Source organism: Plecotus auritus, assembly GCF_963455305.1.
Source record: "Plecotus auritus genome assembly, chromosome: 3".
Classification (NCBI taxonomy): Eukaryota; Metazoa; Chordata; class Mammalia; order Chiroptera; family Vespertilionidae; genus Plecotus; species Plecotus auritus.
This window is the reverse complement of record NC_137772.1, coordinates 166,963,459-167,221,025: the sequence shown is the minus strand read 5'-3', so window position 1 is coordinate 167,221,025 and position 257,567 is coordinate 166,963,459. Positions and strand designations below refer to the sequence as shown.

The window sequence follows — 257,567 nt, the reverse complement described above, 5'->3', positions numbered from 1 at the left end:
ATGTGACTCTCTTACATCGATGTTTCTCTCTGTGTGTCTCTCCCTCTCCCTTCCACGCTCTCTAAAACTCAATGGAAACATATCCTTGGGTGAGGATTAACAATAACAAAAAAATTAAATCATAATAACTTCCATAGTGACTTGGGGAATCTAAGTACACAACAAATGCTAATGTTTATCTCTTCTCATTTTTCTCCATGTGCAAAAGTAATTTTACTCCTGTCTTTTAAGGTCCTGTTCAAAATGTTTTTCAAACAAATAGACAAATGGTACTGAGTATGTGCTAGGCATGATTTCACCTGCTTTAAATATTGGCTCTTTCAGTTTTCACACTGACCCTATAAAACAATTATTACCTACATTTTATAGGTGAAGAAATTGAGCTTCTAAGAGCCACCCAAGATCATGCAGCTAATGACTAGCAGAGCTTGGATTTGAATCTGAGTACTTCATGCTGTTAATTACTATAGTCTACAGGGGTCCTCAAACTTTTTAAACAGGGGGCCAGTTCACTGTCCCTCAGACCGTTGGAGGGCTAGACTATAGTTTTAAAAAAAAAACCATGAACAAATTCCTATGCTCACTGCAGGCCCCGGGACAAGTCGGCTGCTAAGCAGGACAAGTGGGCCGGATAAATGTCCTTGGCGGGCTGCATGTGGCTCGTGGGCCGTAGTTTGAGGACGCCTGCGTCTACTATCTTTCTTCCCTACAGAAGCCACCTTGACTCCTTCAACCGCAGGAAGTTGCTCCATCCACTCTAGCTGGAATTGCTGTACTGCTTGATCTGGACTCCTAGGCTGATTATTTCTCCCCCCCCCCCACCCCCAGAGTTATAATTACCTATGTAAATATTATAACTAGATTATCTATGAGGTAGTAAAGTTCTGTGAGGCAAGACTACTTCTCATTCATCTTTGTGCCTCCAACCTAAAAGAGCAAAGCACTATAACACATTGAGAAATAGCACAAACCCTAGAATCAGCCAGACTTGAGCAGCCTGGATATTCCTGATTTGCTGTGTGACTTGAACACAGTTCCTAAGATTCATATGCTTCAGTCTCCTTATCTGCAAGATGGAGTAAAGATCTTTCTATTGTGTTTGTTATGAAGATTAAATAGGAAATGCATATAACATTTTCAACATCGTTCTTGATATGTAGTCAGCACTCATGAAATATCTATTGTTTCCATTTTTTGCTGCATATAAAAACCCTTAAAAGATATTTGTTAAATTATTGATTCTTTTTTTGAGATTATGTATGGATCTGGCTAGTAAAATCACAGAAGAGATCTCACCTATTTAAAGTCACAGGAAAAAAAATCTTAAAGTTATTTTAATCAAGTATTTCTACTTTCAGGTATATTGACTAATCACCCACTCAAGTTTTAACTTGTAAGGAACAACTGTCAATTATTACCCAATACTTTATTTTTGTGCATATAAAAATGACATTCAGATAGAAAAGACATAGGGGCGGCTTTGTTTGAAAATTTACCCAGAATCTTACAATATTTCCATCTGTAAAATGAATAATAAATCAAAACCCAAGATTAAGGCTAATCATATTTGTAATTTAGGAAATGAAAATAAATATAAAGCATAATTGTTCAAGCAAAATCAATTGAGACTGAGAACAAATGGGTTTATGAGCTGTTTATTATTCCAAATAGCAACAAGAAAAGCAGATGTTTTCTAAGAAATAGTAGCAGATAATTACTTTTCATTCAACCTTGATGTAAAGACATTATAGATTGCCCTCTTTAGGTTCTTATGTAAAAACAATGGATAATGTTATGACTCAATAAGGTATCAACACAGGAAACCTCCAAACTTGTAGAGAATTTACATTAGTTTATTTGAGCCAAAACTGAGGACATATGTAGGGGAGCAAGATCTCAAATGCTCTGGAGAATAAGTTTTGCAGTTTCTTTTATGCATTTGAAATTAAGGAGGGAAAATAAAAAGGATTACATGAAGGTGAGAGAAAGCAAGGCAGGAATCAGATTACAAAATAGTTAAGATTAAGTGCTCTCTTGAAGGTAGTCCACTTTAGAGGGAGGTGTCGAGATGTGTTCACCTTGATGCACAGAAACAATGAACGGGGCCTGCTTAAGGCAAAGAGAAACCTTTTACTAGAGAAGTTATATGTCTGGGGAGTGACTGCTCACCATGATCTGCCCAGTTAGGAATTTATGATCAGATCACCCTGTGAGGTTACTTTCCATAAAACCCCATTTTTGTCCATACAGGCAAATAATATTTTATACTTGTATTTCTTTTCTCAGACTTTGGAAAGGTACAAAGAACATGATTCCCATAAACTCCAAATCACGCGCTCCTATTATATTTATTGTCTGGCTGGATGAGACAATATTACATGAACTACAAATTGTTGCTATAATGGAAATGCAAACATTATATGTCTATATTTCTTTCTTTAAGGGGCTTTCCAAAAGAAAAACTATTACATTACACAGGATGGAAAACAGGGGCATTATTTGAAATGAATCTGCATACCATTTTATTTATTTATTTATTTATTTATTTATTTATTTTTTAAAATATATTTTATTGATATTTTACAGAGAGGAAGGGAGAGGGATAGAGAGCTAGAAACTTCGATCAGCTGCCTCCTGCACACCTCCCACTGCACATGCCCCTGACCGGAATCGAACCCGGGACCCTTCAGTCCACAGGCCGACGCTCTATCCACTGAGCCAAACCGGTTTCGGCTGCATACCATTTTAAATGCCACACATACCATACATGGTTCTCTTTAGCCTTCACTTTCTACTAATCCTTCACTTTTATTAGAAGATTTGAAGAGGAAGACAGATAATACTGATATTCTTGCAAAGAATGAAATTCTAAAGGTGGAATAAAATTAGAAGTAGGAAATCATTTAGAAGAGTATTCTAATCACCCAGGTACAGCTTGATGAAGGCTTGAATTAGAATTCATTTCTGTTACCTAAAAATAAACTTTTTATCCTTGTAATTATTTAGTTCAAATTCTAGCAGTAAAGGTGTTTCCCATTAAATGGATTTACAATTTAATGAAGCTGTAAGCCATTTAAATCTAAAGCTTATAGGGAGAAAGTAGGTAATAGACTCTGAGTTACTAGAGTTGAAACATAAATTCATTTGATTTCATGAGTCCTGGAGCCTCTATGACATAGAATCTATGCGATTACTCAGTTCAAGTGGGGAATCTTTGAGAACCTTAAAGCAATGAATGCTGAGAAAGAAGGAGCTAGCTTGACTGATTGGAAAAGGCAGAAGGTAAAGCCCCAGAGCCAGGAGATGCGGAAGCTGTATTAACACATCATATCACACAACAGTGGAAACGCTTCTCAGGTGAACATAAGATGTTTCAGAAGAAGCAAGAAAGCCATTTTCTGAGGGCTGAGGGACTGCCTGATGTCACAATTGGAGTCAGCCTAAAATACCAGGCATGACTGTGAAGGAGGGTATAATGTCACAAGAAAGAAAACAAAAGCTGAATCATTGGTTGTCAATGGCTGAGAGTAGGAGTGGTTTGACTACTTGATTGTGGTGGGAGTTACAGGACTGTGTATGCATTTATCAAAACTCATAGGACTTTTTACCTAAAGAGGATGAATTTTCCTGGAGGAAAATTTTAGAGGAAAATTCAAGTTTTCCTCATTAAACTTGAATAAAAAATATTAAAAACAAACATGATTCACTTAGAAAGGTGAACATGCTAATAGACGTTTTAAAATACCACATATGTGAACAATTTAATCCACAGCAATTTTAAATTACAGTATGTTGTTTAAGAGACAACTAGAGTTTAAAAAGAGGAAGGAGATAGGAACTTGCATACTAACCTGATTTATTTTATTGCAGGCTTAGTGGTATTGTGTATTCTTTATAGTCAGAAATTTCACATAGTTCTGTGTCTTGAATGTGGGCCCTAAAGGTAGAGAGAGGCAGTGCCTGGTTTGCATTTCTAAACTGGCATGTTAGCCCAAACTGGTTTGGCTCAGTGGACAGAGCGTTGGCCTGGGGACTCAAGGGCCCTGGGTTTGATTCCAGTCAAGGGCACATGCATGGGTTGTGGGCTCGATCCCCAGTAGGGGGTGTGCAGGAGGCAGCTGATCAATGATTCTCTATCATCATTGATGTTTCTATCTCTCCCTTCTTCTCTGAAATCAATAAAAATATATTTAATAAAAAATAAATAAAAAATAAACTGGCATGTTACAGGTTGTGTTCTCCAGAAGCAAACAATGACACTGCATTCACTGGGATTATTTAGAGAAGAGAACAGGGAGTCAGCAAGATTGGGCAGAGAAACAAATACAGCTGTGATGTGGACCCAACAAAGCCTTGGCTTATATGGCATGCAGCTCCAAAAAGAAATCAGGTGATCCCACCGCATCTATTGATTCTCCCTTAACCAGTCTTGACAGTAAACAGATAAGTACATCAACCTAAGTCTGCCACAGTGTCCAGTGTGGTGTAAATGGCCAGGCCTTCCACCCTGCCCTGCTCAGTTACTGGGTACAGGTGAAGCAGTGTGCTCTAGCAGAGGCCAACACCAAAGGGGGGATACTAGAACGTGTATGCTGATGACATTCTCTCCAGCAAGTCGTTCTTTGAAGGGTATCTGGGTGGTGCATCTTCAAAGCTTCACTCTTTGCTCATCTGGCACCCATTTCTCCATATATGTTCAAGAAGTAACTCCTGGTGCAGCAGAATTCTGGTGAGCCTTTCTTCCAGTGCAGACTCTTAGAAGCGGGAGGTTAGTGAGACAAATGATAGCTCCTGCCACAACAGTCATCCTTGGAGCCACCATTGATACTCATTTGTGATCTTCTCCCTCCCCCACTATACATTCTAGCTTTCCCTCACTCTCAGCTGTCACCCTCCTACTGACATTAGTGACTAACCTGGTGGCATGAACCAGACTCTCATCACCAATGGGCCTAAGCCTCTTGGTTACCATGCCATTCTCAGCCTGAATTTGATGTACCTTTTTATGTAACAACTAGTGACCTAGTGCACGGATTCGTGCACATTGAAAGGAAATTAATTAGAAGGTGGCTGGCAGGGCGGGACTGGACGAGATGGGCAGACATGCCCTGGAGCCAACCTCCACCGGTCCCTCCCTGGCACCTGAGAAGTGAGCAGGGTCCCTCCGATAGGTGGGACCTGGTCTATGGGGATCAGGCCATAACTGGCTCTTCTACATTCTCCGAGAGGTCATGGAGTGTGAGAGAGCACTCTGCAAAGTTGATGTTGTACAGGGTGTGGAACACAAACGCAAGTGTGCAATAAACCAGATTCGGGCCGACAGTGCCCCAGCAACAACATAACCCACAGCCAAAGGTGGAATCGCGTGGCCCTGGGAGGAATCGGGCTCCCTCCTCTCTGGTTTCAGGGTGCATCACCCCAGAACCCCCGCTGCCAAGTCACTGCAGCTCAGCAGCTCCTGCGTTGAGCGTCTGCCCCTGGTGGTCAGTGCATGTCATAGCGACTGGTCGTCTGTGGGTCATTCCACCATTCAATCAATTTGCATATTAGGATTTTATTATATAGGATTGAGTAAGGGGATATCAATAGATGCTGATGTGAATTATCTGGAATTCCACGTGTATTTTTTCCAGCTCAGAGTGAGGTGGCAGCCCTATTTCCCTCTGATGACCAGTCAATTACTCCTGCCAAGAAAGTGATTTCTTTTTTTTTTTTTTTAATATATTTTATTGATTTTTTTTACAGAGAGGAAGGGAGAGGGAGAGAGAGTTAGAAACATCGATGAGAGAGAAACATCGATCAGCTGCCTCCTGCACACCCCCCACTGGGGATGTGCCCGCAACCCAGCTACATGCCCTTGACCGGAATCGAACCCGGGACCTTTCAGTCTGCAGGCCAACGCTCTATCCACTGAGCCAAACCGGTCAGGGCAAGAAAGTGATTTATTTTCTTTCCTGTTGGTTCCTGGGTATAAGGGATCCAAAAAAGCCAGGCAGCAGCCAGAGATTGTTATTTAATCAGAACCTTGCTGTGACCACTGGAAAAAAGTGTGTCCTATTTGGGGGCCAGGACTTCTAATACTATAGAGCTCAGTGTTGTAGGAACAGAAGCACACATGGTACATTTCTGCTTCATGATCACTCTGTTTATATGCAGATAGCATGATCTTGCTCCAGAACCCAAGGGACCTTCCATGGGATTGTCTCACTGGGGATTGCCACAAACTCCATGTGTCATTTCTACTTCACCACTATACCACCAACACAATAGAGAGTGTTGAACTGGGCTTCTCAAGAAGCCAAGGACCTTTCTTCACCTAGGTTCCACTCAAAGATGTCAGCTTTTCAGTCTGTGAGCCATATTTATAGGTAAAAAATAGGCTGTCTCCAAAACCAGAAGAGGTAAACCAATGGCATGCTTCCCTTTTTAGAGTAGGAGGTGCAAAGTATCATAATTTACTTTAAAGAGGATATCCGTGGAAAATTACATCATTATAAATTTTACAGAAGAGCAAGGCTTCTGAATATTGCTATGTTTATATCCCACCCCTTGGAGTGATGTGTCTTGCCAAGAACTCTAGTATGTTTTCCATCTCTTGCTTATTCAGCCTGCTAAATATAATGCTATCAACATAATGGATCAATATGATGTTCTGTGGGATGTCCAGATGGTCAAATCTCTTCCTACTATATTATGAGAGAAGGCAGGAGAATTAGTAGAGACACAGAGCAAAACTCTAAGTGTATTTGTTGTCGATTCCATGTGAATGTGAATTGTTTCTCATCATCTTTTCTGATTGGCATAGAAATATATGTGTGTTTTTTCCCAAGGAAGTTTCTAAGGAGACCTCCATTAGGCCTTCTCCACTATAATAATTTTTACTTTAAAGACCAAAAATGCAATGTGGGTGTTGGTTCAACTATCCAGTGTTTGAATCCTAGATGGAAATGACCACATAATGGGTCCATTGACACAGTGAACTCATTATAAGCGGGGCCTTGGAGTATTTCATTTAGTATGTGAAGCTCATTCTGAAGAGGAGTAATGATACATATTTTGGGTCCTTAGGTGTCAATATTGACTCATTCACTCTGTCCTTTAATCCTCATAATATCTGGGTTTTCCCCTTTCCCAATGAAATGGCTATAGGTACCTTTGGGGAAAAACTAAAGGGAATCATGTCATGGTGTTGCAGAATTGTTTCTCCTAGGAACCAGCCACGTCTATAATCAAAGTGTTTGAGTTCTAAAAACTGGCAAACAGACTCAGATCTAAAGCCAGGGCAAAGATTTGTGATATAAAAATTTATATTTTATAGTGTGACTGCTTCCCTTCCGAGTATTCCAACTTTGATTTCTTCTTCTGGTTCAAGATGAATAGTGCCTTTGTCAGCTGTGCATCTATTATGCCAGTTAGTATGTCATGTGCTATTTTTATTTTATTTTATTTTTTAGAGAGATGGGGAGGGAAGGAGAGAGAGAAACATCAATTTGTTGTTCTACTTACTTATGCATTCTTTGGTTGATTCTTGTATATGCCCTGACCGGGGATCAAACCCACAACCTTGGTGTGTCAGGACAATGTTCCAACCAATCAAGTAATTGGCCAGGACCTGTAATATTCTATTAATCATCTTCTTAACACTCTGTGGATGAGCACCTCTAGGATGCTAAACCAAGCTTATTAGTCATTGCAATACTTACTATATCCTGATTGCTGGTAGTTAAGCACTCTTATCTAAATTATGTTGTTTTGAGGCCTGATCAGCCCCATTGTTATCAGTGAGCCTACTTCTGGAACAGTCTTGCCTGAACTACAGAGGAGAGCAACTAAAGAAGATTCTAGTGATGAGAGTGCCCCTATGACCAGCACACTCCTATGGCCTTGTCTAATGCTGTGCTGTAAAGGCCTCCTTGTAGGAAATAATTGTCCTGCATATCCACTTCCCTGAGCTTTTCAATGCTTTCCTTTACAATCTGCTATGGGAAATCTGGCATTCCAACTTCGCTCACTATGATGCTTAATCTTAAGTATCAATATGGCTAGGAGACAGTTGTTTGGCTGAAGACAAGTCTAGATGTTTCTGTGAAGGTATTTTTTAAATCTCATAAACATTTAGGTCAGTAGATTCCTTAAAATAATAAATCCCAATTTCTCTACCCCAACGTGTGTGTGTACATGTGTGCACATGTGTGTACATGTGTGTACATGTGTACATGTGTATGTGTGTGTGTGCGCATGTGTATGTACTATTGAGCCACTTCTCTGGAGAATTCTGACTAACACACTCATTATGAGCTATTGCTTTATCTGTTTTTCTAGGAGCCATTCTCATAGTGAGTTCACACCATCTCTTGGGATAGTTGCCAGTGTATTAAATCCTGTATTATGAGCTTTTTCCCAATCCACCATCTGTGGTGGAACTGCCGCCAAGATGCAGATTTTTGTGAAAAACCCTCTCGAGGCTGACCCCTTGGATACAAGAGAAAATGTAAAGGCCAAGATTCAAGATAAGGAAGGAATTCCTCCTGATCAGCAAAGACTGATCTTTGCTGGCAAGCAACTGGAATATCGATGTACTTTGACCATAACCTTCGAAAGGAATCCACTCTTTATCTTGCGTTGAGACTAGGTGGTGGTGCTAAGAAAGGGAAGAAGTCTTACACCACTCTCAAGAGGATTGAGCACAGAGAAAGAAGGTTAAGCTGTCTGTCCTGAAATACTATAAGGTGGTGAGAATGGCAAAATCAGTCGCCTTTGTCGGGGAGTGCCCTTAGATGAATGTGTGCTGGAGTTTTATGGGCAGCTACTTTGGCAGACATTGTGGCAAATGTCTGACCTATTGCTTCAATAACAACAACAAATCCTGTATCATGAGAAAGCACTGCCCTTTTAGGCATATGTTGTCAGGCTCAAACTCTTATAAAAATTCTCTGCATGTTCATACTTTTCTTACATAGACACAGGTTATATCTGAGTTTATGTATGCCTCTCTCAAGTTTGATATTCCAGTCAAAGTCTTGGTAATATAACTAGTTTCCAATTGTGCCCTGTTATTATAAGGAGAACAGATTCTTATTGAAGTTATGCAAATAAGAATATTGCCATGAAAATGACAACACTCACTGTGAGTTTCTAAAGTCTGAAGAGATTAAGTAGGGAGAAACACAAGTCTCAATTTTGCTTACAAAGGTAAAATTTACCAAATAGCTAACTTATATTTAAAAAAATCCTTATATATGGAAAACAACTATAACAACAGCAAAAAACAAACTAACAAAAAGACCCACAACAGCAAAGAACCAGCGATATTTCAACTAAAAAGTCATGAAAATTGTAACCATTCTTATCAGTTTAGTTAGGCCTGTTCTGCTTGAATCCAGTTTTTCTATTAGTTCACTTGACCTTGCCTGATAATTAAAGGCAATAGGGTTAGTGATAATTCCAAGAATTTTGCAAGGCTATCTGTCAAGGCTAATATAATTTGCTCAGTGAAGTGAGTGCTCCAGTCACTAGAGATTGTGAAGGGTAATACTCCAATTAGGAAACACATTTTCTAAGTATTTTGCCACTTTGAGGGCATCAGCCTTGTGGCAGGGGAAAGCTTAAACTCATCCAGAAAACATACATGCAACAAGAATATTGATAACCCAAAATAAGTGGCAGTTGAATGAAGTCTAGCTTAAATGTACTATAATGGATAAAGAAATGCAAAAACTGAAAAAAGGGGGGGTTTCCAGAAAGCCTGGAAGAACTAAGTGGCCATCTTAAGTTTCCCATAGCCATTTGTTTAATTTATAGCCATTTTCTACCCATCTTAATTTCTTTGATTCAGGAGCAGACTGTAGCCATGTTACAGGAATATCAAGATGGCAAAGGTCTGGCAATGGAGGGTTTTGTTTGCAGAAACAGAATGGACTTTATCCTTTGAGATGACATGATACTGTATATAGTGAATCCTAAAGATTCCACCAAAAACTACTAGAACTGATAAATGAATTCAGTAAAGTAGAAGGATACAAAATAAATATACAGAAATTGGTTGCATTTTTATACACCAACTAGAGGCCAGGTGCATGAAATTCATGCATGGGGAGGGGGTGTCCCTCAGCCCAGCCTGCACCCTATCCAGTCTGGGATCCCTCTCACAGTCCAGGACTGCTGGCTCCCAACCGCTTGCCTGCCTGCCTGCCTGATTGCCCCTAACCACTTCTGCTTCTGCCTGCCAGCCTGATCGACACAGAACTGCTCCCCTGCTAGCCCGATTGCCCCCAACTGCCCTCCTCTGCAGGCTCGGTGCCCCCCAACTGCCCTCCCCTGCTGACCCGATTGCCCCCAACTGCCCTCCCCTGCTGGCCTGATCGCCCACAACTGCCCTCCCCTGCCAGCCATCTTGTGACCTCATGGGGGCGGCCATCTTGTACGAGGGCATGACAGTCAATTTTCATATTATCTTTTTATTATATAGGATAATGAACAATCATAAAGGGAAACTTAAAAAACAATCCTATTCACAAGTGGGTTAGTGTGAAAACATCCTAACCTGTAAAGAATTTTTGTAAGTTTATTTAAGCTAAATTGTAGACAATTGCTGGGAAGCAGAATCTCAACTGACTGGGATAATGCTCCAGAGAATGGTGGGTTTTCATCTATTTTTATACATTGCAATCAAAGGAAGAGATGTAGGTGGGGTACGTGAAATCTATTGGTGATAGATTAGAGAGGCAGAGGAAGGAGAAAGCAAAGTAGGAAAACCTCCGGGATTGGATAAAGAGTAAAATGATAAACACATACTTCTTTTACTTAGGTGGTTACAAGATAGTTAACAGTCAACAATTAACATGATAACAATAACAATTATGGGATCTGTGGTATCTGTCCTGGTGCCCAGGGCATTTGATTGTGCCCTGAGGGGTCTGGAAAAAGGTAAGAATGAAGGAGGCATACATACTGGCTCTAATTCCCATTACCTAGAAATAACATATGTCACTTCCTCCTCAAGGTGAAACTGGACAACCAAGGGGTCCAGGCTGCCTATCACTACTTGAGCCAATTAAGCCGAGACAGGGTTGAATTATATATGAGAGTTTATTTCAATAATGCTGGAAGTATAGGAAAGCAGGTCATCCAGGAAAATCTGCTCTGCAATTCCCCATAAACCAGCTGCTTATATTGAGTAGGACAAAGATTACAAGGGGAAGTAGGGATTACTGGCATGGGGAAGTAAGCTATGCAGGCTGGGGTGGGACTCCATTGTTTGGGCCAGGAGGTTGTTAATCTGTCCATGATAATAGGCAGTTCTTGAATGAGAATAGACCCCATTCCAAAGTTAACTCCCAGATCCAAAATTGACCCTTGGCCCAAGGTTGACTCCCAGGTCCCCAGGGCATACAACTCCCAACCAGGTTAGAATGTCCTTTCTTTAACCAGAACAAGGCAATCATGGTTAACAGAGCATGATTAGTATTTCCCATAACCATAGCTAGTCCCCAATATTCCACTTTGGCCCCTAACAAAGGTTCTTCTGGCTGGTTTAATAATCAAATAGACATGAGACAGATTAGCAAGAGAACATAACCAAATTTAATACATATATATGTATGGGAATCCCAAGCACATGGGAGTCAGAGACCCCACATGCATATGAGGTTTGGAGACACCAAAGGGGACTGAGGTATATAAGACATCCTGAGCTAGGGATGAGATAACACACCTTCTGTACCTGGCCCACTGTCCTGGCTCTGCTCATGTCTGTCTAACTGCCTACAGCAGACACTAAAATTCAAGTTTTGTCCTAGCTTACAGATTAGCTATGACAGAAGTGAGGCAATGTGAATTTAGCCAAGTGACTTAATTTGTCTTCAAATTTGTAAATGTGAGTAATCTACTGCAGTTATTGTATTAATTGAGGAAATCCAAGTACTTAGAACAGTGCCTGACAATGATAAGCCCTTGTGTGCAGGAAGAAACGTTCCTCTACCCTCCAGGCTCTTCTGCCTGGTGTTATTATCAAATACATTTGAGCCAGATTAGTGTAGTTGAAGAATGGTTACGTGCTAACCTTGTTACTGATTGGGGTTACCTGCTAGGACCTGGGTTCATCTCAGATTTTTAGAGAGAGAGACAGAAATGGTCAGGCTGCTTTAGCTCACTGGGAAGTCAGAGAAAAGGGGGGCTTGGAGATAGGTTCTGGGGATTAACCAGGGATGAGCTACAGCTGCCCATTTCTTCCCTGGTTGCAAGTCTCATGGGGTCCCTTAGAAGTTGGGGGATACATGCTTTTGGGGGAAGGGGTAGGAAGGGGGACCCAGGTATATAAGACATCCTGAAGTAGGGATGAGATAATATACCATGGGGGCTTCAAAGTGTCATTGCAGGCTGGTAAGAACAGAGGTTTAGTAAATAGCAATTTACTCTGCCCTAAAGGTAGGTTAAAAGAGGCTATCTCTAATAATCACTATGGGAAAGGCTCTAATTCATGTTCTTCCAGGTAGTTAAGTTAGGGGCAGGAGTTTCTCTTGAGCCTGTGACTAAAATGGCCTTTAGCTCAAAACAGTTTTTTTTTTTTTTTTTTTTTAATATATATGTCTTTTTAAAAAATTTTTGTTTTAGAGAGGAAGGGAGAGAGAAACATCGGTGATGAGAATCATGGATCTGCTGCCTCTTGCATGCCCCTTATTGGGGATCAAGCCTGCAACCCGGCCATGTGCCCTAACAGGAATCGAACTGTGACCTCCTGGTTCATAGGTCAATGCTCAACCACTGAGCAACACCGGCTGGGCTCAAAACAGTTTCTAGCCAAAACCGGTTTGGCTCAGTGGATAGAGCGTCGGCCTGGGGACTGAAGGGTCCCGGTTCGATTCCGGTCAAGGGCATGTACCTTGGTTGCGGGCACATCCCCAGTGGGAGGTGTGCAGGAGGCAGCTGATCGATGTTTCTCTCTCATCGATGTTTCTAGCTCTCTATCCCTCTCCCTTCCTCTCTGTAAAATATCAATAAAATATATTTTTAAAAAAACAACAGTTTCTATAGCACAGAGGGACATGTTGGGGTGACTTGATCTGAATCTCCACACATTTAATAAATTCATGAAATTTTCTTTTTAACTATATTGCCATTTTGATTCTTTGTCTTTTGGGCATCAAAGTTCTAATTATTTTAGCTAACTTATCTTGGCTTCTCATAAATGATGTCAAGTTCTAAAATCAACAAGAAAAGCTTCTGGAAGTTATATTATTATCTAGGATTAACGTAACATTTTATCTTTCATTTTTTAAAGGCAAGAATGGGAGGTGAGGTCAGTTAAATTGACAGAAAAACTGCAGTATGAATCCTCAAATCCAAGCCTGCGTTTATTCTTCTGGACAGTTTCTTTTCCTCTAAGTAGTAATTCAACCTTCAATACATTAAAGGAACTCAAGCTAAATGTTCATCTCCAGTCTGTCTTTCCAATTTCCCCAAGAAACAGGGGGAAGGGGGCGAGGCGGGGGGGGGGGGGGGGGGAAGGCAGAAGAAACCAAACCATTATCCTTTGAAGAATTAAATAATTTGAGAAAATAAAAGGAATTATTTACAAGTGATTGTCTTTCATTTCTTATGTATTTCCAAGTTCTTGTGCTATTTTCTATACTCTTCCTTCCACGGTGTATATTTTATTTTTCCCCTTAGCGTGATTTGGTTGGTAAGCCTAATCTCCACCAAGGCCATCCCGTTCCTGTCCCTCCCCACCAACCCCATACCTTCATTCTGAAATGACCCAACATTTCCCCCCCCAAGCTCACAAAGAGCATCTCCTAGTCGCCCTGCACTCTGCCAGGCTCTTCTCCGTTGGTAGGCTTTTCTGTGCTATAAGTTGCACAAGTCCCGGGCTATGTACACAGAACTACGGCACACCTGAGAGCGTGTTGGGACCAAGTGGAACAACTCTTTTCTCTACCAGACTTTTGGCTTTCCCTCTTGGTCAAAACTAAAACCTGAAGTGGAGTGACCCGAGCCACGGAGAAAGTGTCTACCGCGTTGACAATCGCTTGGAGCATGCTCAGTCCTCCTTGAGTCACAGGGCGGCGGTTTGTCCCCTCCCGCGGCCGGGCGGGTTCCTGCAAAGAGGATGGCGCTAGCCGGGGTTCTCCACCACTCCCTCCCCTTCCCGCCCCCTCCCGCCTCCCTCCCGCCCGGCCCGCTCCGGGGCACCCACGAGGGCGCTCAGCTGCCGCGCCTCCCCTCCCCGCCTCCTCCTCCTCTTCCACCTCTGGCTGTGGCGGGCGAGGACACGTCAGGGGACATAAATAAATAAATAATTGCATTTACCCGGTGACAGCGAGGCGAGCAGGCTGCGGCTAGGAGGGAGCGGAGAGCTGCAGTGCCCACGCGGTGCCAGCCCCAGGTAAAGTACTCTCCTGGAGCCCGGGAGGAGGAGGAGAGGGGCGGGCGCCCGCGGGGAGGCGGGCGAGCGTGCGACTTCACCCTGCCGTCCCGGGAGCCGCACGCGTGATGCAAAAACTTATGGCCCGCCGGTGACAAACACGCCAAACGCAGTTTGCTAGTGAGCCCTTATATAGACAAAAACAAACAACCCCCAAAGCTGCCTCCAGAGGGGAGCTCGCGTCATCCTGCGCGCGGACAGCGGCGCGGGAGCCACGGGCTCGGGGCGCACGCGTTGAGGAGGGGGCTCGGAGGGGTCCCGGGAAAGGAGCGCCCCGTGTGCCCACGTGCTTTCTGCCAGGAGATGCCCACGTTCTGAACTTTTGCACGGAGACCCTTCTGGAGCGGTGTTTCCCCCTCTTCTTGGCCCAGGAGTCTTCCGGGGCTGGTTCCCGTCCGGCGTGTCCCCAGCATCCCGCCCTTCTCATCAGCATCCTTCCCAGGGCCCCCGGGAGCCTCAGGGGGTGGCCTGGTTGCTGCAGAGCGTGGGGGCGAGGATGGGGCTGGAGGTCATTGTGTGTAGGGACTGTCTTCTCTTTTAGCAGACGGTCGGGGCTCAGAGAGGCTGGGAGGGCACCGAGTACCAGGGAGGTTGTCTTCCTTCTTTTTTTAGGTCCCCAGGTCTCATGGTGGGATAGGAGGCGGAATGGAAAGGTGTGTGCTGTCCTGGCATGCGTTCTGGAGGGAGGGGATTGTGGCTTTCAGAGAGTCTGCTCCTCCGGCTCACCCTGGGTTTCCTAGTCTCCTGCGCCACGCTGGGGGCACCCGGCCAGGTAGCGCGGGAGGCTGGCGGCGGCTCAAGGGCGAACTGCCTACTCTAGGCGGATGCTGCCCCGCAGCTGCTCTCTACACCGGCTTTTCTCCCTTACTTCCGCCAAAGGTATTGCAGACTGGTTTGGCAAGGGCAGTTGTGAGCTAGGGCCATTTTCCCGGTAGGACTAGCAAGGGTCTACGCCAAGTGTATTAAAATCACACACACACACCCCGCACGCGAGAGGAATGAGGCGTGGTTTCTCTACAAGTGTCTGCCTACACTTTTGCAGAAGTAGTACTGAGAGGGCTGAGTTGCGTGAGAGCGGGCTGGTGGAAGTAGGAAAGCTTAATATTTCATCTCCTTGCTTCCTGGATCTAATAAGAGACGCATCAGAGGAATAAAATAGCGATCAATAATGAGAATGATATGAAAAAGACTGGGCAAGAGGAAGCAGTGGGCGCTAGATGTCCATTCCTGGCATCCTGTGCTTTATGGCTCAACCAAACAAAGCTCAAGAAGGCCTGCAGCTATGTGCTGTGTCATTGGAACCACAAGTACTCAAGTTTGCCTTTGGGGGAGTGTGGCTGAAAAATCTGAGCTGGGTGGTGGCTGGCAGAGAGTAGATGAGGTTTGAGCAAGGTGACTCTTATTTAACCTTGGTGAATTGAAGCAGTCCTAGCTTCACTTTCTGCTTCTGACGTTGCCTTTAAAGGAGTCTAAGGGAGCAGCAAGTAATTGAATCAAATGATCTCAGTGAAAGGGAAACATTATTACCTTAAGCAATTCAGTGTTTTGTATACTACTCATGAACTCAAAAACTGCTTTTTGCAAAATTCAAATCAACAATTTGCAATTAGATCCTGTTTCTTTTCCTCCAGGGAGTGTTTTAATTGTGGTAAGTAATCTGAAATTTTAACATTTCATTTCCCAAGTCCAGTTAGCGCATCTTCCTGTAAATGCTGGATTTATTTCTAGACATGCACTTACACTTTTATATTACCTGGCTTATGTTTTTGGCCTTGAACCCTCCTGAAGGGAAGGACAGCAAATTGACCTAAAGAAATATCCTTTATCCAGAGTCATATTTTTGGAGCATGGGTCTGAAATAAAAAGGAAGTAACCTACATTTGTTTTTATTTCTATATTCGTTCACCAAATATTTTTTGATACATTCACATGGAAAAAGGTAACTAACTTTAGAGTTAGACCTAGATCTCAGGCTCAGTTCTGCATTTTGTAAGGTTGTAATTATTAACAATCTCATCCTCAGGTTTTCTTATCCAGAAAATGGGATTGTGGGCACCAACCATGAAGTGCTATTATGAGAAACAAAGTGTATGGAAAACACCTAACAAGAGACTGGCCATGTTAAAACCCCTAAAACCATTCCAGACACTAAACTGTGGTTACCAAGATGAAGGAGATTGGAATTCTACTCTCAAAAAATTCACACCTAGTTATCCAATGTATCTTCCCCCTACCCTCTTCACTTTCAGCCAATTTCCTTCTCTCTCTCTCTCTCTCTCTCTCTCTTTTTTTAAAGCAATTCCTTATTGCTGAACATTTTATTTTTTAAAATAAATCTCTATTGTTCAGATTATTACAGTTGTTCCTCTTTTTCCCCCCATAGCTCCCCTCCACCCAGTTCCCACCCCACCCTCTGCCCTTACCCCCCCACTGTCCTCATCCATAGGTGTGCTATTTTTGTCCAATCTCTACCCACGCCCCTTTCCCCCTAGAATTGTCAGTCCACTCCCTTTCTATGCCCCTGATTCTATTATATTCACCAGTTTATTCTGTTCATCAGATTTTTTATTCATTTGATTTTTAGATTTACTTGTTGATAGATATGTATTTGTTGTTCATAATTTTTATCTTTACCTTTTTTTCTTCTTCCTCTTCTTAAAGAATACCTTTCAGTATTTCATATAATACTGGTTTTGGAGGTGATGAACTCCTTTAGCTTTTTCTTATCTGTGAAACTCTTTATCTGACCTTCAATTCTGAATGATAGCTTTGATGGGTAGAGTAATCTTGGTTGTAGGTTCTTGCTGTTCATCACTTTGAATATTTCTTGCCACTCCCATCTGGCCTGCATAGTTTCTGTTGAGAAATCAGCTGACAGTTGTATGGGTACTCCCTTGTAGGTAACTAATTGTTTTTCTCTTGCTGCTTTTAAGATTCTCTCTATGTCTTTTGCTCTTGGCATTTTAATTATGATGTGTCTTGGTGTGGTCCTCTTTGGATTCCTCTTGTTTGGGGTTCTCTGCACTTCCTGGACTTGTAAGTCTATTTCTTTCACCAGGTGGGGGAAGTTTTCTGTCATGATTTCTTCCAATAGGTTTTCAGTATCTTGCTCTCTCTCTTCTTCTGGCACCCCCATAATTCTGATGTTGGTATGCTTGAAGTTGTCCCAGAGGCTCCTTACACTATCTTCATATTTTTGGATTCTTTTTTCTTTTCCGATTGGGTGTTTTTTGCTTCTTCGTATTTCAAATCTTTGACTTGATTCTTACGATCCTCTAGTCTGCTGTTGGATCTATGTATATTATTCTTTATTTCTCTCAGAGTATACTTAATTTCTAGTTGGTCCTTTTTCATATCCTCGAGGGTCTCACTAAATTTATTGACATTTTCTAGAAAATTCTTGAAAAACCTTATAACCATGGTTTTGAACTCTATATCCAGTAGTTTGCTTTCCTCCATTTCTTTCGTTTGCGACCTGTTTCTTTGTCTCAGCATTTTGGCTGCTTCCCTGTGTTGGTAGAGTGGCTTTGTGTGCTAGGTGTCCTATAGGGCCCAGTGGCTCAGCCTCCGCAGTTACCTGAGGTGGACTCTCTAGGTGCACCCCTTTGTGGGCTATGTGCACAGTCTTGTTGTAGTTAAGCCTTGATTGTTGTTGGTATCACTGGGAGGAATTGACCTCCAGGCCAATTGGCTGTGAGGATCGGCTGTGTCTATGATGGGAGAACTTCTGTGCTGGAGACACCCTTATGGGGTAAGACTTGCTTCAGGGGGCTTTGGTGCTCACTGAGTCTGCCCCCTGAGTGTGTCTGTTATGGATCGGAGGAGTTGTAATCTGGATGGTCCCATTCTGACCACTGGGTACAATGGCTCTTGGATCTCCAAGGAGGTGCTAATTTAGCCTCTGCCTGAGGCCACCCAGCAGGAGCTAAGGAGAGATCTGAAGATTCCTCTTCTTTGTTTGGGGTTTGGAGGTGCCCAGATGAGGCCCAGCTGTGAAGCAATGCAAGCTGCTGTGGGGTCTTGGGCTTTCTTTTGGATGTTCTGGGTCTCCCTGACCCAGCTGCAGTTTGTTAGGCAATTTTAGATTGCAAAGTGCCAGGCCATTCATATGCAAAAGCCTCTGCACTCAGCTTGGGTGGGGCAGGGGTCTCAGGGAATCCACAGGGCAGAGTGCTGTTTGCAGCCCTGCCCTAAGAGGCCCGGGTCTCAGTGTCCCTTGGTAATCGCTGCAAGCACCTCTGAGAGAAAGCGGCCCTCGAGTTCCACCTGATGCCAGACAGTCCAGTTACCCCCTGTATGAGTCTGGGTCCCCAGAGTCTCGCCTGGAACTGGAGTTCAGAGCAGTCAGGAGCTGTGTCTCCCTCCCGATTGAGAAAGACAACCACATACTCAGTTGCCAGCCCCTTTCCGCGCGCACGCCTCCGTACCTCTGCACTTTACTTCCGCAGCTCCTCTGAGTCTCAGTGTGCTTTTCTCTTTCCTTCTAGTTGTAGAATTTCCACTCAGCCAGCTTTCCTGTGGTTCTGGATGATGTCCGTTTTGTCTTTTAGTTGTAGTTTTGAAGTGGTTGTGCGAGGCAGCAATTTCCGGTGTTTACCTACGCCACCATCTTGGTTTCTCCCAATTTCCTTCTCAATGGAACAGACATTCATTCCAAATAACTTGAAAGGGACTTAGCAGTCTAAGAAATATTGGTAAGATCTACTAATAGTAAAATGTGAGAAAGGTATCTTGACTTAGAAACCTGTACACTCAACCCCATTTTCTTTTTTTTCCAACCATTGATAGTGACCTTGTATAAACAGATATGGAAGATTTTCTTCTAGCTATTTAGCTGGCAGGCTAAATAGCCATCTCAGACAGTGGATAAAGAAAAATTGAATTTATTTAAGGAAACGGGGGTAGGGGATGGAATATCCAAAGGAAGGGCTGCACAGCACTGAGCCAAGGGACATTGAGTGGATGATGGCAGCACCCAGAAGCTGGAGTTTCATCCTTATATTAAGTCACTGGTGGGAAGCTCTTATCATCAGTGGGTCTGGGGCTGAGCTGGTCCTGAGGCAGCCACAGTGTCACTTGTCTGGCTTTGCTGCTTTTCTGGGCCTGGAGCTGAAATACACCCGAGCCTAAATGTTATCTTTAGGGAGGAAACGGTCAGGGGGTCTAAACCACCTGACTAGCAATATGAAAGATCGGGAGTCCAAACCCCATGACCAGCGATATGCTAGGGGGGGGATAGGTTACCCTGGTAGTTAAGTTCTTGTTTTCCCAGTTTTGCCCCCTTGCTAGTGCCCTGGTGAGTTTCTGTACCTGCCTCATTGTATTTGCTCTGGGGGTCTGTCTAACATTTCCCCCCTCGAGGATTTTTGGTATTGAATTCTTTCAGAGAAAGGGGGCATAGGATCTTTTCTGTAATGGCTTCCTGCTGTAAGGGGGCAATGTTTTCCTTCAGAGCCAAAAATCCTTGCGCTTTGTCAGAGGGACAATGAGGCCTGGGTACAAAAGGAGGGGTGGTATTTCCCAAGTATAAGTAGGGCTTGTAACTGGTGGAGAGAAACTGTTTTATAAATTTTTGTATTATTGGGGCAAAAGCTAGAATGACGAGAATTATGAAAAGGGTTTGGTGAAAGGAAAGAAACATTAGCTTGGAGGGTTGTATCCAAATATTTAAGATGAATTCAGGATCCAGTTTAATTCATAGGTGAAAAATAAAGCTTTGAGTCTAATATGCATAAATGTGTATTATAGAGTCTATTGAAACACACTTTTCACCCCTAGAATCACCCTCATTTTTATTAAAAAGCCAACTTAATACTAATTTATTTACTATATTAAGTTTGGTTACAATTTGGTCTGATTGTTTGCATGAACACAGTAAGAATAGCAATTGATTACATAGGCTTTTAAAAACCTGCTTTGCTGGGATCTCATGATTGAGCTGTAATTAGACCCACAGGGGAAAGAAGCTGAGCTTCCTTGCTGCCATCAGGTTTTCCTGCAGTACTTGTAGACTTGAGTGAATTCTTTTAAGTTTTTGAGGTCCCCAATGATGTCTTGAGGTTCCTTCTTTGCCATCTCTCAGGAAAGCAACCTTTGTTCCTTACCTGGAAAAACTGCCATGAACCACATGATTAAGCAAGGTGCCAGGCTTTCTTCAAGAGGCTCTTATTGGCTTTTAAGGCTTTCTAGTGATATCCAGAGTCAGGTATATCTCTTTCAGACATGAAATCCCAATCAAAATCTTGGTTAATAAAACTACAATTGGAAACTGGTCTTGCTTAATTCACGCAAAGAAACTTATTGCCATGATTCACTCATTAAGAATTGCCAAATTCTGGAGGGATCAGGTAGGGAGAAAACTATAAAAGCTTCCATATTGCTTATGAAGGTATAAAAAAATTGTTCTAGGGAAATAAAAACAAGCTTTCTTATGTCTGGAAGACAGAATGATTTTCATATAACAAATATTTTGTTTGTCCTGATTATTAGTCAGTATTTTATGTTTTCAGTCATTATTTAGAGTCCTATAAATTTTCACTATGAAGAGAAGAGCTGTTTAGAAAGCTGTAATTTAGAGTAAATCAAAGTTCTTGTTATGAATATTTTCAAAGACTTAACTAACATATTTGTAAACGCATCAGAACAAAACAATGGTTTGTAAATGGCAAACATAAATAATGTGATTATAGACTTGACCATAAAACAATTGACAAAGAATCTTGTTTTTCTGTAAGATATAACATTTCAAGATAACAATTTCTTGGTAAATAATAATTATTATGAAATGGCATGAAAGAAAAATAAAGCTTATATTTTGAGATTCAATGCAGAGTTTTAAAATATATATAAAGGACAAACTGTATGCAAGATTTTAAAATGTTGCACATGGCTTATTGGAAGTGTGTATTGAGCACAGGAAATAATTCATAAACACCCAATGTGTGGATTACAAACATCTGGAGTACTACTGCCAGATGCCTCCCACAGGGAACTATTATTCTAGGCTTATCATTGACAGGATACCTGTTACTCCTGAGAATTTCCTGTTTGAACTTGGCTCTGAATCTTTGCAAGTTCCTTCCTAGAGCAGATTGAAATTTCTAGAATATCCATTTTAAGAAAAATATATGTATATTCTTATTTGGCAAAGCTTCCCATGTAATTTTTCAAGCACATTAAATAGGCCCAATTAGTTTAACAACTTAGGGGAGATAATGAATCCTTGAGGTATTTCAGGGCCTGTTGGAATAACTAAAAGTCATTTCTCTGTTAAAAAAATCTTTTGAGCCTTGCTGATGTGGTTCAGTGGTTGAGCATTTGACTCAGGAACCAAGAGGTCACAGTTCGATTCCTGATCAGAGCACATGCCAGGGTTTCAGGCTTGATCCCCAGTAGGGGGTGTGCAAAAGGCAGCTGATAGATGATGTGATATATGACATTTTTCATCAATGTTTCTAATTCTCTAGGCCTCTCTCTCTAAAAATCAATCAACACACACACACACACACACACACATATGTATATATATATATAATTTTTTCTTTTGGTTAATCCTCACCCAAGTATATTTTTCCATTGATTTTTAAGGAGAGTGGAAGAAAGAGGTAAAGATAGAGAGAAACATCAATGTGAGAGAAACACATTGATTGGTTGCCTCAGGCACATGCCCGACCAGGGCCCAGGCTGGGGAGGAGCTTGCAACCAGGATCCGTGCTTGACCAGAATCGAACCCAGGACTCTTTGGTCTGCAGGCTCTATCCACTGAGCTAAACTGGCGAGGACAATAAACATATTTTTTTAAAAAAGGCTTTTGAAATTTTAAACTTTGGGGAGGTTGTCAAATATACTTAACCAAAAGATTATATTGTAAATCTTTTGTAAATCTAGGTAAAACAAATGTATATATGCTATGGTCACTTGTCTGGCTCTGCTGCTTTTCTAGGCCTGGAGCTAAAATACACCTAAGACCTAGATGTTGTCTTTAGGGAGGAAAAGGTCAGGGTGTCTTAAACCACCTGACCAGACATATGCTAGGGGAGAATAGGTTACCTTGGGGATGAGGTTCTTGTTTTCTCAGTTTTGCCCCTTGCTAGGAATCCAGAGCTTTCTGACCTAGTGAGTTTCTGTACCTGGCCCATTGTCCTTGCTCTGGGGGTCTGTCTAACAAGACTGAGCTTCAATATCTTCCAGACTTTGGACAGACTAATCCATTCACTCTAAGAAGCTAAGAAGCTAAGAAGAGTATAGTAATTGCATGGTGTTGCCACTTTCTGTATATCATTAATTCCTTTTATCCCTTTAACCACCCAATGAGGGTGTTCTGTCAATATCCACGTTTACAGAAGAGGAATTTAGCCACAGAGAGTTAAGTAACTTGTTCAAATAGCACAGCTACTAAGTGGCTGAGTTGGGGCAAGCACTGGGTCAGCCTGGTTTTAATCACTAAGTATTACATCTTCTGCCTTGGATGAAGCTGAATGAGGGTGTCTGGGTTCAAATTTCCATTGACCCACTGGTTGACTTAGTATTATGCAATGTGGAGTAATACTTTCATGGTTTTTCTGAACAAAGAAGATTACAAATGTAAGGTGTCTTCTTCGCTATCTGACAAAGAGAATGGCATGCGATAATACTAGTTATGCTCCTGTATGGCCCTTTACCCCCCTCCTTCCCCTACAATCCATCTCATAGAAAAAATGTGCTCCAGGTCTTGTTATTTTCAAGAAATCTGTGTTCCTCTGAACTGCCTTGAAACTTGATCTGGACTTCTCTTAGGCCAGTTAATATATTTTATCTGGAATCATAATCATTTAGGTAGATGTTCTATCTCTCTTTCTAGGTGATATGGTCCTTGAGAGTAGAGGCCATGTGTGTTTCATCTGGGAGCCCCTGTGGGACAAAGGTCTGTGGCAGGGCAGGCAGAGGGTTCTGAAGTCTGGCTCTGCCGCTTACTAGCTAGTGTAAATTGCTGAACCTGTCTGGCTTTGAGTGTAAAAAGAGGACCATAATCAATTTCATGTGTTGGTTGTATAGATTAAACATGATGCCTGTAAAATAATTAGCACTGTGCAGAGCATGTACATAGACATAACTCAATATATGGTAGGTATTCAATATTTGGCCTTATGTCTGTTAGATTGTTACAAGGATCACTGGCCTTATTCTTTTAAACAGATTTTTGGGAACCTTTTGAAATGCAAGTTTCTCATTAGATGTAGTTAAAGTGTCGGATTGTATAATAAACCACTAAATGGACTCTCATTGTCTGAGAGGTCATCCTGGTTTGTCACAGGCTTTCTCAACAGTGTTTGGATCAAAGCTATTAGGAAATGTGTTAGGAAACAACCGCATACTAAGTCTTACTAAGTAATAGAACTTTTTTTTAAACTTCTAGAGAAACATATAGAGAAAGCTTTATTTTCCCAACTGGTCCCTTAACTGGTGAACCCCAGTGCCTATTCTACTTGCTGCTTACAATCATAATATGAGAGAATAGCTTCCTATGGACCATTTTCTAGAGCAGTGGTTCTCAACCCTTTTAATGCCATGACCCTTTAACACAGTTCCTCATGTTGTGGTGACCCCCAACCATAAAATTATTTTCGTTGCTACTTCATAACTGTAATTTTGCTACTGTTAATGAATCGTAATGTAAATATCTGTGTTTTCCGATGGTCTTAGGCTCTACAGCAGCGGTTCTCAACCTGTGGTTCGTGACCCACAGGTTGAAAACCGCTAGCAGGGTCGCCTAAGACCATCGGAAAACACAGATATTTACATTACGATTCATTAACAGTAGCAAAATTACAGTTATGAAGTAGCAACGAAAATAATTTTATGGTTGGGGGTCACCACAACATGAGGAACTGTATTAAAGGGTCGCGGCATTAAAAGGGTAGAGAACCACTGGTCTAGAGGAAGATATAACCTTTACCACACATATTTAGCAGTTAGTAAACAAGAGAGGTTATGTGTATTTAAGTATAAACTGTAATAATCAAGAACACTGGAAAAAATTAACCACAAGTTAAACAAATTGAACTTGGCTATAATAAAACTAGTTCACCTTTGAGTGGACTAATGGGTGTTTGGTTGCTCCAGACATATTCATAAATATTCATAAATAATAGTGTTATTCATAAACTAGAGGCCCGGTGTATGAAATTCGTGCACAGGGGGTGGGAGATGTCCCTCAGCCAAGTCTGCACCCTCTCCAATCTGGGACCCCTTGAGGGATGTCCAACTGCCCATTTAGGCCCGATTCCCCTAACCGCTTCTTCCTGCCAGCCTGATCACCCCCTAACCATTCCCCTTCCAGCCTGATCGATGCCTAACTGCTTCCTGGCTGGCCTGATTGCCCCTAACTGCCCTCCCCTGCCATCCTGGTCACCCCTAACTGCCCTCCCCTGCCAGTCTGGTCACCCATAACTGTCCTCCCCTGCAGTCCTGGTCCCCCACAACTGCCCTCCTCTGCCGGCCCAGTCACCCCTAACTGCCCTCCCTGCTTGCCTGACTGCCCACAACTGCCATCCCCTGCAGGCTTGGACCCCCCAACTGCCCTCCTCTGCTGGCCTGATCACCCCCAACTGCCCTCCTCTGCTGGCCTGGTCACCCCTAACTGCCCACAACTGCCCTCCCCTGTGGCCATCTTGTGTCCACATGGGGGCAGCCATCTTTGACCACATGTGGGTGGCCATTTTGTGTCTTGGAGTGATGGTCAATTTGCATATTACTCTTTTATTAGATAGGATATCAGTTTAATAAGTGATGCATATATTTTGGAAAATAATTTTCCTATCCTAATACCAAAACTGCATTGCAAATGTTCTGATTAAAATTCATTGAACCCTAAATGGGTTAATAATACTTTTACAGGGCATTTGAGTGATAGCTACAAGATACTAGTGTAAAGATATTTGTGTTAAAAGTTTTGAGCAGTTAGAATAGTCCCATAAAAAATGTCTATGTGCTTCAATTATCTGAACTGCTGATGTATTCTTGGTAACACTAGGCATTAAAACAGCAATTTTCAATTGCAAATATTTAGTATGAATGGTGAATGCAAGAGAATGCAATTGTTTAAAGATCTGTATAAAATGTTGGTATTTTTAAGAAAACATTTTATTGCAAACATTGGCTGTTTCCTCACCTAATAACACAATGAAATGTATCTTAATCATCTATATCCCTACTCAGATTCTGATTAGAGTTAATATATGGAATATTTATCATTTATTTATTTATTTATGTATTTATTTTGCCCTACTAAGTAATTTACTTGAAGACCTATTTCCTTTGGAACTAGATGTGATAGGAATAAACAGTAAAACTAAAAGATACATTTGCTTGAAAAGCTTCTAAGGAGTGAACTATATTAATGTTGTTTACCTTATTTTAAAATCACTGCTCCAAAATTTCAGCATCTGAAGTTCTATCAGTTCTCAAATATGCCAAAGATACATTTAGTGATAAACAGCAGCATGTGACAGTGTTCTCAACAGGTGACACTACTGGTGTTTTGGGCAGACACCTCTTCCTTGTGTGGGAATGCATGACTTTCATTAGACAACATTTAGTGTCTACGGCCTCTTGTCCTCCTTATGCCCCCAGCTTCCCCTCAAGTCATTATAATTACCTAAACTGCCTCCACATTTAAATATACCCCTTGGAAGACTAGTACTAACTATTGTCCAGTAGGATAAAAATTGAGAATGTTTAAGGGAATTATCCTTGAGATCTGAGTATCTTCAAATAAGAAATCGTTTTGCTTTTTCTTTAAAAGATAATAAAAAATAGCCCTAACCGGTTTGGTTCAGTGGATAGAGCGTCGGCCTGCAGACTGAAAGGTCCCAGGTTCGATTCTGGTCAAGGGCATGTACCTTGGTTGCGGGCACATCCCCAGTAGGGGGTGTGCAGGAGGCAGCTGATCGATGTCTCTCTCTCATCGATGTTTCTAACTTTCTGTCCCTCTCCCTTCCTCTCTGTAAAAAAATCAATAAAATATATTAAAAAAAAAGATAATAAAAAATAATAATAATCTCACCTGGCTGGTATGTCTTAGTGGTTGTGCATCAACCTATGAACCAGGAGGTCATGGTTTGATCCCCGTCAGGGCACATGCTGGGTTGCAGGCTCCATCCCCAGTGCAGGGGGCATACAGGGGGCAGCAGATCAATGATTCTCTCTCTGTCCTTCTCCCTTCCTCTCTTAAATCAATAAAAATATATTAAGAGATAATAATCTCTTGTGAAACTACTTTGATTTGAAGTGATAAGATTTTTCTCATAAGATATATGTAATTATTAACATTTAATAATTAGATTATCATGGATCTCCTAGGCTCCAAATCTTCATTTGCTTTATTTTTTTAGTTTTTGTTAATCTTCACCTGAGGACATTTTTTCCATTGATTTTTTTCAGAGACAGTGGAAGGGAGGGAGGGAGGGATAGAGGTAAGGCGAATGGGGAGAGAGAGAAAGATGTTAATGTGGGAGAGACACATCGTTTGGTTGCCTCCTGCGTGAACCCCTACGGGGGCCAGGGATTGAACCTTCAACCCAGGTATGTGCCCTTGACTGGGAATCGGATGCATGACCCTTCTGGTGCGCGCGCTGACATTCTAACCATTGAGCCACACCAGCCAAGGCAATCTTTATTTTCTTTAACTATCAACAGCTTTTGGCAATATTGGCACCTGCTGCTCCTCAGCCTCGTTTTGGCTTCCGTGCCCTCTGTTCTCCTCTTACTTCACTGACTGCTCATTGGCAGCTTGTTTGGCTCTCCTTTTACCTCCTACTCACTAAAGTATGTGTTCCTCAATTTATGTTTTGGGTGTTGCTTCTGTGTATAGTCTATCGATTGGCAAAACTCATCCTCTCTTCGCCTTGGCTTTCACCTCAGTAGGAATAACTCCCAAGTCATTATCTTCAGCCCGGACCTTCACATAGTCTCCAGGATGACCTTTCCAAATGCCTTGCTGGACCGCTCCCCTTTACTGTGGCTAACACCACCAACACCTTGTGGTTTCTTCTGAACTTTCTGTGTCTTCCTTCTTCCTGCTGCTCCCTTTGCTTTTATTGGTCTTACTATTTTACAGCATTCTGGTCTGGAAGCTTTTGAAACCCTCTCTCCCCTGGCCTTGTGACTCAGTCAGTTGCTAAGACTTGACATTTGCATATCCAAAGTGTCCTTTTTCTGATGCTGCCACAAAGTCAGGCACTTTTGACATATTTCCCAGAGTCATGTTGTAGTCTCTTAGCAGATCGTCTCATTTCTAGTTTCTCACTGTACAAGTTAATTCTTCCGTGCCACCAGATACTCTAACTGAAGTACTTCTCTCTTACCTACTTGTAAATAACACTTTGGTGACTCCCATTACCTAGGTCTAAGGGAGCAACATTTCAGTCTTTGTTACTCCAGAAAGCTTTTTCAGGCTCATCTCCCACTGAAGTCAAACTGAACTGACACCTGTGCCTCCTTCACCTTCATGCCACTATACCTTTGGTCATGCTGTTCTTTCATCTTAAAATGCTCTAACTTCTTGCTATTTCCATATTTCACTTTAACCTCATCTTCAAGCTGAGTTTAAACACCACCTTCAGATTTCCTCTGAAGCCCCTGAATAGCCTGAAGAATCTTTTCTAAGATTTCAGTAACATTGCATTTGCAATCTTTTATTTGTTTTAGCCATTTTATCATAGTTGCAATTGTATAAGCCTTCAGTTTCTTCAAATACTACAAATTTTGGGATGTTAACAATAATAACGAATTCATATTTACATATCATTTAGCACTTTGGTGGATTATGGAATTTCAAGGAACTTAGAGGACATCTGTTTTTACTTTTATATATTGTTTCTTCAGCATTTTCAATAAACAATAATCTATTGTGTACTTTAAGTATGCACAATGAGGCAGTCTGTTGAACCCAGTTACAATTGTTACTCAATTCTATTGCTTCTATGTAGGGCCCTTACTCAGCTTTCTGGGGCCACACAAAATAAATCCCTTTTTGGGTTGATTGACAGCCTGTACATTTATGGTGACAGATTACATGTTTACGTTTTCTCTATTAATCTAACATTCTATTTTTCTAAATATTCTTTGCATGACCTGGTTAAGTTTTTTTTTTTTTTTTTTTTTTTTTTTTTTTAAGGCAACTAAGTTTTTAGAGGCATTCAAGTTTAGGCAAGTCAAGAAATGTACAGAATAGTTCAAGGGTGAAAAGTGTTATTTATTAATATAAATGTTTGAACTCTTGTTCGTAACTCAATTAGCCATCAATACCATCTCTTTTCTGATGAAGTCGGAGGTGAGAAATAGAAGTGTATCGAGAGAGCCATCTATGGAAGGACCCACTGTTATCTCAGGGCTGAACATTTATCTCTGTGGCCCTCAGCATAGCGAATGAATAAGTGAATAAACCACTGAAAGGAAGGAAAGAAAGGAAACCCACTTTAAATTTTGGTTACAATTAAAAATTAGCTACTCAGTGAAATTATCCATCTTTATAGATGAATGGCATAAGAGGTAAAATGACATACATGCTGTTATTTGTATGTGTATAATAAATGAGTTTAGATACACTGGACTAAAGAAGCAGCTTTTAGGTTAAGCTGTAGAGATAACATTTGAGTAAAATTAGCTTGCCTTTATTGAACATTTCAATATGTGAAGCATCCTTTTACGTGTTTATGTTACATGTTTTAAGTAATTTAATCTTCAAAACCTTTTGACTTTCATTTTACAGATGAGAGAATTAGGGCACAGCGGTTTAAGTATTTTACCCAAGGTTGTACATCTCATCAGTAGGGGGATCTGGATTTGAACCTATTAACCACAATGTATATTTTTAATATTAGTATTTTAAAATACTCACTGATGCTGTGGGTTTTAAGAGATTCCAGGGGGAAGAAGCTTGAGAAACGTTAAAAAAAAAGACAGGTCAACTATAATGAGTTTCTTTCAATCTGTTAAAAAGTAGAGTCAACAGAATGATAAGGATTCCTTTTTGTTTAGAGGATGCATCTGGAACCAAACTGGGAAGCTTAGAGAAAAGAGTGACCTGTGTCTGTAAACTCAGAGAAGCTGGAGAAAGCAGTAGGGACTGAATGAATGATAAATCCAGGCAGCTACTATCACCAGCTTCTCAACTGGGCACTATCTTGAGTGGCAGCTACTATCCTGATAGACAGTGACCCAGCCAGGCACTATCGCGAGAGGCTGACACTATTGCGAGAGGCACCCACTATCATGACAGGCAGCTACCTGTGAAAGGCAGCTACTATAGCGAGAGGCAGCGACAGGGAATGGGTTATGTTGCCACAGGCATCTACATGGCCATATCCGTGGTAGGTAATAATAATAAGGGGGAAAAATACAATATGGTCTCAAATGGGGAAAAAAAATTGGTTAATATTCATTAAAGAGAGTATAAACACTCAGCAAGTTGAGGCTGTCCATTAGAGAACCCAGAGAGTCAATGTTTTAGTAGATGCTTCAATGCAGGTAAGATGCAAATGGCAACTAGATCTTACTCTCATGTCTTAAATCAATTTAAATCAGTAAATAATTAAGCATTGCCGTACAAAGTAAGCTGCATAGAGAGCTGAAATATATATATACTAGAGGCCTGGTGCACAAAATTCATGCACGGGGGGTGTGTGGCCCTCAGCCCAGACTGCACCCTCTCCAATCTGGGACCCCTTGAGGGATATCCGACTGACTGTTTAGGCCCGATCCCGATAGCATTGGGCCTAAATGGGCAGTCGGACATCCCTCTCACAAGCCAGGACTGCTGGCTCCCAGCTGCTCACCTGCCTGCCTTCCTGATCTGCCTACCAGTCTGATCACCCGCTAACCACTCCCCTGCCAGCCTGATTGCCACTAACTGCCCTCCCCTGCCAGCCTGGTCACCCCTAACTGCCCTCCCCTGCAGGCCCAGTTGCCCCCAACTTCCCTCCTCTGCTGGCCTGGTCACCCCCAACTGCCCTTCCCTGCAGGCCCAGTTGCCCCCAACTTCCCTCCTCTGCTGGCCTGGTCACCCCCAACTGCCCTCCCCTGCAGGCTTGATCGCCCCCAACTGCCCTCCCTTGCAGGCATGGTCCCCCGCAACAGCTCTCCCCTCCTGGCCTGATCGCCCACAATTGCCTTCCCTTGCAGGCCTGGTCCCTCCCAACTGCCCTCCCCTGCTGACCTGATTGCCCACAACTGCCCTCCCTTGCAGGCCTAGTCTCTCCCAACTGCCCTCCTCTGCTGGCCATCTTGTGGTGGCCATCTTGTGTCCACATGGGGGCAGCCATCTTTGACCACATGGGGGCAGCCATCTTGTGTGTTGTAGTGATGGTCAATTTGCATATTACCCTTTTATTAGATAGGATAGAGGCCTGGTGCACAGGTGGGGGCCGGCTGGTTTGCCCTGAAGAGTGTTCTGGATCAGGGTGGGGGTTCCCTTGGGGCATGGGGCAGCCTGGGCAAGGGGTCTGTGGTTGTTTGCAGGCCAGCCATGCCCCCCAGCGACCCAAGCGGAGGCCCTGGTATCTGTGATTTATTTATCTTCTATAATTGAAACTTTGTAGACTTGAGCGGAGGCCAGGGCTGGCCAGGGGGTGTGAAAAGCTTGGCTTCCTCCATTGCCAGAGGCAACCCAAGCCTCCAGCTGGCTCTAGCTCTGTGGCTGCTGCCATTTTTGTTGGGATTTATTATCTTCTATAATTGAAATTTTGTAGCCTTGAGCGGAAGCCAGGGCAGGCCAGGGAGGGCAGAAAGTTTGGCTTCCTCCATCACCGGGTGCAACCCAACCCTCCTGCTCTCTCCAGCTCTGTGGCCGCTGCCATATTTGTTGGGTTAATTTGCATACCTGCTCCTGATTGGCTGGTGGGTGTGGCTTGTGGGAGTAGCAGAGGTATGGTCAATTTGCATGTCTCTCTTTTATTAGATAGGATAAGACATCTTTCCTGACCCCCTCAGGAGACTGTAATTTCAGAGATGCACTCTGTGTATTCACTGTTTAAAGGCACAACCTAGAATAGAATTAAATGTCAAAATAAGTGGTAGAGAGCAGTGATCTTCTACAACAGAGGTTGACAAACTATAGCCCTTGGGCCATATTCAGTCAGCTGCCTGCTTTTCCAAATAAAGCTTTCCTGGAATACAGCCACCAGTTTGTTGCAATATATTCTGTAGCTGCTTTCTTGCTGTAGGGCAGAGTTGAGTAGTTGTAACTAAGCTTGCAAAGCCTAAAGTATTTACTATCTGGCATTTAGGAGAATAATATTTGCTGACCCCAGCTTTAGGATTTCAGAAGAGGGAGACTTTAGTATGTGATGGAAGAATTGAACAAGGCTTTAATGAAAGAAGTGGATATGTTTTGGAGCTGAAAGATAGATAGTATTTAAAGTGAAATGAACAGATGGCCATTTTAAGTGGCACAAAACTCAAAAGCAAACACAAAGATAAATACTAAAGTCTGCTGAAGTATAAGAATCATATCACTGTGTATAATTCATATACTATTATAACCATTTGCCTATGAGTGTATTTTTTTAAGTATTCATCTAGGACAGTGATTCTTCACCTTGAGACATTTGAGTTCATTGATGAACTGCTTAAAGAAAATATTTTTGTTTTATCTATAATCTGTGATACTAAAATATTGTCCACATGGAAAATCACTATTCTACAGTATGTACTCATTGGACAAAATTGATTATTTTCTGCTGAGGGCAGAGAATATATTTATTTTTTCCCCATGTTGTCTCTACCTTCATAAAGTGCATGCATACTGAACATACACTAATAATTTTTGCTAATAACTGGGAAGTGCAAAGTGATCCACTGTCTGTGCCCTGTCTGGGGCCATCCTGTAGGAGCTACAGAGCAATCTACAGATGCCTGCTACTTTTGTTGGGCTTAGATGTGCCCAGGAGAGACCAAGGTGTGAAGCAAGGCAGGCTGCTGCTAGTGCTGAGCTTGGAGCCTCTTACTGGTAGGTATGGGGCATGCTGACACCAGCTGCTGCTTATTTGAGAGATTTAGGAAAGTCTGAAGCCTGAGTTAGGACAGACCATTCATATGGAAAAGCTGCTGCAAACAGCTTGGGTGGGGATGCAAATTGGATGAGGCAGGAATCTCAGGAAATCACCAGGATGGAGCGAACAGTGTGAGCCAGGCTGATGGAAACTCAGACATGGTGCCTGCCTCTGTGAAGTGGGAGGTCTCAGCCTAGGAACAATGACCTTTGCCAGCACTTTTGTCTGGGAGAAAGCTATCCCCTGAGTTCTTGCCCCAGTGCCAGATAATGCAGTTCCAAAGCTACTGCCCCTGTGTTGAGGGATCTGGTGTAGGGCTGGAACTCCTTGCTCCTCATGGGAGACCTCTGCAGCCTAGATATCCCTCCTGATTGCCTGGCTGGCATGTCTCAGTGGTTGAACATTGACCTATGAAGCAGGAAGTAATAGTTTGATTCCCAGTCAGAGCACATGCCCAGTTTTGGGCTTGATCCCCATGGGGGATGAAGGAGGCAGTCAATCAAATGATTCTCTCTCATCATTGATGTTTCTCTCTCTCTCCCTCTCCCTTCCTCTCTGAAATAAATAAAATATATTGATTTTATATAGTTTTAGGACTTCCATTAAGCCAGCTTTCAGGCAGTTCTAAATTATGGTTGTTCTGTATTTTAGTTGTCATTTTGATGTGATTGTGAGAGGCGGCGAGTACTGGCATATACCTATGCTGCCATCTCGGTTCCCTCCTGATTCTATTATTCATATAGCTCCCACTTACTAATTGCTTGGTATCTTCAATGTAGCAGTAAAGTGCTTGAATGCATTTTCCTAAAGGGATGGCCTCTGTCAGAAGGAAAACAATGAATCAATGCAAGTTAATATGAGTGTCTTTTTCTGAACTTAAAAAGCAGCAGGTACTGCAGAAATATTTGCATATCACTAATAGATATGACAGTATAATGAGATAATGAGTAGATAGGAAAGGTGAATGTTTAGAAGAAGCCTCAGGAGTATAAGAAAATGTAAGTCTGCCCCTGTGGGCAATATTAGCATCTCTGTGGAGAGTAACCTGCTGCATGGAGAATATTAATTACACAAGGCAATGGCCTGCCACTGGAGGATTTACAGATCTAAAGCTCATCTAAAAATTATTTTCTTTTTTATATTTAATTTTTAAATAAAGTGTTAATTTAAGAAAAAATGCTGCATTGAGGAGACATGCACATTTTAATGGTGTCTTAAATATTTTTATCAATAACATAGATTTGTGACTCTATCTCAATAAGATATGTAGGTTCATTATCTACATTTGTTTTAAAATTTTCCAAAAAGGGAAGAGACACTTCTATGGACCTATCACTAATTTAAAAAAATATTTTAAATGCTCAAAATATTTTAAATGTGATTAAAATTATTATGCACGTTTGGCCTATAACTTCATTTAAGAGTGAGTATTCCATTCAACTTTTTTAGTCTATAAGCTATTTTAAATTATTTCACGTTTTATTGGACCTCTTGCTTTACTAGCTTTTGTCTTGAAGCAATAATACTTAATGTCTCTTTAGCTATACACTCAGATATTGAGTTGTGGTCTATGAAATCGAAATTTGAATATGTAACTTTTTGGTGTTCTCTTGGTGTCCAAAGGATTCTCACAAGGACTTACTCAGGTTTTTGGAGTTGGAAAAGGGGAAAGAGATATGGTTACAGGGGTTTTATATGCATCACCTCCTGAAAGTCATTATCTGACAACCTCAACATCTCTGTAACATGGACATTGTTATCACTTATTTGGGATGGAAATGCAGCACCTGATGTCTCAGATGGGCTAGATAACTAAGCTCTATTTCCAACATGTACATTTTCCCCTCCATTCCATGTAGCTCTTCCAGGTAGAGTTGAAGAACAAATCCTCCCTCTTTGCACACACATTTTATAGAAAAGGGAAATTATGAGGAAGATAAAAGAGATTCTTAAGATTCTACAAAAATGTTGGCAAAGTTTTATTTAGCCCCTCTCCCACATTGTTTTAGTCTGCTCATGCTGCCATAAAAGTTACCACAGACTGGCTGGCTATAACAACAGAGACTTATTTCTCATCCTTCTGGAGTCTGGAAGTCTGAGATCAGGGTTCCATTTGAATGAATGCCTTCTCGTGGGTTGTAGACTTCTCATTGTATGATTGCCTGGCAGAAGTAACTAGGGAGCTCTGCAGGGTCTTTCTATATAAGTCACTAATCCCTTTCCTGGGAGTTCCACTCCCATGACCTAAGCACCTCCCAAAGACCCTCCTAATGCCTTCACATTGGGATTAGGATTTTAACATGAATTCGGGGTCCAGAAACATTCTGACCTTAGTACACATACATAATCTTTTTTTTTTTTTTTTAAAGTTAACTATGAACTGTGTTTGTGCAGACTGATGTAAGGCCAAGAAATATAGTTTAAATAATTGGGATTTGAATATAGTTTTATTTTATTTTTTTGAATACTTGATTATACTATATTAAACAGGTACATTCAGCTCCATTTATATCTTAGTAAGAAAGGTATCTAAAAATAAAATGTTATTAATAATTTTTTATTAAAATAACAGAATTTCATATTTGAACTTTTAATGTCAAAGTCCACCTTAAATTCAATTTCAAAGGGACTTGGGAAGTCCCTCATTATTAGCAGTTTAGCTCTTAACCATAGCCTAATGATAGAGACTTTGAAAATGGTGTTATAAAAAAGGGGAGAGACACTTTTTGTGTGTCTCTTTAAACATATATGTTTAAAACTCTGTGGTATTTTTTGTAGTGACAGATAACTTCAAAATACACGATTAAGATATTATGTGTTTAAGCCCAGCCGGCATGGTTCAGTGGTTGATTGCTGACCTATGAACCAGGAGGTCATGGTTCGATTCCCGGTCAGGGCACATGCCTGAATTGCAGGCTTGATCCCTGGTGTGCAGCGTGCAGGAGGCAGCCAATGAATGATTCTCTCTCATCATTGATGTTTCCATTTCCCTCTCCCATTCTATAATCAATAAAAATATATTTTAAAAAAGATATTACATGTTTCAAAATGTAAGGCATTTGAGTTAAACATTATGTCTTATTTATCAAGGCTCTATAGTACCTAATGCTCTTAAAATGCAGTGGGACTTTCCTTTACAGTTGGCAATAAAATATGATTTGTGCATTGCAATTGAAATATCATCTAACTTGACTCTAATAAGTTATCCAAACGATGAGGGGAGGGAATATTATCAGTTATTATTACTACCTAGTAATAGTATTTTATAGGAGAGTTGATGGGAAAAACAAGAAATTCTCCATTTAGAAATTATTAAAATTAAAATTATTGGGGGTAATAATAACATTATGTTTTATTAAAATTATTAAAATTATTGGGGGTTATAATAAAATTATGTAGGTTTTAAGTGTACAGTTCTATAATACATCTTCTGTGTATTGCTGCATGTATTTATTATCAAAGGTCAAATCTACTTCCATTACTATGACCCTCTTTACCCTTTACTAAATGCTCCATTGTGAATTGAACACTTTTATGGACAGATTATGAGCACAGACCATCTATTTATTTATAAGGCGATGTATAATATATAAGCTGCAGTTTGCCAAATCCAACGGTCTAAGGCCAATAATTCAAACAAAGCTAAGTTGTGCAAATTAGGTTTTCCTGTATCACTGGGCTTCTTTCACAAAAGTGGAAATAGAGAATCAAGTTGAAAACATACTAGGATTCTGACCAACAATCCTACTGAAGGTTATTAGTCCTAATATTAACAAACATAATATTGCGGGATTTTCTATTGGGGTGAGAAAAGTTTTTACGTGAATATTTTGTTTGGCTCCTGAAAAGGACCATCTTTTGTAATGAAGTCATTAATGATTTAAAGGAAGTGGTTCTGACATGCCCTTTATTTTATTAAAAGGCATCAGAATAATATAAGGTGGTTGAAGTGCCATTATTCTGTAACTTTATTTATTAGAGAATTAAACTTAAAAAAAAATCATACATTATTTTGCCTGTAGAGCAATCTCCTTTTTATATTCCCGAGAAGTCTCTCAAATTCCTAGAAATCTGAAAATAAAAACCACATACTTTTTCAATTTTTCAGTATAATTTTGTTTCAAATATGCCAGTGATCACTAATAAAACTTTCTCTACTTTCATTTGACATTGATTTTCACCTTTTTTCTTCTCTTTACAGTTGTTTGTAAGAGGAATTTCCTGATACGATTGAAAACAGGTATGTGGAGAGAATTATGTGCCAAGATTGGCAAACATTCAGATGCTGAGTTTGCTGCCTCTGTGAAACAAGTACACTGTGTATCACACAATTATGCCAATCATGATACCAGCAAAGTTGCCAGGCATTCTCATCTTTGCTCTTTACTCCTGTTCTTGAGTGTCATGAATGGTGTTGCCATTGCTCCAGAAATCTGCCTTTGGTCTGTTTCTGAAACAGTATCCTAATCAACATAAAGACTTGTTTTTTTCTGGACTTCATCTTGGTCATCAGACGTGGATTTATCCTGTGAACTCTAAGTACCAGAGAGTCTAAAAAGATGAGTCTGTTGGAGCCTGCTTATTGCCTCATCTTGGACCCTGGCCTGGTTCTTGCTCCATGAATTGACTCTGTTGAATCTTGGCATTGACTCTGGCCAGGACCTAGTGACTATTCCCTGAAATGCCCTTCAGTTTTACTGGAAGGGGAAACTACAAATGATAGTCATGGGAACCTAATAGTTGCCAAAAGCCAGACTGACAAAGAAAAACATAAAGGGCAAGCAACAGCATGATGCCTGCAGTAACTGGCTGGCAGCTTTACCACCCTAGGCTTGTGACCTTTAGACATAAATTCATAGAGTAGGGATTTCATTGTACAGCATTTTGCTTGTCAAAATTGGAGGCACACATTAATGTATTTATTGAAGGTAGGAAGCACCCTATAGTACCCAAATAACATCATTTTATGCGAATTCTCTCTTTTGCTCCTGACCAAAGCATTTATCATTTACTTTGAACAGAACTAAAAGAAGTAAACTACAGAAGTCATTTGCCATGCAATTCAGACATTCTAATAGAACACCAGGAGTGTCTAAATTAGCATTTATCCTCTATAAGTAAGCTCTTAGTTTTTCCTATTTTATTATTTCTTTAAAACATATTTTTATTGATTTCAGAGAGGAAGGGAGCAGAAGAGAGAGATAGAAACATCAATAATGAGAGAGAATCATTGATCAGCTGCCTCCTGCACACCCACTCCTGGGAATCAAGCCCAACACCTGGGCAAGTGCCATGACCTCCAGGTTCATAGGTGGACGCTCAACCACTGAGTCACACCAGCTGGGCTATTTTAGTTTTGTAAGGGCAAAAAATAATGTTCAATAGAATAAGGAAGGGGAACTGAGTAACTTTTATTATGGAGAAAAGTATTGTCCATGGAAATTAGAGGAATTTTAGCATTTCCAGAATAAGCCCATTATATGAGGAGAGATAAAACACATGTATTTATTTCCACAGTTTTCCTAACATTAATTATTTAAATATAGTATCTCAAACTCATTTCTCCTGTTACACCTAATAACATATTTCCTAGCATCATTACTCAGTTAAAAGTCATATTCTGCTTGAGAATTTACTTCAAAGGAGTGAGATTTTATAGATTTTAATTGTTATATGTTGTGGCATAAATACAATCTTTGCAGAAGTGGCTGGCTAACTTTATTAAATAATTAATGTATATTTTTTTCTAATACATAATATTTTGAGTTAATATAGAGTGTGAGGATGAAATTGCCTCTCTTTTTAGCATTACTTTTAGGCCCATTTCTTCATAAAGTATGGAATAAAAAATTAATCTGCATATATTATTGCTTTATTCTTCACATCTTTAATCATGGGAATATATTACTTAAATTAGTGCACACTCTAAGATTTATAAAGGCAAAATGGTTTCTTCTTATTAAATATATGCACCCTCTCATTCATCATCTATAATAATAAAAGCGTAATATGCAAACTGACCTAATGGTCAAACAGCGGAACGACCTTCCAGACGACCTTCCGGATGAAGCCGCAGCTGCAAAGGCCTACTCTTGCACGAATTTTGTTTATTGGGCCTCTAGTTATTAATATACTCATAATATTCTACTTGGCTTTGGACCGGCAACTAGCTTCCAATCTACAGTTATTCAGGCAATGCCTAAGTTCATAATTTTTCACACTTATTTGATTACAGATGCCATTTTTGAACAGAATTTTATAACACTGAAATTTTATGAAACACCATTTAGCAACCATAGTCTTGAGGAAAGAACTTTGTGTTTAAGAACAAATAGACTTTTGAAAGTATTATTCATAAAGCCCTCAATGTGCTTGAAGAGTAACTAAATTTGGATTTCATTTTCAGAGTTCTAAACATGCTACATATTCTCAGGTGTTTTATAATGCATATCAAAGAAGGTAACCCTGTCCTCATTTTCATAATAAAATGACAAACATCAAGACCATATGGGGTAATAAAATTTTAATATTGATATAATAATAATAAAAAATGAAATGATAAATGAAATTATTGAAGTGTGGAGTTAATTGTTGAATCCTAGGGTCTGACCTAAAAGACTCAAAGCTATTCAAATATGACTTCATTACTAGAGACTAAATGAACACTTCCCATGGGAGGTTACTGTGGTTATTTTGTTAATTATCAATACTGTGCTTCTCTGATAAGCAAACTTCACAGATTTCCTTAAACACACAACTGAGCATCTTTCAATGATTTTTTCTCACCACATTCTAAAGCTTTATTTTATATACCTCATGCTCAAGCATTTATTAAATTACATGGCTAACCAATATACATTTTAAAATATGGATGCTTAGTATTTTTTTGCTAATTGTGTTTACATAGAATCTCATTCCATTGTTCCTAGCATGACTGAGACCAATGAAATTAAAAATGTTGTAGTCAATAATGGGGCTAAAAGATGAGTAAAAGTCACCTGCATTCAAGAAGCACAGACAAGTTTCTTGTTTTGACTGTTTGCCAGTCTACTGAAACAGTCACTGGACTTTTCTTTTCACACTTCCTACATCTTCCAAAGAAATGAAAATAAAGATACACAAAGCTAATTCTTTTAAAGTAAAATGTTCTCTTCCAATTCCAAAATGCATGACTATTAGCAGTCTTTAATTGTTCAGCACACACTCTTAGGGTGGGTGTGTGGTCTTCATTCTGAACAGTGGCTTTGGTAATAACATCCACATGGGTATTAAGGTCAAGAACTTCCAAAGAGAAATGCTTGTGACTTTTTTTTTAAAATATATTTTATTGATTTTTTTACAGAGAGGAAGGGAGAGGAATAGAGAGCCAGAAACATTGATGAGAGAGAAACATCGACCAGCTGCCTCCTGCACACCCCCTACTGGGGATGTGCCTGCAACCAGGATACATGCCCTTGACCAGAATCGAACCCAGGACCCTTCAGTCCGCAGGCTGACACTCTATCCACTGAGCCAAACCGGTTAGGGCTGCTTGTGACTTTTGATTGCTGATACCATCATCTCCTGAGTTGCTCACAACTCATTTTTTTTTTCCCTTGATTTTGTCGGAATCACCTATCTGCAGTGAACTTTTGATATATAAATGGTATCGTTGATAGGAGAAATGGTGTTTTACTTGGAAGTTGGCTACACTTTATATGTGGAATTTTATGCTGATATAATTTTCTGATTTTTCTATTCTTACATTTTCCCATTTACAACACTTGGTTATAAAGAACTATTCAATGGATCCATTTTATTTCTCATCTATCCTAAAAACTCTACATGTTAGATTTTTTGAGTGACTTCTCACTTTGACATGAAGATTTTATCAAATACTTTTTGTTGAAATACACATTTAGACTTTACAAAATGTGATTTACAAGATATACCCTTTTTATTTTCAGATTGGTAGGATTCAAACAAAGGAAAATTTAAGTTCTAGATCTGAAGGTTTAATATCATGGGTTTTACACAATCTGTCCATACAAATTGAATCACACACTCAAAGGAACTTAGAGGTTGTTTAGCCCAGTATTTCACCTAGTATTAATCCTACTGAATCTATGAAAAGTGATTATCCAGCTTTACTGAGAAGGTTTGCCTGCACACAGTGAACTCATCATCTACAAGCAGCTCATATTTTTGCTTAGCCAGCCTTATTTGTTAGTAAGTTTATTTTAATACCAGAAACTCGTTGCACAAAATTCTTGCGCTGGAGAAGGGGTGAAGGGGGAGGGGGCATGTCCCTCAGCCCGGCCTGTGCCCTTTCACAGTCCGGGACTCGTCAGGGGATGTCTGCCTGTTGGCTTCGGGCCTAAGCCAGCAGTTGGACATCTCTCTCGCAGTCCAGGACCCCTCACTCTTTACTGCCGGCCTGCTCACCCTCAATTGCCCCCCGCCCCCCTGCCAGCCTGATCACTCCCAACTGCCCTCCCCTCCTGGCCTGATCACCGCTAACCACCTCTGCCTTGGCCCTGCCACCATGGCTTTGTCTGGAAGGTCTCCTGGTCTAGTTAGCATATTACCCTTTTATTAGTATTGATTAGCCTGGGAAGGAAAGTGCCTATGAATTGTGTTCTTTACTCTTTTAGATGTGTGTTGTTTTTTTAATTATTGGTTTTAGAAAAAGGGACAGGGAGAGAGACAGAGAGAAACATTGATGAGAGAGAGAAACATTGATCAGTTGCCTCGATACACAGCTCTAAATGGGACCAAACCCACAACCTGGGCATGTGCCCCTACTGGGAATCAAACTGAACCAGTGACCTTTAGGAGCATGCAACCACACTCAACCAACTGAGCCACACTGGCCAGGGCTACATTTTTATTAAACTATGAATTGGCAACATTCATACCAGAATGGCAGATCTGTGGCTCCCTGTGGACAGATTCTAAGGATTCTATCTCTATTCATAGCTCTAATGAAAGTAGCCTTGTACACATCACATGGTGGCCATTCAAGTTGTATGATATCATTAACTCTGAGCTGGTGGCTATGTTGGCATATGTGTAAGGGGAAGAAGCTACTAGGCTGATGAAGAATGGAACATATGCTCAAAACAAGCAATTATAATGATGTTATTATGATGACTTGCATTTATTGAGTGCCTACTGTCTCAGGCACTATCCTAAACACTTTACATGTGTTATCTTGTTTATTCCATACACATAAGATAAGTACTATTATTACTATTTACAGAAAGAAATAAGAACAAGGCTCTAAGACATTCAGTGACTCACCAAAGTTCACCAAGTTAGTAATAGAGCTAATGATTGAAACTACACAATAGGTGCCAAATTGTAACACTTAAATCATACTCTTAGCATCTGAACTGGTCAGGGCCCTACAGAACTGCCTGACAACACTTTAGCTCTGTAGCTGAGTTCTGTGTTGACAGATTTGTACTGATTTCTCCTCCCTGTCTCCTTAACGTATGCTGTGTGGATTTTGATTTCTTGCTACCTTAGATCTCTACCTATGAAAAAGCTTTGATTAATCGTGTTAAATTTTGCCGACTTAGAGAACTCTGTGTTATAGATTAATTGTTGGGATTTTATGGGCAAAGCAAAACAGATCAACTTAGAAATTATCTACTGCCTCATACAAACCCTTTCCTCTGAAAAAGTATAATTGTTCAATTTATAGTGAGTTACGTTTATGAAATATTGCATATGAAGGCAGCACAATTTGGTCTGCATTAGAGTTAATATTAACTCAAATAAATGTCCCTAACTATGAGTTTAGAACAGTTTTTGCCACATGATGTCACAAAATTATAACATATCTCTTGGCATTTTTATTAGCCTGGAAAGTCGATGACTAAGGCCCTTCTAATAACTTCAATGACTAAGGCCCTTCTAATAACTTTCTGTTCCTGGTTTTGTTTTGCAAAAAGAATGACATCTGTATTCTTACCCCTGTGACAGCACAATAGAATTAGAAAGGAATAGAAAATAGGAAATTGGAATAAGAGGCACACATTTGTGAACAAGAGAAAACAAGTGCACAATAAGGATATACCTCAAAAGGGAACCACATGGGATTGTTAATTAGGAACATAAAATTATGCATGAAAGTTCACCCCCTCCAAACTGGGAGAAACATTTATAGTTTTTATTATTTATAATATTACTTTTTAAAAAATTACCCTTCATACCAGAATCTGAGTTTATGACCTTTTGTCTGCTTTATTTAGCTGTGCAAAGTTGGTTCACTGATTGTACTTACAAATCCAGCCCAAATATAATGTGGTTTGGCAGGCCATTCTGAATAAAAGCAAAATATATACTTAAACAGTCTCTGCCTAGGATCCTAGGAAGTAGCAAGGCTAAGCTGGGAATGGGGTTCCCCATACTGACAATTGGAAATATTAGTTTTTAGCAATGTTTCTCAACAACAAATCTGATTCAAGACTTGGTGCACTTTGACTGACCTATGGGTCTCCACTGTTGTTCTAGCAAATCTAGACACTTTTTTTCTTATAATGGGAGTTACATGCCTTCATTCATGAGCTTGAGTTTCCCAACCCCATTAAGGCTACCTTATGCTTGGGTCCACATGTTGATTTTTTTTTTTAAATTATTTATTTATTTTAAAAAGAGAGGGAGAGACTGAGAGAGAGAGAGAGAGAGAGAGAGAGAGAGAGAGAGAGACCATTTGTTGTTCCACTTATGCATTCATTAGTTGATTTTTGTATGTGCCCTGACTGGGGATTGAACCCGCAAACTTGGCCTAGGGTGGTACTCTAACCAATTGAATTACCCATCCAGGGCCAAATGCTGATTATTGATTGAAGAAATTTTTTTTTTTTAAATATATATATATTATTGATTTCTACAGAGAGGAAGGGAGAGGGATAGAGAGCTAGAAACATCGATGAGAGAGGAACATCGATCAGCTGCCTCCTGCACACCCCCCACTGGGGATGTGCCTGCAACCAAGGTACATGCCCTTGACCAGAATTGAACCCGGTACCTTTCAGTCCGCAGGCCGACGCTCTATCCACTGAGCCAAACCAGTTAGGGCTGATTGTAGAAATCTTTGACTATGCAATCCTCTGAGAACTGGGGCATTGCCATGTGCTTTACCATCTCTTTTTGGGAGAGGAATTGTTGAACCTCTGCCTAGGAACTGAAGTTATGCTGCCCTGGAGTGGATCATGTCTGTGGTGACTTCTAGCTTGCCATGTACTCTCCATCCATTGGGCTAGGATCCCAATTTGTGGTATAGACTCTTCCTAATTATTGCTAGTGATTGTCATATGTTTTGTAATATTTGACCTGACACGGAGTATTCCCTATTGTGTATTTCTTTCTGACAAATTGAGTCTACCTCTAGAACCATTGTTCTATACTCACACTGCCCAAACTGTCACATGTTTCTCTTTGGTATTTTATGATATTAATTTATAGTTTAAATTATTTTGAAGTTGTTTAATATCATTTTTTTTTAGTAATATGCCAAAATAAAAGGTCAGAAACTCTTTAATGCCTCTCTTAGACTTTGGTAAAAACTAAGTGTAAATTAGATCACTTGTTAATGTAGTGTGACTGTAGTTTTGTTTCAAATTGTAAGGTACATAAACAAGATTTTTTAAAATATAAAAACTTTTTTTTTTTTTTTTTGTATATGGAAACTTGGAAGGTGATTTGCTTTTATCCTGTCCATTCTTGTTTTGGGTAAAGAAGAGGGTGGTGTACAGAGTAATAACCACCAATTCAAGGGTGCAATTTGTCTGCTTTGAGGACACTATTCATTTCAGTTATATTTTCACTATTTCTTTATATGTTTATAACTTTATATACTTTTCCCATTCCACCCTCCACTCACACACACCTTTCTTTGTGTTCTCTGATTCTTCATAAGTGAATATAAAATTAATGCCTTAGTCACCATCAGATTCTACAAAAGTTTTCATAAATATACTGTGTTTCCCAAGTACTCTATTTTGTGCTTGAAATAAGGTAAAGATAAATTATTAGGTGAACTAGAAAGCTATCTTTAATGAAGGATAAGCTAACATTAGAGGTATTTATTTAATTACATGATCAAACATTATTATCAACCTACTTATTCGTTGCTTGGTGGCTGTGTAAGCCAGTAAAAATCTTCCTTTCAGTCTGAAAAATAGATTGTGTTTCCCCTCTTACTCTTAGTGATTTAAAATAGAGCATGGATATTGATAAAAATCCATAAGACTATATCTTTTTCTGTCATCAAATAGAATGAAATATCTGATAAGTTTTTAGTCCATTTTTCTGTAATATTGTTTATCTTTTTATTGGTTATATAGATTCTTTATATATCCCATATATTGTGCATATACATATTGCAAGTGTGAAGGCTTTTTAAAATTTTCATTTTCTATATAGTATCTTTTGATAAATCGTTCTGAATTTTAACAGTTGAATTTATCAGTTATTTCCATTTTTTGTTTGTTTACTGTTATTTCTTGCTCAATACATCCTTCCCAACCCCTAGGTCCTAAAAATAGTATCAAATATCTCTTAGCACTGTCTAATAGATGTCTACACTGAAGGAAATATTTCATATCGAGCACTGTCCAATACAATAGTCACTAGGCAGATATTTCTATTGAGCACTTGAAATGTGGAGAGTGTGACCGAGGCGCTACATTTTTAAATTTAATTTTAATTATCTTAAGTTTAAATTTAAATTGCCTCATGTGGTTATAGACTATTGGATTGAATAGCTCAGCAACAGCTTTGCTTTATCATGAACAGTGATTCATTTGGTAAACATTTTTCTGCATGGTGTGAAGGGATAATCTGGTGTCATATTTGCCTTATGGATGACCAGTTGGCTTAGAGCAGCCGTGGGCAAACTACGGCCCGCGGGCCAGATTCAGCCCTTTCAGCTGTTCTATCCGGCCCGCGGAGCCGAAAGAGCGGAGGGTTCTCTTGCTCTCCCCTCCGCTCCTTTACTTTGAATTTATATTAGTTCACACAAACACTCCATCCATGCTTTTGTTCCGGCCCTCCGGTCCAGTTTAAGAACCCATTGTGGCCCTCGAGTCAAAAAGTTTGCCCACCCCTGGCTTAGAGCAACAGCTTTTCCCTACTGATTGATAGTGCCAGTTTTGAAATAAAAAAATAAGTTATGTGTGTGTTTGTGTATGTCTATTTCTTGGCTTTCGCTGTTCCTTGGCGAATTCATCTGTCCTGGCACCAGCACCTCTTACTGACAGTAACCCTGGCTTTATAAGCTCCTTGTCCCCACCCACTTTCCTCAGAGCTAATCACTTTTGGAATTTTTGTATTTGTTATTCATTTGCTTTATTGGGGAGGGGGGGTTGTTTGGTTTCAATAATAAGTTTTATATGGGCAACCATGTATTACTGTGTTTTTTTTAAAATGTTTATTTCTTGTAATTCTCATGGCCTCTCATTCTTTAATCACTTTTAATCCTTTCTATTTTAAGCATATTTAATTTATATTTTCTGGCTGATAATTTTGCTATCTAATGTCTTTATCGACCTGATTCTACTCTCTGTAGTTTCTGCTGGTTCTTGCTTCATATTGCCTTACAAATGAGTATTACCTGGATCTTTATCATGTGGGAATTATTTGAAGCTTGGGCTAAACTGGATTAACGAGTTGAGAGAATTTGCATTTCCTTCTGCCAAGGCCTGGGACATTACCCAACACTGTAAACTGTTTTCAGGTGTTTGAACAATCTTGGTAGTATGAAATTTGGCTGCAAAGCCATGTGAGGGATCAGTTGGTCATGAGTCCTCAGGTGATGATTTTTGTTCCCCTTCGCTTAGTGCCAAGTTTAGAGTCAGACTAGATTTTTTGCGATCGCCAGCTGGATATAGTGTATTGTGTGTGTATATTTCTGGTACAATGATTATACAGATTTATTGAGTCAGAGGAAGGCATGTTACCTTTTAGACTTTCCATCTCCGGCTGCCCTTGGGCCTTATGAACTATTGCAAGCACCCCCTGGGCCTTATGATCTATTGCAAGCACCCCCTGGGCTGTGAACCTTCAAGTCCAAGTCCACTGAGTTCACCAAATGTTCCAAGAGGACACCTGAATGAAGTACTCCTCTTAACCATGTGATTTCTCCTTTCAGTTAGTTTTATTATCTGGACATTCCTTTCTATCTACTTTTTTATTTTTTTCTATCTACTTTTTATATTTTATGTACAATTCTTAGTTGTTCCCAATGGAGGGGTTTTTATACTATCAAGGACAGGGGCTTTCACAAATTAACTAAAGTAATAAATTCAGTAATTGGAAATACAGAGAAGTTTCTTGGAGCCTAATTTCAGGAAGTATGGCCAGATCTTGCTGGAATGGTATTCCAGGGCTGGTTTTCCCCAGGGTCTACCAATTATCCATGTTGTTGCAGCCCTAAATGACCTCACACTTCTAGTACCCAACGTAGTCCAATGGACTCAGTCTCTGTATACAGACTTTAAATTCTTGAGATAGAAAATAAAATCATCTTAGCCTCAACTAAAGTTTTTACTAAGGTGGTAGGCAGTAATGTTAGAGCTCAGGTTCTGCTGGACTGTCTGGAATTGAATTTGAGCTCCAAATCTTGTAATCTTGGGACACTTTCTTTAGAATTCTGTGACTCAGCTTCTTCTACAAATGGGGATGATAATAATAGTACTACCTCATAGTTGTGATGAGCAATAAATAAATTATTATATGTGGAAAGTGAAAAGTAAGAGTAATGCTTTGGGTATAGCAACTACTCAATAAATAGTAGTTATTTTTTCCCCCTCACTTAATGTAACCCCTGATCTAATTGGCTGTGGCCAGGGGTTAGGATGATGTGATACAAGCATGTTTTCCTAGGTATGTTCCTTCATCACCAGTGAGATGCAAATTGAAAGAAAGGAAGATAATAGCAAATATGACTTATATAAACTGGAGAAGTAGGAACAAAACAATACATCTGTATCAATTTGCTGAAACATTCAATATAATTTTCTTTATATATAAATATACTTGAATGATAAAATTTTTACCTAAAGAGACAGATTTTTTAGTATGTACATAGGCTGAGCTATATTATGTGTAACATTTCACAGCTGAAATATTTCCTACTTCAATTTGTCATATACTTATTGACAGTCTATTGTGTGTGAAACATTGTATTATGTGGACATAGCATAAAGCAGATAAAAGCAGGATATATTACTAGGTATAGTTATAAATTATAAAAGTAGAATCATGAGCATTTTACAGAAAAGAGCTTTATTTTAAATAATGCTAGAAAGACCTTAAACATTTCCAGGAATTATTTTCTCTGCATTCCTTTTAAGTGTCTGAAGTTTTATTTATTTACTTTTGGTTGTTTTTGTTTTGTATTTTTAAGGGAAGAACATGTGACTTTGAAGTGAGGGTCAGTACTTAAGCCTAAACCCCACAAATCAGTACATCCAGTTCTGTACTGGGTTATTTCCAAGTCCTTTGTAACTTAAAAATGAGTAAATAAAAGTAATTGCATAAATGTACCACTTTTTTATCCACTCATCCACTGATGGACACTTGGGCTGCTTCCAAATCTTGGCTATTGTAGATAACACTGCAATGAACATAGGTGTGTATATATTCTTTTCGAATTAGTGTTTCCGGTTTCTTTGGATTTATTCCCAGAAGTGGAATCACTGGGTTCACCTCTCTTACACCATACACAAGAAAAAAATCTAAATGAATTAAAGACTTAAGTGTAAGACTCAAAACCATAAAAATCTTAGAAGAGAACATAGGCAGTAAGATCTCAGACATTTCTCAAAGCAATATTTTTTCTGACATATCTCCTTAATGTAAAGTAAACAAATGGGACTATATCAAACTAAAAGTTTTTGCACAGCAAAGGAAAGAAAATACAAAGACAACCCACTGAATGGGAGAATATATACATCAATGATATATCTGTCTGATAAGGGGTTAATATCTAAGTTATAAAGAACTTATAAAACTTGGCACCAAAAAACAATACAATTAAACAATGGGCAAAGGACATGAATAGACACTTTTCTAAAGAGGACATACAGATGGCCAGTAGACACATGAAAAGATGCTCAACATCACTAAACATCAGAGAAATGCAAATTAAAACCACAATGAGCCCTGGTTGGGTAGCTCAGTTGGTTAGAGCAGTAGTCGGCAAACTCATTAGTCAACAGAGCCAAATATCAACAGTACAATGATTGAAATTTCTTTTGAGCCGGAAACCGACTTCTGCGCATGGGCCACGAAGTTTCAGTCGCACGGTACGTGCGCGCCCGCATGTGGTATTTTGTGGAAGAGCCACACTCAAGGGGCCAAAGAGCCGCATGTGGCTCGCGAGCCACAGTTTGCCGACCACTGGGTTAGAGCATCATCCCAATATACCAAGTTTGCAAGGTTTGATTCCCAGTCAGAGCACCTATAAGAATCAACTAATGAATGAATAAATAAGAACAACAAATTGATCTCTCCTTCCCCCCATCTCTCTTTGTCTCTCCCTCCTTCCCTTCCCCTTCCTCCCTTCCTTTCTCTGTCTAAAATCAATGGTTTGATTAGAAAAACACACAAAAGTAAAACCACAATGAGATATCACCTCATACCTGCTTGAATGGCTATCATCAATTAACAAACAAGTGTTGGTGAGGTTGTGGAGAAAAGGGAACCCTTGTCCACTGTTGGTGGGAATTCAGACTGGTACAGCCACTGTGGAAAAGAGTATGGAGTTACCTCTAAGAAGTTAAAAATGGAACTGCCTTTTAAACCAGTGTTAAGATTTTTTTTAAAAGTAATAAAGTTTTTTATTTGTATAGTCTTTTACAATGAACATAGTACTTGCATGGATTCATCTCATCAATTCAGTGAGGTAGACCATTGCAATAAACCTCTCCACTTTACAGATGAACACAATGAGGCTCAGGGACTTTTGGTGACACAGTCACAAAAATACAGCGTAGAGTCAGACTCAAACAAGAGTCTTGAATTCAAGTTCTAGATTCTTCTCACTCCTTGCCAGCAACCAGTCCTATCACAGAAATGAATATATTTCTGTTAATCAATGTGTTAGAATATACTATTGAATTGGAAGAACTCTAAAATAAAAGCTTCTACTAATTTTTCCTTTAATTATGTTGCCTCCGCACTTTCAGGCTCACAGCGTGTGACATCTTGGTCAGATTTAGTAACGGGAAATTAAATATTGTGTGCTGAAAACAAAGAGGATACAGATTGTATAATCAGGACAGTTTTAATTTCTTTGCCACTGAATAAAATCAATTTAAACTTTCCATCTGAATGTATATTGTGTAGGAGTTCATCATGTACCAATAAGACTCTTTGTTCTTAAAACATTTACAAATATTACTTAATATAGCTTTTTTCCTACTCTCAAGAACATGGAGAGAAGTTGTTAAAAGTACTCGACCTTTGAATTCAGAGTGTATAAATTAATTCATGTTATTACTTCAGTTTCACAGCTGAGTTGTCTTGTAAATAAAACTTCCCCTCATTAGAAATGAAGCCAGTCTTGCAGTTCCCTATAGGTCTCATATCACTTACACTAGGCTCTGTTTCATACATTGACCTGGAGCCCAAGAGAGTTTATGTACGATTGGTGAATTAAACCAGAAATAATTTCCTGTGGCATTATGTCACAACCTCAATGATGAAAAAAAAAATCCATTAATTTCTTTTGCATTTAACTAGAAACATTTAAATGAATTCTTTCAGGAGTATATAAATTTGATGGACCACAATTTTAAGGTTTCTTGTGCTGTATAAAGTACATATCCATTTCTTATGTAAACTGTGTTATCATGCAATTATCTATATATGTATGTGTCTCTGAAAAACTGCTGATTTTTACTTATTTATCACTAGAGGCCCGGTGCACGAATTCGTGCACCATTGGGGTCCCTTGGCCTGGCTTGGGGGATTGGCCTGAAACTGACTCACCAACATCCCCCAAGGGGTCCCGGATTGCGAGAGGGCACAAGCCAGGCTGAGGGACCCCACTGGTGCATGATCAGAGCGGGAGGTTGGCCAGCTGGGAGGGACCGTGGGAGGGCTCCAGGGCATGTCCAGCCCGTCTCAATCAGTCCCAATCAGCTAGACTCCAGCAGCAAGCTAACGTACTGGTTGGAACATCTGCCCCCAGGTGGTTAGTGGACATCATAGCAAGTGGTTGAGCAGCCTTAGGGTATCATTAGCATATTACGCTTTGATTGGTTGAATGGACGACCGGATGACTGGATACTTAGCATATTAGGCTTTTATTATATAAGATTTTATGTCTGATGTTTGCCATTCATTTTGCTAGAGAGAAACCTTATCCTCCTGAGGAAGGAATTTTTTTACTTTTAAGTAATGACATATTTTGCCCATAAAGTTTCAGAGGAAGTAAGATTAAATATGAGGACTTTCTCTGAATAAATCCATCATCTTTACTCAGTTCCCATACTTTTTCATACACTTGATAATCTTCCTCCCTACTTTTGTTTGCTTCATAGATGCTTCTTTTTCTGTCACCTAACACTATTTCTGAAACCTCTCTTGTTGTTTTCTTCCCTGACTCATTTTTTTCAGTGCCATATCTGTCTTAGAGTTTCAGTTCAGTCCTTCCAAAGGAAAATGATGGTTTTCCTGTCTACAACTCTTGCACTAACTGATCTCTTTTGCTGCAGTCCTTCATGGCCATTGCCTACATGATATTCTTCCATTCACAGCCATGCCAATGTTATAAACCATTAATGTTCACCCAATCGTTCACACGGGAACCCCAGGGTCATTCCTGACATTTCTTACCATCTAAATCCAAATTTTCATCAAACTCATAAGACTTAAGATATAACCTTGAATACATCTTTTTTCCATTCCTCTTGCCATGCTTTATTTGACATCTTTTGTATCTCACACCTGAAGGGTCCCACAGCTTCTCTGTTCTTTTTGGTAATTCTTCACTTTATCCTCACAACAATTTTACTAAAAACCAAACTAGTTATATCCCTTCCATGCTTAAAAACGTACATTGACCTCCTATTACTGTTGTAATCCTTAGCTTTGCTTTACTGTCAAGCACTATCTTACATTTTCAGTCTTCATTTCTGATTATGCAGGGACTCAGGGCCATCATGAGCTAAGGTCCTGTCAAGAATTGTGTCTTTGAGTATTCTGTTCTTTATATCTGAAATGACCTCTCAGACCTTTCCCTCTAACTGCTTGTCTTTCATAACTCGTTTCATTGTCACTTTTCTATGAAATTATGTCAGAGTTCCCTAAGAAGCATGTATTGCTTTCATAGCAACTGAATCTAACCCTGTTGTAGCTTTTAATACATTTGACTATAATTATATGCTTATACATCTATCTTTCCTAGTATGTAGTGAAAAAAACTCATCATACTCTTGGTGTGTCCGTGCATGCGTGTGCCTGTGTGGGCCTGTGTGTGTGTGTGTGTGTGTGTGTGTGTGTGTGTGTGTATGTGTGTGCCTGTTAGTGGAATTGGATGGCAATATTTTTGTCATTGCTATAAAAATCTTCTGCTACAGAGCGTTTAAGAATGTGTGCCTGAAACTTCGTATTTAGTTCATTCCCCAAATATGCTATGTGCCTTTCTGTGTCCAAACTTTTGATCTCTCAATTTAGTATATTTTTTTGTAGTTTGTACCTATTGATATGTAGCTTGTCCTTCAAAGGCAGCTCAAATCCCATCCTTTTTAACAATGCCAGTCCTGAAGACTTCAGCTAGCATAATCTGTTGCTTCTTTTGAATTTTCATAGCACTCACTGATTGAGTAATAATTTTGGAACTTATGTATTATTTTGCTTTTTAAATTTTTTATGTATTGCATGTAAACTTTTTTTTGAAAAAGATAAACATGTTTACATCTTTTTATGCTATATAATAGGCACTAAAGTGCCTTATATACTGAAGTAGGCCAAAATCATCAGTTGGAACGAGGCATGGAGGCATGAGAACTGGATTAGCATCGTGGCAATTGTGATACCTCCCAACTCTCCCTCCCTTCTCTTTATGTACACCACTGAAAACCCAGCACAATGATGGCTTCCTATTTTGGTCAAGCTCCTTGGTGTGGTGCATTTCCTCTTTGGGAAGCTCATAGTCCTAGACTGACCTTGAACATTATTATAGTTTAAAATCAAGTTGCACATATTAGTCCACTAGTGGAACACTCTTCAAATATGAACGGGTTTTCTGCCTTTCATAGGTTAAATATAATCTGGAACATTTGTGGATAGTAGTAGTTTGACAGCTGGATGATCATGCTTGTAGAAGCACTGTATACCAGTGGGGTGAATATTGGCAACTTGCTAAACTTCATGAGGCCATTTCTTCTTCTGCAAAAGGTGGGTTTTTACAAGTGTTAAATGAAGCAGAGATTTTACAAGTGTTGAATGAAACAAACATGGAAATTACTTGGCTCATACGGGGTGCTCAGAATGAGTCAGCTCCTTTCTCCCAACTAATGGCTATGGGCCAAACAGTTAAAATGATTCTTATTTGTCACAGAATCAAACAGCACCCCAAGAAAACCTAACACAGTAACTTTGTGACCTCAAGTTTTGAAAGTTATCATGGACTATATGTGCATTTAATTTTCAATAGAGTTACTTGTTTACAATAACCGTTTCATAATAAACTTGTAAGATTAGTATTTAATCTTTTCAGGTACTAGTTAAAGGTTAAGCAGATTCTCTGATAAGAAGATTAAGTGATTAAAATCAGCAGTTTCATAGTGTCCATAGGGGGAAAGCCTTCAGTTCCTTTTTTCAAGTCACATATTAGAAACATAAGATATATTACATTTGTTTCAAGGACAAATTAGCTGGAAAATTTGACTGTATAGATTTTTTTCTTTTTTAAAAGGAGTTGTGTTATAGATAGATATTAATGACAGATTGTCTTAGTTTATTCTTGGTTAAATTCAAAATTAGAAATGTTTCAGAATAGTTTTAAGGTCAAGGGTGAGATAGAGATTAATGGAAATGTGCTTTCAAGCTGCATCTATTTGGCTTCCTGAAGCATTTGACATACTATAAAGCTTTTTCTTCAACTGTTATTAGGAATTAGATTTATTTTCTTCTTTAGGCTCATAGCTTCTTGAATTTAGGCTCAAAGATATTTTGCTGTTAGAATAGGCCTTTTGGGGGAAAATACATTAAATTTTTTACTTTTATTTATAGCAAAATGTCAAATTAGTTATCTGCAGAAGACAAACTTCAAGGATTCTGGGATATCAGACTTGAAATAGGTGGAGACATCTGCCAGGAAAAGAAAATTGGTACCAGTTTAATAAGGCCTAATAATGCAATGTTATATGTAGATTTAGGTAGCCACCAGGAAATATTATGGTTTATGCTGTCTGTTAGGTATTGTTATGTACTAGAGGCCCAGTGCACAAAATTCGTGCCCTTGGGGGGAAATCCCTCAGCTCGGCAGTCCAGGAGCCCTCGGGGGATGTCTGACTGATGGCTTATGCCTGCAGAGGTGGGAGACGCTCTCGCTACCACCACTGCACTCACCAGCCGTGAGCCCAGCTTCTAGCTGAGTGGTGCTCCCCGGGTGGGAGTGCACTGACCACCAGGGGGCAGCTCCTGCTTTGAGCATCTGCCCCCTGGTAGTCAAATGCACATCATAGCGACTGGTCGTTCCGCCGTCAGGCTGAAACCGGCTCTCCAAATCCCCTGAGAGGTCCCAGATTGCAAGAGGGCACAGGCCAGGCCAAGGGACCCCACCAGTGTACAGTCGGGGCCAGGGAGGGATGCGGGAGATTGGCCAGCTGGGGAGGGACCACAGGAGGGCTCAGTCCTGATCAGCCCTACCCCAGCAGCAAGCTAACCTATTGGTGAGAGCGTCTGCCCCCTGGTGGTCAGTGCACGTCATAGTGACTGGTCAACTCTCTGCCCCCTGGTGGTCAGTGCACATAGGGAGCAATTGAGCAGCCTTAGCATATCATTAGCATATTACGCTTTGATTGGTTGAACGGCCAACCAGACGATTGGACACTTAGCATATTAGGCTTTTATTATATAGGATACTTGCTTCACTGATCTATTTAAAACATACTGAGTACTTTACAGGTTCAAAGCCTGTTCTACATTCAGGTGGTTGGGAAAGTAAATATAAAGAAATCCTGAGTCTTATTGGTGTGGCTCACTTGAGCATCCTCCCATTCAAGGAGAGGTTGCAAGTTCCTTTCCTGGTCAGGGCACATGCCTGGGTTGTGGGCTTGATCCCCAGTAGGGGGCGTGAAGGAGGCAGCCAATCAACATTTCTTTTTTTCTCCCTCTCCCTTTCTCTCTCTCTGAAATCAGTAAAGAAAACCTGGCCCATGCCATAGGAAGCTAAATTAGTATTGTGTATTTGTATGCATGTTTGTGTTGGGGAGTGGGGATGGGGTGAGTTAAATAAGTAAGTAAATGTGTAATAAGGACCATGAGGGAAAGAAAGAAGTCTGAGAAGGAAGGGGCCACATTTTGATGGGAAAATGTCAACTAGAAGGTATCTTTGCATTTGGACCTTAAAGGTAGGTGAGATGAGTGAGTGCACACAGAGGCCAGGAAAGAGGGTCAGTTTAATTTAACTTCATTGTAAGCTATGTATGTGAATAGGAATAGAATAGGTTAAACCTAAATGCTAGCATGTGGTATTATTTCACTCTTAGACACATTTAACATATGTGTGATTTTAAATTTGTAACTTTAAATGGCAAGGGTAGGAGTCAAAAGTTTCTAACCCAGCTTTTCTTTAGATTCTCTAAACAAGCTTGGCTTTCCCAACCTCAGCCTTATTGATATCTTGAACTGGATAATTTCTTTTGTGGGGATGGTTAGCTGCATCTCTGGCCTCTACCCAGGGTCAGGACTAGGGTGAGGCCAGGGAGGCAGCAAGGGCACAGTATTTTAAGGAAGCACTCATTTTCAGGGTCATGGAAATTTTAATCTTGTGTTGGCATTATCCCAAGAGTGAGTGAATGCTTTCTTAAATTATGAGAACTAAGCCCTACCTCAATTAACCAGAGTCCAGGCACAGCCTATATCCACCAAAAGTTAGTAGCATACTCCCAATTGCGACAACAAATACATCTCTAAACAAATCCAAGTATCCCCTGAGGAACAACCCCCCTATCCCCAATGCCCCTGTAAGAACCACTACAGTGTAACTAGAATAACTCAGCATATTTCTTTTTGATTTGTAAAATGTCAAAAGGAGCAGCCCTCACTGTAACTTTTCTTTTTTACCCAGGTAGCTTCTAAATACAGGTTTATTTTGGGACCTATGTCGCACTCATTCAAGGTAATAACTAAATACAACTATATTTTGGCAATGTGTGAGTGGCTGAGACATACTTGGGGAGTAAGAGTTTGAAGAGAGATCTGTGGAAAGAAACTGCTGTGATTAATGGGCTGATGGGCATTGGAAAGAGACAAGGGTTTGTATGAAAGTTCCCTAAAGGTGAGGAATCCATTCTGCTGTTAATAATATACCTGACTTCAAGGTCTTGCTTGGTGGCATTGAAGAATAATAATTCTGCTGTCAATCTTGGGGTGGATATGACAAGATTTCAAAATGCATTTTCTTGGTCCTTGTATAAATTCTAAAAAAATACTATGTTCTTGCACTTGATTTGCCTTTTACAAAATTAGACAGTCTTCTTGGTTAATATTTCATCGTACTATTCATATTTGCTGTTATCAATTCTACCCCTACCCTACTCTAGTCTATACTTTCTTGGGCTTTAGGGAAGGCGTGGCACTTGGGGAACTTCAATTTGTGCAGTGTGACTGCCACGAAGACTACAGATACATCAGACCTTAGTGGGCTACTAATGATATCAGATGAGAAAGCTACATTATCATATTATAGACTAGAAGCCCGGTGCATGAAATTCGTGCACGGGGGCGGGGGGTGTCCCTCAGCCCAGCCTGCACCCTCTCCAATCTGGGAGCCCTCGAGGGATGTCTGACTGCCCGTTTAGAACTGATCCCACCTAAAGGGGCAGTCGGACATCCCTCTCACAATGCAGCACTGCTTGCTCCCAACTGCTCACCTGCCTACCTGCCTGATTGTCCCTAACCACTCTGCTGCCAGCCTGGTCGATGCCTAACTGCTCCCCTGCTGGCCCGATTGCCCCTAACTGCCCTCACCTGCCAGCCTGGTCACCCCTAACTGCCCTCCCCTGCCAGCCTGGTTGCCCCTAACTGTCCTCCCCTGCAGGCCTGGTTGTCCCCAACTGTCCTCCCCTACAGGCCTGGTCCCCTCCAACTGCCCTCCTCTGCAGACCAGGTCCCCCCACAACTGCCCTCCCCTGCAGGCCTGGTCGCCCACAACTGCCCTCCCCTGCAGGCCTGGTTGCCCCTAACGGCCCTCCCCTGTAGGGCTGGTCCCCCCCAACTGCCCTCCCCTGCAGGCCTGGGTCCCCCCAAACTGTCCTCCCCTGCAGGCCTCGTTGCCTCCAGCTGCTCTCCTCTGCCGGCCCGGTCACCCCTAACTATCCTCCCCTGTAGGCCAGGTCACCCCTAACTTCCCTATCCTGCTGGCCTGATTGCCCACAACTGCTCTCCCCTGCCGGCCATCTTGTGGCAGCCATCTTGTGGGTTGGAATGACTGTCAATTTACATATTATCTCTTTATTATATAGGATGTCCATTTTCATGGTAAGAATTAAATAAGAATGATATGTTTACTTAATATTTAGCAATAGGGTTTAATCTCTAAGATTACATGTGTCTCATATTCACTCCCCCGACCCCGGCACTTAATACAAAGGCTGGTACACTGTGGTAATAATAAAAAATTAAACAGTTAAGTTTCATAGCTCACTAACTTCTGGCAGGGAGTGTCTTATGTGTTTTATTTGCATTTATTGCTCAATAACCCTTGGTGGTGGTTGATATTATTATCCTTATTTTATGCATATGGAAACTGAACTTAGCCAGGTTCATTAACTTGCTCACACTCACATGGTTAGGGTCACTTGATTCCAGATCTGCCAACTCTGAAGTTTGTGTTCTTAAATGTTACTTCAGGGCTGGCTGTAAATGGCCTTGTTGATTGTGCAGGGCACAACTGCAGCTGGTCTCATACACATGCATGCTCTGAGCTTATACTGGTAGCTACACAATAAATACTAAGTGAATTCTAATGCTTTTAAGTGTTATTTACCTAAATTTTTTTTGAATGTTATACAATGAGTAATGGAAATATTAGCAACTCTCTTTCTCCCTCTCTCTCTCTTCTGCAAGGACATGTCTAGATGTAAATACCATGGAGAAAAGGATGGCTTTCAACTAAGTGGTGTTCCTTGCCTATTGTGATTTTACATATTCTACTGCTGAGACACTTAGGAAATTGAAACTACCCCTTTAGAACTACTCCTTCAGCTGGTGTTAATGAAAATTGTATAATGCCACCAGAGTTCTTTTTCTGAGGCCTGAGGCTAGACTATTCTCTCACCATTATTTATTATTGTCATGGAGCCATTAGCTTTTGGCATTAGAAGCTATACTTTTACTAAAGGTGTTGTAGCTGGATGTATGTGCTCCAAATTCTCATTATATGCTGCTGACCTCTCCTTATAAATCTCAGCTCAGAGTTATCAGCTTTCTACTTGTTGGCCTTAATTGGAAAGTTCTCTGCTATATCCAGATACAAAATGTACTATCAGAGCTTGAATTTCTGCACCTTATTAACATTGCCTTTGTAACTTATTTCCTCAATTCTCTTTCCATTGGAATCTGGCTGAAACAAATTCCTCAGTTTTATATACAAAGTGAGCTTATGGTAGAACACATTACAAAACATGCAATGCAATAAACAAGAGCCCAGTTTAAGAATGCTTTTATCATTAGAGGATATTAAATGTCCTTTACTTTACTAATTAATTACTTGCACATCATTTTTTCACTTAATAATCTAGAAATAAATGCATGCATTTTTTAGCAGTTCGAACTTCATTTTACAGTTTGAAAATCCAAGTGTTAAGTATACACTAGTAAATTCCATGAAGGTTTTGTAAGGAGTTGTGTTTCAATTTCCTGAAACCCACCTACACTTCAGATGGATTCTAATTTGTCAAGACTTTTGTGTAGTCCAAGGGTGGCAGAGGGAATATTTGTGGACTGATTCATCTGTCCAGAAGAAAAAATATTTGCCTGAGAAAATCTTTCAGATTTTCCATATGTTTAAACTTGTGGATTTTCCACTGGTCCCCCATTTAGGAGGTAGAAGTCTCTATATGGTACTTTGAAACTTTTTACCACTCAAATATCCTTATTCTAGGTTATTTGCATATATTAATGACACACTAGAAATCAGTATTACTCAGTAAAATTCATCTTAAGTAATCACTTGGAAGTATTTTTATTTTCTTTTTTTTAATATATTTTTTTATTGTTTTTTACAGAGAAGAATAGAGAGGGATAGAAAGTTAGAAACATCGATGAGAGAGAGACATCGATCAGCTGCCTCCTGCACGCCCCCTACTGGGGATGTGCCCGCAACCCAGGTACATGCCCTTGACCAGAATCGAACCTGGGACCCTTCAGTCTGCAGGCCGACGCTCTATCCACTGAGCCAAACCGGTTAGGGCAGAAGTATTTTTATTTTCAATACATATTAAATATAAATAGTTACTTCACAAACGTCAATTAAATAGCTCTTTCTTTGCAATAATTGTGTAGGATAAACTGAATATGAGTTTTGTTTCCCTTAGATTTATTTATTTATTTCTATTAAAAATTGATTAAACAGTCTCCAAATAAATGAAACTTAATGATCATGAGCTTATGAGGTAAATTGATCAAAACTGCATACTTTTAAATTAAGATCTATATAAAAATTATGATATTCACAAGAAATTAAACACAAACACTTCTTTTTCTCCTCATATGGACTTTTTGCCAGCATTAATAATGTCAAGAAACTATCAAAGAGAAAACATTTAATTTAGAAAATTTTCATCATTGAAATTTGAGATTAAATTATCCTCTTTTTTCTAGTATGGAACAAAAGTTTTCCAGGCCTTTTCTGATTAACTTACTCTACATAATATTCAGGCTGTGTTTCTCTTTATTTGGTGACAAAAATATGTGTTCAAAAGAGTAATTTATTATTGGATATTGTTACTATATAAATATAGGGGTGATAAGCAAATTCAGCTGAGAGACATGTGAAAAGGTAAAATGAGGCATATTATGAATTTTAAGAGTTTATTTGAGCAAAAATCTATTTGAATTGGGCCATGCAAAACTAGAAGTGGATAGGAGTGCTACAGGATTGGTGCTTGGATAAAGTCTTATAGAGAAAAGACAAGCCAAGTAAAAAGAAACTATTGAATGGCTGTACCTTAAAGCCTAGTTGACTCTTTGTGATCGGCTGTCCTTAGCTTGTAACCTTGAGGCATTTACAGGTTTAGATTTTGCTTTGCATAGGTAGGTCACAGTGGCATTAGATCCTTGTTGGTCTAATGGCCTCCGTGTTTGGTGAATTTACCAGGTAGTATGTACATTGGATGATTATTACACATTTGATTATGTAAACTTAAGATCAGAGATTTCAGCTTTCATGCATCACCAGACACATTGTGTTAATCAATGTTACTCTCCCAGCATATACTAGACTTGAATGCTATTTTTCAGATAGTATGTAGATGAAGAGAAACTAATTCCTAATTTTGAATAACTTGGAAAATTTTGTTCCTATTTCCAATATGGGTATGTACCAGTAAGTACCATGGACTTTTTTGCTCATTGCTTTATGGAAAATGGAGACCATAATAATTAAAAATGGTCAGCTTCCACCTTTTGAGTATTGAAGTCACACCACTCAGTTGTAAATCTAGTCTTTCCTGGTATGGTAGAGGCTTATTTTTATTTCAGCCTTAGATTGCCTTTAATAAAATTTGCTCCTGCCTGGCTCTTTCTATGTGCACATTGGAAGACATAGAAATAAATGTGTCACAAATAGTTAAATGTTTTAAAAAGTACATAAATTTAGGATACTACAAATTGTTAATCTCAAATCTGTAGTATCTTGCACACATGCCTAGGGCTCAAAGGACACTAACAGAATGCAATCCCCTCCGCAAATATTTTGAATATAATAATAATCTGATATTTTATGGTGACTAGCTATTTCACCTCTTTACCTCCTTGTGGCCTCTCTGTTCTTTTATAATTCTCTTTTTGTTTTTTCCTTCCTCTTTCTGTCTTAACAGTTCCCAATAAATAAAAGGTGTTGTCATGGTCATTGCCTTTTTTTTTTTTTTTTTTTTTTTTTTTACTATGCCATTATTTTCTCATCTTGTGTTCCTTATTTTATATGAACTACATTCTAGACAGAGGAAGAATTTTAAAAATAAAGTTTTTAACAATACTGCCTTTTCTGTTGTATTCCAATGACTTAGTTACATTGTTTCAGGAATAAAATATAATTAATAATGCTATTTGTCATGCAAATGTTAAGCTTTCCAAAAGTAGTACAGTATATTATTTTATTCTTTTAGTAACTTAGGAGATATTCCTCTTTTAGAAATTAAGGAACTTTGATTTTCAGAGGCTTAGTTTTCAAGATTCACAAAACTTATTAGTGGTTGACCTAAGAAGAAACAGATCATGACTCTTAGTTATTAAATATGCTACAAGTAATTATTAGATATCTTAGATTTAAATATTTCCTAAAGATATTCTCCAGTCTATTAAGTATAAAAACTAAAACTTCTTCCATGATAATCTTCTAGAAAAAAAATTTACATTTTTCTAAAAAAGTGTACTGGGATCTCTGATAGCTTTGGTTATAATTAACACTAGTGACCTGGTGCACAAAATTCGTGCGCATTAAAAGGGGATTAATTAGAGGAAATAATTTAATATTGCTATTTGCACTTTCTCTATAATAGAAGTGTCAGAGATGAAAGAAAATTAGTAAAATGTATATGAAAACCTCCCTCCTGTCAGAGTCTGGGGCTCACCACAGGACCCAGAGTCAAGTCCCCGCCCACCCACATGCACCTCAAAATCGCATGAGACCCAGACCCGGCCGCCCCCCCCCCCCCCCCGCCGCCCCCTTCCTTGGGCTAGATTCAGACCTGGCCAGTCCCATCCTTGTCAAGCCCTACCAGGCAGGGGGCATAGCCTCAGGTTCTCTGGCCTGGTGCCAGGATGGGGGGCATGGCCTGAGGTCCCCCAGCCCAGACTGGGGTTGGGGGGCGTGCCTTGAGGTCCTCTGTCAAGCCCTGCCAGGTGGGGGACACAGCCTGAGATCCCCTGTCAAGCCCCGCGGGGGGGGGAGGATGGCCTGGGGTCCCCCTTCAAGCCCTGCTAGGCAGGGGGGCGCAGCCTCAGGTCCCCTGGCCCAGTGCTGGGGCAGGGGGTGTGGCCTGAGGTCCCCTGTCAAGCCCTGCGGGTGGGGGCGTGGCCTGAGGTCCCCGGCCTGGCACTGGAGGGGGGGGAGCAGCCTGAGGTCCCCTAGCCCAGCACCAGGATGGGAAGCGTACCTTCAGGTCCCCTGTCAAGCCTTGCCAGTTGGGGGGGGGGGCCTGAGATCCCCTGTCAAGCCCCACAGGGGCTGGGGAGGGTATACCCTCAGGTCCCTGCTGATTGCTTGTTAAGGCTCCTTATGGGAACTTGGCCTCAGCTGTGGGTACAGCCATCTTTGTGATGGAGTGATGGTCAATTAGAATATTCCCTCTTTATTAGATAGGATAAGAAACACAATACTTAGTATTTAGTAAATATCAAATTATAGGACCAGTATAGGTATTTTCATGTGCCCCCATGAGTTATTACATATTCCTGTACCTTTTCTATTAATACTCGAGGCACATTATACCTTGGTTGTTGGACATGATCTGAATTAGAATAGTTGATTCTTATTTTAGCATCAAATATGGACTTAATAGCTTGCAATTCTATCCAGTTTTTATCATTAGGAGCTATCAACTCAGTAATACATACATGAACAAACTTTATAACCCTTTTTGGCTCTTGGGCTTTGAACTCGAAGTCCTAAAAAATATTTTGATTTTATTTTCTAAAGATTCTTAGCAATTCCAAGACTTGATTCGGGAGTTGAAAGCTAATTTTTCAAAATACTCTCATAATTGTTACCATCCTTCTTTGGTTTTATTGTGCTCTATTCTGGGAATTAGTCTTTAGTTTGCTCTGCCAATTTTTGTTTAGTACAGAACAGTGCACTGTTTTGCTCCTGTCTTATTCCTCTTCTTATTGTTGCTGGTGGAAGGGGGTTCTTGCGCTGTCACGAGGAAAGCATTTTGGGGGACCTACAAGAGAGGATGAGGTCTGGTGGCAAAATTCATTCAGGAAGCAAAATTAAAGAAGTTCCCCAATGTCCTATATCTGTCCCTCTCACCATGGAAAAATCAGAGCCAGAAAGAGTCAATGTCCAGAGATTCTGTGCAGGGTTAAAACTTAGTTCAGTCGAGCATCTGGCTGACTTAGCTTGTGTTCCTGCTGCAATCCATTGCTTTGTCGCTGTACCTAGGCTCCTGCTGGAGCCTGTGTGTGGGGTCTGCAGGGTCAGTGGTCATGCAGCTTTTAGGGCCATGTGGCTATGGAGAGAGAACATGAATGAACAGGGCAAGTTCAGGTCTCAAGCAAGAGATAGAGAGCTTCTTTGTTCACCTGGAATTATGTATTCTGGCTTGGGAGAAACCAGGAGCTTTTTCAAAATAGCCAATCAGCTTTCCAAACTGTTGCGGGTTTCTGATGGGGTCCATCCCTAGCCAATGATCTTTTTCCCAGGTTAGACTGACAGGCCTCTATGGTCCAGCACCTCCCCCTGCACCATTTTGACTTTATTGCTCATGTTCTTATCTTCCCCTCTGCTTTCTCCTTGCCCCCTACACAATCTGGTACCAGATGGGGAGAAGGGGAGGGTGTTAATTTCCTTGGAGGGGCTATGCTGAGGTTTCTTGGGGTGTGAAGTTGTAGCTTCCTGGTGAAGAAAATAGACCTCCGCTTCCCAGCTGAATATGTTCAACAATGTCTGACTCTTCCTTTGCTTCCTTTCCCATCAATAATTAGCTAAGGAAGGGAACATTTTAATGTTCTCATAGATATTACTGAGTATAACAAGAAAGCAAACATAAAACTACAACACAAAACTCTTGTGATAGTGAGGGAATTGAAACCATTCTGTGTAAACAAAATGATGTAGCGAAGAGCAGTATTGCCAATAAAGAATGACAGTCATTTTCACTGCATCATCATGGGTTTACAATTCACATTCCTCCTTGAAGCAACTTTAACCGATGTTGACCTATTTCTCAGCCTTCTGCCTCATTTAAATGTTTGTAAGGAAACTTGGGAATGTTGTTAGAAACAAAAAAGACAAGGGAATTTGTGATTTACTCCTTGAATTGCATAATTGATTTTTGAGGGGAGTTTTATGATTTCAACTTATATATTTCCTCTAAATTTTGGTGAGTGTTCCTTTTTGTCATTTGAAATGAAATCTTATGTTAACTTGAACTCCATACTCTGACAGAAGAAAAATATTTTAGAATTTTACTTTTCCAAACATGTGATTGTTATTTTTGTTTGTTAAATTAAGTGACTGAAATTCTGAAAAAAAAGTAGTGCTTTTCCTAAAATAGTCTTGAATTCTATCTACCCAAATAACAGGAGGATTCATACCACCCATGCCAACTGTTTGTAATGTGTATGATTTTTTTTCAATGATTTTGTTTTTCCTTTCTACCTTTTGATTGACAGGCATAATGAAAGTCATTGGCAGCCCCTATCAAAAACAAGTGCTGCCATGTATTAACAACTGAAAATACCTTTCATGTAGGTGGCCTAATAAAGAGACTGATGTTCTAAATGTCTTTTCCAAAAATTTAAAGAGAATATTTTGGTGCTTTAGCAAAGTTCCCTCAGGAACCTGTAAAATAATATACAGGCATTTTGAGAGGACCTGCATGTATGAAAAATGACTTCTGAGCAATTTGAGAGGTCTTAAAAAGGTTTCTAATTTAACAAAATATTGAATACAACATTTTTATAGAATTTAGTGTTTCCATGGACATTTTAAAGAGAGTGGAAGGGAAAGAAAGAGATAGTAACACTGACGAGAGAGAGAGAAACATTGATCGGTTGCCTCCTGCTCACCCCATATGGGGAGTCTGGGGCTGGGCCTGCAACCTGGGCATGTGCCCTGACCTGGAATTGAACCAGCAACCTCTCAGTGCATGGAACTATTCTCAACCAACTGAGCCACACCAGACAGGCAAAAATAATTTTTTTATTAACTCTTTTAACTTTAACTTTTTTGTCTATAAATTGGAGATATGATAGCTGCCAGGATACACTGTAGTGAGAACTATATGACACAGCACATACATAGTACTTACCTAGGTAAGTCTCTATCTTTCCCCCACAGAGGCCTTCCTTAAACACATTAGTTTAAGGAGCCATTTACCCCTCCCTTTATTCCTATGCTTATTTTTCAAATATATTTTTATTGGTTTCAGAGGAGAAAGGAGAGGGAGAGAGATAGAAGCATCAATGATGAGAGAGAATCATTCATCAGCTGCCTCCTGCACACCCCAAACTAGGAATCGAGCCCACAACCGGGCATGTGTCCATACCAGAAATGAAACTGAGAACTCCTGGTTCATAGATCGATGCTCAACCACTGAGCCATGTTGGCTGGGCTGCTTCTTTTTTAATTTACTTCATACAAATCAATTCTTTTAATTTGTATTTTAATTTAATTTGTATCTCCTGCCAGCACAGAGATGTTGTGTATTAATTTGCTGCCAAATTCTCCTGAGTCTAGTCTTATACATGGCATTCATTAATTCATACATTCATTCAAAAGTAGTTCTTAGAACTTACTTTGCTTGAGATGTTGAAAGTGTGACAAACAAAAATGAAGTCCCTGTTCTCATGGAACACAGAACTAGTTTTTGCATTAATAAGTGAATATTTTTGATGGGTCCAAATTTATTCTAAAATTGTGCAATAGTTTCTAGGGCTACTAATATATATGTACCAGAATAGAAATAGAGTTAGTCTTTGTTGTTGTTATGTTTTTTTAAAATATGTTTTTATTGACTTTTTTAGAGAGAGAGAAAGGGAGAGGGATAGAGAGATAGAAACATTAATGAAAGAAAAATATTGATTGGCTGCCTCCTGCATGTCCCCTGTGGGATTGAACCCACAACCCGGGCATGCGCCCTGATCAGGAATTGTACCTGCGGCCTCTTGGTTCCTGGGTCGATGCTCAACTGCTGGACTGTTATGCTGTTTTTTAAAAACGTTGTCTTTATGACTTTTTTTACTTTTAAACATTCAAGGGAGTCATGTTAGCATGGGTATTTCTGATTTGGGGAGAGTCACTGACGTTATTAGGTATCACTGGTTCTCACTTTTTCCATTTCTGAAAAGAGGGAGTCAGTTCTTGTGCTTTTCTACAACCTAGGGCTTAATGAGCCATTATTGATTGTGCTTCCAATGTGTGTCAGCTGTGGTCTCTCCTAGATGTAATGAACAGGCAGGTTTGAGTTTGTCTTTGATGAGAAGATGCACAGTAAAGTTAAAACTCCACCATTTTGGAATATCAATACTGTATTCATATGACCTGAAACATTGAATGAAATCTAGCAAAGCAGATGTTTCCTAATATTGTTTTTAATAGTGTTAAGGGAAAAGTGTTTGAATTTACAGATTTAAAAAATTGTATTGTCAATTCATTATAATTTAAACACAATCTTAAATATAACCTTTCCTACACATTTGTATGCTGCAGACATACATTGTGAATTGATGTAACAAAAGTTTCAAAAATAAATTTTTGCCAGTGGGAAATGGGGTAGAAGGAGGTAGAAAAGGGTAAGAGGGGGATAAATGGTGATGGAGGGAGACTTGACTTGGGATGGCAAGCACAATACAATATACAGATGACATATTATAGAATTGTACCCCTGAAACCTATATAATTTTCTTAACCAATGTCACTCCAATAAATCCAATTAAAATAAATTAATAAATAGACTTGCTGTCTGTATGAATGCACTATCGTTGGTTTCTGTGCTTCATATTGACCCTTGGAATGCCCTTCTCCTGTCCTTTTTGCCCATTGATTCCTCCTTATCTTTAAGAAGCATTGCTTTTTCTAAAATTCTGTCACTGTCCCAGGCTAGTTAGATACTCTTTCTCGGTGTTTTCAAAAAGCCACAAGCTTAATTATTTTACTTACTTTACTACATTTTTCATAATTATCTATTTCTAGGTTTGTATCCCCTAATTAGATTATAAACTCTTTGATACTAGAGACCTCATTGTGTTCATCTTTTTTTTTTAAAAAAAATCTTCTGTACCTCCTTTATGAACTCACCAATTTTTAAAATGTTTTTATTGATTTTTACAGAGAGAGGAACAGAGGGGGATAGAGAGATAGAAAAATCAATGAGAGAGGAACATCATCGATTGGCTGCCTCCTGCATGGCCCCTGCTGGGGATCAAGTCCACAACCTGGGCATGTGCCTTGACTGGGAATTGACCCAGCAACCTCTTGGTTCCTGGTTGACTCTCAACTGCTGAGCCACACCAGCCGGGCTGTGATCATCTTTGTAACTCTATAACCAAACTCAGTACCTGGTCATAGATTGTCCTAGTGTGTTCGGGCAGGTGTCACAAAATACTACAGGCTGGGAGGCTTAGAAACAACAGAAATTTATTTTTCACAGTTCTGGAGGCTGGGCATCTGAGAAGAGTGCCAGCATAGTCAGATGAGGGTCTTCTTTTAAGTTACAGATTTCTTGTGTCCTCATGTGGTGGAATAGGCAAGGTAGCATTTTGGAACCTCTTTTATAAGCCACCAAGCCCATTCCTAAGCACCATGCCCTACTTCCTAATACCATTATCTTAGACATTAGATTTTCAACATATGAATTTTGGGAACACAAACATTCAAATCAGAACATAAATGATGCTCAGTGAATAAATGGATGAATACACGCTACGGGTTGAAATTGGACCTGATTCTTCGAAAGTACAATCCAGAAGGGAGACACATTTCAGAGACAACTACTCTTTCCATTTGATAGTGGTTGAAGCTATGGAATAGAAGGATAATAATGAAATGAAAGTTAATTGAGGAAGAGCATACAATCTAGGCCAGAGAATTGCACTAACCATGAATTAAGATTGTGGTTATGGAGACCAATTGAGACAGTTCTGAAGAATTTGAAAATCGTGTACAGAGTAAAGTGATGAAAGTAATTGAAAGTAACTTGTTTAAACAGCTTATAATAATTGGGAAAACAGGCACAAAACTGTTAGAAAATTCATTTTAATGCCATAAATTTTTGATGAGTTACCACGTATTACTGTCCACATATGCTCAAAATAGACATTTTGTCAATTTTTAAAAACTGGGATAATTTGAATTAGTATAATACACTTAAAAGCTATATAAAATATTGATACGTGAAGTTACCTACCACACTAAGGCCTTACTTCATGCTTTGGACTGAGCTGCATACTTTTGTATGCACTATCTTTAATAATTACCTCTGTTTACATTTTACAGACAAGAAAACAGTGTTAGAGAGTTCAATCCACCTTTGTCCAAAGAACTCTTAAATACCAGATCTGGCATTCAATTTATTTCATTTGATTTGCAAGTCAGTGCTTTGTTATTCTACACTATACTATGTCTCAATGAGTTTCTGAAATATGTGTACTTTTTCAGCATGAATGTAAAGTGACAAGCATAAGTGTATATAAATTTAATTGTAACTCACATGGTCATCCATTCATTCACTCATCAAACATTTGTTGGCCTTCTAAGCTCTGTGCTAGGTATTGCATATACAACCATGCGCTTGTGAAATTTATAGACAGACATTAGAAATATAAAGAACTGTATAATAACAATTTTCATAAATGCTATGAAGGAAAATACAGTGCCTTTTATTAAGTACATTACAGAGCAGGGTCTTTGTGTACCTACTTTCCTGTGGGCAAGTATAATTAGATTTGTAATATAGCTAACTGTAACCCAAGAAGATGCTTAAAATAGCTGTAGATAAGTGGTACCACATCAATGTAATTAAGCTCAACCTCTTTGAAAACATTGGTCTTCCAACAGTCTTTCCACAGAACAGAAGAAATTTTGGTAAACTGAAGAAAATTGTGGCCAAATTATCAACTTTTTATTTCAGCTTTGGAACTATCTCAGCAATGATGTACATCTGTTAAAAAAAATGCAATAAATATCCATGGAGATGATGATGACACTGCCCTTTAGAGAGCAGTCTCTCTCCTCTTGCAACTCTGATCATGTGGATTTTGTACTAGAAATATTGAGTATTTGATAAATTTGAATATTTGGGTAACATTTGGCATAAAATATAAATAGCAGTCAAACAGGAGAATATATGTCATTTAGAATGTAATAAAGCTGGATGATCAAAATAAAACAACCAAAAAAATCTTAAAAAAAAACACAAAACATGAAAAAACTAAGCAAAACAATGCAAAACTTTACCAGATGTTAATTACAATCTAGGCTCTGGCTTTATTGTAGTTCAAAGGTTATGAAATCCTAAATTTCAGTTTCAGAAGTTACCTCAGGCTTGTATTATAATGATATTATAAGTAACTGGTACAAAAGGAATTTGTGAAAATTGCAGAAAAATAAATAATCCCTGTTCATTCTAGTTTGATTTTCCTGCCAGCAAATGTGTGTTAAAACTCATTTTTCCCCTCTCCCCTTTCAAAGTCTCCTCATAAACATAGAAAACTGGTGATTTCCTGACAGTTGGAGATATTTTTGTAATTATCTGAAAATCTGAAAGCTTAGGAGTCTATTTCTTTGCTTTCAGGGAGCAGTTGAAATGCTTTTCAATAAACATAAATGTATACAAAAGATAGAATTTAATCAAGACATCTGACATCATAATTGAGTCTCATTATCATCTATCAACTTGATATTGTGAGGCTTCCCTTTTATCTATCACCTTTTCTGAATGTCCTCACTGCATCAATACTTCTTATCATCCTCGCCCTTACATCTTTCTTGTGTATACTCTCACAAAAGAGGAACTCTTAAGATTGATCTTGAGGAATAAATAGGAGGAGCTTGTCTGATAGAAAAGTGAGAAGAGGATTTCTTGATAGGCATGGCTACCTAGTAAGACAGTAAAGACATGAAGGTATAAAATAACATGGGATGAACTGGAAACAAATGAATTCAGTGTTGTTGGACTATACACTAAACGAGAGTTATTGAAACGAGAGGCCCGGTGCATGAATTCATGCATGGGTGGGGTCCAGCCACCCTGGCCAGGGGAGGGGACATGGATGGTTGGCCAGCCTGCCTGCTGGTCAAACTCCTGGTCGAGGGGACAATTTGCATATTAGCCTTTTATTATATAGGATATACACTGAGTGGCCAGATTATTATGCGTTCAGAGATCATAATAATCTGGCCACTCAGTGTATGTTGCAAGGGAAGAACTGACATTAGAGGAAAATGAAAGGGAAAGGGTCTGATGGCAAAAACACTAATGTCAAGGAGAAATAATCACAAAGTGGGTGAGAGTCTATTTGGTGACTAGGAAGGAGTTTATTTCCACTACCAGGAGAAGAGGAATTGAATGAAGGATTAATAGAGATATAGAAATGTGTACAGGCAATAACAAGACATTGGGAGACTTCATGTCTGTTCTGATGGCTTTTCTTTTCTCTGTGAACAAGAGGTCAGGTTAACAACAGGTGATGACTAGGGGTTGTTAAGGAACTTGAGGAGAGGGGACCATGGTTAGAACTGTAATGGAAAGGACAGGAAGATACCAAGAGGTGTGAGAAAAGCTTCCTGGGGAGGCATTGAAAGTCATGCTGAAATTGAAATCTGTGAATGTGCAATGGCATCAATCTGTGCAGGTAATCCATTTTTTTTTTCTGGTTCTACTCAGTATTATAATGGTAAGGTCCATTCTTAGTTTGGAAGTTTCAGGCTCCTTTTTGCAGGAAGATAAAAGTGTAACTTGAGAATGTTGGTGATTATAGATGACATTAATGTTTACTAAGTACTTAGAATGTGTTAGGAACTTAGTACAGTAGATACATTGTCACATTTATCCCCTTCTTTCTTATGAGGTATATGTATTATTCTTAATTTTAAAAAATTGGGCCCGCCACCCTGACTAGTGTGGTTCAGTTGGTTGAGCATCGTCCCATGCACCAAAAAGTCCTTGGGTTCGATTTCCAGTCAGAACACATGCCTGGGTTGTAGGCTCAATCCCCACTAGGGGGGTTGTAGGAGGCAGCCGATCAATGTTTCTCTCTCTCATTGATGTTTCTCTCTCCCTCTCCCTTCCTCTCTCTCTCTCTCTCTCTCTCTCTCTCTCTCTCTCTCAAATCAATACAAACATATATTAAAAAATTGAGGATCCAGTTAAGTAGTTTTTTTCAAGGTATTTTACCAAGAAGTATGTGGAAGAACTGGAATTTGAATAAAGATCCAAGGTTGGAGCTGAGTAGAGAAAAATTGAGGTTAGAAAAGGGCTAAAAGTTTAGGAGATGTAAGTGTCAAGGAAGTGGAAGGTTTCAAGGAAATTCCAGAATAGGATTGATAGAATAATAGTTTTAAGGTTGCAAAAAAGATAGAAAACTAATTGGGAAATAGAATATCAATGTTTAAGAGTTCAATAATGGAGCTTTTCAGAATGGCTGTGAGGTTCAAGAAAGGAGAGTTATTGAAATGAGAGTGGATTGGAGATCATGGATTCTCTGGCTAGGTTATTCATTGTAATGTATGGGTATTGATTATAAATGTTGATTATGGTTGGACTTTAGATGAAGAGAAATGGATTTTGAAGAAAAGACCTGAAAGCTGATGAGTCTCAGTATACAGGTTATATAGCTTGGTGAAATGAACTTAAGAAAATATCCTCCTCCCCGCCCCACCATGAGTTGAAATAGTAATAATACAAAGGCCACAGGTTGGAGATGGACTATGCTGAGCCTCTGTTCTGGCCAGAAAAGTATGGGATTTACATTCTTTCAAGAGGATTTTATTTAAGTCAGATCCTCAAAGAAGAAAGGATGCAAAGACAAAATAAATTTCAGGTTAGGAATAAGGAAGTTGGTTTATTTTAAAAAAATAAAATAAAGGTGGGGGTGGTGGGGAGGCTCCAAAGGATACAATGGAAAATGTTAGGAAGGACATCTAAGTGATGTAGTAGTGTGGAAAATATGATCTGAATGGGAAAAAAAATACATACTATGAGGATGATATTGAGAAGGACTGGTGATTAGAGGAAACAGTTTATTTAGGGCTTGACAGCAATAGAAACAAGAGGCACCAGTGGAATTTATTGGTTTCAGATTTGTAAATGGAGCTTTGATTTATAGGTGTTTTGCTATTTTGATTCCAAATAATGACATGACCTGACTCAGCCACATTAATGTTTGAGCTAAGTGGGGCTGGCACTGTCCAAAGCTCTAGGTATTGGGCTGATATACATACTTGGTCATTCAATGTAAGATGTGCATAAAATTAACCAGATTTCTACCTCTTGTTTTGTGACCTTGCTTGATAATATTTTATGTAAAAAAATCTAAACTTGATATTAGTACATATTGACAGACATGCTTTTCTAATGTTTCTCTTATTCAAAGCATTGCACTATAATGATTTAATACTTAATATTCAGAATTTATATATCATCATCTTTTGATTACTATGACAGATTCCTGCTCATAATATTTAAAAACAACAAAATCTTACCTGAGCACTTTGATTATTGTAAAACAAATTAAGAAATTTAAATTGGGTCTGTAGATTTACCAGTCCCACCATGTATGAAAAAGAATGGTGGCTTATATGAAAAAAAAAAAAAAAAGACATGAAAATACAATATTTTGCAAGTGCATTTTCTTTTTTTTGATATATTTTTATTGATTTTAGAGAGAAAGGGGAAGGAATAGAGATAGAAACATCAATGATAAGAGAGAATCATTGATTGGCTGCCTCCTGCAAGCCCCTTCCTGGGGATCAAGTCCTCAACCCAGGCATGTGCCTTTGACTGGAATCGAACTCAGGACCCTTCAGTCCGCAGATGGACACTCTATCCACTGAGCCAAACCAGCTAGAGCTGCAAGCAAACTTCCTTATAAAAGTCATCAAAGTTTAGCAATGGAAGTGTTTTAATACATCACATAGTCCAACCACCCATTAATGGCTAATGCATGCATTTAATTCATGCATTTCATGAATAAGATGTCTTCTAACTGAACGGTCATTGTGAAAAGGGTCAGCAAAATCGAGGTTGAAATGTTGTCTCCTGCTCTCAAAATTCTGTAACCCTGAGAACTTGGTTTCTCCAAGGTAAGAGTCTGCTGTTCTGTAAAATGGAGATGTTAGCATTATCAAAGGGTAATTGGGAGGATTGGAGCAGACTATTTTAGCTGTAGCTATCTCTGACTATCAGAGGTTCTATTTACATGGAACAAAAATCTCTCTCTGTAATTTTCTAACCCATTTGCTATAGTTCAGCTGCATGAAACTACATTAGGAAGCTGAAAATAATCTAAAAACTAACTTTCCCACTGAATTCAATTTTTGATGTTTATACAACAACCTGGGCTTTGACAACTCAATAATAACAATAGTTTATTTTCCCAAAGATAACTAATGAATATCCAGGATATGCCAGGCAAGGCTACGCAGGAGTCCCATCAAAATCAGTCATCAGAGGAGTCCCATATATCTTAGGAATCTCCTGCTTTAGTGTCCCTGTTTGCTTAGATGTAGCCTGGGTGCAGCCCATAGGAAGTGTGAACTCTGTAAATCCAGCAATGGGTTTCAGAGCTCAGCAGCTTGGGCACTTGGTCAATTACACTTCCTCTAGTCAGAGATCTTCAAGGCACATTCTTAAGAGCACCACCCCCTATTTGTCCACTAGAATAATATATAAGAATAGCATTGCTAAGGCTCTGGTGTACAATTTGCTTCATTGCATAAAACATAAATGTCAATTTGGCTGCAGGGGAGATGGTAGCTAATAGAAGCTGCTATCTTTTGGCTCGCTTCACATTTTCCCATATGAGTCCCCCTCACAGCTACCCCTACCTGCATCATAGAGCTAAGATAAAGTAGGTATGGCGACACATCACCAAGACAAGCTCACTAAGATATGCTTTCAAAATGTGTTTTGGTTTTGTCCCTCTTCATGGCTATTTTCAATGTGGTGCTAAGGAAATTATATTTGTTTTTAATACCAATTGATTTTCTCTAATCGAGACTCCCTCATTTAGAAGGGCAGACAATTTATATCTCCATAACAAAGATATGTAAGTAAGATTAGTGCATTCAATATTTTTGCTAAAGTTCTGCAATCGAAACTATTTGACTTAGTGTTTCCTCAATTTATTTTCATTTTAAGATGGTGTAAATCATTTCCTTATATTCCACTCATAATTTTATTGCACTGGTTTATAAATTTTAGGTTATAGTATTTATTAAGAAGTGCAGTAGAATTCCTTCAAGTTGGTCATGAAAATGGCTATATACGGTAGTTGTAAATAGCTCTAGAGACTATCTCCTGTGACTTTCAAAGATCAACTTTGGTGGTTGTGTAAACTTAAAACAATGGATTTGTTTTTGAATATCTAAGAGTGTGAGTTGGTGTGGGCTCCTGCCTGTCATTTAACAGCAAAATAAATTCTTCAGCTTGCCAAAATGCTCTCACATGCTTCGACCTTGGGTCGGTCAGCCACTGATCAGCTGATGTGATTTTACATGTTTGCCTTGATTATTTATTATTCACTTTAAGTTCTCTTGTAGTATTTGCCATTTGTTTCCAAGACAAACATGTCTTCTGTGTTTGTGGGGAAAGAAAAGAAGGAGATTTAAAGAAAAATACCAGATGGGTTCTCAGTTATTTTGTTGACTTAATTGCTAATGCTAACTGCTACCATGAACTATGGAATTATGAATTAGGTGTTAACGAATATTTAACTCAAGAAACTTTTTCTTAAGCCCTAACGAACACTAAATATTTAAAAACATGATTGGCCCTGACGGGTTTGGCTCAGTGGACAGGGCGCCGGCCTGAGGACTGAAAGGTCCCACGTTCGATTCTGGTCAAGGGCATGTACCTTGGTTGCAGGCACGTCCCCAGTGGGGGGTGTGCAGGAGGCAGCTGATTGATGTTTCTAACTCTCTATCCCTCTCCCTTCCTCTCTGTAAAAAAAATCAATAAAATATATTAAAAAAAATAAAAACATGATTGGATGATGCTGGTAGGTTAAAGAGAATTTTTTTTTTCTCCTAAGAGAGTAGGATTATATGCTGTTTCTCCTGAAAATTTGAGAGTGGATTTACATAGTGTTAAATATTCCTTTTAACTTTACTTTGGTCTCTAAAAACAGTTCCTTAACTTAGGAGGATTTTTTTTCTACTTTGTCAAATATGTCAATAAAATTACCTATTTAGCTGTTATATAAATTTTTATTTTTATTAGTCTATAGGTAATAACCAACCATGTGTAAACATGAATAATAGAGGGGTGGGCAAAAGTAAGTTTGCAGTCACTCATAAGGGAAAAGACATGGAGGTTATGATTATTACAATAGCTTTATTAACTCAGAAGAATGTTACTCACAACTGTAACTTACCCTGTATATTTCTCCTCTACATCATACATATTTAGCTCCTTTAATAAATACCTTTGTAAAAAGATGTTTTATTTCTTTTTTTTTTTTTGTAATTTATACCTCCATAAACTTTATTTTTATTTATTTATTTATTTTATTATTTTTTTTTTTCAGATTTACTGTTTTAATGGATTAACATTCAGGATAATTTTTTTACTGTTGATGCTTTTACAGATGTCCTCCATTCACCACCCCCACCCTTTGCTCACTTCCACCCAGCCTCCGCCCCCCTCCCCTGATCTTTTTTTTTTTAATTTAATAAATCTTTATTGTTCAGGTTATTACAATTGTTTTCCTCCCCCCCCCAATAGCTCCCCTCCACCTGGTTCCCACCCCACCCCACCCTCTGCCCTTACCTCCCCCCCACAGTCCTCATCCATAGGCGTACGATTTTTGTCCAGTCTCTTCCTGCACCCCCCATACCCTTTCCCCCTGAGAATTATCAGTCCACTCCCTTTCTATGCCCCCGATTCTATTATATTCACCAGTTTATTCTGTTCCTCAGATTTTTAATTCACTTGATTTTTAGGTTCACTTGTTGATAGATATGTATTTGTTGTTCATAATTTTTCTCTTTACTTTTTTATTCTTCCTCTTCTTAAAGAATATCTTTCAGTATTTCATATAATACTGGTTTGGTGGTGATGAACTCCTTTAGCTTTTTCTTTTCTGTGAAGCTCTTTATCTGACCTTCCATTCTGAATAATAGCTTTGCTGGGTAGAGTAGTCTTGGTTGTAGGTTCTTGCTATTCATCACTTTGAATATTTCTTGCCACTCCCATCTGGCCTGCATAGTTTCTGTTGAGAAATCAGCTGACAATCGTATGGGTGCTCCCTTGTAGGTAATTAACTGTTTTTCTCTTGCTGCTTTTAATATTCTCTCTTTGTCTTTTGCCCTTGGCATTTTAATTATGATGTGTCTTGGTGTGGTCCTCTTTGGATTCCTCTTGTTTGGGTTCTGTGTGCTTCCTGGACTTGTAAGTCTGTTTCTTTCACCAGGTAGGGGAAGTTTTCAGTCATTATTTCTTCAAATAGGTTTTCAGTATCTTTCTCTCTGTCTTCTTCTGGCACCCCCATAATTCTGATGTTGGTATGCTTGAAGTTGTCCCAGAGGCTTTTTACACTATCTTCAACTTTTTGGATTCTTTTTTCTTTTTTCTTTTCCAGTTGAGTGTTTTTTGCTTCTTTGTTTTTCAAATCTTTGACTTGATTCTTGCATTCCTCTAGTCTGCTGTTGGGTCTCTGTATATTATTTTTTATTTCAGTCAGTGTATGCTTAATTTCTAGTTGGTCCTTTTTCATATCCTCGAGGGTCTCGCTAAATTTATCGGCCTTTTCTAGGATATTCTTGAAAAGCCTTATAACCATGGTTTTGAATTCTATATCCAGTCATTTGTTTTCCTCCATTTCTTTCGTTTGTGATCTGTTTTTTTTGCCTCTGCATTTTTGCTGCTTCCCTGAGTTGGTAGGGTAGCTTTGTGTGCTAGGTTTCCTATATGGCTCAGTGGGTCGGCCTCCCCAGTTACCTGAGGTGGATTCTCTTGGTGCACCCCTTTGTGGACTGTGTGTACAGCCTTGTTGTAGTTAAGTCTTGATTGTTGTTGGTATCACTGGGAGGAATAGACCTCCAGGCCAGTTGGCTGTGAGGATCAGCTGTGTCTATGCTGGGAGAATTTCGGTGCTGGAGACAGCCTTATAGGATTAGACTTGCAAAATTGCAAAAGCCTCTGTGCTCAGCTTGGATGGGGCGGAGTCTCAGGGCTGAGCAGACAGTCTTGGCTTCCCGTCAGCCCTGCTCTTGCGTGTGTGCCTCCAGACCTCTGCCTTCCGCAACTCCCCTGAGTTTCCACCTAACAGTCCAGATTCCCCCTGTAAGAGTGTGGGTCCCCAGGGGCTCACCCAGAACTAGGGTTCAGTGCAGTCAGGAGCTTTCGACTCCCTTCTGCTAGGGAATGCCTGCGGCAACCTCCGCATTCAGCTTTCTCTGTGAGCACTCGCGTGCGCACGTGTGCCTCTATACCCACCGCGGCTCCCCCCGGGTCTCCAAGTCACCGTGTGCCTTTCTCTCTACCTGATAGTCCAGACTCCCCCTGTATGAGCCTGGGTCCACGGGGTTTTGCCCGGAACTGGGTTTCAGTGCAGTTGCAACTGGGGTTCAGTGCAGTCGGGGGCTTCCTTCCCCCTCCCGCCAGAGAAAGTCAGCCAGGCACTCAGTCGCCCTTCCTCTCTGCATGCGTCTCTGTACCTCAGCCCTTTGTCACTCCTCTGATTCTCCGTGAGCTTTCCTGTTTCCTTCTAGTTGTAGAATTTCCACTCAGCCAGCCTTCCTGTGGTTCTGAATGATGTCCGTTCTGTCTTTTAGTTGTAGTTTTGAAATTGTTGTGCGAGGCAGCAGTTTAGGTGCTTACCTATGCCACCATCTTGGTTTTTCTGCCTGTTTTATTTATTTCTTAATTAAAAGTTGTTCATGTTAGAAAAGATCATGAACCCTGACTACTGCATTTTAGTTGCAACTAAAGTTCCCAAGTCAATAATTATGAGATAACTATATATCAGACATAAAACTTTCTATACCACAGAGTATTAAAAAAGCAATATTGAAATAGCTGCTGGTTCTTTCTAAAAAGTATGGCCATTTAAATTACAGAATTAAAAATATCATATTTTTTATACCTGATAATTAGATAAGATATTGGACATTAACTCAGTTTTCTGGAGGCTGGGAGATGCCTGTATTTTTGCTTCCCTTTGTGTTGATTTTCAGTATAATGGATCATGGAATTTCTCTTAGCATTTGGACTTTTCTAGAGATACAACCAAAGCTTTTAGTATTGGGTTTATATTAAGGGAATTATATAGCAAGTTGTTATTTTTTCAATAATTAAAAGTCTTTGTAAAACATATATGGTTTAGAAATGTAAAATTCAGAAAGTCATATATACTAACTTTTGCAGAAGGCGAAGGTTACTCAAGTTCAAAAGGCATGCCAAAAAAAGTAAACAAACATTTTATTTCTTTTTAACTACCTTTCATTAAAAATATTTATTTAATAGATATGATTATGTAAATGTAAAATTATCCCTTATTTTTTACATATCAGTTCACAAACACACGCTTTTTTTTCCCCCCAGCAAAATATACATATTATATATTTATATAAATACTAAAGGCCTGATGCACGAAATTTGTGCAAGAGTAGGCCTTCCTTCCCCCGGCTGCTGGTAATGGCTTCCCTGTGGCACGGGAGGCCTGGGCTTCCCTCCAGCACCAGGGACTTGGGCTTTCCTCTGGCTTCCTGCAGGCACCCGGAACCCCAGCTTCCCTCCGTCCTCCGCCAGGCACCAGGGACCCGGGCTTCCCTCGCAGCCCTGGCTTTGTCCGGACGGACATCTGGAAGGACGTCTGGTCTAATTAGCATATTATGCTATTATTATTATAGATAAAGAACATTTCCCCCACCCACCCCCAGTAACATGTTCCTTAGAGTTTGTTTGTTTGTTTTTTTTTTTTTTGTTTTTTTTTTGTACACAGAGAATAGGGAATTTCAGAATTTTTACATACATTTTAGCAAACAAGTTTTGATCTATTGTCCTCTTGGTGCAGTAATGCAATGGCAATCCCCTCTGGTGCCACAGGCCCATACTATTACAAGGAAGGGTGAACACTAATTTCTTAGGAGGTGAGGCCAGCCCCACAGGAACTTCTCTTGCATCCCTCTGGTCCACCACGATTCATAAATACTGAGATGTTTTTCCCCTCAAATGAATCATTAGACGTTAAAAACGGAACAACAGAGTCACAAAGGGACACATGCTTTTCAGCAGAAAGCATTCTCCCTCACTAGGTGACTACCACATTGCAGACCTGACTGCCTGAAATTATGCTCAGGAGGTTAGTCAATATTGTCTGTATTTGGTTATGGAAAAGGCTCTCTTTAAAAAAAAAAATCCAAAGTGCATAGTGAGAACAAATCAAAGCTTTTTTTTCTTTCTTTTCAGCATCAGTTTCATCTAAGCATCTTTCTAAGCAAGGACTACTCAGATGCCTTGCCTTTGTCCTCCCCACCCTCCAAAAATAAAACAATAAAACAATAAAATAAAAAATAATAAAAATATCAAGCAATTTAGACATTCATCAGCCTGGTAAACAAACTTTGCCAGCAAACAGAAGTCCTACTATTGCAAAGAAAATTGATAAGACAAAAAGTACATATGATGACCCAACTACTATGTTGTTGGGTAATTTATAAAGTTGATCTTTGACTTCATTGATGTAAAATCCTATTGGAAATATTAGGGCGGCCATATAGAAAAGGATCATTCCAGTGAATGCTATCCATCCAGCAGCATATTTTGTAGCTTCCCTTCGCCAGTGGGAAGCCACCAGCAAACCACATGTGACAGTCAATGAAATGATGATAAAAAAGAGTGTGGTGACCCACTCCAGGGGAAGCCGAGGTGGGATGCATCTTAGGTCTAAGCCATGGATTGTTTGACACTGTTGCACAGGGTCCACACTGAGTGCCCCCACGGCCTCCCCGATGTTGAACCAGTCGGGGTTGGCTATGCTGGCGATGGCGAAGATATTAGCAATGAGAAAGAAACATCCTGAGATGATGGTCAGTTTATCCATCGCCCTGCCACACTCCCCCCACCCCGACTCCCCACCCCGGGCAGGCCACGCCTCACTCCCCATGGACCCCCACAGGGCCTGAGTCCCCGCGCCGCTCAATCCCTCCACCTGCCAGGGACCAGCTCAAACACATACTTTAAAAAAAAAAAAAATGCTTTTATTGATTCCAAAGAGAGAGGAAAGGAGAGGGAGCAAGAGATAGAAACATCAATGATGAAAGAAAATCATCCATTAGCTGTCTCCTGCATGCTTGCTATCCAGCCGGCAACCCAGGCACTGCCCTAACAGGGAATTGAACCATGACCTGCTGGTTCATAGGTTGATGCTCAACCACTGAGCACACTGGCTGGGCGGGAAACACATACCTTTTAAGGTCTTTTTTGTTTTTGTTTAAGAAAAGGTACAGGAAAGCAAATGAGAAAACTTTCGTTGCCCTATTTTTGCATAGCAAAATACTGTAAATTAAAGTTGCATAAAAATGATTGTAAATGAAAGGTAAGTCTGATATTCTAATATCCTAGAGTAAAACTAGGGAATTTCTAAACTCACATTTTAAAAAATATATATTTTTATTGATTTTATATATAGAGAGAAACATTAATGGTGAGAGAGAATCAGCAATCAGCTGCCTTTTGCACGCCCCCAGTGGGGATCGAGCCCACAACCTAGGCATGTGCCCTGACTGGGAATCCAACCATGACCTCTTGGTTCATAGGGCAATGCTCAACCACTGAGCCACACCAGCCTGTATAAACTCACATTTTAAAAATAAGTTTATAGTTAAGGTAAAAAGAAAAGAAAAAAAAATCTTATTTTATCTCATCATTCTCAAATATTAGTAACATTTCATCTCACATTAATAAAATTTGAAGGTTGTTTCTTAGACAGGGGGTAAAGAATGTAATTATACAGGCAAATGTGGATTGTAGCAAATAATACCAATATATCATTTCTGTAAATGAAATGAGTTCAGAATTTTATATTTCAGTGGTAGTCACTAAAGCAAGAAATAAAATCAATTGTAGTAAGATGTTATATCCTTAAACATGTTAACTGTATAAAATTACATTAGATAAATAATAACAGTAATTTTGTAAAATATTATTTTAAAATTGGTTCTAAATTCAAATTAATTATTACTATAATTACTATAAGGAAGTTCTTGGCATGTGGATTGACATGTTTTCATGTGCTATTTACTAAATGAGACAGTTCTGTGTACATAGTCTTCTTATTACAGTCTTGAAACTTACACAATAAGCAGATTGACTGCCATTTGAGACTACAATGTTAAGGTTCTCTGGTCAAATCAGGTAACATTGCAAGTGCCATTTAAATGACATTGCACCCTTAATAAGTATTATAACCTAAAATTTCTAAACAAGTGCAATAAAATTATGAGTGGAATCTAAAGAAATGACCTTGAAATTATCTTTGGTTATATGTATGGGACCAGTGTAATCACCAGGGACTTGATAAATGAAGGAGAAGTGAGAGCATGAAAAAGACTGAGCCTAATCTTGATGGTTTGAAAATGGAGGAACACAGTCACAAGCCAAGGAATGTGGGTGACTTTCAGAAGCTGGAAAAGGCAGGAAAAACCGATTCTCCTCCAAGCCTTTTGCTGATACCTTGGTTTTAGCCCAGTGAGACTTTTGACCTCCAGAACTATAAAATAATAAATTTGTGTTGTTTTAAGCCACTAACTTTGTGGTAGTTATTTATAGTAGCAACTAGAGGCCCGATGCATGGAATCCATGCAAGAGTAGGTCTTCCTTCCCCTGGCTGCCGACACCAGCTTCCCTCCGGCACCTGGGACCCGGGCTTCCCACCAGCTGCCGGCAGGCACGCAGGACCAGGGCTTCCCTTGCAGCCCTGGCTTTGTCCGAAAGGTCGTATGGTCTAATTGTCATATTATGCTTTTATTATTATAGATAGGAAACTAAAACAGCCCAGCAAATTTGAGAGTACAGTGGTTGATGCCAGGTGATATTAGGTCAATCTTGGGGCTATTTGCCTCTTTGAAAATCAAAGTGTTTGGTTGTTGAGGTTTCTCATAATATATCATATGGTTCCTATGGGAACTGATTTGTTCCTGCCTGTTCCTTATGAGTTGAGAATGCAGACTATAAATCCTGAGTATCAACTTCAATCATAGACCTATTGAGTATGTTGTTAAAAAACAGACACAAATAATCACATTGTTTGCTTTTGGTTAAATGAAATTACTTTTTCCTCAAATGCATATGGCATCTTAATGTTGCCCTTTAGTCAGTTCCTTCAGTTCCTTCAACTTCTATTTTATAACCCAATTCTTCCCATACTTTACTAATTAATATGTCGTTTGCCTGGATACCAGTAAAAATCACAGAAAATTAAGAGGGCTTTCTTCAGGGCAGACTTAACTGTGTGGAGATCTTTGTAATTTATTTTACAGATTGTGGATTTTGTGGGTAGATGTCAATGCTTATTATCAAATGATTAGGCTTTTTCTTAGTCTGAATGGGTCAGATATGTACACTTTTGGCAGAGTATGAAACCTAGGACATTTTAAAATTATATTTCATTTTCTCCATTCATGTTATGGTCCAGAAAGAATGACTTGAGACTTCCTGTTATGAGTAAAGCAGTCACATTTGCTAATGTGTCCATGGAAAATCTGGTTAATAAGAATATTCATTTCAGATACAGGGAAGCTTTTCTATGATATTATCCTGATCATGGAATCCTAAAAATGCTGAACAGCTTTATGATGTTACTAGAGGCCCGGTGCACGAAATTCGTGCACAGGGGGTGGGGAAGTCCCTCAGCCCGGTCTGCACCCTCTCACAATCCGGGACCCCTTGGGGAACATCCCTCTTGCAACCTGGGACAGCTGGCTCCTAACCGCTCACCTGCTTGCCTGCCTAATCACCCCTAGCCGCCTCTGCCTGCCAGCCTGATCACCTCCTAACTGCTCCCCTGCCAGCCTGATCGCTGCCTAATTGCTCCCCTGCTGGCCTGATCGCCCCCAATTGCCCTCTCCTGCCTGCCCAATTGCCCCCAACTGTCCTACCCTGCAGCCCCGATTGCCCTCTAACTGCTCTCCCCTGCCAGCCTGATCGCGCCCCTAACTGCTTGCTCCCCAACGCTGGCCTGATCTCGCCCCTAACTGCTTGCTCCCCCACACTGGCCTGATCTTGCTCCTAACTGCTTGCTCCCCCACACTGGCCTGATCTTGCTCCTAACTGCTTGCTCCTCTGCTGGCCTGGTCACCCCTAACCACCTCTGCCACGGCCCCCACCACCGTGGCTTTGTCCAGAAAGAAGTCGGACATCCAGAAGATGTCGGGTCAACCCGGTCTAATTAGCATATTATCCTTTTATTAGTATAGATGGCAGATGCCTTGAATAGGTGTCATGATTTTGTTTCTTACCTATAGAATATGTGAATGTTGAGGTGAAGTTAAATTATATAATGTATTACAGTATATGAGAACTCTAATAATACTTTATACCTCTTTTTTACTTTAATAATTCTGGCTTGTTAACTATGCATGAGTCTACCTTCCATCATGGAAGAGTGACTGTATGAGAAAAGAGAACCTGTCTTATTTATCCTGGCATCTCTATCATTCAAAACATAATAATTTTTGTATGCTAGCTACTCACTAAATATTGGTTAAATTGATTCATTAACATAGGGGGGAAATAGATTCAACTACTAATGGAGTTTCTAATTTGAACTTATCTCCAAAACTTAGGCTTTCCTTTTGTATGAGCAGAATCAGCCCTGACAAAATTATCATGTAGTATAGACCCTCCTTTGTAGGAGGGCACATATGAAAAAGAAATGTTGGTACTAAGCTTGCTTAGTTTTTTTCTTCCGAAGTCAGCAATCAGATGTGGGACAGACTGAAGTGTTATTTTACAGAAGTGTCTCCATTAAGAAATAAGAAGTCTGCAGGTGAGACGCCTGAAACTCAGAGAGGTTAGGGAATTTGTTCAAGGTAAGAAGAGTGCAGGTTTGCACACAGGCTTTCTCACACTAGATCAAATGCTTCCTTTTTAATCCTTCAGAGTAGGGTGAAGAAGGATAGCAAGGAGTTATGTTACACCATAGCAGGAATAGCCTGTTCTCCATGGTTCAAGACTCCTTTTTGGAGCCTGGGCCCTGTCAAAAGGCCACAGAAAGGCAACAAAGGTCCATGGGCTCTGTCTTCTGCTGAGGAGGACACCAAGGAAGTCTGTTTACACAGGAAAGCAGAGAGAAATAAAAAAAAAAAAATGGAACCATAGGACTTTTATCAAGTCCTAGGGTGTGGCTCTGACTCCTATAAACTGCCTTTGCCATATGATTTTAGATTACTTTATTTTCCCCAGCTTTGTTGAGATATAGTTGACATACGGCATTGTGTAAGTTTAAGGTGTAAGGAGATCACTTGAAACAAGTGTATATTGTAAAATGTTTACCATGATAAAGTCATAGGGCATTGTGTAAGTTTAATTGTGTAAGGAGATCACTTGAAACAAGTGTATATTGTAAAATGTTTACCATGATAAAGTCAATTAACATGTTCATCACCTTACATAATTGCCATTTTGTTGTTATGGTGAGAACATCAAAGCTCTACTCTCCTAGCAACTTTGAAGTAAACAGTTCACTGTTAACTATAGTCACCACGCTGTACGCACACACAAATCACTGGCAATTATTCATCTTATAATTGGAAGTTAGCACATCCCATTTCTTTCCCCACCCTTCAGCTTTTGGTCACCACCATTCTACTCTCTGTTTATAGATTCCCTATATAAGTACAGTATTTGCCTTTTTCTGTCTGATTCATTTCACTTAGCATAATATCCTTAAGGTCTATCCATGCTGTATCAAAAGACAGAATTCCTATTTTTTTATGTCTGAATTACTTACATATAATACATATGTCTTTATCTTCTGTTATAGATGTACATGTCTTTTTCCATTTATCCATCTATGGACACTTAGGTTGTTTCTATATATTGCCCATTGTGAATAATGCTGTGATGAACTTGGGAGTGCAGGTATCTCTTTAAGATAGTGATTTTACCTTTATCCGTATACCAGAAGTGGGGTTGCTGGATCACACAGTAGTTCAATTTTTAATTTTTTGAGGAATCTCCATACCATGTTCCATAGTGGCTGCACCAATATGCATTCCCATCAATTGTGCCGCCAGGGTTCCCTTTTCCTCACATCCTCGCCACCATTTGTTATCTCTACCTAGTCTTTCTGACAATAGCCATTCTACTTTTCTTATTTATAGCCCATGGTATCAGCATTTGAAAGTTTTGTGCTTTCATTTAAAATAAAATTTCATTCAAAAAATTTAAAGCTTTAATTTCCTTTTACTGAAGATATAATGTTATTTTGAAGTGTGAAAGGATCTCATACCTGGTGACATGTGAATGGGCCAGTGGATGCAGTTTTATCTTAAACTCCATATACTCAATTTTCTTAATGTCTAATGCCTTTGTAGTGTTTTTAAAATCAGGAGAAATAATGGCTTTTAGTTCACTAATGGCAGTGAAAAGCCAAAGCACACCAAAACACCTATGTTAGTATTATTGCCTCTAACAATAGATAGAACTATACACTTGATCATATTTTATTACATATCCCTTGGTGTGTGTGTGTGTGTGTGTGTGTGTGTGTGTGTACAATGCACACACAGATGTTTGTGGTGTTTGGGTGTTGGAAAGGGGAGGTGAAGAGTTATTGACCTGTTTTAACTAGAAGTGTGTAATGGTCTGAGCTTGTATTAACTGTACAATTTAGTCAAAGATATTGAGGCTTTATTCAAGTAGAGAGATTGGAGGCTGGGATAACAATTGGAAAGCTACCAAACTGATGGAAATTAAGTGGTGCCTGTAGGAAAAAGGAAAAGGAAATAGATTTGTTGCCTGAGGAAATAGGGTTTTTCCACAGCATTGCAGGGAATGCATTCCAAGGCTACACATGTAGGAGGATTTGAGGTATAGTGGCAAGATCTATTGGAGTGAAAACAAAAGACTGTTCCCAGGTACCCACTGTCTTATCCACTGTCAGGTGGCTCAGTGCCGTCTTGCTGCAGAAGAAGTCCAGGCTCTGGGCCTGTAGACTTGCACTTGTCCCCACCAAGCCCAGAAAGAGGCCCAGGACCAAAGCCCCAGCACCTGCAGCTCCAGTGGTCCAGCACAGTCTGTTCCTGTCCCGTGTGATCTGCCCTGTACTTTGGCCCCCTGCAGCTGCTAAAGGGAGAGAGTGCAAAAGCCTCTGGTCTTTGTTAAGCTCTGTTTATAGTTACTTAGGTTTGGAGAGAAGTAAACTTTCTTTCAATCTATCCAATCGCTTCCAGGATCTTCCAGGGTTTCCTGCCCTTATCCTATCTGATCTTCTCCCCAGATTTTCCCAGGCTAGACGCCTCCTTTTTTGGCTTCTACTTTGCATGCCTCATCATTTTGCCTCTTCATCTGGATTCTTCTGTGCATGCACATGTTAGAACTTCTCCCTGACTCTTTATTCCTTCCCTCCAACCCCCCTCCCTTGTAATCCTGGCTAATGGGATTACAGTTCCCCCTGGGAGATGGGAAAGCTGGTCTTCCCTGCCTGCTTGGGGATTAATGTCCCTTTGGTGGAGGATGTGGCTGTCCCTGGGGTGTCTCTGAAGCTGTGGCTTCTAGACTTAAGCAGGCTCAATCAGTTTTGCTCCCTTCTCTTTTGTTAATAACTAACTAGCGGCCTATGTGGAAGTAGAATCTACTAGAATTGACAACTTTGATTTGATGGTAGAGAGGGAGAGACAGTGTTGCTCAGCTCTGAGACTTTGAGCTGAGTCACTGGCCAAATGTTGGTGCATTTATTTAATAGAAAGCCGTGAGACCACAGTGCATGCTGAGGGTGACATCAGGGAGCTAAGTGCAATCACAGGTTCTGGACTAGAGGACATTTTTAAAGCACTTTCTTTATGAACATGCTTCCTGTTTTAGCTGAATATGGTCATGTTATCAGTGGGGTGCTCTCCGTGTCCCCACCTGTTGCTGGTGAAAGTGGGCCTCTTTCCATGAGCAAAGCTAGAGAGCAAGAGACAGAAAATTCCTTTGTCCGGAGATTATGTGTTCCCCTGTTTTGCAGGCTTGCATTGGGTTCCACACTCTTAGCCAATGGTCTTTGTTTCCAGGTTAGACTGACAGGCATGTATTTTCCCTACATTGCACTTTACTGCACATGCTGTATGTGCCCACTCTCCTTTCCCTAGTGATTTGCAAGGAATGGACTAGTGGTTCCCTGCGGAGCATAAATTTGCAGCTTTCTGGTGAAGCTGCCCAGATGGCCATGCTTATAATGTTTGGCCTTCCCTTTGTTCCTATTTTATTACTTTAATATTAATAACTAGCTAATTACCTTGGTAACAGTAATATCTTCTATTGACTGGATAACAGTTAAAGAAAAGAAGGGTCTTAAATGTTCTATGTGCTCAAATCACTTCTAATAATTCTGTTCTATTAGTAGTGAGCCACTGTCAGCAGCAAAAAGGTTGGGGGGGGGAGGGGAATCTACTGAAATGATAGTATATTTGTATACTTGTGTTTAGGACCACCTTGCTCCTATTATATTTCCCTGTGGTCTTAAAGAAATTATTCCATGAAGACAAAGTTAAAGACTTTTTTTTTCCTTTTATGCTTATCAAATTAAAATTTTCTTTTTACGTTATAATTCTGAAGGATACTTAAATCAGGGAATAAATTTGGATATTTTTCTCCTGTAGGTGCTGACTTTTAGCTCCATTATAATTCTAGAATTCAGAATGTAATAGGATCACAGTCAGTTTTGCTAAATGAATGTTAAAATTATGGTACCTTTTTTCCCAACAAAGGAATATGGGGATACTTTTTATCCAGATGAGTAAAGGAATCCATTAGAAGTTTCTCATGGTATTTGTGAGGAATCTAATTTTTGTGCCTTCTGACTAGTTTACTGCCTTTCCTCACCCAAAATATATGCCTGAGCTTTCTGCCCTGGGGAATTTCTTGCACTTTTAATTCAGATGAAAAATTTGGGCTTTCCATATAACCTCACTTTTCACTCCTTAGTCATAATGCAAAAAAACATCAAAATCTCACAAGGGAAATGCGCAAATGCTGTGTATACTTTGGGAATAATACTACAAACAAATTCATTGCCAAGAACGTATTGTCTTGCTTGAAACTAGGAATTAAAGACCTGTTCCAAGAGCACACTTGCTGTTCATCACGGTCTCCCCCCAAGATTTTATTTTCTCTCTGTCCTGTACCTACATTATTGAAGAATTTTGGAAACTGGAATTAAAAAATAAAAGCTCACATAGCATACTTTTGGAATTACTCTTGAGAGTTTGTAACCTTGGCAAAGGTTAGTCACCTCCAGCTATTCTCTCCCCAGGGCTCCTGGTACAGTTGCCTTTTCCTTTCTCAAAGGTTTATGTAGCAAATACCACAGTCTGCATTTATCTCTCACCCCTCAGAACTCAGTGATTTAACTCAGGTAACCTGGTTTTCTGTAGTTTAACTCAGATATGTCTTGTAAACAAAATGAGTAAAATTGTTGAAGTTTTACTGTGATTACATAGGTGTTAAAAAGTAGCATATGAAAGTCACTTAGTGATACTTGTTATTTTTTTCTACTTCAGCAAACACTAACCTTAAATTAGGAAATTTTGAATTTTTGGTAGATTTGATAAAAACAAATACTTCAGATATTAATAATTTAGTAGGAAATATAACTTATGTGAAGAAAAGTGAATTCTACATGTAAATAAACAAATATATAATTATAGCTCTTTAAACTTTTCTAACAGGCTCTATAAAGTTAACAGACCACTGTTTCTATCACTTAGATAGTAATTTTTTAAGGATTTAATATTGTAAGTTATGCAAAATCATACAAAAGAAATACAATATATATATATATATAAAATTCTAATTTTTATATATCTTATGTTGTCGTTACTTTCTTGATAGTATAATGTTACATATCAAACTCAGATATATCTTTGCAATTCTTTTTTAACTTTAGAAATTTTTATAATAATACTAAGTCAAAAATTTAATTATATATAAGGCCTTTTTAAATTTAGCATTCTTGTTATTAATAACATGTTTACTTCATAAAGTTAATAATCATTTGTTTGCATGAAATTGAGTCTTAATCTTCATATTTGTGTTATATAAAAGTAGTTGATAAAGCAAGCAACCTTATTGAAATTTTATTCCTTCACCTTTTAAAAAATATATTTTTTTATTGATTTCAGAGGAAGGAAACGGGAGAGGGAGACAGAAACATCAATTATGGGAGAGAATCATTGATCAGTTGGGTTGCCTCCTGCATGCCCCCCACTGAGGATTGAGCCTGCAACCCAGGCATGTGTCCTGACTGGAATCGAACAGCTACTCCCTGGTTCATAGGTTGATGCTCAACCACCGAGCCATGTCAGCCAGGCATCCTTCACCTTTTTTTGAAAAAGAAAGTCCTTTGAGGGGTCTCTGTAGAGTACAAAATGAAGTTATATTTAATTGATCAATCACCCTATATTATTACTTCAGGTAACTTTACCCTAAATAAATGGATTGAACACTTACTAGCTATTAAGTATGTTGCTGTGTTAGGACAAAGGTATTTGAAGCATTCTCAGTAAAGATGTCTGTTTTTGATTGTCAGATGTACTACATAATTGTGCTATTCATAGTACAGCTTGTTCAGTGTATTACAATCTTAGTGTATGTTTAATTTTGAACTGCACAAAATTTCCCGATGCTTTTATTTTATTTTTTGAACTAATGTTTTTAATAGAAGAGACAGAAAAATACCAGATCTTATTTTGTAAAGGTACTTGCTTTACTTGGTTAAGTTATAGTAAATGTCCATAGATTGTTTATTTTATTATTATAACCATTATATACATTTAGAAATGCAGCCTATTAAAATTGCTGGGAAACACATTTTACAACAGGCTATTGCTTAGTGCATAGGTCCAAATAAAGGCATCTTCCACATGGAAAATCAAATTTCCAACACCCGCCGACCATGGAAAGGTTGGACTGCTGTTCAATGGAGAGGAAAATGGACCTTGGATCCAGACAAACTAGAAATGGAATCCAGAACCCAGTGTTTATTAGCTATATGACTTTATATAAGTAACCAAACTCTGAACTTCACTATTTTCATACTTAAATTACATATGTGCTTATCTTATATGGTTTAGAAAATGATCATAGTTGTATTTTGGTAAAGTATCTGCCTAGAATATGAGACACACCCAATAAACAATTGCTCTTACTTGGCCAGTGTGGCTCAGTGGTTGAGCATCAACCTATGAACCAGGAGGTCACAGTTGGATTCTGGTCAGGGCACATGCCTAGGTTGGGGGCTCAATCCTCAGTGGGGGGTGTGCAGGAGGCAGCCAATCAATGAGTCTCTCTCATCATTGATGTTTCTCTCTCTCCCTCTCCTTTCCTCTCTGGAATCAATAAAAATATATTTAGAAACAAACAAACAAAACAATAGCTCTTTATTTCTCCAAAGGTTATTGTAATTTCTTCAAAAATAAAGAAGGCAACACTGACCCATCAGATTCACCATCACTGTTAGGGAGGACTTTTGTGACAGAAGGCATGCATTTACAGAATGACTGGCGGAGTAATGAGTGTAATGTAGGCAACAAAATGAAACTAACTGGCTCTCAAGGGATTCAGCACATGACCTTGGCTTCTTTATTATTGTTCATAACTTTACTGAGTTATCTAGTCTCAGACTCGGTGAAGATTCCCTGGAACATTATGTATACAGTACTTTCACAATGTGTTTTATGCATGATTTACATACAGTTGAAAATGTGGCTGTATTAACATCAGAGAATCCAAAGATTAAATTTAGCAGTTCCAATGGCCAGACTTGGTCACCTTCTTTGACCCAGGATATAATTTAAGCCAAGTTAACTTTAACTGTGAAAAGTATGAACTAACTGTGAATGTCAAAACAAGTTCTTCAAGAAGAGAGAGTTACCTTTCCCCTATTTGAGAGAAGACAGAGGGAAGGGCAAAGCAGAGAGTCTCTTGAGATTTGTGTGCAAAGTTGCCTCTGGCTAAAAGTTAATGATCAGTTGCCTCTGAGGATCGAGAAAAGTGTCAAACTCATGTTCTGTCTCTATTCAGGTACCTTGTAATTATACAAATTGTGCCATGTTAAACTATTCTGTAGATTATAGACATGTGTTTTTTTTCCCCCCAATACATTTAATAGAGAATGATTTTATGTTCTGAGCTTAATGAAAGAACTGTGGAAACTGTTTATAATTTTGGTTGATAGAAAAAGATTTTGCTCTTGAGTTGTATGAAATTGATGCTAATGAAGGATCCTATACTTGTATTAGGAAACTAGAATTTTTAAATGTTTTTATGAAACCATTATCACCATTAAACCTCTTTGACAGATGATTAATCATAATTACTTAAAATAATACAGTATATTATATAGCCTTCCAAGTCTTCATTAGTCAGGAAAATTTTAAAGTTTGCTGAACATTGAAATTTTGAAATCAACACTGAATCTTTAATCACTAAAATCTCACTTTTACTTGATATGTAAATATCAAAAGTAATCTTATTTTCCTTCTTCAAAGTCATAATGATTTATATAAATGTCTATGTGTACTTTGCTGAACAAATTGTAAAAATAAATTAGATTTAATTATGGGGCTTAGGCAATAAGTTTCCAAAACATTTGTGATTGTATGATGGCAAAATATGAAGTTATTGTATAGTTGTAATTGAGGTGATGCCATCTGTATAATTTAGACATAATTGAAAGACATTGCTTACTAAATTTTACAGTTTTTAAGGCTAGTTTCTAACAATAAAAGTATCTTCTCTGTACCTTTACAGATTAATCATATTTTTAACTGAATTCTCAACATAAAGAGGTACATTGCTTAAACCAATGAAGCAACAAATTAGATGGACTTATATAGAGAGTTTCTATTCTTTCTAAAGGGTTTGAACATTGTTATCTTTATTTAGCAAGTATTCCAGGGCAAGAAAACTTATTTTGGTTGTATTCAGACTCAAGTGATAAAGACAAGCAAGCATCAAAAGCTAAACATTATTATGGTGCTACATATGCAATTTTCCATTTATATTTCTCTTGAACAGAAATGAAATGTCAGGCAATGATTGATGATTATACAATGGAAATGAGGAGTTAGTAGGCACATTGAAGAACAAATATTTTTTTAAAATAGATTTTATTGATTTTGGAGAGGAAGGAAGAGGGAGAGATAGAAACATCAATGATGAGAGTGAATCATTGATTGGCTGCCTCCTGCATGCCCCCTACTGGGGATCAATCCCGCAACCCAGGCATGTGCCCTTGGCCAGAATCAAACCTGGGACCCTTCAGTCCACAGGCCGACACTCTATCCATTGAGCCAAACCAGCTAGGGTGAAGAACAAATATTTAAGAGTTGACAAAAATAGAGTTACTGGTTTATTGGTCAATGTTTCTGCTGGTTTTGAAAGGGAAATCATATTTTATTCCTTAATACATTTCTACTTGGAGGTATAGCTAAATAAGCACTGGTATTTAAGTTGTAGTTGTGGAATGATATCTTCCAGATTCACCCTTGGCATTGATAAAATTTGTATATCAATTTATTATAATTTATACTAGAGGCCCGGTGCACGAATTCGTGCACCGTGGGGTCCCTCGGCCTAGCCTGCAGAATCAGGCCAAAACTGGCTCTCAGACATCCCTCGAGGGGTCATGGATTATGAGAGGGCACAAGCCAGCCCAAGGGACCCCACTGGTGCATGATTATGGCTGGGGAGAGAAGCAGGAGTTTGGCCACTGGGCAGGGACCACAGGAGGAGGGCCCCAGGGCATGTCCGGCCCATTATCCTCAGTCCCAATCGGCCAGACCCCAGCAGCAAACTAATCTACCGGTTGGAACGTCTGCCCCCTGGTGGTCAGTGCATGTCATATGAGCAGTTGAGCAGCCTTAGCATATCATTAGCATATTATGCTTTGATTGGTTGAATGGCTGACCAGTGGACCTGACACTTGGCATATTAAGCTTTTATTATATAAGATAATCTAGTCCTTGGGTTTGTATATGGATTTGCTTATGTATATTTATGTTCTCAAGGTTAGAGAAAAGAGCACTGCCAGTTCTTTTATTTTAACTTTACTTTTATTGTTGACACTAGTGGCCTGGTGCACAAAACTTGTGCACGGGGGGTGGTTTCCTCAGCCCAGCCTATACCATCTCCAGTTGGGGACCGCTGGCTCCTAACTGCTCACCTGCCTGATTGCCCCTAGCCCCTCTGACTGCCTGCCTGATCACCCCTAACTGCCCTCCCCTGCTGACCTGATTTCACCCCCAACTGCCTCCCCCTGCTGGCCTGATCTCTCCCGCAAATGCCCTCCCCTGCCAGCCTGGTTGACCTCAACTGCCCTCCCCTGCTGGCCTGATTGCCCCTAACCCCCTGCCGGTCTGATCTCGCCCCCAACTGCCCTCCCCTGCTGGCCTGATCACCCCTAACTTCCTCTGCCTCAGCCCCCACCACAATTGCTTTGTCCAGAAGGAAGACGGACGTCCAGAAGATGGCCGGTCAACGACCCAGTCTAATTAGCATATTACCCTTTTAGTAATATAGATAGATTACATAGGATAGGATTGCTTAAATGGGGGGTGGGGTGGGTGGAAGCCTTTTTCAGCCGGAGGAGATGCTCTTGGCAGACAAAAATACATAATCCCTATATCTGGACTGATAGCCAGCCACATGCACTATACTGCCAAAGCGGTCATTAAAAAATTGAAACGCTTTCTTACACCTTACACCAAACAGCTGTTGCCCTTAAAATCCCTCCTCAGCCCCCACCTTAGGTTCTGCCTTCACAGTTCACCCAGATTAGGTTATATTTGGTTGGTTTCTATGCCAGTCAGCATCAAAAGCTCCACCTCCTAGGCAGCCATTGGCTCCTCACAGTTCACCCAGATTTGATTCTGATTGGTAGGTTTCTATGCCAGTCAGCATTTCCGGGTCTATCTCTGATCAGAGAGGCAGGGCTGATTAGCAGCTCCCATGGCTGCTGGCAAGGCCCGGAGAGAAAGAGAGGCAAGGGCTGATCAACAGCTGACAAGGGGCAATGTATCAGACCCTGCTTCTCTCTCTGGGCCTCTCTCCAGGCCTGATCCACAGCCCCCTCGGCAGTCAGTGCTGGGTTACCATGCCTGCAGCAGCAGCAGACTGCAGGACTGACTTCTGGTGTTTGGTAATCCGTTCAGTCGTTTTGGATGTTGCGGACCCTGACTCTTTATCTATATAGATTATTACAAAGTTCCCATCCCATCCCCTCTTTGCTCACCTCCACCCAACCCCTGTCACCCCTTCCCTCTGGCCATCATCACACTGTTGTCTGTGTCTATGGGTTATACATATATGTTCTTTGACTAATCCCTTTACCTTCTTTCATCCAGTCTCCCCTTCCCTTTCCCCCTGACCTCTGTCAGTCTGTTCCACATGTCTGTGCCTCTTGTTCTACTTTGTAAGTCTTTCTCTGATTTGCTTATTTCCCTTAACATAATAAGCCATGCTGACAGATTTATAATATATAAGTTAAATGTTCAGGTGGCTAAAGTTTCACTAACTTAGAAAATTAAAATATGAGTAAAATAAAAATATATGGATAAATATGAAGCATCATCATTTAAAGTGTGAAGCAATTTGCAAGCAATCTAAGTATAAAACAAATATTTGACTTATGATTATTAAAAACTAAGTTTGAAATTTTAACAATTAAGACTTTTTCTTTAAATTGAGTATGTATAGATTTCGTATCTTTTTTAAAGTAGACTCTTCAATTTGTCTTGATTATTAGATAGTTGCACTCAGAACCTGGCTTGTACATATTTAATATGTAGATGCTATTGGCTGTGTCCAGTGGATATTTACCTACTTCTCACTTATTTATTGAGGATATGCAAATCAGGTTACCATCAAAAAGTTTGTCTCTGCTCATTTAGCCCATTATCCGATGTTTTCCATGAATTGCTAAAAAGTTCACTGAGACCCTTTGGCAGTTACCTACAGATATTAAACACACACACACACACACACACACACACAATCTATCTATCTAAAAATGAGAAAAATAGAGGGTATCAATGTTTTCAATGTTGTAAAGGGAGTAGATGTTGGAAAACTTACCTCACAGTTAACTTGCTTTGCAAATCCTAGGTAAATCACATACCCTTATAAGAGCCTCTGTCAGGTAGGCTATAAATGGGGGCTATAACAATAATAGTAGTGTTTCTTCACTTGCTTAATATAAGAACCATGTAAATTCATATAAAACTACCTTGTAAACTATAAAATTACAGAGCACTTCCTGGGGCTGCTATAACAAAGAACCACAAATGAGGTGGCTTAAAACAACAGAAATGTATTACCTCTTAGTTCTAGAGGCTAGAAGTTTGAAATCAGTGTCAGCTAGGCTGGCTTTCTTGGAAACTTCTAGGGAGAGGATCCTTCCTTTCCTTTCTACCTTCTGTTAGCCCCACGCTGTAGCAGCATCACTCCAATCTATGCTTCTGTCTCCATGTGGAATTCCCCCGTGTATTTCTCTGTCTTCATATGGCCATCTTCTTATAAAGACACCTGTCATATTGGCTGAGGAGTCCACTCTATTGCAGTATGACCTTACCTTGACTTACTATATTACCTATTTTCAAATAAGGTCACATCCTGAGGTATTGGGGTTAGGATTTAAACATATTTTACTTGTGGGACACAATTCAACCCATAACTGTCTTCCTTCTGACCCACCCCAAACGCAGGTCCTTACCATGTAAAAAATATGTTCAACTAATTCCAACATCCCCAAAATCTTAACCATTTCAGCATCAACTTCTAACTAAATTAGTATGGGTGAGAATGGGGTTTGTTCCTTCCAGGGGCAAAGTTCCTCTCTATCTGTGGACTTTTAAAGTCTAGTAAACAAGTATCTGCTTTCATGATACAACAATGGGACAGATGAAATAGACATTCTCTACAAAAAGTAGAAATTGGAACTTCAGTGCCTTCTATTATGCAGAACGTGAACTTCTGCCTCCTTGCCTGCTTCCTGTTCCAGATTCCAGCAGACTCATTGTTTCACCATATCATGCTTTGGGTCAATGGAGATATTTGTTGTTATTGCTTTTATTATTATTATTTTGGTTAATTATTTAATTTGGTTTTTCACTTTTCAGATTTTATTTTTCATCACCATGTGCTTGCACCAGAGCGGTTATATCCAAATGCAAATTTACAGAATTATCTTGATCTGCTCACTGACTTGACTAAAGTTGGACAGCAAATAATCAAAACTAAAGTGGCTGGCAGTTCTGTATTGCCTGTTGCAATGAGATAGGTCTGCTTTGTATTCTAACTGGGTGGGTTGCAAAAGTGGCATTATTGAATGGTTACCTAGATGGAAGGCTATGCCAGCTCTGTACCAATATTGTTCTGTAAGAGTACTTTATAGTATGAGGATTTTAATTCAAATGCAGTTTTAGGTCTAGTCAATTAGTTGAATCAAAGCTTTCACAAAGCCATGGAATTCTGCGCTATAAAGTATGAAAAATTTGATTATGACTTGGGATATTTTGTTGGCAGGAAGTTTCCATTTCTATCACTTATATTATAAATTAACTTAAAAGGCTCTTATAAAATTTAGAATTTTGAACAGTATAACATGCATGTCAGGATGATTTTGCTACATAATACTTCACCTAGAATGAAGCTAATCTATTGGATAGAATTTTTAGCATTTTATATCTGGTGTGGGACATCTACCAGAAATGATGAATTAGTTTTGGCATAATTAACAGTGAGCTATTCTTTCAGATAGTAATTGGCCAATAGATTCAGTTGTTACTTGAGGCTAGATATGAAATATGCTAGAATGACCATGTCATCAACATAGACAGAATAAGTACTGATGATGAGAGTCTCATGATGTTGAACAAAATTAAACCTAACTCAGTAAGGTGAGTTAATTAGAGACTAGACAACTTGGCAGGAAAAATAGGCTTCTTTGTCCATTGGTAATGCTTAGTATATTTAATTTTTTAGCAATAATATATTTTATATTAATATTTAATTAATATATTTTCTTTTTACTGTAGGTTAAAATCATAAAAATAGTAAATAACTGTGTCATGTAACCTAGGAGGGGATAGGCAACAATAAAAAAAACCTTTATATTTCTTACCCATAATACTGAATTTAATATTAGAAACATTTTATAAAGATGAAACTATGAGTTTCATTTTGTTTCTCAGTTCTTTCAAATGAATTCAGTCTCTATAGGACTTTCCTGTGATATTTTCTGAGGCATCATTGGTTGTCTAACAGGAAATCAACTTTATTGTTAGTTCTCCCAAGTATCTCAGCATCGCTTTACCAGGAACCTTTGCAAAATATATATTGTATTTTTCCCCCACTTGATTAAATCATGCTCATCATTTAAAATGTAATCAAAATGTATTTATGATTTCTTCTGGCTGGCTTAATTATATTTCCTAATATAATAGTTATCAACCAAGACCGGTTTTTCTCATCAAGAGTTTGGTGAGAAATTACACCTTCAGGCCGTAAGTCTTAGAATGGATTGAATTAACTTATCTCTTGTGCATTGAGTTGCCTAATATCTGTACAACACCATTGGGAGAACTGAGAATAATCACTCAAATCGTTTTTTGTGTTTGATGGTTCAAATAACTCCAGGCATTCCCCTGCGTTTCTCTGTCTTCACATGGCCATCTTCTTATAAAGACAGTATTATAATCTTTCTTTCCACCCCAGTCCTGGATTTGTTGTCTCTCAAAGAATTTTATAGTCTGTGAAGTCATAGGTTGTATCTTGTTCCATCATTATATTCCTAATCTAGCACATTGAACTCCTTCCATGTAGTTGTGTGAGAACTATTTGTGAAATAAGTGATACAATGAAGGAAGCTTCTTCTGGCAGAACTTTGATTGTAATTCATATCACAATATCCAATATGCAAGTCTAGATAACATAAAAACTAGTGTTAATATTTGAAAGATCCAATCAGGTGGGGAGAGTGGGGCTAATCCTATCTAATAAAAGAGTAATATGCAAATTAACCATCATGACTTAATAAAAATATGTATTTATAAATTAATGAATTAGTTTCTTTCGGTATAAAACATTGAAAAGGAAAGCTAATCCTTTAGAAAAAATGACCTAGAGTCAGATATTTTGATATTATTTAGTGCTTACACATCATGCACTTAATTATTAAGTGTAGTTCATGACTATTATATGTTTTGCTAGTTTTGCAGATGATCTCTTATTTCCCAGTGGATATATTCATGAGACCAAATGACAATGCAGGCTAAATATTAATTAAACCTACCTTCATGAAATCTGTTCAAAACTTAAAATCTCTATTATTTCATTGTCAATCGACCTTCAGGCAAATTGTCAAGAAATTTATGAGGGTACCATCATGAATATGTGTTCCCAAGTGTCTCTTGGGTAAAATATGACTCATGTCGTTCTTGTTCTTAAAATGATTAAGCCTCAAATCTGAACTTGACAGCAGAGTCATTGTACAGATTGATGTTCTCAATGACTCACATTTGACAGATTTTGCTTCTGATTTATTATGCTTCTAGGTATAAACAATTTACCTCACTTTTTAGTATTTTTACTATGCTCTTTTACTAATTGGGTGAAAAAAATTAATTTCTTTTATACTGATTTCATGTGCATTTAGAATAAACTAATTTTAAATTACTTTTACTTTATTGAAACATATTTTAATGTTTTTTAGTATGCTGATATAATTTTGCTCTTTTCTTTTTTATGTCAAGTAGCTTCTGATTTTTAAAAAATGTGTACCTAACAGAACACTGATACATACATATGTATGTATATTTACTAATTATTTTATTACCATGATCTAGTCAAGCACAGCAAATGTACTTGAAAAACAATAATAATTAGGTACAGCCCCCACTAAATGAGTTTGTAATTTCTCAAAAATAAAAAAACTATGAAATCACTTTTCTCTTACTCCTCAGGAGTATTTGAAAAGTTATAAAATTTAAAATATTTTTTTAAAGAATTAAAGTACACCACATTAAAAAAGAAAACAAAATGCAATAAATGGAGTCAGGGAGAACAATATAAAATTCCTTCCTACAGTATTTTCTTCTATTAAGTAGTTAAGAGAAAATTATTATTTATTATATGCTTTACCAATATAGATTTGATAAATACAACCAATTTTAAGTAACATTTGCATAAGTTAGAAAGAAAATTCATATAATGCATATTCTGGAGCCTACCATTCAACTGAAGAATTCACTAGAAACATCACTTGAAATGATTTTATTCTTCTTCTGTTTCATCCTCAACCTACTCCCTAAAGAAGTAACCATTTTTAAAAACTTATTAATTTATTGCTTTGTGTGGGTGTGGGGGGTATCTATCTATGTTTCCCAGTTTTATTGAGATACAACATTTTGTAAATTTACTACATAAAAACATGATTTCATACGTATATGAAATGATTGCCCCAATAAGAGTAGTTAACACCTTCATCACCTCATATAATTACAAATTTTTTGGTGGTGAGAACAATTAAGATCTGTTCTCTTAGAAACTTTTAATATATAATAAAGTTTGGTTAACTATAGTAACCATTCTAGGGTATATATTAGATCCCCAGAATGTATTCATCTTATTACTCAATGTTAGTACCTTCATTCAACATCTCCCCAAATCCCCCATCCCACAACCCGTGGCAACCACCACGCTACTCTTTGTTTCTATGAGTTTGATGCTTTTAAATTCCACATATAAGTGAGCTCAGGCAGTATTTGTCTTTGTCTTATTTCACATAGCATAATTCCCTCAAGGCCCATCCTTGTTGTCATAAATGGCAGAACTTCCTTTTGTTTATGGCTCAATAATATTCTCACACACACATATTTTCTTTATCCATTCATCCGTGAGTGGGCACTTAGATTGCTTCTGTGTCTTGGGTATGGTCGATAGTGCTACAGTGAATGTGGTGTGCAGATATCTCTTTAAGACAGTGATTTCATTTTCTTCAAAATGATATTGTATTTGAACCCAAAACCCTGGCATGTGCCTGAACTGGCAACATTCCGGTGCATGGGACAACACCCAACCAACTGAGTCACACCAGGTACCACAGTGGCTTTTCTAATTTTATTTCTACCAACAGTATACCAAGGTTCTCTTTTCTCCATGTACTAGTCAGCACTTTTTATCACTTGTCTTTTTAATAATAGCCCTTCTAAGAGGTGTGAGGTGATATCTCATTGTGGTTATGATTTGCATTTCTCCAATGATTATTGATCTCCTTTTCATATATCTACTAGAAGCCCGATGCACGAAGATTCGGCTAGAATGGGCTTTCCTTTCCCTGGCTGCCGGCACCACCTTTCCACTCCGGCCCAGCCCCTTTCTGCTCAGGCCCTGGAGCTGCCTCTTTCCGCTCCAGCCCTCCCTTCCCATGCTGCCCAGAAGCCCTGAGAGACGGGGGGGGAGGGGGGGGGTGGCAGAACACCTGCGTCATCGCCATGGCGATGATGCAAGCATCCCGCCCCCCCATCACTCGGCACCTGTGTATGCAAATTAACCACCATCTTTGTTGGGTTAATTTGCATATCACTCCTGATTGGCTGTTGGTGTAGCGGAGGTACGGTCAATTTACATGTTTATCTATTATTAGGTAAGATTAATCATTTGTATGCTTTCTTTAGGTAAATATCTATTTAGATCTTCTGCCTATTTTTAAATTAGATTGTTTAGATTTTATTGCTCTTGAGTTGTCTGAGTTCCTTATATAGACTGATTATTAACCCCTTATAAGACAGATAGATGGTTTGTGAATATTGCCTCCCATTCTGTAGGTTGCCTTTACATTTTAATGATTTGAGGTTCTTGGAAGGTTATATTTTTCTAGGAATGTATTAATTTTTTTAGGCTTTGAGATTTGAAAAATATAAATTTTCATACAGGGCTCAAAAGATTCTTTGTATTTCTGTGGTTTTAGTGGTAATGTCTCCCCTTTTGTTTCTGATTTTGTTTATTTGAGTCTTTTCTTTTTCTTTCTTCTTCAGTCTGTCCAAAAGTTTGTCAGTTTCATGTATCTTTGCAAACAAACCAGCATTTAGTTTTATTGATCTTTTCTAAATTTTTTTTTTCTGGTCTGTTTATTTTTGCTCTGATTGTTATTTATTTCTTTCTGCTAACTTTGTTCTTAGTTTTTTCTTCTTTTTCTAGTTCCTTGAGGTATAAAGTTATTTATTTGAGATATTTTTATTTTCTCAACATAGGTGTTTATCACTATAAATTTTCCTCTTAGACTTACTTTTGCTACTTCCCATAAGTTTTAGCATGTTGTATGTTCATTTTCTTTTGTTTCAAGATATATTTTGATTCCTCTTTTGATTTATTCTTTGACTCATTGGTTTTTCTGCAGTGTGTTGTTTAATTTTCACTTTGTAATTTTTCCTGTTTTCCTCCTCTTATTGTTTGCTAAATTCATTTCATTGTGGCTGGAAAAGATACTTGGTATTACTTCATTCTTTTTAAATTTTCTAAGACTTGTTTTATGAAATAACAGATGATCTCTTCTGGAGAAGTTCCCTGTGTACTTTAGAACAATGTGCAGTCTGTTACTGTTTGATGAAATGTTCTGTATATATATGTGTGTGTGTGTGTGTGTATATATATATATATATATATATATATATATATATATATATATATCTGGTTTATTTGTTATAAAATATATATCAAGTCCAATGTTTTGTATTGATTTTCTGTTTGGATGAACTATCTATTGTTGAAAGTTAAAATCTCCTATTATTATTGTACTAGGGGCCCGATGCATGAAATTCATGCAAGAGTAGGCCTTCCTTCCCCTGGCTGCTGACATTGGCTTCCCTCCAGCCCCTGGGACCAGGGCTTCCCTTGCAGCCCTAGCTTCATCCAGAAAGTCATCTGGAAGGAAGTCTGGTCTAATTAGCATATTATGCTTATATTATTATAGATTGCTATCTCTTTTTCCTTACAGACCTGTTAGTATTTGCTTAATATATAGTTAAGTGCTCAATATGGGGATTATATGTATTTAAATTGTTATATTCTTGATTAATTGATTCATTTATTATTATGTAATGACCTTTGTTTCTTGTTAGAATTTTTTACTTAAAGTCTATTTTGACTGATATAAATAGAGCTGTTCCAATCTCTTTTGATTACCACTTGCATGGAAATATTTTTCCATACCTTTCCTCTGCACCTGTGTGTGTCCTTAAAGCTGGTGTGAGTCTCTTATAGGCAGTACATAGTTTTATCATTTTAATTTTATTTTTTTGTTGTCCATGTAGCCACTCTATGCCTTTTGATTGAGAATTTAATCCATTTACATTTAGAGTAATTATTGATAGGTGAGGACTTACTGATACCATCTTATTTTTTTCTTTTGGCTATTTTATAGCTCTCTTTTCCCCTTTTACCTCTCTTGCTGTGGATATGCTTTAATCTTCTTCTCTTTGTCTTTTGTGTATCTTTTGTAGGTTTTTGCTTTGTGATTTCCATGAGGATGATGTAAAACATGTTATAAATATAAGTCTGTTTTATGCTGATAACAACTTTGAACACATATAAAAACTCTACCTTTTACTCCCTCTCCCCTCACACTTTATGTTTTTGGTATCACAACATACCGTTTTATATTGTGTATTTATTAACCAATTATTATAGTTACTAGAGGCCCGGTGCATGAATTTCACAATCTGGGACTCCTTGGGGGATGTCCAACTGCCAGTTTAGGCCCGATCCTTGCAGTCGGACATCCTTCTCGCAATCTGGGACCACTGGCTCCCAACTGCTTGCCAGCCTGCCTGATTGCCCCTAACCACTCTCCTTTCCTGATAACCTGTAACCCCTCTGCCTGTCTGCCTGATTGCCCCTAACTGCTCACCTGCCTACCTGATCACCCCTAACTGCTTGCTTGCCTGCCTGCCTGACTGATTGCCCCTAACCGCTCACCTGCCAGCCTGATCGCCCCTAACTGCTTGCCTGCCTGCCTGATTGCCCCTAACCACTCTTCCTGCCTGCCTGATGGCCTCTAATTGCCTCTGCCTCAGCCCCCGCCACCACGGCTTCATCTGGAAGGACATCTGGAATGACGTCCAGAAGGTCGTTCAGCTGTCCGGTCTAATTAGCATATTATACTTTTATTATTATAGATTATTTTTTATTATTTACTTATTTATTTATTTATCCTCACCTGAGGATATTTTTCTGTTGATTTTTAGGGAGAGTGGAAGAGATAGGGAAAGACAGTGAGAAGCATCGATGTGAGAGAAACACATCGATTGGTTGCCTCCTACAAGTGCCCCAACAAGGGCAGAACTGGAGAGGAGCCTGCAACCAAGATATGTGCCCTTGACTGGAATCAAATCTGGGCCCCTTTGGTCTGCAGGCCGACGCTCTTATTTATTGGCCAAACTGGCTAGAGTATAATTATTATTTTTAATAATAAATCTTCCTTTCTACTCTGTGAGGACTTACCTAGATTACTATAATGAATTTCACTATTTTGCTGATATATCCTCTATCTCCTTTCAACCATTTTCTTAACCCTATCTTTAGGATTATTTTTTAAAATGCAGACTAACTAAATAATTCTCTTGCTCATAAAGCAGAATAAAAATTAAAAAAACAATAGCTTGAATTCTCTAAAATGTCTCCCACTAAATACTTCTTGGAATCACATGAGATGAGAGAGAGAAAGAGATCAAATGACTTTTTCCATTACTGTTTCTCACCATTGCTAAGGCCATCAGTGGAAACAACAACAACATTGCCTATGTAAATAAAGGGTCATGTCTCTTAACACTCCCAAAGTAACTGATCCTCAAGGACCAAAGCTGAGGTGCAGGCTGTAATGGCAAAAATGTTCCCCGTCCTAATCTACACCAAATTTGATCTTCTGTATCCTAAAACATCACTGTATACAGAGCCTCAGGAAAACAGTTTATTTAACTTCTGTTTTTAAAATCTTTTTCCACTGGAATCCCCTTTCTGCTGTTGTCCCCAGATTTGAAATGTTGTCATTCTAGTGAGCAGGCCGGAAGGGATAGCAACTTGTTCCTATTTCAGATGCTTGTCATGCTGTCTGTCAGGCTAGGTGTTTGGTATGGGCAAACAAAAGTCAGAGAGCATCATGCTCTCTTGTGGAGCATGAAGGAATGTAAAGGAAGCATTAGGACAAAGAAGTAAGTGAGAGCTTTTCATCCAAGGCTGAAGCAAAGACGGAACAAGCATGAGTGAATGGCGTGGAGCTGAATGGTACCCAGTCAGGCAGGAGAATCTCTGGTCTGGAATGCTTGGTAGATGCCAGGGTGTAAGAGAAAAAGGCAAGGTGGAAACAAAGTTAAACTAATGAAATGCTTAATTTAAAGATGGTGCTTGGAATTATGGATGTCTTCTGCCCAGTTGGCAGCCAAACCTGAAAGAGAGCGGCCTTTAGGAAAAAGCTAAGGGGGAGAAAAATGAATGCAATGTGCAATGGGGAAAGGTTTCTAGTAGTTTTGTTACTTCTAATTTGCTTTGGTACACGTATGTCATCAGTTCCCAGAGGACTGTATTTGTTTATTTATTCATGTACTTTTGTGGGAGCCACAGGCTTGACCAGTGCAGTGAGAAAAGGGGAAAGGGAACAATAAGAGTTTCTTCTCACTGCGTGTGTGATGATGCTTCTTTCTGCTGACCTTCCAGAAGTGACAAGCAGGATCCAGTCGATTGATTTATTTTCAACAGCTCATGTAGCTCCAATCTAGGTTGTATTTAAGTTCAGGTTCATTTTTTTTTTTTCCAGTCAGCACTAACTTCATGACCAGTGTTCAGTGACTATTACAGAACAATAACATCAAATTCTAAATACAGGGCTGGAAATTGTGAATTTTGTGGAACTTCACAGTGAGGCTTCCTTAGAGAGGATCTTCACAATGAATCTTCAGAATGTCATAAGCTGTCAGGAAAGTGATCACTTTCAGCTCTACCTCCTATTTCAGCTAGGTTTCATTGATTGTTTATAAGAAATGACAGGAATTAACAGTCCCCACTGATGTCAGTGTCTTAAAATTTGTAAGTTTGACAAGAGGAATATCTTTTAAACATTTTGAGTATATAATATGTGAAGTGCTGTTTGCATTCTAACTTCGAAAAACATTTTCATGTGATTTACTTGCAAAATCGAACTAATTGTCCCACTTTTATTGGAATATATTTTATTTATTTTTTATTGAATTATTGGGGTGACATTGGTTTGCAAAATCATGCAGGTTTCACCGAAACCGGTTTGGCTCAGTGGATAGAGCGTCGGCCTGCGGACTGAAGGGTCCTGGGTTCGATTCCGGTCAAGGGCATGTACCTTGGTTGCGGGCACATCCCCAGTGGGAGGTGTGCAGGAGGCAGCTAATCGATGTTTCTCTCTCATCGATGTTTCTAACTCTCTATCCGTCTCCCTTCCTCTCTGTGAAATATCAATATAATATATTAAAAAAAAAAATCATGCAGGTTTCAAGTGTATCACTCAACACAACATCATCTGCACACTGCATCATGCACCCATTACCCTAAGCAAAGTCTCTTTCTGTTCCCATTTACCTCCCTTTGTCCACCTCCACATACCCTCTATCAGCACACTGTTGTCTGTGTCTATGTGTCATCCTATATAATAAAGAGGTAATATGCAAATTGACCATCACTCCAACACAAGATGGCCACCCCCATGTGGTCAAAGATGGCCACCACAAGATGGCTGGCAGGGGACGACTATTGTGGGTGATCAGGCAGTTGGGAGGGACCATGGCTGAAAGGGAGGGCAATTGGGGGTGATCAGGCCTGCAGGGAAGGGCAGTTGGGGGGGACCAGCCCTGCAGGGGAGGGCAGTTAGGGGGAACCAGGCCTGCAGGGGAGGGCAGTTGGGAGCAATCAGGCCTGCAGGGGAGGGCAGTTGGGGGCAATCAGGCCTGTAGGGGAGCAGTTAGGCATCTATCAGGCTGGCAGGGGAGTGGTTAGGTGGTGATCAGGCTGGTGGGCCGAAGCGGTTAGGGGCAATCAGGCAGTCAGGCAGGCAGGTGAGCAGTTGGGAATCAGGTCCCAGATTGGAGAGGGTGCAGGCTGGGCTGAGGGACACCCTCCCATGCATGAATTTCATGCACCGGGCCTCTAGTGTACATATATATATATATATATATATATATATATATATATATATATATATTTCAGTTAATCCTTTCACCTTCTTTTACCTAGTCCCCAACACCCCTTTCCTCTGACAGCTGTCAGTCTATTCTATGTATCCATGCCTCTATTTCTAACTTGTTCTTCAGTTTATTTTGCTCATTAGATTCCACATATAAGTGAAATTATATGGTATTTGTCTTTGACTGATTTATTTCACTTAACATAATAATCTCCAGGTCCATCCATGCTGTCTCAAAAGGTCAAAATTCCTCTTCCTTATTCTTTTTCTTTTTTTTTTTTTTAACACCTGAGTAGTATTCCATTGTGTAAATGTACCACAGCATTTTTATCCACTCATCTACTGATAAGCACTTGGGCTGTTTCCAGATCTTGGCTGTTGTAAACACCCTGCAGTGAACATAGGTGTGCATATATTCTTTCAAATTGGTGTTTTGAGATTCTTAGGATATATTCCCACAAGTGGAATCACTGGGTCAAAAGCAGTTTCAGTTTTAATTTTTTGTGGAAACTCCATACTCTTTTCCACAGTGGCTGTACCAGTCAGCATTTCCACCAACAGTGGGTGTAGGATCCTATTTTTCCACATCCTTGCCAGCACTTGTTGTTTGTTGATTTATTGTTGGTAGCTATTATGACAGGTGTGAGGTGCTGTTTCATTGTGGTTTTAATTTGCATCTCTCTGATAATTAATGATGTTGAGCATTTTTTTCATGTCTATTGGCATCTGTAGTACCTCTTCATAGAAGTGCCTAGACAGGTCCTTTGCCCATTTTTAATTGGGTTATTTGTCTTCCTGGTGTTTATTTGTATAAGTTGTTTTTTTTTTTTATATATTTTGGAGATTAACCCCTTATCAGAAGTATCATTGGAAAATCCTTGGAACTTATTCTTTTAAAGCACAAGACAATATACTTCAATATTTTAATCATGAGAAATGAAAAGCTATTCAGATGTATACCATCCTCTGAGGTTGTCATACAAGAGCTTTTGTGGAAACTAAATTGTGATTTGGAAATTGAATACAATTCTAAGTACATTTAAGGAACTAATACTTGACCTTTAGTAGCCTCTAGTATTTAATTAAGCACATGGCCCTGTCTGTTTACATATTAGAATTTCCTCACTTGTTACTTTCAAAAGAACTTTTCCCATAGTTTTTAGAATCTTGGAAAACTTGCTCAGATACTGTCTATCTGTCCATTAGTTATTTTTGAATGGCAGTAGCATTTTCCCAGAGAAAGGGAGAAATATGTTTTTCACATGCTAAGTTTATAAATAGGACTATTTTGGTGTCAGAGTATCAAATATGAGCTGAAAAGGAACCTCAGGGAACACTTAATCCTATTCTATTTTTTATTTTTTTTATTTTTTACAAAAAAGGAAACTAAGAACCAGTGTGAATGTCACTTGCTCAACGGGTTACAACACTTTATTATAATACTGTGACATTTATTGTGATATATGTATTTAAATTATTCAGTGTTATATCTCTGTACATCACATAAAGCAAGTTACAGGACACTGAAGTCATTCTAATCACTTGGCCATTTTACATTTCCAACAGTCACTATTCCTTTATATTCAGGCTGGTAGCATGTTTTATAGTGTGACCCTTTGAACAATATCTTTTAAAGTATTTGGTTCTAGTTAGTGCAAACAGTAACTCAGTTCTGTGTGAGACATGTCTCTCTCAATAGACTTAATTATAGAAAAGTTAAGTGTACTAGATCTTTTGGGACCACGCCATTGATCATTTCTTCACCAATACTCCCACTATTTTGCAAACTGAAAGAATTTACTAGTATCTGACTTAAGCCTATAAAGAGGATACTAAAGCTGAAGCCCATTAAAATGAACCACCCAGCCCTGACCAGTTTGGCTTAGTAGATAGAGCATCAGCCTGTGAATTAAAGGGTCCCAGGATCGATTCTGGTTAAAAGCATGTACCTTGGTTGCAGGCACATCCCCTGTAGGGAGTGTGCAGGAGGCAGCTGATAGATGTTTCTCTCTCATGGATTTTTCTAACTCTCTATCCCTCTCCCTTCCTCTCTGTAAAAAATCAATAAAAATATATTTAAAAAATAAAAATATAAAAATAAAATGAACCACTCAGTGAATTTAGAGAAATGGTATTTGTCAGGATTCTAAAACTTTGAAGGAAAGGACTGTGGAACTCTTAGGAACTTAATCAACTTATTAGTTGTGTCTTCTACTATACACAATAAATGAAATGAAATTGGTGTTTTTATTTTTTGTTCATAATCATTTGTCTCCTACCCATGCTTCTCATGCTTCCATACCCACTGACTTTGAGCTAAGCTATGTATATTATAAAAAGCCAGTGGCCGTAACACCATAAAGTCCAAATGACCAGTCACCAGGAGGAGCATTGATGGGTCCCGCGGCGGTGGCGGCATGACTCAGCCTCTTGCGATTTCGTGAGCTGGGCCTCTAGTATGACAATAAAATACAAGCCAATGATGTACACGCCATGTCCAAGAGTAAGCTTTAAATGCGTTTGAATGTATTGACTCTATACCTGTAGTCCTTATATTCCAACATGAGAACATGTCCCTTTAGTCTAGATCCCTAAAGATAAAAATCTGTGTGAAGATTTGCTAAAACACCAGAGCCAATCAAAGCTATAGCTGATCTATAGCTTCCAAGTAGCATGAAAAGAAATAAGTATCTGTTGTAAATCCTAATTTTTTTGTGGAAACTCCATACTGTTTTCCACAGTAGCTGCACCAGTCAGCATTCCCACTAACAGTTGGATAGAACAACAAAATCTCAGATTGGGCATGTAAAACAATATACTCAAATATATAGCATGGTTTTAGTGGTGGGCAGCTGGTGGTCAGGTCCCTGCTAGAGGAGGTAAGAAGAATGATAACTTGTGTTAGGCAGCACAAAATAATTCATAATACTTTTTGCTATGATATCTTCTTGAAAGCCAGAGAATGCACACAGTGCAATTGGGGTTCTGGGACAAGAGATTTGGAGAAAAAAATATGGGTAGCATGAGTTGTCTGTTATTAGTTACTAGAGGTCCGGTGCACAAATTCGTGCACCAATGGATCCCCTTGGCCTGGCCTGTGGGATCAGGCCGAAACCGGCTCTCCGGCATTCCCTGAGGGATCCCAGATTATGAGAGGGTTCAGGCCAGGCTGAGGGACCCCACCAGTGCACAATTGGGGCCTGGAGGGACTGCAGGAGGGCTCCAGGGTGTGTCCAGTCCATCTTGCTCAGTCTTGATTGGCCAGACCCCAGCAGTAAGCTAACCTACTGGTCGAAGCGTCTGCCCCCGGTGGTCAGTGCACATCATAGCGAGCAGTTGAGCAGCCTTAGCATATCATTAGCATGTTTCACTTTGATTGGTTGAACAAATGACTGGATGACCGGACACTTAGCATATTAGGCTTTTATTATATAGGGTGTTTAATAGCTACTAGGAAAGGGAATGAAACTTTTCATCTTTGCACACAGGGATGAAAAGAGAAAAGGGACAAGCCACATATTATAGAGCTTGCAAGGTTGAAGAATACATTTCCCCCCAGTCTTTAGTCTGGTAAAAGATCTTCAAGTGTGGCCTTCTCTAAATTCACTGGGTGGTTCATTTTAATAGGCTTCAGTTGTAGTATCCTCTTTCTTTTAAAAAAAATATTTTTTATTAATTTAAGAGAGGAAGGGAGAGGGAGAGAGAGAAAGATAGAAACATCAATGATGAGAGAATTGTTGATTGGTTGCCTCCTGCACAATCCTTCCTGGGGATTGACCCTGCAACTCGGCCTTGTGCCCTGACTGGAAATCAAACAGTTTCCTCCTGGTTCATAGGCCTACGCTCAACCACTGAGCCACATCTGCCTCTTTCTTGTAAAAATACATGTGATTGCTTTTAGAGACCACCTGGATAATCCAGGATAAGCTCTGCTCTTCAATTTTTTAACCTAATCAGACCATTTTGTCATTAGTCTTAGTCTGTTGGAGTTGCTATAACAAAATACTGTTGACTGGGTGGCTTTCTGGAGGCTGGAAAGTCCGAGGTTAAATAGGTGCTAGCAGATTCGGTGCCTGGTGAGAACCAGCTTTGTGGTTCATACATGGCCATCTTCTTGTGTCTTCTCACAAGGCAGAAGGGGTAAGGGAGCTCTCCTGATGGCCTTCTTTTATAAGGGCACTAGTCCTATCTAAGCCTATTCATGAGGGATCCACCCTCATCACCTAGCCACCTTCCAAATTCCTCCTCACAGTGAAGATTAGATTCAACATATGAATTGGGGGTGGGGCTATGCACAAACATTTAGTCTATAGCATTCCAACCTGGTCTTCTACAGTTCAAGTTCTCTCTCATGCAAAATACATTTATTTCATCCTAATAGCCCCAACAGTCTTGTTCTAGCATCAGCTTAAAATTCCAAAGTCCAAAATCTCATCTAAATATCATGGAAATCCAATATGGGTAAGACTTTAGGTATGATTCATCCTGAGGCAAATTCCTCTCCAGCTGTGAACTTGTAAATATTTCAAAGTATAATGGTCAGGCAGGCAGAGGATATCTACTCTCATTCCAAAGGGAGAAATAGGAAAGAAGAAGGGGGTAACAGGTCCTAAGTAAGCCCCAAACCCAACATTAAACTTTAAGAGCAAACAACATTGTCGTAAGGTCAAGTATAATCTTCTTTGACAGGATGTCCTGTCTTCTGGACTCACGGGTTGGAGTCCACTGGTTCTCCAGGGCTCCCCTGGGCATAGCCTAATTGGAGCAGTCTGCAGAGCCCCACCCCTGCAGCAGTCCTCTGCCTGGGCTCTGCCCCTGGTATCTATGGCTCTTCCGGGATGGGTTCCCAAGCCTGCAGCTCTGCCAGGCATCTTTTGAAATCTAGGTGGAGACAGCCATGCCCCCATGGCTCTTGCATTCTGCACACAGACAGAGATGGTGGAAGAGTTTGTAAATCATGGAAGTTTATCCTCCAGCGGGGTGACCACAATGACCCTATACTCGGGACCACTGGAACTGCACCTGGGGCAGCCAGGGGGCTCAGTGCTGGAGTGCAGAGATCAGAGCCAATGAGTGAGGCAGCACATGCCAAAGTCCCACATGCTCAGACAGACCCTCCTTTGAAACCACTCTGCCCTTAGGGCCCTGGTACTCTGGGCCTGTGAGGGATGAGCAGCTTTAAGAATTTCTGAATTGTCTTGGGGGTTATTTTTCTACTGTCTTATAATAGCGCTGGCTTCTGTAGAGATGTATGACTAATCTTGTGAATGGTGTTTTGTCCATTCTTTTAGTGTTTTTCTTTTTACCACACTTCCTCATTCTTTTCAGTATGGATGGTCTGAGAACTTTCCAAATATTTAAGTGCTGCTTCCTTTTTGATTAAACAGTTCTGCCTTCATTTATTTCTCTCTTCTGAACATTTTAAATAATGCACATTAAAAAATGTATTCTTACAAATTGTTCTGCAATCCAAATATACAATAGCTTGGAAAACAACATTTAAAAAACAAAAGCCTTGGGCTGGGGGGTAGGAGTGAGCTGGAAGGGGGTAAATTTGGCGGGGGGGCATATGTAATACTTTCAACAATAAAGATTAAAAAAGAAAAGCCAATGTAAAAAGACAGTTCAAAACCACTAGAACAGTACAGGTTTTATATGACTCTGATTTTACAGTTTTCCTAGCACATCATCAATGTCAGAAATCTGTTCCTTCGGCTGGCTCCATTGCTTGGGATTTAAAGAATACCTTTTCTTCTGGTTTCATGTCACTTTCTGGATCCATCCAACATTCTCTAATATCAATTAGGACTTTTCCTTTCAAATCCAAAATGCTGACAGACCTCATTTTCCCCATCTGAAACATTATCTCTACTGCTTAGAAGATGACGGGCTCTTGAAGCTTCAGTAGTCACTATTTTGCTTCTTATTTTATTTTAATTTTTTATTAAATTAATTGGGCTGACATTGGTCAACACGAACATATAGGTTTCAGATGTGGGTTCCAATGTTACAAGATCTGTATATTGCACCATGTGCCCACCACCCAAAGTCAGATATTCTCCTGTCACCTTATATTAGGACCACCTTCTCCCCCACCCCCTTCCTTCTGGCAACCACCACAATGCTGTTTGTGTTCATGAGTTTTAGTTTTTTATCCCACATATGAATGAAATCATAGCTTTTTAATTTTAGCTTTTTCTGACTGACTTATTTCACTTAGCATTATGTTCTCAAGGTCCATCCATGTTGTTGCAAATGGCACTATTTCATCCTTTCTTATGGCTGAGTCGTATTCTGTTGTGTATATGTGCCACATCTTCTTTATCCAGTCCTCTATTGCGGGACACTTTGGTTGTTTCCATGTCTTGGCCACCGTGTGTAATGCTGAAACATAGGGATGTTCGCTCTCTCACTGCTCCATGCTCACCCTGCTGGGCTCCCCGCTCCCTCTGGCCCCACAGCTCTCTGCTCCTCCATCCTGTCCAGGGAAGTGCCTGCTACTGCCGGCTTTCTTCCTTCTCCCTGCAGGCCAAGCCCTGAGCTTTTCTGTCTTCTCATTTTCCCATTTAATTCCGGATGCCCACCTTTACATGTTTCAGTGTGCGGGTCTCTCAGGTATGCATCTGTATTGAGCAGGGATTTCTTTGTTGAATTATAGATGGTTAACTTGTTGAAATGTCCAGGAGAAAAGAAAAGTTGAGCCCTTATGCTGTCATTCCTCTGACATCACCAGTCTTTTGCCTCTTTATAGGTTTTTCTGAAGAAACTTGCTTTTTCCTCTTTAACTTTTTGTCAACTTCAATGTCAGAATCGCTGCCAGAAGAGCTTGAAGAAACAAGTTCCTTTGATTTGGGCAGTGCTCCGCTTCTGCAACCAACCATCCCTGTGCTCACTCTCTTCTGACTTCTTCCTCTAAAGAGCAAGGAGGAATCAAGGCCACTCCTTCCACATTTTGCTTAGAAATATCTTCAGCTAAATGCCCAATTTCATCACAACTTCTACATTAGAAGATGATCATAATTCAGCCAAGTTCTTTTCCACTTTATAACAAGGACTGTCTATCCCCCATTGTCCAATAACATTTTCCTCATTTCCATCTGAGACTTCAGCCATAGAATGGCCTTTATGTTCTGTATTTCTACCATTTTCTATTTAAGATGACAGGTATTCTTTTAAGAAGATCTAGACTCTCTCTATAGCTCTCTGCTTTTCTTTCTGGGCTCTCACCAGAATTGCTCTCAATAGTCCATTTACAGGCAATAACCTTTTTCTAGTATGTACCTCGAAACTCCCTGTTACCCAGTTCCAAAGCCACTTTCACATTTGTAGGTATTTCAGGGAGCTTTCGGGGACCTCATTTATAAGGGTACTAATTCCATTCATGAAGTTTGCACTCCAATGACCTAATTGCCTTCCAAATATTCCATCTCCTAATACCATCATATTGGAGATTCGATATTAACATGAGAATTTTTGGGGAACACAAATATTCAGTGTATAGGACCATGTAAAGCATATTACAGATCTGGGGATTAGGACAGGGCATTAACATCTTTTTGGCAGTCACTATTCAGCCCACTATAATTGTCTTTTCAAAATTCTGAAAGCATAGTATTAGGGGACCTGTTTAGTATGGGATATCAATGTCTAATTTTTCATAAATCTGAGCTGGTTCATATTATTTTCCCTAATTTGCCCATTATAAAAACAACTTTAGTTAGTTTTACCCTTAATATAATTAACATTTTCAGAGTCCTTTAACTACAGCTATAATTTACATCTAAAAATAGGTTTTGTATTACTGACATTCTGTGGGCCAGGCACTCTTGATACCTCTCTTGTCTAGTTGTCAAAGTGAATCAGTCAGTAGGATTTAAAAGATGGTCCACTTAAAAACAAACAAACAACCTTCCAGGACTAGATTCCAATTTTAATTCAGTTATGTGTTGGAAAAGAAAATATTTGGTTCAGCTTAATTCCTGTTATGAAATTGGGTAAGTTGTCACCTAAACTTAAACATTGTACATTAATTTGGCATTCCTATATCCTTTTATGTAATAAAGAGGAAACAGAGAGCAAAGGAGCATATTAATTCCTTTAGGTGAAAACAGGCCATTTTAGAGGTAAGATGTAAAGAATAACTTGTTCTTTATCTCTAAACTATCTAAAAAATTTATTGTGAAGCCAATAGTCTCCTAACTACTATTGATTTAATTTGGTACTAGTTTGCTAAGTACATTACTTCTGGACTGTATTTTGAAACATAAACTTCTGGATGCCACAGACCAGGGGTGGGGAACGTCTGGCACGTGTGCATGCTCTATAAGGCCTGCAAAATCATTTGGTCTGGCCCTGCCAAGTCATTAGGGGTGAGTTAATTAAATGTTTGACCAAGAACAGCAGGCTAATTTTTAAGTTGATAATTTTGTATGGCCCACAACTGATGTTATAAATATCCAAATGGCCCTTGGCAGAAAAAAGGTTCCACACCCCTGGCATAGACTATTAAATTGATGTATCCTGATTTAGATTTGGTAAGTTGAAGAAATAATTATTCATAAAACATGTAAAGAAACATTCTGATATTCTGTACAACTGAATGAGAAAGACCCTTGAATATAATACCAGAGTATAACTATTGACCATCGCTGATATTTTCATTACTTTTTTTTTCTTAATTTTAACCCAAGGATGTGTTTTTATTAATTTTAGAGAGAAAGGAAGGGCAAGGGAGAGAGAGAAACATTAATGTGATAGAGAAGCATCGACCGGTTGCCTTCAAAATGCACCCTGACGAGGGATCAAACCCACAACCTGGGTATGTGCCCTGAGCAGGAATCAACCTGCAACCTTTCAATGTATGGGATGATACTCCAACCAACATAGCCACACCAGCCAGGGCTAGTTTCATTACTTCTTTATCCTAGATCTTCTTCTTCATAAAGTAATCACCCCAGATTGATTTCTAGAAGATAAGGCAAAGTTCTTGGGGGTTAGCATATCCTCCCACATAAGTTTTTGAAAAACACTTTGTGGGAGTTCAGAATGAGCCACCCCAATATGTGCCTCTGTGGTGTGCAGATTACTTTGAGCTAAAGGCAAACCTAGTCACAGCTCAGAAGAAACTTCTGCCCCTCCCTTAACTACCTAGAAGGACTTGAATTAGGGGAGGCCGGGGGGAGGTCAATGGGGGAAAAAAAAAAAAAAAGAGAGAAAGAGAGACATATGTTGGTCTTCTATTATTTTTTTTGTGATTTTTTTTTTTTTAGTCAAACACACAAATTCTAAAATACTATCTTTTATTTTTAAAACTAAAGGCCAAGATATGCATTGTATAACAATATCTGCATAAATGTGTATAAAATATATTATATTAATCGATGTACAGAAAGGAATGTAAAATCTTTCATTATTTCCATTTCTACCAGGGGAAAAAGCTCTAGATATGCATTAGTCTACACTAGTTAGGTTAAGGTACTGTGAAAATTTTATAGAATTTCGAATGTGGACTTGTCAAGATTTCTGATGGAGCTGCTGTGCTTGAGTTACCTGGCTTAAAAAAGTCACCAAGGCTCCCAAGGATGTGAGCCTGTCCCCACTGCTATGACCCAGACTTAGGAGACCCGTTTAGGTGAGCTCATCATTCTCAGCACAAGTTAAAACTTTAATTTTGGCTTTATCTCTCAGATTTTATCCATGATTTTCTAATTTCCAGTCTTCACCCTCCCCTCAGTCTTCCATTGGCTTGGCTACTAGAACACAGACCAACCTCATCTGACCTGGCGGCTGGGCGGCTTTCACTCACCGCCTCAGGTCAGGTGACCCTGGATGCAAGGCAGGCGACTGGTTATGTAATAGGAAGAGTTGACTTTTTCTTAGTGTTAACCTAAGCAAGGGAATGTTTGGGCCAAACCAAATAAACTCTTAAGTACTCGCTGCTATACAGTCATCACCGGATTTAAGATGAAATAAAGATATTTGATGTATTAGGGAGGATTAGCAGGTTCATCTTTGCCCAGGCTTGATTAGGAGGTATGAATTCTAAATCAGAGGATTCCTAAAATACTTTTCTTTCTCATGACCCTGTCTGTCTCATTGTAAGTCATGTGTATTATTGATAGTATTTCTAATAATTTTCTTTTAAATTTTCTACTTACTTTCATTGTCTTTGGGTATTTTCTTTAACTGAATTATACTAAATGAATGCCAATAAATTCCCTTCTCATATTGGTGGCTATGTAATCTATTGTTGCTTATTGTTTTAAAAACTAATTCTTCATTTTCTATTTTTGCTCATGCACCTATTTAATCATTTTGTTCATACTTTAGTTGTCCTTTTAATGGATTGGCAAAGAAATATAAACCTAGATATATGCATGTGTGTATATACTATCTAATAAAAGAGTAATATGCAAATTAACCATCACTCCGCTACACCCACAAGCCACGCCCACCAGCCAATCAGGAGCAAATATGCAAATAAACCCAACCAAGATGTCTACCGCCGCAGAGAGCAGTAGGGAGGCTTGGGTTTCCCTGGCAATGGAGGAAGCCAAGCTTTCTGCACACCCTGGCCGGCCCAGGCCTCTGCTTAAGGCTACAAAGTTTCAATTATAGAAGATACATAAACCCAAACAGAAATGGCTGCTGCCATGGAGCAAGCAGAAGGTTTGGCTCCACTCCAGGCTACAAAGTTTCAATTGTAGAAGATAAATAAACCCCAGATACGAGAGCCTCCGTTTGGGTCTCCAGGGGGCATGGCCGGCCTGCAAACCACCACAGGCCCCTCGCCCAGGCCACCCCATGCCCCAAGGGAACCCCCACCCTGATCCGGGACACCCTTCAGGGCAAACCAGCCGGCCCTCACCCATGCACCAGGCCTCTATCCTATCTAATAAAAGAGTAATATGCAGATTGACCATCACTCCAACACACAAGATGGCTGCCCCCATGTGGTCAAAGATCCTGCCCCCATGTGGACACAAGATGGCTACCACAAGATGGCCAGCAAGGGAGGGCAGTTGGGAGGGACCAGGCTTGCAGGGGAGGGAAGTTGGGGGCAACCAGGCCTGCAGGGGAGGTCAGTTACAGGTGACTAGGCCTGCAGGAGAGAGCAGTTAGGGGAAAACAGGCTGGCAGGGGAGCAGTTTGACATCAATCAGGCTGGCAGGGGAGTGGTTAGGGGGTGATCAGGCTGGCAGGCAGAAGCGGTTAAGGGCAATCAGGAAGGCAGGTAGGCGAGCAGTTGGGAGCCAGCAGTCCTGGATTGTGAGAGGGATGTTGGATTGCCCTCAAGGAGTCCCAGATTGGAGAGGGTGCAGGCTGGGCTGAGGGACACCCCGCCCCCTGTGCATGAATTTCGTGCACCGGGCCTCTCTCTCTCTCTCTCTCTCTCTCTCTCTCTCTCTATATATATATATATATATATATATATATATATGTGCAAGGTGAGACAAAAATGGTTTACAGTTGTTCATATGGAAAATAATACAAAATTAATAGATAATAATACATGAATAAACTTTGTCTTTTGCATACTCACAACTGTAAATCTACTGTTGCCCAATCCTGTATATTCAATTTTGCTCATTATTAAACCTTGGTCACAATGTACTGGAACGAGTTATAGCTAGTGGCTCCAATGAGGCTTGTAGAACTCAGTTATACATGTAACCCGTGTTTTCTATTTCTTTAGATAATCTGGAGTCTGCTCTACCTCTCTTCCTCTGTATTGCCTTCAAATATCACACTTCGAGGAACAGTGACTGGACTTACCAAGTCCACGTATAAACCAAGGAAGTCTGTTCAAGTGGGAATCTGTCAACAGGTAAAGTTATACTCTGTTTTCTTGATTATGCCCACAAATAAAAGCCATACATTGTATAAAATATTATAGAATTGTGCATGGGAAAATAAATGAGGCCAATGAGTGTGTATGATTTGGACCTTGACTATTACTCATCTCAAGAGTTGTTAATAATGAACAGGTGACAAACTTGAAAGTATGATTTTTCAAGGGTTAATTGGTCTTGGGTTTACTTCACAATGATTTAGTTAAGGTATCATCAGATTTCAATTTATGTGGAAGAAACAAAACAGGTAGAAGATAAGGAAGTGTTAAGAGGTATATAAATAGTGACTTGTAATTTGTAGTATGCGGTTACAATTACAATTAAGGAAATATGCTGGAAATAGAAAATAAAAGATCATATACTAAGATAAACTGCTAAATTGTGCAAAGAGAAAAAAATAGCTCAAGCATAAAATGTTTTCACTTTTTCTTTTTTTAAATATATTTTTATTGATTTCAGAGAGGAAGAGAGAGGGAAAGAGAGTTAGAAGCATCAATGATGAGAGAGAATTATTGATTGGCTGCCTTCTGCCCACCCCTCACTGGAAATCTAGCTGGCAACGCAGGCATGTGCTCTGACCAGGAATCGAACTGTGACCTCTGGGTTCAGGCAATGAATTCGCTTTTTCTGTGAGCATAGATTTCTATCTGTAAAATGGAAATCTCAACATCAACCTAGCTCATTAGTACATTTTAATATTAATAACATAATTGAATATTAGTAAATTTCAGTATTATTCACTTGATATGATTATCTAAAAATATAGAATTAAAATTAGTTAGAAATGTTATTATGACTTTTGAAATGACTGAAAAATAAATCATCCAGTTGTATTTTTAAGTGTTTACTATAGCAGATGTAATAAAAGCTACAAGAGTTTAAAATCATGAATTAATAATGAAAGTTTTTTTCCCCCCTTTATACAAGTAGGATAATTGCAGAATAAGGACTTTAAATTTCATAATTATTTTTACACTCTGGTAATAAAACAAAGTAGATGCCCACATAAATGCCCTTTAGTATTTTCCTTAGTATCCCTCTATGTTTTAAAAAAAGATATTTTCAAGCAATAAGAAATTTAACTACTTTAAAATATACTAACAAACTTCACTAATATGTAAATTCAGATTCTTCAGACAACTTTCAAAGGCTGATTGCTGTTTCCAGCTCATTTAACACACATGTGCAACATCTCTTTTTCTCTTTCATTCTTAAGTATTTATACTTTTTAAAATACATTATTTCCAGTGCTCCTGTGCTGTAAGCCGAAATTCAAATTAAATATATAGATAATTTTGGTTATTGCAAAGAAAGCAAAAATTATTACAAAGGCAGACTGTAAATATACCGAAGACATTCAAATCTTTTCATGTCACCAGCATGTATCAATTAATAGAACAGGGCAAATAAATGGTGATCAAATACTGGAAGTCCTAATCAGACCAATTACACAAGAAAAAAATATCAAAGGCATCCAAATTGGAGTGGAAGAAGTAAAATTGTCTCTGTTTACAGATGACATGACCTTATTGTATAGAAACCTGAAGATTTTGCCAAAAACTATTGGAACTAATCAGTGAATTCAGTATTAAAGTTGCATAATCCAAACGAACATTGGTGTTAGGGAACAAAGTTGTTTGTAATTTAATATCAATTGTATGAAATGATGTGTGATCATTGTTTCCACAGGAGAGTTGGTTGTTCTACACCATAAAGCAAATAGTTATGTTCCTTGGCATATCCAAAAAGACAGTACCTTGCTTTTAAAAATCAACAAAGTACTATCCATTTGACTAAGAGAATATCATTGCTACAAAAAATATGTAAAATCTTTCATTCACAAATTTTTCTAAGCCTATAAGATTAGAAATTATATGGTTGCAATTCCTACATGACCCAAGTTGGAATTGCATTAAAATTAACTTAGGTCATTAGAACCATACAATTTATAATCTTATAGGTTTAGAAAACAGATCTATGCTGAAATATTTTTAAGTGCCCTCAGTTATTTTTTAAATAAATGGTTATATAAAAACTCAAACATTTTGGATTAAAAAATTTTTCAGTTTTAAGTGATGCTAGCTCCATTTTCTTTATACTTAGAAATCAGATTGAGATTGCTTTTATTTTTTTTTGGTTGGTATTTTAGTACAGATCTGAAATGTTAACTTCTCTTCAAGTAATGTTTGCATCCATAAACAAATTAAATGCTTTTAAGTCCTAGCACATAGCAGTCAAAGTTGCATACCTCATTCCATTTTCAAGTACCTTTTCTGAAAACTTTCTGAGTACAAGGGTATTAAAAAATATTCATGAAAAATTATATAGTTGTAGCTGTAACTGGAAAATACTATTTTAATGTGATCAAGAGTGAAATGTAAAAATTAAAATAGGGTTTAAACCTGTATTTCATTATTTGAATATAGGTTACCTGAATTTCAAAGAGAAGAGCAGAAATGCCACCACCTGCAGGTGGGCCACCACTACACCCACCTCCTGATGGAGGATGGGGCTGGGTAGTGGTTGCAGCATCTTTTATCTCCATCGGATTTTCATACGCATTCCCCAAAGCCATCACAGTGTTCTTCAAAGAAATTCAGCAAATATTCAGCACTAGCTACAGTGAAATAGCATGGATATCATCTATTATGCTGGCTGTAATGTATGCAGGAGGTAAGGTTCTTTTGAATAAATATAATTCTGGATTAAGAAAACAATTCGTTCACCCTACAATGTTGTACATGTAGCATCTTGGTATATTAGAGCCCTTTTTTCATATGAGCCACTTAAAATCAACTAAATTGGTAATTGGAAGGGAATTTTTAATAATTTTTGTGATTCAATATCATAAAAACTATTCACATCATTCTGAGTCTTACTAGAATATTTGTTTGAATGAGGATTTCTTTGTACAAACTAAGATTTACTAAATCATGGACCTTCTAAGGGTCCATTTAATTTGGAATAAAGTCTATATACTACAGTGTTCGTATCATCTCTTACGATTGCTACAGTAGTAGAAATGTTTTCTCCTGAATGAGAAAGTTGTTGACAGTTGATAAGTCAAGGAAGTACTTCACCTTAAGCTGTGAAAATGGAGTGTAATTATGTACCTTTTGGATCCATTCAGGTTTGCGTGATTGAAATAATTCTTTATCTCTGTAGTACTCATTAAATATGACACTTTAAAATTTAAATGGTTGCCTGACAATTATCTTGTTACATTTCATATTCAAAAGAGGGTATTCATGAGGGATAATGAATAAATCAAAGTACCATGTCACTTCTGAATGTTAAAAATTATGTATGTATATATAGAAATGAATTAGTGCATTTGTATGCCACCTATCTTCTTTAAATCAATTTCAACAGCAGACCAGACTGTCTTATAGATTTTTTTAAAGTCATTTCTTGAAATATTTAGATTTGAGTTTTCATTTTTCAATGGCATATGTGACTTTAAGAGACAGGTATAAACTCAGAATACACTGCTTAAAGTACTCATACAAATCATCTAGTGCAATTTGTTACTTTCGAAGTGAGGATAATGTGGCTCATAGTGATTGAACTATATCATTAGTAAAAATATCCAATATTTATTAGTATTAAATTTTAGCTAAGAGCTCTCTAAATGTTTGCTGTGTGTCATACCTAATCTTCTTAATAATCTATAAAATAAGTATGAACTTCTCTCCATTCTGTAGCTAAGGATATAGAGAGAAAACAAAGTCTTTCCAACTCAAACAGCTCATTAGTGGCAGATAGAAACTGAGACCCCAAACATTTCACCACTGTGCTGTTCTGCCTTCTCATGTCTCCCTCTTTACCTGAAGAAAATGACAGACCTAATTCAGGCTTTTGCCCACCAAAGTCATTTGTTTAGTGATATAATAATTATTATTTAGTATATTGTCTATTGTACACCAAGGTAAAAATTTGATCCCCCAGTAATCCTCTGTGTGTGTGTGTGTGTGTGTGTGTGTGTGTGTGTGTGTTTTCCACTTTTCTGTATGTTAGCAATTTTACATTAATTCAGTATATGTCTCCCTTACCCTTTGGTTATGTTAAATTGTTGCATTTTTTCCCCAGTAGCAATAGGTATCTTTAAAATGGCTATGTCATTGAAAAATTCTAGCTTCTAAAACACTTTCTGAGATTCTCCTTTGGAAGTTGCTTTAAGGCTTATGACTGCTATTTCTGATGACTGTAGAAGTAGTAGATATTGTGCTTCAGGTTTTCTTTCTCTACCCCAGGGGTTAGGGTTCTTTAATAATGATTTGCTAGAGCAACACACAAAGTCATCTTGTCCTGAGCTCCACAATGTGCTCATGTTAAATACATTAAATACAACTGAAACAGATTCCTTTAGTGAATTAACATTTCTATTGAATTTAGAATTCAGGTCCTTTATATTCATAATTTCATGTTGAGTAGATAGTTGATGAACTCATAAGCAAGAAAAAATTTTGTATAACTTTTTAATTAAGTCAAGTCTTAATTGACTTTATTAGTTTTAAGCAAACAATCTCAAAGTCCCAGTGCCTTGCGGCAATACTAATTTATTTTGCTCAAGCAATGCATTCTTAAGCAGTGTTTCATCCAATGGCTATGCCATCACGTAAGGCTTTGTAGTGTTCCTAAATCTGCTCCATCCATCTGGACAGAGAATGAATTCAGACAGCATGGAAGATCAATGGGATATTTTAGGGGCCGGATCTGGAAGGAAAAAAATGTCATTTATGCGCACATTCCACTGGTTAGAACTCTTATACTTCCTTACCTAGAGGCAGGGCCTGGGGTTGCTGGGAAATGCAGGCTTCCTGTAGCATCCAGTGAGACTCAGACAGAGCTTGATATCCCAACAATCATTCTCCATTCAGTGGAAGCAGGATGTGTTTTTTTTTTCTTTAATATTTGAAAGGTCTCTATAGAGAGGCCTTTAAGAATGATGATTATAAAATAAATTCAAAGACCCTAAGGTGAAAAGGCATAAAATTTACTATAAAGTATAAATCTCTCTACCAAGTGACTAAAGTATCCTATTCAACATAATGCTAATTGCATTAGCTTATCGACCATCTAAGATCTGACACACTCATTAGAGCTTAGCACTCAAGCTATTAATCACCACAGTGGGGTCACTGGTTAAGATGGAGTGTGGTCAGAGGCCTGGCCTATGATGTCAGGGCTAGAGTCTCTTGTAGTAATTAGTTGGCATCTGGGCTTTGGTATCAAGGTATTATCTTCCCTTTTGACATCCGTATTAAAAATGAAGCTAATAATATGTATGCGGGAAGGATGGGCAGGAATGCAAATTATGTTTATCCCTTACTTCATTCTTAGAGTAATGGCATTAAGTTACACAACCCATCTGCTTGTCCATATGGTCTCCTGGACTTCTAACGGATTTCAGCAATAGGTCAAGCAGAGTGGTCACCCCATTAATAAAGCACTAAGTAGAGGTAGAAAACATATCAAAATTCAAACTTTCCACATAGTTTTAAACGGAAATGAGGATTTATTTTGTAAACAGTGATTACACAGGATTACCTTTTAGTGAAATCTTTAGCTTTGTTACTCTATCAAAAGATAATGTGAACATGGTTTACAGATTTGGGGCTGCCAGTATCTGTGAGGACTGCATGTTGTTTTTCTGAGGATGTATTTGTTATGACTTGGAAGACTCAGCCGTTTTGAAGAGGGGCATTGGCCCTGTTTTCTTGGTAACTTACTCTTCTGTTTTATGTGAGTGGTGAGCACCAGTTGTGCTAAAGCAAGGGTGATGGTTTCATGATGCACTGCTCTACACAGGAGACATCGCATTAGACCAGTGGGCTTATTTTACTGGAGGCCAAAAAGCAAAAAGTTTTAGGCATAGGAGGTTGGTGACCATAATATGCAATGTGTATTTTTCTATTCTTTTTAAAGTCTAAATAAATGTATTATATTATTTTGCTGTATGCTTTAAATATTTTGCAGAATAAAGGAGACAAAATAAGTCATATAGGGCTGGATCTTAGCTTTGATGATATGATAAAAAATTTAATTCCATTCCTGTGTTGGAGATACCAAAGGCTTTCATCTTAGCTTCACAAAAACTAGAGAAAACCAGGTACACCTGGACAGTCCTGGGCAAAGCAGGCTGGGTACTTTTTATGCCTAAGCCACAGTAGATTTATTTTCATCCAGGAACATAGATATTGCTCAAGTTTTCCTAGGAAATACAGTACAGTGTGGCAGGAACTGTTATGCTCAACACTCATCCAGGGCACCTGTGTATTTCGCAGTTTCTTTACATGTAGGTTGAGGCCAAGTGACCGGTTCTGACCAATGAATTATGAGTGGAGGGATATAGGCCCCCCCCCCCCCATGGACACTTGGACAAGGCAGTTCCAGCTAGTGTACATCTTCCTTTTCCCTCTTCCCTACTGCAGCAGCCTAATTTCATATGACATGGCTACAAGGGGAAGGTCCTTGGTCCACTTATACTTTGAATGAGTAAGAAACATTTTGTATTATGCTTCTGCGGTATACTACGCAAAACAACCTAGGTTATACTGATCAATACAAACACGAAGGGTTAGATTGTTGTGTAGCTACAATATACTAGCAAATTATGAGGGGGGACTAGTACAGACTACAGGATGACCTTACTCATTTATATCATGAGAAGGTTTGTAGGTATGCTACTTCTTCAAATCTCTGTTAAAGAAGAGGAAGCCTTCAGTATCTCAAGAAGTGAAAAAGGAATTATAAGTGGAAATCATCATTGCCAGTTTTCTTGGGAATAAAAGTGAGAGGCAGGTAAGGCTCAGAATAGGGACCAAATCATGCCCATGCAGCTTTCTACCATTAAAAGTCTCTTTGTCTCTCTCTCTTAAGACAGGGATGGAAGGAGGTAGGGATCAAGGGCAAATTGCAAGAATGCTCAGCCCTGTGAAACTTTTCCAGGAGATACTTTCCCTACAGAGGCCTGACGATGAAGTTCAAATAATATTGAGATATTACTAAATGTTATTTTCAGCAGAAAAAAAAACCATTTTAAGAAACTTTGTTGAAATATTTTATATTTTATAGTGTGAACATTTCACTTACTAACTTATAAGAAATGCTACTTACTCTAAACTATTATATCATTACATATTTTATGCACTTGTGTTTTAGTTGCAAATGACAGAAACTGGATTCAAAACCCCTAAGGTCCAATGGGAAATGTTCCTGCATACACATCAAGGGTATATGAGGTCATGAGTAGGGTCCTATCCATTAGGATTGATAGCCTTATAAGACAAGGGAGAGAGAGAGATCTCTTTCTCCCTGTGCCACACACCAAAAAAGAGCCATATGAAGACATAGCAAGAGGCAACTGGTTTGCAGGGCAGGAAGAGAGCTGTCATCAGAAATCAAATTTGCTGGCACCTTGATCTTGGACTTCCAGCCTCCGTAACTGTGAGAAATAAATTTCCGTTAAGACATTCAGTCTGTTATATTTTGTTATGGTAGCACAAGCTGACAAATACAGGCAGTGTCAAGCTTGGTTTCTTTGATCTCCTTCATACCCTGTGAATTGCTATTAGTCCTTCCTTCTTTAACTAAGTAGAATAGGTATATGATAGATATATGTGGGATTAAGTTCCTAAACGGTTCTGGTGCCATCTAGAATGAAATACTTTCCTGAACTAAAAATTGGTTAATTTGAATATCCTATGGATGTTTCTTTCAGAAGAAGGAACCATTATACACTCCATCAAACAGCATTTCTATGAGGATTGAGAATATGCAACAGGTTTTTTGTGTTTTTTTTTCAAATAACTTTTCAAAGGATCTTATAAAAATAGAAATTTCATGATTTTATATACTGTGAGTGGCTTAAGTCTCGTGGGTTATGTCAGAGAATTGGAAATACCCAAATACCCCTCCTCCCCCTTTTTTAAATCCTCACCCAAGGATATTTTTTAAAATTGATTTTAGAGATAGAGGAAAGGAGAGAGAGAGAGAAAGAGAGAGAGAGAGAGAGAGAGAGAGAGAGAGAGAGAGAGAGAGAGAGAGAGAGAGGAAAGAGAAACATCCATGGGTTGCCTCCCATATGCACCTGCAACCTGGGTATATGCCCTGACCAGGAATTGAACCCACAATGCTTCGTTGCACAGTATGATGCTCCACCCAAATAAGCCACACTGGCCAGAACTGGAAATACCCTCTGAATGCGTATTTCTTTCTTTGTTATAACAGTAGTCACTTTAGCTGACTTACTGCACTATTCTAGAGCAGTTTCTAAATGCTTAATCCAAATGGCTGTTCTTGAGCAAGAATTTGTTCATCTGGTTAGAATTACAAATGCAGATGTGGGGGTCATAGGTCTGACCTTAAGGCGAGGCTTCTGGCTGTGGCAGAAACTCTAGCTTTGCCCAATTATTGCTCAAATATCTGTGATCATCAGAGGTGGGGATATAAAAGTACCATAATTGGGGAGAAAGCCTTATATAAGGCCATTCATTCATTCGTTTACCCTACAGATATGCATTGAGCTTCTGCAGTGTGCCTGGTACTGGCTTGGCTCTGGGAAAGCCACATCAGGCCATCAGACACAGGCTGTGCTTTCATGATCTGAAATAGGTATTTTCACCTTTATTTAATTACACTTATGATACAGACAAGTAAAGGAACACAGTAGTTACCATGAAACTATACAAACATTGACTGTCTTTAGCTGAGTGGTCAGGAAATGTTACTCTGAACTGAACTTGAAGGATGAGGACACAGCATTAATCAAAGAAAGGGAAATACTTCAGACTCACCTGATCTCTTCAGATGATGAGTAAAACATATCTGTAAATAAGACTCTGAGTGAAATCTGGGTAATGAACAAAAAGGAACAAAAGGAAAAACATTTTGTATGTGTAAGTGATTTGGAGTTTCTTCTAATTTTTCCAAACTTTCACCAGGAAACCCAATATTCATGGCTTACATTGATGTAGAAGCAGAAGAATCATTTATTGACCAAAATCATGAAAGCATCACTTTAGTCCTCTTAATTAAGAGAAAAGAAATTATACAGAGAGTTAAAAATATTTGAGATTTTTCCTCAACTGGTGTAATACTATTGAGAAAATGAAATGGTATGTGCTGTGGAAATGACAGTTGTGAAATCCCTGTGGCACAAATAACAGATGGTTGCTTTTTGGACTTCTGGGCAAGAACTGGGCTATGGAAACTATTTTTGAAACATGTCTGTCTCAGTGTTGCAGACTTCTATTATCTCCCAAAGAGTGGACATGCATCTAAAGATTGAGAAACTTTTAAAAGCCTCTGGATATTCTTTGACCCTTGTTGTTTGGGACAAACTGTTTTATGTTTTTGTTTTTTTCTCTATCAGAAACATGCAAAGGGTTGAATTTTAATAACCTTATTTAGAGTGTCCTTGAATACTTAGAGGTTGCCATTAACCTTCCAAATGCTCTTGGGTACAAGAAGTATTTCACGATTAGTTTAAAATACATGGAAAAGATCTATGTTGAGATAGTTTTGCCTTTTCAGAAAAAGAAAAACAAGTTTAATGAGATGACTCAGATAAAATAAAATAAGCCTTTTCTCTTGAACATTGCTCCTATCAAGAAATGATATTAAACACCTTTATGTTGTGGCCAAAATATTACTAGAGCTGTTCCTTAAATCAAACATGATATGTCTTCAAAGCTGGATAAACTTTCCAAGGGTAGCATAACCTCTGCTCCCTAAAGTTGGCTCCCATATCATCTCAAACACAACTGAACTAGAAGTTTGAGGCAATTCATGAGTGTTTGCGGAAGAAACTACTTGCGCTGGCAAAATAACCTGGGCCATGAATACTGTTAGCATTCCAAAATATGCTTGTGGAAGAAAAAACAAAACCATTTTTATTCACTTTGTATTTTAAATTTATGTTTGTGACCTCTTTTTTTTGTATCTTTGACTACTTTTATTCTCTTAGGTAAAATGAATGACGCAGCCATTAATGTTTTATATATGTGTATATATAATGAATAATTATTATATATAGATTTTAAAAAAAATCTACTTACTTGTGAAGAAATAAATTTCACAAGTAGGTAGATTTTCTAAAAAATCTATATATAATAATTATTCATTATATGACTTCACAAGTAGAAGTGTGAAAGTAGAAATGCTTTATCTTTTCTCTACTTTCAGCATTCATTCTCCCTAGGGGAGTCAGTAATAGTGGCAGAAGGATATCTCACAAAGAATCTGAATTTCTGTTTGGTTTCAGACAATACTTTTTGTTGCCTTAGCTAAGTTGTGAATATTTATTTACCATAGGATGAAATTAATAAGGCCCAAATTAAATTTTTACTTCAATGATACATAATACTAGTTGTTTTTACTTCAATGATACATCATACTAGTATTCATGACCTTCCAACTGTACCTGTTTTGTTTTGTTGTTGTTATATTTTTCCTAAGAGGTGTTCCTTTCACTTATTTCTTTGTAGTGCATAATCATTGCTTTTTAAGTGAAGATGAAAAACTGATTTTTTTAAAACTAAATTCCTAAACAAAAGAAGCCTCCCTCCCCTTCTAGAGGTACTGTCACCTAATGGAATAGTGGCATAGGGTATGGAATTGGATTTGGCTGTGTTGAGATTGCGGTGCTGCCACTTACTAGCTGAGTGGTTCCTCATGTTACAGCATGCATCTCTGCTTCAGTTTATTATAAATAAAATGTCCACGCTCTTCTTCATGTGTGTATATATGTTTCTGAACTTCCTGTAGGTTCTTTTCATCTCAGTAAGAAAGAACAGTGCAGTTATCCGGGCAAACATCCTTACCATCCACACCTGTGTATGTTATGTTCTATTAAGGTAATGTCCCACCACTGAGCTTCTATAAGCTGTTTTGAAAACTCAAAATTATCCAAAGACCTGGACAACATCTCCAGTGTGGAAACTAGGAAAAATGGGATTAAAAAGGAAAGTGTCATTTGATAATGCCTACTTTGCCATAGATTTCAACCTAAAAGGATTACAGATATAAAAAGATTCATCTATTACTTAGATGACATGTTACCTATCTTCTAGAAATTGTCTACTAGTAAATTAGATGTTTTAACTTTTAGTCCTTGCTTTATGCTCTATCTTCTACGTTTCCTTTTCCTCACTTTTTGTCGTTTAGCGATTCTAATACATTATGTGCACAACATGAGCACCATATAGGATAAGATGATTCAACCAGAGAAAATTCAAACAGAGAAGTGAAATTGATCAGAAACATATTTTGTGAGTTTGTATTTGTGTTTGAAATAGAGAACACCTCTACTATCAAGACAGACAAATTAGATTTTTTCTTTACAGAGTAAAAATACCAAGTCTAAGAAGAGATATAATAAAACAGTATGAAGTCCTGAAGGGCATGGATTATATGAATGGATGTGTTAACTAAATTCCACAATATTGGAATTGCAGTGAGAGAGGAGCAGAAAAAGTAGGGCCTGAGAGAATCCTGAAAAGATAAATTTTTTATTAGAATGATAATTCAATAGAATTTATGATCCCAATAAAAATGAATTCTACCAAATCTTAGCAAAATCAAATAAAGTTTTGATAAATTTATGAATGCTAGATCTAGATATAAATATAAACAAATGTATTTAATATATATTCCTTGTCAATCCATCCTTATTGGAGATTGTTGAATTATGAATTTACTAAATGTAAATGTTAATATTTCAAGGAAATGTTGGAAACCTCTGTCTGACTTTAAAGCTCATATTTCTGCTTACTTTATGTTTTAATTATATAATAATTTATTATCACTATGCCTTATTCTTTTCTCTCCTAATCTCCAAGTTGGAATAATGTGCAATAACCATATATTTCCTCAAATCCATTGTGGCATCATTGTCAAAGAGCACAGAATTGGAAGGACAATAGATTTGTTCTAGTTTAGAATTTCCTTGCATTATTGTTATTTATGTATTTATAGTTGACTAAAATTTTTTATTAGGCCTTTTTTCTTTTTCTTGTAGCACACATTTATGAATTTGCTCTGTGTTTGCTTGAAATAGAATACTCTTGTGAGCATATAGTTAGTTCTCATGCTAATAAAAATAAATCTCTCTATTATGAAAAAGAGCCAGTCATAATAGTGTGAACATCTGATGTCACTAAAATAAAATAGAGAAGAGTATATTTTTGAAGTCAGATAGACCCAGAAATTTTCTGTTTCCAATATCTCCTTAAGCATCTTATCTATCCTCTCTGAGCTTTAGTGATTTCTCAAAATGGGAGGGAATTGTGGACTCTAACCCAGATATTTTGTTGTAATAACAAAAATAATGCATGAAATAGTAGTCATCATCATCATCATCACCATCGTCACCATCACTACCATCCAATGCCTCTTCATAGAGATCCTAATTCCCATGTTTCTGTTCTTAAACTTGTTCTTACCAATAACTTCAAACCCTTCATAATCTCACCTTTCTAATATTTTACCCTTCACTACCAACTCCTATCTTCCAGGCCATTTCCTTCAGTACCTCAGCTCTACTATCCCTTCAACCCCACTGGTACTATGCATCTACTAATACTGCCACACTTACCACTGCTCCCTTCATGCTACCTTTACCTCCTTACCTCGCCAAGTATCAGATTAAATGATTATCACTTTCTTGCATACAATTTCACTCGCATACCTATCACTCATGTTCCTGTATCCCTTCATGAGACCAGGCTGGTTAAAGTTGGCTCTCCACCTGCTCGGTGACTACATCGGCACAGCTGGATGGAACTGAAGGAAAATGTGCTGCAGGACTGACTGACCGGCCTTTTTAAATTCATGATCAGTAATCTCAAGGAGGCCCTTAAGCTGCCTGGTAACCATACTACGGTATATTCTGTTGCCCCACCCCAGTCTGTCTCCCTTCCTATGAGATGATTATTTTTTATTGAACCCTCATTCACAAAATCCACTATCATTTCCTCATTAATTCTTCATCCCAGGTGATAACTTTGATTCTTACTTCCTTTACAAGGCCAAAGTAATCAGAACTGTTACATGCTTCACATTTTCTCACCTATTTACATCTAGGCTTATATACTTTACCTTCTCTGCTATATTGTCTGTGTTCTAGCTAAGCTCAACCCCTTTAGTCACACATTTTATCTTACCATTCAACTGTTGAAGGACTGTCCTCCAGATGAAATTTTTTCTTCTCCCTCCTTCAACAGCAATAATTTCCATTACAACCCATAACACATAAACATAAATTATATCTTCCAACTTGGGAAAAACAAAAGACCAATGAGAAACATTCTCTAGACCCATATTTCCTGTCAGCCACAATTCCATTTCCTTCCTTTTACGCAAAATTTATTGAAAGTGTTGCTAGATCGCCCTGACCGGTTTGGCTCAGTGGATAGAGCGTCGGCCTGCAGACTAAAAGGTCCCAGGTTCGATTCCGGTCTAGGGCATGTACCTTGGTTGAGGGCACATGCCCAGTAGGAGGTGTGCAGGAGGCAGCTGATTAATGTTTCTCTCTCATAGATGTTTCTGACTCTCTTTCCCTCTCCTTTCCTCTCTGTAAAAAATAAATAAATAAATAATAAATTATTAAAAAAAAAAAAAAAGAAAAAAGAAAGTGTTGCTAGATTTATTATGGCTAATTTCTTCCGAATTTCTTTAACCCCACCACTCATTTGAAATGCTGTTTTTAAAACCTCTGTTATCAGATTAGTGGTCATTTCTCAGTCCTAATCACACTGGACTTTTCAGCAGCATTTGATCTAGTAGTTCATCACTCTCTTTCATTAAACACTTTCTTAATTTTACTTGTAAAAGACCACACTTGTGTTTTTCCTTTGATGCTATTAATCATGCCATTTTAATATTTATTTTTCATGTTTCTTTATTTCCTTAAACTATCAACATTGGAGTGCTCTTGGACTTTTTTTTTTTCTCTTTTCTATATGTACTTGCTCCTTAGGTGACTCATACTTTCTCATGAATTGAGCTATAATTTATAAGTGGATGCCTCTCACATTTCTATCTCCATTCATAAGCTCCCTGAACTCTAGAGCTGTGTATGAATCTCCTTTCAACATTTCCACTCAAATGCCTGATAGGCATCTCTAACTTATCCTGTCTAAAATTGACCTCCTGATTTTCTCCCCCAAACCTGTTGATCAGGTGAAAAAAGATTGAAGCCATCCTTGATTTCTCTTTTCTTATCTTAATCTCAATGAGCACATCTTCTAAATAAATCCAACATCTAATCACTTCTCACAACCTCGCTGCCATTACCTGTTTAAGGGATTATTATTTATAGTCCAGATTAGTATTGTGGCCTATCATTTTGTTTCCCTGTTTCTGGATATAGCTGCCAGTGTGATCCTTTTGTAACCTAGGTCCAATTTTGTCCCCTGTACAAACCTATCCAGGGTTTCACATCTTACTCTGCATATCTACTCTCCCCTATTACTTCCTGCCTCAACTACTCTCCATCTTGCTCACTCTGCCCTACTTGCACTGTGTACCTACTAGAATATGCCAGCCATGTGTTCATCTCACAGATTTATACCTCTTCTTTTCTTTACCTGGAATAATATTCCCTTGAAATTGTAAGTGGCTATCCCTGTACCCTTACTCAAAATTCACCTTCCCAGAGAAGTCTTTCAGGGCTAGCCTATCTAAAATTTTAACACCACACCCACACAATTCTATCTTCCTTTGCACTTTTCCCTGTGTAACATTTCTCGCTGATGTTTAGTTTTTATAACAATGGTACTGTCTTATAGAACTTGCTGTGATGATACAAATGCTCTTTAAATTTGATTGTCAATATATGTTATCTACTACTCACATGTGGCTATTGAACACTTTAAATGTTTGTTAGTTTAAGAAAAGAATTGATTTTTTTATTGTATTTCATTTTAACTAATTTAAATGAAACAAACAAACAACCCTCAGTTGGCTAATGGCTACCATATTAGATAGTGGAGATTTAGAAGATAAACTTACAGCCCCTCACTGAAATATAAATTTAATGAGAGCAGGGATGTTTTCCCCCATTTTGTTTATTCTTATATCCCTGATGGGTCAGTATGCTCTGGGGCATTGTAGATGCTTAATATTTTTTGAAGGATAAACAAATGTATCATTATCAAAATTATTGTAGTAATCATGAAATAAGCTGTGAAAGATGGGTTCTATTCCTAGATATGCTATTCTATAGTGGTGTGAATTTTTAGGAGTCACTTCCTTTCCCAGAACACAAGTTCCTCCATTTATTTATTTATTTTTCATTTTACAAATGTGTATTGAGCTCTTCCTATGTGCCAGGAATTACGGTAGACATTGATGTACAAAGATGAAAAAAACATGGTCCCTGACCAGTTTTGTCCACACAGGAAGAAAAAGAAGTAAAAAATTATTAAATCTGTGTGAGAATTCTAAAGACAATTTAGGATATGAACTGCTCTGGGAGAAGAGAAAAGAATAAAAGGCAGCCTTAATCGTCAAAGCAACAAATAGCTGGTGGAAAGGGGAATGGCAAGCACTACTGGAGGACAGAGAGGATTTGTAATGTTTAGAGTCAGCCTTTTAATGCGAGGGTAACAGAGACCGTATTTGAAATTCATTCTTCCCTGTAACATAAAATGTGGCTGTGTGAGCACAAGGCGCTGTGTAATAATGACTTCATGTGCTATTATGAGGGCACAGTGTAAATATACAGGAAATTCTCTTATAAATTCTGAAATCCTTCTGCTACTTTCTGTTACAAAGTTTTAAAACAATAGTCATTTTTAAATTGTTTTTCCTCTATTTGCATTGCTTTTTAATTTCCATTGCCTTTTCATGTATATCGAATAGTTAGTGAAGATTTTACAAATCCTTTTTTCATTCTTAAATAGGCATTCAGGTTATAAAAACTGACAATAAAAAATTTAACGGTGAAGGTAAAAATATATGTTTATATGATGTCTATCTATCATCTATCTGTCTATCTATCTATCTATCTATCTATCTATCTATCTATTTATCATTTATCTATGGCTTTAATATTATAAATACTGCATCAACTCATAAGCAGTCATACACACTTTCCAATAAAACTGTAGAGCAGAAAAGCCTGAAAGACCAGGGCAGTGCAGAGCGGCTTCTTGTAGCTCATCAGTGGACTTCAGCTTTTGTGTCGGTCTCTCATTCTAGTGCTGAGGATTAGGTGACAGTGGAAGAACGAATACTGTTAATGTGTGGGAAAGCAGGGTGCTGTTTCACCTTTCACACCAGCCAAAGAACATATCCGGTGTCTCCCCTGAAACTTTAGCTTGTCGGCATAGTTCATTGTCAGTTTTCAGGTGCATACATCTTTAAGAAAAGAAGAAAATAAAGTTATTAAATAAGAATAATAAAATTAATATTAACAATATGTTTAAACAACTACATCTCAAATTTTTCTTCAGGTTAATCTTCAGGTTTTATATTAATTATAGACAGTTAAAAAGAATTATAATGAAGTTTGTTTATCTGATGTATTACTTTCCAAGTAAATATATGTTGTTATTGTTTTTAATGTTTAAATACATTTTTTATTGATTTCAGAGACAGAAGGAGAGGGAGAGAGAGAGAATCACTGATCAGCTGCCTCCTGCATGTCCCTACTGGGGAATAAGCCCACACCCGGGCATGTGCCCTGACCAGGAGTCAAACCATTACTTTGTTCATAGGTTAACAACTCAACTACTGAGCCACACTAGCCAAGCTATGTTGTGTTTATGTGATAGAACTTACAGTAGACTTTCTGGAGTTAAATGCTTATGTCTGAAATGTTTGCCAAGCTGCAAAACAGAATAGGACTAGACTTTAAGACGTAAGTGTGACTCTGTAATTTCATTGTATAGAGGATATTAACTAGTTTATGATGTCAAGAGAATATTTTCATTAAAAGTATATTTCAAGAGTTGGTGGAGGTGTTTTTATATTTTAGAAATAATTTTTTAAATTATTATTATTTTTTATTTTTATTTTTTATTGTTTGAAGTATTACTAGAAATAATTTTTTTAAAAATAGAGATGTATCTGAAATTTCTACATTCAAGAATACAACAGAAAGTCCCATGTAAGATTTTTACCTGTAAAATGGTGAAAATATGAAATTTTTAGTTTATACCAGTAAATAGATATATTATGCAAAGTACAGTGTGCTTCCTACTATTTTATAAATCACTACAAAATGATAGCTTTGACATTCCAGTACCCAAGAATAATGGTTATCTCCACAAATATTGTAGAATAAATGCTTTTCCTCAAGAGGATATCCATATTTAATCAATGATACAGGGAGTCATTTTTGCTCATATTCATTCCTGAAGAGCTAGAGTGTTGCTGATGAGTACTTAGTGCCATGTTATTGGCATAGTTTATCTTTCACCAGCTAGAATCCACACCCAACTCCATATAAATAACATTCAAAGAAGCAGTCAGGCTTTGAAACGTAATGATCAGTTCTTATGTATTTACAAAGTGAAGGAAAGAATCCTTCACTCAACTGCTGCTTTAATTACAGATAAAGTAAATTAAGAAATTTCTGAGTTTTTCAAAAGCTACACAGAGGGTTGCAGTGATAAGATTGAGGGCATCTGCTTCTGTCTCCTGGGCTTTGGTGGATTATTTCTCCTTGTTAGGCCAGACTTTATCTTTCCTATTTAAAATACTACATAACATTCTCCTATTGGCAATAACTGCCCAGTCAAATTATTTTCACCACAAAAATTGTTTTATGGTTTAAAAGAATTTCTCTACTGCTTAACTACATCTGACATATGTGATATGTATTTTGAAAAGTGTACTAAAGAAACGTAAGCTATTAGTGATTATTGTTACTATCCTGCTTGGTGGGTAATAATGTTTTTACTTTCAACATGTTTAAGCCTTTCAAAAAGTATGAGCGGTTAGTCCATCACCCACCTTAGTACTATTTAACCAAGCTACTCATTTTTTGTCCTCTTAATCATCTCTCATAAATCAGTCTCTTAGCCTTTTAGACATTCCACTTGTTTCTCCCATTTACTTCCTCCTACTGTGTTGTTATTATTGTAATTTATTTTTTCAGTGTTGACAATTTACTGGGCACTGTTCAAAACATAACATCTTTCTTTTCAGAGATGTGGCTCAAACTGCCACACTGTGTTTAGTGTGGTCTCAGCAGACCACGGAAAGAATGTGGAGTAGCCCATTTCAATCAAGTCTGGGATATGAGGAGGAGATCAAAACTGAGTGAGTGGGTAGAGTTCAGAAGCATTTTTCACCTCAATTTTGTCTTTCCCCTGACCATGTTTAACGGTATCTCAGTTATGATGAGGGATGAGTCCATGTGGCTAATTTGGGTTGTCTTGGGCTTATGGATTTTCAGAATGCTTCCTTGCACTCCAATGGCATTCACATAGAAAATAACAAGCAACTTGAAACTCTTTTGGGAAAGGCCATTGGGATTTAAAGAATGGCTATTTTCAGTGGCCAGAGTGTGTGTTTTTTAATCGATATTTTAATCTGTTTTGAAAACAGAATATTGAAACATTTTAGGTATAGACAATCTTATTACTATTCTCACAGCCCTTGGATACCGAAATATATGGTCTAAAATCTTATTGGCAAATTTATGATGTACTAGATTTTAATGACTCTGTTCATAGCAAGCAAGTGAATAACTAACATTGAGAATTAAAAGGTACAGAACTGGGCACTGGGAAATATGACTTATAATGTTGGGTCCCTCATCTTTAGGCAATCAGGGTGCTGGCTGTGATGGTACAGGTATGCTCTGCTTCACCTTTCTGTCCAAAGATCTAGCACCTGCAAGCCAACTCCTCCAAAGGCTCACCACTGAGTGATCATCTCTTAAATCTCTGAAAAAAATGTAAGAACTTTGTGTGATACAATACGTGGAAATAAGATTGTCTGGAGATTTATCCTTCATGGCCAATGCATAAGTGGATCAGAATAGAGATATGCAAAGGTAGCTTAAATAATAAGAAAGGAACTCTAGGTTGTAATAGTAATCATACTAAATCAATCTGTTTACTTCTCCAAATAAGAATTATATTCAACAGGTCATGAGGCAAAGTTATCAGTATCTTTCCAAACAGTATCTAGTGGTGAATGAACTTTCGCCAAGTGATATTGAGTATTATAATTCTGTTAGCAAGATCATTGAAAATGTGAAGTGGAAATAAATGTTATACTGAGACAGCCCTGGCCAGCTTGGCTCAGTGGATGAGAGTTGGCCTGTGGCTGAAGGGTTTTGGGTTTGATTCCATTCAAAGGCACGTACTTCAGTTGCAAGCTTGATCCCCAGCCCCAGTTGGAGTGTGTGTGGGAGACACCAGTGGATGAGTCTCTCTCACATCTATGTGTCTTTTTCTCTGTCTCCCCTTCTCTTCCACTCTCTCTTAAAAAAATATCCTTGTGTGAGGATTAACCAAAAATAAAAATAAAAATATTGTACTGGCATGGAATAAAAATGCATATTCAGGTAGAGTGGAATGAGTATTAAGTCATGGGAAAGATAAGTTAGTCTTTGGGGATGACTTTTCTGGTGTCACCACAGGCTGACTGCAGACAGGTGAGTACTGGAAGAGGGAGGCCAGGTGTTTTGAGAACAGAAGTAGTATGTAAAATCTCAGACAGTGGGAAGGCTAGCTTATTTGAAAAGCATATAGCCATATTGAGACACTGTTAAGATATTAGAAGCTTTTTAAAGGCACCAATCAGTACTGTCCTATGATTTTTTTCTACAGCAATTTTTAAGTTTTTGTGTGTAGAAAAGGGGATATGCTTGAGGTCATCCTAGGCTACTTATTTTCCAGATGAACATTATGGAGGGAGGAGTAAAGGAATCAAGGATGCTTTCAAAGGAGTTGTAAGAATTACCATTTGAGTTCTACAAGGGAAAGAAATGTAGGAGAACTTGATATATGTTACAGGATGGAGGGGGAACAATAGCATCTATGGATTGGAAACCTTGATGAGACTGACAAATTGTTAATAGCAAGAGTGAGAGCAAGTGAAATGAAAGGGCCAAGTTGGTGAGGGGGATATTTACATTTGAATGGGCAGGAGGACTGTAGTACCATATTAGTTGATTCCAACTATCACCATTCTGTGCATCATTGGAATAGAATGCAACATAAAGAGAAAGAAAGGCAAAAATTAGGGGAAATAAAAAACATCAAGAAATGTGGAAGCCACATATATATTGATGTCCCTTAGAAAGATTATTGGCAGTGAAGTGGAGATAGACACTAAGCCCTGTGCCAGCCATGAAAGTGTGAGGGGCAGAGAGACCCAGGTGCCAGTAGATAACAGCAAGAAGAAGATTAGAGACAGTGCTCTTACTTGATGGAAATGGCTTCATAGAAGCACATCCTATATAATAAAAGCCTAATATGCTAAATGTCCCGTCATGGGGTCATCCTTTCAACCAATCAAAGCGTAATATGCTAATGATATGCTAATGCTGCTCAACCCCTCGCTGTGATGTGCACTGACCACCAGAAGGGCAGACAGTTGACCGGGTGGCCAGTTGCTATGATGTGCACTGACCACCAGGGGGAAGATGCTCCTACCAGTAGATGAGCTTGCTGCTGGGGTCCAGCCTATTGGGACTGACTGAGCGAGATGGGCCAGACATGCCCTGTAGCCCTCTCATGGTCCCTCCCTGGCTGGCCAACCTCCTGCATCCCTCCTCAATGCTGATCGTGCACCGGTGGGGTCCCTCGCCTGGCCTGCGCCTTCTCACAATCCGGGACCCCTTGGAGGATGTCAGAGAGCCAGTTTTGGCCTGATCCCGCAGGCCAGGCAGAGGGACCCCACTGGTGCACGAATTCGTGCACTGGGCCTCTAGTAGACTTATAAAAGAAAGAGCAATGGGGGAGAGGAAGTTTAGAGGTTGACAAAGAACAGAGAGAACACTTATGCCACTTCCTGTCTCTGAAGTACTTATGTGGGAGAAAAATACTGAAAGGGTGTCAAGGGAGGTCATTTTGTAGTGGAATAGCCATAACACTCAAAAAAGCCAAACAACAAACAAAAGAATTAGAGGTCCATAGTCTATAGCAGAAAAGTAGAAAGTAGAGAGTGTTGGGTGATGGATTTAATTGATAACATGGATATGTAAGAGCACTTGGATTTAATTGATAACATGAATATGTAGATCACTTCGGAGTTAGTTAGGATAAACAGGAACTTGAAACATAAGGAACTAGGCCAGATAGAGGAGTATGGGCGCTCACATAGTTCTAGTTCTATGCTCCTAAATATTTCCTGTAGTGACATGGTGGCATCCACTGCATATTCTCCTCGTAGCTACAGACAACAGTGTGGCCTTGATGGCTGTGAGCAGCTCTTTAGGCAGCATTTAACAGTCTGTCAATAAATGATAGTGAATTGAACTAGGATGGCAGTGGTCAGTCAGTCTGAGTTTGCCCCCAAGAAGATGGATATGCTCTCAGAATACTGACAAAAATAATACTTGAGCTTTCAAGACAGTGTTGTAGATAATGAATGCCACACTGTGAGACCTATGGGATGATGTTCAACCATAGTTCCCCCTGAAAGGACACACAGTGCTGTCCATTGTGGCATGCTTTTCTTTCTTTATAACACAAGGAAGTAGAAAGCTAGAAATTAAGAAAGTTTACTAACTTGTGAAACAAGGTAGTATCTAATAGGTAAGTGTCCTGCAAAGATATTTATCTGATATTGTGTTTCCAGTATGCCTACACTTTAATCATATTGTCTATTAAAACTTACAAAATACTTTTTTACCTAAGATTATTAGTGATGTCATTAAGTTGGGTGAAAGTCTTGTCACATGTCTCATCACTGCATACTCAACATATTCCCATTAATCATGTTAATGCATGGTTTATCTTTCACTGACTGGTTTATTTCACTTAGCATAATCATCTCCAGGTCCCTCCATGCTGCCTCAGAGGGTAATAGATCCTTCTTTTTTACAGCTGCATAATATTGCATGTGCAAATGTACCATAGCTTCTTTATCTACTCATCTGATGGGCACTTGAGCTATTTCCAGATCTTAGCTATTGTAAATGTTGTAAATATTATAAATGTATGTTCAGCGCTTATGAAGAAACTACCCTTATCTTGAGACTTTTTCAGAAAATCTCAGAGACAAAAACAGTAATATAAAATCAGTGTAGTATTTTAAAGTTTATGATGTTCTTTAATATGTATTACCTTGTTTGAATTTTGAACAACTGTGAGTTTGGGGAAGGACATGATCATCATTTTGTAGATTGCAGAACTGAAGTTCAGAAAGGTCAAGTGACTGGCAGAAGATCACAGGATTATCTGCAGGAAAATGAGCCTTGTAGCCCCAAGCTCAGTGCTTTGAAGTGTTTGACAGCAGGATAAGAGTCCCAGATACAAGTCCTATTAATTTTCTCTCTACTTTTTCAAATCCTTGAGTTAGTTGGCTATCTAAGCACTTTGATTTAAAATGAAAAGACCACATGCTAGTCTTTGCTCCAGTATTTGTTAGCCATGTGACCCTCCTGAGAGTCTGACTTCTTTATCTGCAGTTAGGTTATAATGCAGCTCTTGGCTGGGTCCACAGAGGTCATGTGACCCACACCCAAAAGGGAAAGTGCTTAGAAAATAAGTGAGTACTGCTGTAACTAAAAAGAGCTACTATTTCATAATATTTTGGCATTTTGTCATGAGTATTTCACCCTTAGGTAAAGACAGAGGGTCAAACCTTCACTCCACCATTGATCCCAGGCAAGTCCTTGAACCAATGTGATAATCTGTTTTGGCCACTGTAAAATAATAATTTCTGAGTGATGTGTATATCACTTAAGTAGTTATATTTATACTAGAGGCCCGGTGCACAAAATTCGTGCACGGGGGGGGGGGGTGTGTGTTCCTCAGCCCAGCCTGTACCCTCTCCAATCTGGGACCCCTCAAGGGATGTACGACTGCCCATGGGATATCCCTCTCACAATCCAAGACTGCTGGCTCCCAACTGCTTGCCTGCCAGCCTTCCTGATTGCCCCTAACCACTTCTGCCTGCCAGCCTGATCACCCCCTAACCACTCCCCTGCCAGCCTGATTGATGCCTAACTGCTCCCCTGCAGGCCTAGGTCCCCCCCCAACTGCCCTTCCCTGCAGGCCCGGTCACCCTCAACTTCCTTCCTCTGCCAGCCTGGTGACCCTAACTGCCCTCCCCTGCAGGCTTGATCGCCCCCAACTGCCCTCCCTTGCAGACCTGGTTCCTCCCAACTGCCTTCCCCTACTGGCCATCTTGTGGTGGCCATCTTGTGTCCACATGGGGGTAGTCATCTTGTGTGTTGGAGTGACAGTCAATTTGCATATTATTCTTTTATTAGATAGGATAGAGGCCTGGTGCATGGGGAGGACCAGCTGGTTTGCCCTGCAGGGTGTCCCGGATAAGAGTGGGGGTTCCCTTGGGGTGTGGGGTGGCTTGGGTGAGGGGCAGGTGGTGGTTTGCAGGCCGGCCACGCCCCCCAGCGACCCAAGCGGAGGCCCTGGTATCTGGGATTTATTTATCTTCTGTAATTGAAACTTTGTAGCCTTGAGCAGAGGAGGCCAAGGCAGGCCAGGGCTGCTGAAGCTTTGCTTCCTCCATCACCGGGAGCAACTCAAGCCTCCTGCTCTCTCCAGCTCCGTGGCTGCTGCCATTTTTGTTGGGATTTATTTATCTTCTATAATTGAAACTTTGTAGCCTTGAGTGGAGGCCTGGGCTGGCCAGGGTGTGCGGAAAGCTTGGCTTCTTCCATTGCCAGGGAAGCCCAAGCCTCCTGCTCACTCATCTTGGTTGGGTTAATTTGCATACTCGCTCCTGATTGGCTGGTGGGCGTGGCTTGTGGATGTAGCAGAGTGATGGTTAATTTGCATATTACTCTTTTATTAGATAGGATGGTGGATATTTCATATACTAGTGACCATAAGCATCTAACTAGTTGCACTTCATTCATTTAGACTGCAGTTGTGGCAGCATCACCAATTTATTAGATAGGACTAGAGGCCTGGTGCATGACATTTGTGCACTCAGAGCGGGGGCGAGGGAGGGTCCCTCAGTCCGGCCTGCACCTTTCGCAGTCTGGGAGCCATCAGGAGATGTCTGACTGACGGCTTAGGGCCGCTCCCCAGGCCTAAGCCGCAGTCGGACTTCCTTAGTGCTGCCACAGAGGCAGGCCGCTGTGCACGCCAGGTGTCAGCCCAGCTTGTGGCTGAGCGGTGCTCCCCCTGTAGGAGTGCACTGACCACCAGGGGGCATCTCCTGTGTTGAGCGTCTGCCCCCTGGTGGTCAGTGCACATTATAGCAACCAGTCATTCTGCCATTCTGTCGATTTGCATATTACCCTTTTATTATATAGTATATTACAGATGTTAATGAGACATTAGATGGGATAAACAAAAGTGTGAAGCTCTTTATATACTGCAAAGGTGCTATGCAAATATACATATATAGAGAGAAAAGTCTCATTAGTGTGCAGTAAATTTAAAAATTTTTATATTTTTTAGTCTCATGTCAAAAGTCATAATGGTTCCTGAATCTTCATGTGTTTTAAAGACAATTAGCCAAAGCAGGTATATGAACGGGTGCCATGCACAAAAAGACCATATGTGACAAAAATTTGCTTATCTCCATACATTTTTTTGCCTTAGAAAGTTTCAACCTCTTTCTAATTTTATTTATTAATATTTTCAAATACTCAATGTTCCTATTTTTCTGCTGCTATGTAAGGGACTTCATAAAAGTTGAACTGACATTCCAAACTGATGCCTCCCTTCATGTGTAATTCATCAGCCCATTCACTCCATTAAAGTGACTGCATGCTTTAGCTAGATCCAGCTAGACTTCTAGCCCAGTCATCTCTAGCCTCCTTACCCTCCCTGCCAATACAAGTTTTGCAAAAAAGAAGGGTGTTAGGTGAAGGGTTGATTTCTTTAACAGTTGACATAAGAGATCACTTTATAATGTCTTTGTTGAAAAAAGTATGCAGTTTATTCCCACTCGTATGTGAAAACAAACCTCTGAAGTTGCCAATTCAAGGAAAACCCAAGATGGTGAACAAACATATTTAAATGGTAACTATACACCATCAGTGTACAAATATTGTGAGTTACCTCAATTAAAACCAGACTTTTTGACTATAGAAAGGAATCCATAGTGTAATCTGGGAGATTCAGGTTAGAATCACAAACATTTCTAAATTTTTCTTAAGATTATGTGGATTTGGGGACTTCATAATTTTTAATTTTATTTATGTAATTAAATATTTTAAGTGTTCTAAAGAAATGTTATAAAAAAGATGAGATTAAGTTGTTTTATTGGGCTTTTAATCACATTTTTAAAAAAATCTTCATGTATTGCTATAAATTTATACATTCATGCATTACTCTCTAGTTTCTTAAAATTCAACTTGAAGTTTTCTTTTCCCTGACACCGGCAATAAAGCCCAGTGAATTTTCTATATAATTAAATCATTTTGAAAAGAGTTTAAAACTTGATACAAAAACGAATGCAAAATTGTCTTTTATAGCTCATGAATATATTTTGAATGCTCCCTGGGCATTTAGGGTGGCAGATAGCTGAGGTATAAATAGTATACCAGTACAAGGTTCCTGAAAATTATTTTGATTTGAGGCATATTTAATTTCTAACTCAAAAACATAGTTTTTATATTGGAAGGAATGCTTTTTTTGCTACTAGAAAACCTAAATAATATTCTCATCACAAGCATAACATGCTATATCCTTCCTGAAGTTGGTGTATTTCATTGGATCATTTTAATGTGCTCTGGCTGAAGACTATCAATATCACTCTTCAGATGAAAGGTGGTTCCAGTAATGCCTGCTGTCTAAACATCATTTGTAATACAAATGGCAGGGGAGTCGGTGGCTTAATGGGCACTAATTTATTTTGAATTTATGATGCATTGCAGCCATTAGAAAGAACTGAGCTGCTTTTACAACAGTTCATGGGGAAATAAGAGTTCTGTTTGTGGTTAGTTTTATTTCGTGGTGTCAGATTGGAAAATATACCCATTTCAAAAGAAAAAAAAAAAAGGAAAATGTCTGCACTAAAATGAGATTTGGGTAGAAGTCTGCCAGTGCTATGTAACAGTTCTCATACATCATGCTGTATGCCACTGTGCCTGACAATAGGTAACCATAGGGTGGTTTTACATGGCCCTGTTGACTTTGCATTATATTCAAGCATAAATTTAATGTGCAATTTTTATCATTTTTTGAAACATTGTTTTTTGTGTTTTTTTAAAAATATATTTTATTGATTTTTTACAGAGAGGAAAGGAGAGAGATAGAGAATTAGAAACATCGATGAGATAGAAACATAGATCAGTTGCCTCCTGTACACTCCCTACTGGGTATGTGCCCGCAACCAAGGTACATGCCCTTGACCGGAATCGAACCCAGGACCCTTGAGTCCACAGGCTGACGCTCTACCCACTGAACCAAACTGGTTAGGGCGAAACATTGTTTCTTAATATATATTTATCATGAAATATTTCAAAATAAATAAAATATTATAAATTTAATGTGATGGAGATTGCCATATATTTAAATGCACACCAACATCAGAGTAAAATTAAACTCTGAATGATTGGTACTGTAGAAGAAAAGAGAAGCCATGTGCATTCTTTTGCCATCTACTTGAGGTAACAGGATTTTGGTGGGAATAAGTATACCAATGCATGATTTCAGTAAGAATGCAAGGTAACAGGTGGTAATATTTATTCCCAGTAGACAGTAAGCGATTTATTCCCACATCTGGCAATAGATGGAGTCAGTGGCTGGAAATGTGAGAGGAAGGCTCCAAGGACAGACAATCAAGGACGTGGTGGAGTTTAAGCTGGTCTTAAAGGAAAAGCAAAATATGAACAGGAACAACATGCACATATAAGACGTGTTGGAGACAAAAGAATAAGAATTGCTAGAGGTTAGATGTTATATCAACTGCTCTATCTGGGAGATTTCATAAATACAGAATAATAGAAGATAGAGTAGGCTTGAGTGAAGTGCTTTAAATGCACTCAGAAAACAAAACAAAATTCTGCACATGTTGAAAGTAATTTCAAACACAATATGCAAATTTGTAATTATAGTAGCCACCAAGGTCCATTGAAGGGTGGGCTTTTGTAGTGAACTAATGCTCTCCCCAACCTTCAGGGCTGGATTGGTCCAGGAGGTTACAGACAGTCTCTCATTGCACTATAAACTGCTGCAGACACTGTAACCATTTAGTTAAATAACCCCTCCCATCAAACAGCAGTCTGGGAAAACATCACTTTAGGACCCTAACAAAGGACCTTTTGACTAGCCTTATTAGAATCCCACTTTGCCTAGTTCTGCCTGGCAATTAAAAGCATTTTGTTCCTTATCACTGTTTAGCCTTTAGTGCTAAACATAAATCCCCCTGATCATCTATCCTCATGCCTACCTTTCTCCACATGCTGACCACGTTTCTTCAATGATTTCTAGTCCCACACTGATGTCCCTCCAAATCCTTCCCATTGAGCACCTGCAAATGCTTTGATTTTGGATATCTCATCCTCTGGTCTCTACAATCTCAGCCTCTTTCAATGAACAAGCCCTATGGCTCCTTTTCTTAAGCAAGTCCTGGCTTCTTCTCTGACTCCACTTTCTCTCAGGAGGAAAGAACTGTGTGTTGTCTCCCAGTACTTTAACAGTAGGTTACCAACAGCCTCCTCACCCATCCTGAGACTCGGTATATATTGCAAAATACATTGCAAGTCAGCCTCAAATGGGATGCACAACTCAGTTTAACTCATCTGCCTAAATCTATCCACTAGGCTATCTTTGAAAAAGTTTTGGTTCATACCTAAAAGCTTGAAGAATAGCAATGATGTTGCTTGTTACTCTATGAAATCATTGACAAATTAAAATAGAAGTGTTATAATAAATTAAAATGTTAATGTGTTGGCTGATTGCATTATGGAGAAAGAGGAATTTCACACCAGGTTATTGGCTTTCTCAGTTGTGATTATTGCTTAGTAATGAACCTTTAAAAATAATCAATGCAATCTCTAAAAACCTTTTCCTCTTGTAATATCATTTAAATAATTTTATTATTAATAAATGTTGATGTTCTGTAATTGCTCTGGCTGGGATAAAAGTGAGCTGACTTTTTGAGTAACTGGGAAAATTAAATGGGACTTTTCCCTTTTTTTTCTAATGTCATTGCTGTGATACGAAGACACTGGACTCTTATTTGTTTAAATATATTTTTATTGATTTTACAGAGAGGAAGGGAGAGAGACAGAGAGCTAGAAACATTGATGAGAGAGAATCATCCATCAGCTGCTTCCCACATGCCCCCTACTGGGGATTGAGCCTCAAACCCTGGCATGTGCCCTGACTGTGACCTCCTGGTTCATGGGATGATGCTCAGCCACTGAGAACACTGGCCAGGCAACACTGGACTTTTTTTTTAGGTGACTTGGACTCTTTACCTCGTACAAGTTTTCTCATCTCTGAACTAGTGTTCCTGTTCCTGGTAGGAAAGGATAATTGACTTTGGCTCTGATTCTCTTTCTATCTTGCCAACTCATGTACCAGCAGAACTCCTGGAACAGTTTGCTGCTTCTTCAATGTTTTAATATCTTAGCTTCTGTCCTATAAGTCATTGCTCTAAACTAGGATACATACACATAGCTAAGGGATTGCAAACACTAGTAATGCTTTGCCTCTACAGTATGAGATAATCATTTTTATATTTTAATTCATTATTTTTATAAGATTTATATAAAATTAAACCTACAAAGAGCTCTATTCTTTGCATTCTCCTGGTGCTTTATCAGATACTAGAGGCCCGGTGCACGAATTTGTGCATGGGAGGGGTCCCAATCAAGGTGGGGGTGCCGATCGGGGCCAGGCTGGCCAGGGGGAGGGGCCGCAGGTGGTTGGCTGGCTGGCCCTGCCCCTGATTGGGGTGGGGAGGGACTGATTGAGGAGGACCCAGCTGGGGGGAGTTATTAGTGTCAAAGATATTTGTACGGTGTATACACATTTGCTGTTGGCTTTTGGATGAGTTGAAATTTCAAAGGCACTTTAGTGTCAGGGGCACTTACAGCTTCCGTTTCTAAGCCTCTCCCTAGACAGGTAATGCAGTTTAGTTCCCTGCTGACAAACCCTCTAAAGAGAGGCCATGGTGTGATATGGCTGCCCTCTTTGGTAGTAAGCAGTGGAGAGAGAATGCAGGAAGATGGTGATTGTGCTGGGCATCTCTCCTGGACACCTGACTGACGGTCCAGACCATGAGCAGTTTTCCTCCTGATCAATCGTCATTCAGGTCCTGGTCTAAGAAGTCTGGAGAGTGTTTCCTTACTTAGAATCACTGAAGGTCACACTTCAGTGATCGGGGTTGAGGGGTGGCGATCAGGGGTGGGGCCGGCAGGGGTAAGGGGCAGCGGTGGTTGGCTGGCTGGACTCGCCCCTGATCGGGCCAGTTGGCCACCACAGTGCATGTCATAGCCACCAGTTGTTCTGGTCGTTCTTGTCATTCCGCCATTCAGTTGCTTGGCTTTTATATATATAGATTATGCTTGGGGAAAAATGTGTTTACAATAATCCCAGGCCAGATTTCTGGTGTAAGCTGTTCAGTTCAATGCACCTACCATAGTTGATTTGGGAATTTTAAAGTTTTTATTTGAAGAATCACTTCAGTAGTCTAGGAAGGTCACACTGTCACAGGAATGAAATCCTTCTGCTTAGGAATACATTTTAAAGTTATCTATCAAGGATAGAACTATGAGATTTTTAAAGATAGCTCACCTTTTATTAATAAACTAGAGGCTCAATGCATGAAATTCATGCAAGAGTAGGCCTTCCTTCCCCCAGCTGCCAGCACCGGCTTCCTTCTAGCACCCAGGACCCAGGCTTCCCTTGCAGCCCCGGCTTTGTCCAGAAGGTTGTCCAGTCTAATTAGCATATTATGTTATTATTATTATAGAAATGCAATTGTTAAAAGCATATGTGTGAATAATTATGAAATACAACTATAAATTGGAACTGAGTAAGAAAGATTAGGTAAACTGAAAAATAAAATTAGGATGTTAAATATCACAAAATACTTAATATTCAATCTTCTTAATATTTCCTCAGTTGGTAGGTTATAAGAAAGTTTATGGGTTTGTTCTTTGGAGATTAAAGTATTTTTGCTTGATGTCTTCTGTGGTCTCCAAGTAAGTAGCTTGGGAAGGTCATATGTTGAGTAATAGCAGAGTGGGAACATTTTAAATAGATTTAAAATTTTAAGAGATTTGGAAAAAAATTAAGATAGCCATTTCATGTAATTTGAGTGGAAAAGGATGGCTAAGTCACTTGGACATAGATACCCCAAAACAAGATAGGTAATCATGACTTTATATTAATAACAATTTCTTATATAACTTTAAGGAAGTAAATATCAGCCAACATGAGATGACTACAGCAGCTCTAATGAATAACTGGTGAGTGACATTGTCAGAAATTTGAGTAGGGCAGCTTGCCATTGGCAATAGGACAAAGAATGCATTCAAGCTGCATTTGCAAAATGAGGTCAACAATAGGAAGACATTTTGCTTTGAAAACTTCCCCCAAATTCCTCAAATTGGGGGATTAAATTATTCCCAACAAGAGCACTACTTAGACCTGTAGTCGGCAAACTGCGGCTCTTTGGCCCCTTGAGTGTGGCTCTTCCACAAAATACAACGGCCTGGGCAAGTCTATTTTGAAGAAGTGGCGTTAGAAGAAGTTTAAGTTTAAAAAATTGGGCTCTCAAAAGAAATTTCAATCGTTGTACTGTTGATATTTGGCTCTGTTGACTAATGAGTTTGCCGACCACTGACTTAGACTATTGTAAGACCTGATGTTGGATACCTGACTTGTTTAGCCACTCTTTGCAAAGATGGTGCCAGTCAAGATGGATATCTTAACCCTAAAAAAAAAAAAAAAAAAAAAGCAATGGCTGAAAATCTCTGGGAGGATTACTATGAGTATGTTCTCATTCAGATTTTCCCTTCTGATCTTCTTATTTTCCACTGCAGGTTTAATTATTTGACTTAATTTTTTTTTAATTTTCTTTTATTGTGGTAAGAACACAACATGAGAACTACCCTCTTAACTTTTTAACTGTACAATTTAGTGTTGTTAGCTACAGGTACAATGTTGGACAGCAGATCTCTAAAACTTATTCATGTTGCTTAACTGAAACTTTATGCCTGTTGGTTAGTAACTCCTCATTTTTTCCCTCTTGCAAGCCCCTGCCAATCATCATTCCACTCTTCTATTAGTTGGACTATTTTAGATATCTCCTATTAGTGAAATTCATGTAGTATTTTTCCTTCTGTAACTGGTTTATTTCAGTTGGCATTATAGCATCAAGGTTCATCTGTTTTATCTCATATTGTAAAATTTCCTTCTTTTTGAAGTCTGAATAACATTCCATTGTATGTATATACCACATTTGCTTTTAGCCATTCATCCTTCATCAGACACTGAGGTTTTTTCTACATCTTTGCTATTTTAAGTAGTACTTTAATGTACATGAAAATACTAATATCACTTTGGGATTCTGATTTTAATTTTTTTGAATAAATACTCAGAAATGGGATTGCTGGATCATATGATAGTAGTTTTATTTTAACATTTTAAGAAACCTCCAAACTATTCTCCATACTGGCTACACCATTTTACAATGCCACTAACTATTTGTAGGATTTTAATTTCTTCACATCCTTGTCAACACTTTTGTGGCCTTTTGCTTCTTTGATATTTGCCATCCGACAGGTGTGAGGTGACATCTTATTGTGGTTTGGATTTGCATTTCCCTGATGATTAGTGATATTGAACACTGCCAAAACTTTCTTCTTGTTCATGGTTCTGGGGAAGTCCCAGGATGAATGGATTTGCTTAGCTTTTGTGTAGATTTGAGAATAATGTGTAAAACACAGTCTGCTAATATGAGGGCTTTTAAAATTATTATTATTGATTTTTAGAGTGAGAGGAAGGGAGAGAGAGGAAGAGAAACATCGATCAGCTGCCTCCTGCATGCCCACACTGGGGATCAAACCCACAACCTGGGCATGTGCCCTGACCAGGCCTGGAACCAGTGACCTCTTGGTGCATGGGTCAATGCTCAACCACTGAGCCACACTGGCTGGGCACCAATATGAGTTTTTTTATAGTATTTTTAGATCTTAAAAATTTAACACATTTGTCAACTGTGATAATTTCTATCATTATTGCACTTCCATATACACATTTCTGTTTTTCTCTTTTAAAATAAGTCTGTACTTACTTTAACTGTTTCTTGGGCATCAAGGTATGAAAAATAAACACATCTTCATATGTCAGACTGCTTGAGTATAACATTTTATTGAGTTTTTTTTCTTCTTCCATTTTTAAGGCTTATTGCCATTTTTAAGGCTGGTAGCTTTTATATAATTTGATATAAAATATATTCTTGGGTTAATCATGGGTATATCATGACTGCTGGATGGATTTTTTCCTATTTAAAGAATGAGTTCTGTGTATTCTAAAAATACATATATTTTAATCCATTGTGTGATAATTACTACCTATGAATATAGTGACAAGCATGTGACTCGGAACTCTTATTCTTCTTCAGAATCATAAAACTAAGCAAACATCTCATCATAGTTCTTATGTAAAGAAGGACCTGGTAGAGTGCCTAGATTAAAATCTATCTATCTAGCCATCCACCTACTTACCTACCTACCAGTACATCTCTAAAGGTCCATTTTTCATGGGAGATTATGTTCTTAGAAACATTCAACAGCCATTAAAATATATTATACTTCATGTTTACCGGCATCTTTCTTAATACTTCTGGACTATAATTAGGGAATTATGAAATTATAAATTCTACTTATGTTCCATTGTTTCTTTCCAAATCATTAGACTAAAAAAAAAAAAAAAAAAAAAATTTATTCAGCCCAGCTGGTGTTGTTCAGTGGTTAAGCATCTACCAATGAACTTGGAGGTCAGGGTTTGATTCCCAGTCAGGGCACATGCCTGGGTTTCGGGCTTAATCCCCAGTGGGGGGCTTTCAGGAGGTAGATGATCAATGATTTTCTCTCATCATCGATGTTTCTATCTCTCTATCCTTTTCCCTTCCTCTCTGAAATAAATAAAAACTAAAGTAAAAATTAAAAAAAAGACCTGATAATTAAAAAAACGTATCCAGATTTCAAAAAAGGGATACAGTATTTTTTTTAATAAATAGAAATAGACATCTCTAGAGACTTGTGGGTTTAAGATACAAAAGGAAATATTTTGTTAGATAAGTTTGGGATAAAAATGAGGGAAACATTTTTATTCAGAATGCTTTTGTTCTGCTTCCAAGTGATAGAACAATGCAGTGGTACATTGAGGGGTAAATTATACAAATATTGAAAACTGTCTTTTCAGCAGAATTATTTTAAGTCAGTTTTTATAAACTCTTTGTTTCTTCAATTGTGCAATTCTAATATTCGCGTGACATTAAACCTAGCCCCTATGTTTCTCTCATGAGAGTTATTTGTTGATCAGAAATAGATGGCCTGAGTTCTCAGTGGTCATTGAGAAACCAAAATTATGTTTTGTTAGCACCAAGAGTATTTTCGACTCTGTGGATCACATTAGTTTAAAAAATCAAAGGTTGTAGTCGCTAAGACACAAACAAGATAACTTGGCTATTCCAGGAACAAAGCAGTTCAGAGTTAGGCTTCGTGAAACTAAGTCTAAAATGAGACTTTTATTTGTGTTGCAACAAAAATTACTGGCATTTCTAGGAGTAGTTATAGATTTTATAGTCCCTGAAATATCGTAACATTTGGAGAAAACTTTAAAAATATATAAAGGCATCTTTTCAGATATTTTACTAAAAATACGATTTTTAAGGGACCCAGGCAGGTGCAGGGCTCCGGCGCCTAAGCTGCTCGCGTTTCTCAGGACACCTACATCAGGATATAGTGAAAAGGCGTGAAGCAAGAGGCAGATTGGTCAATGGCTTGTTATCATTAGTTAAATATTTGGTAACATGGTACACATATTTTCCTGTTAAATATTAAACCAAATGTCTTTTTAACCAGCTAGTCTCAATGCTTCCAATATTTAATTCCATTTTCAAAAAAGTCACATGTAGCTTGACAACATGATCTTTAATTGCAGAAATTACTGCAAAATGTACTTGTGTTTGGAGGTAGAATATTTGAAACTTTTCTTGATTCCCTGCACCCTTCATTCAGTGCAGTTTGCAGCCATTCCCAGAGACACAAAACTATTCACCATTAAATAATCAGTAGATAGGATTTAGTTTTTTTCTCACTATCTCATAACAGGTTCCTAAGTCTTTGAATATTTAGGGAATACATTTATTACTTTAACTCAACTTGATTGATATACAAATGCTCACTTTATTATTTGTAATGGAACATAAACTCGCAATGCATTTGTGATTCTTTCACTAGCAATTGATGTTATAAAGATGTAGAAAATAGTGATTTACCTTAAAAACTTTGTGTCTGAGTCTATTTATTCAATCCTTTTACTTCCTTTACATTTGGCTAACAAAGTATTTTATGTTTCTTTTTAACTAATCATAATGATAACTAATCTTAAGTGAGCCCTAGTAAACATTTCAGTTATAATTAAGAGAATGAAAGTCAATGATCTGAACTGGTCCAGCTGATCACAGGTGTTTTTCTTTCCAACTAATGACTTGTCCTAAGAGTGAGTAAAGAGAGTAGCTGAAAATAATCAATTTAAATTTTGAAACAATCTTTAATAAACATTAATTTTTATCAGTGCTCTCTTTACATTGTTCTCATCAGATTCTCCCTTAGAGCAATGTGTTCCTTGACTGTAGTTCAAAGAACTAAAGTCATTGAACAAAAATTGCCATCACTTCTGCTACCCACGCGACAAAGTGTATGGCTTCTGAACACTTAAAAATAGGACCCCCAAGTCCCCCATGCATAAAGCCTGCCTACCTTCCACAGCAATATGCATAAGACAGGCAGGAGGCTTCACTGAGAGTTTTGGGAGGCTTTATTAACCATTGAAAAGTATCTAGGAAAATTCTCTATGCAATTGTTTCTTTGGTGCCTTGGGGATTTTAACACCTCTGAGCAGTTGGCTCCTGTGAAAACAGAGGTAGGAAAGAAGAACCTACATGATACTGGGATTTAGTACATATGGAAATTGTGGATTTAAATCATTGTATCCCTTAAAATACCAACAGCCCTATACCCTTTGGAAAGCTTCCATTACCTCCATCCAAGAACTACTACAGCTCAATCTGAAAACCACATATCTAGAGAAGTTTCAGTTGATTGAGTCACAACACTCTTTCCTCTGTCTGCAATGCCTTCCCTCTTACCCACTGTTAAGTTTCCCTGACTCCAGGAGGGGACCTTAAGTGTTCCTTTCCTATACCTGTCTTGAGATCTCCATAACAACAGTATCAGATTATAGTTTCCTTGTATGTCTGAACCACCCGTATTTACTAAACTCTGAGTTTCTTTAGGGTAACCCCTCACCTCTTTGTAGAGTTTTTTAAATCCCCAGCAACCAAGGAAGCATTTAAAATGTGTGGCATGCCCTAGCCGGTTTGGCTCAGTGGATAGAGCGTCAGCTTGTGGACTGAAGGGTCCCAGGTTTGATTCTGGTCAGGGGAATGTACCTTGGTTGCGGGCACATCCCCAGTGTGGGGTGTGCAGGGGGCAGCCGATCGATGTTTCTAACTCTCTAGCCCTCTCCCTCTCCCTTCCTCTCTGTAAAAAAATCAATAAAATATATTTTTAAAAATAAAAATAACTAAATAAAAATAACTTCTTACTTTTGTCTATCAAATATGTAATATATAATATAATTCCCAATTTATTGGTTTTGGTTTGAACTCACATTTTCAGACATTTATAGTTATTTCTTCACTTTTTATATCATTGCTCATATTCTCTCCAGGATTTTAAAAATAAAAATATGCTGCAAATACTTTCTTCTTTTCTTAAGTATTGTTACAAACTTGCTTCTGAAAACCATTGTTTGTTGCTCATATGTCCAGTTGTCTGTGGCCTTCATTGCAGGTGCTGTTGCTACAAATAGCATGTGATACTCTTTGGAACTTGTTGATTCCTCATTCAGAAAGATAAGAAGAGCATAAACCACTTGTGTTAAACCTTAGGTTTTATTCATTCATTCATTCACTTTTTTAGATTTGCTTTTGTGAACACCAATATGGCTGAAGCTGCTCATAGAGGATGTAGATGATGTCAAAGGATTAAAATGATCCTATCTAATAAAAAGAAAATATGCTAATTGATTGTCACACCCTCACAAGAATGGCAGCACCCACAGCCAATAAGGAGGGCATATGTTAATTGACTGCCACACCCTCAAAAATGGCGGTGCCCACAGCCACAAGATGGCAGCGCCCAGTCCCCTCAGCCCCACTGGGGTGGCAGGTGTGTGGCACGGCTGGGCCCGCCCCCAGGCAGGTCCTGCCACTCCGCACGCCTGCCTCCTGAGTCCCCCAGTCCCCTCAGCCCCCCAGCCGCCCAGGGCCAGCCCAAGGCACAGGCAAGCCTCAGATGTCGGCTGTCCAGCCGCCCAGGGCTGCTTGAGGCTCAGGTAACCAGGGCCAGCTGAGGCTTGCGCTGCCGGCAGTGGCAGGAGCAGAGGTAGTGATGGGGGCATTGCCTTCCCTTGATCGCTGGGTCACCTCCCACCCCTGAGGGCTCCCAGACTGTGAGAGGGGGCAGGCTGGGCTGAGGGGCTCCCCCCTCCAGTGCATGAATTTTCATGCACTGGGCCTCTAGTTTATTTATAATATTGTCTTCTGGATTAATAGCAATGTTACATAGATTAAAACATATATGTCCCACAATTAAGAATAAATAATGAGCCTGGTTGGCATGGCTCAACGGTTGAATCTCAACCTATGAACCAGGAGGTCATGGTTCAATTACTGGTCATGGCACTTGCCTGGGTTGCGGGCTCGATTACCAGTGTGCGGCGTGTAGGAATCAGCCAATCAATGATTCTTTCTCATCAATGATGTTTCTATCTCTCTCTCTCCTCTTCTTTCCTCTCTGAAATCAATGAAAATATTTTAAAAAAGAGAATAAATAATGAGACAATTCTTAATCTTTCTAAAAATTTTGTGAATTAATATGTATGTGTGTGTGAAGATAGTTTGTTATGAAGAAGTCAAATGTGTGTGTGTGTGTGTGTGTGTGTGTGTGTGTGTGAAGGTAGTTTGTTATGAAGAAGTTAAATATAAGCCAAACACAAAGACATATATAGACAATGTCACATTTTTAATCTAAACTCTCATGAAGTTCAGAAAAACCAATAAACTTTTATCAACTTTGAAGTTATTTAATTTATGAATGCATGTAGTACAATAAATTTATGTGTGTCACTTTTTCCCTAAATCTGTAAAACAAACTATTGCACAGTAATACCCAATTCTTCAAAGTAAACTGAATAACAGCTTCTCGGTTAGACATGTGATTGAACCAAACTTTTTTGTTAGAATTACTCTTGGTATTTTCAAATCTATCCTTCATTATACCACAATATTTAAGGAAAACTAATCTATTTTACTTCAGGTTTATCGGCAAAGATACTTTCAGCTTAAACACTCAATAGGCTTACATACTAAGTAGACACCTATCTCACTTAAAAAGATTTTTACATATAGGGTGATTATAGAATGGCAGCTAGGTTCCGAGTCTATTTCATTGTGATGTTATTGGAATGGCTAGCTTCTGTGTTTCAGCCTTTTCTTCAGGCCAGTTCTTTATATTCACAGTTTGGCTGCTGTGGTTCAAGGCAATATATGCATATTTCCACTCATGTCTCATTGGCCTGAATTACAATATAAGCCCAGCCCAGTCAAATCATTCAATGGAGGGGAATGAGATTTTCCTGATAGGCTTTGTAAAACAGGATTGGATTACCACCTCAATATAGAGTTTAATTCTCTGAATATAAGTCTCCATGATGAAGAGCAGGCTCCTACAAGGAATCTGTGTTCTCCCAAAAGGAGCATCAGGAGAAAATGGATGCACAGTTGATAACCAAGAATATTAGCCAAGAGAGGACCCTTTATTAGTTATTATTTATTAGCTGGAATAACTAAAGTACTGTAATTATTATTACTCTGTAGTACTTTATAGCATACTAGTGGCCCGGTGCATGAAATTTGTGCACGGGGGCGGGGGCGGCTGTCCCTCAGCCCAGCCTGAACCCTCTCCAATCTGGGACATCCCTCTCACATCAGGACCGCTGGCTCCTAACCACTCACCTGCCTGCCTGCCTGCCTGCCTGATCGCCCCTAACCACTCTGCCTGCCGGCCTGCTCGCCCCCAACTGTTCCCCACCAGCTTTCTCATCCCCCAACTTCTCCCCCTTGCTGGCCTGATCGCCCCCAACTGCCCTCCACTGGCCTGCTCACTCCCAACTGCCTCCCCACTGGCCTGATTGCCCCCCTGCCAGCCTGCTCTCTCCCAACTACCCCCCCACCAGCCTGATCGCCCCCAACTGCCCCCCCATCAGCTTTCTCATCCCCCAACTTCTCCCCCTTGCTGGCCTGATCACCCCCAACTGTCCCTGCCACCCCACTGGCCTGCTCACCCCCAACTGCCTCCTCACTGGCCTGATCGCCCCCAACTGTCCCCCCTGCCAGCATGCTCTCCCCCAACTGCCCCTTCGCCAGCCTGATCACCCCCAATTGCCCCCCACTGCTGGCCTGCTGGCCCCCAATTGCCCCCTCTGATGGCCTGTTCACCCCCAACTGCTCCCCACTGCCTACCTGCTTTCCCCCAATTGCTCCCCCTGCCTGCCTTCTCGCCCCCAACTGCCCCCCCCTGCCAGCCTGCTTGCCCCCAACTTCCACCCCCACTGCCAGCCTTATCACCCCCAACTGCCCTCCCCTCCTGGCCTGATCTCCCTTAACTGCCTCTGCTTCAGCCCCACTGCCATGGCTTTGTCTGGAAGGATGTCCGGAAGGTCTCCTGGAAAGTCTCCTGGTCTAATAAGTATATTACCCCTTTATTAGTATAGACTAGGACTTATGTAAAAAGTGCACAAAGAATAGTTGGAGCACATTCTCTTGGTACTATATCACTTGGATTCATCATATACAACATGCACACACACACACACACACACTCTGGCACATATACAAATACATCTATCTCTGTACTATATGTACATTTCATGTGCTTTAGAAATAGTAGCAAGAATTCAGGGGTAAGAAGGACCTCATAACTTTAGTTGGGAACTTTGTTTGCTTAAAACATCTTTACTCATAAACCAAGGTACTTTTATTTTTTTAATTTATTATTATTTTTAATTTTCCCCCATCAATATTTATTCCTCTATGCTCTCTTCTACCTCCACTCCCCTTTCACTTCCCCTGCAATGACACTGTTGTTCATGTTCATGAGTTCTCTCTCTCTCTTTTTTTCTTTATTGCTCAATCCCTCCACCCCCCTCCTTACCACCAGCACCAGCACCAGATTTGTCTGCCTGCTCTTTATTAGAGCCTGTTTCTATTTTGCTTGGTAGTTCAGTTTGTTCATTAAATTCCACATGTGAGTGAAATCATATGATACTTGTCTTTCTCTGACTGGCTTATTTCACTTAGCATAATACTCTGCAGGTCCATCCATGATGTTGTAAAGGGTAAAATTTTCTTCCTTTTTACAGCAGAGTAGTATTTTATTGTGTAAATGTACCACAGATTTTTTATCCACTCATCTGATGGACACTTGTGCTGCTTCCATATCGGGGCTATTGTAAATGATGCTGCAGTGAACATAGGGGTACATATAGTCTTTCAAGTTAGTGTTTTGGGTTTCTTCAGATAAATTCTCAGAAGTGGAATCACTGTGTCATAAGGCAGTTCAATTTTTTAATTTTTTGAGGTAACTCCATACTGCTTCCCACAGTGGCTGCACCAATCTGCATTCCTGCCATGTATGAGAGTTCCCTTTTCCCCACATCCTTGCCAACACTTGTTTGTTAATGTATTGATGATAGCCATTCTGACAGGTGTGAGGTGATATCTCATTGTGGTATTAATTTGCATTTCTCTGATTAATGACGTTGAGCATGTTTTCATAAGTCTATTGGCCATTTGTGTGTCCTCTTTAGAGAAGTGTCTATTCAGGTCTTTTGCCCATTTTTTATTTGGATTGGTTTTGGGAGTGTGTGTTGAGTTTTATAAGTTCTTTATAAATTTTAGGTATTAACTCCTTATCAAATATATCATTGGGAAATATGTTCTCCCATTCAGTGGGTTGTCTTTTCATTTTGTTAATGTAAATCAAAGTACTTTTAAAGAGAAGAGTTAAGATGAATGGTGATCATATACCATCTCTAAAATGATCTTTATCCTCACATATGTGTTGACTATTTTGTTTCATTATATTTTAGATAAGAAGAGAAAGGAACCTAGTGTAAGCATCCTCTTAAACTTTTTCTATGATAAATACTGATATATTAATTAAGTGACTATAGCATCATATGACAATCCTAAATCAACTTCTAAAACAATTTAACTTAATTAAATGTAAGATAATCACTATCTACTATATGAAATAAATTAACTCTCCTATGCCTAAGTAGATTATAAATATGAATAAAATTACACCTCTGCCCTCTATCAGTTTAAACTCTAGTGAATAATGCAAATATGCAAATAAGTATACCACAAGGTAGAATAATATTACTATCTTAAGAGAGATAGGAACAAAGTAGTGTAGCAGTTAAAAGTTTAGAGAATTACATTAGATAGATGAGTTCATGGAGTGCATTATGGCAGTGTTATTTAAAACTAATTTTGAAGAGTAGATGGAGGGAAAGAATATAAAATTTTGTAGGACTTCATACAGTATTCTATGTACAGTAAGAGTTATGAGGGGAAAATATTCATGATCAGAAATGTATGTTAGCATCTTTTGGAAATGGTCATATTGTTTATCTGTTGCCTAAGACAAATAGGAATCTTCAATTTACAAATTGGTTATGGGTTAATGGAAATATATATATATATATTTTAAGATACATTTTGAATTACATATCCCCATTTCAAAAATCCTATTGAGATTAAACTATTTCAACCTTTAATTGAGAATAACAAATTGGAAAAGTCTGAATCACTTTAAATGTTCCAAAGTTAGATCATACTGAGATAATTATTTGAAACTAAGTAACCTTTCAAGCTTTAGAGGAAAAAAATGTATTTTGTAGATGTTAACTACTACTTAGTGTGAGATAGTCTTAACAGATTTTATGGATTTGTAATAGAAATTGAATTTTTTTCTATTATTATATTAGTTGGAATATTTTAGACTGTAAGTAAGGAAAAATCCAGTGTCCATTGGTAAGCTAATAAGGAAATTTTATGATGGCATATCACAAAGAAGTCTAAGTAAGGCAGCTCCTGGCTTGGTTGATTCATTGGCTCTTTGATGTAATCAAGGGCGAATCTACCTAATCTCCAAGCACCCTGATGGCCCATTGATGACTGGCACCTCTAGGCATCACATTGTCAAGAGAACATATTGAGGCATTTTATTGCTTTGTTAAGACTGAGGAAATGCTTTCTTAGATGTCCCCAGAAAACTCTCCCTATATGCATTGTCACAAAATGCTTGTGTTCAAACCAGGATTTGGTAATGGGAACAGTCCTATCATGATTCACTTATGATTCACTCCCAAGTGTTAGGCCTGGGCTCTCACGAAGAGGTTAGGTATAAATTAAAATCGGGATTCTGTTAAGAAGAAAGATGGTGTGGCTCTTGGGTAGGTAACCAACAGTTCTGCAATTACAGCCTTATTTTGTTATCTTCTTAAAATTTATTACAAATTTTGTGTAATGTAGTGTTAAATGTAAATTTTTATTTTAAAGAATGAGCATTATGTATATAAACAATATTTAATCATTCATCCCAGAAAAAAAGAAAATAATGCTTCACATAGGCAGTTATAGCAAAGTGCTTGAGCAATCCTTAAAAGTCATTACTTTGCACCTCAGTCTCCTTATTTATAAAATGGGCATGAAAATAAAATGGGAATTAAGAAATACTACCAACTTTTAGAGAGGTAGTAGGATTAAATGTGATTTTATAATGTGATGAGCTTAGAAGTGTCATGTCCTCAATAAGTGTTATTTTTATTATTATGTAGTCATTGGATAGCCTTAAACAAGTGAGAATGTTTTTCCTAGTTGAGAATAATGTAACCTATAAACACCAAGGAAGTGCTTGGCCTTTCTGTTCTTGGGCATAGAGAATGATCACTTTCAAACCCTTTCTTTGATTTCTATTAAAAGATTTTGATGTCAATTTGTCTGTCCCCCTTCCCTTCCAATACAAATAGCATGATTATCCCTTTTAAACAGTTGTGATGATGCCTAGTTGGAAAAAACTGTGGTTGAATGAATATAGAAATGGAAAAGAGTTCATGTACAGAGAGGAAAAGAAAAAAACACATAAAAATAACTATCTTCTTATTAAAATTCAAGAACTTGTCTTGTAACCAGGCCAATGGCAGACAGGCATTGAAATGTGCAAAAAAAGAAAAATATGGAAGGTATGGAAAATGAGCTATAGATTTATAAGTGGATTTAAAAATAGCATTTAGTACCTCATTAAAGTTTGATAGCTTCATCTATTGGAACAGTGAGCAATCTCTCTGAGTAGCTGATATATTTGCAGAGACCTGAGTATTAGAAAAAAAACTCATCTATATAATAAAAGCCTAAGCGACCCTTAAGGTGGAAGGACCAGAATGACTGGTCTCTATGATGCGCACTGACCACCAAGGGGCAGACGCTCAACGCAGGAGCTGCTCCCTGGTGGTCAGTGTGCTTGCATAGGGGAAGTGCTGCTCAGCCAGAAGCTGTGCTCACGGCTGGCAAGTGCAGCAAAGGTGGCAGGAACCTCTCCCGCCTCCACAGCAGCACTAAGGAGCAGCGAGCCAAGCGGTAAGGAGCCTGCTGCTAAGGAGCAGTGAGCTGAGCGGTAAGGAGTGAGCAGGAGGGTGGTAAGGAGCAAGGGACCCCAGATTGTGAGAGGGATGTGCCGGACTGCAAAAGGGAGCAGTCTGGGCTGGGGGACGACCCTCTCTCCCCCAGTGCACAAATTTTGTGCACCGTGCCTCTAGTTTACATTTAAAGGGGAGAACATTCCCAACAGAGGAAACGGCAAATGCAAAGCTGAGTTTGTGGACCATGTCACCCTCTTTCCCTGTTATACAGCAAGTACACCTATCATGTTAATCAGTCCCTTTCTTGACTTGTACAGCTACTCAAAGAACTCACTCAAAACATTTATATGCTTCAAATACTGGTTAAATGCCGAGTGAATACACAATGAGTGTCTTTAGCCGACATTAAGATTTCATCTTTTGTGGAGCTGGATGAGCTCAGTAAGTTAACCTGGGGCACTTATCATTGAGCAATGTGCTAACTGATGACTTACCTGGCTAACAGTGATGTCTTCATCCATTCAAATAGCAAATGCAATGGCTGCTTTCTAATTATCAGGGACACTCCCTTCATGTTTTTCACTGAATTGAAATGAAAGAAAAAATCACCTGGAGAGAGAAACCACTTGGATTTTCAATCCCAACTTCAGTGCAGGAATCTACCTCAGGCAAACAAGTAGTTAATGAAGAAGAGCCCACAATCTGTCCAACGTAAAATAGCATCAGTTTTCTAATTCAAAAAACACCTCTTTGAATAATATTTCAAAATTATAATGTTTCTGTTAGTAACAAAAATACTATGGTAGTAAACACAGATAAATTTCTGAAATTGCAAACAACTTTCTCCCAGTCTTGAACTAGTGCTTTCTATCATTTGATTTGACAGGATACTACATATACAAATTGGAAATAAAGCAAATGAAAAATAAATTATAGCAGTTTATCATTTCTTCTGTTGGTGTTTATACTGTGCATATAAAATTTTATATAGCTCAAATTCATAGTCAATTTCAATTCATGGTTTTAGATTGATCAAATATATTTTATGAAATGTTCATTATATAACATACTCTCCAAATTTTCTCACAGCATTTATTATGTACTCATGCAACATACAAAAGAAATAAAAACAAGTGCTGTTAATTTACATCTACAGAACAGAATAACAATATACAAAACAATAGACTAGTATACATATATACATACATACATACATATACATGTCATACCTTTTAAAATATTAACAAAACCCATCTGTTTATAAGTTCTATACCAAAATTCAAAATTAGCAGTAAGAGAGATCACACTCAGGTTTGATTATTTGTTTCTAGATTCACAAAACTCAAAAATGTCTTCCATGGCCATGATTTATTACAATGAAAGGGTGCAAAACAAAATCGGGAAGAAACAAGCACATCAGGCAAAGTACAGAAGAAACTAATTTCAGACTTCCAAGAGTCTTCTCCCAACGGAATCACAAAAGATGAGATTAATTCCTTCAGCAGTTGGTTTTGACATGTGTGAAGTGTTGCCTAACAAGGAAACTCAATTAAGACTCAGTGCTTAAGGTTTCTGTTGTGTTACTGGTTACATAGGTATTCCTGTCTGGCATATACCAAAACTCCAGACTCCCAGAAGGAAAGCATATATTCAATATAAACTACATCGTTTATTTATTTATTTTTTAAAAGTACATTGTTTATTGTTTGTAAAACAGTTTAGACACAGTGAGCCACTCTTATCAGCTAGGGAATGATGGGTATACTAAACTCCAAGCTTGCAGATGCCAATCAAAGCCAAATTTGCAATCAGGCCTTATTTATTTATTTATTTATTTATTTATTTATTTATTTATTTATTTTTAATGATTTCAGAGCAGAAGGGGGAGAGAGAGAGAGAGAGAGAGAAACATCAATGATGAGAGAGAATCATTTATCAGTTGCCTCCTGCATGCCCCCCACTGGGGATGGAGCCCGTAAACCAGACATGTGCCCTGACCAGGAATTGAACTGTTATCTCTTGGTTCATAGGTCAATGCACAACCATTGAGCCACACCAATCAGGCAGAAGTTAGGCCTTTTGAAGGATAGTATCTTAGTCCTGCTGTTGTTGACTCTTTTCTGCACAGTAGTTAATAGCACAGTTTTATAATCAGGTGTCTTTGGGCTCATATCCACATTCTACTATTGATTCCGATGTGATCTTGAACAAGTTATCTAAGCACTTTGCACACCTCAGTTTTATCAACTGTTATGTAACTTTAATTAGTCAATTATATCATCAAATTGCCAGAAAAATCATCTAATAATTCACAATTATTAGCACACTAACTGCAAAGAGTAGTAACTCAATAAATGTTGATGAATATTTGGCATGATGAATAATAGTATATATGGCAGCTACTTTCACAAAGCTTAGAATAGAATGTATGAACAAGATTCAAACAAATTAAATGCAGAGTAAATAATTTGTGTGTGTGTGTGTGTGTGTGTGTGTGTGTTTGTGTGTGACTGTTACCAATTCTAAGTGTAACAGGAGTTCTAAGAGTGGGCAAACTCTGTAATTTATAAGAACCCACAGAAGCTTCCTTACCATAATAAGTATCCTTTTGGTAAATATTAAGGAGCCACACCAAGAAAAACAGAAGTAGCTGACAGAAATAGCTTTCAGAAGACAAGGAAGTAGCGGAAATACAGGTGACAGTACTGAGATCCTTACACTGCTCTCTGGGGAAACTCTCCTATACACCTTCATAGTTAACATGCATGTGGCCACTAACTTGACACTAAAAATTCTTCGATTGGAAAGCAGGATCAGAAGAAATTAGTGGGTACATAGTCTGATTTAGATACAGTCTGATACTTTTGTGATTTTTTTTTTTGGAAATAAGACATTATTATTCTTGCATGTCATTTTTTATAACTGCTTGATGAGCAAATAGAACAAAGATTTTTGATGAACAATAACTGCTGTACTTAGATATGGACTCATATATAACTATCAGTAGGTACAGAGTTTTCTTTTTTGACATAACTAATAATTAAACATCATGATTACTTGAAAACACATGCTGAGTACAAACTTCCAGAATGATTGAATTAAATAAATGAATGAATGTGCTCAGAATTTAATTAGGCCTATGATTCATCAAAAGGGGACACCTGGGAAGCTAACACATGCTTAATAAAAATCACATGTGATGAGAATCCGTTTTTGTTTTTAATTTTATATATTTTTTAAATATATTTTATTGATTTTTTACAGAGAGGAAGGGAGAGGGATAGAGAGTTAGAAACATCGATCAGCTGCCTCCTGCACACTCCCCACCGGGTATGTGCCCGCAACCAAGGTACATGCCCTTGACCGGAATGGAACCTGGGACCTTTGAGTCCTGAGGCCGACGCTCTATCCACTGAGCCAAACCAGTTAGGGCTAATTTTATATTTCTTGTTAGTAACAATAAACTAAGCTGCTTGTAGGATAGAGAGAGATAATGGATGGTGTCCATTATCTCTCTCTATCCTACAAGCATCTAATGTTAAGATGCCTCCTCAAGCTAATATTAAGCATTAAAAATTCTTTACAGCCCTAACCAGTTTGGCTCAGTGGATAGAGCATCGGCCTGTGGAGTGAAGGGTCCCAAAAAGCTTTGATGTAGTTATCCCAATATTTAGATATAATTATTTCACATACATTGCAAATTTAGTTGTAATTCACAGCCTATGTTCCAATTTAAGTCCACACATTTTGGGCAAACACAATTATAAAATGTAGTAAATCAGTTAATTCATTTTTTTTAATTATCTAGGCACCACGTAGAAAATGGTATACTGAGAAGAGATCATTGTTATTAATCCAAGTAATTGGTCAGTGCCTTTGAATTTATTCTGATTGTCTAATCAAAGCACCCACCACAGTTCTTAAAACAACTTCTTGATTATTTCTTTCTCTGGACTGTAATGTATTGAGGATTAACTCATCCTTGGCATGTGAAAACTGGCTCAAAAAATACTGTATTAAACTAATTTGAGTTAAGTTGAATTAAATTGAGTTAGTTAAATTATTTTAAGAAAAGTAGTGTCCCTAGTTTCAGGTGGAATATAATTTTAAGTTAAAAATGGAATGTCAAATCAAATCACTTACACATTGACAAGTTTTATAAACGAGTATGGATTTGCATTGACTCTAAGCCTCAATTGTTAAATTGTATATTATTTTTAATATTTATTTATTGATTTTAGAGAGATTTGTTGTTCCACCCGTTCATGCATTCATTGGTTGATGTCCATATGTGCCATGCTAGAGATCAAACCCACAACCTTGGTATATCTGGCAAGGGCAGTTGTACCATTGTTTTATAAAACACCATTAAAGAAAAAAATGATGTGCATAAAAATAAGATGCAGCACTTTATTAATATTTATAACTTTAATTTTATAATTACCAAGAGAGCTTTTAAAGACATACTTAAATTAATTTAATCATTTTAATCACTCTTGAATATTTTATGCATACACACACAAATAGGGCATATTTGCCAGAAAATGTACATTTAAAAAATTGAGCAAGGCATTTTAAAACCTTCTTTCCAGGCAGTATTTGGCTCTTCTAAATTAGTTTTTTAGTCCAACTCCTTGATGTTCATGTTTAACATAAGAGATTGTTCTCCTTGTCCATGTGGGAGCATATTTTCACGGAGAAATCCACCATTTTTTTCTGGTAATTCCATATATACTACTGCATCCATTTTGCAAGTTTGGACTGTTTCTTTCTTGGCCTTACCAGAATGTGTCAACAGAAATTTTTTCAGAAAACAATGAAGATTTCATATTCCATTTTAAATGGTCCTTAAGTATGAGTTAATGTGAGTTACCAATATTCCTATTGTCCAACCAAGCCACAGCAATAACATACAGTTCAAGCATTCGTGGGCCATGATAGCTACATTACTACCCATGACTGCACCCTGATAACCAGGAATTGTTCAGAGATCATCAAGTGTAAGATATCCTTATTTCTAATACAATAAGATATGGAAACAATCAGTGTCTTAGAATCAAAGAAACACAATATTAAATAAAAAGCATAATGGGCTCTAATTTAAAAATTGAACTCTAATTAAGAGATCGTGTGTGTGTGCATGCACAGTATTCTAAAAAAACAAAATTCTAACACAAATCATTTATATAATGGCTAGATTTTTGTTACATAAATTTTCCTGCATTTACTAAGATAGTTAGATAATTTAGCTATATTTTGTCAAAAAACTTTTTCATCAAAAGTTGAATGACTGTGATCATAAACTATATATTAAGTAGTTCTAATGTATTATTTTATGTGCTTTTACATGTATGATTAAATATAATCAGTCAAACTGATTGGAAAGTATTGAAGTCTTCATTATGTGCTCTGTGTGTTTTTCTTTGATCATTAAAATGTGCAATCTCAGCTTTCAAAATTAACAATGTTAAAAATAAACGACCCAGCAACCGAATATTTCTTCATCTCATCTCTACTCAGGTCCCATAAGCAGTATTTTGGTGAATAAATATGGCAGCCGGCCAGTGGTGATGCTAGGAGGTTTGCTGTGCTGTGTGGGATTGGTCGCAGCCTCTTTTAGCACCAGCGTAATAGAGCTCTACCTCACTGTGGGATTCATTGGAGGTAAGTTTTGTTTTCAGCTTATTATCTTAAAGCTCATGTTGTTCACAAAGCATAAAATACATGAACAATAGAACATTTTTATTGTTTTCTTTGAATTTTATATCAGGTTCGATCTTGAATTATTTTCATCTAGTACATTGAAATACTAGCTATGGAATATCCAATCAAAATTATTTTAGGTAATGAGAAAAAAACGATTTATCAGATACATAATGCTCTATGATATAAATGTCAGAACAAAACAGCATTGGCCTGTTTTTATCATTTTACCCTTTACTCTTCAGCCAGCTAAGATGGCAGACAGAAGCTTTCTGGCATATAAATAGCTTCATTTTAAAAAATGTATTTTTCATTACTTATTAGTATTTACAATATCTGATGTTTCACATAATAGGTTAAAAACAGTGACAAAGAGTTATTTTCTGGATGCACTGACTTAGCTTTAACAATAGAATTATTGTATTCTGTTTATGGTGGAGCTCTGTATTGGTGCCTCTTTGTTCCCTTCCTAAAAAGATTCTGGTTTAAAGCTCTACAAGGCACATCGGCTACTAAACACAAATATTAGATTGTATTAGTTTCCATACAAATAATTGCAAACCTTACTTTTGCCCCACCCTGTTTATTATTCTAACTTCAATTCCATTCCTTTGGGTCTTGGAGGCTTTGATGCTGCAAGTCAACCATTAAGTACACCTATAAGAAATAGGTGAGCTATAAGAAATAATAAATTTTCAAAGGTGATATTTAGCACTGCCAAGAAGTTCCCTAGACAGCAGGGACTTGTGACTTATATAAACAATAACCTTTACTCCCTGAAATAAGACTATGTTTCAAGCCTCAAAATTATTTGCTTTTTAGTTAACACACACATGCATCTATATTCATGAAATGTGGAATGTGAGGATGGAGAGCATGAAACTAAAGACATGAATTTATTATTCTTTTTTATTATTTGCATGGCTTTGAAGAAATATCTCTGGGGAGACCTAAGATTGTTTATAAGTGACAAAAATTTTAGTGTGTTCAACTGAAAAGAAACCTTTCATGTTTTAAATGCAGTCTTTCCCACAAGGAAACAAATCTATCATAAATATACACGCACACACACACACTAGAGGCTCGGTGCCCTCTCCCAGTCCAGGAGCCCTTGGGGGATATCGACTGACGGCTTAGGCCCGCTCCCTGTCTTGGCCACCGCTGCTGTGCTCGCCAGCCATGAGCCCGGCTTCTGGCTGAGCAGTGCAACCCTGTGGGAGTGCACTGACCAGCAGGGGGCTGTTTCTGCATTGAGTGTCTTTTCCCTGGTGGTTAGTGCATGTAATAGCAACCAGTCATTCTGCCATTGGGCTGAAACTGGCTCTCTGACATCCCCCAAGGGGTCCCAGATTGTGAGAGGGGACAGACCAGGCTGAGGGACCCCACCTGAGCAGGATCAGGGCCTGGGAGGGACGTGGGAGGTTGGCCAACTGGGGAGGAACTGCAGGAAGGCTCCAGGGCATTTCCGGCCTGTTTTGCTCAGTCCTAATCAGCCGGACCCCAGCAGCAAGCTAACCTACTGGTTGGAGTGGCTGTTCCCTGCTGGTCAGTGCACGTCATAGTGACTGGTCGACCAGTCGACTCTCTGCCCCTGGTGGTCAGTGCACGTAATAGCGAGTAGTTGAGCGGCCTTAGCATATCATTAGCATATTACACTTTGATTGGTTGAATGGCCAACTGGACAACCAAAAACTTAGCACATTAGGATTTTATTATATAGGAGATATATATATATATATATGTTTGTATGTATGTATGTATATCTGTATATGTATATATATCTATATATTTGTCCTATCTAATAAAAGAGTGATATGCAAATTGACCATCACTCCAACACACAAGATGGCCGCCCCATGTGGTCAAAGATGGCTGCCCCATGTGGACACAAGATGGCCGCCACAAGATGGCCGGCGGGGGAGGGCAGTTGTGGGCAATCAGGCTAGCAGGGGAGGGCAGTTGGGGGCGACCAGGCCGGCAGAGAAGGGCAGTTGGGGAGGAACAGGCCTACAGGGGAGGGCAGTTGGGGGGGACCAGGCCTGCAGGGGAGGGCAGTTGGGGGGACCAGGCCTGCAGGGAAGGGCAGTTGGGGGGGACCAGGTTTGCAGGGGAAGGCAGTTAGGGACATATGGGCCAGTAGGAGAGGGCAGTTGTGGGGGACCTGGCTTGTAGGGGAGGGCAGTTGGGGGTGACCAGGCCTGCAGGGGAGGGCAGTTGGGGTGGGGGGACCAGGCCGGCAGGGGAGGGCAGTTGGGAGAGACCAGGCCTGCAGGGGAGGGCATTGGGGGTGACCAGGTTGGCAGGGGAGGGCAGTTAGGGGCCACCAGGCCTGCAGGGGAGATAAGTTGGAGGGGACCAGGCCTGCAGGGAAGGGCTCTTGGGGCGGACCAGGCCTGCAGGGGATGGCAGTTGATGACAACCAGGCTGGCAGGGGAGGGCAGTTAGGGGCAACCAGGCTAGCAAGGGAGGGCAGTTAGGGGTGACCGGGCCAGCAGGGGAGGGCAGTTTTGGAAGTCCAGGCCTGCAGGGGAGGACAGTTAGGGGCGACCAGGCCTGAAGGGAAGGGTAGTTAGGGGCAACCAGGCCTGCAGGGGAGGACAGTTGGGGGCAATCAAGCCATCAGGGGAGCAGTTGGGCGTCGATCAGGCTTGCAGGGGAGTGGTTAGGGGGTGATCAGGCTGGCAGGCAGAAGTGGTTAATGGCAGGCAGGCAGGCAGGCAGGCAGGCAAGCAGTTGGGAGCCAGCAGTCCTGGATTGTGAGAGGGAAGTCCGACTGCCTGTTTAGGCCCAATCCCACCAGGATCAGGCCTAAACAGGCAGTTGGACATCCCTCGAGGGGTCCCAGATTGGAGAGGGTGCAGGCTGGGCTGAGGGACACCCTCCCCCCGTGCACGAATTTCGTGCACCAGGCCTCTAGTGTAAATATAAAAGGAGATGAAAATCTGTGGAACTAAGTGATTGTAATTATAAGAATTAATAATTTTGTCCTAGTTTCAACCTCTGCTCTGATTTTTGAAACATCAGTAAAAGCTTTTGGTTTTATCTTTGTGCTTTAAAATGAAAGGAATATGAAACCATCATACATATCAAGTGTCCAGTTATGAGAAACTTTTTATGTGCCATTCTCTTGATGATATTGATGATTAACAAAAACCAACACCTGCTATTGCCTTTTGAGTCCTGCCTTACCCAATTGAATGTATGTTTTGAAGAGTAATTTCTTTTGTGAGTGGCATAATGTGTTTGTGTTTTTCTTCCTTCTGTTTTGTTCTTTGCAGGTTTAGGTCTAGCCTTCAACCTGCAACCCGCCTTAACAATCATTGGCAAATACTTCTATAAGAAACGACCCATGGCGAATGGTCTTGCCATGGCAGGAAGTCCTGTTTTCTTAAGTACATTAGCTCCTTTCAATCAGTTCCTTTTTAATACTTTCGGCTGGAAAGGAAGCTTCATGATTTTGGGAGGCATATTGTTGAATGCCTGTGTGGCTGGGGCTCTCATGAGACCCGTTGAATCCAAACCAACTACGAAGGCTCAAAATAAGATTTGCGAAACAGAGCTTGAGTCGCGTGTGAAAAAAAGCCACAAGAAGCAATCAGTCTGGAAAAAAATTAATAACTATTTAGATTTCTCCCTTTTCAAGCATAGGGGGTTTTTAATATACTTATCTGGAAATGTCATTATGTTTCTAGGATTTTTTGCCCCCGTTATATTCTTGGCCCCATATGCTAAAGACAAGGGAATTGATGAGTACTCTGCAGCCTTCCTGCTGTCTGTTATGGCTTTTGTTGACATGTTTGCGAGGCCTGCAGTAGGATTCATTGCGAACACCAAACTTGTTCGACCTCGAATCCAGTACTTCTTCAGTTTTGCAATTATGTTCACGGGAGTGTGTCATCTCTTGTGCCCATTGGCAGAGGACTACATAAGCCTGGTGTTTTATGCTATATTTTTTGGCCTTGGATTTGGGAGTGTTAGCAGTATCCTCTTTGAAAGTCTCATGGACCTTGTTGGTGCTCAGAGATTTTCCAGTGCTGTGGGACTCGTCACAGTTGTGGAGTGCTGTCCAGTTCTCCTTGGCCCTCCTCTTGCTGGTAAGATTTCTCATCAAGGAAAGCAAAAATCATCAAATCAATAGCTATTGACTGAGATGTTCTTTGTAATATATCACATGCTTTGTAATTAAAAACATACTAACAGCCTGAAGGACTGAGGGTGTGTTAATTTTAGGGTTTATTATGTATTTTTGAACTTCATAATTAGTTGAATTTAGATCTAAATTGGTTTCAAACGCTGGACCTATGAACTTAAGAATTTAAGTTAAACTGGTAATTAGTAGCATAATGTTTAGGTTTTTTACCCATATCAGTTGTTTTTGTGTTTTTAAAAATGTTTAATGAAAAAGTCACTTTTTAAATTTTACCACTGGTGACAGATTTCTCTTCCATCTATATTAAAATTAGTCACAAATTTAAAATAGCTCTCTCAAAAAGTCAAGAACTATTTTCTTATTGGTTATATTGATATGCAACTTGTTACATGCCTAAGGGAAGAATACTTTTATAATACCCACTGATAGGATATACTAATATATATATATATATATATATATATATATATATATATATATATAAAAGTCATTTTTATCAGACACTTATAGCTCATATTTATAAATTATAAAGACTACCTCTTAATTTTAAGATCTAAAATATTTTTTAATATGCTTACAAAAGTGTCTGTGTAAATAACCCAGTAAGGACACTAAGACGCATGTATAAGTTCATTTTGAATTTTAGACTTTGCTTAATTTTTGTTTATAACATATTAATGTTATAAATATTAAGTGCTTTTTGCGGACCAGAATTTTTCAGTAACCATTATATATTATTTTAGTTAATACTAAATTTAGGTATTCACTGAGACTCCTAGCCTGCCCCCTGGTGGTCACAGTAAATGCCGGGCTAAATGTAAAATTCTCAGTGTATTTAAATCAATTAATAAAAGGCTGCTTACATGACATTAAGGAATCATTTCAAAAGTGCGAAAATTTATCTTTAATTTGCTAACTTAAGGCACTTTGACTTTTTACCTTTTGCTTTTTCACTTGGTTAGGAATGAGCTGTGTATTTGTGTACTTGCTGCCCACTACAGCTGTCCTCTAGTAAATTGCACAGTTGTTTTGGGTGGTGTATCCCTCAGCGTGGATGTACCATGGCACCAAAACAATTTTTAAAAACCGTTAAAACCATTTTTAACAATATTTATCAGTAAAGTTATCAGCCAATTGATTTTATTTTATTAGACAAGTACAATTGGCCTATCTTTTCATACAGAAGCAATTTTACCAAATGGGTTTTAGAAGCTTGTTCATAGGCAATAAAATTCTTAGTATCAACAGAGAAAATTGTTATTTCAGTAGCCATGGTGGGATGATTGAAAAAAAAAAAAGGTCAACAGATTAGTGTGTGGGCTTTCAGGATGAAAATGTAGGAATCTGTTTTGGCTACTTCTCCTTGGGCTGAGAACTTTATTAACATTTACATCTATTTCTATACCCTTAAATGCTATTATTTAATATTGCCAAAACATTGCACCAGTGATAGCTATGGCAGCAACTGACTTGTGGCTGCTTCATGAAGCTCTCACACTCCAGCCATAATACTTTCACCTTTTTCATCCTGTTTCTGCCTCCTGCTACCCGTGACAGACACACCATGACTTTGAGGTGGGCTGCTTCTCTACAGCATTTGGCATCTCCTAGAGTGGTGTCTGGCACATTGTAGGCACTCAGTAAATACGTGTGAATGAATGTGTCTTGTTGTAGTTACTTCTCACACAGTTGCTGCTGCTCCTACTCTTGTTCGTAGAGCAGTAAAGGGTAGGGAGAGAATGATTTCTATTTTTTGTCAGCCAAGACTTTCACTGCTGTACTCACAGAGAACTGAAGTTTTAGTTCTAGAAATCATATATGGTTCCTTGATGATGATTAAAAAAACTCCCAAAACATTGAGAAAGTAGGTTGATTCGGCAGCCCACAATTATATTAACTCTGATGGGGCCATAGAACTGATGTTTATGTATTTTGAAGTGTAACAATCGTTGTATAAAAAGAATATTTGACTTAAAGTCAGAATGGGAAATTAAATTATGCAGTTTTTGTTATGCTTATGTATGTGTCATATGTCTTCAAATAAGCCTATTCCACCATTTACCTAATTAAAACAGGGAACCTTGTTCAAATAGTTAATTCCAAAAGTAATTAAATTTAATACTGTGCTACTGACTAGGTTTCAGTTAGAATGATAGAGATTCCGACTAAACAAATAGGTGTTTATCAGAATCACCTGGAATAAGCATATAAGAAACAACATGGGCGCTAGCTGGTTTGGCTCAGTGGATGGAGCGTCGGCCTACGGACTCAAGGGTCCCAGGTTCGATTCTGGTCAAGGGTATGTACCTTGTTGTGGGCACATACCCAGTAGGGGGTGTGTAGGAGGCAGCTGATCAATGTTTCTCTCTCATCGATGTTTCTAACTCTCTATCCCTCTTTCTTCCTCTCTGTAAAAAATCGATAAAATATATTTTTTTAAAAAGAGACAACATGGGTTTGTGTACACTCAGTTTTGCTGGTAATAATTATCATTAAGAATCGGGTGCCTGCAAAAAAAAAAAAAAAAAAAAAAAAAGCAAGAGGCAAATCTATGCACTGAAATATTTTTAAGTCAATAAAGCCTTCAGATTATATGGCACCAAGCTAGTTTTTTCATGTTTTTAATAATCAAAAGGGAAAAAAAAACAACACATTTTCTTTCTTTAAAAAAAACAAACATTTTTTATTGATTTTAGAGAGGAAGGGAGAGGAAGAGATAGAAACATCTATGATGAAAGACAATAATTGATCAGCCACCTCCTGCACACCCCCTCCTGGGGATCAAGCTTCGAATGGGAATCGAACCATGACCTCCTGGTTCATATGGTTGATGCTCAACCACTGAGCCACACCAGCCGGGCAACATTTTTCTCATTAGTTTGGCCTTAATAATTTAGATTTAGATAAAGTAAAAACTGTAATTAGCCACAAAAGTGACATAACTCTTAACCATGAGATTTGGTGAAGCCATTTAAAGAACAGTTAGGAATATGAGATTCAGACAGTTCTTGATTAGACCCAGAGTCTGCCCTTCCCTGGCTGTGTAACCATGCTCAGATTACTTCATAGTGCTCTTGTGGGAGGCAATGAGATATTGCAAATAACAGTGTTTAGCCTAGTGCTGGGAATAGAGAAAGCATTTAGTAAACATCATGTCCTCTACTAACTTTATATAAAAGCCTTTGGGTCTTTCCTAAAGAATGTAATGTTTCCCTCTTTTTTGAAAAGATAGGAAGTATGGAAAGGAGTGAAGCAATCTCAATGTGTCTGCTGTAAATAGATAGATAAATATATCTATTTCTGCATAGATATTAAACATGTATGTATTTATGAATATGCACCCCAAAGCATATATACCTACTTTGTCTTAATTGTACGTTTTTATTGAGGGAAATAATGTTCAATAATTTTAATATACCAGTAATATAATGCTGCATGTGCACATAACATACCTTTATTTATATATATAAGTCATAAACAAGAATAATTTTTCATTAAATATTTGATATTAAATAGGAAATAGGTATATACTGTGTCTATGGAAGAATTTATTAGAAAATTTTATTATTTATGGCTCTTTTATTATTTTATCATAAAATATGATTTTTGTTTGTTTGTTTTGTCTCTTAGGTAAATTGGTGGATGAAACTGGAGAGTATAAATATATGTATATAGCCTGCGGGGCTATTGTGTTCCTAGCAAGTGTGTGGTTGCTCATTGGTAATACTATAAATTATAGATTGCTTGCAAAAGAAAAGAAATTGGAAAAAGCAAAGGAAGAAACGTATAACAAGCCGGAGTCCCAAGAATCTGAACCCTTGAACGCATCTAAACAATGTGTTGTTGAAGTCAAAAGCACGAGACCAGGGAGTAATCCCACCGAAAGAGAAACTAACATGTAGCAAGAATCAAATCTCTGATTTCAGTGTTTATGACTTTTTTTAAATATGTTTTTGTATTGATTTCTTAGACAGAGAGGAAGGGAGAGGAGGAAAGAAATAGAAACATAGGAGAGAGAAACATTGATTGGCTGCTGCCTCCTACTGAGGATCGAGCAGGTAACCGGGAATCGAACCAGCGACCTCTTGGTGCATGGGACGACGCTCAACCACTGAGTCACACCGGCCGGGCCAGTGTTTATGACTTTCTTACGAGAACTTTTTTTTCCCTCCAAAATATTGGAAAGGATTTTAGTTTAAATAAAACTTCATAATGAATGACGGAGATGAGATTTCCCTCAATGTCAAATTTTAAATGTTTCCTTTTTAAAAGATATATTTTGAGATTATGCATATAAAGAATCCATGCAAGGGTTTTATTTTCATACATGACTCTGGTGGTGGTGATTAAAATAATTTCCAAATCTTCTAATAACTTCCAGTCTTGATTATAGAGATCTGATTTCCAAACCCCTGGTTTAAGTAATTCTATAAGAATACCCTCTCCACATTTCATTTTTTAAGATATTAAAGTGTGAAATGGAACTAAAGGCAAATGAATTTCCACTCACAGTATCTGGAGAACAAAAGACAAATAAGTTCAAAAAGAACATTATCACCATACTATTTTTTTTTTTTTTACTTAAAAAATATCCATGGAGAAAAAAGAATGTTATATTTGCATACTACTGTACATGTGGATTTTAAAGATAAGAACATGGGTGGAAATGAGGTGATCTTAATTTGAAAATACAACTAACTTTTTTAAACCACAAGATTTGATTAGCTCATGCACATGCTTTCTTTGAGGGGGCCATTAGTACCTGGTAGTAGAGAATAGCACCCTCAAATTAATTTTTAGAATTTTTACCTAATATGTAAACTAAGTTAAAAGCCTAAATTACCCCCAATGAATGGTCTATGTCCATTGATTTTAAAAGAGATTTTTTAAAGATTTTGTATTGGTTTTTAGAGAAAGAGGAAAGGAGGGAGGGAGGGAGAGAGAGAGAAAAAGAGAGAGAGAGAGAGAGATTGAGATTGCAACCAGGAATTGAAACAGCGGCTTTTCGGAGCAGGGATGATGCCCAACCCACTGAGCTACACAGGGCAGGGCTAAAAAGGATTTTTGTTAGTAATCCAGAAAGTAATAACCAGAGATATTATTTTAACCAGAACTCATCTGATCTATTTTCAGACTGAGACAGCAAGTGGAATCAACCCAAATCCTGGTGGACAGGTTTACAGATAAGCCAAGTTATAATTTTTCCCAACATGGTGGTGATCAGTAGGTTACTGTTATGAGTAATACATTTGGGAAAGCTAAGAGTGCTCGGGTGCTTATAATGAGCCTTCTAAACTCTCATTTCCCTCCCTTCCCCAAAAATGCAAAAGCAAAAACCAAAACTCACAAATAGGCTTTTTATTCAGCCGCTGAAAATGCCTCATATTATAGGGATGTCGGCACTTGAAAATTCTGCCCTCTATGGACTGGGCTTCCTGCTCCCTGTGAACATAACTGTTAGCTAAACCAGGAGACTGTTAAAACACGGCTGCTAGGCTGGAGCCTGTGTGTGACCTGGTATACGCACTTGAGAAGGGCAGGGATCGTGTACAACAATAGCAAGAAGCTTGCAATCCTGCAGCCCAGAGTAATTTCGCAGTTTCTCATTTTCATGGCCATGTGAAAACATCTGGGAACCTGCAGCACTCTTGAATACAGTGGCACATGATAGTTTTCTGTACATTCAGAACTACAGACACCATTTTGAGTTATAACGCGCTTGTAAACAAGAAAGAAATTGTGCTTTACGACTAAAGGTATAAATATTTTCGTCTACAGATCTAAAGTTTAAGTTAAGACCACGACTAATAAAAAGCATTTAGTGCTTGGTTATTGAAGTGATGTCACTCTCAAGACGTCAAAAGGAATTTGCTGGGGGTTTTGTGTGTTTTATTAATTGCGGTAGAGGCAGGTGCTATTCTTATCCCCTAAAAGATTGTACCTGTATATCAAGCTTTGGTGATAGCTTACACTAAGGATTAATTTGTAAAATGTATGCACTGTTTAAGCATGCGTCTCACATTTAGGAAGCTATATAAAATTCCGTATTTCATTTAACATTCACTTTTTGCATATAAAGAGGTACTTGTATTTTTCAAATATTAAGTAAAACAATATGTGCCAATACCATCAGTAAATTAATCAGGGAAATGTGTCAGTATATGGCTGTGGTTTTGTGTGTTTTGTTTTTTTTTAAATTTCATTTTGCCCAATCTTGAGTCTTGAATAAGCTATTTTCATATGATGAGTGCTTTTCTATGTAACTCTGACTCGTCATAAGCAATGCAACATCGTAAGTTACTCTCCAATCTTCAACATTTCCAAAAGTGTCTTGGATTCTCTGGAGACACACCTGTAAATGAATATAGATACTAGACTCAGGGGTGAGGAGAATAAACAGCAGAGTAATGATCGTGGCGTTTTAGGTCTAAGGCTATGGCCATTTTTATCACCAGCTGCTAGAGACATGCTGGTGGGTGCATTCCAGTAGTTTTCTCCACGAAAGGAGGTTTATTCACATACTGATGAATTTCTTGTCAAAAACCGATTCATATTTATTTTATTGCTCCTTGGTCATCTTCATCATGCTTTCATTTCTGGCACTGATTATATCAAATGGTTAAAAAAAAAAAAAGAAAGGGAAGGGGAATTGTGCATTCAAAGTGCACAATATGAGGTACACAGTCATGTCTGGCAGTAGCGATGCAGAAAGTTATAAATACGCACACATACCAATTCCCATACATACATACAGAACATTTAAATCAGAGTATACTGGAAAGAGTGATGTAAATTCTCATATAGGACCCAGAATCGTTCCAGGGTAAAATAAGTTTTTCTACTTGTTCATTCTTCCTGCTCTCTTGAACTTGTTAAAATATTTATTGATTTAACAGAATCTTTCAAAGACTGAAAAGAGAATATCAACTTAGAACATTCATTATCATGTTGTCACATAATGATTATATTTCCTGATCCTTTTTAGGTCCAGTCAGCACACATTTAAGAGGCAGGGAGTCAGGCTCTGGTGTACTTCATTTTGGAAGACTTGATGTTTTCCCAGTGTAACTTCACATGACGTGTAAGTTTCACTTCGTTAGTACAGAGTTCCAACCACCTTATCTACACACACACACACACACACACACACACACGCACACACACACACACACACCGTTCCCAGACACTAGGAAATAACTAACATCATTAGGTTTGATACACTTGAATGAGCACGTTAGAAATCTAGGTATTTTTTTACTCATACTTCTCTGGCTACACTTGACAACTGAGGATAAAGAAAAAAAGACTGTAAGATGAATGATGTAAGTTGATGTTATAAAATATAGAAATAGCCTTAATCATTAGTTGAAACTTGTTTTTCATCAAAAATACATTTAAAAAAAAAAAACAAAAAAAAAACAAAACCTCTCATTTGTATAAAATTTCAGGCTTAATTTTTAAAAAAATTAAAATAAATTGTGACTGTTAGGCTCAATTTAATAGGAAGAAAGGATGCAAAGTGGGAAGGGAGATAGTCTTTATGTATTATGCATTTTGCCTACCTAATACTTTTTAATATTCAAGCCAAATCATAGGTAGAGGCTATTGGCCTGATATAATAGATGAGTGAAACAAAACAAAACAAAACAAAAAACAGACAAAGAAATTCAGCAAATTACCAAAGATAAAAGGTAATATGTGACAAAATCAGAACTAAAACTCAGGTTTATCTAAAAGCAGAAAGAGCCCCTAGGATGTTCACTACCATGCTGTATCCTAATAGAAGCTGTAGAAGCTAGGTACAATATAGATGCAACAAACTGAAACTTTATGCAGGGAAACCAATTAGGTTTAACCTCAATTCATATTATGATTTATCTAGTGTTTGTTAGAGACTGCATTTGCTATAACCTGATTACATAGTTTCAAGTTGGCTGTTTTTCTAGTCAATGCACCTTATCCCAAATCATGGTAATTATTATGTAATATCTATAATTATTTTAATGTGACTTCATAAAAATAATGACATATTTGTATGATTCAAGTGTAATATATTTTCCCTGAGGTTGGATTTAGAAGAAAAGTTATTTTCTTTATGGATAAGTAATTCCCATATTGGTAGCTACTTATTATGACTGAAAAATTAAAAGTACTTACTATGAAACATTATTTTCAGAATTATGATTCTTATTTACAGGATTATCCTAAATTACAAAAAAAACCCAACACTTTAAAAAGTTTGTGACATATAAATAACTTGGTTCATCTATGCAATATATTATTTCCGTTATTTTCTGCAATGGCCCCTATACCCTTACTGATTTTTCAAGTTTTCCTGAACATCTGTGTTTTCATTTTTTCCCCTGTCCTTTTGATCTATAGAAAGAACACGTACCATGCTTTTTCCCTCTCATTCCAAACTTTTGGCATGCCTGGAACATTGTTCTCCTTAGCTTTATTTCAGATGGTGCACTTCTAATGTCTTACGTCTTTCACAAAGTCACCCACGCTGCATCTGGTCTTATTTGTGTTTAGCAGCAATGGCCATATTCCTGGGGCCAACAGTGTATACTTTTGGCAATTACCACTCATCTTTCAAATAAAGGAACCTGTGTGACTGTACATTTGATACATATATATTTGAATGCGATTTTTAAAAATCTATAAAAATTGATATTTTTGTGCTTGGTCCTTAACTCTCCTGGATGTTTCTAAGTTTCTTAAAGTGCCTGACAACTTGGAGAAACCAAGCTTACCATCAAGCATAGCACCATCACATCCATCCTGTAGGTCCTCTCGATGCAATGACATCACTGATACAGCATACTAAGTAGATTCCTTACCACAACAGTTCACAATACCAAAGAGCATCAAAATGATTGAGATAAAATCGAAATTACAGTCTTTACTCATGTCACTTCTTTTTAGGGTTAGGATTCTACATGTCAATGTGCATGACCTCATGTATGAGAAATCCACTTCAAAACCAAGAGACCCCATTGTCAGTAATTATAATGCTTGCATAATCAAAATCAGAAACTGAGCTCCAGAAACTATCTCTGTGGATCATTAAAAAATTGAATAATTTGCTGAGCTCATGGGATTTTGCTGTGATATTCTCTTCTTTGCTACCAATAGTTTGTACACTGTAGGTTTTAACTCTACCTGGTTTATTTTACTCCTCTGTCCTGCACTGCTTTTCTTTCACCTTATTTGGCTTATGTGCGATTCGTGAAAGAATTGTTAGGGTAGTATTGAAATTCATAATTTTAGGTTTCTGCCTTAAAAGGAAAAGTAATGCTGCAAAAATATATATTTTTTTTACTTAAATGGAGCATAGGAGAATTTTTTCTTAGACCATATTATTTCTCCCATCCCAATCCCATGCTGCTTTACCTTTCCCCCTTCCTTTCTTCTTTTCTATCATTATTTTTAAAAATCATTTTCTTTTCATTTTTTTACAATGTCTAGGTCAAGTTCTTTAGAATTTTTCATCCAATTATGGACATTTTTAGCACAGAATTTTGTTTCTTTGGCGGATTTAGTTTACTTCCCCTATTTGCCCGCTCTCCATATTTTTCAGTCTTCATAGGTGCTTGTTAGTAAGTTGCATAATATACAGTATTTCAGCAGGCAATTGATTATTCAGAGATCATAAATTCACTGTCTTTCAGTAGATATTTTTCTTCACACAGTTTAACAAGCCTTTTGCTCTTTTGTTTTAAATTCAAATATGGCAAAATAAGCTTGGGAAGCACAGGCGCTCAATATTCTGTCAAGTATAGTAAAGAGTTCTGGTCAGATGAACAAAAGAATTATGTGAATGTCAGAGTGAAGTTTTAACACATTCTTCTAAGACTTTCATTCTAGGTTTAGTGTTGTTTTGCTTTCATATGTATCTAAAAAAAAGGTTTTTAAGTTTGACCCAGTTTATATAGCTTGTTCATTAAAGTACAGGACAAATTCTTAATAAACTATTTAATTGACTTTAGTTTTCTACCAATACTACTCTAAGTAAAGCATAAATGTTTCTGGATTTAGTGAGAAAGGACATGTGAACTGAACTGTTTATTTTCTAAGCATTATGTGTAATTTTTATTTGTATTGTATTTTCTTTTTAATATATTTATATATCAAAGATATATTTAATTAATTTGTTTCATCATCTCATCGTCTTAAGTTAGGTTTGTTACAAATTCATAGTTTTGCAGAATAATACCAGAACAGGTGAAGGGCTTTGGCTAAACATATATCTGCCCTCTGAGTGACTGGATAAGCCATTTTACTTGTAATGGTGAACTTTGTAGCATGTATATATACTTTCCTGGAAATAGTCTAACCTTACTTAAATACTTTATTTCCAAAATGAATATAATTCTCCTAATTGAATTATACTTTACAAAATTATGTTTGTAAATTTAATTTGAAGAATATTTGCCGATTCCCACAATAAATAATTCTGAGTAAATTGGATGTAATAAAATAGGGGGATGAATGATTTTGTCCAATATGTATATGTTGTTACCAGCAATATCTAAGTCATTAAAAATACGCACTAATGATTTGTTTACAAAGTCTGTGTGTCAGTATTCCATTGATTCCTTTTTTGTCTTCTGCTCAGATTTTATTTTAGAAGCATTACTCACTTATTTTTTCCCTAAAAGTATAATAGCACAACACAGAACACACAATACGAATTTGTTGAATTATTAAGTCATACGCAAGAAATTAATGCCATTGTATAATCTTGAGGAGAACACCCCAAAAATATTCTAAAAGATTTTTTTATTGATTTTTAGAGAGGGAGGAAGGGAGAGAGAGAGAAACATGGATGAGAGCAACACATCAGTTGGCTGCCTCTTGCATGCCCCTGACTGGGGATCGAACTGACAACCCTTCAGTGCATGGGACAACACTCAACCAACTGAGCCACACTGGCCAGGGCCCAAAAATATTATTTGACTTAAAAATATGAGAATGGGTTAATAACATAATCAGTATAGGATCTGTCTCAAAAATGCTTGCTTTTGTAAATGGTTGTTTCACCTACTTAAACAGTACTAAAATCTACAAGCGGTGTCTGGCAAAAGTAAAACTAGAGTTTCTTTTATCTTAGGGATCCCATCTACCTTTCTTCTCATTTTACCTAGATATATATTCTTCCTAGATTTTTCCTCTTTTAATTCCATTCCAGAACAGAAAAAAAAAAAAAAAAAAGAAAGAAATCACTACTAAATAAAAGATCCTTGAGGAAGGGGAAGAATAGTTGCTATTAGGAATTCTCTCTGTAAAAGTGTAATAACTCAGTATTTATTGCTTAGTTCATCAAGGATATTTACCCTAAGAACATACTTTAATAAAAGTTTTGATAAACAGATTGTCACAGTAAAATCTTCACTGAATAGGGCGCTAAATGCATCAGCAGTCAGTGACATGTTTGGTTAGATTCAGCTAAACTGATGTTCATATATAAGTTTGCGTTGTCATTGTGACAGGGCAAGCCTCAGTAGCTGCAGTGAGTGCATCAGCTAAATATAAGGTTCCCTCTTTGGAATGAGGACAAACATAAGATCAGGTATGGAAATTCATATACTGTATTGAAGATGGGAGAATAGGATCTTTCTATTCAGTGGCTAAAGTTTCTATTTGATTTGAAGCCTTTTATTTACAAGCACTTCCCTCCAAATGTTGTAAACTAGTTTGTTAATCTTTTCTAGAATAAATACTTCCCCATTTTTGAGGAATTTTAAAAAACATTTTCTTGACTACGTGTATTACTTTAACAAATATATTTTTTCTCATCCCATTATTACACTGGACAAATATTAAAAGTAAGGGTTACTGGGATAAAAATTATACATAATGACATATTGTTAATATAGATATGACTTTCCTTGGCAATAGCCACACCTAACCTACTTTTGCAAGAATTCTTTAGGATTTAGATTTAGGGGTTAATCTGTAGAATTTTTTTCAAAGTATAATTATATCTTAGGCTGTATTTTTATGATTTCTAAGTGAAAAATCTTAAATGGATTTGCCTTGCTCTATAGGCATTGTAAACACCACTGAACAAATGATCATACTATCACAGTTCTTATGATAGTGAAATAGATAGCTTTGCCCGAAACCTAAGATAAGCCAGTCAATTGTTTTCATATGATTTAAATTATGGTTATTCACATTTCATTTTTTAAAAAACTTTACAATAATTATAATTGAAAACTTAATATAATAAATGCCTTTCAAAGCTTAAAAAGATAAGCTAGAACCCTCTACTTTTTGCCTTCTTACAGATGAATGTACTTAAAGTGATTGTGATTTGACCTTGGAATACATATTGCTGTTATTTTTGTACATATAATAGTTCTAAATTTGGTAAGAACTGGCATTTTCATACAATATATTTTGTCTAAACACAGTGTAGACTTATTTAAATCAGATGTATATTGTGTTGATCATTTTTAAATTATATTGTCTTTAATATCCTTTATTTTTTAAGTTAGCTTGTTTGAATAACTGAATCATTTACCACTTTGCTTTCATTTATACACTGTTATACGGACATACTGTTTTAGAAAAATCTCTGTTGTCATGTCTAGGTTTAACTACATAACTAATTTAAAACCAAATGTTGAATTCTTCTGGGGTGGGGGCGGTATATATTTTGCCAGCAGTTTTGAGTATATTTTCAAGTTTATCTCTTTCTTATTAGAGTGTGAGCTCCTGTGGACAGGGACAGTCTCTTAGTTGCAATAACAATTTTAGTGCCTAGCAAAGTGCCAGGCACAGAATAATTCCTTGCTTGAGACAAATTGATTGGGCTAGATTGTTACTACTACAGTGTTCTATGGTGCAGTCTGAGTGTATGTTAGAATTATCTGGCTAATTTTCAAAGTAACACTGAATGTATATTAGAGGAATTCTCTGGCTAATTTTCAAAGTAAGGTATAGAAAGCAAACACTTATAGTGTTTTATCTTTAAGTTGATAGTTTATTTTGAATATTTCATTTTTGTCAGTAAACATTTTATGAAAATGTTGAATTATGCAGCAGCTAAATTCATGGTACACATTAACAGTGAGTTTTCGTTTCTTTACAAAATGAGAAAAGCTCTTTAGGCTTCCTGAAGATAAATGTTGACAATAGTTTTATTGACCAAAGGTGCTACTTATTTTACAATATTTTCCTTGATCATAAATGCTCCTATCTGCTAAGCTTTATTTATTTTTTTCAGGGGGCTCGGGGAGGAGTGCAAAAAATCAGAATGTAATTTCTTCCTGAATTATGCAATTTACCACTGTATATCTTTCTTTGTACTCTATTATTATTGTATTTAAATTATTACTGCTTACTAATTTTTATTGCAGGGCTATGCTGTTTCTTAGAAAGTATATGCATTTGTTTATATAATATGTAAAAAAACTGTATTGCTTATTAAATTAACATTAAGGTAATAAATAAATGTTCACTTTAAATTTTTTAAATGAAATGTACACTGCCTTTTTTTAAGGACCATTAAATAGTATGCTAACCAAAAGATAATTTTCAACATCTGCTCAAATGTGAGGGCACCACTTTTTTCTGAATGCACATAATTGATTAATGTCGATGGAAGTCAGACACAGTCAAAATACAAGCCACTTCTAAGGGCTGAAATAAATGTCCAGTGTTTGCTTTTTTATGCGTATACAGTTTAATGGATTTACACAGAAATAACACACTCAGTTCAAAAAGAGAGCATCATCTGCACCAGAGAAGTTCTCCTCAAACCATTTCTCAGAATATGTTTCCTCAACTTTTTTTAAGAGACTTTATTGTTTAGAGAAGTTTTAGTTTCACAGCAAAATTGAGTAGATAGTGCAGAGATTTCTCATATATGCCCTACAGATGCAATTGACACACTGTTATCACCCAAAGCCCATAGTCCACATTACTGTTCACTCTTGGTCTTATACCTTCTATGGGTTTGGACATATTTATAATGGCATATATCACCCTGGAGAAAACAAATAAAAAAAAATAAATCACTTATTATGTTAGATACTATGTGCTAAGGAAAATAAAAGAGCAGGGAAGGATCATAAGGAGGTTGCTAGTTTAGATAAGGTGGAAAATAAGATAGAGTAACATTTACATAAAAACCTAACGGAGGCAAAGGAACAAGATGTGCAGATTTCTGAAGGAAGAACATTCCCAGCAAAGGAAACAGGGAATGTGAAAGCTCAGCCATGTCTGGCAAGTTCAAGAAATGGCAAGATGTCAGTCCAGCTGGACTAAGGGAAGGGGGAAGTAGATGAGATCCGGGAAGGGATGAGGGAGCAATGTTTAGAGCCTTAATGTCAAATTAAAGACTAATTTGTACACTGAGGAAAAGTAGTATTTTTGTACAATTCTTTTTCATCAAGATGGAAGACAAAAACAAGAAAAATAATGCAATTGTAGAAGAAACCTATAATCAAATCTATGGTGTTCTACCTTCCTCATGTACGTTACCACACCCCACCTGTGTTCTAAGTTCTATTCTAAGTGTTTGTCTATTTTTAGTACCTAATCCCCCAATCTATTTTCTCCAATGACTAAATCTAATTCTCCAGTCCATTTCCCCCCATGACTATTTATCCATATTCTACCTAGATTTCAGTCATCACCACTACCCTCCCAAATGTTCAATTGACTGTTTTGTAAAGGAAAAGGATCAAAGTTCTGAGTATGGTATTACAATTCTTATTATCTATTACCACTTAACACTTTCAGACTTAATAAACCCTTTATAATTACTAAAATATAGTCACATGGATTTCTTCTTATTTTCATAAATTTGTCATTTATTTTTGTATCATGCTATTTTATAAGACTATAATGTATTTTCTCATTCCTACTTGTAAAGGTCTGGTAGATGTTTTTCAGCTATAAACTTTTGCCAGAAGACCTAATTATTAATGAAACTTTAGTTAAGATGGAAGTTTGAATATATACATCTAATTCTATCCTAAATTCTGAAGAAAATTATCAATAGGCTAAGAAAAGTATTCTACACTTGTATTTGAAATAGGGAAAATTGTGTAAACATGCCAGAAATTAAAATTTCTTCTAGATAAAGGGTAGAATGGCCATTTACAAAATTCCGTAAGATTATTTCTGATGTTTGCTCCTTATCAAATGTACCTGACTCCTCTTACAAGCTACTATCTTACTCATCCTTTAACATAGATAACAAGGTCAAATTTTTCCATCTCCTGGCTAATAATCCCTCTGGTGTTAGCCCTTGTCAAGCCACTATTTTAAGACTTTTTTTGGTCAATCTTATTGAAGTATACTTGACAAATATACATATATTTTAGGTGGACAATGTGATGTTTGATATACCTTGCAAAATGGTTATCACAATCAAGCTAATTAACATGTGCATCACTTCCCATAGCTATGATTTTTTTGTAACATTTAAGACCACCGCTCAGCAAATTTTAAGTATATAATGCAGTATTGTTAACGATAGTCACTATGCTGTACATTAGATCTCCAGAATTTATTCATCCCTCATAATGTAATGTTTATAACCTTTCCCAACATTTGTTCCCCCTCACCCCCCCACCCAGCCCCTGGCAACCACCATTCTATTCTCTGCCTTTATGAGTTAGAATTTCTTAGATTCCACATATGAGTGAGATCATGTGGTATTTCTCTTTCTGTATTTGTCTTATTTTATTTAGCATAATGTTCTCCAACTTCATCCATTTGTCCAAAGTGGCAGAATTTCTTCCTTTTTTATCATGGCTGCATACTATTCCATTGTATATATACCATATTTTCTTTATCCATTCATCTGTTAATGGACAATTACGTTATTTCCATGTGTTGGCTTTTGTAAATAATGCTGCAGTGTATATGGGGATACAGATATCTTTTTGAGATACTGATATCATTCCTTTGGATATGTGTACAGAAGTGGAATTGCTGGTTCATATGGTAGTCCTGTTTGTAATTTTTTGAGGAATCTGCATGCTGTTTTCATAATCACTACACCAATTTACATTCCCATCAACAGAATGCAAAGGTTCCCTTTTCTCTAAATCCTCACCAACACTTTTTTCTTTTTTTTAATAATAGCCATTCTAACAGATGTAATATTGATTTCCATTTCCAGGTTATTAGGGATCGGTGAGTACCTTTTCATATACTTACTAGAGGCCTGATGCACGAAAATTCATGCAAGAGCAGGCCTTCCTTCCTCTGGCTGCCGGCCCTGGCTTCCCTCTGGTGCCTGGGACCCAGGCTTCCCTCCTCCAGCCACCCGCAGGCACCCAGGACCCAAGCCTGCACCCCTCAGGCCACCCACAGGCACCCGGGACCCAGGCTGGCTTCTCCCCGGCCTGGCCTCGTCAGGAAGGACATCTGGAATGATGTCCTGAAGACGTCTGGTCTAATTAGCATATTACCCTTTTATTATTATAGATGGCCCATTTGTATGTCTTTTTAAAATGTCTATTCAGATTCTTAGCTGATCTTAATTGGGTTAAGTTTTGTTTTCTATTGAGTTGTATGAGTTTCTTACATATTTTGGATATTAATCACTTATTGGATATATGGTTTACAAATATTTTCTCCTATGCTGTAGATTGCCTTTTTATTCTGTTGACTGCTACCTTTGCAGTGCAGAAGTTTTTTACTTTAATGCAATCTCATGTGTCTAGTTTTGCTTTGATGCCTGTGCTTTTGGTGTCATAATCAAAAATATCATTGCTCAAACCAATGCAAGACATTTTTCTATGTTTCTTCCAGGAGCTTTATGGTTTCCAGTCTTATGTTTAAGTCTTTAATCTATTTTGAGTTCATTTTTGTTTGTGGTGTGAGATGAGTCCAATTTCAGTCTTCTACATATTGACATCCAACTTTCCCAACACCATTTGTTGAACAGACCATTCTTCCCCCATTAAATGTTCTTTTCATCCTTGTCAAAGATCAGTTTATGTAGATGCTTGGAATTATTTCTCTACTCAGTCTAAGACATAGAGCATCTCCTCCTAGCAGCTTCCTCATAAGCCTTGAGAGTCTCTCTGATTATATGATTTTTGGTTATTTGCTCACCTTTCAACAAATCCCTGTGTCTAAGGCAATTCAGGGCTTGGGCCAGGCTGAATCTTAAATGTGGTCTTGCGTAGAGCCCCTTCTGAATTTTGTTACCTAAGTGTGGGTGGAGGCTGTTTCCCTAAAGAAAATTTGAGATGCTGTGCCAAAGAAGAGAGGATGCAGGGTGGGCAAAAACAAAAATGGCTACATATATTGAAAAAAATGGTGACTTCAAATTGCTGTGTTATTATTAATTATATATTTTTCATTTCCAATTTGCTTTAAATGTGATAACTATGCTTCGTGAGGTTCAAACAAAAAAACATTATCATTATCTTATCAACCTTCTTGACTTCTATTTAAAAAAACACTCTACTAAAATGATGTTTGCTCATTACTCAAAGTTGAAACTCATTTAACCATTTTTTATTTTGAGAACTAATTCACTATATTACAACTATATTCACTATCAAAGTAAAATTTCATATATTTCACTTTTTAAGCTTAATTATCAACAAGAAAATATTTTTAGAGCAGTTTTCTACATTTTCTTCTCCATAGAATTTTCTTTATAAGTATTGTTTATACAACTTTTATTTTAAAATTAAGTCAATTTAAAACTTGAGGCTATCAGTCTTATATACCATTAAAACTTCGCATTCAAGAACATTAAAATTAAATATATAATGATATGATTCAAGGCATTTGAATATTATTTTTGGAAACACAACCAAAATTTTATATTTACATTAGGAAAATGTGAACATATATATTTCTCTAAAGTGCTAAATGTCCTCTCAGAATTTTTTACACAACACATTAAGTCAAGAATACTTTTAACAAAAGCAGTATGAGGAGAAAGAAAATATCTAGAGATGTCATTAACAGAACAAAATGTGATAGAAAAATGCAGCTATCCTCATGTTTACATGTCTAAAAAACATGAATTGTGAAATCTTTAAAAAAAAAAAAAAGTCAAACTCATAGAAACAGATAGTAGCAAAGTGTTTGCCAGGGCCTTGGGGTATAAGAAATAGGGAGAGGTTGATAAAAGGACACACACTGTCAGCTATAAGATGAATAAGGTCTGAGGATCTAATGTAAAACATGGTGACTATAGTTAACAACACTATGTTGTATAATTAGTCTGCTAAGAGTTCTCACACACAGAAAAAAATAAATATGCAAGGTGATGAATGTGTTAATTAACTAAATGGAAGCAATTATTCCACAATGTATATGTATATCAAATCACCATAATGTACATTTTAAATATCTTATTTTTAAAAACAATGTTATCGATTTTTAAGAGAGTGGAAGGAAGAGGAGAGAGAGAGAAACATCAGTCAGCTGCCTTCTACACACTCCCTACGGGGATCAAGCACACAACCCAGGCCTGTACCCTTACTCATGACCTCTTGGTTCATGGGTCCACACTTAATCACTGAGCCACACTGGCCAGGCTGGATCAATCTCCTGAATTCAGTTTATGGATTGTGATTCTCAAGTTGGGTCACATGGCTGTCTCTGGGATCAGGGACCAGGTTCTGTTAACAAAAGGAGAGGATTCCTGGGCAGATAAAAGACCATGCTTACTACAATAACCAAAGAAAAAAGGTTGGTTAGAATAATTTGAATAATTGCTTTAACTCTCTATTATTTTGCTTCCCTCTGAGACAGTATAAAAAATTATTTAAGTTCAAGTTTTGGAGATAATAAGGTCGAGGCATGAGGGGAGTGAACATGAAGAGAGGCATATTGGAATCTTTAAGAGCTAATATAATTTCAAAAAAAAATGTTTTCAAAATTGTCAGTAACTTAATGTTTATTCAAATATTTAGCTATTTTGCAATTTCAGACCACATTACATGAGAAATTAATATTTCTATGTTTATCAAAAGAGACCATGGGCTTGCAAATATTTAGAAAATTGGTATAGTGGGACTTGCTTTGTTAACAAAACATAAACTCTAAAATTGATTCCAATTTTATGCTTGGAAACAAATTGGTTATAAGTCAGCAAATGAACAAGGATTAATTTTCAACTCATTTGCCATCATATATCTAGGGAATGTTTAGTAAATCCTTTGACTATTGCTCAATGAACTCTAATTTTTAATTGGACTTGAGTTAACACCTTCAATCTCTTGTTTGTTTGTTTGTTTTTTTGTCCTAATTGCATCTTTAATACAACAGATAGAAAGCATAATATTAGCAGCATTCACAATAGACTAAATTCTCAAATACTATTTTCAGTGAAAGAGTATTCCTTGTCCTTCTCTGTGAAATTTCTAATTTTACCAATTTAATTTAATTATTATGTTTTGAAGACACATATAAGGAAGGATTTTAATGAATCCATCCATCTCCTGAAATATTTAATAAATTTTTTTGTGTGTGCTTGCTTGTGCACACATATGTATAGAGAGGGGATTCAGAGCTTTTATCAAAATTTCCAAGGCATTTGTGAGCCAAAAAATGTTTGAGAAGGGCCAATAAAGAATGTGGGAAACAAAAAGTTATTGTTTATTTGAATAGAAATATATCAGCAATTTTAACGTTTTGCTCCTATTTCACTCCACTGAACACCTATTAAATGCTTGAATATTAATACTAGCAATACTCACCAAGACAGGTCAAGTGCTTGCTGTGAGTTGGCCTCTGTTATATTCCTTACATTACATAATTTAGTACTTGGCCCCACCCTGTGAAATAGGTATGATCGTCCCACATTAAAGTTGAAAATACTGTAACTTAGAAAAGTGAAATACTCGCACAGGGTCACATAATAGTGAATGAGACAGCTGGAATAGAAATCTATTTGTGGTTCTTAGCTCCATTATCATGCTAGAAATAGGACAAACACTCAAAACGTGCATTGAGTTAAATTAAAATTTTGACATGAGAACTGTGTGATAGGATAAGAATAGAACATATTTATTGGTCATTAAAATGCCCTTCAAGCTTGGCCTGTGTGGCTCCGTGGTTGAATATTAGCCTATGAACCAGGAGGTCATGGTTGGATTCCCACTCAGGGCACATGCCTGGTGTCAGAGCCAGCATGAGTACTGCATAGCACTGCTGCTCTGAGTTACTCTGAGTCTATATATTCTTCTGAATTCTTCCCGACTATGCCAGAGTAGGTTCCTTCTTGAACCCTACTCACCGTTGGGTCCAAGCCTCTCTGTTTAGGGCTGGACCTTCTTGGATGTTGGGTCTTCGATAGAGAAGCCGTGAGAAGTTGTTGGTATATAAGAAGGAGTCTTTATTACAGAAGCCATTAGACAAAACAGTCCTTCACAGCAGTCTTATACAGGCAGGCAGCCGGACACCAGCTGGTAAATACACATCTTCCCCACACAGTAGTAGCAGACTCTGTACCCAGTTATTATCTGAACAGCCAGACGCTACACCCTGGACTCACCACCTCACATCGTCGTGGTATCTGAGCTCTCTGTCCTAGTTTCTCCAGCCTCTCTGGCTCAGTAGCTTCTGTCTCCCCTGCCCAGCACACTCACTGGTCTCTGTAGCCTCATATAGTCTCTCTCTCAGCACACTGGCTGGTTAGCATGGGAGCTATATCTGAGCTCTCTATGCGCTCTTAGCCTTTCATCGTAGCAGTACCAGCTCTCAGCACCATCTGTACTCTCTAGTCTTTTCCCTCCTGCTGATGGTCTCTGTAGCCTTACATCGCTGTATAGCACACTTCTTCACACTCCAGCAGACTAGCTGGTCAGTAACTTGTATATTATTCCAGAGACAAAGAAGGTTTCGTGCCGATAGCTACACCAATCATTTGGCTATAGAAGGGCACACATGTGCAGTAAACTGTGAGATTATTGTGCTTGTGTCCTTGCACCTGCTTATGGTATGTTAGCCTAGGCACAGAGTGGCCTTGGACATTCGGTATATTGACAACAGGGCCTCTGTGCTTTAATTGGTCTTGACTATCAGGCGTCACTGGCGTGGTTCCCACACCACTGGGGTTGAAAGCTCAATCCCCAGTGGGGGGCACTCAGGAGGCAGCCAATCAATGATTCTCTGTCATCATTGATGTTTCTACCTCTCCATCTCCTTTCCTCTCTCTGAAATCAATAAAAATATATTTTTTAGAGAAAGAAAGAGAGAGAGAGAAATAGAGAAAGAAAAAAAGGAAGAAAACATCCTTCAAGTAAATAAATTATTGTTCCTTCTATTTTAACTTCATCCCATATTCTTTTTTCTAACTATTTAAAAATGTGATATTGATTTTATTTAAAGTCACCTCATCATTTTGATTATTTAGACAAAATGTGTCCCCGAAGTGAGGCAGAATTCCTTAGAAGTGCAGAAAATATTGAACTGTCACATTCTTTCTTCTGGGCACTCTACTTCTATTAATGTTGCATAAGGTCATATTAGCCTCGTAGTCATACGTATCACATTGTTAATTATAATCAAGGAAACCTAACTCATTTTCATATAGGATTCTGTAAAACTACATCTTTCATCTCTATACTTGCCAGAGGTTGTTGGATACAATTATTGTATTTTACGTTTATTTCTGTGACACATTTGAAATATTAGATTCAATTCAATTTAATGCTTACCTATTAAATATTTGAGAAGCTGATTGCTATGTTCATGCTGTTCATATTCCTTCCTTTAAAAGGATTTATTTACCCTTACTATAGGATTTATAGATTAATCCAAATCAGATAGAAATGCAACTTTGGAAAAATTCTAATATTTTTTTCATCTTATAACTACTAATAGTGAAATTAATAAGTAGTTATTTAGATAACATGTTCTCATTTGCCATTATAGGAGAGAGAATTATCAAACTTCTTCACCTAGTAGAATTAGTCATAAAACAAGAGATTTTATTTCTTCTTCCTGAGGACCAAATAGAAGAAGGAAGAGGAAAAAGGAATACACTGTTGGAGAAAATCTTTATTACTCGAAACTTGCAGGATATATATGCCTTGGGGCTGCTGAGGGGTTGTAGATGACATCACCTATGACTATTTCATTTAATCCCTGCTACACCCCCTGAGGGACACACACAATTGGGGATGATTAGACTTTGTCACATTCTAAAGCTGCTTGAGTAATTAGTTAAACCGCAGGAGTCATTGCTGGAGAGTAAGTGCAACAAAAGGGGAGATCATTTCCTGTATGTCCCCAGAAAGAAAGGGAATCACATCCCTTTGAAACCTCGAGATTTCTGGAAATGCTTCTTGTGCCTTGCAATAATATGGTTGGGCACTGAAGCTTGTCTTACTGGTATGAAGATCATCTCTCTGGCTTATTATAAATTTATAAAATGTCTGACTAGAAATACCTTATCTCATCTTCAATCACCAAAGTCCCCAGCAGGCAAGGGCCAGAGTGGAGATACCGAACCTGCTTGGATCCGGGGCCTCCTCTAGCCAAAGACACAAGAAACACAAGTAGGAAAAACATCTAGTTTGAGAATTACATTTTACCTGATACATAGTTGCGGGCTGTCAAGGGGGAGGAGCCAAAGAGGAATAAAGTGGGAGGGGGTTCCTGCATCAATGTTTTAGGCGCTGCCTTCAAGCTTCACCAGGGAAAATAACTTTTTTGAATTTCACCCTTAATGATAAGATAGGATGTTGGAGAGACATAACCTTGGGACATAGAAAGTGAAGTATTGTCCGTATTAAAATGAGAGATTTAAAAATCCAGAAAATTAAGGATACATTTTACTAAACATCTCCTAAGTCTCCTTAATATCCTGTCCTAATTCTTATTTGAGCTATGTTTATGGAACTTGGAAATGAAGAGGCAAATATTTGGGCATCATTTTATTTGGAGATGCAGATCACCTCCAGATTTAAAATTAAATTGGAGAGAGCACTAACCATAGATGTTTCTGTGGAGGGCAGGAAGGGACTAGACCTCAGGGTCTAGAGTCAGAGTAGAAAAATTTAAAACAACCACTTGGAAAGGTAACCCCCCGCAGGCACTATAGAACTCCCCGTTCCATAAATAAAAGAAATAGTTTCTGCCTGACCACCACTCCCCTACCTGCCAGAGGCATTACAGAGCTGTCTCTGTAACAAACAACCCATATAGGGAAAGGTCCGGTGTAGAACTTCCTCACTGCGCGAGTGAACCATATTAGGAAAAGTCCAGGACAAAGGGGTCCCACATTCGCAGGTCATTCAAAGGAGCCAATCAGGGAATGCCAGGCCAACGGTTATAGAGGGAAGGGGTATAAAGGAAGGGACTGCCCCTTTCAACGGCACTCCCACCACGGCACTTGCCTGCTGCTGCGTCAGCTACGGTGGGGCCCAGATTCGAATCTGCAATAAACTTTTCCCTGTTTGATCCAATTGGTCTCGGTGGTCTATCTCCGGGGGACGCGCTCCGTTACATTTGGAGGCCCCAGCGAGATAGCACTAAGGGGGCTTCTCGTTAAGCCCCTTCAAATCTCACCCCGTCCTCCGGAGCTCCGCAACGTTCCTGTCCCTGCCTGCACGGCGCCGGTAAGTAAGGCCTGTTTCGTTTTCGTTTTCCCTGGTCTGGTCTGGTCTGGTCTGGTACGTACCTTAGTAGTGAACTAAGGGAGGCGGGACGCCGCAGAAATCCCTGTTCACAGCCAAAGTGGTGACGACCATGGAGGCCCGGTTACAGGTCTATTGAGGAACCTGGTCTGGTTGTATGAATGGTTGATGAAGTGACTGTGCGGCCACGGCTGATTGTGTGGGAAGTGTTGTTTGTCGGCTTCTTGTTTTGTTTTGCTTCTTTGGCTCTTTACAGTGTGTGGAGAATCGGGTCGAGGGCTAAGATGGGTCAAGGAGGCAGTAAAACCGGCCCATTGAGCCCCCTTGAGTGTATGATAAAGAACTTTACTGACTTCAGGAAGAGAGGGGAGAGCTACGGGGTGTTGGTAGATGCTTTCACCCTTCGGAGATTCTGTGAATTAGAATGGCCAACGTTTGGGGTTGATTGGCCTTCAACAGGAACCCTAGACATGGGACCCTGTACGGGAGTCCGGCGCGTAGTTTATGGCAATCTCGGACACTCGAACCAAATTCCTTACATCGACATCTGGATTGATGTCCTGTTTGATAACCCCAAATGGCTGAAGGATTGTGGTTGCCCCCAGTCTAGAGAAAAATTGGGAAAGAGACCCACTAGGTCTATCTTAGTGGCGAAGTCACCCGGGGGGCGCAGCGGGAAACCACTGCGGGCCCCCTCGGCTCCCCCGATTTTGGACGCCCCGGAGGAGGACCCGATCCCGGGACCAAGAGCTCCCGTCCGCCTCCCTACGTGGCCGCAGCCGACTCAGCCACCACTGCTGGGTCTCGGGAGGAGCCCCGAACCAAGAGAGAGTATCCACCTTTGCCACAGGGAGGTGTGGCTGGACCGGACCTCCCGATGGCGCCCGATTCTTCCACCTTGCAGGGGGAGTCCCACCCCAATGACTTCCCCCTGAGCACTCCCCATACTAGGTCAGGAGCACTTTTTGGTGACAACCACCCAGTGGCACAACTCCCCCTGAGAGAGGTAGGAGAGACAGACTCTCACGGCGTCCACCTAAGGACTTATGTTCTGTTCACCACCTCCGACCTTTATAATTGGAAGAATCAGAACCCCCCCTTTTTTCCCAGAACCCACAAGGGCTGATAACTCTTCTGGAGTCTGTTTTCTATACCCACCAGCCCACATGGGATGATTGCCAACAGCTTTTAAATACCCTCTTCACGTCGGAAGAGAGAGAGAGAGGATAAAGACAGAAGGAAGGAAGCCAGAACTGGCAAAGTCACCAAGTCTGCCCAGAAAACTCAAAAACTAAATGAATCTTATTTCTGACACCTGCTGCCACCCAGTCTTAATCAGTGGTGGAGGAATGGTCTCAGAACTGTTTGTCTCAATTGGCCATTTAAGTTTAATATGGTTAATGATTACAATGCATTGTAAAACCTTTAGAAGAAAAGGAAAATATTTTGTGGGTCACTTGGTCCTTTTGTGTGTGGCAACTCTCAAGTTATTGGTTCTAAAATCAGTACTTTTTAATGGAAACACACTCAAGCAGAGGGGCTTTTCAGAGAGGTCAGAAAGTCTGATTGCAGTGTAAGGGTCACCGGTTCCCCACACGCCACCTTCGCGGGCAGGAGGCAAGCGCTTTTCCCAGTGGACTGCAGATGAAAACGCCTCGGTGGGAGCACCTCCATTCGCCACCTGGGACCCAAGCTGCGCTCCCTGCCTCCGCCCACCAGGCGCCTGTCCCCTGCAGGGGTTGTTTTGAGTAGCTGGAGGCGGTGGCGGAGAGGGAAATTCCTTGTGACCCCCTGCGCCCCAATGAGACCCAAGAAACCCCGGCGACTCCTTGGACACTTTTCACCGTGTTCTGTTAGGGGGCTTAAAGAGGGCAGCTAGAAATTCCCCCATTCCCCTTTTCAGGCTTATCAGAAACTGAGATCTTTTATCTTTAGGAAGAATGTGGCAGTTTGAATTTCAAGCGGCTGGAGGCCTGGGAACCGCATGCTGGGCCTGTTCCCTCTTCCCTCTACCTTTTCTAAATATTTTAAAATAATAGAAGGTTTGAGGCATGGTTATGCATTTTTGAAGGACATAGAAAGAAGATTTGAAGGCTAATTTGAAATTGTGACATCTGTGAAGGTTTGTGTATGTGAGGAGAAGGAAAAGAGAAATGTAGAAAGAAAGAAAAGGCCAGTAGCAAATAGGAAGGAATTAGTATGCCTATTGCAGGAAGCAGGGGCACTGAAAGAGAGAATGTCCTGGCAGGTTAGCTAGGGAAGCAAAAGGGGAGACTCAGACTCCAAGGATCTTTAACTTAGAGGAAGAGGACTGACAGGCCAGGGGCTCCTTTCCATTAAACCCCCAGGAGCCCAGGGTAAACCTTACAAGTTGAGGCTAAACCTGTTAGTCTCCTGGTGGACACTGGGGCAGTCTATTCAGTCTTGACAGAGCCGATGGGACCCGTAACCTCTAAGAAGACATCAGTCCAGGGAACCACTGGACAAACTGCCTGTTTTCCTTGGACATCAAAAAGGACTGTGGACCTCAGAAGGAACACGGTAATGCATTCATTTCTGGTCATGCCAGAATGCCCGTACCCCTGCTTGGACGTGACCTCCTACAGAAGCTACAAGCCACCATATCCTTTGAGGGGGACAGAGCACACCTCACCGTGGATCCAAGGAACCCAGGTCCGGTTACATCCTCCCCCGCCTGTATTCTTTTAACCTGTCCTCTGTCAGAGGAATATATCTTGCAGGAAATGGAAAAAGCAACACCAGGGGAAAAGCATAAGCCCACTACCTACCTGGAGGAGTTACAACGTCTCTATCCCATGGTCTGGGCAGAAAACAACCCTCCCGGGGTTGGCAAGTCATCAAGCTCCTGTAGTAGTCCAATTGCAAGCCACTGCCACTCCAGCCCAGGTAAGGCAATACCCCCTGAGTTTAGAAGCAAAGAAGGGAATTGCTAAACACATTTGTCGGCTGCGGAAAGCGGGAATTCTAATTCCCTGCCAGACCCCCTTGCTTCCAGTTTTAAAGCCTGGGACTAAAGACTACAGGCCAGTACAAGACCTAAGGGAGGTGAACAAGAGGGTTGAGACTATACATCCCACGGTCCCGAACCCTTACACTCTGCTGTCTTCTGCCTCCAGAGAGACAATTCTATACTGTCTTAGATCTAAAGGATGGCTTCTTCACCATACCCCTGGCCCCAGTTAGCCAGCCTATCTTTGCATTCGAGTGGAATGACCCAGAGGGTGGATTCTCAGGACAATTGACCTGGACTAGACTGCCTCAAGGTTTCAAAAACTCTCCCACCCTTTTTGATAAAGACTTGAGCTCAGACCTACTTGCCTTTAGGCAGGAGCATCCAGAATGCACCCTACTCCAGTATGTAGATGATCTTCTGTTGGCAGCAGATACTGAGGAAAATTGCTGACAAGCCACTGAGGGCCTGTTAGGCACCCTACAAGCATTAGGCTACCGGGTGTCAGCCAAGAAGGCACAGTTATGCTCCTCTGATGTTACATACCTAGGGTACAACATTAGCAAAGGCAGACGGACCCTCTCCCTCAGTAGAATAAAGGCAATCTTACGAATCCCCACGCCTACAACCAAGAAGCAGGTTCGGGAATTCCTAGGGGCAGTTGGATACTGCCGCCTGTGGATACCGGGGTTCGCAGAGATTGCTAAACCTCTATACTCAAGTACTGGGGGAACGCAGCCGCTGAACTGGACCGAAGTGGAACAACGGGCCTTTGAGGAACTAAAGAAGGCTCTCATCTCAGCACCTGCCCTATCCTTGCCAGACGTCATGAAGCCCTTCCACCTCTATGTGAGTGAGGTAAGGGGCATTGCCAAAGGGGTTCTCACTCAGACTCTAGGTCCCTGGAAGAGACCTGTGGCCTATCTGTCTAAGAGGCTAGAGTACGGCAGCAGGGTGGCCAGCGTGCCTCCAGGCAGTGGCCGCCACAGCATTGCTGGTAAAGGAGGCAGATAAGCTGACTCTGGGCCAGGAACTAGCCCTGGCAACACCCCATGCTGTGGAGGCCCTCCTTCGAGCTGCTCCGGAGAGATGGATGTCAAACACCAGGATCACCCAGTGCCAAGCTCTTCTCCTGGACCAGCCCCGTATCCGGTTCCATAAGACACTGGACATCAGCCCTGCCAGCCTGCTTCCAGATGATGATCCGGAGGAACCCATTCATGACTGCATAGAGGTAACAGACGCAGTACAAACAGCTCGCCCAGTCCTGACAGATGTCCTGCTATCATCACCAGACAAGGTACTGTTCACGGATGGGAGCAGTTATGTTCAGATGGGATCTGATATGCAGGGGCAGCAGTAGTCACCCTGGACCGCACCATTTGGGTGCAGTCCCTGAATAGGGGACATCAGTACAAAAAGCTAAACTTTTGGCCTTAATCCAGGCCCTTCGATGGGGACACAGTGCCATCCACTGGGAAAGAGGGTTACCAACTTCAGCCGGAAAGGACATTAAAAATAGGGAAGAGATTTTAGCCTTATTAAAGGCCATCTAGCTCCCAAGGGCAGTTGCAATAGTGCACTGCACAGGACATCAGAAAGGGGAGGCAATTGAAGCCAGAGGAAATAGAGCCGCAGACCTAACTGCCAAGGAAGCTGCCCTAAAACCAGTGGGGCCTTTACAAGTCTTAGTAACCCTGCAGGACCTTGACCTACGGCAGACCCATCCTACACCAAACAAGAGGAGGAATTGGCAGAACAGAAGCAAGCCATCAAAGGACCACATGGTTGGTGGACCTTACCAGATGACAGACTGTTGGTCCCAGAGGCTCTAGGTCGGACGTTAGTTGCCCAGTTACACCAGGCTACCCACCTAGGTGACACCAATACTTCTGGACTTCTGCGAGGCAGGTACTATATACCAAGCTTAGATAAGATAATTAAAAGCATAGTCACTAGAAGTACTGTCTGTGCACAGGTAAATGCTAAGCAAGGTAAGAGGGTCCCCCTGGGAATTCGGGCCTGGGGGAAATTCCCTAGGAGAGCATTGGGAGGTGGATTTCACAGAGATTAAGCCACCAGCGTCAGGGTACAAGTACCTGATAGTTCTTATAGACACCTTCTTGGGTTGGGTTGAAGCATACCCCACTAAGACCTAGATTTTGGCTACCAGTATCAGATAATGGCCCCGCCTTTGTAGCCAAGGTATCTCAAAGTATAGCTCAAGCCATAGGCATAAATTAGAAACTCCATTGTGCATACTGGCCACAAAGTTCAGGATAGGCATGAGCAGGACTCTTAAAAAAGGAGTTTAACTAAATTTGTCCTAGGAACCGGTGAAAACTGGACCAACCTCCTGCCCTTCACCCTCTTATGGGCCAGGTGTACCCTTTACCGGGAGGGGTTCCCCCTCCCTTCCCCCCCCCCTTTTTTTTTTTTTGAGATCATGTATAGTAGACCTCCCCGCATCCTTCCCAGGGTCAGGGAGAAACTGAAAGCTGTAATTCATAACCATTCCTTGCTCAAGTCCTTACAGGCTCTGCAGTATACCCAGAGCGCCACCCATAAGCTTGTTCGAAACGCACTGCCAGTGCCCACCGCGGACCCTGTACATCCCTTCCAGCCCGGGGACTCGGTGTGGGTAAAGAAGTTCACTGCCCAAAGACTCACCCCAACCTGAAAGGGACGCTACACTGTTATCCTGAGCATGCCCACGGCTGTTACAGTAGACGGCGTCCAGACCTGGCTACACCACTCCCAGCTCCTGCAGCAGGAAACAGCCTGGATCCTGGCAACCAGCAGCCTCACCCGTGAGATCCCTAGCCTGGGCTCCACACAGGCCAGGAGAAGACTCGACGCCTGCAGGAGGGGAACTGGACTTCAGTGAGGACAGTACTGACGGGGACCGTGGTACTAGGGGCCTTGCCCTACAGGAACGATGCTGTTTCTACGCCAACAAGTCGGGGATCGTTCGAGATAAGATCAAGACCCTTCAAGAAGACCTACTCAGGAGGAAAAAAGAACTCCAAGAAAATCCCCTCTGGAGCGGACTTCATGGCTTCCTCCCCTACCTCCTTCCTTTCCTGGGCCCCTTATCCGGGTTACTGTTAGTACTATCAATCGGTCCATGCCTCTTCAGGTCTTTAGTCAACATGATACAGGCTAGGACCCAGGACCTTAAAATTATGGTCCTCCGGTCCCACTATCAAAATCTAACAATAGAAAAGGAAGAGGCAGAGGAATCAAGGATTTGATTCCCCGATAAGACCAGTAGGGAATGTGGAGGGCAGGAAGGGACTAGACCTCGGGGTCTAGAGTCAGAGTAGAAAAATTTAAAACAACCTCTTGGAAAGGTCACCCCCCGCAGGCACTATAGAACTCCCCGTTCCATAAATAAAAGAAATAGTTTCTGCCTGACCACCACTCCCCTACCTGCCAGAGGCATTACAGAGCTGTCTCTGTAACAAACAACCCATATAGGGAAAGGTCCGGTGTAGAACTTCCTCACTGCGCGAGTGAACCATATTAGGAAAAGTCCAGGACAAAGGGGTCCCACATTCGCGGGTCATTCAAAGGGGCCAATCAGGGAATGCCAGGCCAACGGTTATAGAGGGAAGGGGTATAAAGGAAGGGACTGCCCCTTTCAACGGCGCTCTCGCCATGGCACTTGCCTGCTGCTGCGTCAGCTACGGCGGGGCCCAGATTCGAATCTGCAATAAACTTTTTCCCTGTTTGATCCAATTGGTCTCGGTGGTCTATCTCCGGGGGACGCGCTCCGTTACAGTTTCTATTTAATATTGGTATTTTAAATACATATTCACCTTTCAGTATAACTGGGTATGGGAGGGGAGAATTAAATACCTCATGGAATTGCACTTGTATAAAATATGTAGGAAGTCCATATTAGAGAACTCTTTTGGTAGTTTAGAAACGGTAGTCTGGTTAAATAAAATCATCGGCTTTTAGCCCTGTGCCTTTGATAGATGCTAAAAGGATGTAATGTCAGACTTTCTTCATCTTATTTTCAGATGAGATACATAAGAATATTTCACTCAGAGATGAAATAAGGGGACAGAGAGAGAAGTTACACAGCATGTCATATTTGCAAATCATGAAAAATAAAGAATTTAAATATGCAGCTTCCTCCCAGTACACAAAATCACCTCAGTTTTTCCGGTAGTTGCACATTAGGAAGGGGTAACAGAGATAATATAAAAACTGATCCTAACTAATAACTGAGGCCACATACTAAATCTGCCAAGCTCAGGGGAGGCCTGTGTGGCAGCCTTCCATCTCAGTAACTAAACTAACCACAAAGGATGGTCTGCAATTACTTTTAACTGAAAGCAGTTTATGGTGGGTAGTCATGTCTTAGGCTACAGTCCTCCCTGACAAAAGTCAATCATTTCCTTAATTGAGCCTCTCTATTGTCTTTTTGCATCTAGAGTAACATAGTTTTGGAATGTCAAAGTAATTTCCCTTTTTCCAGGCCCCTCAAAGCACAGGGAGGGCACCGTAGGGGAGGATACACATCCCCTCATTGTTATTGTGATCATGTTCATTGTTGACTGTTCACTATCCCGAACCTGCCTTTGTAAAAGAAGTATGTATCTATTATTTTGCTTTTTATCTAATCCCAGAGGTCCCTTCCCACCCCTGCTTTACTTTCTCCAGTCTCCCTAATCTATCACCAGTGGATTTCATGTAACCCACTTACATCTTCTCTTTTGAATGTAATGTGTAAAATAAGATGCAAAACTGCCATTTTTCCAAAGCATTTTCTCAATTGTTTTTCAGCAATTGTCGTCAGTTTGGTTCAAATAAACTCATAAAAATTCTCTACAGGTTTGAACGTTTCTTACATTGACACAACCTGTAATTGATAGGAATGGACTATTTGCTTTGATGTCTGAAGGAAAATGTTATATTCTTTAGTGATGAAAGAAAGTAGAAAGAAACTAGGCTGATCAAAAAAGAGACCACTGGAAAAATTTGAAAAGAAATATATTAAAGAAAAATTTCTACATCAATTACTTTTTTTTTTTTAGATTTATGTGTATAGCTCTAACAAGTGCTATTTTTGTAACCAGACCAGAAGAAATTTATCTGTAAGTCTTACCTTTTAACCTCTTCCTGTGGAGCCAAGCAATAATAAGTTAATATTAAACATTAATTTCCTGTGGTACTCTCCAGGTAATAATCTTTAAAATTATAATTTATTTCATCGGATAATGAAACATTTAAAAAGTTTCTCTTTCAACTTTTGAAGCTTCAGTCTGTAATATAAAACTAGTGATTAAAATTTTATTCATCCCTTAGATTTCTCCCCATAAACATTGGATTTCTCCCAATTAGTTTTATCAATCAGATACAAGTGAGATGCTCAAGAATAAAAAGAAAGGTCTCTACCACATGACTACACAAGATCTGGGTCTGATATGAGGCATAACCCATTACTAATAATGTTGTTCTATTACATTTGAATGTATTGGGGGTGGGGGCATTTTCCTGTACCAGCTTAGGTTCTATAGCTGGGGTTTGCAAATTAAACTGACAAAAGGTTAACCGGAGAAAAGAAAGAAACCAACAAAACATAGAGTTTACTTAACATGCAGCACATACACAAAGGATAACTCAGTGATGAGTAACTCCAAGGGGTAGTTAAAGTTTGGGGCTTATACACCATCTTAACAAAGGGTGATGAATTTGTGAAGCAACAAAACAGAGGAAAAGGCGTTTGGGCTCCTGGGGGCTATAAATTGTGGAAAAGTAAATGCAGGGTGAGGCTAAAAGAGGGTTATAGTTGTGAGTACATGAAACACAGAGTTTATTCTTATGTTATTATTTATTAATTGTTGTATTACTTCCCACACGAAAAGCTGTAAACCTCCTTTGCCCCACCCTGCCTATGGGGGGAACAATGAAAGAAGGGCTATTTTAGTAAGGTTTGCTTGTGCAGACCTATTTTGGTGCCAACTTGGTTGTTTTCCTCCTCCTGGTATGGGAAAGGGCGGGGAACCCCTTCACAAGGGAAAATGTATGTTCTGCTTTTAGTCAGATAGCGGAGGGACAAAGAGCTTTTCCTACAATTGCTGCTTCTTAATTGCCTTCAGTTCAAAATAATTTTTATGCAAAAGTGGCATATTTTGGGATAGCATATTCCGATTATTAGCTTACCCATTTTCCATACCTAAGAACTCTGTCTATAATATAGCATATTAGTTATTACAAAACTGATAGTTTAATTAATAACTATAATAAATTCTATGCAATTAGAGTTAATGTTTTAATACAAAGAAAATAATTATAAATTCTTAGAATAGACTTGGTTACAAAAGAGGATTAATAAATGTTATAGAGCACCAAATCTAGGAAGTACTGCAAAAACTGTGTATAATTAAATTTGATCCTCCACAAGTACACTTGGAAATATCTGCTAACGTTATAAAGGACAACTCATAAGCCTCTAGAATGGATTCCAGTTATAAGGCTGGAGCAGATGGTTTCTAGCATTATATTGTGTCCCATTGCATTTGACCCAACAACACTGAAGCTATGAAGTGACAAATCATGACCCTGAGGCTAAGCAGACAATTAAGAACCCAATAATGCAACTCAGCCTGGAACACATGTAAAAGGGTTTGGTTGAACTTTGGAGATGACTTATTTAGACCGCATTTATCTGCCTTTCTCTTTGGATGATAGAAGGAGGCAGAATGGGACAGAATGTATAGGAAGAGTAAAAGAGATAATAATATAAATCTATACTTATCTACATCTACGTGGAAAAGAGACAGGTGTTTGCATTCTTTGTATCACCACTGGCTCGTGGCCATCCCAGCACACACATGGTCTCCTTATTGCTGTATCCTTGCATTGATATCTACTTCACCTTACAACCAATAACCATTAAAAAAAACTTTTGGAGAAAATAAGTATGTAGAAAGGAAAGTGTTCTTCTAAACTCCAGGTCCCGACAATCCAGCTCCCATTATTTACACTACATATCCTTCTTCTTCAATAAAACAAACCAGTTGGTCATAGTATGTAACAATAATAATATGAGAATTATAATACTTTATAAGATTTTTAAGTTCTTTATTCTTTTATTCTCTTACTAGAGGCCTGATGCATGAAGATTTGTGCAAGAATGGGCCTTCCTTCCCCTGGCAGCCGGCACTGCCTTCGCTCTGGCCGGAGTCGACTTTCCGCCTTCCCATGCTGCCCAGAGGCCTGGAGCAGCTGGGGCAGTGTGGAACACAAGTGTCCCACCCCACCCCTGGCCGCTTGGCACCGGCATATGCAAATTAACCCGCCGGGTTAATTTGCATACTCACTCCTGATTGGCTGGTGGGCATTACGAAGGTATGGTCAATTTGCATCTTACTCTTTTATTAGTGTAGATAACCACTGTGAGATAAACAGTGTGTGCATAATTCCTTCACTCATTTACTTACTGAGTCCCTAGTATGTGTCAGGCACTGTTTGAGGGTAACACGTATCTATCATATATGGTTCCTGCCCTCAAGGAGTTAATGTTCTAGTTGGGAAGTTACAGAATAGGTCGTCATGATAGGACAACACTTAGAGAGTTGCCCTTTGCTTCTTCACAAACTACATTCCTTTGAGAGGCGGTATCTCAGAGAGAAAGAGGAGGCATAAAAGAGGAGTGCTTCTTTAAACATGACAATGCTCAAAGACAGAACCATGGGTCCCCCATTTCAAGTAGGATATACAAATAACAGTAACAGGTAGTGGTATTGCAGAGATAGAGATAGGGATTATGAATTTCCAGAGAAGATAATATTGCAGCTTTGAGGTATGAGGAGGTTTGATGTAGAATCCAGAAGAATGATGTAGGAAAGTGAAAATGTGAAAGCTTGGTAGGTAAAATAGCATTTGGCCATTCTTTGAAAGATGTGTGGCAAAGCATTGACACTATACTGTTGTGCTCCAAATAGTTATAATACTTGGGTACTCTAGAATCAAGGGGTAGGTGTAGAATTAAGCCTCTTGCCATTACTCCCAGAGACCTACTTGGAAATACGTATGCCTTTCCCATTCCTACAAATTCAGTCTCTGCTATGTTAGAAGTCCTTATTTCCCAGGACAGAAACACGTCCACCACTGGGTACAATAACATTTTTACTGAAACCAAAGCTATGACAGCTGCATGGTCATTTGGGGCATCATGTGTCTAAATGACCATGCAGGCTAGCCCACAAAGAAAACAGTTTCCACACTGGTGAGGGGAAAAGTTAACTGATTATCAATAGCTAGGTTTACTGCTACGGGAGTATGTCTGGAACTTGGAGTTATTGAAACATCTCCTGGAGCTGCCATGCCTGATAAGAGTGAAAGGAATAGCTGATCTTCCACAGCTTGACAAAAGCAAAAACAGCCTCCTGCTCATACTGCTCAGGAATAACGATCTAAATCAGCTCACCCAGAATATGGAGACTTAATAGAGCATTTGTCAGCAACCAAGTATTGATAAGAAAAAGGCAACAAAGTCTTAGACTCCTCAGGGGGGAAGATCTCCATCACCTGACTTGACAAATACCTAGACCAGCTATTGTGCTAGACAGAGGTAAGGGCAACCTAGAATGGGTGGTAGAGGATGGAGATAACGAACATTACTTATGGCCTCAGGAAAAGCTGCAGGAGTAACCCTAATTACCGAGTCTTATTAAGAGAATGCGGTTGGTTACCACATTGGAGAGCAATTGAATCACATGTAAGTCTGAGTGGTGTAAAGATGGGTTGGAGCAGATGCTCTGGCTGGCCTGAAACATCCTCTTCCCTTGTTCCCACTTGCAGCTGCAGTGGTGGTAGACATGTCTGTGTGTGCTGACAGCAACCCCCTCAAGGAGGGGTTCCCATTTGCTGCATTTCTGTCCTATCGTTTTCACTGAAGACACAGAAGCCCACTCAGCTTACATGCAGGCATTGCCCAGCAGTTCAGGAGACTCAGTCTTTGAAGGGTTGAGATCAAATACATAAATACCCTCCCTTTCTTTGTATGGACACTGGTGACATTCTATGTATTTATCAGAGGATCTGGCTGAGTTGAGCCCCTGTTGCCTATAGTATGATCTCAAGAATATGCCTCTTATTGGCTTTTTAATTTTTATTTTTTTTAATTCATGTCACATTTTTCCTGTTCCTCCCAGCTTTCTGGAATGGACTTCCAAATAAAATACTTGTACCAAAATTTGCATCCTGTGCTATGTTTATGGGAGAACTCAAACTAAGACAATAATGGTGTACCACGGAAAAATAAGGATCTGTATGTATAATGGATTACACATAACAATGAACGCAGGTGTCTAGAAAGCCAAAATAGGACAAAGAATAGAAAAGTACAGTTATTTAGCTGTAATAAAAGAGTGACATTACATAGTTGGATAGTAAGAAATTTTAGTGTTGAGGGAGCAGTCCATCTTTCATTTGTGTTAAATGATTATTATTAGCTGTCCTACATTATTGTGCTTCACGTACCAATTAAAATGGATTGAAAACAACTGTATGAGTCGCTTATCTCCTCATGTTGTTTTCTTTTTTTAATATAGCATTTATTGCTTGTTTTCCTACATATAAAGGGCTATCCATTTAGCATAGAAAATTTGGATATTACAAAATTATATAGAAATACTACTTGTAAGCCTACCATCCCAGAATTTCTATCAGGTGGTATAAAACAAGTTTAAAGTTGTATGATATATATATTTCAATTCTGTAAATATAAATCTATGACTGCATTTATGCCATGTAGCTAGAAAGTAAAAAGTCCACATTTCAGATTCCGTGAATACAACGCTCAAATAAACTAGTCCCTTACCTTTTTATTCCTTGTCCAATGTCTCTTCAAAACCTACCAACTGTCATAAACTTGATAATAATATTTCAGCACATGAATATGCCATAGTTTATGGACCTACTCTTAGACACTTGGGGATTTAAAACATTTTAATAAATAATGATTACTATATGGGCAAATATATGAGACTAATAGGTGAAAAGTTAGAACACTTTTTGCTGTTAACAATAATGGTGATTGCTTTTCTGAAGGCTAAATCAATCGCCTTTTTACCTGCTAGCAGTCAACGAACCCTGTGCCCCTCATCAACACTAGGCTTTGTTTTGTTTTCTTAATCAGTAATAGTCCTGGATCATCAGGGGAGTCAAGTTAAGAAGATATTGCATTCAAGTAATTTTAATAGTGAACTACTGGACCTTAACAGGTGCCTTATGGTAAGAATGAACCTTAACACCTGATGAGACGGTCGCATAATAATAGCACTATATAGATTTGGACTAAATCAATGGGGTCTACATCTGATTCATAATTACTGACCCACTTGTGCATTCATATTTTTGGTTTTACAACACAGAAATCTATTTTTAAAATGTGACCCTTAAAGGTATTATATTTAATAACAACTGAAACTATAACTTAAAAAGAAATAACCAGATTACCCTCAATGCTGTTTAGCCCACTGAGTCAAACCTAAGTCTTCCCTCATGAGTAATGCTGTCCTCATTAATTTGTTTTCTGCCAGATGGGTTGCTAATTTAAAATCCCTGAAGTGATAGGTGTTTTATTATAGACAACCCACTTGGCAGGGAAAAGTAAGACTGCAGCCTTTCACACCTTCACTGAAGTTAATGAGTTCATATCAAGTTTATGAAACTCATTTTGCTTATTCAGACTTGCAGAATTGGATCCAGGGAGGACAAACATGGATTTTAAGTTCCAGGAATACTTTGATGAAGTTCATCCAGAAAAAGTTACAGAATGAAGAGAAAAAATAAAATGTTCTTTTCCATCAACATTATCAATATCTTTAGTCAAGGCTTTATTCATTTACAACCAGTCCATTGCCAAAAGTTGTTAATTGGTTTTCTGCTTTTAATCTTTTGCTGCTCCAAACCACTCTTCATCTGATATCACAGCAATATATGCCCAAATGTCTTCAATATTATGCAACAGGTAATTATTTAAAGTCCAATGTCCTTGTCCTGTCATTCAAGTCATGAATGCAAGAAACTTATCTTTCTCACATTCTTCTGTGCAAAACCCTCACTTTTGCCAAGACAGTCATGTTAATTTTTATCAGTTCAACCCAAGTTATCTACTTCTGTTTTACTTGTCATCCAAAGCCCAGCTTAAGTCCACCTCTCCTATTAAGCCTCCTTTATCTCTTCTTTTAGGAGTTACCTATACCTCTTCTGAGCTCTTACAGAACTTGTTTTCTGTACCGCCCATGAGTAACAATTTACATATTGTCTTTTATTGCTGTTAATTATATTTATACTAGAGGCCTGGTTTACAAATTTGTGCACCAGTGGGGTCCCTCGGCCTGGCCTGCAGGATCAGGCCAAAACCAGCTCTCCAACATCCCCTGAGGGGTCCCAGATTGTGAGAGGGCGCAGGCCAGGCTGAGGGACTCCACTGGTGCACGATTGGGGCCGGGAGGGATGCAGGAGGTTGGCCAGCCAGGGAGGGACTGTGGGAGGGCTTCAGGGCATATCCGATCAGCTGGACCCCAGCAGCAAGCTAACCTACCAGTTGGAGCATCTGCCCCCTGGTGGTCAGTGCACATCATAGTGAGCAGTTGAGCAGCTTTAACATATCATGAGCATATTATGCTTTGATTGGTTGAACGGCTGACTGGTGGACCGGACACTTAGCATATTAGGCTTTTATTATATAGGATGTAATCACTGCAGATTACAAGTTATGGGAATGCAGGAAACATGGCTTAAAAATTGTTCACATTCTTTTTTTTTTTTTTTTTTTGAGAGGACATTTGTTAAAGCTGGGGACAGTGAAAAAAGGAAGGGATTAGGACAGAGGAAGCAACAGGCTAGAGCAGCCGTGGGCAAACTACAGCCCGCGGGCCGGATCCGGCCCGTTCGGCTGTTCTATCCGGCCCATGGAGCCGAAAGAGCGGAGGGTTCTCTTGCTCTCCCCTCTGCTCCTTTACTTTGAATTTATATTAGTTCATACAAACACTCCATCCATGCTTTGGTTCCGGCCCTCCGGTCCAGTTTAAGAACCCATTGTGGCCCTCAAGTCAAAAAGTTTGCCCACCCCTGGGCTAGAGCCTAGGTAAGGCTGCTTTGGCTCCCTGGAAAATCAGAGAAAGGGAAACTTGGAGACAGGGTCAGGGGGTTAGCCTAGGATGAGCTGCTGCCACCCATTGTTCCCCTGGTTTCAAGTCTCTTTCCTTGGAATTTAGGAGATGCAGCTTGTGGGGAAGAAAGGGAAGGGAAAGGCACGGCAATGCTCCCGGGAGGGAGAGCACACCTACATTCTTTACTGTGCTTAAGAGAGAACCATGCTGAATGTGGGTGACACATGATGATTTATTTATTAACTGCAAGTCCAATGTGTTTTCTAGGTAATGCTAATGAAAATTTAATGACTTATAATTATATAGTACAGTGATTTGCTTACCAAGAAACATTTCACTAAAAATTAAATAATGTACTTTCCTATTAGCACTGCTAAGGTGCATAAATTCATTTTCTAAACTTGCACCCCTATGTTCATTGTAGCGTTATTTACTATAGCCAAGGTTTGGAAGCAACTCAAGTGTCCAACAGCAGATGAGTGAATAAAAAAAGCTATAGTACATTTACACGGTGGGATACTTCTCGGCCATAAAAAAGAAGGAAATCTTACCTTTTGCAACAGCCTGGGTGGACACAGGGAGTATTATGCAAAGTGAAATAAACCAGACAGAGAAAGACAAATATCATATGATTCACTTATATGTGGAATCTAATGAACAAAATAAACTAACAAACAAAATAGAAACAGACTCATAGATACAGAGAACAGACTGACAGCGGTCAGAAGGGAGAGGGGTTGAGGGCTGGATAAAAAAGGTGAAGAGATTAAGCAAAGAAAAAAAAACTCATTGACAGACAATATTGACACAGACAACAGGGGGAGGTAGAAGAGGGTAAAAGGGGGATAAATGGTGAGGCAAGGAGACCACTTGAGGTGATGAACACACAGTACAATATACAGATGATGTTAACCTATATAATTTTATTAACCAACTAGAGGCCCGGTGCATGAAATTCGTGCACGAGGGTGTGTGTCCCTCAGCCCAGCCTGCACCCTCTCCAATCTGGGACCCCTCGAGGGATGTCCAACTGCCTGTTTAAGCCCGATCCTGGTGGGATCAGGCCTAAACGGGCAGTCGGACATCCCTCTCACAATCCAGGACTCCTGGCTCCCAATTGCTCGACTGCCTGCCTTCCTGATTGCCCCTAGCTCAGGGGTAGGCAAACTTTTTGACTCGAGGGCCACAATGGGTTCTTAAACTGGACCAGAGGGCCGGAACCAAAGCATGGATGGAGTGTTTGTGTGAACTAATATAAATTCAAAGTAAAGGAGCGGAGGGGAGAGCAAGAGAACCGGATAGAACAGCCGGATCCGGCCCGCAGGCCGTAGTTTGCCCACGGCTGCCCTAACCGCTTCTGTCTGCCAGCCTGATCACCCCCTAACCACTCCCCTGCCAGCCTGATTGATGCCTAACTGCTCCCCTGCCAGCCTGATTGCCACTAACTGCCCTCCCCTGCAGGCCTGCTCACCCTAACTGCCCTCCCCTGCAGGCCTGGTCCCCCCCAACTGCTCTCCCCTGCAGGCCTGGTCACCCCTAACTGCCCTCCCCTGCAGCCTGGTCCCCCCCAACTGCTCTCCCCTGCAGGCCTGGTCCCCCCAAACTACTCTCCCCTGAAGGCCTGGGTCTCTCCCAACTGCCTTTCCCTGCAGGCCTGGTCACCCCCAACTTCCCTCCTCTGCTGGCTTGGTCACCCCTAACTGCCCTCCCCTGAAGCCTTGATCGCCCCCAACTGCCCTTCCTTGCAGGCCTGGTTCCTCCGAACTGCCCTCCCTTGCAGGCCTGCTCCCTCCCAACTGCCCTCCCTTGCTGGCCATCTTGTGGTGGCCATCTTCTGTCCACATGGGGGCAGCCATCTAGTGTGTTGGAGTGATGGTCAATCTGCATATTACTCTTTTATTAGATAGGATAGAGGCCTGGTTCATGGGTGGGAGCCAGCTGGTTTGCCCTGAAGGGTGTCCCAGATCAGGGTGGGGGTTCCCTTGGGGTGTGAGGCGGCCTGGGCGAGGGGCCTGTGGTGGTTTGCAGGCCGGCCATGCCCCCTGGCGACCCAAGTGGAGGCCCTGGTATCTGAGGTTTATTTATCTTCTACAATTGGAACTTTGTAGCCTGGAGCAGAGCCAAGCCTTCTGCTCGCTCCATGGTGGCAGCCATTTCTGTTTGGATTTATGTATCTTCTATAATTGAAACTTTGTAGCCTAAACAGAGGCCTGGGCAGGCCAGGGTGTGTGGAAAGCTTGGCTTCGTCCATCGCCGGGGGCAACCCTAGCCTCCTGCTCTTTCCAGCTACGTGGCTGCCGCCATTTCTGTTTGGGTTTATGTATCTTCTATCATTGAAACTTTGTAGCCTTGAGTGGAGGCCTAGGCCGGCAAGGGCAGGCGGAAAGCTTGGCTTCCTCCATTGCCAGGGAAACCCAAGCCTCCCTCCTGCTCTCTGTGGCTGTAGTCATCTTCGTTGGGTTTATTTGCATATTTGCTCCTGATTGGCTGGTGGGTGTGGATTGTGGGCGTGGCTTGTGGGTGTAGCAGAGTGGTGGTTAATTTGCATATTCCTCTTTTATTAGATAGGACTAGGGGCCCAGAGCACGAATTCGTGCATCTTGAAAAGAAATGTGGGCTGCACCCCCTCCTGGCACTTCCCGCCATGGCCCCTAGTCCCCTGTCTGCGGGCAGCTCCACTCCTGCCGCCTCCACTCCCATGCACTGATGGCGCTGGCCCCGCTCATACCCACTGATGGCATGGAGCGATTGGGGCCGATGCCAGCAGCGGGTGTGAGTGGGGCCAGTGCCATCAGTAGGTGCCAGAAGTGGCTGCTGCCCCAATTGTTCCTCAGGAGCAGGGGAAGGTGGAGAAGCTCTCAGGAGTGATCGGGGCTGGCAGCCACCGCCCACCCCTGCTGACAGTGCTGAGCAATCGGGACCGGCGCTGGGTGCTGGCAGTGGGTGTGAGTGGTGGCTCTGGCACAGACTGTGAATGCAAGTGGCAGCTCTGGAACTGGGAGCGGGTGCGAGTGGTGGCACATGGCCCTGATCACCCCTCAGGAGCAGGGGGAGGTGGAGAAGCCCTAAGGGGCGATTGGGGCTGGCAGCCACTGTTCACACCCGCTGACGGTGCTGAGCAATTGGGGCCGGCACCAGATGCAGGCAGTGGGTGCTAGCAGTGGCTCCTGTGCCAGCAGCGGGTGCGAGCAGGGCCAGTACTGGCAGCAGATGTGAGCACCAGGCGGGACCACAGCTCACAGGAGCAAAGAATTTTCAGTAACCACCAGAGGCTCAACCTGATGACAGCAACTGGCGCCCCACCTTGGTCTGGCGCCCCCACTCACCTGCTCCACCATCCCTTCGTGGCTGACACCCGCCATGTTCCGCACTCTGCTGCCTGCAGCCCACACCCACCATGTTCCATGCACGCCCCCCTGGTGGTCAGTGCACATCATAGCGACTGGTTGTTCCACCATTTGGTTTATTTGCATATTAGCCTTTTATTAAGTAGGATGTCACCCCAATAAATTCAATAAAAAAGAAAGAAAAAAAGAAGAACTTGCTCACACATGTTGTTTAGTGCTTTCCTATGAATGGCAAATTATTCTCCTTTCACAGAAATTGAGAAATTGTCTTTGGACAGATTGATACATTTTATCTTAAATGTATGATCAGACTGCAGTTACAAAGTTCTTCCTTTTTTCTCCAAGTCAAGTTCTCAGGCTGAGAAGATGCAAAGGAAGGATGTCAGGGGTTAGTTAATGTTTGGTTTTCTGCTGTGGCATCTCTGGTTTTCAAGACTTGAGATCCACCAATATCTTTCCTCACTCTCAGCACCAAGTAGCCATGGAAATATTTCAAGATTTCCTTTTGAAACAGTTTTTCAAATGATTATGTTTTATTTTAAATTTAAGATTTATCATTTGAAGTCAAAACATTTTCTGAAGGGCACTTATTCAACTAGTTCATGTGATAAAAATATGTGTGCTAAGCAGACAGGTTCCTGCAGTCATTATTCATCTTCAAAACGCTCAGCAGCATCTACAATTTACCTTTCAACTTAAATACTCTGATCAGAATTCTTCTGCTAAACCACCAGATTTTTGTATGCAACCAGAGAGTTATGGGCAATCTTCCAGGTTTTACAAGGTTTTTAAAGCATTCATAACTGAACTATTATTGGTTAATAAAACTGGTCCTTTTATACCACCATCCACAATTTTTTAAATTTCTATTCCTAAGAATTTTTGGACAACAGCATCTGTCTGTGATGGAAGCAATGTGTTGTGACATTTTTTATAAGAGGTGAAATGTTTCATGAAGCCAGTCATTGAAAGGGCCCTATCACTACAGATAACAAACTTCTTCAAATACAAAACTTTTCTTCAAAAACATTATCTTGTCTTTCCTTGTTTTATGCAGTTCTTTGTGTCACCAGAAAGGGATGGGGCCCAGAGCAAGTCTGTGTTGGGCCAGCCTGTAGTGTGTGGGTTCTTGACTTCATACAGAAAAGATTTCACAACATGAGTCTAGGGGAGGTTATTTTGAGAGTACATTTATTAAAGCTGGAGACAGTGAGACAAGGAAAGGGTTATGATAGAACAAGCAATAAGAGAGAGCCCAGGCAGTACTCTGTTTTGGCTCCCTAAAAATGTTATAGGAAAGAAATGAGCCACACTGGGCTTCATGGACTCACTGAGAAATAAAAGTCACAACGACAGCTTTTAAGTGAGCCAAGGTGGGGCTGCTGTTAGCTCACTGAAAAGTTAAGGAAATGAAAGCCTAGGAGACAAGTTCAGCAGGTTAGCCTGGGATGAGCTGTCACTGCCTGCTGCTCCCTGGTTGCAAGTCTCACTGGGAACCTTAGAGCTTAAGACAAAGAGAGTGGAGATACACACCCTGAAAAAGAAAGGGGGAAGAAAGGCGTGGGCATGCACCAGAAGGAGTTGACTTCCTTTATCTTGCAGGGTTTTATCTGTTTTCTAAAGGCAGGGATTTTAGGGGAGGTCACAGGGGAGGATCTCAATAGAATATTCATCAGCTTTCTAGGTGTGTCCTTTCAGAGTCTTGGTTTCTACTGATTGGTCAGTGCTAGGGGAGGTGTCATCAGGCATTGCATCTAATCCTGATAGCCATGGTGTCACTCTGTCTGGTTTTGTTGCTTTTCTGAGCCTGGAGCTGAAACATAACTGAGGCCTAAATATCACCTCTAGTTTGACCAAAACTCTGTATCTGTGGTGAACAGACTTAAGGCTTTGTTCCTAAGATTATTTGATGTGGGTCAGAACTTCACTCTCCTGAGGGCCCAATGCTTAAAGGAGTGGTCATGCAAGGGCTTGTATGGGAGTCATCTGAGGCTACTCTTTGGCTCCTTTTTCCTCCTCTAATGGTGTCTAAAACCACATGACTAGAGATATACCCAGGAAAAGTCAGGGGAGGGTCCAAACCACATGACCAGTGATATGAAAAGTCAGGGGGTCTAAACAGTATGACCAGGGATATTAGGAAAAGAAAGGTCACCTTGGGGCGAGGTCCTTCTTTTCCCAGTTTTGCCCATTGCTAGGCAGTTGGGGCTTTCTGCTCTGGCGACATTTTTTACCTTGCCTATTGTACTTACTCTACTCATAGCCATCTAACTGCCTACCACATTTGCAGCAGAAAAGTGTTCTTGAATTTCAACATCATTTACAAATCCTACAAATGCTATGGCATGACATTTATTGGTGAAATTGGTTGACTCATCAACCTCTAGAGAGAAGCTGTTGTTTTTTCAGTTTATTACATCCAACCTATTCAGCATGATGTGACATACCATCAATACATCAACCTATTTACTATTTGAAAGTGGGACCTTTTCATTTGATCATACTGCATCATAGTATTTTGCTCACACAAATTTTACATACAGCAGTATTCATCTTTTTCTAGGCAATAAGTTTTGCGCTACTAAGTTAATTGCTTCCCAGGTTTTCAAAACTAGGGATTTTATTCTGGTTGTTTTGGGATTCTAATACTTGTTGAAAATATTCAGCACCATTACTTACCAAAAGGCTATGAATTTGATGGGACCACTGGTATATTTGAAAGGTGTTTTCCATAAACAATGCACAATGGAATAGGAAGACTTGAATTACAACCCAATAAATACCTTCATTAATGAAAACAGGTGATTTTGTGTGCCCTGTTGTACCATTGCAGTGGAAATACATAAGGTTTTAATTCTTCATCATTAACCCCATCAAATATTTCCCAGAGGGACAAGCTTAGAATCCTCTTCTTCTACCTCACAGCTTATCTTCAAAATTTGTCTCATTAGACCTCAGATGTAAATATAATATGTGTGTAATATGTAACATGTATCAAATTAAATGTAAAACAAAAGGCCAAAATAACTAAATTTACAAATTGCAACAACAACAAAAAAGAACACAACAAAATCTTCAAAATACAATTTAATTCTATCTTATACCATCCACATTTTATAACATTTGAGTTAACAATAAGGAAGTAGAGGAAGATCAGGGAGGGAGAGTAGCTGAATTATACCACCTACCAATTCCTTCTTTACAATAAAAATTTCTGTCATGTCTCTGCTCCCACAAACTCTCTCTTAATTGCATGCACCTGGGCTAAAATAAAATATATCAGTGTTATGTAGATCTTTGCTACATTGATAAACATGAGGATGAAAGAAGACATGAATCTCATTAAAAAAAACCACCATGTATTCCACACATTGTTTACAGAGAGACTACTCTAGCTTTGGATGTAAATTTCTCTGTTGTGCTAGCAAATGTTTCTTAGTTTCCATTGCTTTCAGTAAAATGGACATGAAATGTACAAAAAGTCCTATTGGAACAATGCCACAATTTACACTGGAAACTGGAAAAGTAGATTCTGCTACTGGCTCTTTCACTATCTAGACTTTAGTTCTCTCATCCATAAATCTAGTCTATATATATAAAGAGGTAATATGCAAATTAGCCAGGTCACTGTAACAGTCACAACCGGCTCGGGAAGAGGCTGCGTGCGCAGATGGGCCCAGAGTGGAGACACAACACATAGGGGGGCCCACCCTCACTGGGAGACAGCGCACCAGCAGTCCCGCCTCTGCGCATGAGCTGCAGAGGAAACACCTTTTCTTACAGTTCGTTGGCTAAGCACCTTGTACCCCACTTGCAGCGTTCTTGGTAACTTGGGTTATAAGAATCCAAGAAGGTGATCTAGGGTTTTTCCATCTCACTCCTGGAGGAAAAAACGAAGGCCTGCTGCTGGAAGGGCTAAGAAATGTCATATCCTGCCCTAGCCAGTTTGGCTCAGTGGATAGAGCCTTGGCCTGCGGACCACAGGGTCCGGGTTCAATTCTGATCAAGGGCATTTACCTAGGTTGTAGGATCCTCCTTGGCCGGGGCTCAGGTCAGGGCTCATGCAGGAGGCAACCAATCCCTCTTACATTGATGTTTTTCTCTGTCCTTCCCTCTCGCTTCCATGCTCTCTAAAAAATCAATGGAAAAATATCCTCAGGTGAGGATAAAAAAAAAAGAAAGAAATGTAATATCATTGAAAGAGACATCTTGAAAATGCCTAAAGCAAGTTGTCATTTTTTTGTGGTGAAGGGACTGGAGTCCGTGTTGATGAAAACACCTTGGTGACTGCGGCGGCCAGCAGTGGCAGCAGCAGCAGGGTGATGGTGTTGGTGCCTTCCCCTGATCAGCTGTTCACCTCCCACAGAGGGATATCCCCTGAGGGCTCCCGGACTGTGAGAGGGGGCAGGCTGGGCTGAGGGACCCCCTCCCCCAGTGCACAAATTTTGTGCACCGGGCCTCTAGTAGGTTAAATAATGACAGTAATTCAAGCTCTGAGATCATATAATTTTGCTCCTTTGTCTCAACAGGATGCATAAATGCATTAAAGGGAGCAAGTTTCTTCCTTTATCATAAGCTCAGATTTTGTAAAACATTGCACCTAATGCTCACTTTAGAGAATTTCACCCCATCTTTTGCTGTTTGTAAACAAGGAGGCATGCCTTTTTGAACTGTGGTATGCAATATGAAAAAATGAATGCTTTGAAGTAGCATAAAGGGAAAAGGGTAGAGGTAAACTGTCACAGAAAATTAAGAAGAATAAATATGGTCATTGAAAGGTTAGCATGGGGGTCCATGGGCAGGCTAAATAGTAATCTCAGATGGTAATTTAAGAAAAATTGAATTTATTTAAGGAAAAGGGAATGCAAGATGGGACATTAGGTGAATGATGGCAGCACCCAGGAGCTGGAGGTTCATCCTTATATGCAGTCACTGGCGGGAAGCTTTTGTCCTCAGTGGGTCTGGGGGCTGAGGTGGTGGGCTTGGAATGAGGATGTAATGCAGGTGTGCCATCAGGTGTCTTTAGGACAGTTTCAATTCCTTGTATGGTCTGCCTCCTGGTGTCTAGCACATTATTCCTTGTCTTTTGTTCTCATGTGGCGGGAAGCTTTCAAATGGCTGTTAAGGATTATATTGACCTATAGTCCTAACAGTCATAAGATACTTGACATCACTTCTTCCCACTACTGTTTTTCCTTAGGTTTCAGATTCTGCATTTTCACATCCTGGAAAGGATGTGGGAAAGATTACATTTAAAAATATATATATTTTATTGATTTTTTACAGAGAGGAAGGGAGAGGGATAGAGAGTTAGAAACATCAATCAGCTGCCTCCTGCTGGGTATGTGCCCACAACCAAGGTACATGCCCCTGACTGGAATTGAACCTGGGACCCTTGAGTCCACAGGCCGATGCTCTATCCACTGAGCCAAACCAGTTAGGGCGGAAAGATTACATTTGAAATGTGCCTTTCACATAGGTACTCAGTCTGTGTATCTAGGACAGTCATATCTTGGCTCAACCCTCCTACAATACCTCAGACTGCACCACTAAATATTCACCATCTGTTATACTCCCCCACACTTTATTGTTGATTGGAAGCCAAAACAATCCTGCCTTCCTTTCTTCACACAACAGAAAGTAAAGTATTGGCACTCAGCTGTTTAATAACATCATTATACAGAATGTTATGTATGAAAGGTGATTGAAAAATAAACTCATGGCACATGAAGAGATTTTTAAAGGCTGTGCTACATGGTAAAAACAAACAACCACCATGTACTTTCGAATCTCTCCCAGACATAGTAACCAAAAAAGCAGAAGCTTCAATGTTAAACTTCATGTAATAAACTTACTTTTTGAGCACCAGTTCACTCAGATTTGCCCTTTAAAAGCAATGAATTATTTATAGTCATTGACATGAATCAAAGCTGGAATGTCAGCTCATATATCCCTCTCTGGCTCTAAAAATGGTATATAGCTTTTAAAATTAAGAATTTAATCATTGAACTTGGATGATACTCTATTTCCTATACAGTGGTCAAGCAATAATAAATGTCATATCTTGTGTGTTTTTATATTAATTTATTAATTGGTGAGTAGAACCTCCATTCAAAGTCATAGTCTTATAATAAAATTCACACCAGTAATTGTCATAATATAAACTCAGTATTAGAAGGCTAATAAAGAAGAAGGCTTAAACTTATAAGATAGTAATAACAAAGAAAAATCTCATTGGCAGACATGCTGGGTTTGAATCCCAGCTCCATCTATTGCTTGCTGAACAATAGTTCCTCATCTTCAATTTCCTTTTTATAAAAAGGTGGTTACCTCTCAGTGTGTGGTCTGTGGATTGAATCACATAGGTATCTAAAGAAATGAGCACCCCGTCTTCTATATAGACTGTGCATCTATGGAAGTCGCTTTTTTTCTACTGCTCCAGACCATGGAGCTCTGTAGAGTTGGGTCAGTATCCCGCTAACTGTTGTATTCTCATTGGATGATGCTATGTCTGGCACATAATGGATATGCTCCTGTTCTGTTTTTCAACACACTTTTCTATTCTCTGTCCCACCAACATAATATACTCTAAAAAATAAAAGCTCATGCTGCTACTATTTTTCCTTCAACTTTTTTTTCTTCAATGAGGCTCATTTCTTTTTCTAAGAATATGGAGAAACAAAGAAACATACACTGAGTGGCCAGATTATTATGATCTCTGAATGCATAATAATCTGGCCACTCAGTGTATTTGTATCTCAAATGGGTACCAAAATTATTCTAGACTTTTGCTGGAGATCAACCACCTATTTGCCCTTAGCTTTCTATTAGCCAGTGCAAAGTGGAAAACTGATCAGGTGCACAATTTATAGTATCTTTGATATCAAATAAATGAGGTACTCAAGAGAAGTACACTGAGTGGCCAAATTATTATGCATTCATAATAATCTGGCCACTCAGTGTATTAGAAAGAGGTTAATACTTATTTTTTCTAATCAGGGACATTCTAGAAAATGTAGCCCAGCAGTTGGTTTCTAGCAGCTTCTGTATTCACTTTCTCAGAGAACTGAACATAAGAAACAATACTCAAAATAAAAAATAAAAAAGAGTGCAACAGGCATGGCTCAGTGGTTGAGCATCAACCTATGAATCAGGAGGTCACGGTTTGATTCTCAGTCAGGGCACATGCCCAGCTTGCAGTCTAGATCCCTAGTGGGGCATGCAGGAGGCAGTCGATCGATGACTCTCTCATCATTGATGTTTCTATCTCCCACTCCCTTCCTCTCTAAAATCAATAAAAATATTTTTAAAAAAAGAAAAAGAAAAAATACAGTTGTGTGTTAGTAAGGACAAGAAGCAACCTCATTTCTCCCACCTGCACAGCTTTAATACTTGTTCTTTTTAATGTTTCCTTGACTGTGAACCGTGGACATTCAAGGTAACGCTTGGTTATAGCCCTGCAAGATATACTTAGCAGCAGCATCCCACACCACCTCTGATACCCAGGAGCTTGGATGTCAGTCTGAGTGGCGAAGAGACCAAAATTTTGCCACTCTGAAGCTGCTTTTTGGGATATTGATTTTAAACTGGTTATTAAGAAACAGGACTCAGAAAGAACTTTTGACCTTCCCTTCTTTCCTTCCCAAGAAAATTAGAGAAACCTGCTTCACAAAGAAAATCTTAGGATGTTCACTTTATCCTAATTTGACTTAAATATAGTTCATAAGAGAGCTTCAGGTATGCTCCTATTAGCTAGATACCCACTGTGTGTCTTTGCTTCTGAGTTGCCAATCAGAATTTGCCTGCCATGTGTGTTCTGTGCTTTCTCAACTACCTATAAGTCACCCATTCTTATTTGTGGGCCTTCTGTACCAACAGCCAGTACTATTTGAGGGACAGCATGAAACTGGGAGGTCTATCCAAGGAGGAACGGCATCAGAACCCTTCAGTGATAGAATCCTTTGATAGTCTCCTAACAAATCCCACTTCTTACTTTCCTCTGACATGATTTTTTTCAGCTCTTGATCCTCCACCTTGGACAACATGCCTTATTTTTTTAGAACTCATTGTCCTTGTATGCAGCAGAGTCTCATTACCTCTTTTTTTGTTCATCATCAGGTCTCAACATTTCAGTATCCATGAATACCTCCCTGGTTCTAATTTATTGCTGCGACAGATCCTCTGTTTCTTTCCCAGAAATAATGTCCACTCAGTTTTTTTTCCTTGTTGAGGTTTCTGTTGCTAAGCCCACCCAAAAATGCAGGCTTCCCCAGCTTGATAAATGCCATCTCTTACCAAGAAATTCTGAAATTAGAAAAGGCACTTTTCACTTACAGAATAGATGGTAGTACAAGAATTACCTTTCTAATGAAAATTGCTTAAGCTTGATTTGTGACTAACATTGTGCACATGCTCTCTTTTTCTTCAACATTATATAATCCTTCACCCATTTCCAAATTTCAATTTAATAATCTCTCTCTTATCACTTTCACACACACACATACACAAATCTATTTTAAGAACTTCTCAGGCAAGTAACTATATATTTGCACTATTTATTTTATCTCATTCTTGGGTTTGCAAATAATAAGTATACCATTTTAATATTTTATATTTAAACTTAGAGGCCCAGTGCATGAATTTGTGCATGGGTGGGGTCCCTCAGGGTGGCCTGTGGGGATTGGGCCCCAGCTTGCACCCCCAGCCTCACAGCCCTGCAGCCCCGCCTGGCACCTCACTATGGCCTGGCGCCGCCCCCTCCCTTGCTCCACCATCCCACTGTGGTCTCACTCCACTCTCGTTGGGGCCCATTGGGGCCGATAGCACCTCCACTGCTGCCCGCTGCCAACGCTGTGTTGCCAACACCCACCATGTTCCACGCTGGCCCATGGTGGTTAGCACACGTCATAGCGAGTGGTCAAACTCCGTCGAACTCCCAGTTGAACAATTTGCATATTAGGCTTTTATTATATAGGACTAGAGACCCGGTGCATGAAATTCATGCACAGGGAGGGGGGTCTCTCAGCCCGGCCTGCACTCTCTCCAATTCAGGACATCCCTCTCACAATCCGGGACCACTGGCTCCTAACTGCTGACCTGCCTGCTTGCCTGATCTCCCCTAACTGCTCTCCTCTGCCGGCCTGGTCACCCCTAACTGCTCTCTCCTGCTGGCCTGGTTGCCCCTAACACCCTCCGCCTCGGCCCCCACCACCGTGGCTTTGTCCAGAAGACATCCAGTCTAATTAGCATATTACCCTTTTATTAGTATAGATGTATACATTGCCTTGACATGCCTCTATCTCCCTGCTTTGAATAAAAAGTAGAGAATTGACATTCTTCCAATTTAAATGAATTCTTATAGCCTGTTCATATCCCAAGTATTCTTAGTCAACTGTTGTAAAAGCTTTATTTGGTCATGTAACTCTCTTTTATACTCTTTAAAACTAGGGAAGAATATCTCCACCATGTTCAATTGGATTGCCCTCTATAACTAATCACTGTACTGGCTCAGTGAGTTTTTTCTTTAAGCATTTCCCACTAAGCCCCTGATTTTTATAATAAAGATTCTAATTTGGTTTTCCAGTTCACTGTCTTACTGACTAAATATACTTATGCAGGAAGCTGCTTTTAATGCAGCCTCTTGCTTAAGTCTGAAGCTTTTCTCTTCTTTCATAGAGGCTTAATATGCTGACTTCATTCCTATAATTTGCTTTCATAAACAGGCCACCATATAAAGGTCAATAGTGAGAGTCTAAGATCTTGAAATAGAGCACATGATTATTATTTAATGTCTCTCTTTTTCTCTCATTCATGTATGAAATAATCCTACTTTGGAGATAGGGTACAAGAATATTTTGTTTTACCATATGGAACAAATAGTCTGCTAAGATCTTGGGGCCTGAATATTTTTACTCTCAGAATCAATTATAGATGGCCAGAGAATCTCTTAACATCTCTTATAGATGCTTTCTATAAAAACCAGCATTTAAAAAAAATAAAATCTGGGCAGAAATGCCAACTAAACCATTATTTGGCTTGCCTGTCTTTAGAATAAGCACATAGCATTGAAGTCGGCAAAGCAGGCTGTCCGGCACCATTGTGCCATTATGCTTGTGTCCTGATCCAGAGGGACCATTGATGAGAATGAAAGAGCTGTCTGTTTTCAGTGACCGTTGTTGACTTCCTTGCTCTGTTGTAGACTTTCAATTACAATGTTAGCTAGAAGGCAAAGTCCAGTTCACTGGGCCTTGCCTTAAGTCCCGTTTAGTTCCTTCAACCAGTCGTTAAACAGGTATCTGCTTAATGACTTTAAGCCACTATTGCTCTCAGACAGATTTAAGCCAAACACAAGGACTTCAGGAGTGCAGGACCTTTGCCAATTGTCAAGGAGATTTTATATTACTCAGGTGTTGAAGATTTTAAAATTGATTTTTAGAGAAAAAGGGAGGGATGGAGAAAGAGAGAGAGAGAGAGAGAGAAACACCAATGTAAGAGCCAAACATCTATTGGCCACCTGTGCACCCCCTACTGGGCATTGAGCCTAAAACCTGAGCATGTGCTCTGACCAGGAATCAAACCGGCAATCTTTCTATGTCCAACCAGCTGAGGTGTACTCGCTAGGGCTATATTATTTAGTTTTGATGAAAACAAATTTTAATCATCAGTGGAAATGCAAAGGCTCTTTAACATGAGAAATTAGAGTTATATAAGTAAGGTTACCTCATTTCAAATTTGCTTGTACATCTTCTTTGGTTTGATTTTCTCTGAAAAGATCAATAGATTTTAATAAAAATAAAATGATTAACAAATGGGCTAAAATTGCCTCAAGTAAACCTTACTACTATTGTTTCTCAAAATAATCTTTTTCCTTTACCATGCATGATATTTTTTTTCTCCCATACTCTTTCATCTGCCTGAACTATCCCTGTATTCCCACCCCTTCTTCCTTCTCCCTGCCGATTTCCATGAATCCTCCCCTCCTGTTTCTGCATTCTTTTAACATTTATTACAGGCTCCACACATCCAAAATGAAGCTAATTTGGATACTCTCCAGTCACTAAAGTTGGGTATTGCATGCACTAATGATTAAATACAAGTAATAGCAATAATAGCTAACACTGCAAATGTACTATTCTAATAAGCATTTTGCCTTATTCACTCATCGATTCCTCATACTAATCCATTGAGTAGTTACTATTGTTTCCCCCATTTTACAGATGAGGACAATGGGGTACAGAATAAGTAAGTGTCTCCAAGTCCATGCAAGCATGTGGTGGCAGAGCTAGGATTTAAAGCCAGCTGGTCTAGCACCAGAATTCTTGCTTATAAGCACACCAAGCCAGCAATTGAGTAGTAATGGTGTCTATCCCATAGAAGGCCAGCTCTCTTTCCATTTTCTTTCCTCTCTTTGAATCTTTAAAAACTATGTTATCATCCAACTAACTCAAACAATGAATATTTCGAGTGCCTCTTATATATCAATCACTTTTCTCCAAGCTGGGATAAAATGGTGACTAAGGGCAAGCATGTGAATACGACTCATTATGTCACTATGAAAGGATCTGGCCAGAGCAGGTCTGCCTCAGGCCAACTTGTAGTGTGTGGGTTCTTGACTTCGTGCAGGAAAGAGTTCACAAATCAAGTCCTGGTGATGTTGAGAGCGTATGTTGATGAAAGCTGGGGACAGTGAAACAAAAGAAGGGCTTAAGTTAGAAGAAGCAACAGGAAAGAGCCTAGGCAGTGTTCTGCTTTGGCTCCCTAGAAATGTTATAGGAAAGAAGTGAGCCATGCTGGGCTTCGTGAATTCACTGAGAAGTAAAAGTCATAGTGACAAAAGTGAGTCGAGGTGGGGCTGATTTTAGCTCACTGAAAAGTCTAGGATAGAAGCAATAGGAGAGAACCTAGGTGGTGCTCTACTTTGGTTCTCTACAAAAGTTATAGAAAATATGTGAGCCACAACAGGGCTGTTGTTAGCTCATTGAAAAGTCAGAGAAAAGAGGGCCTTGGAGACAGGTTCAGGGGGTTAGCCCGGGATGAGCTGCCACTGCCCATTGCTCCCCTGGTTGTATGTCTTGTAGGGAATCTTTGAGTTTAAGAGAGAAAAGTAAAACTGCATGCCTGAGAGGGAAGAAAGGTGTGGGTGCACTCCAGAGAGGGCCCACCATGGGTCTTTTTCTTGAGCGTTCTTATCTGCTTTGTAATGGAGAGAATTTTAGGGGAGGATCTCAATATAATATATATCAGCTTTATGCTAATGTGCCAAAATGAGATTTAGTCTCCTAACTTCATCACTTCTTGGGTATAGTTGGCACATATGGAATTAATTGGATTTCTGTTATCAATCTCCATGAGTAAGGTGATTTAAGCTATTCAACCTCTGGTTGGGGAGAAGTGTAAACCATTAATGTCCTTGGTTAGGGAAGATAGGATTTTGAGATGTACTAGATAATTGTAAACTGATTGGCTGAGAAGGCTAAAGGCTAATTCTTTCTATAACACTGAAGCATAGTAGCCTCTATTTTGTAAAAACTGAAGGTTCTTTGTTCTATGAATTAATTCTGCTATTATTGGCTCTAATGATAAGAAAAATAAGATCAACTGTCTGACCTTGCAAGCCACTCTGCTGCCGTCCTTAGCTACTCCCAGACTAGGTGCCTTTTAGTTATCTGTACTCAAGGCTACTGAACTGTGTTGTACTCAAGGCTACAAGCTTCCTGTGAGATATCTGCTAAGCATACATAGGGCTCTTTTGAAAACTTGCAATAGGAACTGGAAGCCCCACATTTAGGAGACAAAGACACTAGAAAAGATATAAAAGAAAAGCTTCCACCAGATTGCTCTGCTTAGATTTTGGAGGTGACTCCGCTGAGTCCGCCTGCATAATAAAGCTGTGTAACTCCATTTCTCTAAGCATTGTTTGGTTTTTCTCCGGTCTTCTATAACAGGATATTTAACTAGCTGTCTCAGTTTCCCTATTTCATTTGTCCTGGCTTACTAACTTGTCTCAATTAGATCATGCTTGTACCATTTTTGTTCTCAAGAACTGCACCTGTGGGATGATGTCTATTTTTTTCTTAGCATTTTACCCACAGCCCAGACCCTGCAGTCAGAGTACAAGCTGTGTGAAAAAATGGGCAAGATATTTAAATTCTGTTTCCATATGAGCAATTTGGGGATGATAGGACTTACCTCTTAAGGTTGTGAGGATCATCAATGATTTAATTCATGTAAAACACTTGGAACCATGACAAGTATCTATTAAGTGTTACATTGTTCTATTATTGTTTACCCTCCTGTTCACCCTATCCAACCCCAAGTGTTTTATATATATACTAGAGGCCCGGTGCATGAAATTTGTGCATGGGTGTGTGTGTCCCTCAGCCAAGACTGCACCCTCTCCAATCTGGGACCCTCGAGGGATGTCCGACTGCTCGTTTAGGCCCGATCCCACCGGGCCTTATTTTTCTTATCATTAGAGCCAATAATAGCAGAATTAATTCACAGAACAAAGAACCTTCAGTTTTTACAAAATAGAGGTTACTATGCTTCAGTGTTATAGAAAGAATTAGCCTTTAGCCTTCTCAGCCAATCAGTTTACAATTATCTAGTACATCTCAAAATCCTATCTCCCCTAACCAAGGACATTAATGGTTTACACTTCTCCCCACCGGGATGGGGCCTAAACGGGCAGTCAGACATCCCTCTCACAATCAAGGACTGCTGGCTCCCAACTGCTCGCCTGCCTGCCTTCCTGATTGCCCCTAACCGCTTCTGCCTGCCAGCCTGATCACCCCCTAACCACTCCCCTGCCAGCCTGATTGATGCCTAACTGATCCCCTGCCAGCCTGTTTGCCCCTAACTGCCCTCCCCTGCAGCCCTGGTTTCCCCCTAACTGCCCTCCCCTGCAGGCCTGGGTCCCTTCCAACTGCCTTTCCCTGCAGGCCTGGTTGCCCCCAACTTCCCTCCTCTGCTGGCTTGGTCACCCCTAACTGCCCTCCCCTGCAGGCTTTATCATCCCCAACTGCCCTCCCTTGCAGGCCTGGTCCCTCCCAACTGCCCTCCCCTCCTGGCCATCTTGTGGCAGCCATCTTGTGTCCACACGGGGGCAGGATCTTTGACCACATGGGGGCAGCCATCTTGTGTGTTGGAGTGATGGTCAATCTGCATATTACTCTTTTATTAGATAGGATAGAGGCCTGGTGAATGAGTGGGGGCAAACTGGTTTGCCCTGAAGGGTGTCCCGGATCAGGATCAGGGTGGGAGTTCCCTTGGGACATGGGGTGGCCTGGGGGAGGGGCCTGTGGTGGTTTGCAGGCTAGCCATGCCCCCTGGTGACCTAAGCGGAGGCCCTGGTATCTGGGGTTTATTTATCTTCTACAATTGAAACTTTGTAGGCTGGAGCGGAGCCAAGCCTTCTGCTTGCTCCATGGTGGCAGCCATTTCTATTGGGATTTATTTATTTTCTATAATTGAAACTTTGTAGCCTTAAGTGAGGCCTGGGCCGGCCAGGGTGTGCGGAAAGCTTGGCTTCCTCCATTGCCAGGGAAACTTAAGTTTCCCTCCTGCTCTCTTGGCAATAGCCATCTTGGTTGGGTTTATTTGCATATTCTCTCCTGATTGGCTTGTGGGCGTGGCTTGTGGGTGTAGTGGAGTGATGGTTAATTTGCATATTACTCTTTTATTAGATAGGATACTAGAGGCCCAGTGCATGAAAATTCATGCACTGGAGGGGGGTTCCCTCAGCCCAGCCTGTCCCCTCTCACAGTCTGGGAGTCCTCAGGGGCAGGAGGTGACCTGGCAATCAGGGGAAGGCAACGCCCCATCACACCTCTGCTGCTGACACTACCGGTAGCACAAGCCTTGGCCAGCCCTGGTTACCTGAGCCTTGGGCGGCCCTGGATTGCTGGGGGGTTGAGGGGACTGGGGGACTCTGGAGGCAGGCGTGCAGAGCATCTGGTCCCTCCTGGGGGTGGGCCCGGCCTTGCCTTGTGCCTGCCGCCCCAGCGGGGCAGAGGGGACTGGGCATCGCTATCTTGTGACTGTGGGCGCCACCATCTTAGAGCGTGGGGCAGTCAATTAGCATATTCCCTCCTTATTGGCTGTGGGCACAGACATCTTTGAGGGTGGGGTAGCAATTAGCATATTTCCTCCTTATTGGCTGTGGGTGCCGCCATCTTTGCGATGGCATGAGAGTCAATTAGCATATTCCCTCTTTATTAGATAGGATGCTTCTCTCAGCTATTATATGCTGATTAGGTAGACATAAGAAAGAGGAACTACTCCCTCCAGTCTGCTCAAGATAATGCTAGTCTTTGAAAGCTCTTTCTGCTTGACTAATTTGCTTTGATTTTTTATTTCCTTTAACATGTAATGCTGGACACAGTTTTTACATATGCGAAGCTGCCTTTGACCTCTGTACACAATCAGTAAAAAGTGAGCTTTCATCATTAGTCTACTAATGAATAAAGGGTTGTCATTGCTGGAGAGACTTGAATTTAAAAGAAAAAATGGTTATTTTTTCTCCCATTGTAATGAACCTATTTCTATGAGGATGAGCTATTATGTCTTCGGTATTAAAGACATAATGTGATTTTTGAATAGTTTCTTTTATTTTATCCCCTTTCTTCCCCTTAAAAAAACCATTACCAGTCTCTTATTCATTACTCATTCTGTTTGAGAAAGGATACTCTTTTCCTAATGTCAGAAACAACAAAGTTTCTGACTCCTGTTTTTGTTGTTAGCAAGATCACATCGTCCTTGCCACAGAATTTGGTGAGAATATATTTAAACTTGACTTAAATTAATTAATTGTACAAATTCCCCAAAGTTGAAAGAACTTACTATAAAAATTCTGAGAGGAGTTTTTAGGGGTAAAATAGGCAGGTTTAGGGAGTTTTAGGAATTAGGGGGTCTATGGGGAGGAAGGCACAGTTGGCTGGGGGCTTGAAGCTGCCAAAAGGAGAGAAAGAGGAAACAAACTTTCACAGAGGATAGAGAAATGCTGACAAATGGGAGAAAGAGGAAAACGCATTTGCACAGGAGACAGAGAATTCTACCACTGAAGGGAGAGAGAAGGAGGGGGGCACCACATGGGTTTTGAGCTTTGAAGCTGATATTCTACCAATTGGAAGGCAGCACCAAGAAACAAAGAACTGCAGCCTTTATAAACCTTAGGAAAAAGGGGCTTAGTGGGCTACCCCCTTTGGCACCCCCTCCCTACGTGGGAGTCTGTACTTGTTTCCAATAAATTTCCACCCTTTTCTTCTACCACATTTTGTACGTGGCTTCATTCTTTGAGTCCACCTGGACAAGAACCTGGGAGGAAAAACACCCTTGCATCCCGCTCAGGAAAAACCATTCAACTCAATTCTATGCACGACTCCTCTAGGAATGCTCATTGCAAGGCAAGCTCTCAAGGGGTTTATCGTCACTTGTGTATAAAGCTATTAAGTCTTCTCTGACTGTGATGGTTTTTCATTGGACTTGAAGCAAAATATGAATCAGCTTATAAATGTGAGAGCTTTCAGGAAAGCATTTATAATCAACCAGAAAACAAATTTTCTGGCAGATTATGCCATGAATATATTTATTTAGTCAAACATTTATTGAACATCTCCTAGGCATCATGCCAGGCATTGTGCGAGGTGCAGAGATCAGCGATGACAACATACATCTTCTGCTCTAAAAGAGTTCTCAGAAAAGTTTGGGGAAGGAGACTTGCAAAAAAAAATTTTTTTTTAAGTGGTAGTGACAGAGATATGCCCAAGATACTATGGAAACACCTAATCAGCCTGGTGGTGAGAGAAAGGTCAGGAAGACTTCTTGGAAAAGGTAATGTCAAAGCTAAGTCTTATAAGATGGCAAAGATCTCGCTAGGTAGGATATATCATGCACAAAGACATTACAGTGAGAGCTAGTATAGCATGTCTACAGAATTGCAAGTACTTCCATGTTTCCTGCATATAAAATGTGAAAAAGTGGCACGAGGCGAGGCTGGATAAGCAGGAAAGGGGTAAATTATTGTTACCAGTGGAAGTGGGGGGGGGGGTCCTCTTCCCCATTTGTTGCTAGTGGGAGTGGACTTCTTGTGATATTCTGAGAAAAATAAATTTCTGAGACTAGATTGGGAGAATGAGTGATTTTTATTTCCGTGGACTTACATCCCTGAGTTTCCAAGGTCTATTCCCCCTTGTCCAGCCAGAAAGAAGGATAGCTGTGGCTTCAATAGGGCTAGAATCAAAGTCAGTGTCCAGAGTTCAATTCCATGCTGGGACAGGCTAGCTTAGCTTGTGTTCCCTGCTGCCACCCATTAGTCCATTGCATGTGAGGTCCGCAGGGCCACATGGCTATGGTGGAAATGCAGACAAATGCAAGGAAGCAGGAATGAGAGTGCCCCACAAGCCAAAAGCAGTAAGAGAAACAATTCCTTTGTTTAGGGGATTATGTTGAGATGGCAAGCCCGCTCCCTGTTTGCACCATCCTAACCACGCCTCAGCTTCTGTAATCTCGCTTGCTTCTTCTGCTTCTGCTCCAGCAGGGCAGGGCCTGCTGCCAGTCAGGCTTCTGCTGCCTCAGGTGGCTGCCCTCATCATCTAAGACACTGGAGAGAATCCAGTTGGAATGCGGCTTGGAAGTCATGTCTGTCGGGGGCAGGGCGGCGGCTCCAGAGGCCTAGGCCCCAGAGGGGCAGCACGGGGGCCCTGCTCAGCTCCTGGGCCACCCCAGGCCCCAGCCCTGGCACTGGGCCCTGCCCAGGCTTGCGCTGCATGCCAGGGCCCCGGCCACGGGCTCCAAGCGGCTGTGGGCGCAATGCAGCGGGAGAAACACGGGGCAACTGTGGAAGAGCAGGCGGCGCGTGCACGTAGAAGTGGGAGAGGCGGCCACGCACCCCACGCCTCTAGTGGGGCTTGGCCTGCGAGGAGGGTCCCAGCTCTGCTTGGTTGCGGTGCCCACCCCTCCCCCACTAAACTGCAACAGATGCTCGGAAGCTTAGCATGTAACGTAGAAAGAATGTCTAGAATGTGTATGTTTGCCATATATGAGAGACAAAGAACCTAGGGGTCTATAGGGCAAGACCCCACTGCGTTTGGGGCTCAGCCTTTGGAGGGGACTCCGCTGGGCCAGCATTGGTGCGAATAAACAGTCCTCTGAACCTCCTAGTGTGTTTGGGTTGTTGCTTTCCGGCCTGATTTCTGCCATAACAATGTATTCCCAAATTTTTGCGGGCTTGCAGTCGCCATGCCCATTCTGGTCAATAATCTCTGTTCCCAGGTGTGACTGATAGGCACCTTCTCTAGTCACCCTAACTTCACTGTGCATGTGTCTACATATATCCCCTTTGTTGGATCCCTTCCTCCAGGGGTAGGTGGGGAATGGGCCCATGGTTCCCTGGGGAGTGTGAAATTGCAGCTCCCAGGGGTAGCTGTCCAAATGGCCATGCTTATCATGTCTGGCCTCTCTTTTGTTCCTTTCCTATCCTATCTAATAAAAGAGTAATATGCAAATTGACCGTACCTCCGCTACACCAACCAGCCACGCCCACCAGCCAATCAGGAGTGAGTATGCAAATTAACCCAACCAAGATGGCAGTTAACTTGCATATCCAGGAGTAGAGTGAAGACTGAAGACAGCGTAGAAGGAAGCTAAGCATTGCAGAAGGGAGCGAAGCTGCGGAGAAGCAAGCAAGTGGGGTTGCGGAGAAGGGAGGGAAGCAGGCAGGGCAGGGGAGAAGGGAGGGAAGCAGGCAGGGCAGGGGAGAAGGGAGGGAAGCAGACCGCTACAGGAAGCCCTATTGCAGGAATCTTCCTGCAATGGGTCTCTAGTTATTAATAACTAGCAAATTATAACAGTATCAGTATGGAGGCTTGTTTTCTGTTTGTTTGTTTTTGTTTTTTGGCTGTTAAGGAGGCTTAGTTTTAGCCTCAGGGCTATGTGGAGCTAGTTTATATGTTTTAAATCTTGGAATAATGTGGTCAAATTTGCATTTAGAGAGATCATTTCATACATTTTTTGGAGACTGGATTTGAGAAACCTAAGATTAGATGTATGGAATCCTACAGGAAACTGTAGTGGTAAGAGATAGTAAGAGCTAGAAATCAAGCTGTGTAGTGAAGGTGAGGAGAAAAAAAAAAATCCTTCCACCCTTCTAAATTTTTTGGCTGATCTAACAATAAAATTGACATGAGTTGGATTAACAGGAGAAAATAACCAGATTTATTAGTTATGTATATAAAGGGGTTACCTAAGAATAATGGGACCAAGGACAAATTGGTCAATTGAGGCTCATTGCCCTTCTGAACTAAAGAGAGGGAGACAGGAGTCTACAAATTCTTGCTGGGTCATCCAGAAACAATGGGACACAGAGGGAAGTCCAACTAACTGACTTTCTAGATTATACTGTGATGCTAAGTGATGCTCCCTTCCTTTAAGCAGGTTTTCTGTCTGAAATCCTTAGGTAGGCAAAAGGGAGTCAAAAAGCTTTCTTGAGTCTATTGTTTCTTAACCAGCTTAAAATAATTACTATCCCCAAAGGCATATTTTGGGATGGCAAAACTCTGCTTCTCCTTAGTACTAAGCTGGAAGGGGGAAAATTTGAATGGCATTTAGTATGTGAAATCAGCAAAACTCAATGCCTGTATGGATTTGGGGTATGATAAGTCAAGGATGAATCCAAGTTATTAGCAAATGGTTATATAAGTGATAAAAAGGAAATAAAATATTTTAAATTAATTTCTTTTTAAAAATTTATTGATTGAATTTAGAGAGAGAAAGAAAGTGAGAGAGAGAGAGAGACAGAGATCAATTTGTTGTTCCACTTATTTATGCATTCATTGATTGATTCTTGCATGTGCCCTGACTGGAGATTGAACAAGCAACCTTGGCATAGTACGATGCTCTAACCAACTGAGCTACCCGGCCAGGGCTAAATTAATTTATTTTAAGTTAATTATTCAGAGCATATTTCAAAACCAACAAAACACATAGGCCATAATAAGCAGACCACAATAGCAAAAGAGTTTTTTTTTTTTAATCTTGGCTCTAAAATATGTAAAAACTGATAAAATGAACACTTAGTATATAAAAAAACTGAAATTTTAGAAAAATCAGTCATTTTGTGCAAATATATGTAAATGTATCCTTGGAAAATTGAAACTAAGATATGAATTAGGTAGATTTATCCTGCCAACTGTTGCCTTAATGCCATGTTGGCAATGAAGCCAGACTGTCTAGTCTTGTCTTTATATTTCTGCTGCATTGACAAATCATAGAAAATTAAATAGCACACAGTTTCGATTCAATTTCATGATAGTTGCAGAAACCTAGACTGAGGATCTGTTTACTATTGTTGGTGTTCACAGTTTCTGCTGATGCCCAATGTCTGGCTATATTAGATACTGTTTTAGTTGGGTTGAGGGTTCCAACTATGTCTTCTTTTTCTTTGCTGAAAGAAAATTAATAGCTTCTATTTTTAATGTAAGCACAGTAAATCATTAGTTTCTTCATTTCCTATAAAAACTACGGTAGTAACCCTATTATGCAGATACATAAAGGGAAGCCAGAAGTGTCATAGAGCAAGAAGTAAAGAAAGGGAATTGAACTGGAGTCCTTCCAGAGTGAGTATAAATGTCCTTATAACACTGCCTCTAAGAGCCTGAGTGTCCTAATATTTAGGCAAAGATAATAAAGAGATCAATTATCTCCCATCAGTCTTCATTTATTGTAATTTATCACTCAACTTTGTTTTATTCTTTTTCAAATAAATACACTGTTTGACTAAGGGGGAAGCGGTGAAGGGGCCAAAAGGTATTCAGTGCTTACCATGTGCCTCACACAGGAATTGAGAAGCAGAAATAGCAGAGGTTTGGAGTGTGGACTTGGGTTTGACTCCAGGTACTCCTTGTGGCACCATGCAATCATTTAATCTCTTGGAGCTGCAGCCTCATTTTCATAAAATCGAGTTTTGTAAAAACTAACTGCAATGTTCCAAAAATATTGCATAAAATAGCTATCTTCTAATATTATTTCTTTAACCATTTGCCTGGGCTATTTCACACACACCAGTCTACAAAACAATTCTATGAGGTAATTACATTTTTTTATTTAAACATTACAATAACAGACTGAGAAATTTAACAAAAATGTCAACATTATATTATTAGAATAAAGCAAAAACAAAATTAAATTTCAAATTAATTCCAAAAGGTACACTTTTTCCCTACTATAATATGAATTAGAATATTTTTATTAAAAATAGATCATATTTATTGTTTACTTGAACCAAGCACTTTGCTTAATATTTTACGTACATATTTTTAATTTAATTCTTAAAACAATCTTTGGAGGTAAGTAGGATTTTTGTCCCTTTTTAATAAATGAGTGAACTGATTTTTAGAGAAGTTAATAAATCTTCCCAAGGTCACACATTAAGAAAACAGTGGGCAATTCAGCACTCTAAACACACTATGAAATAGATGCATGCTTTAAAATAGATACCTTCTGTGATCAATCTATTTTGTCAATTCATGTTTAAGACCTGCAAATGCTCTAAAGAATTATAAAATTAAGGTTGAAAACCACTGCACAAGTGTCTGTGGCCATATATACTTGAGTCAGCCCAGAGATTACTTGCATGCATCATAAACTGGTTCCGGCCCATTAAAGCAGTGAAAGAAATTTATGGAAAAAATACTGAATAATTTACAGTTTCACCGAGAAAGCTAAAGACATGGAAAGTCACCAATTACAGAGCAGACAGAGCAACATCTGAAGTCAAAGACCACAAAACTGGCTCAGGAGGGACCTTGCTGCTGTGAGCACTGAGCCCTGCCTTTCACAGGTAGGGCCTCGGCCACCTCCTGCACTGCACACAGGTACCCACTGCAGCAAGCCCTTCCCCTGAGCCCCAGGAAAATGGGCACGGCCTCTAAGTTGCCATTGCTGGCCTTCAAATTGATTTTCCATGAGCTTCTGGCCAGCTATCGGGGAGACTGGCAGAGCGAGCATCACGTAATTTCAAATTTTATTGTTTGACATGGTCTCTACCTCCCTCCATCCTCAAACAAAGGAAAATAGTTAAGATTCTGAGAAGCAGCCATCCCCCCAGTCCCAAAAAAGACAAATACATACTACACTGCAAAAGCAAAAATGATCAGGCAATTCAACTTCTTTATTTTAAATTTGTGCTCATCAGCCATTTTCTAATACAAGGTGTGGCAAAGGTAGGTTTATAGATGTTCATATGGAATATAATAGCATAATTAATAAATAATAATATGGGAATAAACTGTGTTTTGTGTACTCACAACTGTAAGCTTACTTTTGTCCCGCCCTATCTACCTGTGTCCTGAGTTTTTTTAAAAGCCTGAGTTAATAATAAATGTACAAAAACCTTCTATAGCATGCGTTTGTAATTGACCTCATGTACATTATGCTTTGTTTTTCTTTTTACATAAGCTAAGAATTTTGAAAAACCTTGTGACTCAATAACCACTAATCCCAAACTCCTGATGAGTAATATTTATAAGGCAATTATGTTATTTTTTAAGTCAGCCAAGTGACTCATGAAATTCTAAGAGTTTAAGAACAAACAAATCATTAAAAGTTGGTCATCTTATCCCAACACCATCATCTTTCAAATAAGCAGAAAAAAATCCCAGAAATTATTTTTTTCTAACTCCTATAGTTAGATAAGGACAAAATATTTATCTTTGAATGTAACCTTATATCTATCACAGTAGGTGCTTTGTGAATTAAATTGACTTGAGTCAAGTTTTCATGCCTCTCCATCCTTCCAATCGTGAATGGTATAGTCCTTTGGGTCACTTTCTCAATTTTTTATGCTCTTATCATCTAGCAACATAAACTAAAGTGGCATAATTAAAGTCCATACTGAGAGCCCAGGATCAGTTAAACCAGTCACATGAGTTATGAAGCTATTGAACTTACATGCATAGAGAACACGTGATTATTATTTCCATATCATATTACACATTTGGACTATTTAGATGAACACTGTTTCCATGAAGACAGAAACAAAGTGGGGGGCTACCAATCTACAGCATCCTATTAAACAAACAAATGTGTGTGTTATCTCCTTCAAATATTTTACTAATCACAACCATTGCTATAAACTATAAACCTTCCAGGTAGGTCACAGAATGTTGAAAGATGCAATTTTAGGCCTGAAGGTTAGCATTAAACCTCCTTGGAAAACCTCTTAAAAAAGGGAAAAAGAACATACCTGTGGGGAAGAAGTTGAGGCAAACTAGCATTTTACCTGAGGGACAGTTAGTTATTGAAGGACCCAAATTGCCTTCCTCCAAAGCACGCTCACTTATAAGGGACAAAGGTATAACAACAAAATTCCTTTCAATTCCAATTTTAAAGCATGACCCTTGATATTACTTGTTCCGTAAACTTAATATATATTGATTGGTGAAACTTTTTGTTGTATTGCACCATGTCTATTAAGGTTATTGTAATCATCCCTAGTCCTCACTTAGTGACAATTCCAATAGTTTAGTTTTATAGAGACAAAAAGTTATTGTAGTTATTCTAAAAATCTGTCTTGTCCATAGATTCTCAAGAAGCTGTATCATTTCACTCAAAAATCTTCAGTTTAGTGTATGCCACTGGTTAGCTTTGAAAATTCCTGTTTTCATCTGGAGTCAGCTCACTAGGAACAGATTCTTTGTGCTCTATTCTTAACTTTTGATGACTTTTGTAATCTACATATTGATTCAGCCTTCTTCAGGTCCCAATACAAATACTGTCCACAGGCATGAAGAAGCTCAATGCTCCTGAGCCAACATTAACTTAGTTTCGCTTTTAGTCCTATATAACTTTAATGTTTCTTTCTTAATGCCCACATTTTTCATTTAGTCATTCTCCAAAAACTGAGAATGCATTATGTGCTAAACTAGAGAAAGCAAATTGATGATATGCATGTTGCTATTTCTACAACTAATGCATAAGACAGACATCATTAATCAATCATGCCACTTTTGCTAGCATGATTATGTCCACACACTGTCCTAGATAGTGACTGCCTGGGAGCTGGATTGCAAGTTGAAAGCTATTTAAGATCTCTGTGCTGGATATGACAAGTGATAAATGAAAAACACTCTGACCACACAGAATAGTGGGGAAGATAGACAGACAAGCCATTATATACAATACAGTACCTAATATATTATAGATTTGAACTTAAACATGACAACACATAAGAAAGTCAGATTTGGGAAGGAATATGAGAGAGTTAACAGTCTCTGCCCAGAGGAGGGAAGCCTGAATTTAGTTTAGAGGAACAGGTGGGACTTGACCAGGTAAGATGGAGGCAGGTGAAGGGCACTCCATCAAGGCAGAGGAGGTAAAATGTGTGAAGCTAATTAGACCTGAGAGACCTTGGATCCTTTGGAAAACACTTACCCGGGGCTGGTGACAAGTAGTGGTGAGAGATTCATCAGAGTCAAGGCAGAGCCAGCTCCCGAAAGCCATAGAAAGTGTTTGGTTTCATTCTAAAGGCAGTGGGAAGCCACTGATGGATGTAAGGCAAGAAATTCCTATTGTAAAAAGATCACTTTCACAGCAGTGTGAAGAACAGAGTGGAAGAAGGTAAAGCAGGAAAACCTGCTGGGAGGCTGAGGTATTAACAGAGGAATGGTGAGCGCAGTGATCACACAGAGGACTTTTTAAGAAGTTCTACTTAATAGAACTCGGTGACTCATAATTAGCTATGGTATGAAGAAATAGAAAATAAAAAATCAAAGGTGAATGCCAAGTACAAACCCTGTAGCCTTATTCTGTCCCTGAATTTTAGTGTTCTTTGTTCTCTAAGAGTGTGAATTCTCATTATTATCATACCAGTTACTCTATACGCCCTTAGGATTTTCCCGGCTATTAGAACCTTGTCATCTGAAATTCCCTTACTACTTTAAGAGTCTCCCCTGATCTTGATCTTAGTTTGGACCTACAGCTAACAATACACATGACCTGGTTGCCCTTCTGCTAGTTAGCTTGGTCTTTCAGCTAGTGTTAAATTTCTCTATAAGCACATTTTTTAAATTCAAGAAATTTCAGAGACTCAACTCTCTGGTCCCATTATGGTGTCACCATCCCTCCTCCCGTTTGCCTTACATGGTATGTTTGTGAAGACTCCCCATTCTGACCAACTTTGAAACATTAGCCATCCAGTTTGCACCTCTTCTTGCAGCCTTTGAAAGGAACACTTTTATTAAAAAATGGAAAGTCACTGGTCTTTACAATTTTTATTTTATTAAAGGGTAAGGATAAGAATGAGATAACAGAGGCAAGCAACTCCCGAGCACATTTTCAAGAACTGTGTTTTACTTTTATAAGTATAGTCTGCAGAACCATAAAGCTATTATAGAGAATAATGGAGAACGGTTACCATCATCTCCTGCAGGCAAGTACCTTGAGGGGAAACACAAAACCTGTGGTTTCCACAAAGGAGAATGTATCTTCTTGTGCCATGTAGGCTCTCTCTGGATTATTAACTGTAGCTGCAGATAATTTATTTAAGACATGGCAGTGCATTTACCAACTAAAAGAAAGCAAATACAGCTTGTTGTATAACTCACTGCAGGCTTTCCAGACAGGTCATTCCTAATCCCTCCATTTTCATGTCACCAGTACACTGTACAGAAGACAGAATTTCCTAGTGCTCTGATTTCACTAACTCGGTACTTTTTTTTGGAAACACTGGAGCAGTTTAAGAGTACTATTTTGGATTGTAAGAAACTACTATGAACAATTATGTGCCAAAAAGCTGGAAAGTGTGGATGAAATGGACAAATTCCTAGAAAAATAAAATTTTCCAAAACTGAATCAGAAAACCTGAATAGGCCAATAACAACTGATGAAATATAAGCAGTAATCAAAAACTCCTAGCAAACAAAAGTCCTGGTCTGGACGGCTTCACAAGGGAGTTCTATAAAACATTCAAAGAAGAACTGACACCTATCCTCCTCAAACTTATTCCAAAAAACTCCAAGAGGAAGGAACACTTCCAAACTTTTTTTTATGAGGCCAGCATTATCCTAATTCCAAAACCAGATAAAGTCTACAAAGAAAGAGAATTACAGGTTAATATCTCTGATGAACATAGATGCTAAAATTCTCAACAAAATATTAGAAAATCAGATTTAGCCATATATTAAAAAGATCATACTACATGACCAAGTGGGATTTATTCCAGGGATGCAAGTCTGGTACAATATTCACAAATCAATAAACGTGATGCATCACATAAACAAATCGAAAGATAAAAACCACATGATCATATCAGTAGATGCAGAAAAAGCATTTCACAAAATCCAACACACTTTTTTGATAAAAACTCTCAGCAAAGTGGGAATAGAGGGAGCATATCTCAACATGATAAAGGCCATATATGACAAACCTACAGCAAACATCATACTCAATGGGCAAAAAGTACAGGAACAAGACAGCAATGTCTGCTTTCACTACTCTTATTCAACCCAATATTAGAAGTATTTGCCACAGCGAATAGACAAAAATAAAACATAAAAGGCATCCAAATTGGAAAGGAGGAAGTAAAATTCTCATTATTCACAGATGACATAATATTGTACATAGAAAACTCTAAAGACTCCACCAGAAAACTACTAGATTTAACAAACAAATTGGGCAATGTAGCAGGATACAAAATTAACACCCCAAAATCAATGGCATGTTTATACTAGTACACCAAGAATGAATTCTCAGAAAAGGAAACTAAAAAAAGAATCCCATTTACAAAAGCAACAAAAAAATTAAGATTCCTAGGAATAAACTTAACCAAGGAGATAAAAGACTTGTACTCAGGAAACTATAAGATGTTGAATAAAGAGATAAAGGATGATATAAAAAAGTCAAAGAATATACCATGTTCATGGTTTGGTAGAATTAACATCAGTAAAAGATCTATACTACCCAAAGCAATCTATAGATTCAATATAATCCCTATTAAAATACCAATGGCATATTTCACAGATCTAGATAAAATATTCCAAAAATTTATATGGGGCCAAAAAAGATCTCAAATAGCCATAGCAATCTTGAGAATGAACAAAGTAGGAGGGGGTCACAATACCAGGTATCAAACTATACTACAAAACTACTGTATTCAAAACAGCCTGGTACTGACATAAGAACAGGCATATAGATCAATGGAACAGAACAGAGAACCCAGAAATTGACCCAAGCCATTATATTCAATTAATATTTGACAAAGAAGGCAAGAGCATACAATGGAGTCAAGATAGTCTCTTCAATAAATGATGCTGGAAAAATTGGACAGATACATGCAAAAAGATGAAAATAGATCACCAACTTACACCATGCACAACAATAAACTCAAAATGAATAAAAGACTTAAATGTAAGTAGTAAAACCATAAAAATTCTAGAATAAACCATAAGCAGCAAAATCTCAGACATCTCTTGTAGCAATGTTTGCAGATACATCTCCTAGGGCAAGGGAAACAAACAAAAAAAACAAAACAAATAGAACTACATCAAAATAAACAGCCTTTGCACAGCAAAAAGAAAACATCAGCCCTGGCCCATGTTACTCAATGGTGATAGTAATGGCCTGTCCACGAAAGGGTTGCAGGTTCAATTTCTGGTCAAGGGCACGTACCTGGCTTGCAGGTTCCATCCCAGGTCCTGATTGGGACGTGGGTGGGAGGCAACCAGTTGATGTTTCTCTCTCACACCTATGTCTCTTTCTCTCCCTCTCTCCCTTCCACTCTCTCTAAAAATGAATAAAAATCCTTGTTCTAGCTGGTTTTGCTCAGTGGATAGAGCATCAGCTTGCAGACTGAAGGGTCCCAGGTTTGATTTTGGTCAAGGGCATGTACCTTGGTTGTGGGCACATCCCCAGAAGGGGACGTGTAGGAGGCAGCCAATCAATGATTCTCTCTCATCATTGATATTTCTATATCTCTCTCTCCTCTCCCTTCTTCTCTGAAATCAATAAAAATATATTTAAAAAAAAAGAATATCCTTCAGTGAGGATTAACATTACATATATACTAGAGGTCCATTGCACAAAGAGATTCGTGCAATAGGCCTTCCTTCCCCTGGCTGCTGGCACCAGTTTTCCTCCGGCACCTGGGACCCAGGTCTTCCCTCTGGCCACCACCTTCAGTTTTTGTTCTGGGCAGAACACTGCTCCTTTAGCTCCCTCCGCCCTCTGCCCTCCGCCCCTGGCCCTCCCCCTCATAGCAGGCATCCCACTCCGCCCGGCCACTCCGTGCCTGCATGCTTGCTTCCCAGAGGCCCAGAGCGGCTGGGGGGCAGGGCCGCCACCATCTTTGTTGAGTTAATTTGCATACTCACTCCTGATTGGCTGGTGGGCATAGCAAAGTGACGGTCAATTTGCATGTTTCTCTTTTATTAGTGTGTGTGTATATATATATATATATATATATATATATTAAAAAAAGAAACCACCAATAAAATGAAAATAGAGCCCACCGTATGGGAGAACATATTTGCCAATGATACATCTGATAATGGGTTAATGTCCAAAATATATAAGGAACTCATACAACTTAACAAAAGGAAGACAAACAATCCAGTTAAAAAATGGGCAAAGAACCTAAATAGACACTTCTATAAAGTAGACATAGCCAAGAGACATGAAAAAATGCTCAAAGTCACTAATCATCTGAGAGATTCAAATTAAGACAACAATGAAATATCACCTCACACCTGTCAGAATGGCTACCATCAACAATGCAACAAATGACATGTGCTGGCGAGGATGTGGAGAAAAGAGAACCCACATACACTGCTGATGGGAATGCAGACTGATGCAGCCATTATGGAAAACAGTATGGAGTTTCCTAAAAAAAATTAAATATGGAATTGCCATTTGACCCAGTGCTCCCACTTCTAGGAGTATATCCTAAGAAACCTGAAACACCAATCAGAAAGAATATATGCACCCCTATGTTCATAGCAGTGCAACTTACAATAGCTAAGATCTGGAAACAGCCCAAGTGCCCATCAGTAGATGAGTGGATAAAAAAGCTGTGGTTTGCCCTAGCCGGTTTGGCTCAGTGGATAGAGCGTCGGCCTGAGGACTGAAGGGTCCCAGGTTCGATTCCGGTCAAGGGCATGTACCTGGGTTGCGGGCACATCCCCAGTGGGAGATGTGCAGGAGGCAGCTGATCGATGATTCTCTGTCATCGATGTTTCTAACTCTCTATCCCTCTCCCTTCCTCTCTGTAAAAAATCAATAAAATATATTAAAAAAAAAAAGAAGCTGTGGTTCATTTACACCAATGACTACTATGCAGCAGTAAAAAAGAAGGATCTCTTACCCTTTGAGACAGCATGGAGGTACCTGGAGAGTATTATGCTAAATGAAATAAGCCAGCCAGAGAAAGACAAGTATCAAATGATCTCACTCATATATGGAATCTAATGAACAAGATAAACTGTTGAACAAAATAGATCCAGAGACATAGATGCATGAAACAGACTGTAGAATCTCAGAGGGAAGGCAGGTCTGGGTGGGTGGGTGGGAAGAAATCAACTGACCTTGTACACAGAGGGCAAGGAGAGACTGAAGAAAGAGTTAGACCACTCCAGATTGGTAAGTGGCAGATTTTCTAAGAAAGGGAACTTACATATGAGGTTTGTCTTAGCTGTAAGACGTCAGAATCTTAAAATTTATATAGAAGCTTTAATAGGGTTCAATCACATAGACCATCCATATGGTCTCAAGACCATCTTAATCTCATAAAACTGTGTCCTCAAAACATCTGTCACTGTGAGAACAGTGGGTGGAACATGCATTCCAAGGGTAGATGGATGTGAGGAGCCTCCAATTGCCTGGGTCCAGCTTGCGGATCAACTAGCAGTCATGTCCTCTCATGAGCTCCTACAATATAACATTGGCTTGCAGGTGTTTGGGGAAGTAGGACAGTACCCAGGCCATCCAACTGAAAAGAAGTAAGAAATGGTGGACCTTGAAAATAACTTCAGGTTTTCTCACTGCGCAGAATATAGTCAAACACTGCTACAGTTAAATATTTTATCCTTTGTTCTCCCTGTGTAATCTATAATAATCTGCTTCATGTTGAAATTTACTGCTGTGTTGCTGACAATTACCTGAAAGAGAAGTTGGGATGCTTCACTGGGCTGGAAAAAGTTTAGCTAAATCAGAAAGCAGGTCTAATTAAGCAAGTTTATTCTATATATATAAAAGGCTAAGTTGACTCGCGCATGCGCGATACATGTAAAGCTCTCGCTGGCGCCAATTGCATGCATGTGTTTTGATCTGTCATTGTAGGTCATGAATTTAGTTGACACTTCTATCATAGAGAAAGGGCGAATAGTGATATTAAAAATATTTCTTCTAATTAATTTCCTTTCAATGTGCACAAATCCATGCACCAGGACACTATCCTTGTAATAACTATGTATGGTGCCAATTGGAGACTGGAAATATTGGGGGGGAGGGGCACTTTGTAAAGTACATGATTGTCCAATCACTTTGCTATACACTTGAAACTAATACAAAATAATATTGAAAATAAACTGTAATTGAAAAATGGAAACAAAAAAGGAAGCTGCTTCTCATCAATAAGACAGTGAATAGCCTCAAGTCAAGTGTAGCTTTTGAGGGCTATTGAAATACTGGCCTCCTCTATGGTATTAGAAAGCTACATTAAATAGTATTGCTTCTGTAGAAATATCTGTGGACAGCACAAAGACAGCAAAGTGAAAAAGGAGAATTATGTTTCATTCCAGGCATCTGGGAAAATCTGACTAGGGCAGTGGTCGGCAAACTCATTAGTCAATGGAGCCAAATATCAACAGTACAATGATTGAAATTTCTTTTGAGAGCCAAATTTTTTAAACTTAAACTATATAGGTAGGTACATTGTTATTAACTTAATTAGGGTACTCCTAAGCTGGCCTTTGCTAAAAACGTCCTCAATCTGATTGAGGTACGTTCGTGAGGTCGACCCCTTCCAACTCTCCCATTCACATTAGTCCTGTATACTTGTTTCGTCTATCTCCTTTCGTTCATCCTCTCTATATGTCCAAACCATCTCAACATACCTTTCTCAATCCTCGACACTACATCTTCTTTCACTCCACAACGTTCCCTAAAATTAACTTAATAAACTTTACTTAAAGTTTTAAGTCTTAGTTAAACTATAGGTACGTTGAATAAAACTTGATATAATACTTAATAACGATATTATTTGATAAAATTAAATTCCTTACAATTTACCTTACAATATCCATAAAATTAAATCATGACAATGACTGACAAACACTAATGTGAACAACAGCCTTGCATCTCCTTGGAAAGTTTGGGTAAGTCAGGTTTGTATGCTATTGTTTTTAATTTTAGGCATGATTCCAGGTTCTCATCAATAAGACGACTTCTCAATTTATTCTTGATAAGGTTCATGCTTGAAAATGATTGTTCGCATAAATATGTAGACCCGAATAAGGAAAGAACAGCAAATGCTAGTTTTTTCATTTGATTATATGAGTCAGGAATACTATTCCAGGTGTTAAAAATCAACATATCTTCCTTCTCCAGGTCTTTCAAAGCAGACCACTTGTGCTGTGAACTAAGTTCACATTTGTTTTTCTCCAATATTTCCATATCATCACAAAGACGTTCAAATTTCGAGCTCCACAATTCTTTGTTTTTTAAATCCAGCAATTGCATTTCAAAGTTGCCAATGTCAATATTAAAGAGAGAAAAATTTAATTCTGTTACAGTAGCATTAAGAGGTTTTTTTTTTTTTTAACAAAGGTTAACATCGCCTTGCCATTTCTGAATTCCTGAAACCTGTTGAGAAAAGCTTCCCTCATATTTAAAAGTGTTGTTTTGAAATAGCAAATGTCAATATCAGAATTATTTTTTTGGCGATGTTTCAACAGGCTTGGAAAGTGAATCAAAGTTTCTCTTTCAAAATCTTGAGCAAAACGAGATAATTTGTTTTCGAATGAAATAACTTCTTCTAACATCGAAAAATTGTGTTTCCTTTCCCCTGTAGTTTACGATTAAGCTGATTTAGATGAGACGTAACGTCTACCATGAAATAAAATTCTTGGATCCACTGATCGTTCGTTAGTTCTGGATAGTGAACACCCTTCTCAAGGAGAAATGCTTTAATTTCTGTTAATAAGGAAGCACAACGTTTCAAAACGTTTCCTCTTGATAATCAACGTACCTTGTTAAGCAGCTGAAGATCTGCGTACTCTCCATTTCAACTAAAAATTCTTTAATTGGCGATGATTAAGAGCTTTAGCTATAATGGAGTTGATAATATTAATCACCAATTCCAAAACTTTGCAAATTTCTTCTGGAAATGTCTGCGCACAAAGCGCTTCTTGATGAATGATGCAATGGTAAGTAAGTATCTCGTGATTAATTTTTTCTTTCAAAATAGCAACAAACCCGTTTCTTACGCAGGTCATACTTTTCGCTCCGTCTGTTGAAATTGAGACCATTTTATTGAGTGGAATATGATGTTTTTCAATGCACTCAATTACAGCATTTGCTATATCCTCTCCACGTGTTTGACCTTTGAGTGGCAATAATCCTAAAAGTTCTTCTTTAGGAGCTGTAGATGAAATAAACTGTACAAAAAGTGATACTTGCGCTGTATCATTTATGTCACAAGACTTGTCAACTGCTATTGATAAAGCTGAAACCAATTTAAGATCTTCGACTTGCTAGTCGGTTATATTCGAAGACATTTTGACTGTTCTATCTTTCACTGTTTTAGCAGACAATGGTAACTCTTTTTTTTTTAGAATATCTGCTTTGTTCTTAAAATCCTGAAATAGCTCTTCAGATACGTTTATAAAACAACTTTTTATGTATTCACCGTCTGTATATGGTTTTCTTCTCTTAGCAATCTCTTGACTAACCACAAAACTTGCAATATTAACATTGTTGGAAGATTGCATCCAGTAATTAAATACAGAACTTGATTTTTCTTGACTTTTCTGAAGTTCCTCAACTGCTTTCTTCCTTGCATCACCGACAGGATATTTAGTACTAAATGCCACGTGTTTAGTTGTAAAATGTCTCTCCAAATTTGATTTTTTGTTATGCGCCAATTTTTCCTGACAAATAAGACAGGTCGGAAGGCCATTTAAATTTTGAATAAACGCAAAAGTCTCGGTCCGTTCAACTTTAAATTCACGGTTTTTGTCTTCCGTTTTTCTTTCCTTCTTCTTTGTAGCCATGTCAAAGAGGGCACCTAAAAAAGTTTCATTTTATAATAATAAAGCCACCAACACAAAATAATTACAATTCTTAAACTGATGACAAAAATACCTGTAGGATTTGCAGCTGGTTGGAAAAATACAGGTAACTTTATGCTTTGAGTAGGTACTTTTGTCACCCGCGCGCGATTTGCGGACGCGACTAGCACTAAGCACTGCACAATGAGACTGCTGGCTGACTGGCTCACTCAACTCATGCATGAATCGCGCGCACCTCCCCCACGCTGCGTATCCCGCGGCGGCCCGCCTGCGCGGCATCTCCCATCACCTGACCGACCGACACCCCCACTTCTTCTAACACCACTTCTTCAAAATAGACTCGCCCAGGCCGAAAACTGACTTCTGCGCATTGGCCACGAAGTTTCAATCACACTGTACATGCACTCCCGCATGTGGTATTTTGTGGAAGAGCCACACTCAAGGGGCCAAAGAGCCGCATGTGGCTCGCGAGCCGCAGTTTGCCAACCACTGGACTAGGGGAAGGGTGCCCAATACTAAGGCCCTCAGCAGGCAGGTCTTTTTCCTTAATCAAAGATAAGTGCCAGAGACTTGCTTAGAGTACCAAGATGCTTTGTTCTAAATCTGTATCAGCCATGCAGCCTTTTGATTACAATTTAGCTTCCCATGTACTTTTCCACAGGGCAGAGAATATAACTCACCCATGAGCATTTGAGGAAATATAACTGTTTTATTTGTAATGCCCCAATGTTTGAAGTTTCTTTCTTTCCTTTTTTTATTTTTAGACCGGCTTTATTGAGACATAATTCACATACCAGGCAATTCAACCATTTAAAATGTATAATTCAATGTTGTTGTTGTTGGTTATAAGCAGAGTTGCTAAACCATTATCAAAATCAAATTTAGATTTTGTTTTTTTTTACTACTTTTATCACCCCCAAAAGAAAGCTCATAGCCATTAGGAGTCTATCCCAATTTTTTAGCAATTTTTTTTCAGTTTCATAGAGATATAATTGGCATATAGCATTGTATATGTTTAAAGTGTGCAATGTAATGATCTGATACACATGTATATTACAAAATGCTCACCACAAAAAGTTAGCTAACATATTCTTTGCCTCACATGATTGCCATTTTTGTAATTGTTATAAGAACATTTAAGACCCACTTTCATAGTAACTTTCAAGTATACAATAATGTTAACTATAATCACTATACTGTACATTAGATCCCAGAAGTTATTCATCTTATAACTGAAAGTTTGTATCCTTTGACCAACATCTCCCCATTTCTCCATTTTCCCCCATTCATCAGTTGATACACAAAAAGGTTCTTTCCATTTTTTTTTGGCTATTATGAGTAATGATTCTGTGAATATTCACATAAAAGTTTTGGTGTAAAATTTTTTTCAATTCTTTGGAGTATATAACTAGGAGTGGAATTTCTGGGACATATGGTAAGTCTAGGTTTAACATTTTTGTCCTCAAACTGTTTTTCAAAATGATTTCACCATTTTACGTTCCCAGTAGCAATGTATGAGGGTTCTAATTTCTCTACATCCCTGCCAACACTAGGTCAAGTGTGTTTTTTTTCTTTTTTATCATTAAGTGTCTGTCTTTTCTATCATAGGCATCCTAATAGTTTTAGGGTATTTTTAACTTTCTTGATAGTATTAATTGATTCCAGATTTTTAAGAGTAGAAGAGTGCTACTTTTCTTAAAAAAAAAATGCAGTTTTTATTGATTTTAGAATTTTGCAATAGAGCCCCTCGGCTTTACTGCCCTAATTACTCTTCCTCACCATTTCCTTTCTCCTTCCATCTTTATCTCTTTTTCTCTATCAGGTCCCACTATCGTTTCTGGTTCTATTTTCTTTGTAATCTGCTGGGCTCATACTACTTTCCCAGAGACAATGCATTTCCCAGGGACTGCTTATTTCAGGGAGAGGAACTGTGCCCCTCAGGGCTGTTCTGGCCAGATAAGCAGCCAGCTGTTGATTGGGCCAGATGAGCTTGGCTGTGGTCTCTCCTGGACCACACTGAGCAGCAGGAGCAGAGCCATCAGATGACGGAGCAGGGAGTGACAGCCAAAGCTGATCATAGGGAATGTTTGGGGGTGGGACAGACATTTCAGAGAGTCTAAACCTAAGTATGTTTTGCTTGAGTTGGTCATCTGGTCACAGATTTCTCTCTTTGGCTGCTAATCAGCATACTCCTAATGGGTTTAGAATGGCAGCTAAACAAGTGCTATCTCATGTACCTGGATTTTGAAAACATGCATCTTCCTCAGCAGCTCCTCATGAAATAACCCTGTATTAGCCGCAAGCCTAAGGGTGCTCTGGTGCTGTTCTTTATTAAAAAATGGCTCAGAATTTTATTTATTTTCAACATTTCATAGTCAATAGGACTTTTCATAATAATAAGTTAAATGCTAGTGGTGCATTTTGTGTAGGTACACAACAGGCATTTTAATTAAGGAATTATTTGTGTAGCTCTTTGCCAACAAAGATGATGCTTCTGACCCTGCAGCTGTGTGCAGTTGTGGCCAAATCTGCTCATCAGTGACCTGCTGGTCACATCGCCATTTGCATACGTAAGTTAGCACGCCAACTGAGGCCAGTGCCTCTTTTCTGGCTGCCTTTCAGTAATGTTCTTTCACGGCCCCAGAGGATTAGGCTACTGCCATATGCAGACAAGGCCTATGAAAAGGCACTGGGAGGATTTTCTGAGAAGAGACTACATTACCATGCAAATCGTTGCAATGATTTAGATAGATCAATAGTTCCCATTTTGAGAGTGCCTGAGAATCACCTGGAGGGCTTTTTAAAATATAGATTGTTGGGCTCCACCCACAGCATTTTTGATTCAACTGGTCTGCAGCGGGAGACCATGAATTTGCCTTTCTAACTCATTGCCAGATGATATTGAGACTGCTGGTCCAGGACCCCACTTTGAGAGTGCCGGGAATAGATGAGCGGATTAGCCTACAGACGCCTCAGCCCCTACAGGAATATCTCATGGTCTGTTGTACATTTGGTTGTAGCAGTCATTGACCCTCAGAATCTTGCCATTGCTCATCAGCCCTCCAGAGCCTCATTTTAAAACGAGAGGGCACGCTTCAGGCTGATTTTATAAGTTCATAATCTATCCTCATTCTCCTATTTTGGGGGCTTTGGGGCATGTTTCACACTGATTCATTTTCTTCAGACAGTGTGCTGTGTATGACTTTTCTCTTGCAGAAAAACAGCTATGTCCTGAGAAAATGGACTAGGGCAGGCTATATAAGAATTAGTTAGGGTTAGGATCTTTTGGATGCTGAGCTGGGTGCACAGACAGGACTAATCGAAGTGTTTGAGTAAACGGAAACTGTGTGACTATTATCTCAGTCCTGCTCATTGAGAAGGTTAGTTGACATTAGAGATTCTGAGTGGGTTTGCTGCTTAACACTGCTGTTTGACTGTAGGCCAGTGTGTAAAAACAATGTATTGCTTTCCTTAATCTTTTTTCTTTATTATTAATCTCCCATTCTAGCTTTGAAAAGGTCTAATATAGTCACTTCCTTCACTTTGAAGCTGTTGATGAGGATTTTTGCAGCAGATGTGATCTGTCTAGGAATGTTGGTATTTAACAATTTTGAGTTGTACCCTAGGCCCTTGTCATTTCATAAAAATAATAAATTACTGGCTACATGTTATTCACAGAATAATACTGTCACAACACCTGAATGGATAAAAAGTATCCCAAAAGGATTTCGTGGGGGGTGGTGGGGGGATAACTTAGAAGTGTCAAAAGTAACTTGACTGAACCAAGATGGTGGCATAGGTAAATGCCTGTACTTGCTGCCTCCCACAACCACATCAAAATTACAACTAAAATCCCAAACAGCTATCATCCAGAACTGTGGGAAAGCTGGCTGAGTGGAAGTATTACAACTAGAGAGGTAAAGAAGAAAGCACACTGAGACTGGCAGGAGGTGTGGAGGTGCGGGGGTGCAGGGGCCTGCTTCTTTAATCAGGAAGGAGATCGCCTCTGCAGAGGCCACCCCAGAGGAGCCAGGGATCCCAGCCCCACACCAGACCCCCCGCCCAGGGTCCCAAAGCTGGGGAAAGAAGTCCCTACAGGCAGTAAGAACTATGGGCTATAAAACCCAGTGCAGATTGAGGCTGAGTGACACACAGGCTGTTGGAAACCCAGCTGCTCCTCTTAAAAGGCCAGCACCACAAACTGAATTTACAAGCTCCCAATTCCTCTGACCTCCAGTGCCTGGTGAGGCTCTGGGGGACCCAGACATATATGGGGAGAAACTGGACTGTCTGGCATTGGGGCAGGAACACGGGGGTGGCTTTCTTCCAGACAGAGGTGCTCACAGCAGTCATTGTTCCCATGCTGGGACCTCCCCAGTGTAGGGCTGACTGGCAGGCATTTCTGTTTGCTCCGCCCTGGTGATTCTCTGAGACCCCACTCCACCCAATTTACAACCCCACCCAAGCTGTGCTCAGCAGCTTTTGCATATGAATGGCCTGTCCTTTCTCAGGCTAAAAACCAGTCAAACAAGCTGCAGCTGGGGCAGGGAGCCTCAAACCTATCAATAAAAGGCCCAATACCCAGCACCAGCACCAGCATGCTTTGCTTCACAGCTGGGCCTCCTTTAGGCACTGCCAAACCCGATACAAAGAGGAAGAATCTCTGTAGCTCCTGCTGGATGGCCCCAGGCCGTGGCTGACTTTGAACCTCCCTGGAGACCCAAGAGCCAGTGTACCCAGTGGTCAATGTGAGACCATACCAGATTACAACTCTACACATCCATATCCAACACACTCAAGGGTCAGACTCAGTGACCACCAAAGCCCCACTGAAGCAAGCCCTGCTCCATAAAGGTATCTCCTACCCAGCAGCTCTCCCACTGTAGTCACAGCTGGTCTCCACAACCAATTGGCCTGGAGATCAATTCCTCCCAGTGATACCAACAGCAATCAAGGCTCAACTACAACAAAACTGTGCACATAGCCCACAAAGGGTTGCACCAAGAGTGTCCACTCAGGTGATTGAGAAGGCTGAGCCACTGGGCCCTATAGGACACTTACTACACAAGGCCACTCTATCAACTCAAGGAGATTTAAGCAGCTACCCAATACATGGAAACAAATACAGGGAAGCAGCCAAAATGCAGAGACAAAGAAACATGTCACAAATGAAAGAAGAGGAAGAAAGCAAAGTACTGGATATAGAGTTCAAAACCATGGTTATAAGGTTACTCAAGAATCCTCTAGAACCTCTGAGGAACCTAGTGAGACTTTCAAGGATCTTAGTGAGAATGCCAAAAAGTGGAAAAGGACCAGTCAGAAATTAAGCATATACTGACTGAAATAAAAAAATAATATACAGGGATTCAACAGTAGATTAGAGGATCCCAAGAATCAAATCAATGATTTGAAATACAAGGAAGCAAAAAACACCTAACCAGAAGAGCAAAAAGCAAAAAGAATCCAAAAATATGAAGATAGTGTAAGGAGCCTCTGGGACAACTTCAAGCATATCAACATCCAAATTATGGGGGTGCCAGAAGAAGAGAGAGAACAAGATACTGAAAACCTATTTGAAGAAATAATGGCAGAAAACTTCCCCTACCTGGTGAAAGAAATAGACTTATAAGTCAAGGAAGTGAAGAGTACCCCAAACAAGAGGAATCCAAAGAGGACCACACCAAGACACATCATAATTAAAATGCCAAGAGCAAAAGACAAAGAGAGAATATTAAAAGCAGCAAGAGAAAAACAGGTAGTTACCTACCAGGAAGTGTCCATACGACTTTCAGCTGATTTCTCAACAGAAACTATGCAGGCCAGATGGGAGTGGCAAGAAATATTCGAAGTGATGATTAGCAAGAACCTACAACCAAGAATACTCTACCCAGAAAAGCTATCATTTGGAATTGAAGGTGAGATAAAGAGCTTCACAGACAAGAAAAAGCTAAAGGAGTTCATTACTACCAAACCAGTATTATATGAAATGCTGTAGGGTATTCTTTAAGAAGAGGAAGAAGAAGAAAAAGGTAAGGATAAAAAATATGAACAACAAAGTGACAACAAATACATATCTATCAACAAGTGAATCTAAAAGTCAAATGAATAAAAAACCTGATGAACAGAATAAATTGGTGAATGGACTAGAATCAGGAGCATGGAAATGGAACAGACTGACAATTCTCAGAGGGAAGGAGGTGTGGGGGGGTGGGAAGAGTTTAAACAAAGATCTTATATGCATGTATGCATTACCTATGGACACAGACAATAGAATGGTAAGGAAATGGGGTGGGGTGGGAACCAGGTGGAGGGGTGCTATGGGAGGAAAAAAGAGGGACATCTGTAATAATCTCAACAATAAAGATTAATTTTTAAAAAAAAGTAACTAGACTTCAAATTCTTTGAGGGCAAAAACCATAGAATAACTTCTTCCTTCTTAATGATTATATCCATAATTGTGACTACATTTTGCCTTCAACACCTACACTTAATCCATTTATTAAATAAACTAGAGGTCCGGTTTGACATTTGTGCACTGGCAGGGGGGTCCCTCAGCATGGCCTGTGCCCTCTCACAGTGGACCTCTTGGGGGATGTTCGACTGCTGGCTTAGGCCCACAGTCGGACATCCCCCGAGGGGTCCTCGGTGCTGTTGCGAAGGCCAGAGAGGCTCCCGCCACCTTTGCTGTGCTCGCCAGCCATGAGCCCGGCTTCTGGCTGAGTGGTGCTCCCCCTGTGGGAACGCACTGACCACCAGAGTGCAGCTCCTGCCTTGAGTGTCTGCCCCTTGTGGTCAGAGCCCATGATAGCGACCGGTCGTTTGGCCATTCAGTTGATTTGCATATGAGCCTTATATTATATAGGATGATATTAACATAACTTTGAGGAAAAGGAAATCCTGTGATATAATTTATTTCCTTATTTCTCAGTTTGATCCTTGAAAATTTAGTGTTTTTCAAATAGTTTTCATTATCAAAGAATTTTGGAAAATTCAGAAAATATAACCAACCTCCCTCCACCCCCTCAGAGTCAAATACATACAAGCAAAATAAAGTTCCCAGGAGGTCATGTGGGGAAAAAATATAATAATATCATAAAATCGCCCTGGCCAGTGTGGCTCAGTTGGTTGTGCATCATCCTTTCTACTGAGAGGTTGCAAGCGCAATCCCTGGTGAGGGGCATACAGGAAGCAGCTGATCAATGTTCCGCTCTTATATTGATCTCTCTCTCTCTCTCTCTCTCTCTCCCTCCCTCCCTCCCTCCCTCTATCTTTCTAAAAATCAATTGAAAAAAATCTTAAAATCAAAACCATATATGTAGGATTGTTTAGCCTGAGATGCTTGACATTTATTTAAACATAAATCTCTCTTTTCTATCATGACCTTAAATATATCCCTTTAGAACAATGTTATAACAAATACTACTTTAGAAACCATTGATAAAGTTTATGTTATAAACAAGACTGGAGAGTAAACAGAGGTAAAAGTTATTGAGCACCTCCAGTAGAACCCACAATCAAATGCAAGAATACACACACACACACATTCTTGCATTTGATTGTCCAACAACCCTTCCAGTTAGGTATTACTATTTCCAGAAAAATGAGATTAATGAGAGTTTAATTAATTAATCTATAGTTTCCCCCATGAGCCTTACCATCTAATCATCATGGGAAGTGTGGGGCCCGGAGCCCAAGCATTCAAAAGGCAGGCTGAAATCTTGGTAGGGAACTTGTGACATATAACCACAAACATGGCAAAGGTTTTTATTCAGAAGAATTTGATAACCTTATTATATAAGCAGTATTAAAATAAGCATCCCGAGAAGAATAATGATTTTAAAAATTCCTTCCACTTATTTAAAAGATTAGAACTTATTTTTATTTTGTGTTTTATAAGATGTTCCCCCAAACCTTTGCAGTCTGTGGGACCTCTGAAATTCTTATTTTTGTCTGTGCTGTTTCTCTTTTACAATTCCAATTTCAGGTGCACATTCTTAAATTACCAATTCCTATTCATCCATCTCACTTCTAAGCAGCACTCAGAAATTTCTCATCCTCATTGAGACCTTCCATTCACTGTCCACATAACTTTTTCACTGTTTATGACACCCTTACATCCATAGCTTCCATCATCCTAACTGTTCCCTTGCGAATGCCCTCACCTGGGTCTCGTCTGGTTCTCAGGCTCTCAGACTCAGACTGGAATTATACCGCCAGCTTTCCTGGGTGTCTGGCTTTCAGATGGGACTTCGCAGCCTTCAAGATTGCTTGAGCCAACTCCTCAAAATCAATTTCTCTCTTTTCTCTCTCTCTCTCGCTATCTCTATCTCTATCTCTCTTTCTCTCTCTCTCTGTAAATTGCCTTGGCTCTGTTTCATAAGAATTTTATGAGGCTGCTTTCACTTATCCTTTCTATGCCAGGCATCTATTTCTGCCACCTTATTTCTTTCAGCATACAAAATGCACCATCAGCTTCCATAGAAACAAGGTGTCTCCATCGCCCATTTCTCCCCCTCTGCTCCTTTGTACATCAATATTTCCACAGTTACTTATAATCTCTATTTCATTTATTTATTTGGAATTTTTGCATAATTTATTAGGTAACCAAAAGAAAAATTTACACATGTCTGTGAAGGCAAGTTCCTTACATGACTGTTAAACTGAGAAGTGTTATTGTAAGAACATTTGTCACAGCGGATCATTCAATAAGGGTCTTATTGGAGGCAGCCTGTGGTCTTCCTGGCCACTGCACCTCAGATCTGTTGCCGTCAGCATCCCTCCCAGTGAAAATGGTCGCAGCGGAGAGCAACGATGGAAGGAATCCTCAGAAGTCTCGGTTCCCATTGTCCATCTAGCTGCCAGGCGACAGGCAGAGGGAGTCTGCCCAGCGAGCATAAGCAGGACTTCTGAAGGGCAGCCTCCACTCCTGGGAGCCTCTCTGGCTTCTGGATCTTGTTTGTTGGCCCTTCACTCCTGGAGACGGCTCTGGCTCCTGGATCTTCATCATTGGTCCTCCACCCCGTGAGGGCTCTCTGGTTCCTGGGTCTTGGGCATTGGCCCTGGACTCCTGAAGATAACTCTGGCTCCTGCATCTTGGGTGTTCTTCCTCCACTCCTGTGGGCCTCTCTTAATTCTGGATCTTGGGGGTTGTCTCTTTGCTCCTGGGGAACCTCTGGACACTGTATTTTGGGCTTCTGGTCCTCCACTCCTGTGGATGTCTCTGGATCCTGGGTCTTGGGCGTCAGATCCTGGGCTGACAGCCCTGTTTCAGTACTGGATGTGTTCTGTGCTCTGAGTCCCGGTAGCAGGCAGTCCTGTGGTAGAAGTCTCGGTTTTGGGTTGATGTTCTAGTATTTCCAAGTGAGGGGTCCCAGGACAGGATAGAGAGGGATTCACCAGGATCCGGGGCCTTGGCACCAGGCGTGGTACCTAAAACTCCTCTTCAGAATCCCAGACCTCACACACACAGTGTGAAAGATTCTGCTCCATGGATTCAGCCACTGGGAGGAAAAAGTTTTCCAGCGACTCCACCTGCGCATTTATACTCCCCTGGGTTCTTAGGTCCAACCAGAGCATATTAAGGCTGGGTGGTGAGTTCTTCTGAAGGTGCCAACTGATTAAGAAGGGGTGATGTGATGGCATTAAGGGAAATCCAGTCATCATGGGTGTGGTTACCTGCAGCAGAATTTTTAAAAAGTGGATTAAAGTTTATTTGTTTGTCTTAAAAAAACAAAACACACAGTTAGTTGGGACTGGTCCAGACATGCTATTTGGAAGGTTATTTTCTATAGAAAACATCCTTTGCACCTGAGACCTTTAACTTTATGTCCATTGACTTTCACAGCCCTTTTGCTTAGAACATACTATCAGATTTTACCCAGATGACCGGAGGGAGAAATGGTGATCTTGGCACAAAATCACACTTCTGGTCAAGGACAGTAGTCATACTCACATGCTGGTTTTCCATTTGTCAATGTCTCTCTTTTAAAAAAAATGTTTTTATTGTTGATATTATTACTGATATCTCCCCTTTACCCCTCTCCTCCCAGGCTCTACCCACGCCCTGAGGTCCTATTGCCTGTGTCCATGCACTATGCATATAAGTTCTTTGGTTTATTTCTTCTCATTTTCCAAATCCCACATCGAGGTATGTCTATCTGTTTCATGACTCAATGCTTCAGGTTTCATTTTGTTAGTCAATTCATTTTTTTCATTCGATTCCACAAATAAGTGAGATCATGTAATATTTGTCTTTCTAAGATCGGGTTATTTCAGTTAGCATAATATTTTCCAGGTCCATCATGCTGTCCCAAAGGGTAAGAGATTCCTTTTTTTTACAGTATTCGATAGTGTAAATGTCTCACAGCTTTTTTATCCATTCATCTACTGATGGGCACTTGGGCTGTTTCCAAATTTTAGCTATTGTAAATGCTACTATGAACATAGAGGTGCATATATTCTTTCTGATTGGTGTTGTGGGGTTTCTAGGTTATATTCCCAGAAGTGGGGTCACTGGGTTAAACCGAAGTTCCATTTTTAGTTTTTTGAGGAAACTCCATATTGTTTTCCATAGTGCCTGCACCAGTCTGCATTCCCACAGCAGTACACTAGTGTCCACATCCTCACCAGAACTTGCTGTTTGTTGTTTTTTTTGATGATATCCATTCTGACTGGTGTGAGGTGATATTTCATTGTGGCTTTAATTTGCATTTCCCTGGTAATTAGTGACTTCGAGCATTTTTTCATATGCCTCTTGGCCATTTGTATGTCTTCTTTGGAGAAATGTCTATTCAGGTCTTCTGCCTATTTTTAAATTGAATTGCTTGTATTTCTTTTGTTGAGATGTATGATTAATTTATATATTTTGGATATTAACCCCTTATCAGATGTGTCATTGGCAAATATGTCCTCCCATACAATGGATTCCCCTTTCATTTTGATGGTGGTTTTTTTGTTTGTTTGTTTTTTGTTGTGCAGAAGTTTTTTATTTTAATGTAGTCCCATTTGTTTATTTTCTCCTTAGTTTCCTTTGCCTGAGGAGATATATCCATAAACCAACTGCTATATGAGATGTTTGAGATTTTACTGCCTATGTTCTCTTCTAAGATTTTTATGGTTTCATGCCTTACATCTAAGTCTTTTATCCATCTTGAGTTTATTCTTGTGTATGGTGTAAGTTGGTGGTCCAGTTTCATCTTTTTGCATGCGTCTGTCGAATTTTCCCAGCACCATTTGTTGAAGAGACTGTCTTTATTCCATTGTATGTTCTTGCCTCCTTTTTTTATA

General features: G+C 39.3%; 2 protein-coding genes across 4 annotated transcripts; one reads left to right on the top strand and one right to left on the bottom strand.

Annotated features, from left to right (window-relative positions):
- Positions 1-14,036: 14,036 nt before the first annotated feature.
- On the top strand, positions 14,037-178,362 carry SLC16A7 (solute carrier family 16 member 7). 3 transcript variants are annotated; one of them, XM_080662011.1, is made up of 8 exons: positions 14,091-14,383; positions 36,653-36,691; positions 55,748-55,798; positions 117,884-118,015; positions 120,467-120,713; positions 166,634-166,777; positions 170,095-170,910; positions 174,597-178,362. In XM_080662011.1, the coding sequence occupies exons 5-8, from the start codon at positions 120,497-120,499 to the stop codon at positions 174,866-174,868; spliced, it is 1,449 nt and encodes a 482-aa protein (XP_080518137.1). In that variant the 5' UTR covers positions 14,091-14,383; positions 36,653-36,691; positions 55,748-55,798; positions 117,884-118,015; positions 120,467-120,496; the 3' UTR covers positions 174,869-178,362. The 3 variants fall into 3 exon arrangements, with proteins under 3 accessions (XP_080518136.1, XP_080518138.1, XP_080518137.1); XM_080662010.1 differs by lacking the exon at positions 55,748-55,798 and having other exon boundaries at positions 14,037-14,383; XM_080662012.1 differs by lacking the exons at positions 36,653-36,691; positions 55,748-55,798 and having other exon boundaries at positions 14,080-14,383.
- Positions 79,330-80,608, bottom strand: LOC308245164 (modulator of smoothened protein-like; the record flags this gene model as incomplete). The annotated part of the gene is made up of 1 exon (XM_080662013.1): positions 79,330-80,608. The coding sequence occupies exon 1, from the start codon at positions 79,888-79,890 to the stop codon at positions 79,330-79,332; it is 561 nt and encodes a 186-aa protein (XP_080518139.1). The 5' UTR covers positions 79,891-80,608.
- Positions 178,363-257,567: the final 79,205 nt, after the last annotated feature.

Excerpts from the sequence above, each read along its gene's own strand:
- SLC16A7 (XM_080662010.1), top strand. The coding sequence starts at position 120,497 with ATGCCACCACCTGCAGGTGGGCCACCACTACACCCACCTCCTGATGGA. Across the intron at positions 166,778-170,094 it reads CACTGTGGGATTCATTGGAG|GTTTAGGTCTAGCCTTCAAC; the intron begins GTAAGTTTTGTT and ends TGTTCTTTGCAG. Across the intron at positions 170,911-174,596 it reads CCTTGGCCCTCCTCTTGCTG|GTAAATTGGTGGATGAAACT; the intron begins GTAAGATTTCTC and ends TTTGTCTCTTAG.